The sequence below is a fragment of the Heterodontus francisci genome, chromosome 34 (assembly GCF_036365525.1).
Source record: "Heterodontus francisci isolate sHetFra1 chromosome 34, sHetFra1.hap1, whole genome shotgun sequence".
In the NCBI taxonomy this organism is placed as follows: Eukaryota; Metazoa; Chordata; class Chondrichthyes; order Heterodontiformes; family Heterodontidae; genus Heterodontus; species Heterodontus francisci.
This window is the reverse complement of record NC_090404.1, coordinates 38,474,991-38,763,348: the sequence shown is the minus strand read 5'-3', so window position 1 is coordinate 38,763,348 and position 288,358 is coordinate 38,474,991. Positions and strand designations below refer to the sequence as shown.

At 45.2% G+C, this 288,358-nt stretch overlaps 2 protein-coding genes, 3 long non-coding RNA genes, 3 other non-coding genes and 1 pseudogene across 12 annotated transcripts; 4 read left to right on the top strand and 5 right to left on the bottom strand.

Moving 5' to 3' along the window:
* Positions 1-16,948: 16,948 nt before the first annotated feature.
* LOC137349392 (zinc finger protein 235-like) lies at positions 16,949-27,859 on the bottom strand. 3 transcript variants are annotated; one of them, XM_068014916.1, is made up of 2 exons: positions 27,418-27,859; positions 16,949-18,701 (listed from the first exon to the last, which is right to left on the bottom strand). In XM_068014916.1, the coding sequence occupies exon 2, from the start codon at positions 18,597-18,599 to the stop codon at positions 17,574-17,576; it is 1,026 nt and encodes a 341-aa protein (XP_067871017.1). In that variant the 5' UTR covers positions 18,600-18,701; positions 27,418-27,859; the 3' UTR covers positions 16,949-17,573. The 3 variants fall into 3 exon arrangements, with proteins under 3 accessions (XP_067871017.1, XP_067871015.1, XP_067871016.1); XM_068014914.1 differs by lacking the exon at positions 27,418-27,859 and adding an exon at positions 23,795-23,932; XM_068014915.1 differs by lacking the exon at positions 27,418-27,859 and adding an exon at positions 19,162-19,225.
* A 2,037-nt stretch (positions 27,860-29,896) lies between these two features.
* On the bottom strand, positions 29,897-43,803 carry LOC137349398 (uncharacterized). Its single transcript, XR_010969378.1, has 3 exons — positions 43,589-43,803; positions 33,446-33,569; positions 29,897-30,484 (listed from the first exon to the last, which is right to left on the bottom strand). It is a non-coding gene; the product is annotated as an uncharacterized lncRNA (long non-coding RNA).
* A 27,038-nt stretch (positions 43,804-70,841) lies between these two features.
* On the bottom strand, positions 70,842-70,936 carry trnai-uau (transfer RNA isoleucine (anticodon UAU)). Its single transcript has 2 exons — positions 70,899-70,936; positions 70,842-70,877 (listed from the first exon to the last, which is right to left on the bottom strand). It is a non-coding gene; the product is annotated as a tRNA-Ile (tRNA).
* A 17,828-nt stretch (positions 70,937-88,764) lies between these two features.
* Positions 88,765-88,848, top strand: trnas-uga (transfer RNA serine (anticodon UGA)). The gene has a single exon. It is a non-coding gene; the product is annotated as a tRNA-Ser (tRNA).
* Positions 88,849-135,020: 46,172 nt separating this feature from the next.
* Positions 135,021-236,460, bottom strand: LOC137348836 (zinc finger protein 420-like; annotated as a pseudogene).
* LOC137349394 (uncharacterized) lies at positions 145,712-162,186 on the top strand. Of its 2 annotated transcripts, XR_010969375.1 has the most exons (4): positions 145,712-145,918; positions 155,841-155,964; positions 158,887-159,426; positions 161,352-162,185. It is a non-coding gene; the product is annotated as an uncharacterized lncRNA (long non-coding RNA). The 2 variants fall into 2 exon arrangements; XR_010969374.1 differs by having other exon boundaries at positions 158,887-162,186.
* Positions 166,031-174,109, top strand: LOC137349391 (zinc finger protein 229-like). 2 transcript variants are annotated; one of them, XM_068014913.1, is made up of 2 exons: positions 166,031-166,097; positions 172,017-174,109. In XM_068014913.1, the coding sequence occupies exon 2, from the start codon at positions 172,118-172,120 to the stop codon at positions 173,477-173,479; it is 1,362 nt and encodes a 453-aa protein (XP_067871014.1). In that variant the 5' UTR covers positions 166,031-166,097; positions 172,017-172,117; the 3' UTR covers positions 173,480-174,109. The 2 variants fall into 2 exon arrangements, 1 of the variants encoding a protein (XP_067871014.1); XR_010969372.1 differs by lacking the exon at positions 172,017-174,109 and adding an exon at positions 171,471-171,528 and having other exon boundaries at positions 166,046-166,097.
* Positions 236,461-240,239: 3,779 nt separating the features above from the next.
* LOC137348524 (uncharacterized) lies at positions 240,240-261,838 on the bottom strand. Its single transcript, XR_010969126.1, has 3 exons — positions 261,610-261,838; positions 249,299-249,422; positions 240,240-241,347 (listed from the first exon to the last, which is right to left on the bottom strand). It is a non-coding gene; the product is annotated as an uncharacterized lncRNA (long non-coding RNA).
* An 18,244-nt stretch (positions 261,839-280,082) lies between these two features.
* On the top strand, positions 280,083-280,165 carry trnas-uga (transfer RNA serine (anticodon UGA)). Its single transcript has one exon. It is a non-coding gene; the product is annotated as a tRNA-Ser (tRNA).
* Positions 280,166-288,358: the final 8,193 nt, after the last annotated feature.

Genomic DNA, 288,358 nt, shown 5'->3' with positions numbered 1-288,358 from the left:
ATGGAAATGAGATGAATTTCCAAACACAATTCATTCAAATTGCACGTTGAGTGGTTGCATTGTTGAATTGGTAATCCAGGGTTTCTGGATAGATCGACTTTGCCAAAAACATTTGAAAATAGAAATAAGAGTAAAATTCTGTGCATGTTGGAAATCTGAAATCAAAACAGTAACTGCTGGAAATACTCAGCATCTGCTGAGAGAGGAACAGAGTTCTGATGAAAGGTGACAGACCAGAAACATTAATATTAACATACAGGCCTTGCATGGGGGGGCTGTTAGTTCACTTGGCGAGCGTGTGCTGCTAATACTGTGAAGGTCATGGATTCAATCCCTATACAGACCAATCCTTCGACCAGCAGTGATTTATGTGCTTCCTTTGGGTACATGGTGTTGTTATGGCACTTATAATCCACAGCCCATAGCTCGCACCCATGGCCTATGAGCTCAAATCCAACTGCAGCAGCAGTGGATACGTTCCAGTTATCATGAACTCATGCAAATCTGGCCCTTTTCAACTCTGCTCAGTGAAGGCGGCTCAAAACTGTCATCCATTGCTGAAACAACCTCTCTGGTTCACTGATACTATTTCAAGAAGGAAATCTGCCGCTCTGGCCTCTATGTGACTCCAGACCCACAGCAAGGTGGTTCACTTTTAACTGTCCTCTGAAATGACCGAGCAAACCACTGACTTTTCAAGGGCAATTAGGGATGGACAATAAATGCTGGCTTCATTTGGAAATTGCTTTGGATGTTTTTGTTGCCTTTCCTTTGCTCAAATTACCAAATAACTGATTGTCACCCAGGAGAATTGATGTTCTTAGATGTTCCCTTTTCTGTTGGTTCCTGGATGTTAGCATCGCTGGCCCATCAATAATTGCTCTTGAGAAGTTGATGGTGAGACACCTTCTTGAACTCTGCAGTCCATGTGGTGTAGGTACACCCACAGTGCTGTCAGGGAGGGAGTTCTAGGATTGTGCCATAGTGACAGTGAAAGAACGGTGATATTGTTCCATGTCAGGATGGGGTGTGGTTTGGAGGGGAACTTGTCGGTGGTGGTCTTCCCATGCATCTGTTGCCCTTGTGTGAGGTGATGTATTTGGCAAAGGCTAACAAGGCAAGAGAATACAAATAAATGGAAGACATATAGAGAAACAGAGGGACCTTGGAGTACATGTCCACAGATCGCTGATGGTGGCTGTTGTTGTTGTGTGTCTTTGAGTGGGTTTGTCCATAATTTGTATACATCATCAGGGAGGGTAGGATGTTGTCTGACACGTGACACAATAGTTGGAATGTGTTTTATTGACCAAGCAAGACACACTAGGAAGAGCTCTCCAGCAATATTTGTATACTGCTGCAATCTTTTTTTTTTATTTCCAAAACATACTTTATTCATAAAAATCTGCAAAAATTACATTGCCAAACAATTTCAAACAGCACCAAAAAATACAAACATTGCAAGGGAGATCAGTTTCCTTCTATACTGTCATGAATTTCTTCACAACCCTTCCCTTTCACTATTGTCATGCCAATTACAATTTTACATTTACAGCGAATGAAAATATCAACGATACAGTTCGAGGGGTTTCCCATGGATCCAGCCCCTCAGTTCAGCTTGGTGGGGGTCCTTACACTGTGGTCTTTCCCCATTGAGCCTTTGCTGCGGCTGCCCCAAGCTTTAATGCATGCCTCAGCACGTAGTCCTGGACCTTGGAATGTGCCAGTCTGCAACATTCGGTGGTGGACAACTCTTTGCGTTGGAAGACCAGCAAGTTTCGGGTAGACCAAAGGGTGTCTTTCACTGAATTGATAGTCCTCCAGCAGCAGTTGATATTTGTCTCGGTGTGCGTCCCTGGGAACAGCCCGTAGAGCACAGACTCCTGTGTTACATAGCTGCTTGGGATGAACCTCGACAAAAACCACTGCATCTCTTTCCACACCTACTGCTGCAATCTTTAAATAAAGAACTCACAATATAGTTTAACAGTCCAATCTGTCTGATTGGTGTGGTTGCGATTGAAGGATAGAGGAAACACAATATGGTCACAGTGAATGATTTGTCAAAGATTTTGAGTTTTGAAGGCACATTGGGAGAGTATCAGATTGAGTTTGGGACTACAGCAGCATTCTGCAAGGGGAGCAGAAGCTGTCAACAGAGCTCTAAGAGGTGAAACACTATCAGCAGGCAGTACTCCATTGGGAACAGTGAGTAACTGTACTGAGGGGACACCGGTTCAGTGTCAAAGGGGGTGTGATCAGCTGACTTCGTTCAGGCCAGTGTAAGTTAATTCAAAAGCAGGCTAAGGCCAGTGCTGATCGATTCAAAGGCAGGCTTAAAATAAAATGCTGAAAAAAACCATCAGAGCCATTACAGCTATTTGAGACATCATGGTGCTGTTCACGCCAAAACACCACTTTGTGGACAGTGCCTGAAAAACTGTGTGAAGGGGAGCAACAGGGCCACAGACCCTCAGTGCCATAGAGTTCAGAAACAGGTGATGGTAAGTAAAAGTACTGCAGGCAGCTAGATCTGTAACACATTGAAACCTTCCAGTGAATGAAAATTGGAAAGTTTCTTCCTACCTAGGAAATTATGGAAAATCCCAGAAATGTCAGCAAGATGTCAGTTAAATTCCCACGTATGAATTGGAAAGCCACAATCCTCTTCCCAAATTTAAACTTTTCAAACATATGATAAAGCTATGGTTCCTTGATTTGGCTGCACCAGAACCAGATAAACTAGCAGTTCAAATTCAGATAGCTATTGGAATCGAAGGTCTTCATAAACTACATACCTCAGGCTTATCAGAAGATGATCAGAAAGAGCCTAAGAAAATATATAGCACGCTAGAAGAACAAATCCATGTGAAAATCAATTTCAAGAGACATCAGTTGGAATTTATGTCACATTGACAGCAGTGTAGAGAGACAATCGACTAATTTGTCACTCGCTGTGGGGACAATGGCGGGGATTGAGACTTTTCTAAAGTTGAGTTATCTGAAAGAATTGCAGAGCTGCTAATAGCATTGACAGCTATTGAGGCTTTTTAAAATGTTCTCGTAGAAGGTCTTAACATTGAAGCTTTATTAAAAGACAAGTGTAAATATAAAACTGCACTTGCAGGCCCACAGAGTTTGTGAGCACCAGTCATGCTTTGAAATATCAGCTCAGGAACCAAGATAATGAAACTGGACACATGGATGATTTGGACTCATTCACTAAGAACCATCAGAACACTGTCCAAACAAAGCCTGAACACAGACTGTGGCAGCAGTGGAATCCAAACCCACACAAAGACTGGAACCTTAAATCCAGCACCTTTGACTGCTCGGCCACACGACCACTTGACAGTGGCTTTGGCTGTTAAATAATTGATGGCTGATTAAAAGGTGCTTTTCTTCAGGATTATCCTATGAATCGAGGTCTTCACTTTGGAAGATGGAAGTGAGATGAATTTCCAAACACAATTCATTCAAACTGCAGGCCGAGTGGTTGGGTTGTTGAATTGGTAATCCAGGGTTTGTGGATGAATAGACTTTGTCAAAGCCATTTGAACATAGAAATAACAGCAATGTTCTGTACATGTTGGAAATCTCAAATCAAAACATCAGCATCTGTTGAGAGAGCAAGAGTTCGAATGAAAGGTCACAGACCTGAAATATTAACATTAACACGGACTATCCACATTGGAGCCTGTTAGTTCAGCTGCTTGGCGTGTGGTGCTCATCACACCAAGGTTGTGGGTTTAATCCCCATGCAGGCCAATGCTTTGACCAGCGATACTTTTTGTGGTTCCTTTGGGTACATGATGCTGTTGTGTTGTCATTGCATTTATAATCCACAGGCCATGGCTTGTACTCAGGGGCTGAGATTTCAATCCCACCAAGGCAGCCACTGCTGCATTTTGGATTTCATTAACTAATGCAAATCCAGCTTATTTTAACTCTGCTCAGTGAAGGTGGCTTGAAATTATCATCGATTGCTGGAAAAACCCTTATGGTTCGTTAATGTGATTTAAAACCGTAGAAGAATTATGGCACAGAGGAGGCCATTCAGCCTGTCATGTCCATGGTGGCTGAAAAAACTAGCTGCGCAATCTAATCCCCCTTCCAGCACCTGGCCTGTAGCCTTGCAGGTTACAGCATTTCAGGTGCATGTCCAGGTGTATTTCAAAAGAATTGAGTGTTTCTGCCTCCAGCACCCATCCTGGCAGTGAATTCCAGACTCCCACCACCCTCTGGGTGAAAAAACCTTTCCTCATGTCCCCTCTAATCCTTCTACCAATCACTTTAACTCTGTGCCCCCTGGTAATTGACCTCTCCACTCAGGGAGACAGGTCCTTCCTGTTTACTCTATCTAGGCCCCTCATAATTTTGTACACCTCAATTAAGTCACCCCTCAGCCTCCTCTGTTTTAAGGAAAACAATGCTAGCCTATTCAATATTTCCTCATTGCTGCAACTTTCGAGCCCTGGCAGCATTCTTGTAAATCTCCTCTGTATTCTCTCCAGAACAAAAATGTCCTTTCTGTAATGTGATGACCAGAAATGTGTGCAACACGCCAACAGTGGCCTAAACAGCATTTTATACAGTTCCAGCATTACATCCCTGCTTTTGCCTTAGAGTCATAGAGTTATCGAGTTATACAGCACAGACACAGGCCCTTTGGCCCATCTTGTCCATGCTGGCCATCAAGGACCTAACTATTCTATTCCCATTTTCCAGCACTTGGCCCGTAGACTTGTATGCTATGGTGTTTCAAGTGCTCATCTAAATACTTCTGAAATGTTGTGAGGGTTCCTGCCTCTACCACCCCTTCAGGCTGTGTGTTCCAGATTCCAACCACCCTTTGATTGAGAATTATTTTCCTCAAATCCCCTCTAAACCTCCTGCCCCTTACCTTAAATCTATGCCACCTAGTTATTGAGACCTCAACGAAGGGAAAAAAAGTTTCTTCCTGCCTACCCGATCTATGCTCCTCATAATTTTATATACCTCAATCTTGTCCCCACTCAGACTTCGCTGCTCTAAGGAAAACAACCCTAGCCTATCCAGTCTCTCTTCAGAGCTGAAATGCTCCAGCCCAGGCAACATCCTGGCGAATCTCCTCTGCACCCTCTCCAGTGCAGTCACATCTTTCCTGTAGTGTGGTGCCCAGAACTGTACACAGTACTCCAGCTGTGTCCTAACTAGCATTTTATACAGTTCCATCATAACCTCCCTGAACTTATATTCTATGCGGCTAATTGATACAAGTATCCCATATGCCTTCCTAACCACCTTATCTACCTGTGCTGCTGCCTTCAGTGATCTATGGACAAGTACACCAATGTCGCTGTGACTCTCTGTACTTCCAAGGGTCCTACCATCCATTGCATAATAACCTGCTTTGCTAGACTTCCCAAAATGCATCACCTCACATTTCTCAGGATTAAATTCCATTTGCCACTGCTCTGCCCATCTTACCAGCCCATCAATATCATCCTGTAATCTAAAGCTTTCATCCTCACTATTTACGACATCACCAATTTTCGTGTCATCTGTGAATGTACTGATCGTACCTCCTATATTCACATCTAAATCATGAATATACACCGGAAACAGCAAGGGTCCCAACAGATCCTTGCAGTACAGCACTGGTCACAGGCTTCCAATCGCAAAAACAACTGTCAAGCCTCATCCTCTGCCTCCTGCCACTAAGCCAATTGTGGATCCAATTTACCAAATTGCCCTTATTCAAGAAGGGTAGCAGAGATAAACCAGGTAATTACAGGCCAGTGAGTCGAACATCAGTGGGAGGGAAACGATTGGAAAAAATTCTGAGTGATAGGATTAATCTCCACTTGGAGAGACATGGATTAATCAAGAAGTGTCAGCATGGCTTTGTCAGGTGGAGATCATGTCTAACAAAGTTGATTGAATGTTTTGAGGAGGTGACTTGGTGTGTCGATGAGGGTAAAGCAATTGATGTAGTCTACACGCTCTTCAGTAAGGTTTTTGACAAGGTCCTGCACGGGAGATTGGTCAAGAAGGTAAGAGCCCATGGGATCCCAAGCAATTTGGCAAATTGGATCCAAAATTGGCTTCGTGGCTGAAGGCAGAGGGTGATGGTCGACAGTTGCTTTTGCAATTGGATCCTGTGTGCAGTGGTGTACCACAGGGATCGTTGCTGAGACCCTTGCTGTTTTTAGTGTACATTAATGATTTAGATGTGAATAAAGGAGGTATGATCAGTACATTTGCAGATGACACAAAAATTGGTGATGTCGTAAATAGTGAGGAGGAAAGCTTTAGATTACAGGATGATATAGATGGGCTGGTAAGATGAGCACAGCTGTGGCAAATGGAATTTAATCCTGAGAAGTGTGAGGTGATGCATTTTGGGAGGACTAACATTGCAAGGGAATATACAATGGATGGTAGGACCCTAGGAAGTACCTAGGGTGTACTTGTCCATAGATCACTGAAGGCAGCAGCACAGGTAGATAAGATGGTTAGGAAGGCAGATGGGGTCGTTGCCTTTATTAGCTGATGTATAGAATATTAGAGCACGGAGGTTATGATGGAGCTGTACAAAACGCTAGTTAGGACACAGCTGGAGTACTGTGTACAGTTCTGGTCGCCACAGTATCGGAAGGATATGATTGCACTGGAGGGGACGTAGAGGAGATTCACCAGGATGTTGCCTGGGCTGGAGCATTTCAGCTATGATGAGAGACTGTATAGGCGAGGGTTGTTTTCCTTAGAGCAAAGAAGACTGAGGGCGGACATGATTGAGGTATATAAAATTATGAGGAGCATTGATTGGGTAGATAGGAAGAAACTTTTTCCCTTAGCGGAGGTGTCAATAACCAGGGGACATAGATTTAAGGTAAGGGGCAGGAGGTTTAGTGGGGTATTGAGGGAAAAGAAAATCACCCAGAGGGTGGTTGGAATCTGGAACACACTGTCTGAAGGATTGGTAGAGGTCAGAACCCTCACAACATTTCAGATGTATTTAGATGAGCACTTGAAATGCCATAGCATACAAGGCCACGGGCCAAGTACTGGAAAATGGGATTAGAATATCTAGGTCCTTGATGACTGGCACAAACACGATGGACCAAACGGCCTGTTTCTGTGCTGTATAACTCTGACTCGATGACTCTAAATGCTAAGAGAAATATTTTGTAGCATATTTCAATTATGATTTCATTCAGGATAGAGAGAAGGAGGCAGAGCTATGGAAAGAGAGAGAGTGATAGAGCATGAAAAGGAGAGACAGGGATGTAATCTGGATAGTAATTTAGGAGAATAGAGTTAGGGAGAGACAGGAACAGAAAAAGGTAAGAGACACAGAGATAAAGAGACAGAGAGAGAGATGGACACAAAAGGTCAGAAGGAGTGACTGTATCAATCTTTTAAGCATCTGATTTATCATCGTGATTTGGATGTTGCTGAGAGATTGTCTGTGAAACTGAGAGAGGGAACCCTGGACTCCTGTCTAACAATGTTCTTGCCTTGTATATTAATAAACTCCTACCTAAAACAGATTTATCTGGCTATGATCACATTGCTGTTTGTGGGATCTTGCTGTGCACAAATTTTGCAGTGTTTTCTGCATTGCAATGGTGTACAGACCTATTTCTGTCTCTCACCAGCCTACTCTCTCTATTTCTCCCCAGCCTTCTCTCCTTTTTTCTGTTTAAACTTTTGATAAATAATAAAAATGCGACAGACAGCGATGTGATTTGTTGTTATTATCAGTGGGAGAGAATGGGGAAGGAGTGGCTCCCAATTATCTAACGATCATCACATTTCTGCTTGTGGGATCTTGCTGTGCACACAATGCCTTCAGCGTTTTGGACTTTTCAACAATGGCCACACTTTACACATTAATTAATGGATTAATTTCACAGCATCAGGACTGCTTTCACAATGTTTGTTATAATTCTTGAATAATGCTTGTGTTTTAGGCAGTGAGATGCATTTTGATGTTTAAATGCAATGTGAAACAGCCATTTTAACTCATTTTAGAGTCATCGAGTCATTTACAGCATAGAAGGAGGTCATTCGTTGAGTTTCTGATTGTGGATTTCTCTCTGTGTGTCTCTCTCTTTCTCCCTATCTTTCTCTCTGAATGAGAGAAGTGGGAGAGAGAGGAAGGAGAGAGCGAGGGAAACAATGGGTTGTCATCCTTTCATCTACGAAAGATGATCGACATGAAGCAAACAAGCCATTTGGGGGGGTGGGGGAGGGGGGATCTTCTCTTGGTTCACCTTTGCTGATGGCTGTAAAAGCCAATCGTTGAGACGCGGGCTCTGCCACAAGTGCTGCACATGAAGCTGTCAAGTGATGCTGTGAGTTGTTGCTATTTCCCTCCTTCGTCAGCTAGTGACTCCCAAGTGCGATAGTCGACATTTCGGGCCTTCAGGTCAAGCTTGCAAGCAACCTTGAAGCGGAGCCTTGGGCGCCCACTGGTTGTCTGGCCCCGGCTACCTTGGTCCTTGGGTTTGCAACCATCCTCTATCTTGTGGACTCGTCTGATCCACCAAAGCCACCTCTGTTTGATTAGTGCCAACACACTTGGGAGCTCTGCCTTTGAGAGGACTGCCACATTTGTGATTTTGTGCTGCCAGGATATACCCATAATGGCCCACAGACAGCAAAGATGGAAATTATTGAGCTACTTTTCCTGGTAGCTGTCAATCACCCATGTTTCATAGCCATACAGCAAGGTGTTGAGATCACAGACCTTATAAACTATTAGCTTGGTCCTAATGGTCAGCATGATGTTATACCATGCACCTTTCACAAGTTGGCCAAAAGTGGTAGCTTCTTTCCCTCTGTGTGTGTCGAGCTCTGCAATCACGAGACAATTTATTTCTCACTGTGGAACCAAGGTAGCAGAATTTGCTCATCACTTCCAGTTAGGTGTTATTTGTGAGATCAAGGCTGGGGTTTCAACAGCTTGTATCATGACCATGGTTTTCTTCATGCTTCTAGTCAAGGAGAACAAATTACAGGCATGAGAAAGGCAGTCCATGCGCTTTGCAGCTCAGGTTCTGTGTGAGCGACTAGTATAGCATCATCAGCATAGAGGAGTTCTCTGAGCGGGACGTGAGGTGTTTTTGTCTTTGTTTCCAGCCTTGAAAGATGTGGAGAGGCTGAGAGCCAGGGAGGTGCAGTGATAAAGTTGCAGGAAGAGATAGAGAGGGTGAAATATACAGGTTACATCGGGTGCTCTGGAACAGCGGTTCTCAACCTTTGTGTTTCTGAGACCCCTTCCGCCTCCACCTTGTTGTAAAAATATCTCAAACCCCCTAAAAACACAAGACTTTTTTATTTAGGTAAGAATGAGTGACACAGAGAAACCTATTTATTTATTATTATTATTCCACTCTGGAGGAAGCTCTTGTCCAAGAATTCCTCGTGTCAAAACACACACACTCTCTGCATTGACATGTTACAGCTGCTAGCATCTCCTGGAGAGAGAAATGAAATATTGTTGAGAACAAAGCAAAGACTTTTTATAATAAAAGACACATCAATAGCCTTTTCTCTGTCACTCACTAACATTGACAATCTCTGCATCATTTACACATCCCCACAATAAACCCAGAGGCTGTAAAGTGGGAACAGATGTAAATTGTGAGAGGGACTATTAGGTGCTGAGATCTTTCCCATTGTCATGTTAATTTAGGTACCAGGGCTGTTTTGAACAGAAACATTCCAGGGAGCTGCTTTTTGATGATCTGTGAACTTATTCCTACAAGGTTATTGTTGAGAACATTTACTGCATCTTTCAGCTAATCAACAGAGGGACAGTGACATGACCAGGCCCCAGTCTGTCCAGAAGCTGATAAACTCTCTTTAAAACTGCCATTAAGGTGTTAATTCCTTATCATTGTCCCAGGATTTATCTTTACACATCAGGCCTTTGGGAATTGTGTGAGAACGGGGTGGGAGGATGGTTTGCTATACAGGCTGGGAGCTGGGCAGTCACTAAACACTGGAGAGCCCCAGAGCCTGTCTCTCTCCCTCTGCGTTTAACCTGTCATTTCAATCTCTTTCTCACCCTCTATTTCTCTCTCTGTCTCACCATCTGTTTATGCCTCATTGTAAAAACACAAACATTGGTGATTCCCCATCCCTCTTCTGTTCACTGTCCCCGTACCCACTCAGCCCAGGATTCGTGTTCTGTACATTCAATGTCACAGTGTGAAGAAGCTGATGATTCCTTCGGGAGACCTTTTAAACTCACTGTCCCAGGATTTACTTTTTTGCAAATCAGATCTTCTGGAAGGTGCAATAAACACAGAAAGTGCTGGAAATACACATATATAAATACATATAAATTCTGCAGCACTGTATCAAATGCCTTTTGAAAGTCCATGTACCCCACATCAACAGCATTGTCCTCATCAATATAATAAAAGCAAAATACTGCAGATGCTGGAAATCTGAAATAAAAACAAGAAATGCTGGAAATACTCAGCAGGTCTGGCAGCATCTGTGGAAAGAGAAGCAGGGTTATCATTTCGGGTCAGTGACCCTTCTTTGAAATTATTATTATTATTGTCCTCATCAACCCTCTCTGTGATGTCTTCAAAAACTCCAGCAAGTTAGCTGAACATGATTTTCCCTTAACAAATCCGTGCTGGCTTTCCTTAATCAACCCACATACTGAGTTAGGTGACATATTGAGTATTCTGGAAGGGAACAAAACATTACAAAGAGACATTGATAGATTTAGTGAGTGGAGAAAACAGTGACAGCAGGAGGTCAATGTGGGGAAGTGTGAGGTCATTAACATTAGAGTCATGTATGGAATGGAGGAGACCATTCAGCCCATCAAGTCCCAGACAGTTCTCCACACAGTAATCCACTCAGTCCGACTCCCCTGCTTGACCCCTGTAGTCCTGCAAGTTTATTTCCTTCAAGTGACCATCCAATTTCCTCTTGAAATCACTGATTGTCTCTGCTTCCACCACCCTCATGGGCAGCGAGTTCCAGATCATTACTACCCACTGTCTAAAAAAGTGCTTCCTTCTATTCCCTCTGCATCTCTGGCCCAAAACTTTCAATCTGTGTCCCCTAATCCTTGTACCATTAGTTAATGGGAACAGTTTTCCTTGTCTAACTTATCCATGCCTGTCATAATCTTTTACACTTTGATTAAATCTCCCCGCAATCTCCTTTGTGTGAAAGAGAACAACCCCAGCTTTTACAACCTCACCTTGTAACTAAAATCTCCCTCCCTGGAACCATTGTGGTAACTTAGATCTAAGGAAGATGAATCAGAATAATTTCGAAATAATTAAAAGTTAGGAACTGTGAAGGGACAGAGAGATTTAGGGTTTCATGCACAGAAATCACTAAAAACTACTGGACTGGGAGAAAAGTGAATTAAAATGTCTAATGGAATGTTTGCCTTTATCTGAAGGGTGAAAGTAATTCTGCAGTTATTTGCAACTCTGGTTACACATCATCTGAAGTGAGGTAAATAAAAGCAAAATACTGCAGATGCTGGAAATCTGAAATAAAAACAAGAAATGCTGGAAATACTCAGCAGGTCTGGCAGCTTCTGTGGAGAGAGAAGCAGAGTTAATGTTTCAGGTCACTGACCTTTCATCAGAACTGACAAATGTTAGAAATGTAAAAGGTTTTAAGCTAGTAAAACGGGGATGGTGCAAGAGATAACAAAACAGGTGTTTTTCTGGACAAGATCACAGAGAATACCTGACCAGAAGGTCATGGAACAAAGGCAAACGGTATGTTAATGGTGTGATGAAAGACAAAACGTGTGAGGTGTTCAGTTCTGGGCAGCACATCCCCGGAAGGATATATCAGCTGTGCAGGAGGTACACTGCACATTCACCAGAATGATATCAGGACTAAAAGGGTTAAATTGTGAGGACAGGTCATATAGACTGGGTTTGTATTTCATTGTGTATGAAGATTAAGGGGTGATGTAATTCATGTAATAAAGAAGATTAAAGGTTTTAAGAGGGTCGATAAAGAAAAATGATTTCCTCTGTTGGTGGAATGCAGAATAAGATGACACAACATTAAAATTAGAGCTGGACCATTCAGGGGTGCTGTCAGGAAGCACTTCTTCACACAAAGGATAGTGAAATCTGGAACACTGTTCCCCCAAAAAGCTGCTATGGATGGGGAGAAAAGGAAAATGTCAAAACTTGAGAGTGATGTATTTTTATTGGGTAAGGTTACAGGGATATGTAATCAACACGGGTAAAGGTAGTTGTAATATGGATCAGTCATGATATAACTGAATAGAGGAACAGGCTTGAGGGGCTGAATGGCCTCCTCCAACTCATGTGTTCCTCTGTTTTACAGGATCACTGGGACTGATTCCCTGAGGCTCTTCTCACAATACCGGGACCTTCTACTCCTGACCATTATGGAGCAAGGGTTTTCAGGGTGGTCTAGACAGGACAACAATCTCCCCTTCATAGACACATGATCCTGACTGTGAGGTGACAGTGCGTCTGGGAGAACGATGGGTGGACACAGTGTGTGTTGTTATTTTAATGATAATCTGAACCTCAAGAAACAAACCACCCTGAGAAGTGAAATAAGGTTCGTTGGCTCCTGTTATCTGGGCTGTTTGAGCTGGACAAGGCCTGACCCAGCACTAACAGGACAGTATAAGTCCACTGGGAGATGACATCAGGCTGAATTCAGACTCAAATACATCACTTTCATGAAATAATGAGTTGAGAAAGGGTTCATTAATAACCTTGTAGTAAAGAGGCCTCGAGGGAAGTGTAACCATTATATGGTCAAATTTTATATTGAGTTTTAAAGTAATTTAGTTTGGGACAATACTGGGGTCTAACGTCTAAACAAAGCAAACTTCGTAGGATGAGGGGCGAGTTGGCTAAAGTAGATTGGGACACTACATCAAAAGATATGATGGTAGATAAGCAATGGCTTGCATTTTAAGAATTAATACATAATTTGTAACAAATGTACAATCCTTTATGTCACAGATATCCCATAGAAAAAGTGGTCCAACCATGGCGAACAAGAGGTGTTAGAGGTAATATTAGATTGAAGGAAGAGACTCATAATGATCCCCAAAAAAGTGGTATGCCTGAGGATTGGATGGATTTTAGAATTCAGCAAAGCAGGATCAAGAAATTAATAAGGAAAAAAAAATCTGAGTGCAGATTAACAAGAGACATAAAAACAGATTGTAAATGTTTCTATACCTATAGAAATAGGAAGAGATTAGAGAAAGGAAATGAGGGCCCATTAGAGAGAGACAGTTGAAATTAAAATGGGGAATAGGGAAATGGCAGAGACATTAAACAAATGATTTGTATCTGTCTTCATGGTAGAAAACACAAAAACATTCCAGAAATAGGAAACCAAGTGTCGAGTGAAAATGAGGAACTGAAAGAAATCAGTATAAGTAAAGAAATAGGAATGGAAAAATTGAAGGGACTAAGTGGCAACAAATCCCCTGGACCTGACAACTTTCATCCTCAGGTTTTAAAAGAGGTAGCTGCAGAAATAGTGGATGCATTGGTTTTGCTCTTCCAGAATTCCATAGATTCTAGAGCAGTTCCCAAGGATTGAAAGGTAGCAAACATAACCTTGCTATTCAAGAAAGCAGAAAGAGAGAAAATGGGGAACTATCAACCAATTAGCCTCACATCAGTTGTAGGCAAAATGTTAGAATGTAGTATTCGGGGAAATGGTAACAGGGCACTCAGAAAATCATATTATGATTAAAAAGAGACAACATGGACTTGTGAAAGAGAAATCACGTTTAACAAATCTGTTGTAGTTTCTTGAGGATGTAACTAGTAAGGTGAATAAGGGGGAAGCAGTAGTTTATTTGGATTTTTAAGAAGCAAGAAGCATTTGATAAGGTGCCACACCAGAGGTTATTACGCAGTTAGGACTCATGGGATTGAGATAATATATTAGCATGGATTGAGATTGGTTAATGGACAGAAAGCAGACAGCAGGAATAAATGGGTCATTTTCAAGTTGGCAAGCTGTAACTAGTAGGGGAAAGTAGCTTGGGCTTCAGCTATTTACAATTGATAGAAATGGCTCAGATGAAGGGATTGAGTGTAATGTATGCAGGTTTGCTGATGATACAAAGTTTGGTGGGAAAGCAAGAAATGAGGAAGACAGAAAGAGGCTTCAGAGGGATACAGACAGGTTGGGTGGGTGAGTGGGTAAGAACATGGTAAATGGATTACAATACAGTGAAATGTGAAGTTATCCACTTTGATAAGAAAAATTTTTTTAAAACAATTTTTAAAATGTATGTTGAGAAACTGAGAAATGTTTGCATTCAGAGGGACCTAGGTGTTGTTACGACCAAGGTGGGAGTAATGCACTGTTAATTCAGTCCCATTGCTTCACAGGTCACAGCGTATTAGTAAAGTTTCCCATCTACTAGAAATTAGCCAAATTAAACACTTTATTTATCCCCCAGAATAAAGCACACAAAACCAGATTTCTTCAAACAACAAAATTAACTATTTATTAATAAACTAAATCTTAGACAATAATGGGATGAATCAATGCATATATATATTTAAAAAAACTTCTTATTCTTCCCAAGCCTCATGCACACACACATATATTCAAAAACCAGTTAACTGGGGAGAAAGAGTTTTTGGTGTTCAACTGTTTCTTCAGAATAATAAAATTGTTGGTGGTCTGGTAGGATATTTCAAAATTGGTGAGGTGGCCCAGAGTTGAAAAGTCAGAAGCCACTCAAAGTCTCTCCAGGCAAGTTTGTTGAGCAGTCTGTGATGAGGAGACGGTCAAGGCAATTTATCTCCAGCAGGCGTCACACAGATCTTTCAGCAAAAGGTCTACTTAAATTTTAAAGTTGCAGTCCAGCAATAGTAGCTTTCTTGAGATTTCAAGATCTCCCAAAAAGCACATGAGTAACAGGAATCAATCTTGAGACAGAGATTTTTTAGAAGCAATAGGAATTTGCTACCTTTCACAATGCAGGGCTTCCTCTCAGCAAAGGAGCCTTTCTCCACAGGCAGCAGCAACTCCTCTTTCTCTGGGTCTTTTCCTCTCCAGGCAGAACACAGACACAACTCAAATGTGGAATTTTGTTCTACAAGAGATGCCTTCTTTTCAGGGAGAGGTCTTTTTCGAGTCTGCCAAAAAACACAAGTCCCAGCCAGTTTGTTCTACCTCCTGCCTGCCCAGCACTGATCTTTCACAAAGCAAAGTGAAATTGAACTCTTAACAATGTCACGTGACCTATCATTGTCCTTGCTGTTGTTGCTTGGAAACAAGTTGCCTTGGAGACTGTGCCCCACCCAGTTCAGCATTCAATTTTCTCAGTCTTGCAAAACACAGAACTCCAAGTTTTTTCCTTTGTTAAAAGCAAAGCACATGTCACAGTGTCCTTGTACATGAATCACAGGAAGCTAACATCGAGGGAAAGCGAGTAGATTAGATTAGATTAGAGATACAGCACTGAAACAGGCCCTTCGGCCCACCGTGTCTGTGCCGAACATCAACCACCCATTTATACTAATCCTACACTAATCCCATATTCCTACCAAACATCCCCACCTGTCCCTATATTTCCCTACCACCTACCTATACTAGTGACAATTTATAATGGCCAATTTACCTATCAACCTGCAAGTCTTCTGGCTTGTGGGAGGAAACCCACGCAGACACAGGGAGAACTTGCAAACTCCACACAGGCAGTACCCGGAATCGAACCCGGGTCCCTGGAGCTGTGAGGCTGCTGTGCTAACCACTGCGCCACTGTGCCGCCCTCAGGATTAGGAAATTAGGAAAGCAAATAGTATGTTAGCTTTCGTTACAAAGGGATTGGGGTAGAAGTGAAAGAAGTCTTACTACAATTATACAGGACATTGGTGAGGCCCCACCTGGAGCAGTGTGTGCAGTTTTGGTCTCCTTACTAAGGAAGGACATACCACCATTGAGGGAATGCAATGAAGGTTCACTAGTCTGGCTCCTGGGATTGTTCTATTTATTCATGGTCTGTGGGTGTTCCTGAAATGGCCAGCATTTATTGCCTATCCCTAATTGCCCCTGAGAAGGTGGTGGTGAGCTACTTCCTTGAATATAACTGAGTGACTAGCTCAGCCATTTCATCGTGTAGTTCAGAGTCAACCACATTTCTGTGGGTCTGGAGACAGAGCAGATCGGGTAAGGACGGCAGATTTCCTTTCCTGAAGGAAATTACTGAACCAGGTGGATTTTTAGGACAATCCGTAGTTTCATGGTCACCAATATTGATCCTAGTGTTTTAATTGCAGTGGTGGGATTTGAATTCATGTCTCAGCATCATTAGTCCAGGCCTCTGGATTACTAGTTCAGTAACAGAACCACTATTGTACAGCACCCCCACTCTGCTCCATCTCCTCCTATGAGGAGAGATTGCGTAGATTAGGCCCATATTCCCTGGGGTTTAGAAGGAGATGTGATCTGACTGAAACATCAATCCTTGAGGGACTTGGCAGGGTCGATGCTGAGAAAATATTTCCCCTGTCTGGGCAATCTAGAACACCGGGTCACTGTCTCAGGATAAGGGATCAGACATTTCAGACTGAAATGAGGAGAAATTTCTTCATTGAAAGGGTTTGGAATTGTCTTCCCCAGGGAGCAGTGGATGCTCAGTCATTGAGTATATTTAAGACAGAGATTGATAGATTTTTGGGTATTACGGTAATTAAGGGATATGGGGATAGTCTGGGAAGGTGGAGTTGAGAAGATCAGCCATGATCTGGGTGAATGGCAGAACAGGTTCGAAGGGCCAAATGGCCTCCTCCAGCTCCTATTTCTTATGTTCATTAAACCTCAGTCTGGTTCCTCTCGAGCTGCTGAGTGAGTGAATTAAATCTTTCTTGACAAATCACCAAGATACCAGATGACAAGTCATACCCGAAACATCATTTATTGGTTACAAATCACAACTTAGTTAAATCTGGACACACAGACACTTTATAAACATGTATAAACACATTTAAAAGTAATCAGAGTTATCCAGCAGTTCAGCACTAATAGGGAGAGTATTTCACAAAACAAGTAACAAAGATTAACCAGACGATTCAGTGATTGACTGTAAATCAACACTAATGGATGCCGAGTATTAATTACAGCAGGGACCGGAGTCTGAGCTTATAAATTGGTGAGTTTACTTGAAGACTAATTCCTTCACTATCTGGCATGTTAACAGTTGTGAACAGCCTGTCTATCCAACAGCTCCAGTCTACGAGTGCTGAGAAACACACAGAGCTTAAACAGCCTCATTCTTGAGCTGAAGAACAGACTTTTTCGTGTCAATATAGAGTTACAGGATTGGCCTGTGATCTGTTTATTGTTCATCTTTTGTTCAGTACATTCACTGAGTGGATTTCAATTGAAAATGAGGTTTGAAGACATGACGGTCTATTCACACATGAATGAGAGATGCTGTGGGCCAGACGCTCAGTCCAAGAGGAGCAACTGACATCAGAAATAAACCCCAACTGTCAGAATGAACATGGTTCAGTCTGGATATGATTAACAGCAGCAACAGCAGAATCCAACCCCTGTAATTATCTGTGAACTCGCTGGTGTCTCAGCAGATAGGATGGCTGAGTGAATCCCTTCCTACACACGGAGCAGATGAATGACCTCTCCCCAATGTGAATGAACTGATGTGACACCAGGTGGGATGACTGAGTAAATCTCTTCCCACATACGGAGCAGGTGAATGGCCGCTCTCCAGTGTGAACTCGCTGGTGCGTCAGCCGAGCAGTTGAATCAGCAAATCCCTTCCCACACTCAGAGCAGGTGAATGGCCTCTCACCAGTGTGAACTCGCTTGTGTTTCACCAGCTTGCATGAAGTAGTGAATCCCTTCCCACACTCGGAGCAGGTGAATGGCCTCTCCCCAGTGTGAACTCGCTGGTGTATCTGCAGGGTGGATGAAGCAGTGAATCCCTTCCCACAATCAGAGCAGGTGAATGGCCTCTCCCCAGTGTGAATTCGTTGATGTGCCAGCAGGTTCCCTGACAGAGAGAATCTCTTCCCACACTCGGAGCAGGTGAACGGCCTCTCCCCAGTGTGAACTCGCTGGTGCATCAGTAGGGCGGATGAACGAATGAATCCCTTCCCACAATCATTGCAGGTGAATGGCCTCTCCCCAGTGTGAACTCGTTGGTGTGTTAGTAGGGCGCATAAATGAATGTATCCCTTCCCACACTCAGTGCAGGTGAATGGCCTCTCCCCAGTGTGAATTCGCTGGTGTGTCTGCAGGTTTGATAACTGAGTGAATCCCTTCCCACACTCAGTGCAGGTGAATGGCCTCTCCCCAGTGTGAACTCGTTGGTGTGCGAGTAGGGAGGATGACTGAGTGAATCCCTTCCCACACTCAGTGCAGATGAACGGCCTCTCCTCAGTTTGACTGTGTCGATGAGTTTCCAGCTCAGACGTGTAATTTAATTTTTTCTCACGGTCCCCACATTTCCACAGCTTCTCCCCAGTGTTACTACACTTGTGTACCGACAGGCCAGCTGATCGGCTGAAGCCTCGTCCACACACAGAACACGTGTACGGTTTCTCCACACTTTTTGCTTCCATGATCAAAGGCCGATGATATTCAGATCCTGATGAATGGAGTGACTGTCAAATCTTGAGGTGATGTTTGATTTTCCCGTCCGCAAATCCTCCCTTTCTAATACCCTGTAACATGAAGTTACAACAGGAAAAAGGGAGTGAGAGAGAACCCACAAAAACACAAAGACAAGTTGTGAAATTGAGCTGAATAAATCTGGTAATTTGTGGGACCAGCCCAGAGAGTGGGCGGGGCTTCAGGGTCCCAGTGAGCAGGAGAGAAAATCATTGACTCATTAATTTTATGCTCACTCTGCACACAGGGGCTGGAGAACTGAACCCAGGCACAGTAGAGGGAGGAAAGAAATGGTGCAGATGGTGTCATGGGTTTGGATTTCAGCACAGGGAGGAGGGAGAGTGTGTGGGACTGCGATTTACAGCTTTGGGGAAACAAGAGAGGAATAAAATGTTCCATAGGATCTCGAATTGTCTGTTCTGAATTTCTATCCTGTACTGACAGTGATGACTTTTATTACCTCCTTTTACAGGGTATTAAGAGAGGATTTACACACATTGATTTGATGCTCACTCTGCACACAGGGGCTTTCGCACCATCTCTCCTGAAGGTGCTGGGGTCACTGTTTACATCCCACTGAACTGTAAGAAAGAATATCTTATTAGATGATATTAAAGATAGTATTATATTATAATAATATAACGAGAGGCCGTTCACCTGCTCCATCTGTGGGAAGGAATTTAATCGATATCCAAAATGCTGAGACACCAGTGAGTTCACAAGTGACTGTAGCTGTTGCATTCTGTAATTATTGCTGCTGTTAATCACATCCAGGACTGAACCATATTCATTCTGACAGTGGGGTTTATATCTGCTGTGTTAATATTCTTTATCGCTGGGGTGGAGTTTAATATTCCAGCAATTGGTTTGCTTTACTTTGTAACTTTTACTCTTCAAATAAAGTAGCTCCCTTTGGGCTATTCACAGGGTTTTGTGGGATGAAACCAAACAGTGATTTACTTGTAATTTTTGCAATTTTGTATATTATATTCACTGCTCACAATGAGATCTGTTCGACATTGGGAAGACCAAACACAGATAGGGTGATCACTTTGAGAAACATCTCCATTCAGTCTGCAAGCGTGTTCCTGAGTTTCCAGTCACTTCCCATTTTAATTCTCCGTCCCACTCCCACTCTGACCTCTCTGTCCTCGGCCTCCTGCCCTGTTCCAATGGGAGCTCGAGGAACAGGACTTGACAACCTTCCGGACTCAACATTGAGTTCAGCAGTTTCTGTAATAACAGACAGTTGTCAGGATCTGGAACGCTCCACCTGAAAAAGGTGGTTGAACCTGATTCAATCAGTCATTTTAAAAGGGAGTTGACAGGTATTTGAGAATGAGGAACTTACAGGCTTACAAACAACAAGTGGGTGTGTGGGACTAAGCACAACTGCTCTTTCAAAGGGCCAGCACAAGCACAAAGGGTTGAATGGCCTCCTTCTGTGCTGTAAATTTCTATGATTCTGGGAGTTGGCCATTTAGCCCCTCGAACCTGTTCCACCAGGAAATGAGATCATGGTTGATCTGTGATCTAACTCTAAATACCCGACTTTGTCCCATTTCCATTAATACCTTTGGTTAACAAAGATCTATCAATGTCAGATTTAACATTAACATTGATCTCGCATCAACTGCTGTTTGTGGAAGAGAGTTAAAAATTTCTACCACCTTTTGTGTGTAGAAATGTTTCCTAACTTTACTCCTGAAAGGTCTGGCTCTACCTTTTACTCTACGCCTCCTAGTTCGACACTCCAGAACATCCAGCCCACGGGTCAGAATCCAGCCTGCCAATGGTATCCATCTGACCTGCCAAAACATTCAGTGACTGACCATGGTTACAGCTCCTTTACCAACATGGCGGAGACACGTCACTGCACATGTCCTCCTTTACCAAGATGACAGACAAGCTTCCGTACCTGATATTTTGGCTCCTTTAGTAAGATGGTGGTGCCCGGGCTGAGCTGCTTCTCTGCTGGCGCTTCCCGCCCAAACTCCATATCCAGTGCAGCCTTCCCGGCCGTGAGCTCAGGACCCAGGCCAAGCACTGGCTCTGCCTGCGTATGTACTCAGCCTGGGCCTCAGGCTCTTCATCACCGTCTGAGGAGGTGCAGGCCCAGCAGCAAGGTGCAGTGGTAACCAGGCCCTGGGAGCAGGCTGCAGGGGTGACCGGGCCCTGGGAGCAGGCTGCAGGGGTGACCGGGCCCTGGGAGCGGAGCAGAGGCCGACACGGAGACAGAGGCCGGCCAACATGGAGCGAGAGAGAGAGAGCGGGGGAGGGGGAGAGAGAGCGGGGGAGGGGGAGAGAGAGAGCGGGGGAGGGGGAGAGAGAGAGCGGGGGAGGGGGAGAGAGAGAGAGAGCGGGGGAGTGAGAGAGAGAGCGAGAGCGCACGGGAGAGAGAGCGAGAGCGGGGGAGCGGGAGAGAGAGAGAGAGAGGGAGAGAGAGCGGGAGAGAGCGGGAGAGAGCGGAAGAGAGGGAGCGCGGCGAGGGTGAGAGAGAGAAAACGCTAGGGGGGGAAAGAGAGAGAGAGCGGGGGCGGCGGGGAAAGAGAGAACAGGAGAGAGAGAGAGAGCAGGAGAGAGAGAGAGAGAGAGAGAAAGCGGGAGAGAGAGAGAGAGAGAGAAAGCGGGAGAGAGAGAGAGAGAGAGAAAGCGGGAGAGAGAGAGAGAGAGAGAAAGCGGGAGAGAGAGAGAGAGAGAGAAAGCGGGAGAGAGAGAGAGAGAAAGCGGGAGAGAGAGAGAGAGAAAGCGGGAGAGAGAGAGAGAGAAAGCGGGAGAGAGAGAGAAAGCGGGAGAGAGAGAGAGAGAAAGCGGGAGAGAGAGAGAGAGAAAGCGGGAGAGAGAGAGAGAGAAAGCGGGAAAGAGAGAGAGAGCGGGAAAGAGAGAGAGAGCGGGAAAGAGAGAGAGAGCGGGAAAGAGAGAGAGAGAGAGCGGGAGAGAGAGAGCGGGAGAGAGAGAGAGAGAGAGAGCGGGAGAGAGAGAGAGAGCGGGGAGAGAGAGAGAAAGGGAGAGAGAGCGGAAGAGAGTGAGCGCGGCGAGCGAGAGAGTGCGGGGGGATGGGGAAGAGAGAGAGAGCGGGGGGGAAAGAGAGAGAGAGAGAACGGGGGAGAGAGCGCGGGGGAAAGAGAGAGAGAGAGAGAGCGAGATGCAGTGGTTAGCACCGCAGCCTCACAGCTCCAGGGTCCTGGCTTCGATTCTGGGTACTGCCTGTGCGGAGTTTGCAATTTCTCCCTGTGACCGCGTGGGTTTTCGCTGGGTGCTCTGGTTTCCTCCCACAGCCAAAGACTTGCAGGTTGATAGGTAAGTTGGCCATTGTAAATTGCCCCAAGTGTAGGTAGGTGGTAGGGAATATGGGGTTACTGTCGATGGGTGGTTGTTGCTTGGCACAGACTCGGTGGGCCAAAGGGCCCGGTTCAGTGCTGTATCTCTAAATAAAATAGAGAGAGCAGAAGACAGGGAGAGTGCGAGATCAAGATCTCTCCTCACAAATGGAATCTATCTGGAATTCTCTGCATCGCTACATCAAGTGTGCAGGCAGACAATGTCTGCTACTGCAAGCAAAAACCATGCCAGGTAACTCACTAAATCAGTGTTCAACATAGTGTTGGGAAAGTAAGTTAATACATTAGTTTCCTCATTTAAAACTTATTCACAAAAATGCACATTTTTGTTATATTGATGAACAGTCAAATAAATTTCTAATACCTTTACCTTTCCGAAAGTTGCTCACATCTGGCCCCCTATGTAGGACAACATTTAGAATGTAGCCCCTAATGCATAAAGGCTGGACATTCCTGATCTATACTATCAGATGTAACATCCTGAAAATTTCCAGGTTGTCAGAAGGGATAGAGTGAGGCAATATATGCTTAATGGCACAGTTCTAAAGAGTGTGCAGGGACAGAGGGACCTGGGGGTTCATATGTATAGATCATTGAAGGTGGCAGGACATATTGAGAACAGTTAGCAAAGAATACGGGACAAAAACAAGAAATGCTGGATTCACTCAGCAGGTCTGGCAGCACCTGTGGAAAGAGAAGCAGAGTTAACGTTTCGGGTCAGTGACCCTTCTTCGGAAGAATACGGGATCTTGAGTTTGATAAATAGAGGTATTGAGTGCAAAAGCAGGGAAGTTAAGGGGAACTTTTATAAAACTCTGGTTCATCCAGTTCTGATCACCACACTTTAGGAAGGATGGGAAGGTCCTCGAGAGGGTGCAGAGGAGATTTACCAGAATGGTTCCAGGGATGAGGGAATTTAGCTCCAAGGTTAGGTTGGAGAAGCTGGGATTGTTCTCCTTGGAACGTGGGACTGGGAGCTTCTTATTGGGGGTGTTGAGGCCTACACCGGATGTTTCTGAAGCCTCCCTGCACATCCGCCAGCTTCATTCCTCCCCTGCACTCGGCGATTTATCACCCACTGAGGATCTGACACGACTGCTTCCGTCCAGCTCGAGCACCTTCACTGCCTTTGATTCTGTGAGCAACTCGTGCAATAAAACAAAAGCAAAGTCCTGCAGATGCTGGAAATCTGAGAGAAAAGGAGAAAATGCTGGAAATACTCAGCAGGTCTCTGTGAAGAGAGAAACATATTGAATGTTTCAGGCACATCAAACAGCCGGTGCCTGCAGCCTGGAACTCGGAGTGGGAGAGGGAGGAAGAATGAGGAGAGACAATATAGTCCAACACTCACAGCAACCTACAATCCACCGACATTACCGGGATAGGGAGACAGTTTAGAAACACTCAGCAACACGACTCCAGTAAAAGATCCCAGGAGGAAAAGGGGGAGCAGTGTGTGTACCTGCCCTGATATCCCCCTCCCCAGGCCTGTCAGTCAAACCCCCCACTCCTCCCAGTCCACAGCTCAGCCTATCAGCTTCCTGCACCTTGAGCCAGCCCTGCCCAGGTGTGGCCGAGTCCAAGGGGAGTCTTTGTGGAACCAGGGAGTGGGGGAGGGGGGACCTCCTGCCCTGTGCTGTGTCCCAAATGGTTCCTCCCTCCCTCAGGCCCCTTTATAACTGAGCTCAGTTTCCCGCAGCTGCCGCCCGCTCGGTGCAAACACAGGACCGGGAGTTTGTTATTGGGGGTGTTGAGGCCTACACCGGGTCTTTCTGAAGCCTCCCCGCCCACCAGCCGCCACTTACCGGCTGCAGAAGCGACTCACAAGCGTCTCTCCGGCGCCTTCACCCTCTGGCTTGAAACACTAGTCCGCAATGCGCCTGCGCACCCGGGACTTAATCTCTGACCTCACAATGTCTGGGTGATTAACGGCAGCGCCGGACCAATAGGAAAAGGGGGCGGGACAGGAGGACAGATTCTGCGCAGTTCCTCCCTCATTTGCTTCTCTTTGAAAGCCCGAGGATGAATCCATCAGCATCCGGGACCTGTCAGCCCGCAGCTCCATTAGTTCCTTTTCATAAAACTGTCTCATTCCCTTTGAAATGTTTCAATTAAACCTGCCTCCACCACACTCTCAGACAGTGCATTCCACACATTAACCACTCGCTGGCTGGAAAAGTTTTTCCTCATGTTATTTTTGTTTCTTTTCCCAGTTACTTTAAATCTGTTCCCTCGCGTCCTCAATCCTTTCACCAGTGGGAACAGTTTCTCTCCATCTACTCTCTTTGACCTGATGCCATGAGACATCATGGGGTCCGGAGCCCATGTTGAGGACGTCTCGGGCAACTCCCTCCTGACTGTATACACTGTGCCGTCACCTCTGCTGGGTCTGTCCTGCTGGTGGGACACCTAGGGATGGTGATGGCAGTATCTGGGACATTGTCTGTAAGGTATGATTCTCTGTCCAGACCTCTCATGATTTTGAATACCTCGACCAAATCACCTCTCAGCCTTCTCTTCAAGGAAAACAGCACACTTTTTCTTTATCATAATCTCTACCTCTTTTATAATCCAGGGAGCTCTGGATTTATTTGCTCAACCTTTCCAGTTCGAGGGAACATATGTTGACTGTGCCCGAACTCTCTCTTTTTTGAAGGTTACCCATTGTTCAGCTATCAGGTTTCCTGGCAACTTTTGAATCTCATTTATTCAGCCAGCTCCATTCTTACCCCATTGAAGTTGTCTTTCCCCAGTTAATCACTCTTACTCTGGATTGTTCTTTGTCCTTTTCTATGGTCAGCCTAAATCTTATGATACAATGATCATTCTCCCCTACATGCTCCCCAACTGATACTTGATCCACTTGGCCCACCTCATTCTCAAGAACCAGGTCCAGGAATGCCTCCTTTCTCATTGGACTAGCAACATACTGTTGTGGAAAACTTTCCTGAACAACTCTAAGAACACTTGCCCCTCACTGCCCTTTACACTACTACTATCCCACGATATGTTTGAATCAAGTCGCCCATTAGAACTACCCTATATTTTTTGCACCTCTCTGCAATGTCCTTGCATTTTTTCTCCTCCAAGTTCTTCCCACTAGCTGGTGGCCTCTTGACAACACTGAGCAATGTAAATGCACCTTTTTTGTTCCTTCGTTCGAGCCAAATTGATTCTGTTCTTGACCCCGTCGGGACATCCTTTTTCTCCAACACTGCAATGTTCTCATTAATCAATACTCCACCGCCCCTTTCCCTTTCCTTTCTTTGCTGAAGACCTTGTATCCAGGAATATTTAACACCCAGTCCTGCCCTTCTTTGAGCCAGGTCTCTGTTCTAGCCACAAGATCATATTTCCACATGGCAATCTGCACGTGTACCTCACCAATCTTATGAACCACACTCTGTGCATTCACATACATGCACATTAACACTGATTTAGACTTTATTACTTTCTCCCTGACTCTGACCCCACCTTGTAACTTGCTATTCCCTACTCTAGTGCCATCGATCTCTCCCAGTATTCTGTGCACCTTGGTGTTCCGGTCTGATATTTTCCCCTGGTTCCCATACCCCTGACAAGTTACCAGTTTTGCTTCCCTCCAATCTGAGCTCCCTCTCAGGTTTCCATCCCCTTACCAATCTAGTTTAAACCCTCCCCAACAGCACTAGTAATCTCCCTGTGAGGATATTAGTCCCAATCCTGCTTCGATGCAATCCGTCCATCTTGTACAGGTCCCACCTGTCCCAGTGCCTCAGAAATCTGATGCCCTCCCTCCCACACCAGTTCTCCAATCACCTGTTCAATCAGTCAATTCTCCTATTACTTTGCTCACTTGCACATGGGAGTGGGAGTAATCCTCAGATAACTGCTTTTTGGGTCCTGCTTTTTTAATCTCCTTCCTAGTTCCCTAAAATTTGTTGTCAGGACCTCATTTACCCTTTCCATCTATGTTAATGGTGCCAACGTGGACCACGACCTCTGGCTGTTCACCTTCCCCCAGATCAATGTCCTGTAGCCGTACCGTGACATCCTTGATCCTGGCACCAGGGAGGTAACACACCATCCTGGAGTCCGATCTATGGCTGCAGAAAGACTTCTGTGTTCCCCTGACTAATGAAAGCCCCATCACTACTGTTCTTCCACTCTTCCTCCTCCCCTCCTGTGCAGCTGAGCCACCTGTGGTGCCACAAACTTGGCTCTGTCTGCACTCCTCTGAGGAACCATCACCCACACCAGTATCCAAAATGGAAAACCAATTAGCAAGTGAGATCATATCAGGGGACTCCTGCACTACCTGCCTGGTTCTCTTAGACTGTCTGTCGGTTACCCATTCCTTATCCTCCTGCATGCTTCTAACCTGTGATGTGATCACCTCCCTAAACCTGCTATCCATGTAGTTCTCTGCATTGTGGATGCACCACAGTGATTCCAGCCACTGCTCGAGCTCCAAACCCTAGAGCTCAAGCTTGTGCAGCCGGTGACACTTCCTGCAGATATGTTTGTCTGGGACACATGGTGCGTCCATGACATCCCACATGTCACAAGCTGTGCATTGCACTCGGCCAAGCTGCACTGCCGTACCTTAACTTACCAGACTACTTAGAAGTAGAATATGTGACCAGTTACTCAACCAACCAGCACCTTTCACTGCACAGAAACAAGAACCAAATACTGGAAGACAAAAAAGTAGAAAAAAGGAACACCTCCTCTCCCCTTCACTGAACTCACCACTCAGCAAACACATACCTCCAGACTCTGTTTACAATCTGCACTCCTTATCAATCTTTTAGTCATTCTTTACTGTTTTTCTATATTCTGTCCAACATTCTGATCTGCCACCCATCTTTGTGCAATTATATGCTTTTCCTTTAATTTTGATATGACCTTGAACATTTCCAGTAAACCATCGATAGTGAGTCCTCCCCACTCCGAATCCTGTTCATACTGAGAATCCCAGGGTGGAGAGCTGGGATATCCTGTCTCAAAACACAGTCACAGAGACACAGCATCATTTACTGCACAGAACAAGGCCATTTGGCCCATCAATTCCATGTCAGCTCTCCAGGGAGCAATCCACTCAGTCCCACTGCCCCACATCAGCCCATAGCCCTGCAAGTTTATTTCTTTCAAGTGACCATCCAGTTTCCTTTGAAAATCATTGATTATTTCCATTTCCACTACACACATTGGCAGCGAGTTCCAGGTCAGAACCACTTGCTGCATAAGAAGTTCTTCCTCACATTCCTGCTTCAACTCTTCCTCAAAACCTTCAATCTGTGTTCCCTAGTTCTTGTACCATTAGTTCATGGGAACAGTTTTTCTTTGTCTAATTTAAATAAGTCTCTCAGAATCTTGTGCATTTCTATGAAATTTTCCCTCAATCTCCTTTGCTCCAAGGAGAATAACTCCAACTTCTCCAACCTACCCTTGTGAACTCTCTGCTGTGTCAGCAGGTGGGATAACTGAGTGAATCCCTTCCCACACACACAGCAGGTGAACGGCCTCTCCCCAGTGTGAACTTGCTGGTGTGTCAGCAGGTGGGAGAACTGAGTGAATCCCTTCCCACGCACGGAGCCGGTGAACGGCCTCTCCCCAGTGTGACTGAGTTAATGAATATCCAGCTTTGATGGGGACCGAATCCCTTCCCACAGTCCCCACATTTCCATGGTTTCTCCATGGCGAGGGTGTCCTTGTGTCTCTCCAGGTTGGATGATCAGTTGAAGCCTCGTCCACACACAGAACACGTGTACGGATTCTCCCCGTTGTGAATGGTGTGATGTTTTTTCAGGCTGTGTAACTGGTTAAAGCTCTTTCCACAGTCAGTCACTGGAACACTCTCACTCGGGTGTGTGTGCGTCTCGGTGCTTTTCCAGTCACACTGATGTTTGAAATCTTTTCCCACAGGCAGAACAGACAAACATTTCTCCTTCCACATTCAAAGGCCGATGATATTCAGGTCCTGATGAATCGAGTGTTTCTGTCAGATCTTGATGTGATGTTTGGTTTGAATTTCCCGTCAGTAAATCCTCCCCTTCTAATACCCTGTAAAAGGAGTTTACAAAAGTCAGCACTGTCAGTCCAGGATAGAAATTCAGAACAGACAGTTCTAGTTTCTATGGAACATTCTTTCCTCTCTTGTTTCCCCAAACATGTGGTCCATTCAAACTAAAAGAAGCCAAATTAAGCAACAAATTGTAACAGAAGCAAAGGGAACCTTCCCAACTGAACCAGAACATTGCTCCCAGTGTCCATGAGACACTCTGTATCCTGAGGCGTCCACCGGTTGCAGAAGGCCACCCCGGCATGGACAAGACCAGGGAAGACAGGGCAGCAGCCAGAGTGACACCCCCACTCCCAACATGGTCCCTGTACATCCTGGACCTACACATTGCTTCTCAGCCTGAGCGAGAGGGAGAGAGAGAGATGGAGGAGGTGAGAACTGAATGTTTAAATATACAAGACAGATACAAACCTCGGTGGGTTTGGGGTGGATGAGGTGAGGGTGAGGAGGGCATTGGGGGGACTGGGGAGTTTTGGAAGGGCAGGTCATCGAAAGGGCTGTGGGTGTGAGTGGTGTTTTAGCCAGGCCCAAGAGCAGGTCCAGGAAAAGATCCTCCAACCTTCCCACCCCACCTCCACACCGAGTGGCCAGAGATTAGGAGAATGGGGTTAAACTGTAACCAAGGCCATTGATAAGGTCCCACAAGGCAGACTGGTCATGAATGACAAGCCCAACACAAAACAGCAAGTTAGAGCCAAAATTGACTCAGAGGCAGGAAGCAAAGAGTAATGGTTGATGAGTGTTTGTGTGACTGGAAGGCTGTTTTCAGTGAGGTTCTGCAGGGATCAGTACTGGCTTTTTGTTCCATAGATCAATGGTTTGGACTTGAATGTCGGGGATTTGATTAAAAAGTTTGCAGATGAAACAAAAATTGACCATGTGGTTGATAATGAAGAAGAAAGCTGTAAACTGCAGGAAGATATCAATGGACTGGTCAGGTGGGCAGAATAGTGACAAATGGAATTCAATCCGGAGAAGTGTGAGGTAATGCATTTGGAGACAGCTAGCAAGGCAAGGGAATACACAATAAATGGTAGGATATTGAGAAGTATAAAGGAACAGAGGGGCCTTGGAGTGCATGTTCATAGATCCCTGAACATGGCTGGGCAGGGAGACAAGGCGTAAGAGATACTTGCCTTTTTTAACCAAGGCAGAGAATACAAGAGCATGGAGGTTATGTTGGAAATGTATAAAACACTGGTTTGGACACAGCTGGAGGACTGTGTACAGTTCTGGTCACCGCACTGTAGGAAAGATGTGGCTATATTAGAGAAAATACAGAGGAGATTTACAAGGATGTTGGCTGGATTGGAGAATTTTCATTCTGAGGAAATATTGGATAGGTGAGGGTTGTTTTCTTTGGAACAGAGGAGGCTGAGGGGAGACCGAATTGAAGTGTAGAAAATGATGATGGGTCTAAATAGAGTGGATAGGAAGGACCTATTCCCCTTGGCTGAGGGGTCCGTAACCAGGGGCATAGATTTAGAGAAAGAGGTAGGAAATTTAAAAGGGATTTGAGGGGAAATGTTTTCAGACAGAGGGTGGTGGGGATCTGCAACTCACTGCCTGGGAGGGTGGTAGAGGCAGAAACCCTCACAACAATTAAAAAGTACTCGGATATGCACGTGAAGTGCCCTAAACTACAAGGGTATTATTACGACCGACCGCTCAAGTCAAAGCCCCCCAGTCAAAATATCCAATTTTGATAGTGGTGGGAGAAACGCACTGTTGATTCAGTCCCGTCCCTCACAGATCGCCTGACATTTTAAACATTCCAAATTAAAGATCCAGCCAAATTGTACCATCTATTAACCCCCGAATAAGGCTAACCAAACCAGGTGTCTTTAGATCAACAAATTAACTGTTTAATTAGAAAAACTAAATTCTTAAATACTAACATATAAATAGTTAAAACAGAAAAAATAGTGACTTTGCATATTTATGCTCCTGCCGAAGTGAAATCTTCCTATATGGAATAGTCCAATGTTGCTTGAAGTCCTCACAGCCGTGTGATGGGGGGAGAAAATAAAAGTTTCTTCAACAGTAGAACAGTCCACAGTCTAGTTCAGCAGTTGAATTGATGCTGTTCTTCTCCAGCGATAAATTTCAACAATTACAGTTCAGTAGTTAAAGGAATTGGATATTTTTTTTTAGAAATTAATCTGGCTTGACATCAGAATTCTGAGAGTATAATAAATAGGGTTTAAATAAACCAAGAGAGAGCTCTCTTTTCCTTCAGTATATGCTGGATGATAATCTGTGTCTGTCTCTGTTAACGGTGTCTCAAATGCTACTTTTTCAATTAGTTTCAAATGTCAATTGGAAACAATGCATCTCTCGATCTTCAGTCTCTGAGTGGCTGCATCCCGGAGCTTGTTGCCTTAAAGCAGTACTGTTCCTTTTCCAAACTTAAAGGCACACTGCATTCTTCCTAGAAAAAAAATACAGGATCATCACACTATGGACCAAGAGCTGGAAAGCGGGATTCGGCTGGATGGCTCCTTGTCAGCCAACGAGGACACGATGGGCCGAATGGCCTCCTTCCGTACTGTAAATTTCCAGGATTCTAAGTTGAGAAGCAGCCCCTTCGGGTAACGATACATGGGCTGTAACCTCTCACAGTGAATATATACATGGCCCATGGACTCTTCAAGGCTGCAAACATCACATGCAGCCCGAGAGTGGGTGAAGCTGCTGAAAACCCTATTGTCCAGGATGCTCCATCTCCTGGGCACTCGGACCCAGTTGGAAACAGTTTGTCAGGTCCTGTTTGCTCTCTGTGCCTTCACCAAGATGGCTGTGCTTGCACCCTGACCCCGCCCTGTCCAAGATGGCGGCCAGTGACCCCTCTCCCCCGGGCCTGTCACCATGAGGTAAACACAGGGCCTCTTGGCCTACCCCAGGTGTATATGAAGCCTCCCAGCCCACCCACGGCTCCAATTCCTCCCCTGTACCCACAATCTCCTCTCGCCTCCCGATCCACCTGGTCCATCTCAGTCCATCTCCATTACCTACGCTGGACATGCTCAGTGCACAGTTCGATCCCACGCCAATACACCGGGCCCCTGTGGTCATTGAAAAGGGACTGACCCTTATCACGGGAGTCCTGGGTAATGAATCCTCCACTGAAAGCTCCAAATATTGAATGGATGATTTTGTGTCATCCCATTGAGATCAGGGCCAGAGAGACAATGGACAAAATTATTAAATAAATTATACAGAAACCCGAGTGCCCGGGACATCAACTATAGTGTGAAGTACACTGGGAATTCTGTTCTTCACCCACATTTGGACTCAGGAATTAGAGGGATGTTTTCATAACTTGTAGTTGACACCAAACTGGATGAGAGAACTAATAATGTGGAGGAGTGCATTGAAATCCAGGAAGACATAAACAGGCTGGCAGACTGGACAGATAAATGGGAAATGAAATTCAACAGAGTGAAATGTGAGCTGGTTCATTGTGGGAGGAGGAATAAGGAGGCCAGTTATTGGTTAGAATGTAAGAACTTAAATGGAGCAGAGCAGCAAAGAGATCTGGGAACAGAGTCACATAAATCACTAAAAGGAGCAACACAAGTGGATATGAGAGCAAAGAAAGAGCTGATGTTCTTTTCTCGAGGAATACAATGTAACAGCAGGGAGGGAATGTTACATTTATAGAGAACCTCACTTAGAAGGACTGTGAGCAGTTCTGGTCTCCAGATTAAAAAAGGATATTGAAGACTGAAGAAAGTGCAGAATAGATTTACAAAGATGTCACCAGAGAGGATGTTACTATCCAGCAAGATTGAGCAGGCTGGGGATCCTTTCTCTGGAAAAGAGAAGACGAGGAGGAGATCTGATAGAGGTCTTTAAAATTATCAGTCAGTCAGAACAAGGGGGCAGCAATATAATACAGACATTAACAGGTCAAATCGAGAACTTAGGAGGAATTTCTCTAATCAGAGAGTGGTGAGAATGTGGAACTCACTGCCATGTGGAGTGGTTGAAGGTGATAACAATGATGTGTTTAAGGGGAGGCTCAATACATTTATGAGGGAGAAGGGAATAGAGGGATGTGGGGGCAGGGTGGGATGATGTAATTAGATTGGGAGGAGGCTCATGTGGATTATAAACAGCAGCACAGACTAGAGGGGCTGAACGGCCTGTTTCTGGGCTGTAATTCTGTGCACATTCAGCCTGGGTGGATTAATGCTCAGGTTCACTGGGCCCAGGGGTGGATTAATGAAAGTTCTGGCTCCATGTTTTAGACGATGCTGCCGAGTACTGCAGGTGATGGAGAAGAGTTTCTCTCTATCTACCCTATCAGTTTCAATTAATATCTTGAAAACTTTGATCAAATCACCCCTTAATCTTCTGAATTCCAGGGACTACAACCCTCACAGTGAGGTGATTCATTCTGGCAGAAGGAATAGGGAGAGGCAACAAACACTTAATGGTACAGTTCTAAAGAGTTTGCAGGGATAGAGGGACCTGAGGGTTCATGTGCAGAGATCACTGAAAGTGGAAGGATGTTTTGAGGGAACAGTTGGCAAAGCAAATGGGATCTTGGGCCTCATAAATAGAGGTATTGAACACAAAAGGAAGGAAGTTATGCTGAACATTTATAAAGCTCTGGTTAGGCCACAACTAGAGTATTGCATCCAGTTCTGGTCACCACACTTTAGGAAGGATGTGAAGGTCCTTGAGAGGGTGCAGAGATTTATCAGAATGGTTCCTGAGATGAGAGAATTTAACTACAAGGTTAGGTTGGAGGAGCTGGTGTTGTTCTCCTTGGAGCAAAGGAGATTGAGGGAAGATCTGATAGAGGTGTTGAAAATGATGACAGGTTTAGATAAGGCAGACCAAGAAAAGCTGTTCCCATTAGCTGATGATACAAGGATTAGTGGACACAGATTCAGGTTTTGAGATACAGGAGGGATGTGAGGAAGCAGTTTTTTTTACACAGTGAATGATAATGACCTGGAACTCACTGCCTACGAGGGTGGTGGAAGTGGAGACGATCAATGATTACAAAAGGAAATTAGATGGGCACTTGAGGCAAATAAACCTGCAGGACTACGGGGATAGAGTGGGTGAATGGGACTGACTGGATTGTTCGACAGAGAGTGGGATGGAATCAAAAAGATCAATGTCCTCCTTCTGTGTTGTAATGACTCTATGATTCATTTGTGTAATCTCTCCTCGTAATTTAACCCTTGGAGTCCAGGTATTATTCAGGTAAATCTACACTGCACTCCCTCCAAGACCATTATATCCTTCCTAAGGTGTGGGGCCCAGAACTGAACACAATATTCCAGGTGTGGTCTAACCAGGGCTTTGTGTATCTCAGTGCTTTTCCACTCTCACTGATACCTGAAATCTTTTCCCACAGACAGAACAGACAAACCTTTCTCCTTCCACATTCAAAGGCCGATGATATTCAGGTCCTGATGTATCGAGTGACTCTGTCAGATCTTGATCTGATGTTTGGCTCGAGATTCCCCATCTGCATATCCCCTGCTTCTAAGCCCCTGTAAAAGGAGTTTACAAAAACCATCACTGTCAGTCCAGGATAGAAATTCACAACATTCTCTCCTCCTGCTTCCTGGTCCAGGATGACTGTACATGCACCCTGCTGTACATTGTCCTGAGGGAGGCCACACACCAGCCTGGATTCACGTCTGCGGCTGCAGAAACGCCTGTGTATTCCCCGATCAAATCTCCTATCACTATTGCTCAGTCAGCTTTGTGACCCTCTGTGAAGCTGATCCAACTGTGCTGCCATGGCCTTGACTCTGGCTGCACTCCTTAGATGAACCATCACTTTCATCAGTATTCAGAACTGAATACTGGTTGGAGAGTGAGATGCACTCAGGGGTCTCCTGCATTCCCTGCCTGTTTCTTCGTGACTGTCAGTTGGCCACCCATTGCCTCTCTCCCTGCATACTCTTAAGCTGCAGGGTGACCATATCTATAAACGTGCTGTCCACAAATCTCTCACCTCATGGTTGCACCGCAGTGACACCAGCTGCAGTTCATGCTCTGAAAACCGGAGCTCGAGCTGCTGCAACTTTTTTTATCTTCATCCATGTGATGTGGGTGTTGTTGGCTCGGCCAGTATTTATTGCCCATCCCAAACTGCCCTTGACAACTGAGAGGCTCGCTCGGCCATTTCAGAGGGCATTTCAGAGTCAGCCACATTGCTGTAGATCTGGAGTCACATGTCGGCCAGACCAGGTAAGGACAGCAGATTTCCCATCTCATGAACCAGATGGCTTTTTAATTGCAGATTTATTAATTGAATTTAAATGTCACCATCTGCCGTGGTGGGATTCGAACCCATGTTCCAGTGACATTACCCCGATGTCACCACCTCCCCCAATGATACTTCCTACACTAATGGTTATCTGGAGTTGACACATTACACAGGATGTACACTCCAGAGGTCGGAGCAGCCCCACCATTGGCAGGAATTTGGGACTTGTAACTGCAAAGGCTTTTGTCATCAAAAAGGACTGTGTAATGTATCAGTGTGGTGTGAGATAGTCAAGTGTTGTATAAGTAAAGAAAATATCTTTGTAAATGGCTGACACCACAATTTACAATCAAAGTGCTGTTTAGTTAATTGTGGATTTCTTTTAGTTTAGTTATTAGAACAAAAGACTTAAAATGTGAAATCTAGTGTAATTTATTAGTGTGGTCTGGGGATTCATATCTCATATTTTTCATATTGACAATCTGTGAGGTCGGAACAACTGGAAAGTGGGATGAACAGATACAATGGGCGGAATGGCCTCCTCCTGTGCTGTAAATAGAGTCATAGAGTTAGGTAGCACAGAAACAGGCCCTTCGGCCCATCGTGTCCGTGCCGGTCATCAAGCACCTAACTATTCTAATCCCATTTTCCAGCACTTGGCCCATAGTCTTGTCTGCTTTGGTGTTTCAAGTGCTCATCTAAATACTTGTTAAATGTTGTGAGGGTTCCGGCCTCTACCACCTCTTCAGGCAGTGCTTTTCAGATTCCAACCATCCTCTGGGTGAAATTTTCTTTCCACAAATCCTCTCTAAATCTGCTGCCCCTTACCTTAAATCTATGCCCCCTGGTTATTGACACCTCCACTAATGGAAAAAGTTTCTTCCTATCTAACCTATCAATGCCCCTCATAAATTTGAACACCTCAATCATGTTCCCCCTCAGCCTTCTCTGCTCGAATGAAAACAACCCCAGCCTTTTCAATCTCTCTTCATAGCTGAAATGCTCCAGCCGATGCAACATCCTGGTGAACCTCCTCTGCACCCTCTCCAGTGCAACCACATCCTTCCGATAGTGTGGTGCCTAGAACTGTACATAGTACTCCAGCTGTGGCCTAACTAGTGTTTTATACAGCTCCATCATAACCTTCCTGCTGTTACATTCTTTAGCCTCAGCTGATAAAGGCAAGTATCCCCTATGCCTTCCTAACCACCTTATCTACCTGTGCTGCTGCCTTCAGTGATCTATGGACAAGTACACCAAGGTCCCTCTGACCCTCTGTACTTCCTGGGGTCCTCCCATCCATTGTATATTCCCTTGCCTTGTTAGTCCTCCCAAAATGCATCACCTCACACTTCTCAGGATTAAATTCCATTTGCCACTGCTCTGCCCATCTTACCAGCCCATCTATATCGTCCTGTAATCTAAGGCTTTCCTCCTCACTATTTCCGACACCAATTCTCGTGTCAACTGCGAATTTACTTATCATGCCTCCTGTATTCACATCTAAATCATTAATGTACACTACAAACAGCAAGGGTCCCAGTACCAATCCCTGCGGTACACCACTGGTCACAGGTTTCCACTCGGAAAACAACCCTCGACCATCACCTTCTGCCTCCTGCCACTCAGCCAATTTTGGATCCAATTTGCCAAATTGCCCTGGATCCCATGGGCTCTGACCTTCTTAACCACTCTCCAATGTGGGACCTTATCAGAAGCTTACTGAAGTCCATGCAGACTACATCAACTGCTTTACCCTCATCTACACACCTAGTCACTGCCTTGAAAAATTCAATCAAGTTAGTTAGACACGATCTCCCCCTGACAAAGCCATGCTGACTATCCCTGATTAATCCCTGCCTCTCCAAGTGGAGATTAATCCTGTCCCTCAGAAGTTTTCCCAATATTTTCCCAACCACTGATGTTAGACTCACTGGCCTGTCAGTACCTGGTTTATCCCTGCTACCCTTCTTGATAATGGCACCACATTCGTAGTCCTCCAGTCCTCTGGTACCTCTCCTGTGACCAGAGAGGATCTGAAAATTTATGTCAGAGCCCTTGCTATCTCCTCCCTTGCCTCACATAACAGCCTGGGATACATCTCATCTGGGACTGGGGATTTATCCACTTTTAAGCCCGCTAAAACAGCTAACACTTCCTCACTTTCAATGCTAATATGTTCAAGTGTATCACAATCCCCCTCCCTGATCTCTACACCTACATCATCCTTCTCCATAGTGAACACAGATGCAAAGTAATCATTTAAAACCTCACCTATGTCCTCTGGCTCCACACACAGATTGGCACTTTGGTCCCTAATGGGCCCCACTCTTTCACTGCTTATCCTCTTGCCCTTAATATACTTAGAAAATGCCTCAGCATTTTCCTTGATCTTGCCCGCCAGTGTTTTTTCATGCCCCCTCTTTGCTCTCCTAATTACTTTTCTTTGTCCCCCCACTACACTTTCTATCCTCCTCCAGTACCTCCGCTGTTTTCAGCACGTTGAATCTGCCAGAATCCTCCTTTTTTATTCCTGATCCAATCCTCGCTATCCCTTGACATCCAGGGTTCCCTGGACTTGTTGGTCCTACCCTTCACCTTTACGGGTACATGTTGCCGCTGAACCCTCACTATTTCCTCTTTGACTCCCACTGGTCTGACGTAGACTTTCCGACAAGTAGCTGCTCCCAGTTCACTTTGGCCAGATCCTGTTTTATCATATTGAAATCGGCCTTCCCCCAATTCAGTACTTTTATTTCCAGCCCGCCTTTGTCTTTTTCTTAGAGTTATGATTGCTATCCCTGAAATGCACCCCCACTGACACTTCTACAACTTGTCCAGCATCATTCCCTGGGATTAGGTCCAGTACTGCGCCTTTTCTTGTTGGACTTTCTATGTACTGGCTCAAAAAAGTCTCCTGTATATATTTTAAGAATTCCGCCCCCTTTAAGTCTTTTACACTCAGACCATCCCAGTTGATATCAGGTAAGTTGAAATCCTCTACTATTATGACTCCATTATTTTTACACCTGTCTGAGATTTGCCTACATATCTGCTCCTCTATCTCTCCCTGACTGTTTGGAGGCCTGCAGTACACTCCCAGCCAAGTGATTGCCCCCTTTTTGTTTTTAAGTTTGACTCATCTGGCCCCATTTGAAGAACCTTCTCAGATATCATCCCTCCTTACTGCAGTAATTGACTCCTCAATCAACAGTGCAATGCGACCTCCTCTTTTATCCCTTCTCCTGTCACACCTGAAGATTCTATAGCCTGGAATATTGAGTTGCCAGTCCTGCCCTTCCCTCAACCATGTCTCTGTGATAGCAACAATATCATAATCCCATGTGCTAATCAACGCCCTCAATTCATCTGTCTTGCATTAAAATAAATGCAATCCAGCCTTGCATTTGTCACTTGTGCCTTAACAGGTCTATATTTGCTCTGCCTAACAGACTGACTCAGTTTCTCTTCGAGATTTGACTGAGCATCACCCGCTCCTATACCTCCACTCTGTATCCCATTCCTCTGCCAAATGTGTTTAAACTGCCCCCAACAGCACTCATAAACCTCCCAGCAAGGATGTTCGTCCAACTTGTACAAGTCCCACCTTTGCCAGAAACAGACCCAGTGATCCAGGAAGCTAAAGCCCTCCCTCCTGCACCATCTCTTCATCCACACATTCATCTGCTCTATCCTCCTATTCCTATCCTCACTAGCATGTGGCACTGGAGTAATACAGAGATTACAACCTTTCAGGTCCTGCTTTTTAATCTGCTCCCGAGCTCCCGAAATTCTTGTTTCAGGTCCTCATCCCTCTTTTATCCCCCCGTCGTTGGTACCAATGTGTACCACCCACCCCCTCCACCTTCAGAATGTCCTGCAGCCGCTCCGTGACTACCTTGACCCGAGCACCAGGGAGGCAACATACCATCCTGAAGTCATGTTTGTCGCCACAGAAATGCCTATCTGTATCCCTTACGATAGAATCCCCTATCATTATAGTTCTTCCACTCCTTTTCCTCCCCTGCTGTGCAGCAGAGCCATGCGTGGGACCACAAACTTGGCTGTTGCTGCTTTCCGCTGGGAGGTCATTCCCCCCAACAGTATCCAAAGTGGTCTATCTGTTTGAGAGGGGGATGGCCACAGGACACACCAGCACTACCTGCCTGCGCCTACTACTCCATCTGGTGGTCCCCCATCTCATTTCTGCCTGTGCAGCCATTACCTGCAGTGTGACCACCTCTCTAAACGTGCTATCCACGATGTCCTCAGCATCGCCGATGCTCCACAGTGTATCCACCTGCAGCTCCAGCTCCGTAATGCGGGTAGCCAGTAGCTGCAGCTGGAAACACTTCCTGCACACATGGTCATCAGGGACACTGGATTTCCCACATAGCGCAGGAGGAGCATATCATGGGGCTGAGCTCTCCTGCCATGACTTAACTTTAGATTAATTAGTTACTCCCTTCAAAAGATATTAATTACACGAGTGGTTTGTTCTACTCCAAACACTACCCACGACAATCTAAATTACTTGAATTTAAAAAAAAACACACTCTTAGAACTCACTTTATCGCTCGGTATTTTTTCAAACAAAAAAACAACTTTCCCCTTATTTTTTAAAGCTAATTAAATTGACTAACAGTTGTTACTTACCCAACCAATCACAACAAAGAACAGTACAGCACAGGAACAGGACATTCGGCCCTCCAAGCCTGCGCCGATCTTGATGCCTGCTGAAACTAACACCTTCTGCAGTGCCGGGGCCCATATCCCTCTATTCCCTTCCCATTCATATATTTGTCAAGATGTCTCTTAAACGTCGCTATCGTATCTGCTCCACCACCTCCCCTGGCAGCAAGTTCCAGGCACTCACCACCCTCTGTGTAAAAAAAACTTGCCTCGCACATCCCCTCTAAACTTTGCCCCTCGCACCTTAAACCTATGTTCCCAAGTAACTGACCCTTCCACCCTGAGAAAAAGCTTCTGACTATCCACTCTGTCCATGCGGCTCATAACTTTGTTAACATCTATCATGTCGCCCCTCCACCTCTGTTGTTCCAGTGAAAACAATCCGAGTTTTTCCAACATCTCCTCCTTGCTAATGCCCTCCAGACCAGGCATCATCCTGGTAAACCTCCTCTGTACCCTCTCCAAAGCCTCAATGTTCTTCTGGTAGTGTGGCGACCAGAATTGCACGTAATATTCTAAGTGTGGCCTAACTAAGGTTCTGTACAGCTGCAACATGACTTGCCTATTTTTATACTCTATGCCCCGATGAAGGCAAGCATGCCGTATGCCTTCTTGACTACCTTATCCACCTGCATTGCCACTTTCAGTGACCTGTGGACCTGTACACCCAGATCTCTCTGCCTGTCAATACTCCTAAGGGTTCTGCCATTTACTGTCTACCTCCCACCTGCATTAGACCTTCCAAAATGCATTCCCTCACATTTGTCTGGATTAAACACCACCTGCCATTTTTCCGCCCAAGTCTCCAACTGATCTATCTCCTGCTGTATCCTCTGACAACCCTCATCATTATCCGCAACTCCACCAACCTTTGTGTCGTCTGCAAACTTACTAATCAGACCAGCTACATTTTCCTCCAAATCACTTATATATACTACAAACAGCAAAGGTCCCAGCACTGATCCCTGCGGAACACCACTAGTCACATCCCTCCATTCAGAAAAACACCCATTCACTGTTACCCTCTGTCTTCTGTGACTGAGCCAGTTCCGTATCCATCTTGCCAGCTCACCTCTGATCCCGTGTGACTTCACCTTTTGCACCAGTCTGCCATGCAGGACCTTGTCAAAGGCTTTACTAAAGTCCTATAGACAACATCCACCACCCTTCCCTCATCAATCATCTTTGTCACTTCCTCAAAAAACTCAATCAAATTAGTAGACACGACCTCCCCTTCACAAAACCATGCTGTCTCTCGCTAATAAGTTCGTTTGTTTCCAAATGGGAGTAAATCCTGTCCCGAGGAATCCTCTCTAACAGCTTCCCTACCACTGACGTAAGGCTCACCGGCCTATAATTTCCTGGATTATCCTTGCCACCCTTCTTAAACAAAGGAACAACATTGGCTATTCTCCAGTCCTCTGGGACCTCACCTGCAGCCAATGAGGATGCAAAGATTTCTGTCAAGGCCCCAGCAATTTCTTCCCTTGCCTCCCTCAGTATTCTAGGGTAGATCCCATCAGGCCCTGTTGACTTATCTACCTTAATGCTTTGCAAGACATCCAACACCACCTCCTTTTTGATAATGAGATGACGGAGACTATCTGCACTCCCTTTCCTAGGCTCATCATCCACCAAGTCCTTCTCCTTGGTGAATACTGATGCAAAGTACTCATTTAGCACCTCGCCCATTTCCTCTGGCTCCACACATAGATTCCCATCTCTGTGCTTGAGTGGGCCAACCCTTTCCCTGGTTACCCTCTTGCTCTTTATATGTGTATAAAAAGCCTTGAGATTTTCCTTAATCCTGTTTGCCAATGACTTTTCATGACCCCTTTTAGCCCTCCTAACTCCTTGCTTAAGTTCCTTCCTACTGTCTTTATATTCCTCAAGTGCTTCATCTGTTCCTCGCCTTCCAGCCCTTACAAATGCTTCCTTTTTCTTTTTGACGAGGCTCACAATATCCCGTGGTATCCAAGCTTCCCGAAACTTGCCAAAATTGTCTGTCTTCCTCACAGGAACATGCTGGCCCTGGATTCTAATCAGCTGACGTTTGAAAGACTCCCACATGTCAGATGTTGATTTACCCTCAAACAGCCGCTCCCAATCTAAATTCGTCAGTTCCTGCCTAATATTGTTATAATTAGCCTTCCCCCAATTTAGCACCTTCACCTGAGGACTACTCTTATCCTTATCCATAAGTAACTTAAAACTGATGGAATTATGGTCACTGCTCCTGAAATGCTCCCCCACTGAAACTTCGACCACCTGGCCGGGCTCATTCCCCAATACCAGGTCCAGAATGGCCCCATCCCTAGTTGGACTATCTACATACTGTTTCAAGAAGCCCTCCTGGATGCTCCTCACAAATTCTGCCCCATCCAAGCCCCAAGCACTAAGTGAGTCCCAGTCAATATTGGGGAAGTTAAAATCACCCACCACTACAACCCTGTTACCTTTACATCTTTCCAAAATCTGTCTACATATCTGCTCCTCTACCTCTCGCTGGCTGTTGGGAGGCCTGTAGTAAACCCCCAACATCATGACTGCACCCTTCCTATTCCTGAGCTCCACCCATATTGCCTCGCTGCATGACCCCTCCGACGTGTCCTCCTGCAGTACAGCTGTGATATTCTCCTTAACCAGTAATGCAACTCCCCCACCCCTTTTACATCCCCCTCTATCCCACCTGAAGCTTCTAAAGCCTGGAACATTTAGCTGCCAATCCTGCCCTTCCCTCAACCAAGTCTCTGTAATAGCAACAACATCATATTTCCAAGTACTAATCCAAGCTCTAAGTTCATCTGCCTTACCCGTTATACTTCTCGCATTGAAACAAATGCACTTCAGACCACCAGTCCCGCTGTGCTCAGCAACATCTCCCTGCCTGCTCTTCCTCTTCGTCCTACTGGCCTTCTTTACTATGTCTTCCTCATTTACTTCACTAGCTGTACTACTGCTCTGGTTCCCACCCCCCTGCCACACTAGTTTAAACCCTCCCGAATGACACTAGCAAACCTTGCAGTCAGGATATTAGTGCCCTCCCAGTTTAGATGCAACCCGTCCTTCTTGTACAGGTCCCATCTGTCCTTGAAGAGAGCCCAATGGTCCAGATATCTGAAACCCTCCCTTCTACACCAGCTGCTCAGCCACATGTTTAGCTGCACTATCTTCCTATTTCTCACCTCACTGGCATGTGGCACAGGGAGTAATCCAGAGATTACAACCCGAGAGGTCCTGTTTTTAAAACTTACTACCTAACTCCCTAAACTCCCCCTGCAGGACCTCATCACTCTTCCTGCCTTTGTCATTGGTACCGATGTGTACCACAACCTCTGGCTGTTCACCCTCCCCCTTCACAATGCCCTCTGTCCGTTCAGAGACATCCTTGACCCTGGCACCAGGGAGGCAACATACCTTCCCGGAGTCTCTTTCACGTCCACAGAAGTGCCTATCTGTGTCCCTGACTATAGAGTCCCCTATAACTATTGCTCTTCTGCGCTTTGTCCCTCCCTGCTGAACAACAGTGCCAACCGTGGTGCCACTGCTCTGGCTGCTGCTGTTTTCCCCTGATAGGCCACCCCCCCCACCCCAACAATATCCAAAACGGTATACTTGTTTGGAGAGGGGAATAGCTGCAGGGGATTCCTGCACTGACTGCCTGCCCCCTCTAGTGGTCACCCATCTATCTGCTTGCAGTTTGGGTGTAACCACTTCTCTAAAACTCCTGTCTATGACACTTTCCGTCACCTTGAAAATTTCCCGCGATATCACTCTAAGTCCTTTTGTTCCCTCTTTCGAGACTCAGCGCCGCCGAGAGACACATGGAGCCTGTCGCCGCTCTGGATCAGCTTCCTCACAGGTCCGCCAGTCGTCTCTCCGCTACCATATAAGTAAGGGCCTTGAGCCCCGCTCTTTATTTACAGCCTGTCGCTGCTCCTGATCAGCCTCCTCGCAGATCCGCTAGTCACCGCTCCACTACTATATCAGTAAGGGCGTCGAGCCCCGCTCTTTATTTACAGCCTGTCGCTGCTCCTGATCAACTTCCTCACAGGTCCGCTAGTCATCACTCCGCTCCCAGGTAAGTAAGGGCCTTGAGCCCCGCTCTTCATTTATAGCCTGCCACGTTTTATGTTTTCTATTTTCTATTACACAGGATGTTCACTGCAGAGGTTGGAGCAGCCCTGCAATTCCGATAACTATTAGATAATAAACTTGCTACTACTAGCGGCGCAGTGGTTAGCACCACAGCCTCACAGCTCCAGCGATTCTGGGTACTGCCTGTGCAGAGTTTGCAAGTTCTCCCTGTGACCGCGTGGGTTTCTGCTGGGTGCTCTGGTTTCCTCCCACAGCCAAAGATTTGCAGGTTGATAGGTAAATTGGCGATTGTAAATTGCCCCTCGTGTAGGTTGGGGAATTGAGGGGATGTGATAGGAATATGGGATTAATGTAGGATTAATATAAATGGCTGGTTGATGGTCGGCACAGACTCGGTGGGCCGAAGGGCCTGTTTCAGTGCTGTAACTCTAAATCAATAAATAATAAACCTCAATACTTAAAAAAAAGACTTTGGAGAAAGGGAAACAAATTTACAAAACTTACCAGCCAATCAACTCACAGGCTTCCTGACTCGGTGGAAACGGGAGAAGAAACCGGGAAGTGGCGGCGCTGATGGATCCCTGCACCATCACTTTAATGCTGCCCCTCTGACCCCCCGGGGCTCTCGCCGAACCCGGCGGCTCTGATTCGGGGCCTGAGGGCCGCTGAAACTCCATGTTCCCGAGGCTGCGCTCAGCTTCCGGGAGCCGCTCCGCGCAGACAGGCGGACTCCGTGGGGCGGAGCCTTCTGACGCCTGCGTGTTGCTGTTCTTGGCTTGGAGATGGGCCGTATTTCTGCGCGCGGGGCATTCTGGGCAGTATAGGCTGCCATTTACCAAACGGAGAATGGAGTATGTTTCATACTCAAAAATAAAATGGTATAAAACAGCGAACATATATTAACGACGCGTTTGCTGGCAACGTAACCAAATAGGTGATGCATCACTGGTACATGCGCAAATGCAGCCTCATCGACTGAAACGTGACTGTGCCTCAGGCAGCTACCAGGAGTTCAGTTCGCAAGCAGGACCCTGAGCTTCCGGTTGCTTGCCATTTCAACACTCCCCCCTGCTCACATCTCTGTCCTGGGATTGTTGCAGTGTTCCAGTGAACATCAACGCAAGCTCGAGGAACAGCATCTCATTTACCGATTAGGCACACTGCAGCCTGCCGGACAGAACATTGAGTTCAATTATTTCAGAGCATGACAGCCCCCCATTTTACTTTCATTTTTAGTTATTTTTTTTTCTTTCTTCTTACATTCTTTTCTTTACATTTTTTACAATCTTGTTTTTTGCATTTATTTCATTTCATTTTAGTTTGTTCAGTTTGCTTACTCACTGCTTTTTTCAGGTTTGCACTTGCTGCTGTTCAATATTCGGTGTATTAACAACTAATTTGTACAAATGCTTTGTCTTTCAACACACCTTTAACATATTGTTTGCCTTTGCTCCGTGACCTTTTGGTCAGCTATGCGGCCTGGTCCAATCTAGACTTCTTTTGTTACCTCTTGCCCCACCTCACTTGCTTATAACCTGTGACTTTTCTAATATTTGTCAGTTCCGATGAAGGGTCACTGACCCGAAACGTTAACTCTGCTTCTCTTTCCACAGATGCTGCCAGACCTACTGAGTGGTTCCAGCATTTCTTGTTTTTATTTCAGATTTCCAGCATCCGCAGTATTTTGCTTTTATTTTATGCCAGGAGTAAAGATGGCGCTGCTGAATTTGACACAAAACACGAATTAAATCCAAACCTCCTCAATGGTCGCATTCAGGTCCCTGCTCCCTCCCGTGATCACCGCTTCAATCACCGCATTCAGTTTCATGTTCAATCACAGCTTATCTTCCCCGCTCCCTCCGATGCCCTTTGCCTCATTTTCAATGGCTCTCCGCTCTCCCACTCGCCACTGACTTCCAGCGCTTATATTGGGAAGTTGGCTTTAACCCAACATTATCGGCGTTAAAAAAAAATGTTCACGGTTCACGGCATTGGAGTCCAGGCATGCGCAGTGCCGAACTGCTTTTCGCGGAAGCGCAATGCCAAGCAGTGTGAGTGATGGCGGCGGACAAGGTCCTTGTGAGTTGTATCACACACTACACCCCCTTTTCCTCCGAGGATGTTTTACTGGAGTTGTGTTGCTGAGTGTTTCGAAACTCTGTCTGCTAGAGCTGGAGGAGATTATAGAGATAGTGAGGCGTGAGGGTATGGAGAGATTTGAAAGCAAGGATGAGGATTTTAAAATTGAGGTGCTATTTAACTGGGAGCCTGTGTAGGCCAGTGAGCACAGTGGTGATGGGTGAACAGGACGTGGTTCGAGTAACGACACAGGCAGCAGAGTTTTGGATGATCTAAAGTTTATGGAGGGTAGAATGTGTGATGCTGACCAGGAATGTGTTAGAATAGTCAATTTGAGAGGTAACAAATACATGGATGTAAGTTTCAGAGACAGATGAGCTGAGACAGTGGTGAAGTCTGGCAATGTTACTGAGGTGGAACTGGGCAGTCTGAGTGATGGTGCTGATATGCAGTTGGAAGCTCATCTTGGGATCAAATATGATACCAAGGTTATGAATGGTCTGGTTTAGCCTCAGATAGTTGCCAGGGAGAAGGATAAAGTTGGTGCCTAGGGAGTGAAGTTCGTGGCAGGAACTGAAGACTTCCCAATCTTTAATTGGAGGAAATTTCTGTTCATCCAGTAGTGGATGTCAGGCAGTCAGGATGGTGTGTGACTTGGAGGGGAACTTTGAGGTGATGGTGTTCACATACACCTGCTACCCTGATCCTTCTAGATGCTGGAAGTTGAGGGTTTGGGAGGTTCTTTTCAAAGTTCTGGTCCAATTGTACACACATAGAATCACCCTCCTCTCCTCCCTCCCTCCCTCTCTTTTTTCTCCTCTCCCTCCTTCCTCCTATAGAGGGCAGAGTCTTGTGTAGGTCCAGACTGGTTGGCAGGTTCCCTTCCCTGAAGGACATTAGTGAACCAATTGGGGTTGTCCATCAATCCAGCAGCTTTCATGGTCACTTTTTCCTATTGCCAGTCCCATGAATTACCAGATTCATTCAGCTCCATTTCACAACCTGCCTTTGTGTTTTTGTGGCTTTTCTCACAGACATTTTTTTCCATTTTCAAGCAATTTGACAGGGTTTTAGAAGAGGAGGATTTGCAGTTGTGAAATGCAAAGCAAACATTTGATCGGGTTCTGAAGGACTTGCCCAATATATCGTAAGCCAGATATCACTGGATTTTGAACATGGAAGGAAAAAGCACTGATCACAGTGGGGAGAAACTGTACACGTGTTCTGTGTGTGGAAGAGGTTTCAGCCGATTATCGGGCCTGTCGAAACACAAGTGCAGTCACATGGGAAGAAACTATGTAAATATGGGAACTGTGGAAAGGATTGAATTATCCATTTGAGCTGGAAACCCATCCATGCAGTCACACGGAAGACTGGAGGATAGCAAATGTTGTTCCCTTGTTCAGGAAGGGGAGCAGAGACAGCCCTGGTAATTATAGACCTGTGAGCCTTACTTCGGTTGTGGGTAAAATGTTGGAAAGGTTATCAGAGATAGGATTTATAATCATCTTGAAAAGAATAAGTTCATTAGCGATAGTCAGCATGGTTTTGTGAAGGGTAGGTCGTGCCTCACAAACCTTATTGAGTTTTTCGAGAAGGTGACCAAACAGGTGGATGAGGGTAAAGCCGTGGATGTTGTGTATATGGATTTCAGTAAGGCGTTTGATAAGGTTCCCCACGGTAGGCTATTGCAGAAAATACGGAAGCATGGGATTGAAGGTGATTTAGAGCTTTGGACACCATGCAGAGTACTGGGCTAATGGGAAGATTCTTGGTAGTGTAGATGAGCAGAGAGATCTTGGTGACCAGGTACATAAATCCCTGAAAGTTGCCACCCAGGTTAATAGGGCTATTAAGAAGGCATATGGTGTGTTAGCTTTTATTGGTAGGGGGATCAAGTTTCGGAGCCACGAGGTCATGCTGCAGCTGTACAAAACTCTGGTGCGGCCGCACCTGGAGTATTGCGTGCAGTTCTAGTCACTGCATTATAGGAAAGATGTGGAATCTTTGGAAAGGGTGCAGAGGAGATTTACTAGGATGTTGCCTGGTATGGAGGGAAGGTCGTACAAGGAAAGGCTGAGGGACTTGAGGTTGTTTTCGTTAGAGAGAAGGAGGAGGAGAGGTGACTTAATAGAGACATATAAGATAATCAGAGGGTTAGATAGGGTGGATAGTGAGAGTCTATTTCCCCGGATGGTGATGACAAACACGAGGGGACCTAGCTTTAAGTTGAGGGGTGATAGATATAGGACAGATGTCAGAGGTAGTTTCTTTACTTCGATACTAGTAGGGGCGTGGAACGCCCTGCCTGCAACAGTAGTAGACTCGCCAACTTTAAGGGCATTTAAGTGGTCATTGGATAGACATATGGATGAAAATGGAATAGTGTCGGTCAGATGGTTTCACAACATCGAGGGCCGAAGGGCCTGTACTGCGCTGTAATGTTCTATGTCCTTGTGTCTCTCCAAGTTGGATGGTCAGTTGAAGCCTCATCTACACACAACACGTGTTTGTTTTCTCCCCTCTGTGAATGGTGTAATGTCTTTTCAGGCTGTGTAACTGGTGAAAGCTCAGTCACAGTCTGTGCACTGGAACACTCTCACTCGGGTGTGGGTGCCTTGCAGTTTTTCCAGTCACACTGATGTTTGAAATCTTTTCCCACAGACAGAACAAACATTTCTTGTTCCACATTCAAAGTCCGATGATATTCAGGTGCTGATGAATCGAATGATTCTTTCAGATCTTGATGTGATGCTTGGTTTAAGTTTTCCCGTCTGCTAATCCTTCTCTTCTCATACCCTGTTATAACGGAGGTTATAAAGGTCATCACTCTAAGTGCAGGATAGAAATTCAGAGCAGACAATTCCAGCTTCAATGCAACATTTTTCCTCTTTTGTTCCCCAAAGCTGTAAATCCCCGTCTCACAGCTCTCCCTCCTCCCTGGGCATCCAAACTCATGACATCATCTGCACGATTTCTTTGCTCCGCTGACAGTTTTCTCCCTCCCTCTACTCTGGCTGGGTTCAGTATTCCAGCCCCTGTTTGCTGAGTGAGAAACAAATCAAAGACTCAATGATTTTCCCTCCTGCTCACTGGGACACGAGAGCCCCGCCCACTCTCAGTGCCGGCAATATGATGGAAACGCATGCGCACCTCCCTCTGCTCAAGATGGCGGTGCCGAAACCCTCCCGGCTTCCTTTCGAGAGGTGGCAACCGTTAACCTGGGCAACTCAGGGAATACCCCGGAGGCGCAAATGCTGGAACTGGAGCTACTTATTCGGGGCTTGAGGCCTACACCAGGTGTTTTTGAAGCCTCTCCGGCCGCCCGCCGGTTCTCCTGTGCCCCATCAACTCTTACCCGCTGCAAATGCGTCCTCCAGAGAACTCTTACGGCTGTGATCATACAGACAAAACGCATGCTCGAAATACTGGCCAGTGCTGCACCTGCGCGCTGTGCTCCTGTGGAATGAATAGGGCAGATTCATAGATCGCTGGGAATGCTGGGTAACAGTCCCGCCATTGGAAGCCCAAATTAATGCTTACAAATTGCATTCTGTGGTCGGATTGTAATTAAATTATTGGGCTGACCTTCCAAGATGGCTGTGTCGAAGGGAATTATTGCGTGATTGAGGGAGTATGACCATGACTGAGAGTCTTTCAGTGTGTATGTGGAGTGGATAGAGATGTTTTTCACTGTTAACAATACCCTCGAAGATAACAATACCCTCGGGCGGCACAGTGGTGCAGTGGTTAGCACCGCAGCCTCACAGCTCCAGGGACCTGGGTACTGCCTGTTTGCAGGTTTGCAAGTTCTCCCTGTGTCTGTGTGGGTTTTCTCCGGTTTCCTCCCACAAGCCAAAAGACTTGCAGGTTGATAGGTAAATTGGCCATTATAAATTGTCATTAGCATAGGTGGGTGGCAGGGAAATATTGGAACAGGTGGGGATGTTTGGTAGGAATATGGGATTAGTGTAGGATTAGTATAAATGGGTGGTTGATGTTCGGCACAGACTTGGTGGGCTGAAGGGCTTGTTTCAGTGCTGTATCTCTAATCTAATCTAAAGATCCTGACAATGTTGCTGTCAACCAGGCAGTGTGGGAAAAGACAGAGGGATATTTTTGACTGAAGCAGGCCCGGAATGTATGAGATGCTCAATAATTTTCTCACCCCAGCAAAACCAAAGGACACACCGATGAAGGACATGTTGATTAAGCTTGAGCAGCATTACAATCCTAAATCATTGAAGATTGCAGAAATCTATCAGTTTGGAACAAGGAATCAGCTGCCCAATGAGGACATTGGGGAGTTTATTGTGGCATTCCAAAAGCTGTCACTTCATTGTGAAGTTTGGAGAATTTCAAGAGCGTGTGTTGTGTGACAGATTTGGTTCCAGATAAAAGGGTGAGCAAATTCACGGTAAGTTGATGACATTGCCAAAGGTGAGTTTTGACATAGCTTTTCAAACAGCACTGTCCATGGACATGGCTGAATTTGACTCGAGAGAAGTGAGAGTTAACAACCGTCAATCATCTGCTGAAGCAAATAAGCTGCAGATGAGTAAGCAGAAGATCCCAATGACGGCAACTGTTGGTGTTCAAGTGGGTGTTGCTCGTAAGAAAACGGGAGGAGGCCATCAGGGGAGTAGCAGTGGTTAAATAAAATCCTGTTACCGGTGTTGAGGCCAACATTGAGTCCAGAATTGTCCCGTTGTGAAGGCAGAGTGCTATAGCTGCAAGAAGAAGGGTCATCTTGCCAAGGCATGTCGCAAGAAGGTCATCGGTGAAAACACAGGCAGGGGGAAACATCATTCACTGCATACGGTTGTCAAACAGCAGCAGGTTGATGAGGCATCATTTGAGATCCATGTGATCAGAAGCACAAGGATGTCCAATGAAAATTCACAGAGCATCGTGGTCCAAGTATCATTGGATGAAGCTCCAGTAAACTGCAGCAACTCACGAAGGCTCCTTCGACAGCACCTTCCAAACCCGCGACCTCGATCACCTATAAAGACAAGGACAGCAGATGCATGGGGACACCACCGCCTGCAAGTTTCCTTCCAAGCCACACACCATCCTGACTTGGAGCTATGTCACCATTGCTTCACTGTCACTGGGTCAAAATCCTGGAACTCCCTTCCAACAGCACTGTTGGTGTCCCTAAACCCCAACGATTGCAGCAGTTCAAGAAGGGAGCTCACCACCACCATCACCTTCTCAAGGGCAATTAGGGTTGGCAATTAATGCTGGCGTTGCCAGCGATGCCCACGTCCCACAAACGACTAAATACAACATGGAGGTCAACACAGGTGCATCAGTTAGTATAATTCCAGAGTCGCTGTGACGTGAAAAGTTGAGTCAACATCCGCTGGAAAAATCATGAGTAGAGTTACACAGTTATGGAGGAGAGAATATTTCCCAAATTGGAAGTGTATTGGTTGCGGTCACATACAATGAGCAATGTGCAAAATTGACCATTATTGTTGTGAAAGGTGAAAAACCAGCCTTGTTTGGAAGAAACTGGTTAGCAGCACTTAAGTTAAATATGAGCGAGCTTTTTTGTATTGAGGTGACATTCATATCTCAACATGAAGTACCCTAAGGTGTTCAGTGAAATCTGCAAATCAATTCAAGGATACAAGGCTAACATACAAGCTCGGGAAAATGCAAGTTCGGTGTATTGTCAGCTGCATCCAGTACCCTATGCTCTAAGAGAGGAGGTGAAGCAAGAACTGAAATGACTTGAGACTGAGAACATTATCTCTAAGGTAGAGCAGAGTAATTGGGCTATTCCCATAGTGGTAGTACCAAAGTCAGATGGTGGTGTAAGAGTATGCTCTGAGTATAAGGTAACCATCAACAGATACTGGAAAGTAATCCACCCAATAACTTGACAAACATGGAGCATCTGTTCACGACGTTGACAGGAAGCCAGACTTTTTCAAATTTCGATCTGACAAATGCCTATCTGCAGCTTGAGTCAGACGCTGAGTCTGAGTCATTCTTGACTATCATTACACACATGGGTCTATTTCAGTTTCACAGGCTGCCATTTGGTGTTTCTTCAGTCCGTGGAATTTTGTAAGGAATGGAGCTAGTAGTGTGTTATTTGGATGACATTCATATTCGTGCTCCAAACAAGCAAACCTATGACGGCAGATGAAAGAGGTGTTCCAACGCTTGGAAAAGCATGGAGTTCAGATGACAGAACACAAATGTGAAATGTTTCAAAATTCTGTAATGCACTTGGGTCACAAAGTAGACAAGAACGGGTTGCATGCTACCAAGTGTAAAGATCAAGTAATTAGAAATGCGCCACACCCTCAGTTCACATCTGATCTCAGATCTTTTTTGAACCTCATAAATTACTGCGGTAAATTCATACCAGATCTGGCAACATTATTGCATCCATTGAATGAACTCTTGAGGAAGGGTTTCCGTGGAATTGGACAAAGGAGGGTGATGAGGCATTCAAATGGCATAAAAGTCAACTTGTGGAGGGTGTGATGCTTATGCATTACGATGTGCTCAGAGATTAAACGAACATGTGATTCCTCTCCATACAGAGCAGTTTTTTGTAACTCGTTCCTGGGATGTGGCCTTCAGACGAAGACGAGTTTCCAGTCACAGCAGATGACATTGGTTGAACAACTCGTCGGGGCTCCATATTGGCAAAGGGTGTACAAATATAACACAAATGAGTGGGAAACACAGATACTGGATTTAGAATACAGGCCATTTTTTACGCATAAGAATGAGTTGTCGGTTGATCAAATTTATGTCATGCAGGGAGCTAGAGTTGTAATCCCTGGAAAGTACATATTGCAGTTGCTATGTGATCTTCATGATGATCACTTAGGGATGTGTTTGACGAAGAGTCTAGTGAGGAGATATCTTTGGTGGCCAGAGTTAGAGAAGGACATTGGAAACATAGTGAAATCATCTGGAACATGTCAAGCAGTAGAAAGGAAGCCGCCATCGCCAAGTGGCTCCTCTTCCTCTGATGTCACCTCACAATTATTTTTTTCTCCTCTTCTGGTCAGTTCAGACTCACTGATCACAGCTCTCTTCACTGCTGAGCTGCTTCACATTGCTCCCTGTCTCTAAACTTTGTGCTCTAGGTGAAGCTCGAACTCACAGCCTTGGCATTCCTCGCTAATTGCACTGCTGTATAAGTACCATGCGTTAACCAACTGCGCCACTGGAATCCCAGTTTAATATATTTAACATGGTGAACTGCAGGCTAGTTGGCCTAACATCAGTGGTCGGGAAAATGCTCTCATCGATGTTCAAGGAAGTCTGAACGAGCACTTAGAAAATCATAGTCTGATCAAACAAAGTCAACATGGTTTTATGAAAGGGAAATCTTGCTTGACAAATTTATTACAGAATGCTGAGGATGTAACTAGAAGGGTAGATAAAGGGGAACCAGGAAATACCAGGAACCAGGAGTTACTCGGGGTGGTGTCCTAGGCCCAACCATCTTCAGATGCTTCATCAATGAATTTCCCTCCATCATAAGTTCAGAAGTGGGGATGTTCGCCGATAATTGAATAAAGTTCAATACCATTCTCGATGCCTCACATTCTGAAGCAGTCCAGGTCCACATGCAACAAGACCTGGACGACATTCAGGCTTTGGCTGATAAGTGGCAAGTAACATCCACACCACCCAAGTGCCAGTCAATTATCATCTCCAATAACAGAGAATCTAAACATCTCCCCCTGACATTCAATGGCATTATCATCGCTGAATCCCCCACCATCAACATCCTGGGGATCAGCCTTGCCCGGAAACCTGGAACAGCGATAAACATACTGTGGCTGCAAGAGTTGGTCAGGGGCTGGAAATTCTGCAACATCTTCTGACTCCCCAAAACCTGTCCACCATCAAGTAGTCAGAAGTCAGGAGTGTGATTGAATATTCTCCACTTGCCTGCATAATTTCAGTCACAACAGTACTCCAGAAGTTCAACACCAGCCAAGACGAAGCAACCCGCTTCATCACCACCCTATCTACCATCTTAAACATTTAATTCCTCCAGTATGATGCACAGTGGCAGCAGTGTGTACCATATACAAGATGCAGTGCAGCAATTCACCAATGCTCCTTTCACAACTCCTTGCAAACTCGCAACCAGTATCACCTGGAAGGACGAAAGCAGTAGATGCATGGGAACACCACCAACTGCATGCCTCCCTCCAAGTCACACAACATCCTGACTTGGAACTATATTGCTGAGTCAAAATCCTGGAACTCCCTCCCTAACAGCACTGTGCATGGACCTCACCATATGGACTTCAGCGGTTAAATAGGCAGCTCACTACCACCTTCCCAAGTGCAATTAGGGATGGGAAGTAAATGCCAGCATTGCCAGGGACCCTCATATCCCAATAATGAAGAAGAAAAAGAATGGATAATTATCTGAGGAAAGAAATGTGCAGAGCTGCATGGAAAAGGCGGGTGTGTTGGACCAGCTGAGTTGCTCTTGCAGAGAGCTTGCATAAATATGAAGGGCAGAAACACCTCCTTCTGTGCTGTAACAATTTTATGATTCAATTCTATTCTGTTATATAAAGGAGACGTTTTGCTCCAACTACACAATTTTCTGGTTAGACCACACCTGGAATACTGTGTATAGTTTTGGTCTCAGCCCTTTATAAAGGATACACATTGGCCTTGGAAACAGGGCAGTGAAAATTCACCAGAATGTAGCCAAGGCTCTCATGGTTAAATTATGAGGTGCGATTCATTCAAGCAGGCCTGCATTCCTTGGAATATCGGAGGTTAATGGGTGATTTGATTAAGTATTTTAGGATTAGGAAATGAATTATTAGGGGAAATAGAGAGAAACTTCTTTTTTCACTTGTTGCTTTAAATGTGGTGCGTTGTGCTCTCATCTTGAATCAAAGAATAACAGAATTATAGAAAGTATAAGGTGCAGAAAGAGGCCACTTGGCCCATTGCGTCTGCGCAGTCAAAAAATGATCCGCACCTTCTATTCCCACCTTCCAGCATTTGGTTAGTAGCCCTGAAGATTATGACACTTGAGATGCATATCTAGACTCCACTTAAATGAGTCGAGCGTTTCTACCTCAACTACCCTTTCAGGCAGTGAGTTCCAGACCCCCACCACTCTCTGGATGAAAAGATTGTTCCTCATCTCCCCTCTAATTTTTATACCAATGACTTTAAATCTATGCCCCGAGTCACTGACCTCTCTGCTAAAGTAAATAGGCCATTCACCTCCAATCCATTCAGGCCCCTCAACATTTTGTCCATTTCAATCAGATCTCCCCGCAGCCATCTCTGTTCCAAGAACAACCTCAAAATAAAGTAACAGCCCCATTTTCCAAAGCATTTCTAAAGATTCACAAAGCTGGAGACTAGATTTTCCTTTTGGAACTTTTCGATTTTACACACTCCCAAGTGCAAATAGTTTCCAAAACAGCCTCGCGGTCCTTCACCTTGCAACATGCCCAGGGATGAGGAAATTCAGTGATGTGGAGATTCAGGACACGTGGCGGCCAAATACAAAGCAGCTGTAAGCAGGAAGGCCACCAGACAAAGGACTGGAAGGAGAGTAAGTGCTGCAATCTGTGTGATGAGGACACCTGGACAAGACCTACCCAAAAACGCAGCCTCAGTTACACACAGGCAGAAATAATCAAGGAGGAACAGGAGGAAGGAACAGCAAACATGTCTGCTGCAAAGTTACAAAATGTAAACCACATTGACTCAGAAATGACCGGGTAGGATTTGTCCTGCATTTTGTGTACAGGACATACCTGAGCAATTTACACATTGCTGGGTAGATGCCAGTATTGTAGCTGTACTGGAAAAGCTTGGCTAGGGGAGCGGCAAGTTCGGAAGCACAGGTCTTCACTTCTATTTTCGGAATGTTTTCAGGGCCTTTGCAGTATCCAATGCCTTCAGCCGATTCTTGATATCACGTGGAGTGAATCATATTAACTGACGATTGGCATCTGTGATGCTGGCGACATCAAGAGGAAGCCAAGATGGAACATCCACTCAGCACTTTTGGCTGAAGTTGGATGCAAATTCTTCAGCCTTGTCCTTTGCACTGATGTGCTGGTCTCCCCCATCATTGAGGATGGGGATATCTGATGCAACCTGATCATGCGTTATCCTCTTTAATACATCCTGAGCGTTCTTTATCCTATCTGATAGATCCTGACCCTTCCTTAAACACTTTGAATCTCCTTCAGCTCATGATCTTCTCTAATATGCTCTGTTATTTCTTTGATATACTCTGAGAATCCCTTACTGACACTGTACACACTTACAGCCTTTAGATCCTCTGGTTAACATATTAACCCCTTATATTCCCTCTTAGCCTCGATAATCCCCATGTCCTTGTGAATTCACTAAGAAACGCTTAGATTCTCTGAAACTATGAGAAAAGGGTTTTGAAAGCCATGGCACAGATCGATGTGTGTGGAAACGGCTGACTTTACAGCGTATGCCGTAAAATAAAGAGCAAACTTGTGTGTGAGAAGAGCACAGAAAAGTTGTGCCTGGAGCGGCGCCCTTGGGGCAAGGAAACAAAAAAATCAACCGTTAACTTGAAAGCATAAAATTAAAAACAGACAATGCTAGAAACATTCAGCAGGTCAGGCAGCATCTGTGGAGAGATATTCCTTTCACCAGGATACAATGATCCACTTTGATACTTCACATAACTCAGATCTTACACTCTCCACATCTCCCTGTAAGGAAGAGTATGAGCTGAAATGATGGTTTTGTAGATTTGAGCAAACAGAGTAAGGCAGCAATACATAACTCCCCCACTGCGGCCTGGGGAAGGATGGAACTCAGATTCAGGAATCTTGGATGTGTTGATAAAAGGAATAAAAGAACACATTCTTCTTCAACACAATAACCATGAGGATGGAATTCAAAACCATGTGTGCAGGTGTAATGGATTCATGGGCCGTCGACTGAACCTCTCGGCCACATCGTCCCGGGAACACGGCTCAGAAAGTTCTCATATTTCCTTCATTCTCATTACAAAGCCCTGGACTCAGAGAGCACACAGCAAGAAAACTTACTTTTAATTACCAGTCATCAGTGCCAGAATTTAATTTCTATTCACGTGGTTATGTGGATTTATGTTCCCGTTTTATGAGCGACTGGGTTTCCAATCCCAATGCTGTCATAATTTGTGTTATATCGTCAGAAAAGCTGCTCAGGTGGAAAGTTCGAAATAAAAGCAGGAGATGTTGGAAATATTCAGCAGGTCTGTTAGTTTTCGTGGAGAGATCATCTTTCACGAAAAATATCTTTGTCTAACAATCCGTGTTAGACTATCGCAGCTGATTGAGTGGGACTGTGACTGTATAATGGTGAATACTCTGTGTTGTGGTCACAGCAACACCGATCAAGACAGAGCTTGTTTTATGTCTTAAAGCGGCTGCTGTACCTGCTAATGGAATGCAGCAAAGAACCAATCTTTACTCCATGAAAATGTATTTCTTCTTGATGGATGAAAACTATTGTCTCCTTTTACATCATCGCACTTACACATGCCTGTGCTTCAGGCTCCAACATTCAAACCCACCTCTTTTCTCAGATTATTCCTTCCACTATTAATACTGACTTCCTTCCATTTTATTTTACTGCAGCTTAGCCGACTGTAACATTCACTTTCATGTTCTTAAAGCCTTTCTGGGCTACCACCGCTGCACATGCTCCATTCACACCAATGTTTATTTGGGCCTTGAACTCAGTCCATACATTAAGGTCTGAGTGACCGCTCGGCAGACACACACTACAAAAGCAGGGCTGGCCTTTGGAAGGACAGAGTCGGAATGCTGATAATATTTCTTTGTGGAATCTTCTTTGACAAGGGATGTGAATTGAGGAACTGGGTTTTGATTTCGTGGCAGCTGGTGTTTTTCTCATGAACTGTGTTCTTTGATGAAGTAACGAAGACATTTGATGAGGGCAGTGGTAATGTGGTTGCTGTTGTGGAGATGGATTTTCAAAAGTCATTTGGTGAAATACCACATAATCAACTTGTTAGAAAAATTAAAGTGATGGAATTAAAGGACCAGTGAGAGCCTGGTTACATAATTATCTGAGGGATATAAAACAGAGAATAGTGAGAAGAGAAGAGGACTGATTTCCAGGGTGATGGGGAAAAGCTGGATTGTGGGATTAAACTGATTGATCTTCCAAAGAGCTGGCACAGGCTCGGCGGGTCGAGAGGCTTCCTTCTGTGCTGTAAAATTCACTGATTCCATCATGTAAATTTTCACATCAAACGGGAAATGTAATGCAATTCAACGTTCAAAGACAATGATTCCCAGAATATGTGTAGTTCTAGGCATTGTACCATGCTGTGATGGCCGAGTAGTTAAGGTGATGGACTTGAAATCCAATGGGAGTTTTTCTGCGCAGGTTTGAACCCTACTCACAGCGAAGTGAGTCTTATTTTCCTCGAGTTGGCTGCTCTATTTGCTGATTGGAAATGTGAAAATGGTTCAATATCAATCAGATATTGTGGAAGCTGAACAAACGGTGAGAAATAAACACAAAAATCAGCCTGCTGGAAGTGAAGAAAAGGGAGAAGCAATTGGCGAGCTTCTCTGGTGGTCGAATGGTTGGAGTTCAATGCACTTACTGCAACGACCTGGGTTCGATTCCTGGTCAGCAAATGGTCAGTAGTTGCTGCCCTGACAACTCACAAACATGACTTCCATTTAAAATAAAAGAAACAAGTAAATGGTCAGCACCTCTGGCCTTACCTGTGGAGAGAGAGAAACACAATTAAAGGTTCAGATCAGCGATTATGCACCAGAGCTGAAGAAGTCAGAGATGTGACAGGTCGATGACAGAGCTCGGAAAGTTAAAGGGAACATGTGAAGGGCTGTGGCAAATTACAACACAGAGTGATGTATTCTTTTAGTTTAGTTTGGTTTAGAGATACGGCACTGAAACAGGACCTTCGGCCCACCAAGGGAGGATGGGGCAAGGAATATATGGATGGCAGACATTGGGGCAGCTTTTTCTGCTTGCTGTTCAAACTGCACAAATATCATTCCTGATCAACCAATCACAACTGCTCTGTCAGAGAATCACACTGGACTGAATGACCTCCTTCTGTGCTGTACCTTTCTGTAATTGTATGTTTGTCATTTCTATCACCAGCTTTGGAAGCAGACCTGCTGAATGACATTTTAAATGGTGCCAACCCTTCACTGCAGCTCAGCTCATCAAAACATTCACTGATATTATCGGCCTGTTAGACATCTTCCTGAGTTATATCTGCTGAACAACATTAGCTTCTTGCAGCTCCGCTTTCTTCACACTGAAAGCCAGTGAGAAATTATGCACAGTTTGAAATCTAAGCAGCGGGTAAAAGATTGGAAGGAGAGTGTGACTGGGGATAATTGCTAATGGGAACAACTCTTGCACATTCCAGTATTCAGTATCTGGAAGAAGCAGGAAGATGAGATCACAGTGCGTGTTTATCCTGTTATCTGCAAAATCCATCACTTCTCAATGTCCTCCATCTTTCATTCCCACTCCCTACTTTCCAGGGAAAGCTGGGATTCCTGAATTCGGTGTGTTCACATGAAGCAGCGAATTCATCTGGGAGCTGGAGGAACAGAGAGAGCTGGAGAAAAAGCAATGATAGAAGAAGGAGATCCCACATGAAACTGGCAGAATTTGATGTGTGTCAGTTGTTTCTATTGATGTATGATGGCAATGTGTTGCTTTGCACATTTTACAGGAGTCGCATTGATGAGGTTGGTGCATCTTGGAAATTGAAACTTGTACATCTGCAGCTTTATGCTCTTGTTAACACATTTGGTGCTGTCATTGCCTGAACAAGTCTTTTGTGTTCCAGCTAAACATTCGATTGTTTTAATGAGAAACAAATCTGTGGTGAAAGTGGTGAAGTGAAGATATAGCAAAAGCAGCATTGAGCAGCTAACTTGCAGTGAAGTCTGGCAAATTCACTAGTGCTCCAGTGATGAGAATTCTGTGCTTTTTCCACTGCAGACCTGGTTACATTCCAGGTCAGGGGATGAAACTTTCTTGCTGCAGTCTGAACTGTCACAAAAAGAATGCATTGCTTGCTGAAAAAAAACATTAAAAAGCTCATTAGGGATAATATTTGTTCTTCTGTTCTCTTTGTTCTTTTCTTCTCTTTTGCCCCACCCCACTTAATTTTCTTGAAATCTGCAACATTTTTAACCTTTGCCAGTTCTGATGAAAGGTCACTGACTTGAAACGTTAACTCTGCTGCTCTCTCCACAGATGCTGCCAGACCTGCTGAGTATTTCCAGCACTTTTGTTTGTATTTCAGATTTCCAGCATCTGAAGTATTTTGCTTTTATATGAGGGTTGATGAGGCTGGCATGCTTAATTTAGTCTTCATGGATTTGAGCAAGGCTTTTAACAAGGTCCAACATGGAAAAATGGTCATCAAATTAAATGCTTATACGATATTGAGACACCTGGCAAGTTGTATCCAAAATTGACTCAGTGGCAGGAATCGAAAGGTAATGGCAAATGGGTATATTTGTGACTGTTAGCCTGTTCTCTGTGGGATTCTGACCTCTGGGGGAGCCTAAATTTGGGAGTCTCACCTTTTTTCTTAGTTGGAGAATATTTGTTCTGAACTCTCTTTGCTCCTCATTGAATGCCTCCCACTGCTCTAACACTGATTTACCTTCAAGTAGCTGTTTCCAGTCCTCTTTTAACAAATCAAATCTCCAATTAGTAAAAGTGACCTTCTCACAATTTAAAATTTTAATTCTTGGTCTCTCTTTATCCTTTTCTAACTATGCTAAATCCAACTTAATTATGATCACTGCCACTTAAATGCTCTCCCACTGATAACCCTTCCACCTACACAGATTTTTTTTCCTTAACACTACCTCCAGAACTGCCCCTTCTCTTGCTGGGTTTGCTCAGCATTGGCTAAAAATTCTCCTGAATGCACTGTAAGAATTTTGCTCCATCTATACTTTATGCACTTCAGAATCTTCAGAATTATACATAAATATTGAATCATAATTTCCACATTGAGAAAAATTGGATTGAATTTGATGCAGCTACAAAGCAGTGTCATTGAGCAACACGAAAGGAAATCGGTATTAAATTAAGTTAAAACTACAATTATCTATCACTGTGTAGTGTGAGGGCACCTCATGATGGAATGGTCTCTACTCAAGACAAATTCTTAAAGAAAACATCCCCTCTAGCATTATTTAACTCTGCTAATATTCCCTGTTGTATTTTCAGATAACGCTGCAACATAAAACATTTTGATGTCTTGAAAATGTGCAACCTCCCCAGGTAGCAACTGAACACTCATTCCCCAAGTGATCGGTAGGGATACTCACCACTGAAGTAATAAGAAAAAAACCCACAACCCACACTTGTACACTTGTACATCCCATACCGAAGCATCAGGACAAGTATTGCACTGTTACCAGACCTGGGTTCATCCAGCAGCCCCAGAGGAAGGATCTTTATTCCAGACAGTCACTGAGGAGAGAGAAACAAAGAGAGAAAAGGAGAAAGAGAATGACAGAGAGATCAATAGAGTCTGGAGTAGATGCTGAAAGGAACAGATTCACAATTCCGTACTTTACTTCATTGAGATTGACAGACAGAAAGCAAGAAAAGACACAAAGATGTACATTTAAACAGTGCCTTTCACGTCATCAGGATCTCACAAAGCACTTTACAGTCAATAAAGTACTTTTGAAGTGTGGTTTCTTCTGTAATCTCATGACAGAGAGAGACAGAGTGTTCGACAAAAATACTGATTCAGCAGATGCCAAAATATGATCTTAAGAATTACATCTCAATATGGAAACTTTATTTCCAGGTCTGTAAAAATCTTGTTGTTTGTTTGATTCCGGTTCAGTAAATGTAAACCTGAAGTTGAGTGAATAAATTTGCCTCTAATCCCTGATGAAACAGGGACAAAGCTTCCCAAATTCTATCAGGTCACCTTCCAGCCTTCTCCATTCTCGAAGTTTTCCTGTTTGCTTTAACCTCTCCATTCTGGTAAAAGTTGTGAGTGAACATTTATTTTCCTGTTCACTGTGAGACCTGGCAGCAGTGGAAACAATTCCGAATGTCCGTGCGATTTGAAATTGTTCTTTTTTTGTTTATTAATTCATTATCTCGGCGTATTCATTACCTTTACCACTCGACTATGACTTCTTGTTCTCTATCTGTTTAAATGCTGCTCAGTAAAAATTTCAATCATCCGCTGATTTGTAACACACGGGCACTGAGTCACTGAACAGTCTCCACTCAAGAAAATGCAGAAAGAGACAAACTCATCTTGTATTATTTTTACTCTGCTATTTTCCTCTGCAACATGTTAAAATAACGCCATACAACTAAAATAAATCAAGTTTGTGAAGTTTAAAAACCCAGTCACCTCCTCGGGGAATTGAACCACATTGACACACATAGAGTGAAACACACAGATATGTACACCGAGAGTGAGGGAGGCCAAAAGAGAGACAGGCAGCCGGAAAGAAAGAGTGTCTCCAATTTGGCAGATTTTTGTTCCATTTCTGAAGGTACATTTTGAAATGCAAATGAGTAAATCCTGGAGGGATTGAAAGGTGCAGGATTTTATTACCTGTAATTGATGATTGGTTCTGTCGGGACCTGGTTAAACTTTGAAATAATCAGAAAGGTAGACAGCAGGACACGAGCACTCACACAGAATTCACAACAGATTGTCAAGTTTATCATCTTAACCACTCGACTAAAAATGCATGCAATAATGTATTATACCTGGTAAATGGAGTTCGGTCACAAAAGCAACAGCAAAGTTAAAAATAATCTCGCCCGATTTGGGTTGAAACTTAGCACAAAAGCAAAAATACGGTTGCTGCTGGAAATCTAAAATAAAAGCAGAAAGTGATGGAAATACTCAGCAGGTTCGCCAGCATCTGTGGAGTGAGAAACAGAGTTAATGTTTCAGGTCAGTGATCTTTTCAAGAGATCTCGATGTCGACTCTTCTTCTGCCAATCTTCCTCAATCTGTACTCTCTGGATCTTCAATCCTTCAGCCAATAGAAACAGTTCCTCTTTAATTCTTGGATCTAAACCCTTCATTTAAGCATTCGATCAATTCTCCTCTCTCCTTCTCTGCTCGAAGATGAACAACCCCAGCTTCTCCAGTCTATCCACATATCTGGAATCTCACATTCCTGAATTATATTTTCCTGCAGATTGAAGACGTCAAAAGCCAAAACATTTGATGTTTTCAACACGGCTGCTGAAATAGCCAGAATGTCAGGAGCTTCGAATCATTTATAGATCATTTAAAGATGACTTCGAAAAAAATCACCTCGTGCTAACTTAAAATAAATATGCTCCCCATGTTGATTGCAGTGCAATGTTTCCATAAAGTTAGAGTTATCATCTTTCTTGTATTTGGGAACAGTCCCCAGTTCAAAACCACGTTGAAACGTTTTCAAAACGCATTCCGTGAAATACGAGGAAACCTTGAGTGATAGACATTCGTCAATACATGTTATCAAATTGCAATATATCACAGATTGTTACATTTGCTTTTCCTCTGTACAGTTCTGTACACTCAAGCTGTCCACAGCGTCTTTCACTCAATTTCCTTTCTGCCCCTGTCAGAGCAGAAAGTCACCCTCAACGTTGAACATTACAGCTGATTTCTGTTCAAATTTGTGGGCGATTATTAAAGGATCATTCCGTGCTACCTCGGTTAATAACAGCCGGTCAAAGCTTCATGTCGCACATGGAAACAGTTACATCAATTATTCACCCATTCCCAATGCCACAGTCAGTGAGACCGGGACAAGCAGCAATATTCTAAACCCACACTCTCCAATCACCCACTGTCAACAGAAAACAACAAATCAATCAGATGGTTACTGTACATTCGTGGGACACGGGACATGACAGCCCGGGCCAAACACCCTCATACTCTGAGCGCAATGAATGAGTCACAAGCAATAGTAACAACTTTCGAAATCGTTCCCATGTCAAATGTGTTCATGTTATTTAAAAGCTGACTGTTCTGAAAGTGAGCACCATGGGATTTGTGTTTTTCATGTTTTTCTGTTGGGTTTGCAATTCAATTTGTGGTGGATATTGAAGAGAATCTCATATCAAAATGAGGACACAACGTAGGTAAACAATAAATCCCAGAACAATTCCTCAGTAAAATGGATTGCAATCTTTGGAAGGCGGTGCAGCTAAAAAGTGGAAGATGGGAATGATGTTATTGATGATTGAGTGGAATGTTTTGCATCCTTGGGCGTTTGCTGATCAATTTCCTTTTACATCTTGGAACACAAAAAAAGCTGAGGCACCAGGAGGAAACCAACAGTTATCTCGCTTTAATGAGAGATATGGCAACGCTACCGTTGGTTGCCTAGCTACCTCAGTCAATAGAGCATGAGATTCTTAATTTCATGGTCATGGGTTAGAGCTCCATGTTCACTGTGACTGTTTTAAACTTTGCTGCTGCTTTCAAGGGCGAGCCCCAGCTCTCCATTCCTCCACCACTGTCACCCGCGCTCAAACTGTATCTTTCTCCAGCACGCTGTTGTGAATGTCACAATTCCTGATTTACAAGTGTCCTCCGAATCACTGGACATGTGAGAGACAAGTTTGTAGATGCAGCCGAATGTACAGTGAATGATTATACTTTAAAAGTGGGATGTTCCAGTGCAGCTTTTGTACCAAAACAAAAAAGATCTCAGTCACAGAATGAGAATGGTCACTTCCTGGGGGACAAATAGCATCGGATCCACGTCTCAAAGGATTCCAATGACAATGATAGGATTCTTTAGATTCAGAGAGAAAAACTCCGAAACTCATCCTGAACGCAATTTACATGCAGATGAGCTATGAGGAAAGATTGGATAAGGCTGAGTTTGTATTCCTTGGGACAGAGGAAGTTGAGGGGAGATGTAATGGAGGTGTATAAAATTATGAGGGACCTGTTTCTCAATAGACAGGCCAGAATGAGGTTTTCATTGCTGAAGCCACATTTAGCACTGTCAGTAGAAGAAAAACAATCAAGACAGAAAGAGAGTCATGAGAGGGGTAGAGTGGGAGAAAGAAGTCTGAAGTTGAACCGGAAGGTGAGAGTGAAGAGTCATCATCACAACTGGTTGAAGTGGTGACCAGGAAGAGTGGTGGAAGATGTGGTCCTCGCACATATTTATTCAAGATGTTTGGTAGTGGAAAAGTTACGTTTGTACATATAGTTCATTTTTTACCTTCAGAGGTTCACAAAAAAGAAAGAAGTTGGAAAGAATCAAATGAGTCTAATAAATCAGATAGTTTGGTTATGAGTTGAGCACAAATAGTTACTCAAACACAAATCATGCCAGAATTTTGTGCAAGAAAATATTTGACTTCAGATCCAAGGCAGAGTTAGTGAGACATGTCTGATGAAATGGAAATTTCAGATGTAGCTCAAGGTCAAAATCAGCCTCTGTTGAAGAAACCTCTCCTCAGACTCAGTCCAAGATGGGTCAAGGTCTTTCCACAAGTTCTGGATGTTTGAGTTAGGATAGAAGGTGGCATGGAATTTGGGAGTGGCAAATGTGACACCCTTATTCAAGAAATGTGAAAGGTCAGTCCGAGCAATTACATGCCAGTTGGTTTAACATCAATGGTGGGTAAGATTTTAGAAACAATAGTCAGGGAAAATATCAATTTACATGTAGAGATGTTCAAGTTAATTAAGGATAACCAGAAGGGATTTGTAAAAGACAGATCATGCATGACTAATTTAATTGAATTTTTTGTTGAAGTAAAGGAGAAGTTTGATGAAGGGAGTGTGCTGAATGTTGTTTATATGGATTTTAACAAACTATTTGATAAGGTACCACAGAAAAGGCTTGTTAACAAAATTGTGACTTATGGAATAGGAGGGATCAGTGTCCATTTGAATAAAATATTGGCTTAAGGACAGAAAACAACGAGTCAAAGAAAATGGTTGTTTTTAAGACTGGAGAATGGTAGACAGTGATGTTCCCCAAAATAGCAGAATTTCAAAAATTTGCTGATGACAACATACTTGGAGCTGCAGCAACCAGTGAGCATAATATGAACAGCCTACAATAGGATAAAGATAGAACATAGAACATTACAGCACAGTACAGACACTTTGGCCCTCCATGTTGCACCGACCTGTGAAACCATCTGACCTACACTATTCCATTTTCATCCATATGTCTATCCAATGACCACTTAAATGCCCTTAAAGTTGGCGTGTCTACTACTGTTGCAGGCAGGGCGTTCCACGCCCCTACTAGTATCTAAGTAAAGAAACTACCTCTGACATCTGTCCTATATCTATCACCCCTCAACTTGAAGCTATGTCCCCTCGTGTTTGCCATCACCATCCGAGGAAAAAGACTCTCACTATCCACCCTATCTAACCCTCTGATTATCTTATATGTCTCCATTAAGTCACCTCTCCTCCTCCTTCTCTCTAACGAAAACAACCTCAAGTCCCTCAGCCTTTCCTCGTAAGACCTTCCCTCCATACCAGGCAACATCCTAGTAAATCTCCTCTGCACCTTTTCCAAAGCTTCCACATCCTTCCTATAATGCGGTGACCAGAACTGCACGCAACACTCCAGGTGCGGCCGCACCAAAGTTTTGTACAGCTGCAGCATGACCTCGTGGCTCCGAAACTCGATCCCCCTACTAATAAAAGCTAACACCCCATATGCCTTCTTAACAGCCCTATTAACCTGGGTGGTAACTTTCAGGGATTTATGTACCTGGTCACCAAGATCTCTCTGCTCATCTACACTACCAAGAATCTTCCCATTAGCCCAGTACTCTGCATTCCTATTGCTCCTTCCAAAGTGAATCACCTCACACTTTTCCGTATTGAACTCCATTTGCCATCTCTCAGCCCAGCTCTGCAGCCTATCTATGTCCCTCTGTAACCTGCAACATCCTTCGGCACTATCCACAACTCCACCGACCTTCATGTCATCCGCAAATTTACTAACTCACCCTTCTACACCCTCATCCAGGTCATTTATAAAAATGACAAACAGCAGTGGCCCCAAAACAGATCCCTGCGGTACACCACTAGTAACTAAACTCCAGGATGAACATTTGCCATCAACCACCACCCTCTGTCTTCTTTCAGCTAACAAATTTCTGATGTAAAGCACTAAATCTCCTTCAATCCCATACTTCCGTATTTTCTGCAATAGCCTACCGTGAGGAACCTTATCAAACGCCTTACTGAAATCCATATACACTACATCCACGGCTTTACCCTCATCCACCTGTTTGGTCACCTTCTCAAAAAACTCAATAAGGTTTGTGAGGCACGACCTACCCGTCACAAAACCGTGCTGACTATCTCTAATCAACTTATTCTTCCCAAGATGATTATAAATCCTATCTCTTATAACCTTTTCCAACATTTTACCCACAAGGGACAGGAATGGATGTTGTGGGTTCCGGGATTTAGATGTTTCACTAAGAACAGAGAAGATGGTAAAAGAGGGGGGGGGGGTGGTGTGGCATTGTTAATCAAGGAAAGTATTACAGCAGCAGAAAGGACGTTTGAGGACTCGTCTACTGAGGTAGTCTGGGCCGAGGTTAGAAACAGGAGAGGAGAGGTCACCCTGTAGGGAGTTTTCTATAGACCTCCAAATAGTTCCAGAGATGTAGAGAAAAGGATAGCAAAGATGATTCTTGACAGGAGCGAGAGTAACAGGGTCGTGGTTATGGGGGACTTTAACTTTCCAAATATTGACTGGAAATCTATAGTTCGGGTACTTTCGATGGGTCAGTTTTTGTCCAGTGTGTGCAGGAGGGTTTTCTGACACAGTATGTGGATAGGCCAACCAGGGGGGATGCCACATTGGATTTGGTACTGGGTAATGAATCCGGCCAGGTGTTAGATTTAGAAGTTGGTGAGCACTTTGGTGATAGTGATCACAATTCGGTTAGGTTTACCTTAGCGATGGGCAGGGACAGGCATATTCCGCAGGGCAAGAATTATAGCTGGGGGAAAGGAAATTCTGATGCGATTAGGCAAGATTTAGGATGTGTAGGATGGGGAAGGAAACTGCAGGGGATGGGAACAATCGAAATGTGGAGTTTATTCAAGGAGCAGCTACTGCGTGTCCTTGATAAGTATGTACCTGTCAGGCAGGGAGGAAGTTGTCGAGCGAGGGAGCCGTGGTTTACTAAAGAAGTTGAAGAGCTTGTCAAGAGGAAGAAGAAGGTTGATGTTAGGATGAGACGTGAAGGCTCAGTTAGGTCGCTTGAGAGTTACAAGCTAGCCAGGAAGGATCTAAATGGAGAGATAAGAAGAGCAAGGAGATGACACGAGAAGTCATTGGCGGATAGGATCAGGGAAAACCCTAAGGCTTTCTATAGGTATATCAGGAATAAAAGAATGACTAGAGTTAGATTAGGGCCAATCAAGGATAGTAGTGGGACGTTGTGTGTGGAATCGGAGGAGATAGGGGAAGTGTTAAATGAATATTTTTCGTCAGTATTTACAGTGGAGAAAGAAAAGGTTGTTGAGGAGAATACTGGGATACAGACTACTAGGCTAGATGGGATTGAGGTTCACAAGGAGGAGGTGTTAGCAATTTTGGAAAGTGTGAAAATAGATAAGTCCCCTGGGCCAGATGGGATTTATCCTAGTATTCTCTGGGAAGCTAGGGAGGAGATTGCAGAGCCTTGATCTTTATGTCATCATTGTCGACAGGAATAGTGCCGGAAGACTGGAGGATAGCAAATGTTGTCCCCTTGTTCAAGAAGGGGAGTAGAGACAGCCCTGGTAATTATAGACCTGTGAGCCTTCCTTCGGTTGTGGGTAAAATGTTGGAAAAGGTTATAAGAGACAGGATTTATAATCATCTTGAAAAGAATAAGTTCATTAGAGATAGTCAGCACGGTTTTGTGAAGGGTAGGTCGTGCCTCACAAACCTTATTGAGATTTTTGACAAGGTTACCAAACAGGTGGATGAGAGTAAAGCCGTGGATGTGGTGTATATGGATTTCAGTAAGGCGTTTGATAAAGTTCCCCACGGTAGGCTATTGCAGAAAATACGGAATTATGGGATTGAAGGTGAATTAGTGCTTTGGATCAGAAATTGGCTGGCTGAAAGAAGACAGAGGGTGGTGGTTGATGGTAAATGTTCATCCTGGAGTATAGTTTCTAGTGGTGTACCGCAAGGATCTGTTTTGGGGCCACTGCTGTTTGTCATTTTTATAAATGACCTGGATGAGGGTGTAGAAGGGTGGGTTAGTAAATTTGCGGATGACACGAAGGTCGGTGGAGTTGTGGATAGTGCCGAAGGATGTTGTCGGTTACAGAGGGACATAGATAGGCTGCAGAGCTGGGCTGAGAGATGGCAAATGGAGTTTAATGCGGAAAATTGTGAGCTGATTCACTTCGGAAGGAGTAACAGGATTGCAGAATACTGGGCTAATGGGAAGATTCTTGGTAGTGTAGATGAACAGAGAGATCTTGGTGTCCAGGTACATAAATCCCTGAAAGTTGCCACCCAGGTTAATAGAGCTGTTAAGAAGGCATATGGTGTGTTAGCTTTTATTAGTAGGGGGATCGAGTTTAGGAGCCACGAGGTCATGCTGCAACTGTACAGAACTCTGGTGCGGCCGCACCTGGAGTATTGCGTGCAGTTCTGGTCACCACATTATAGGAAGGATGTGGAAGCTTTGGAAAAGGTGCAGAGGAGATTTACTAGGATGTTGCCTGGTATGGAGGGAAGGTCTTACGAGGAAAGGCTGAGGGACTTGAGGTTGTTTTCGTTAGAGAGAAGGAGGAGGAGAGGTGACTTAATAGAGACATATAAGATAATCAGAGGGTTGGACAGGGTGAATAGTGAGAGCCTTTTTCCTCGGATGGTGATGGCAACATGAGGGGACATAGCTTTAAGTTGAGGGGTGATAGATATAGGACAGATGTCAGAGGTAGTTTCTTTACACAGAGAGTAGTAGGGGCATGGAACGCCGTGCCTGCAACAGTAGTAGACTCGCCAACTTTAAGGGCATTTAAGTGGTCATTGGATAGACATATGGATGGAAATGGAATAGTGTAGGTCATATGGTTTCACAGGTCGGCGCAACATCGAGGGCTGAAGGGCCCGTACTGCGCTGTAATGTTCTATGTTCTAACCGAGGTAAGGCTCACAGGTCTATAACTACCAGGGCTGTCTTCCTGAACAAGGGGACAACATTTGCTATCCTCCAGTCTTCCGGCACTATTCCTGTCGACAATGACGACATAAAGATCAAGGTCAAAGGCTCTGCAATCTCCTCTCTGGCTTCCCAGAGAATCCTAGGATAAATCCCATCTGGCCCAGGGGTCTTATCTATTTTCACACTTTCCAAAATTGCTAACACCTCCTCCTTGTGAATCTCAACCCCATTTTGCCTAGTAGTCTGTATCTCAGTATTCTCCTCGACAACATTTTCTTTCTCTACTGTAAATACTGACGAAAATATTCATTTAACGCTTCCCCTATCTCCTCTGATTCCACACACAACTTCCCACTACTATCCTTGATTGGCCCTAATCTAACTCCAGTCATTCTTTTATTCCTGATATCCCTATAGAAAGCCTTAGGGTTTTCCCTGATCCTATCCGCCAATGACTTCTCGTGTCCTCTCCTCGCCCTTCTTAGCTCTCCCTTTAGATCCTTCCTGTCTAGTTTGTAACTCTCAAGATAGGGTAGTAGAATGGACAGAATGTTGGCAGATAGAATTTTATACTGACAAGTGTGAAGTGATGCATTTTGACAGAGGGATTAAGGAGAGGCAATGTAGATGTAAAAGCATAGTTCTAAAGAATGTGCTGGAACAGAGGGACCTGGGGGCGCAGGTGCATAGATCGTTGAAGGTGGCAAGATATATTAAGAGAATAGTTAGGAAAGCATAAGGAATCTTAGGCTTCATAAATAGAAGTACTCAGTCCAATTATGGTGAACCTCTATAAAGCTCTGGTTAGCAACAACTCTGTCCTGTTCTTGTCACCACATTTCAGGAACGATATGAGGGTCCTTGAGAGGGCGCTGAGGAGATTTAGCAGAAGGGTTCCAGGGATGGAGCATTTTAGTTACAAGGTTAGGTTGGCAGAGCTGGGCTTGTTCTCCTTAGAACAAAACAGATTGAGGGGAGATTTAATAGAAGTGTACCAGATTATGACAGGCCTGGATAAGTTAGACAAGGGAAAATTGTTCCCATTAACAAACGGCACAAGGAGTAGTGACCACAAATTGCCAGTTCTGTGAAAAAAAGGATGTTGGGGAGTATGAGGAAGCACTGTTTTTGTATCTCAAGTGATAATGACCTGGAACTCGCTGCCCACAAGGGTGGTGGAAGCAGAAATGATAAATGCCTTTAGGAGGAATTCTGAGAAAAGCAGGCTTGCGGGGCTATGGGCATCGAGCTTGACTGCGTTGCTCTGTGCAGAGATGGCATGGACCGAGTTGTCTCCTTCTCTGCTGGAAATAACGATGAAGTTTTGCAGGGCTCTCACCGCACGTGGCTCCTGTTGCTTTCATGCCACCTCATCCTTGTTTTCCATCCCTTCTTCTGGCCACTTCAGACGAACTTCTCTGCAGTGTGCAGCTGTTTCTCATTGCACCCGGTTTCTAAAATTCAGTGCTCCAGGTGAGGCTCGAACTCACAACCTCGGCATCGCTCATTAATTGCACTGCTGTATAAGTACCACGCGCTAACCAATTACGCCACTGGAGCCACATTGCTCCCCAAATAGTTTGGGGAATTACAGGCAAGTTAGCCTAACATCAGTCGTCTGGAAAATGTTCTCATCTGTGACAAAGGAAGTATTAACAAGCACTTGGAAAATCATTGTCTGGTCAAACAAAGTAAACATGTTTTTACCGAATGGAAATCTTGATTGACAAATTTATTCCAGAATTCTGAGGATGTAACTGAAAGGGCAGACAAAGGGGAACCAGGAATGTAGTATAATTGGATTTCCAAAAGGCATTCGGTAAGATACCATCGAAGATTAATATACCAGATAAAGGTTCATGGAATTGAAGTAATATATTAGCATGCAAGGAGGACTTAGAGGTTAATGGACAGAAAGCAACGAGGGATTGATGGAGCATTTTCAAGATATCAGACCGTAACTCGTCGAGTGCCTCAAGGATCAGTGCTGGGGCCACAGCTATGTCCAATACCGAGAGTGTGGTGGAAGCAGATTCGGTCCTGGGTTGAAGAGAAGATTGGTCCTTATCATCATTGATGCCAGCCTTTAGATAATTCCATTAAATCCACGTGCTATCAAGAGACGGGTGAAGGCACTGAATATACAAAACACGATGGGCCCTGATACAATTCCAACTGTCATACTGAAGACCTGTGCTCTCGAACCAGCTGTGGCCTGAGAGAAGTTGTTTCAGTACAATTGCAAAAAGCACATCTTCCTGACAATGCGAAATTTGCCCAGCTATGTCCTGTCTACAAAAATCGGGAAAAGTCCAATCCGCCCATTAATTACCCCATCAGTCTACTCTCAATCATCAGAAAAGTTGTGGAAGGTATCATCGACAGTGCTATCAATAAACACTTACTCAGTAACACATTGCTGACCGATGCTCAGTTTGGATTCCACCAGGGGCACTCAATTCCAGACTTCATTACAACCTTGGCCAAACATGGAAAATAGAGCTGTATTAGAGAGGTGACAGTGACTGACTTTGACATCAAGGTAACATTAGACCCAGTATGGTTTAAAGGAGCCCGAGCAAAACTGGAGGCAATGGGAAATAGAGGGGAAACGCTCCACGAGATGAAGTCATACCTAACACAAAGGTATCTCCTGGGGGGGGGGGGGGGGTGAGTGTTTGCTAGAGTGGTTGGGGAGGGTTAAACTAAAATGGCAGGGGGATGGGAAATTTTGCAAGGAATCAGAGGAAGGGGGATCAAGGACAAGAACCAAAGGGGAATAAGAAAAGTGATAGGCAGAGAAATCAAGGGCCAGAATCAAACAGGGCCACAGTGTAAAATAGTGGGAAGGAGACACGTAATGTTAAAAAGACAAGCCTTAAGGCTTTGTGACTTAACGTGTGGATTATTAACAATCTTCTTCTTTGGCCTCCTTGTCTCCAGAGACAATGGGTAAGTGCCTGGAGGTGGTCAGTGCTTTGTGGAGCAGCGCCTGGAGTGGCTATAAAGGCCAATTCGAGAGTGACAGACTCTTCCACATGTGCTGCAGAAAAAATTGGTTGTCAGGGCTGTTACGCAGTTGGCTCTCCCCTTGCATTTCTGTCTTTTTTCCTGCCAACTGCTCAGTCTCTTCGACTCACCACGCTTTAGCCCCGCCTTTATGGCTGCCTGCCAGCTCCGACAATCACTGGCAACTGACTCCCACGACTTGTGATCAAAGTCATAGGACTTCATGTCGCTTCTGCAGATGTCTTTAAAGTGGAGACATGGACGGCTGGTGGGTCTGGTTCCAGTGACGAGCTCGCTGCACAATGTATCCTTGGGGATCTTCCCATCTTCCATGCAGCTCACATGGCCAAGCCATCTCGAGCACCGCTGGCTCAGTAGGGTGCATACGTTGGGGATGTTGGCGGCCTCGAGGACTTCTGTGTTGGAGATACGGTCCTGCCACCTGATGCCAAGGATTCTCCGGAGGCAGCGAAGATGGAATGAATTGAAACGTCGCTCTTGGCTGACATACGTTGTCCAGGCCTCGCTGCTGTAGAGCAAGGTACTGAGGACACAGGCTTGATACACTCGGACCTTTGTGTTCCGTGTCAGTGCGCCATTTTCCCACACTCTCTTGGCCAGTCCGGATATAGCAGTGGAAGCCTTTCCCACACGTTTGTTGATTTCTGCATCGAGAGACAAGATACTGGTGATAATTGAGCCTAGGTAGGTGAACTCTTGAACCACTTCCGGAGCGTGATCACCGATATTGATGGATGAAGCATTTCTGACGTCCTGTCCCATGATATTCATTTTCTTGAGGCTGATTGTTCGGCCAAATTCGTTGTAGGCAGCTGCAAACCTGTCGATGAGACTCTGCAGACACTCTTCAGTGTGAGATGTTAACGCAGCATCGTCAGCAAAGAGGAATTCCCTGATGAGTACTTTCCGTACTTTGGTCTTCGCTCTTAGACGGGCAAGGTTAAACAACCTGCCGCCTGATCTTGTGTGGAGGAAAATTCCTTCTTCTGAAGACTTGAACGCATGTGAGAGCAACAGGGAGAAGAAGATCCCTAACAGTGTTGGTGCGAGAACACAGTCCTGTTTCACGCTGCTCAGGATAGGAAAGGGGTCTGATGAGGTGCTGCTATACTGGATTGTGCCTTTCATATTGTCATGGAATGAGGTGATGATACTTAGTAGATCTGGTGGACATCTGATCTTTTCTAGTAATCTGAAGAGACCATGTCTGCTGACGAGGTCAAAGGCTTTGGTGAGATCAATGAAAGCAACGTAGAGGGGCATCTGTTTTTCATGGCCTTTCTCCTGTAGCTGATGAAGGGAGAACAGCATGTCAATGATCAATCTCTCTGCTCGAAAGCCAAATTGTGCCTCAGGGTCGACACGCATGGCCAACTTCTGGGGTCTGTTTAAAACGACTCGAGCGAGGACTTCCCCACTATACTGAGCAGCGAGACTCCACGGTAGTTGTTGCAGTCACCGCGGTCACCTTTGTTCTTATAGTGGGTGATGATATTGGCATCGTGCATGTCCTGTGGTACTGCTCCCTCGTCCCAACACAGGCAAAGCAGTTTGTCGAGTGCTGAGAGTATAGCAGGCTTAGCAATCTTGATTATTTCAGGGGTAATGCTGTCCTTCCCAGGGGCATTTCTGCTGGCTAGACAATCATTGGCATCACTGAGTTCCGATTTTGTTTGCTGTACGTCCAGCTCATCCATGACTGGCAGAGACTGGGCTGCATTGAGGGCGGTCTGAGTGACAACATTTTCTCTGGAGTACAGTTCTAGGTAGTGCTCCACCCAGCGGTCCATTTGTTTGCGTTGGTCAGTGGTTGTTTCCCATGATTTGGATTTGAGGGGGCGATCTTCTTGATGGTTGGCCCAGAAGCTCTCTTAATGCCATCACACATATCTCTGATGCTTCCGGTGTTGGAGGCCAGCTGAATATGACTGCATAGGTGTTGTCAGTAGTCATCTGTGTAGCGTCTGGCTGTTCTTAGTGCAGCGTTTCTGGCTGCTTTCAGTGCGACAGATGTTAGCTCGCTGGGGGCTTTCTTGTATTTCAACAGTGCAATGCGCTTAGCGGCACTTAGCGGTGGAAGCGAAAACAATCAATGACTTCAAGAGGAAGTTGGATGGCCAGCTGAAAGAAATAGACTTGCAGGGCTGCAGGGATTGAGTCGGGGAGTGGGACTGACTGCGTAGCTCCATAGAGAGCTGGCATGGACACGATGGGCCTAATGGCCTCCTTCTGTGTCATAAATGACTCCATGACTCAGTTAAAGAGGAAATCATTGGAAGCAGATTCCCACTGTTAGTTTTTACCCCATTCTTGATTGCTGTGTATTCATTTTTCCAATGGATGGCACTGCTTTTCTTTACTTTCTCTTTATGGTAACCATGACAACTGATGCACAGCACGATTGGAATCTGGTAATATCTTGCTTGTAATTTTGTTAGCAGAGTATTGTAATAAAAAAACAAACAAAAATTGAAAGCATATTTCATGAAGTAAATTGAACATTATTCCTGCATTGTAGCTCAATCCCTTGCTCGCGAAACCATGGTGATATACAGTTCCCGAACAAGAACTCACAGTGCAGACTGGGGTAAGACACAAAGCAGGAAGTGTCAATTCCAAGAGAGGAATTCATAAAATTATTAGACCCAGTAATTTGTAGAAACAAATGATAAATCACAGTTGTGTGGCAAACAGGATTTGAAAAAGAAAACAGATGACTATTTTCAATAAAGGAGCTTTTGTTCTGAGGAGCTGAATCGAGGAACATCCTATTGATGTTCTGTGGCCTGACTTCTGAGCTCATCTACTGGTGAAACCCTCTAGAAACATTGTAAGTTACCTCTGGACTTGACTCTTCCATTGCACTAATTCAGACCATAAATCTCACCTCTTAACAACACCTTACATTTATGTAGCACCTTTAATTTAGCAAAACCTCCAAAGGTGCTCTGCAAGAGCTTTATCAATCAAAGTTTGGCACCAAGGCACCAGGAGATATCAAGACAGATGCTCAAAAGCTTGGTCAAAGAGGTCGGTTTTCAGGAGCATTATAAGGGAGGAGAGAAAGGTAGAGAGGTTGGGGGCTTTATGGTGGGAATTCCAGAGCTTCGAGCCTCAGCAGCTGAAAGTATGGCCACCAATTGCAGAACAATTAAAATCAGGGTGCTACATAAATGCAACTTGTTGTTTTCGTGTAATGCAGGCCACAAATCTCCCTCATATCAACACCTTGCATTTATATTGTGCCTTTAGTGGAGGTAAAAAAGTCAAAGCGCTTCACAGGAGTGTAATCAAATACAATTTTGACACTGAGCCACAAAAGGAGACATATAAAAGGTGACCAAAGGCTTACATAGGATTATAAAGGATATACGGTACAGATGCAGGCCATTCGGCCCAACCATTCCATGCCAGCACTTATGCAAAGAGCCGGGTATTAAGGAGCATTTTGAAGTTGGAGAGGAAAGTGGAGAGATGGAGTGGTTTAGGGAGGGCATTCCACAGCTTAGGACCGAGGCAGCTGAAGGCATGGCCGACAAGGGTGGGATAAATGAAGCAGAAGATGCACAAGAGGCTAGAATTGGAAGAATGCAGAGTTCTCAGGGCTGGAAGTAGTTACACTTATAAACAGGAATGGTGGTGGGGGCAAGACCATGGAGGCACTTGGACACAAGGGGGAGAATTTTATGGTCTCTCCCATGACGAGTTTGGGGGCAGTGAGAGCACAAACTCGAATGGGATCCTGTCAGGGGTGGGAAGGAATTCCTGCCACTTTCCTGCCTCCGCCAAAATTTAGTCTGGGGCGGGAAGGCCTGTGAACGGCCTTCTTGCACTGCTGCCAATTGAGGCCCTTAATTGGGCAATTAATCACCAACTAAGAGCCTCATCCTACATCATGCATGACTAATTTAATTGAATTTTTTGTTGAAGTAAAGGAGAAGTTTGATGAAGGGAGTGTGTTAAGTGTTGTTTATATGGATTTTAACAAAATATTTGATAAGGTACCACAGAAAAGGCTTGGTAACAAAATTGTGACTTATGGAATAGGAGCGTCAGTGTCCAGTTGAATAAAATATTGGCTTAAGGACTGAAAACAACGAGTCAATGAAAATGGTTGTTTTTCAGACTGGAGAATGGTAGATAGTGATGTTCCACAAGATAGCATAATTTCAAAATTTGCTGATGACAACAAACTTGGAGCTGCAGCAACCAGTGAGCATAATATGAACAGCCTACAGCAGGACATAGATAGGGTAGTAGAATGGACAGAATGTTGGCAGAAAGAATTTTATACTGACGAGTGTGAAGTGATGCATTTTGACAGAGGGATTAAGGAGAGGCAATGTAGATGTAATAGCATAGTTTTAAAGAATGTGCTGGAACAGAGGGACCTGGGGGCGCAGGTGCATAGATCTTTGAAGGTGGCAAGATATATTAAAATAGTTAGGAAAGCATAAGGAATCTTAGGCTTCATAAATAGAAGTACTCAGTACAATTTTGGTGAACCTCTATAAAGCTCTGGTTAGCCACAACTCTGTCCTGTTCTTGTCACCACATTTCAGGAATGATATGAGGGTCCTTGAGAGGGTGCTGAGGAGATTTAGCAGAAGGGCTCCAGGGATGGAGCATTTTAGTTACAAGGTTAGGTTGGCAGAGCTGGGCTTGTTCTCCTTTGAACAAAAGAGATTGAGGGGAGATTTAATAGAAGTGTACCAGATTATGACAGGCTGGGATAAGTTAGACAAGGAAAACAGCACAAGGAGTAGTGACCACAAATTGCCAGTTCTGTGGAAAAAAAGGATGTTGGGGAGTATGAGGAAGCACTGTTTTTATATCTCAAGTGATAATGACCTGGAACTCGCTGCCCACAAGGGTGGTGGAAGCAGAAATGACAAACGCCTTCAGGAGGAATTCTGAGAAAAGCAGGCTTGCGGGGCTACGGGCATCGAGCCTGACTGCGTTGCTCTGTGCAGAGCTGGCATGGACCGAGCTGTCTCTTTCTCTGCTGGAAATGACTATGAAGTTTTGCAGTGCTCTCACCGCACGTGGCTCCTGTTGCTTTCGTGCCTCATCGTTGTTTTCTATCCCTTCTTCTGGCCAGTTCAGACTAACTTCTCACCCCGTTTCTAAAATTCGGTGCTTTAGATGAGGCTCGAACTCACAACCTTGACATAGCTCATTCAATGCATTGCTGTATAAATACCGCACACTAACCGATTCGGCCACTGGAGTCAGGACACACCCCATATAGTATGGGGAACTGCAGGCAAGTTAGCCTAACATCAGTCGTCTGGAAAATGTTCTAATCTATGACAAACGAAGTATTAACAAGCAATTGGAAAATCATTGTCTGAACAAACAAAGTCAACATGTTTTTACCGAATGGAAATCTTGATTGACAAATGTATTCCAGAATTCTGAGGATGTAACTGAAAGGGCAGATAAAGGGAAACCAGGACTGCAGTATAATTGGATTTCCAAAAGGCATTCGGTAAGATACCATCGAAGATTTATATACTAGATAAAGGCTCATGGAATTGAAGTAATATATTAGCATGCAAGGAGGATCTAGAGGTTAATGGACAGAAAGCAACGAGGGATAAATGGAGCATTTTCAAGATATCAGACCGTAACTCGTGGAGTGCCTCAAGGATCAGTGCTGGGGCCACAGCTATGTCCAATACCGAGAGTGTGGTGGAAGCAGATTCGGTCCTGGGTTGAAGAGAAGATTGGTCCATACCATCATTGATGCCAGCCTTTAGATAATTCCATTGAATCCACGTGCTATCAAGAGACGGGTGAAAGCACTGAATATAGAAAACACGATGGGCCCTGACACAATTCCAACTGTCATACTGAAGATCTGTGCTCTCGAACCAGCTGTGGCCTGAGAGAAGTTGTTTCAGTACAATTGCAAAAAGCACATCTTCCTGACAATGCGAAATTAGCCCAGCTATGTCCTGTCTACGAAAATCGGGAAAAGTCCAATCCGCCCATTAACTACCCCATCAGTCTGCTCTCAATCATCAGCAAAATGTGGAAGGTATCGTTGACAGTGCTATCAATAAACACTTACTCAGTAACACATCGCTGACCTATGCTCAGTTTGGATTCCACCAAGGGCACTCAATTCGAGACTTCATTACAACCTTGGCCAAACATGGAAAATAGAGCTGTATTAGAGAGGTGACAGTGTCTGCCTTTGACATCAAGGTAACATTAGACCTAGTATGGGATCAAGGAGCCCGAGCAAAACTGGAGGCAATGGGAAAGAGAGGGGAAACGCTCCACGAGATGAAGTCATACCTAACACAAAGGTATGTCCTCGGGGCAGTGTTTTCCAGAGTGGTTGGCGAGGGTTAAACTAAAATGGCAGGGGGATGGGAAACTTTGCAAGGAGTCAGAGGAAGGGTGATCAAGGAAAAGAACCAAAGGGGAATAAGAAAAGTGATAGGCAGAGAAATCAAGGGCCAGAATCAAACAGGGCCACAGTGAAAAATAGTGGGAAGGAGACAAGTAATGTTAAAAAGACAAGCCTTAAGTCTTTGTGACTTAACGTGTGGATTATTAACAATCTTCTTCTTTGTCCTCCTTGTCTCCAGATACAATGGGTAAGCGCCTGGAGGTGGTCAGTGCTTTGTGGAGCAGTGCTTGGAGTGGCTATAAAGGCCAATTCGGGAGTGACAGACACTTTCACATGTGCTGCAGATAAAATTGGTTGTCAGGGCTGTTACACAGATGGCTCTCCCCTTGCATTTCTGTCTTTTTTTCCAGCCAACTGCTCAGTCTCTTCGACTCACCACGCTTTAGCCCCGCCTTTATGGCTACCCACCAGCTCTGACGATCACTGGCAACTGACTCCAACAACGTGTGATCAATGTCACAGGACTTCACGTTGCGCTTGCAGACGTCTTTAAAGCAGAGACATGGACGGCTGGTGGGTCTGGTACCAGTGACGAGCTCACTGCACAATGTGTCCTTGGGGATCTTGCCATCTTCCATGCAGCTCACATGGCCAAGCCATCTCAAGCACCGCTGAGTCTGTAGGATGCATAAGTTGGGGATGTTGGCGGCCTCGAGGACTTCTGTGTTGGAGATCCGATCCAGCCACCTGATGCCAAGGATTCTCTGGAGGCAGTGAACATGGAATGAATTGAAACATCGCTCTTGGCTGAAATACGTTGTTCAGGCCTCGCTGCTGTCAAGCAAAGTACTGAGGACACAGGCTTGATACACTCGGACCTTTGTGTTCTGTGTCAGTGCGCCATTTTCCCACAATCTCTTGGCCAGTCTGGACATGGCAGTGGAAGCCTTTCCCATGCGCTTGTTGATTTCTGCATCTAGAGACAGGTTACTGGTGATAGTTGAGCCTAGGTAGGTGAACTCTTGAACCACTTCCGGAGCGTGATCACCGATATTGATGGATGGAGCATTTCTGACGTCCTGTCCCATGATATTCATTTTCTTGAGGCTGATTGTTCGGCCAAATTCGTTGTAGGCAGCCGCAAACCTGTCGATGAGACTCTGCAGACACTCTCCAGTGTGAGATGTTAATGCAGCATCGTCAGCAAAGAGGAGTTCCCTGATGAGTACTTTCCGTACTTTGGTCTTCGCTCTTAGACGGGAAAGGTTGAACAACCTGCCACCTGATCTTGTGTGGAGGAAAATTCCATCTTCTGAAGATTTGAACGCATGTGAGAGCAGCAGGGAGAAGAAGATCCCAAACAGTGTTGGTGTGAGAATACAGTCCTGTTTCACGCCACTCAAGATAGGAAAGGGGTCTGATGAGGCACCGCTGTACTGGATTGTGCCTTTCATATTGTCATGGAATGATGTGATGATACTTTGTAGCTTTGGTGGACATCCGATCTTTTCTAGTAATCTGAAGAGACCACGTCTGCTGACGAGGTCAAAGGCTTTGGTGAGATCAATGAAAGCAACGTAGAGGGGCATCTGTTTTTCACGGCCTTTCTCCAGTAGCTGACGAAGGGAGAACAGCATGTCAATGATCAATCTCTCTGCTCGAAAGCCACATTGTGCCTCAGGGTAGACACGCATGGCCAGCTTCTGGAGTCTGTTTAAAGCGACTGGAGCAAAGACTTCCCCACTATACTGAGCAGGGTGACTCCACTGTAGTTGTTGCAGTCACCGCGGTCACCTTTGTTCTTATAGAGGGTGATGATATTGGCATCGTGCATGTCCTGTGGTACTGCTCCCTCGTCCCAACACAGGCAAAGCAGTTCGTATAGTGCTGAGAGTATAGCAGGGTTAGCACTCTTGATTATTTCAGGGGTAATGCTGTGCTTCCCAGGGGCATTTCCGCTGGCCAGAGAATCAATGGCATCACTGAGTTCCGATTTTGTTTGCTGTACGTCCAGCTCATCCATGACTGGCAGAGACTGGGCTGCATTGAGGGCGGTCTGAGTGACAACATTTTCCCTGGAGTACAGTTCTAGGTAGTGCTCCACCCAGAGGTCCATTTGTTTGCATTGGTCAGTTTCTGTGTCCCCTGATTTAGATTTGATGGGGGCGATCTTCTTGATGGTTGGCCCAGAAGCTCTCTTAATGCCATCATACATATCTCTGATGCTTCCGGTGTCGGAGGCCAGCTGAATATGGCTGCATAGGTGTTGCCAGTAGTCATTTGCGCAGCGCCTGGCTGTTCTTAGTGCAGCATTTCTGGCTGCTTTAAGTGCTACAATTGTTAGCTCGCTGGGGGCTTTCTTGTTGTTCAACAGTGCAATGCGCTGAGCGGCAATGACAGGGTCCAGCTCTTCAAAGTGAGATTGAAACCAGTCTGCATTCTACTTCACACATTTACCATAGGTGATCATAGCTGACACATAGATGGCGTCTCTGATGTGGGCCCACTTGGTCTCTGCATCCCCTGTGGGAGTGGTTTGAAGGGCTTTTTCAAGTTGAATTTAGAAATTTATGTAACAGCTGTGGATAAGAAATTCTGCTTGGAGTGATGCAGCTTCTTTGGTTTGAGTCTAACCTTGCTGCACACCAGGGAATGGTCGGTATGAGCAATAAAGTGGATGAATTAATTGCGCGATTGGATGTAAACAGGTACGATATAGTTGGGATTACGGAGACATCGCTGCAGGCTGACCAGAGATGGGAAACGAACATCCAGGGTATTTGAAATGAAAACAAGAAATGCTGGAAATACTCAGCAGGTCTGGCAGCATCTGTGGAGAGAGAAGTTAACGTTTCAGGTCAGTGACCCTTCTTCAGAACTGGCAAATATTAGAAATGTAAAAGGTAATAAGCAAGTAAAGTATGGGTGCGGCAAGAGATAACAAGGAGAAGGTGGAAATAGGACAAGGTCACAGAATTGTTGGCCAGAAGGTCATGGAGCAATGAGACGTAAATGGTGCGTTGAAAGACAAAGCATTCGTACAGAAAGGGTGTTAACGGACTGAAAATTGAACAGCTGCAAGTACAAACATGAAAAAAATAGTGGGTAAGCAAATTGATCAAACTAATGTATGGCAGATGAAGTATAATGTGAATAAATGTGATGTTATCCACTTTGGTGGCAAATGCAGGGAGGCAGATTATTATCTGAATGCCAAAAAAACTGAGAGAGGAGAATATCCAACGAGACCTGGGTGTTCTTATTCGCCAGTCACTAAACGTAAGCATGCAGGTGCAACAGGTGTTTAAATAAATGCAAATGTTAAAATGACCTTCATTGTGATAGGATTCGAGTGCAGGAGCATGAATGTCTTGCTGCAATTATATAGGGCCTTGGTGAGGCCACACCTGGAATACTGAGAAGTTTTGGTCGCCTTATCTGAGGGAGGATGTTCTTGCTCTCGAGGGAGTGCAACGAAGGTGTACCAGACTGAATTTTGGGATGGCGAGACTGACGTATGAGAGATTGAATTGGTTAGGATTATATTCGCTGGAGTTCAGAAAAGTGAAGGGGTGGGGGCGGGGGTGGGGGTGGGTGGTGGGTGTGGGGTGGGGGCGGGTTGTGTGTGTGTGGGGGTGGGGAGGGGGATCTCATAGAAACCTATAAATTTCTAACAGGCCTTGACAGGGTAGATGCAGGAAGGATGTTCCCGATGGTGGGGGAGTCCAGAACCAGTGGTCATAGTCTAAGGATACGGGGTAAACCATTGATCAGTGACACTCAGTTTGGGTTCCGCCAGGGCTACTCAGCTCCTGGCCTCATTATAGCCTTGGTTCAAACATGGACAAAAGAGCTGAACTCAAGAGGTGAGGTGAGAGTGACTGCCCTTGACATCAAGGCAGCCTTTGACCGAGTATGGCATCAAGGAGCCCTGGCAAAACTGAGGTCAAGGGAAATCAGGGGGAAAGCCCTTCGCTGTCTGGAGACATACCTGGTGCAAAGGAAGATGGTTGTGGTTGTTGGAGGTCAATCATCTGAGCTCCAGGATATTACTGCAGGAGTTCCTCAGGGTAGTGTCCTAGGCCCAACCATCTTCAACTGCTTTATCGATGGCTTTCCTTCAATCATAAGGTCAGAAGTGGGGATGTTCGCTGATGATTGCACAATGTTCAGCACCATTCGTGACTCCTCAGATACTGAAGCAGTCCGTGTAGAAATGCAGCAAGACCTGGACAATATCCAGGCTTGGGCTGATAAGTGGCAAGTAACATTCGCGCCACACAAGTGCCAGACAATGTCCATCTCCAACAAGAGAGAATCTAACCATCTCCCCTTGACATTCAACAGCATTGCCATCGCTGAATCCCCCACTATCAACATCCTAGGGGTTACCATTGACCAGAAACTGAACTGGAGTAGCCATATAAATACCATGGCTACAAGAGCAGGTCAGAGGCTAGGAATCCTGAGGCGAGTAACTCAGTTTCTGACTCCCCAAAGCCTGCCCACCATCTACAAGGCATAAGTCAGGAGTGTGATGGAATACTCTCCACTTGCCTGGATGGGTGCAGCTCCAACAACACTCAAGAAGCTCAACACCATCCAGGACAAAGCAGCCCGCTTGATTGTCACCCCATCTACAAACATTCACTCCCTCCACCACCGACGCACAGTGGCAGCAGTATGTACCACCTACAAGATGCACTGCAGCAATGCACCAAGGCTCCTTAGACAGCACCTTCCAAACCCGCGACATCTACCAACTAGAAGGACAAGGGCAGCAAATACATGGGAACACCACTACCTGCAAGTTCCCCTCCAAGTCACACACCATCCTGACTTGGAACTATATCGCCGCTCCTTCACTGTCACTTGGTCAAAATCCTGGAACTCCCTTCCTAACAGCACTGTGGGTATACCTACACCAAATGGACTGCAGCGGTTCAGGAAGGGAGCTCACCATCACCTTCTCAAGGGCAATTAGGGATGGGCAATAAATGCTGGCCTGGCCAGCGTCGCCCACATCCCATGAATGAATTTTTAAAAATTCAGGACTGAGATGAGGAGACGTTTCTTCACCCAGAAAGTGGTGAACCCGTGGAATTCGCTCCCCCAGAAAGCAGTTGAGGTCAAAACATTGTATGTTTTCAAGCTCTTGGGCTCAAAGGGATCGATGGATGTGGAGGAAAAGCAGAAACAGATTAGTGAGTTGTATGATCAGCCATGATCATAATGAATGGCGGACCAGGCTCGAAGGGCCGAATGGCCTACTCCTGCTCCTATCTTCTATACTTCTATTTTAAAAGGAAGATGGTTGTGTTGTTGGGCGTCTATCATCTCAGCTCCTGGACATAATTGCAGGAGTTCCTCAGAGTCTTGTCCTGGACCCAATCAACTTCCGATTCTTCATCAATGACCGTCCCTCCATCACGAGGTCAGACGTGGGGATGCTCGCTGATGATTGCACTATGGTTGGTACCATTCTCGACTCCTCAGACACTGAAGCAGTCCATATGCATATGCAGCAAGGCCTGGACTACAGTCAAGCTTGGACTGATAAACGGCAAGTTACAGTCACACCTCACAATTGCTGGACAATTTTCATCCCCAACAAGAGAAATTCTAAACATCTCCCCTTGAAGTTCAACGGCATTATCATTGCTGAATCCTCCACCATCAACATCCTGGGGATTAGCCTTGCCCAGAAACCAGGAACAGCGATAAACATACTGTGGCTGCAAGAGTGGGTCCGGGGCTGGAAATTCTGCAACTCATCTTCTAACTCCCCAAAACCTGTCCATCATCTAGAATTCAGAAGTCAGGGTGTGATGGAAAGCTCTCCACTTGCCTGCATGATTTCAGCCCCAAACACACTCTGAAGGTTCAACAGCATCTAAGACGAACCAACCTGCTTCATCATCACCCTATCCACCACATTAAACATTCACTTGCTCCACTATGGTGCACAGTGGCAGCAGTACGTACCATATACATGATGTACCGCAGCAACTCACCAATGCTCCTTTCACAACTGCTTGTAAACCTGCAACCAGTATCACCTCGAAGGACAAGAGCAGTAGATGCATGGGAACACCGCCACCTGCATGCCACCCTCCAAGTCACACAGCATCCTGACCTAGAACTATATTGCTGGGTCAAAATGCCGGAATTCCCTCCCTAACATCACTGTCTGAGTGCCTCCCCATATAGACTTCAGCGGTTCAAGAAGGCAGCTCACCATCACCTTCCCAAGCACAATTACTGATGGGCAGTAAATGCTGGCATTGCCAGGGACTCTCATATCCCAATAAGGAAGAAGAAAAATAATGGGTAATTATCTGAAGAGAAACATTTGCAGAGCTATGTTGAAAATGCAGATGTGTTGGACCAGCTGAGTTGCTCTTGCAGAGAGCCAGGATGCACAAGAAAGGCCACAGGATCTCCTTCTGTACTGTAACGATTTTGTTATTCTGTTCTATTCTGTTGTAAAAAGAGAAATTTGGCTTCAACTGCACAATATGCTGGTTAGACCATACCTGGAATACTGTGTATAGTTTTGGTCGCAGCACATTATAAAGGATACACATTGGCCTTGGAAACAGGGCAGTGAAATTTCACCAGAATGCAGCCAAGGCTCTAATGGTTAAATTATGAGATGTGATTAATTAAAATAGGCTTGCATTCCATAGACATTGGGTGGTTAATGGGTGATTTGATTGAGTATTTTAGGATCAGGAAATGAATGAGGAGGGTAAATAGAGAGAAACGTCTTTTTCACTTGATCATTGTGGACAGGAAGCTAACTAGAAAAATTGTACTCAATTTTAAATGGTGAGGGAGCATTCCTTTTCTCCCAGTGTGCACATTCTGTCATGAATCTACCTGTTGAAAGGCACTGAGAGGGTTTCAGAGCACAGCTACTGAAACATCTGCAGATGGTGAATATCCAGACTCCTTTTGAATGAGTCGAGTGTTTCTGCCCCAACTACCCATTTAGATAGTGAGTTCCAGACCCTCACCACCCTCTGGGTGAAAAGACTTCTCCTCATCTCCCATCTCCCTTCTAACTTTTCTACCAATCACTTTAAATCTATGCCCCTCGTCTCTGATCTCTCTTCCAAAGTAAATAGGCCAGTCACCTCCACTCTATCCAGGCCCCTCAACATCTTGTACATTTCAATCAGATCTCCCGTCAGCCATCTCTGTTCCAAGAACAACCCGAAAATAAATTAACAACTCCATTTCCCATAAGATTCACAAAGCTGGAGACTGGATTTTCCTTTTCGTACCATTCAATTTTTCGCACTCCCAAGTGCAAATACTTTCCAAAACCGCCTCGCTGTCCTTCACCTTTCATCATGCCCAGGGATGAGGAAATTCAGTTATGTGGAGATTCTGGGCACGTGGCGGCCAAATACAAAGCAGCTGTAAGCTGGAAGGCCACCAGACAAAGGACTGGAAGTAGAGTAAGTGCTGCAACATGTGTGATGAGGACACCTGGACAGGACCTACCCAAAACGCAGCCTCAGTTACACACAGGCAGAAATAATCAAGGAGGAACAGGAGGAAGGAACAGCAAACATGTCTGCTGCAAAGTTCCAAAATGTGAACCACATTGACTCACACAGAGTGAACAGTCATATACACCAAGAGTGACGAAAGCCTAAAGAGAGACAGCCAGGACAAAACAGTGCCACTAATTTGGCTGAGTTCTGTTTCATTTCTGACTTCTTAAAATTTATTTCATGGGATATGGGCATCGCTGGCAAGACTAGCATTTATTGCCCATCCCTAATTTCCCTTGAGAAGGTGGTGGTGAGCTGCCTTCTTGAACCACTGCAGTCCATGTGGTGTCGGTGCACGGACAGTGCTGTTAGGGAAGGAGTTCCAGGATTTTGATCCAATATCAGTAAAGGAACGGTGATATATTTCCAAGTCAGGATGGTGTGTGGCCTGGAGTGGAACTTGCAGATAGTGATGTTCCCACTCATCTGCTGTCCTTGCCCTTCCAGGTGGCAGAGGTCACGCGTTTGCAAAGTGCTGTCGAATTGCAAAGTGCTGTTGAAGGAGTTGTGGTGAGTTGCTGCAGTGTATCTTGTAGATGATACACACTGCTGCCACTGTGCTTTGGTGGCAAAGGGAGTGAATGTTTGTGGTGGTGGATGGGCTGCCAATCAAGTGGGCTGCTTTGTCCCGGATGGAGTTGAGCTTCCTGAGTGCAGCTCCAATATCATTCAAGTAAGTGGAGAGTATTCCATCGCACTCCTGACTTGTGTCTTGTAGATGGCGGACAGGCTTTGGGGTGTCAGGTGTTGGGTTAATCGCTGCAGAATTCCCAGCCTCGGACCCGCTGTTGTAGACACAGTATGTATGTGGCTAATTCAGTTCTGTTTCTGGTCAATGGCATCCCCCAAAGTTGTTGATAGTCGGGGTTTCAGCGATCATAATTCCATTGAATTGGGGTTCCATTCCCAAAGCGGTTATAATTTGTGTTATATCGGTGACCAATGGTGCGCCACAGGGATCGGTGCTGGGACCCTTGCTGTTTTTTATATCAGCAGAAAAGCTGCTCAGGTGGAAAGTCCAAAATAAAAGCATCACATGTTAGAAAGATTCAGCAGATGAGGCAGCTTTTGTCGAGAAATCCTCTTCACGAAAAAAGATCTTTCTCAAACAATTGTGTTAGACTATCGCAGCTGCTTAAGTGGGACTGTGAATGTATAATGGTGAATACTCTGTGTTGTGGTCACAGCTACTCCAAATCCAGACAGAGCTTGCTTTATGTCTCAAACCGGCTGCTGCACCAACCAATGAAATGCATCAAATAACCAATCCTTACTTCTTGAAAATGAATTTCTTCTTGATGGAGAAAAAAAACTACTGTCTCCTTTTCCAGCATTTCACTTACACATGCCTGTGCTTCACGCTCCAACATTCAAACCCGCCCCTTCTCTCAGATTATTCCTTCCACTATTAACACTGACTTGCTTCCATTTCATTTCACTGTGGCTTAGCAGACTGTAACATTCACTTTCATGGTCTTAAAGCCGTTAACATCGCTCGGTTACCACCGCTGTTTCGAGGTTACACACGTTCCATTCACACCAAAGTTCATTTGGACCTTGAACTGAGTCTATACAGTTAGGTCCGACCGCTCGGCAGACACATGCCACAAAAGCAGGGCTGGCCTTTGGAAGGCCAGCGGTGGGTTGTTGAAAATATTTCTTTGGGGAATCTTCTTTGCCAAGGGATGTGAATTGATGAACTGGGTTTTGTTTTCATGGCAGATGATGTTTTTCTCATGAAATGTGTTCTGTGATGAATTAATGGAGAAAGAAACTGGAACTCACTACCTGAAGGGGTGGTAGCGGCAGGAACAATCACAACATTTAATAAGTATTTAGATGAGCACTTGAAACGCCATAGCATACAAGGCTGCGGGCGAAGTGCTCGAAATGGGATTAGAATAGATGGGTGCTTGATAGCTGGCACAGATACGATGGGCCGAAGGGCCTATTCCTGTGCTGTATAGCTGTATAACTCTAAAGTTGATGAGGGTAGTGGTAATGTGATTGATGTTGTGGAGATGGACTTTAAAAAGCATTTGGTGAAAGACCACATAATCAACTTGTTAGAAAAATTAAAGTGATGGAATTAAAGGACCAGTGGCAGCGCGGATACATAATTTTCTGAGGTACATAAAACAGAGAATAGCGAGGAGAGAAGAGGACTGATTTCCAGGGTGATGGGGAAAAGCTGGATTGTGGGATTAAACTGACTGATTTTTCAAAGAGCTGGTGCAGGCTCAGCGGGTCGAGAGGATTCCTTCTGTGTTGTAAACTACACTGATTCCATCATGGGAATTTTAACATACACTGGGAGATGCAACTCAACTCAAGGCTCAAAGACAATGATTCCCCAGAATATGTCTAATTTCAGCAATTGTCTAATGCATTGTACCAATGATTTAATTAGAAGAGCGAGCAATATCTGAGCTGTGATGGCCGAGTGGTTAAGGCGTTGGACTTGAAATCCAATGGGGAATTACCGTGCGCAGGTTCAAACCCTGCTCGCAGCGGCTTTGTGTCTTTTTTCTTGAGTTGACTACTCAGTTTGCTGGTTGGAAATGTTCAAATGTCTCAATATCAATCAGAGATCGTGGATTTGTCATAAACTGAACAAAAGGCAAAAAATGTGTGAGAAATAAACAAACAAATCAGCCTGTTGAAGGTGAAGAAATGGGAAAAGCAGTTAATATTGAAAGGCGTGGGTGAGCTTCACTGGTGTTCGAGTGGTGTGGGCTCAATGCATTCACTCTCGCGTTCTGGGTTCGATTCCTGGTCAGAAAGTAATCAGTTTTTTTACTGTGATGACAACTCTCACAAACGTGACTGACATTAAAAAGAAACAGCAAATGGTTCGCAACTCGGCGGTCATAGAGTTATACAGCAGAAAAACAGGCCCTTCGGCCAATCGTGTCTGTGCCAGTCATGAAGAACCTAACTATTCTCATCCCATTTTGCAGCACTTGGTCCGTAGCCTTGTATTCTCTGCCGTTTCAAGTGCTCATCGAAATACTTGGTAAATGTTGTGAGGGTTCCTGCCTCTCCCAACCCTTTTCAGGCAGTGTGGTCCAAATTCCAAACACCCTCTGAGTGAACTTTTTCCCTCAAATCCACTCTAAACCTCCTGCCCCCTACCTTAAATCTATGCCCCCTGGTTATTGACACGTCCACTAAGGAAAAAGTTTCTTCCTGTTGAACCTATCAATGCCCCTCATAATTTTGTATACCTCAATCGTGTCCCCCCTCAGCCTTCTCTACTCTAAGGAAAATAACTCGAGCCATTTCAGTCTCTCTTCAAAACTGAAATGCTCCAGGTCAGAAAACATCATCCTGAATCGCCTCTGCACCCTCTCCAGGGCAATCACATCCTTCCTATAGTGTGCTGCCCAGAGTACTGTACACAGTACACCAGCTGTGGCCGAACTAGCATTTTATACAGCTCCATCATAACCTCCCTGCTCTTATATTCTGTGCCTTGGCTAATAAAGGCAATTATCCCATATGCCTGCCTAACCACCTCATCTGCCAGTGCTGCTGCATTCAGTGGTCTATAGACAAGTACACCAAGGTCCCCTAGACATTCTGTACTTCCTAGGGTCCTACCATCCATTGTATATTCCCTTGCCTTGTTAGGCCTCCAAAATGCATCACCTCACACTTATCAGAATTAAATTCCATTTGCCACTGCTCCACCCATCTTACCAGCCCCTCTATATCGTCCTGTAATCTAAGGCTTTCCCCCTCACTATTTACGACACCACTAATTTTCGTGTCATCTGCGAATTTACTGATCATACCTCCTATATTCACGTCTAAATCATTCATGTACACTACAAACAGCAAGGGTCCCAGCAGTGATCCCTGCGCTACACCACTTGTCACAGGATTCCACTCACAAAAACAACCCTCGACGACCATCCTCTGCCTCCTGCCACTAAGCCAATTTTTGATCCACTTTGCCAAATTTCCCTGGATCCCATGGGCCCTTACCTTCTTAACCAATCTCCCATGCGGGACTTTATCAAAAAACTTACTAAAGTCCATTTGACTACATCAACTGGTTTACCCTCATCTACACATCTAGTCACCACCTCAAAGAATTCAATCAAGTTAGTTAGACACGATCCCTCCCTGACAAAGACATGTTAACTATCCCGAATTAATCCCTGCCTCTCCAAGTGGAGATTAATCCTGTCCCTCAGAATTTCTTCCAATAGTTGCCCAACCACTGATGTTAGACTCACCGGTCTGTCATTACCTGGTTTATCCCTGGAATCCGTCCTGAAGAAAGGTACCATATTCGCTGTCCTCCAATCCTCTGGTATGTCTCCTGTGGCCAGATAGGATCTGAAAATTTGTGTCAAAGCCCCTGTGATCACCTCCCTTGCCTCACATCATAGCCTGGGATACATCGCACCTGGGCCTGGGGATTTATCAAATTTTAAGCCCGCTAAAACAGCTAATGATTCCTCCCTTTCAATGTTAATGTGTTCAAGTATATCACAATCACCCTCCCTGATGTCTACACCCACATCGTCCTTCTCCATAGTGAACACAGATGAAAAGTAATTTTTAAAACCTCACCTATAACCTCCGGCTCCACACACAGATTGCCACTTTGGCCCCTAATGGACCCCTGTTTTGCCTGTAGATTCTATACCCTGGAATATTGAGCTGCCAGTCCTGCCCCTCCATCAATCATGTCTCTGTGATATCAATAATATCTTAATCCAATGTGATAATCTTCGCCCTCAATTCATCTGCCTTACTGGTAAGATTCCTTTCATTAAAATAGATGCAATCCAGCCTTGCAGTTTTCACTTGTGCCTTAACAATATTTGCTCTGCCTTCTACACTGACTGAGTTTCTCTTTTATATTTGGCTGTGCATCACCCCCTACTGTACCTCCACTTTGTATCCCATCCCCCTGCCAAATTATGTTAGCACCCAGCAACCCCAACCACCCCACCCCCGCACCCGCCGCCCCCCCCCCCCCACCCCAGTCCCGGACCCCCAACAGCACCAGCAAACCTCTCAGCAAGATTTTGGTCCCGTTCCAGTTCAGGTGCAACCCACGCAACTTGCACGCCAGAAATATACCCAGTGATCCCTCCTGCACCATCTCCTCAGCCACGCATTCATCTGCTCTTTCCTCCTATTCCTATACTCACTCGCATGTGGCACCAGGAGTAATCCGGAGAATACACCGTTTGAGATCCTGTTTTTCAATCTTCTACCTAGCTCCCTAAATTCTTGTTGCAGTGCCTCATCCCTCTTTCTGCCAATGTCGGTGTGTACCACGAACTCTGAATGTTCACGCTCCCCCTTCAGAATGTCCTGCAGCTGCTCCATGACATACTTGACCAGAGCACCAGGGAGGCAACATACCATCCTGGAGACCGTTTCCCACCACAGAAAGGCCGATCTGTACACGTCACGATAGAATCCCCTATCACTATAGCTCTTCCACACTTTTTCCTGCCCTGCTGTGCAGCTGAGCCACCTGCGGTATCTGTGGAGAGAGCGAAACACAATTAAAGGTCCAGGTCGGTGACTGTGCAGCAGAGCTGAAGAAGTCAGAGATGTAACTGGTCGCTAACAGTTATAGAGACAGAGCTTGGGATGGAAAGGGGAACATGTTAGAACACAGAGTGATGAACTGATGAAAGTGAGGAAAAGGCCAGGAAAATATGGGTGGCAGGCAATGGGGCAGATATTTCTGCCTGCTGCTCAAGCTGCACAAATATCATTCCTGATCAACAAATCACAACTGCTCTGTCAACGAATCATGCTGGACCGAATGGCCTCCTTCTGTACTGTACCTTTCTGCGATTGTATGTTCGTTAACAGCACTGCTGCTGCCTTCACAGTCATTCTACCAACTTACAACCAATTAGAGCCAAATACACATTGAAAACCAGTGAGAAATTATGCAGCGTTTGAAATATAAGCAAGTGGTAAAAGATTGGAAGGAGAGTGTGACTGGGGATAATTGCTAATGGGAACAACTCTTACACATTCCAGTATTCAGTATCTGGAAGAAGCAGGAAGATGAGATCACAGTGCTTGTTTATCCCATTATCTGCAACACCCATTGTTTCCCAATGTCCTCCATCTTTCATTCCCATTCCTGGCTTTCCAGGGAAATCTGGGTTTCATGAATTCGATGTGTTCACATCAGGCATCTAACTCACCTGGGAGCTGGGGGAACAGAGAGAGCTGGAGAAAAAGCAATGATAGAAGCCGAAGGAGATCCCACATGAAACTGGCAGAATTTGATGTGTGTCAGTTGTTTCTATTGATGTCTGATGGCAGTGTGCTGCTTTGTACATTGATGAGGTTGGTTCATCTTGGAAATTGAAAATTGTACATCTGCAGCTTTGTGCTCATGTCAACACATTCGGTGCTGTCATTGCCTGAACAAGGCTTTTGTGTTTCAGGTAAATATTTGGTTGTTTTAATGAGAAACTAATCTGTGGTGAAAATGGCCTGAAGTGAATAAATAGCAAATGGAGCGTGGAGCAGCTCACTTGTAGTGAATTCTGGCAGATTCCCTGGTGGTCTTGTGGAATTCAATGCTTTCTACATCACAGACATGGTTATATTCCTAGTCAAGGAATGAAACACGGTCAGGGAATGAAATTTTCTTGCTGCTGTATGAAATGACACAAAAATACATTCCTTGCTGAATAAAAACGTAATCAAGCTCATTAGGAATAATATTTGTTCTTCTGTTCTCTTTGTTCTTTTGTTCTCTTTTGCACCACCTCACTTTATTTGCTTAAAATCTATTACATTGCTGCCCTTTGCCAGTTCTAGTGAAATGTCGCTGACCTTAAACGTTAACTCTGCCGCACTCTCCACAGAGGCGGTCAGACTTGCTGAATATTTCCAGCACGTTTTGTTTTTATCTCAGATTTCCAGCATCTGCAATATTTTGCTTTTATATTAGGGTTGTTGCGACAGGCGTACTTCTTTTATTCTTCATCAATTTTAACAAGTTGCAACATGGCAGACTGGCAGGTATGAAGCAGTGTCACTGAGCAGCACGAACAGAAATCGGTATTAGACTAAAATCACAATTATCTATCACTGTGTACTGTGAGGGCACTTCATGATGAAACGGTCACTGCTTCAGAAAATTCTTAAACAGAACATTCCCTCTTGCATTTTTATCTCTGCCAACATTCGCCATTATATTTTGAGATGAAGCTGCACCATGAAACATTCCGATGTCTTGAAAATGTGCAACCTCCCCATGTAGAAATTGACTCCACACTCCCCATGTGATAGGTAAAGATACTCACCACTGAACTAAAAAGGAAGGAACACAACTCACAGTTGTGTATCCGCGACAGAAGCATCAGTCCAAGAATCGCACTGTTAGCAGACCTGGGTTCATCCACCAGCCCCTGAGGGAGGATTTTTATTCCAGACAGACACCGATGAGAGGGAAACAAAGAGAAAAAGAGAGAAAAGGAGAAAGAGAATGGCAGAGTGTGGAGTAGATGCTGAAAGGAACAGATTCACTCCACAATTCCATATTTTACTTCACTGAGACTGACAGACAGAAAGTAAGAAAAGAAAAGAAAACAGCACCTTTCACGTCCCCAGGATCTCACAAAGCGCTTTACAGTCAAGGAAGTACTTTTAAAGTATGGTCACTGCAGTCATTTAATGGCAGAGAGAGAGAGAGAGAGTTGGACAAAAATGCTGATTTCTCAGATGTCAAAATATGATCTTAAGAATTGCATCTCAATATAGAATCTTTCTTTCCAGGTCTATAAAAATCTTGCTGTTTGTTTGATTCCGGATCAGCAAATGTAAACCTGAAGCTGAGTGACTAAATTTCGCCTCTAATACCTGAGGAAACAGGGACAAAGCATCGCAAATTCTATCAGGTCACCTTCCAGCCTTCTCTATTTTCGAGGTTTTCCTGTTGGTTTTCAGCTCTTGTTCTGGTAAAAGTTGTCAGTGAACGTTTATTTTCCTGTTCCCTGTGTGAGCTGGCAGCGGTGGAAACAATTCCTAATGTCTGAGGGATTTGACTTTGTTTTTTTAAATTTATTAATTCATTCTCTCGATGTATTCATTACCTAACCACTCGACTATAACTACTCGGTCTATATCTGTTTAAATGTTGCTCAGTTAAAATTTAAATCATCCTCTGCTTTTTAATACACCGGCAGTTAGTCGCTGAACAGTCTCCACTCAAGAAAATGCAGAAAGAGACAATCTCGTCTTTTATTATTTTTACCCTGCTACTTTCCACTGCAACATTTTAAAATGATGCTACACAACTAAAATAAATCAAGTTTGTGAAGGTAAAAATCCAGTCACCTCCTCAGGGAATTGAACCACATTGACACACATAGAGCGAAACACACAGATATGTACACCGAGAGTGAGGGAGGCCGAAAGAGAGACAGGCAGCCGGAAAGAAAGAGTATCTCCAATTTGGCAGATTTTTGTTCCATTTCTAAAGGTAAATTTTGAAATGCAAATGAGAAAATCCTGGAGGGATTGAAAGGCGCAGGATTTTATTACCTGTAACTGATGATTGGTTGCAGGGACCTGGTTAAACTTTGAAATAATCAGAAAGGCAGGCAGCAGGACACGAGCACTCACACAGAATTCACAACAGATTGTTAAGTTTATCATCTTAACCACTCGGCTGCAACTGCATGCAATAAAGTATTATACCTGGTAAATGGAGTTCGGTCATAAAAGCAACAGCAAAGTTAAAAATAAACTCGCCCAATTTGGGATTAAATTTAGCACAAAAGCAAAAATACTGTTGTTGCTGGAAATCTGAAATAAAAGCAGAAACTGCTGGAAATACTCAGCAGATTCGCCAGCATCTGTGGAGTGAGAAACAGAGTTAATGTTTCAGGTCAGTGATCTTTCAGCAGATCTCGATGTCACCTCTTCTTCTGCCAATCTTCCTCAATCTGTACTCTCTGGTTTTTCAATCCTTCAGCCATTAGAAACAGTTCCTCTTTAATTCTTCCATCTAAACCCTTCATATAAACATTTTTATCAATTCTCCTCTCTCCTTCTCTGCTCGAAGATGAACAACCCCAGCTTCTCCAGTCTATCCACGGATCTGGAATCTCACATCCCTGAATTATATTTTCCTGAAGATTGATGATGTCAAAAGCCAAAACATTTGATGTTTTCAACACGGCTGCTGAAATAGCCAGAATGTCATGAGCTTGGAATCATTTTTAGATGATTTAAAGATGACTTCGAAAAAAATCACCTCGTGCTAATTTAAAATAACAGTTTAACATTCTGGTTATGCTCCCTATGTTGATTGCAGTGCAGTATTTCTATTACGTTAGAGTTATCAACTGTCTTGTATTTGGGAACGGTCCCCAGTTCAAAACCACATTGAAACCTTATCAAAACACATTTCATGCAATACTAGGAAAAGTTGAGTGATACATATTCGTCAATACATGTTATCAAATTGCATTATGTCACAGACCTGTTACGTTTGCTTTTCCTCTGTACAGTTCTGTACACTCAAGCTGTCCACAGCGTCTTTCACTCACTTTCGTTTCCACCACTGACAGTGCAGAAAGTCATCCTCAAAGTGGAACATTACTGTTGATTTCTGTTCAAATTTGTGGGAGATTATGAAAGGATTATTCCGTGTTGCCTCGGTTAATAACAGCAAGTCTAAGCTGCATGTCACACATGGAAACAAATACATCAATTATTCACTCTTTCCCAGCTCCACAGTGAGTGAGACCGGGACAAGCAGCAATATTCCACCCCAACACTCTCCAATCACCCACTGCCAACACAAAACAACAAACCAATCAGAGGGTTACTGTACATCCGTGGGACACAGGACACTACAGTCTGGGCCAAACCTCCCCTTTCTCTGAGCACAGACTCAGGAGTGAATGAGTCACAAACAAAAGTAACAACTTTCGAAATCTTTCCATGTAAAATGTGTTCATGTTATTTAAAAGCTGACTGTTCTGCATCTGAAAATGAGCACCATGCAATTTGTGCTTTTCGTGTTTGTCTGTTCGGTTTGCAGTTCAATTTCTGGTGGATACTGAAGAGAATCTCATATCAAAATGATGACACAAAGTAGGTAAATAATAAACCCCAAAACAATTCCTCAATAAAATGGATCGCAATCTTTGGAAGGAGGTGCAGCTAAGAAGTGGAAGATGGGAATGATGTTATTGATGATTGAGTGGAATGTGTTGCATCCTTGAGCTTTTGTTGATCAATTTCCTTTTACATCTCGGAACACAGAAAAATGACAACACCACCGTGGGTTGCCTAGTTACCTTAGTCAGTAGAGCATGAGACTCTTAATCTCCTGCTCATGGGTTAGAGCCCCATGTTCAGTGTGATTGTTTTAAATTTTACAGCTGCTTTCACGGGAAAACCCCAGCTCTCCATTCCTCCACCACTGTCACCCGCGCTCAAACTGTGTCTTTCTCCAGCACGCTGTTGTGAATATCATAATTCCTGGTTTACAAGTGAAAAATGTCCTCTGAATCACTGGTCATGTTAGAGACAAGTTTGTAGATGAAGCCTAATGTGCAGTGAATGATAATACTTTAAAAGTGGGAAGTTCCAGTGCAGCATTTGTACAAAAAGAAACTGCTCAGAGTAACAGAATGAGAATGGTCACTTCCTGGGGGACAAATAACATCGGATCCACGTCTAAAAGGATTCCAATGACCATGATCAGATTCATCAGATTCAGGGAGAAAATCTGGGAAACTCATCCTGAACCTCATTTACATCCAGATGAGCTATGTGGAAAGATGGTGTAAGGTTGGATTTGTTTTCCTTGAAACAGAGGAAGCTAAGGGGAGATTTAATGGAGGTGCAGAAAGTTATGAGGGACCTGGATAGAGTGGGTAGTGAGGACCTGTTTCCATGATCAGAGAGATCAATAACCAGGGGGCATTGATTTAGAAAAATAAAGCCTTGCATTTATATAGAGCCTTTCACGACCACTGGAATCCCAAAGCCTTTCTGTCACTGCTTTTCCTCCAGTTCCCTCTGCTCCTCCAGAGAAGAAAGTGGAGCTACCAGAAACTAATGTTGTTCAGCAGATGTAGTGCAAGAAGATACCGAACAGGCCGATGACAACAGTAAATCTTTTGATGAGCTGAGCTGCAGTAAAGCGTTGGCACCATTTAAAATGTCATTCAGCAGGTCTGGTTCCAAATCTGCTGATAGAAATGACAAGAAAACTTCTCTCTGAATTTCCTTCGAGTCATAATGTCAGAAGGCAAAGTAACAAGACAGGAAAGTGTATTTGGCTGTAATGGTTGCAAGATGGCAGAATGACTGTGAAAGGCAGTAGCAGTAGTGTTGAGAAACATATAATTATAAAAATGTACTGCACAGAAAGAGGCCATTCGGCCCGGCGTGCTTATTTGACCGAGTAGTTCCGATTGGTTGATAAGGAACAACATTTCTGCCAGTTTGAACAGCAGGCAGAAAAACCTATCCCATTATCACTCACATTTTGTCTTGCACCAGCATCTCTTCAGTCAGTATATCACTCTGTCTTGCAACTTTTCACAGCCCTTTGCTTGTTTTCTATCACTCCCCTAGCTCTGTCGCTGTTCTTTTTCCAACTCTCAGACTTCTCCAGCTCTAATGAATGATCATCGACTAGGAAGATTGACTTGTTTCTCACTCCTTAGATGTAACAAGAGCTGTTGAGTGATTTCTCAGTCCCTTATACGAGTAATATCCCAATCTATATTAGGATACATTAAATCCCCCATTATTGCTATTCTATAATTCTTGCACCTCTCTGTATATTTGTTCCTCGATAGCTTTCCGATTAGCTGGTGGTCTCTGGAATTCACCCAGCAATCGAAATGTGACTCGATTTTTTTTTTTTTTTAGCTCTAACCAAATACATTTTTTCCTTAATATAAAAACAAAATACTGCAGATGCTGGAAATCTGAAATAAAAACAAGAAATGCTGGAATCACTCAGCAGGTCTGGCAGCATCTGTGAAAAGAGAAGCAAAGTTAACGTTTCGGGTCAGTGACCCTACTTCGGAACCCATTCTTTCCTTGTCCCCTCTAGGACATCCTCAGTCTCCAGCACCGTAACGTTCTCCTTAATTAATACTGCTCCCCTTCCTCCTTTCTTTCCTATCATATATTTTCAGTACTCCTTGTATCAAAGTACATTTGGGACCCAGTTCTGTCCATTTTGAGTCAGGTTTCCGTGATCGCCACATCATATTTCCACTTGGGCCTCTGAAACTTGGAACTCACCAACCTTATTTACCACAGTCCACGCATTTACATGCTTACACAGTAAACCTAATTTAGATCTTATGACAGTTGGTGCTTTTCTCACGAAGTGTGTTCTTTGTTGAAGTAACGGAGAAAGTTGATGAGGGCAGCGGTAGTGTGGTTGATATTGTGCATATGGACTTCAAAAAGACATCTGATGAAATACCACATAATCGACTTCCTGGAAAAACTAACCTAGATGGAATTAAAGGCCCAGTGACAGCGTGGATACATTATTTTCTTGCATACAGCTGTATTTTCCATGTTTGGATCAAGGTGGTTTTGAGGTCTGAAACTGAGTGCCCCTGGTGGAACCCAAACTGATTATCGGTCAGCAAGTTGTTACTGAGCAAGTGCACTTCATAGCACTGTCAACGCCACCTTCCATCACTTTGCTGATGATTGAGAGTAGACAAATGGGGCAGTAATTGGCCGGATTGGATTTCTCCCGATTTTTGTGGACAGGGCATACTTGGGCAATTTTCCAAATTTTCTATATTGTAGCTGCACTGGAACAGCTTGTCTAAGGACACGGCTAGTTACAGAGCACATGTCTTCAGTATGACAGCTGGGATTTTGTCAGGGCCCATAGACGTTTCTGTATCCAGTGCCTTCGCCCGTCTCTTGATATCACGTGGATTTAATTGAATTGTCTAAAGACTGGCATCGATGATGGTGAGGAACAATTCTCTCTTCAACCCAGGACTGAATATGCTTCCACCACACTCTCGGTATTGGAAATAGCTGAGGCCCCAGCACTGATCCTTGAGGCACTCCACTAGTCACGGCCTGCTAACTTGAAAATGCTCCATTTATCCCTACTCTTTGCTTTCTGTCCTTTAACCTCAAAGTCCTCTATGTCCTCTCTGCATGCTAATAATTACATGAGCTTTTATCTGGTGTATTAAACTTCTGTGGCATCCTACTGAATGCCTTTTGGAAATCCAATTATACTATATTTCCTGGTTCCCCTTTATCGACCCTTTCATTACATGCTCAGAATTGTTTAATAAATTTGTCAAAAGAGTTTTCCCTTTCGTAAAATCATGTTGACTTTGTTTGATCAGACTATGATTTTCTCAGTGCTTGTTAAGACTTACTTAATGATAGATGAGAACATTTTCCTGATGACTGATGTTCGGCTGACTGACCTGCAGTCCCCCATAGAATGAGCAAACAACCGTGGGTCCAGTGGTGCAATTGGTTAGCGCGTGGTACTGATACAGCAGTGCAGTTAGCGGGCTATGCTGAGATGTGAGTTTTAACCTCACCTGGAGCACAGATTTTTCAGACTGGCAGCAATGTGAAGCAGCTCAGCAGTGAAGAGGGCTGTGATCGGTGACTCTGAACTTACCAAAAGAGGAGAATAAAAATAACTGGATGCCTCCTGCTCAACTGTTTTGATTTTGTTTGACAAAGAAAGAACTCTGGTATTATACTGCTCCTTGCTCCACCACCCCCACCCCCCCCCCCACTCTTCACACCCCGTTCTCCGGCCGCTCGCTCCCCGCTTCCTCCCCCACCACCACCCCCCTCCACGGCCGCTCACACCCCGGCCTCCTTCTAGCCCCTAACTCCAGGTCGTGCCACTTCTCTCTTCTCGGTCACTCACTCGCACATTCGACTGATCCTCACCGCACTGCCTAAACAAGTAAGGCAGACCGTGAGGGCTGATGGGCAGATGTCGGAGCGAGAGGAGAAAAGCAGCATGACCGACAGATGGCGGCTTGAGAGGTGCGTGGTGGTGGGGTGAGGGGGGAGGGGGAGCGTGTGGGGTGTTGGGTGGAAGTGAGTAACGAGCGGCCGGAGAGTGGTTTGGGGAGGCGGGAGTGGGGAACAATTGGCCAGGGAAGAGGGGGCGAAAGCGTTGAAGTCTGGAGAGAGTGGCAGAGGAGAGAGCGGGGCCAGTGGAGCGGGACAGAGCAGTTAATTGGGGTAAGCGAGCACCTGGTGATGTTTTCCTGTGCATGCTCCAATTAGCCCCGGCAAGTGTGAAGCTGCGCATGTGCAGCATTACACAAAGCGCAGGAGACCATTTGTGCATGGTCTGCAGTGGAAAAAGCACCGAATTCTTCCTACGAGAGCACCAGGGAATCTGCCAGACTTCACTTCAAGTGAGCTGCACTATGCTGCTTTTGCTATTTCTTCATTTCAGGCCACTTTCACCACAGATTGTTTTCTCATTAAAACAATCGAATGTTTAGCTGGAACACAAAAGATTTGTTCAGGCAATGACAGCACCGAATGTGTGAACAAGAGCATAAAGCTACAGATGTACAAGTTTCAATTTCCAAGCTGCAGCAACCTCATCAATGCGACTCCTGTGAAATGTGCAAAGCAACACATTGCCATATATCAATAGAAACAACTGACACACATCAAATTCTGCCAGTTTCATGTGGGATCTCCTTCTTCTTCTATCATTGCTTTTTCTCCAGCTCTCTCGGTTCCCCCAGCTCCCAGGTGAATTAGCTGCTTCATGTGAACACACCTGATTCATGAAATCCAGCTTTCCCTGGAAAGAAGGGAGTGGGAATGAAAGATGGAGGACATTGAGAAACACTCTCCTTCCAATCTTTTACCCCTTGCTTATATTTCAAACTCTGCATAATTTCTCACTGGTTTTCAATGTGTATTTGGCTCTAATGGGTTGTAAAATGGTAGAATGACTGTGAAGGCAGCAGCAGTGCTTGTTAAGGAAAATTCAATTGCAGAAAGGTACAGCACAGAAGGAGGCCATTCGGTCCAGCATGATTCGTTGACAGAGCAGTTGTGATTTGTTGATCAGGAATGATATTTGTGCAGCTTGAGCAGCAGGCAGAAATATCTGCCCCATTGCCTGCCACCCATATTTTCCTGGCCTCTTCCTCACTTTCATCAGTTCATCACTCTGTATTCTAACATGTTCCCCTTTCCTTCCCAAGCCCTGTCTCTTTAACTGTTATCGACCAGTTACATCTCTGACTTCTTCAGCTCTGCTGCACAATCACGACTTGGACCTTTAATTTTGTTTTGCTCTCTCAACAGATACCGCAGGTGGCTCAGCTGCACAGCAGGGCAGGAAAAGTAGTGGAAGAGCTATAGTGAGAGGGGATTCTATCGTGAGGTGCACAGATAGGCGTTTCTATGGCGGGAAACGGTCTCCAGGATGGTAGGTTGCCTCCCTGGTGCTCTGGTCAAGTATCGCTGCATGAGATTCTGAGGGGGGAGGGTGAACATTCAGAGGTCGTGGTACACAACGACATAGGCAGAAAGAGGGATGAGGTCCTGCAACAAGAATTTAGGGAGCTAGGTAGAAGATTGAAATGCAGGACCTCAAATGTTGTATTCTCTGTATTACTCCTGGTGCCACGCGCTAGTGAGTATAGGAATAGGAGGATAGAGCAAATGAATGCGTGGCTGAGGAGATGGTGCAGGAGGGATCACTGGGTCTGTTTCTGGCGTACAAGTTGCATGAGTTACACCTGAACTGTAACGGGACCAAACTCTTGCTGAGAGGTTTGCTAGTGCTGTTGGGGGCGCGGGACGGGGAGTGGGGAGCGGAGTGTGGGCGTGGGGTTGGTTGCTGGATGCTAACGTAATTTGGCAGGGGGATGGGATACCGAGTGGAGGTACAGTAGGGGGTGATTCACAGCCAAATATAAAAGACAAACTGAGTCAGTTTGGAAGGCAGAGCAAATATTGTGAAGGCACAAGTGAAAAATGCAAGGCTGGATTGCATCTATTTTAATGAAAGGAATCTTACCAGTAAGGCAGATGAATTGAGGGCGCAGATTTCACATTGGATTATGATATTATTAATATCACAGAGACATGATTGAGGGAGGGGCAGGACTGGCAGCTCAATATTCCAGGGTATAGAATCAACAGGCGAAACAGGGGCCCATTAGGGGCCAAAGTGGCAATCTGTATGTGGAGCCGGAGCGTATAGGTGAAGTTTTAAATGATTACTTTTCATCTGTGTTCACTATGGAGAACGATGATGTTGGTGTAGAGCTCAGGGAGGGAGATTGTGATATACTTGAACATATTAACATTGAAAGGGAGGAATTATTAGCTGTTTTCGCTGGCTTAAAATTTGATAAATCCCCAGGCACAGGTGCGATGTATCCCAGGCTATGATGTGAGGCAAGGGAGGTGATAGCAGGAGCTCTGACACAAATTTCCAGATCGTCTCAGGCCACAGGAGACATACCAGAGGATTGGAGGACAGCAAATGTGGTACCTTTATTCAAGAAGGGTAGCAGGGATAAACCAGGTAATGACAGACTGGTGAGTCTAACATCAGTGGTTGGGCAACTATTGGAAGAAATTCTGAGGGACAGGATTAATCTCCACTTGGAGAGGCAGGGATTAATCAGAGATAGTCAACATGTCTTTGTAAGGGGGAGGGGTGGGGGGGTGGGATCGTGTCTAACTAACCTGATTGAATTCTTTGAGGTGGTGACTAGATGTGTAGATGAGGGTAAACCAGTTGATGTAGTCAAATGGACTTTAGTAAATCTTTTGCTAAGGTCCCGCATGGGAGATTGGTTAAGAAGGTAAAGGCCCATGGGATGCAGGGAAATTTGGCAAAGTGAATCCACAATTGGCTTAGTGGCAGGAGGCAGAGGGTGGTCGTCGAGGGTTGTTTTTGTGAGTGGAAGCCTGTGACCAGTGGTGTAGTGCAGGGATCACTGCTGGGACCCTTGCTGTTTGTAGTGTACATTAATGATTTAGACATGAATATAGGAGGTGTGATCACTAAGTTCGCAGATGACACGAAAGTTGGTGGCGTCATAAATAGTGAGGAGGAATGCCTTAGATTGCAGGACGATATGGATGGGCTGGTAAGATGGGCAGAGCAGTGGCAAATGGAATTTAATCCTGAGAAGTGTGAGGTGATGCATTTTGGGAGGACTAACAAGGCAAGGGAATATACAATGGATGGTAGGACCCTAAGAAATACAGAACGTCAGAGGGACCTTGGTGTACTTGTCTACAGAGCACTGAAAGCAGCAGCACTGGTAGATAAGGTGGTTAGGCAGGCATATGGGATAATTGCTTTTATCAGCTGAGGCATAGAATATAAGAGCAGGGAGGTTATGATGGAGCTGTATCAAACGCTAGTTCGGCCACAGCTGGAGTACTGTGCATAGTACTCTGGGCAGCACACTATAGAAAGGATGTGATTGACCTGGAGAGGGTGCAGAGGAGATTCACGACGATGTTGCCTGACCTGGAGCATTTCAACTGTGAAGAGAGACTGAAATGGCTCGGGTTATTTTCCTTCGAGCAGAGAAGACTGAAGGGGGACATGATTGATGTATATAAAAGTATGAGGGGCATTGATAGATTAGATAGGAAGAAACTTTTACCTTAGCGGAGGGGTCAATAACCAGGGGGCATAGATTTAAGGTAGGGGGCACGAGGTTTAGAATGGATTTGAGGGAAAAAGTTCACTCAGAGGGCGGTTGGAATTTGGACAACACCACCTGAAGGATTGGAAGAGGCAGGAACCCTCACAACATTTACCAAGTACTTCGATGAGCACTTGAAATGGCAGAGAATACAAGGATATGGACCAAGTGCTGAAAAATGGGATTAGAATAATTAGGTGCTTCATTCCCAGCACAGACACAATTGGCCAAAGGGCGTGTTTTTCTGCTGTATAAATCTATGACCGGCAGAGTTGCGGACCATTTGCTGTTTTTTTTAATGCCAGTCACGTTTGTGAGAGTTGTCATAGCAGTAACAGAACTGATTACTTTCTGACCAGGAATGGAACCAAGAACACGAGAGTGAATGCATTAAGCCCACGCCACTCGAACATCAGTGAAGCTCGCCCACACCTTTTAATATTAGCTGCTTTTCCCATTTCTTCCCCTTCAACAGGCTGATTTGTTTGTTTATTTCTCACCCATTTTTTGCCTTTTGTTCAGTTTACGACAAATCCACGATCTCTGATTGAAACTGAGACATTTGAACGTTTCCAACGAGCAAAGCAAGCAGTCAACTCAGGAAAGGTGTGAATGTTTGTAGATGGGATGCCAATCAAGTGGGCTGCTTTGTCCTGGATGGTGTCGAGCTTCTTGAGTGTTGTTGGAGTTGCACCCATCCAGGCAAGTGGAGAGTATGACATCCCACTCCTGACTTGTGCCTTGTCGATGGTGGACAGGCTTTGGGGAGTCAGGAGGTGCGTTACTCGCCTCAGGATTCCGAGCCTCTGACCTGCTCTTGCAGCCACGATATTTATAAGGCTACTCCAGTTTAGTTTCTGGTCAATGGTAACCCCAAGGATGTTGAGAGTTGGGGATTCTGATTAGATTAGATTAGAGATACAGCACTGAAACAGGCCCTTCGGCCCACCGAGTCTGTGCCGACCATCAACCACCCATCAACCATTCTGCGATGGTTATGCTGTTGAATGTCACGGGGAGATGGTTAGATTATCTCTTGTTGGAGATGGCCATTGCCTGGCACTTGTATGGCGGGAATATTACTTGCCACTTATCAGCCCAAGCCTGGATATTGTCCAGGTCTTGCTGCATTTCTACACGGACTGCTTCAGTATCTGAGGAGTCACGAATGGTGCTGAACATTGTGCAATCATCCGTGAACATCCCCACTTCTGACCTTATGATTGAAGGAAGGCCATTGATGAAGCAGCTGAAGATGGTTGGGCCTAGGGCACTATCCTGAGGAACTCCTGCAGTGATGTCCTGGAGCTCAGATGATTGACCTCCAACAACCACAAGCATCTTCCTTTGCGCTAGATATGACTCCAGCCAGCAGAGGATGTTCCCCCTGATACCCATTGACCTTGTTTTGCTATGGCTCCTTGATGCCATACTCGGCCAAATGCTGCCTTGATGTCAAGGGCAATCACTCTCACCTCACCTCTTGAGTTCAGCTCTTTTGTCCATGTTTGAACCGAGGCTGTAATGAGGTGAGGAGCTGATTGGCCCTGGCAGAACCCAAACTGAGCATCACTGAGCAATGGTTGACCCCGTATCCTTAGACTATGACCCCTGGTTCTGGACTCCCACACCATCGGTAACATCCTTCCTGCATCTACCCTGTCAAGGCCTATTAGAAATTTATAGGTTTCTATGAGATCCAGCCCCCACCCCCCACCCCACCCCATCCCCCGCCCCTTCACTCTTCTGAACTCCAGCGAATATAATCCTAAACAATTCAATCTCTCACATGCCAGTCTCGCCATCCCAAAATTCAGTTTGGTACACCTTTGTTGCGCTACCTCTATAACAAGAACATCCTACCTCAGATAAGGAGACCAAAACTACACAGTATTCCAGGTGTGGCCTCACCAAGGCCCTGTATAATTGCAGCAAGACATTCATGCTCCTGTACTCGAATCCTATCGCAATGAAGGCCAACATAACATTTGCCTTTATTTAAACAGCTGTCGCACCTGCATGCTTTCGTTTAGTGACTGGTGTACGAGAACACCCAGGTCTCGTTGCATATTCTCCTCTCTCAGTTTACAGGCATTCAGATAATAATCTGCCTTCCTGTTTTTGCTACCAAAGTGGATAACCTCACATTATTCACATTATACTTCATCTGCCATCCATTAGTTTGTTCAGTTTGCTTACCCACTGTTTTTTTCATGTTGGCACTTGCGGCTGTTCAATTTTCAGTCCGTTAACACCCTTTCTGTACGAATGCTTTGTCTTTCAACACACCATTAACATATCTTTGCTCCATTACCTTCTGGTCAGCTATTCCGTGACCTTGTCTGATCTACACCTTCTCCTTGTTATCTCTTGCCCCACCCACACTTTACTTGCTTACAACCTTTTACATTTCTAATATTTGCCAGTTCTGAAGAAGGGTCACTGACCTGAAACGTTAACTCTGCTTCTCTCTCCACAGATGCTGCCAGACCTGCTGAGTATTTCCAGCATTTTTTGTTTTTATTTCAAATAACCCTGGATGTTCGTTTCCCATCTCTGGTCAGCCTGCAGCGGTGTCTCCGTAATCCCAACTATATCATACCCATTTACATCCATTTGTGCAATTAATTCATCCACTTCATTGCTAATACCGACCACTCCCTAGTGTGCAGCAAGGTAAGACTCAAACCAAAGAAGCTGCATCACTCCAAGCAGAAGAGCCACTCACACATCAACACGAGCAGAATTTCTTATCCACAGCTGTTGCATAAATTTCTAAATTCACTTGAAAAAGCCCTTCAAAACACTCCCACAGGGGATGCAGAGACCAAGTGGGTCCACATCAGAGACGCCATCTATGAGTCAGCTTTGACCACCTATGGAAAACGTGTGAAGCAGAATGCAGAATGGTTTCAATCTCAGTTTGAAGAGCTGGAACCTATCATAGCCGCGAAGTGCATTGCACTGTTGAACTACAAGAAAGCCCCCATCGAGCTGACATCCATAGAACTTAAAGCAGCCAGAAATGCTGCACAAAGAACAGCCAGGCGCTGAGCAAATGACTACTGGCAACACCTATGCAGCCATATTCAGCTGGCCTCCGACACCGGAAACATCAGAGATATGCATGATGGCATTAAGAGAGCTTGTGGGCCAACCATCAAGAAGATCGCCCCCCTCAAATCCAAATCGGGGACACAATCACTGACCAACGCAAGCAAATGGACCTCTGGGTGGAGCGCTCCCGAGAACTGCACTCCAGGGAAAATGTGGTCACTCAGACCGCCCTGAATGCAGCCCAGTCTCTGCCAGTCATGGATGAGCTGGACGTACATGCAACAAAATCGGAACTGATGCCATTGATTCTCTAGCCAGTGGAAAAGCCTCTGGGAAGGATAGCATTGCCCCTGAAATAATCAAGAGTGCTAAGCCTGCTATACTCTCAGCACTCTACGAAATGCTTTGCCTGTGCTGGGACGAGGGAGCAGTACCACAGGATATGCGCAATGCCAATATCATCACCCTCTATAAGAAGAAAGGTGACCGCAGTGACTACAACAACTACCATCGAATATCCCTGCTCATTGTCAGGAAGATGTGCGTTTTGCAATTGTACTTAAACAGTTTCTCTCAGGCCACAGCTGGTTCGAGAGCACAGGTCTTCAGTATGACAGTTGGAATTGTGTCAGGGCCCATCGTGTTTTCTATATTCAGTGCTTTCACCCGTCTCTTGATAGCACGTGGATTTAATGGAATTCTCTCGAGGCTGGCATCAATGAAGATAAGGACCAATCTTCTCTTCAACCCAGGACCGAATCCGCTTCCACCACACACTCGGTATTGGACAAAGCTTTGGCCCCAGCAATGATCCTTGAGGCACTCCACGAGTTGCAGTCTGATATCTTGAAAATGCTCCATTTATCCCTACTCGTTGCTTTCTGTCTGTTAACCTCTAAGTCCTCCTTGCATGTTAATATATTACTTCAATTCCATGAGCCTTTATCTAGTGTATTAATCTTCGATGGCATCTTACCGAATGCCTTTTGGAAATCCAATTATACTACATTCCTGCCCTTTCAGTTACATCCTCAGAATTCTGGAATAAATCTGTCAATCAAGATTTCCATTCGGTAAAAACATGTTGACTTCGTTTGATCAGAGAATGATTTTCCCAGTGCTTGTTAATACTTCCTTTGTGATAGATTCGGACATTTTCCAGATGACTGATGTTCGGCAAACTTGCCTGTTATTCCCCATACTACAAGCAAAGCAATGTGGCTCCTGTGCCGCAATCGGTAAGCGCGTGGTAATTGTACAGCAGTGCAATTAATGAGCTATGCCGAGGTTGTGAGTTCGAGCCTCACCTGGGGCACATAATTTTAGACACGGGGAGCAATGAGAAACAGCTGCACAGAGCAGAGAGCAGTCATTCGTTAGTCTGAACTGGCCAGAAGAAGGGGAACAATATCACTGTGAGGTGACATCAAAGGAACAGGAGCCACGTGCGGTGAGAGCACTGCAAAACTTCATAGTTATTTCCAGCAGAGAAGGAGACAACTCGGTCCATGCCATCTCTGCACAGAGCAACGCAGTCAGGCTCGATGCCCGTAGCCCTGCAAGTCTGCTTTTCTCAGAATTCCTCCTCAAGGCATTGATCATTTCTGCTTCCACCACTCTTGTGGGCAGCGAGTTCCTGGTCATTATCACTTGAGATATAAAAACAGTGCTTCCTCATACTCCCCCACATCCTTTTTTTCCACAGAACTGGCAATTTGTGGTCGCTACTCCTTGTGCAGTCTGTTAATGGGAACAATTTTTCCTTGTCTAACTTATCCAAGCCTGTCATAATCAGGTACACTTCTATTAAATCTCCCCTCAATCTCTTTTGTTCTAAGGAGAACAACCCCAGCTCTGCCAACCTAAAATAAAAGCAAAATACTGCGGATGCGAACCTAACCTTGAAACTAAAATGCTCCATCCGTGGAACCCTTCTGCTAAATCTCCTCTGAACGCTCTCAAGGACCCTCATATCAAAGAACATAGAACATAGAACAGTACAGCACAGTACAGGCCCTTCGGCCCACGATGTTGTGCCGACCCTTTAACCTACCCTAAGATCAAACTACCTACATACCCTTCATTCTACTATCATCCATGTACCTATCCAAGAGTTGCTTAAATGTCCCTAATGTATCTGCTTCAACTACCACCGCTGGCAGTGCATTCCACGCACCCACCACTCTCCGTGTAAAGAACCTACCTCTGACATCTCCTCTGAACCTTCCTCCTGTCACCTTAAAATTATGCCCCCTGGTGATAGCCCTTTCCACCCTGGGAAAAAGTCTCTGACTATCCACTATATCTATGCCTCTCATCATCTTATACACCTCTATCAAGTCACCTCTCATCATTCTTCGCTCCAATGAGAAAAGCCCGAGCTCCCTCAATCTTTCTGCATAAGACATGCCCTCCAGTCCAGGCAGCATCCTGGTAAATCTCCTCTGCAAACTCTCTAAAGCTTCCACATCCTTCTTATAATGAGGCGACCAGAACTGAACACAATATTCCAAGTGTGGTCTAACCAGGGCTTTATAGAGTTGCAGCATAACCTCGCTGTTCTTAAACTCAATCCCCCTGTTAACGAAAGCCAACACACCATATGCCTTCTTAACAAACCTATCAACTTGGGTGGCACCTTTGAGGGATCTATGGACATGGACCCCAAGATCCCTCTGTTCCTCCACACTGCCGAGAATCCTGTCTTTAAGCCTGTATTCTGCATTCAAATTCGACCTTCCAAAATGAATCACTTCACACTTTTCCATGTTGAACTCCAACTGCCACTTCTCAGCCCAGCTCTGCATCCTGTCAATGTCCCGTTGCAACCTACAACAGCCTTCCACACTATCCACAACTCCAGCAACCTTTGTGTCATCGGCAAAACTACTAACCCAACCTTCCACTTCCTCATCCAAGTCATTTATAAAAATCACAAAGAGCAGAAGTCTCAGAACAGATCCCTGCGGAACACCACTGGTCAGCGAGCTCCAGGCTGAATGCTTTCTACCTACTACCACCCTCTGTCTTCGATGGGCCAGCCAATTCTGTATCCAGACAGCCAAATTTCCCTGTATCCCATGCCTCCTTACTTTCTGAATGAGCCGACCATGGGGAACCTTATCAAACGCCGTGCTAAAATCCATATACACCACATCCACTGCTCTTCCTTCATCAATGTGTTTTGTCACATCCTCAAAGAATTCAATAAGGCTTGTGAGGCATGACCTGCCCCTCACAAAGCCATGCTGACTGTCTCTAATCAAACTATGCTTTTACAAATAATCATAAATCCTGTCTCTCAGAATCCTCTCCAATAATTTGCCCACCACCAAGGTAAGACTGACTGGTCTGTAATTCCCAGGGTTATCCCTATTCCCTTTCTTGAAAAAGGGAATAACATTTGCCACCCTCCAATCATCTGGTACCACTCCAGTGGACAGTGAGGACGCAAAGATCATCAAAGATCTCCCTGTGTCTGCGTGGGTTTCCTCCGGGTGCTCCGGTTTCCTCCCACATGCCAAAGATTTGCAGGTTGATAGGTAAATTGGCCATTATAAATTTCCCCTAGTATAGGTAGGTGGTAGGGAAAATAAAGGGACAGTGGGGATGTGGCAGGGATATGGAATTAGTGTAGGATTAGTATAAATTGGTGGTTGATGGTTGGCACGGACTCGGTGGGCCAAAGGGCCTGTTTCATTGCTGTATCTCTAAACTAAACTAATAATCATAAATCCTGTCTCTCAGAATCCTCTCCAATAATTTGCCCACCACCAAGGTAAGACTGACTGGTCTGTAATTCCCAGGGTTATCCCTTTTCCCTTTCTTGAACAAGGGAATAACATTTGCCACCCTCCAATCATCTGGTACCACTCCAGTGGACAGTGAGGATGCAAAGATCATCAAAGTTCTCCCTGTGTCTGCGTGGGTTTCCTCCGGGTGCTCTGGTTTCCTCCCACATGCCGAAGATTTGCAGGCTGATAGGTTAATTGGCCATTATAAATTGCCCCTAGTATAGGTAGGTGATAGGGAAATATAGGGACAGGTGGGGATGTGGTAGGAATATGGGATTAGTGTAGGATTGGTATAAATGAGTGGTTGATGCTCGGCACAGACTCGATGGGCCGAAGGGCCTGTTTCAATGCTGTATCTCTGAACTAAACTGAATCATCGCCAATGGCACGGCAAATTCTTCCCTCGCTTCCCGTAATAACCTTGGGTATATCCCTTATGGCCCCGGGGACTTATCTATCATCATGTCTTTCAAAATTTCCAGCACATCCTCCTTCTTAACATCAACCTGTTCGAGCATATCAGCCTGTTCCACGCTGTCCTCACAAACGACAAGGTCCCTCTCACAGGTGAATACTGAAGCAAAGGATTCATTAAGGACCTCCCCTACCGATATCGTTCCTGAAATGTGGTGACAAGAGCGGGACAGAGTTGTGGCTAACCAGAGCTTTATAAAGGTTCACCATAATTGTACTGAGTACTTCTTTTTATTAAGCCTAAGATTCCTTATGCTTTACTAACTATTCTCTCAGTATATCTTGCCACCTTCAAAGATCTATGCACCAGCACTCCCAGGTCACTCTGTTCCAGCACGCTCTTTTGAACTATGCTATTACGTCTACATTGCCTCTTCTTAATTCTTCTGTCAAAATGCATCACTTCACACTTGTGAGGATAAAATTCTATCTGCCACCATTCTGTCCATTCTACTGTCCTATCTATGGCCTGTTGTCGGCTGTTCATATTATGCTCACTGGTTGCTGCAGCTCCAAGTTTGGTGTCATCATCAAATTTTGAAATTGTGCTATCTATTCCTGGATTCATGTCATTTAAATGAAGAACAAAAATCAGCACTGACCCTTGGGGAACATCACTATCTAACATCCTGCAGTCTGAAAAACAACTATTTTCTTTGACTGGTTGTTTTCAGTCCTTAAGCCAATATTTTATCCAACTGGACACTGACCGTCCTATTTCATGAGTCACAATTTTATTAACAAGCCTTTAATGTGGTACCTTATCAAATATTTTATTAAAATCCATATAAACAACATTCAGCACACTCCCTTCATCAAAATTCTCCTTTACTTCATAAAAAAATTCAATTAAATTAGTCATGCATGATCTGTATTTTACAAATCCATGCTGGTTATTTTAGTTACCTCGAACCTCTCTACGTATAAATTGATATTTTCCCTGACTATTGTTACGAAACTCTTACCCACTACTGATTTTAAACCAACTGGCCTGTAATTGCTAGGACTGACCTTACACATTTCTTGGCACCTTCTCTGGCACCTTCTATCCTGACTCAAACATCCAGAACTTGTGGAAAGACCTTGACCCATCTTGGACTGAGTCTGAGGAGAGGTTTCTTCAACAGAGGCTGATTTTGACCTTGAGCTACATTTGAAATTTCCATTTCATCAGACATGTCTCACTAACTCTGCCTTGGATCTGAACTCAAACATTTTCTTGCACAAGTTTCTGGCATGATTTGTGTTTGAGTAACTATTGGTGCTCAACTCGTAACAAAACTATCTGATTTATCAGACACATTTGATTCTTTCCAACTTCCTTCTTTTTTTTGCGAACCTCTGAAGGTAAAAAATGAATGATATGTCCAAACCTAACTTTTCCACTACAAAACATCTTGACTAAATATGTACGAGGACCACATCTTCCACCACTCTTCCTGGTCGCCACTTCAACCACTTGTGATGATGAATCTTCACTCTCACCTTCTGGTTCAACTTCAGAATTCTTTCTCCCACTCTACCCCTATCATGACTCTATTTCTGTCTTGATTGTTTTTCTTCTACTGACCGTGCTAAATGTGGCTTCAGCAATGAAAACCTCATTCTGGCCTGTCTGATGAGAAACAGGTCCCTCATAATTTTATACACCTCCATTACATCTCCCCTTAACTTCCTCTGTTCCAAGGAATACAAACCCAGCCTTATCCAATCATTCCTCAGCTCAGCTGCATTAAAATAACGTTCAGGATGAGTTTCCGAGTTTTTCTCCCTGAATCTAATGAATCCGATCATTGTCATTGGAATCCTTTTCGACGTGGATCCGATGCTATTTGTCCCACAGGAAGTGACCATTCTCATTCTGTGACAGAGACGTTTTTTGTTTTGTACAAAAGCTGCACTGGAACTTGCCACTTTCAAAGTATTATCATTTACTGTACATTAGGCTGCATCTACAAACTTGTCTCTCACATGTCCAGTGATTCGGAGGACACTTGTAAATCAGGAATTGTGACATTCACAACAGCGTGCTGGAGAAAGATACAGTTTGAGTGCGGGTGACAGTGGTGGAGGAATGGAGAGCTGGGATTCGCCCGTGAAAGCAGCAACAAAGTTTAAAACAATCACAGTGAACATGGAGCTCCAACCCATGACCATGAAATTAAGAATCTCATGCTCTATTGACTGAGGTAACTGGGCAACCCACGGTAGCGTTGCCATATCTCTCAGAAAGTGAGATAACTGTTGGTTTCCTCCTGGTGCCTCAGCTTTTTTTGTGTTCCAAGATGTAAAAGGAAATTGATCAACAAAAGCCCAAGGATGCAATACATTCCACTCAATCATCAATAACATCATTCCCATCTTCCACTTTTTAGCTGCACCGCCTTCCAAAGATTGCAATCCATTTTACTGAGGAATTGTTCTGGGATTGATTGTTTACCTACGTTGTGTCCTCATTTTGATATGAGATTCTCTTCAATATCCACCACAAATTGAATTGCAAACCTAACAGACAAACACGAAAAACACAAATCCCATGGTGCTCACTTTCAGATACAGAACAGTCAGCTTTTAAATAACATGAACACATTTTACATGCGAACGATTTCGAAACTTGTTACTATTGCTTGTGACTCATTCATTGTGCTCAGAGTATGAGGATGTTTGGCCCGGGCTGTAGTGTCCCGTGTCCCACGCATGTACAGTAACCCTCTGATTGATTTGTTGTTTTCTGTTGACAGTGGGTGATTGGAGAGTGTGGGTTTAGAATATTGCTGCTTGTCCCGGTCTCACTGACTGTGGCGTTGGGAATGAGTGAATAATTGATGTAACTGTTTTCATGTGTGACATAAAGCTTTGACCGGCTGTTATTAACCGAGGTAGCATGGAATGATCATTTAATAATGGCTCACAAATTTGAACAGAAATCAGCTGTAATGTTCAACGTTGAGGGTGACTTTCTGCACTGACAGCGGGAGAAAGGAAATTGAGTGAAAGACGCTGTGAACAGCTTGAGTGTACAGAACTGTACAGAGGAAAAGCAAATGTAACAATCTGTGACATATTGCAATTTGATAACATGAATTGACGAATGTCTATCACTCAAGGTTTCCTGGTATTTCATGGAATACGTTTTGATAAGGTTTCAACGTGGTTTTGAACTGGGGACTGTTCCCAAATACAAGAAAGATGATAACTCTAACTTTATGGAAACACTGCACTGCAATCAACCTGGGGAGCAAAACCAGAAACTTAAACTGTTATTTTAAATTAGCACGAGGTGATTTTTTTCGAAGTCATCTTTAAATGATCTATAAATGATTCGAAGCTCATGACATTCTGGCTATTTCAGCAGCCGTGTTGAAAACATCAAATGTTTTTGCTTTTGACGTCTTCAATCTTCTGGAAAATATAATTCAGGAATGTGAGATTCCAGATATGTGGATAGACTGGAGAAGCTGGGGTTGTTCATCTTCGAGCAGAGAAGGAGAGAGGAGAATTGATCGAATGCTTAAATGAAGGGTTTAGATCCAAGAATTAAAGAGGAACTGTTTCTATTGGCTGAAGGATTGAAGATCCAGAGAGTACAGATTGAAAAATTTTGGCAGAAGAAGAGGTGACATCGAGATCTGCTGAAAGATCACTGACCTGAAACATTAACTCTGTTTCTCACTCCACAGGTGCTGGCGAACCTGCTGAGTATTTCCATCACTTTCTGCTTTTATTTCAGATTTTCAGCAACCACAGTCTTGTTACTTTTCTACTAAACTTCAACCCAAGTTGGGCGAGTTTATTTTTAACTTTGCTGTTGCTTTTATGACCGAACTCCATTTAACAGGTATAATGCTTTATTGCATGTAGTTGTAGCCGAGTGGTTAAGATGATAAACTTAACAATCTGTTGTGAATTCTGTGTGAGTGCTCGTGTCCTGCTGTCTACCTTTCTGATTATTTCAAAGTTTAACCAGGTCCCTGCAGAACCAATCATCAGTTACAGGTAATAAAATCCTGCACCTTTCAATCCCTCCAGGATTTTCTCATTTGCATTTCAAAATTTACGTTTCGAAATGGAACAAAAATTTGCCAAATTGGAGATACTCTTTCTTTCCGGCTGTCTGTCTCTCTTTTGGCCTCCCTCACTCTCGGTGCACAAATCTGTGTGTTTCGTTCTATGTGTGTCAATGTGGTTCAAATCCCCGAGGAGGTGACTGGATTTTTAGCTTCATAAACTTGATTTATTTTAGTTGGATAGAGTTATTTTAACATGTTACAGAGAAAAATGGCAGGGTAAAAATAATACAAGACGAGATTGTCTCTTTCTGCATTTTCTTGAGCGGAGACTGTTCAGCGATGTGTTGCAAAGCAGAGGATGATTGAAATTTTTACTGAGCAACATTTAAACAGATAGAGAATGAGAAATCATAGTCGAGTGGTTAAGATAATAAACACATCGAGATAATGAATTAATAAACAAAAAAAGAAGAATTTCAAACGGAACATTTGGAATTTGTTTCCACTGCTGCCAGGTCTCACAGTGAACAGGAAAATAAACGTTCACTCACAACTTTTACCAGAACGGAGAGGTTAAAGCAAACAGGAAAACCTCGAGAATAGAGAAGGCTGGAAGGTGACCTGATAGAATTTGGGAAGCTTTGTCCCTATTTCATCAGGGATTAGAGGCGAATTTATTCACTCTGCTTCAGGTTTACATTTACTGAACCGGAATCAAACAAACAATAAGATTTTTACAGACCTGGAAATAAAGTTTCCATATTGAGATGTAATTCTTAAGATCATATTTTGGCATCTGCTGAATCAGTATTTTTGTCGAACTCTCTGTCTCTCTCTGTCATGAGATTACAGAAGAAACCACACTTCAAAAGTACTTTATTGACTGTAAAATGCTTTGTGAGATCCTGATGACGTGAAAGGCGCTGTTTAAATGTACATCTTTGTGTCTTTTCTTGCTTTCTGTCTGTCAATCTCAATGAAGTAAAATATGGAATTGTGGAGTGAATCTGTTCCTTTCAGCATCTACTCCAGACTCTATTGATCTCTCTGTCGTTCTCTTTCTCTTTTTCTCTCTTTGTTCCTCTCTCCTCAGTGATTGTCTGGAATAAAAATCCTTCCTCTGGGGCTGCTGGATGAACCCAGGTCTGGTAACAGTCCGATACTTGTCCTGATGCTTCGGTATGGAATGTACAAGTGTACAAGTGTGGGTTGTAGTTTTTGTTTTCTTATTAGTTCAGTGGTTCCGTTGCTATATGGGGAGGTTGCACATTTTCAAGACATCAAAATGTTTCATGGTGCAGCTTTATCTGAAAATACAACAGGGAATATTAGCAGAGTTAAATAATGCAAGAGGGGATATTCTCTTTAAGAATTTCCTTGAGCAGAGATCATTGCATCATGAAGTGCCCTCACACTACACAGTGATAGATAATTGTAGTTTTAACATAATTTAATACCGATTTCCTTTCGTGTTGCTCAAAGACACTGCTTTATAGCTACATCAAATTCAATCCAATGTTTATCAATGTGGAAATTAAGATTCAATATTTATGTATAATTCTGAAGATTCTGAAGTCCATAAAGTATAGATGGAGCAAAATTCTTACAGTGCATTCAGGAGAATTTTTAGCCAATGCTGAGCAAACCCAGCAAGAGAAGGGGCAGTTCTAGACGTAGTGTTAAGGAAAACCCTGTGTAGGTGGAAGGGGTATCAGTGGGAGAGCATTTTAGTGGCAGTGATCATAATTCAGCTGGATTTAGCGTAGTTAGAAAAGGATACAGATAGACCAAAAGTTAAAATTTCAAATGTGAGAAGGTCACTTTTACTCATCGGAGATTTGATTTGTTAAAAGAGGACTGGAAACAGCTATTTGCAGGTAAATCAGTGTCAGAGCAGTGGGAGGCATTCAAGGAGGAGCTAAGAGAGTTCAGAACAAATATTCTCCTACTAAAAAAAAGGTGGGACTCAAAAATGTAGGCTCCTTCAGAGGTCAGAATCCCACCTGACCGGGAATGTAATCAGGTCTGCAGTGGAAAAAGCACCGAATTCTCATCACAGGAGCACCAGGGAATCTGCCAGACTTCACTGCAAGCTAGCTGCTCCACGCTGCTTTTGCTATTTCTTCACTTCAGCCCACTTCCACCACAGATTCGTTTCTCATTAAAACAATCCAATGTTTAGCTGGAACACAAAAGACTTGTTCCGGCAATGACAGCACAGAATGTGTTAACAAGAGCAGAAAGCTGAAGATGTACAAGTTTCAATTTCCAAGATGCACCAACCTAATCAATGCAGCTCCTGTGAAATGTGCAAAGCAACACACTGCCGTCATACATCAATAGAAACAACTGACACACATCAAATTCTGCCAGTTTCATGTGGGATCTCCTTCTTCCTCTTTCACTGCTTTTCCTCCTGATCCTTCTGCTCCTCCAGCTCCCAGGTGAATTAGTTGCTTCATGTGAACATACCAGATTCAGGAAACCCAGCTTTACCTGGAAAGCAGGGAGTGGGAATGAAATTTGGAGGACATTGAGAAGCGATGGATTTTGCAGATAACAGGATAAACACGCACTGTGATCTCATCTTCCTGCTTCTTCCAGATACTGAACACTGGAATGTGCAAGAGTTGTTCCCATTAGCAATTATCCCCAGTCACACTCTCCTTCCAATCTTTTACCCGTTGCTTAGATTTCAAACTGTGCATAATTTCTCACTGGCTTTCAATGTGAAGAAGGCGGAGCTGCGAGAAGCTAATGTTGTTCAGCAGATGTAACTCAGGAAGATGCCTAACAAGCCGATGATAACAGTGAATGTTTTGATGAGCTGAGCTGCAGTGAAGGGATGGCACCATTTAAAATGTCATTCAGCAGGTCTGCTTCCAAAGCTGGTGATAGAAATGACAAACATACAATTACAGAAAGGTACAGCACAGAAGGAGATCATTCAGTCCAGTGTGATTCGCTGACAGAGCAGTTGTGATTGGTTGATCAGGAATGATATTTGTGCAGTTTGAACAGCAAGCAGAAAAAGCTGCCCCAATGACTGCCATCCATATATTCCTTGCCCCATCCTCCCTCGGTGGGCCTAAGGGCCTGTTTCGGTGCCGTATCGCTAAACTAAACTAAACTAAAAGGATACATCACTCTGTGTTGTAATTTGTCACAGCCCTTCACATGTTCCCTTTAACTTTCCGAGCTCTGTCATCGACCTGTCACATCTCTGACTTCTTCAGCTCTGGTGCATAATCACTGATGTGAACATTTAATTGTGTTTCTCTCTCTCCACAGGTAAGGCCAGAGGTGCTGGCCATTTACTTGTTTCTTTTATTTTAAATGTAAGTCATGTTTGTGAGTTGTCAGGGCAGCAACTACTGACCATTTGCTGACCAGGAATCGAACCCAGGTCGTTGCAGTAAGTGCATTGAATGACAACCATTCGACCACCAGAGAAGCTCGCCAATTGCTTCTCCCTTTTCTTCACTTCCAACAGGCTGATATTTGTGTTTATTTCTCACCGTTTGTTCAGCTTCCACAATATCTGATTGATATTGATACATTTGAACATTTCCAATCAGCAAATAGAGCAGCCAACTCGAGGAAAATAAGACTCACTTCGCTGTTAGTAGGGTTCATACCTGTGCAGAAAAACTCACATTGGATTTTAAGTCCAACGCCTTAACTGCTCGGCCATCACAACACTGTACAATGCATCATCCAATTGCCTTAGACTACACATACTCTGGGAACCTTGAATTGCATGACATCTCCCATTTGATGTGAAAATTAACATGATGGAATCAGTGAATTTTACAACACAGAAGGAAGCCTCTCGACACGCCGAGCCTGTGCTAGCTCTTTGGAAGATCAGTCAGCTTAATCCCATAATCCAGCTTTTCCCCATCACCCTGGAAATCCGTCCTCTTCTCTTCTCGCTATTCTCTGTTTTATGTCCCTCAGATAATTATGTATCCAGGCTGTCACTGGTCCTTTAATTCCATCACTTTAATTTTTCTAACAAATTGATTATGTGGTATTTCACCAAATGACTTTTGAAAATCCATCTCCACAACAGCAACCACATTACCACTGCCCTCATCAAATGTCTCCGTTACTTCATCAAAGAACACAGTTCATGAGAAAAACACAAACTGCCACGAAATCAAAACCCAGTTCCTCAATTCACATCCCTTGTCTCCGATGAATCCCCAAAGAAATATTATCAACATTCCGCCACTGTCCTTCCTCAGTCCAGTCCTGCTTTTGCAGTGTGTGTCTGCTGAGCGGTCACTCAGACCGAAATGTATGGACTGAGTTCAAGGTCCAAATGAACATTGGTGTGAATGGAACATGTGCAACTGAGAATCAGCGGTGGTAACCCAGAAAGGCTTTAAGAACATGAAAGTGAAGGTTACGGTCGGCTAAGCTGCAGTAAAATGAAATGGAAGGAAGTCAGTATTAATAGTGGAAGGAATAATCTGAGAGAAGAGGTGGGTTTGAATGTTGGAGCCTGAAGCACAGGCATGTGTAAGTGTGATGATGTAAAAGGAGACAATAGTTTCCCTCCATCAAGAAGAAATACATTTTCATGGAGTAAAGATTGGTTATTTTCTGCAGTCCATTATCAGGTACTGCAGCCGCTTTAAGACATAAAGCAAGCTCTGTCTTGATCGGTGTTGCTGTGACCACAACACAGAGTATTCACCATTATACAGTCACAGTCCCACTCAATCAGCTGTGATAGTCTAACACGGATTGTTAAACAAAGATCTTTTTAGTGAAGATGATCTTTCCACGAAAACTAACAGACCTGGTGAATATTTCCAACATCTCCTGCTTTGATTTCGAACTTTCCATCTGAGCAACTTTTCTGATGATCTAACACAAATTGGGATTGGAAACCCAGTCTCTCATAAGACTGGAACATAAATCCACATAACCACGTGAATAGAGATTAAATTCTAGCACTGATGACTGATAATTAAAAGTGACTTTTCTTGCTGTGCGCTCTCTGAGTCCAGGGCTTTGTAATGAGAATGAAGGAAATATGAGAACTTTCTGAGCCGTGTTCCCGGGACGATGTGGCCGAGAGGTTCAGTCGATAGCCCATGAATCCATTACACCTGCACACATAGTTTTGAATTCCATCCTCATGGTTATTGTGTTGAAGAAGAATGTGTTCTTTTATTCCTTTTATCAACACATCCAAGATTCCTGAATCTGAGTTCCATCCTTCCCCAGGCCGCAGTGGGGGAGTTATGTATTGCTGCCTTACTCTGTTTGCTCAAATCTACAAAACGATCATTTCAGCCCAAACTCTTTATTGCAGGGAGATGTGGAGAGTGTAAGATCTGAGTTATGTGAAGTATCAAAGTGGATCATTGTATCCTGGTGAAAGGAATATCTCTCCACAGATGCTGCCTGACCTGCTGAATGTTTCTTGCATTGTCTGTTTTTAATTTTATACTTTCACGTTAACGGTTTTCTTTTATTTTTTTGTTTCCTTGCCACAAGGGCGCTGCTCCAGCCACAACTTTTCTGTGTTCTTCTCACACACAAGTTTGCTCTTTATTTTTCTGCACACGCTGTAAAGTCAGCCGTTTCCACACACATCGATCTGTGGCTTTCAAAACCCTTTTCTGATAGTTTCAGAGACTCTACGTGTTTCTTCGTGAATTCACAAGGATATGGGGATTATAGAGGCTGAGAGGGAATATAAGGGGTTAATATGTTATCCAGAGGATCTAAAGACTATAAGTGTGTACAGTGACAGTAAGGGACTCTCAGAGTATATCAAAGAAATAACAGAGCATATTAGAGAAGATCATGAGCTAAAGGAGATTCAAAGTGCTTAAGGAAGGGTCAGGATCTATCAGATAGGATAAAGAACGCTCAGGATGTATTAAAGAGGATAACGCATGATCAGGTTGCATCAGATATCCCCATCCTCAATGATGGGGGAGACCAGCACATCAGTGCAAAGGACAAGGCTGAAGCATTTGCATCCATCTTCAGCCGAAAGTGCTGAGTGGATGTTTCATCTTGGCCTCCTCTTGATGTCGCCAGCATCACAGATGCAAATCGTCAGCTAATATGATTCACTCCACGTGATATCAAGAATCGGCTGAAGGCATTAGATACTGCAAAGGCCCTGAAAACATTCCGAAAATAGAAGTGAAGACCTGTGCTTCAGAACTTGCCGCTCCCCTAGCCAAGCTTTTCCAGTCCAGCTACAATACTGGCATCTACACGGCAATGTGTAAATTGCTCAGGTATGTCCTGTACACAAAATGCAGGACAAATCCAACCCGGTCATTTCTGAGTCAATGTGGTTCACATTTTGAAACTTTGTAGCAGACATGTTTGCTGTTCCTTCCTCCTGTTCCTCCTTGATTATTTCTGCCTGTGTGTAACTGAGGCTGCGTTTTTGGGTAGGTCTTGTCCAGGTGTCCTCATCACACAGATTGCAGCACTTACTCTCCTTCCAGTCCTTTGTCTGGTGGCCTTCCTGCTTACAGCTGCTTTGTATTTGGCCGCCACGTGTCCTGAATCTCCACATCACTGAATTTCCTCATCCCTGGACATGTTGCAAGGTGAAGGACCGCGAGGCTGTTTTGGAAACTATTTGCACTTGGGAGTGTGAAAAATCGAAAAGTTCCAAAAGGAAAATCTTGTCTCCAGCTTTGTGAATCTTTAGAAATGCTTTGGAAAATGGGGCTGTTACTTTATTTTGAGGTTGTTCTTGGAACAGAGATGGCTGAAGGGAGATCTGATTGAAATGTACAAAATGTTGAGGGGCCTGAATAGATTGGAGGTGAATGGCCTATTTACTTTGGCAGAGAGGTCAGTGACTCGGGGCATAGATTTAAAGTGATTGGTCGAAAAATTAGAGGGGAGATGAGGAACAATCTTTTCATCCAGAGGGTGGTTGGGGTCTGGAACTCACTGCCTGAAACGGTAGTTGAGGTAGAAACGCTCGACTCATTTAAGAGGAGTCTAGATATGCATCTCAAGTGTCATTATCTTCAGGGCTACTAACCAAATGCTGGAAGGTGGGAATAGAAGGGGTGGATCATTTTTTGGCTGCACAGACGCAATGGGCCAAGTGGCCTCTTTCTGTACCTTAAACGTTCTATAATTCCGTTATTCTAAGATTCAAGATGAGAGCACAACGCACCACATTTAAAGCAACAAGAGAAAACAGAAGTTTCTCTCTATTTCCCCTACTAATTTATTTCCTAATCCTAAAATACTCAATCAAATCACCCATTAACCTCCGATATTCCAAGGAATGCAGGCCTGCTTGAATGAATCGCACCTCATAATTTAACCATGAGAGCCTTGGCTACATTCTGGTGAATTTTCACTGCCCTGTTTCCAAGGCCAATGTGTATCCTTTATAAAGGGCTGAGACCAAAACTATACACAGTATTCCAGGTGTGGTCTAACCAGCTGATTGTGTAGTTGGAGCAAAACGTCTCCTTTATATAACAGAATAGAATTGAATCATAAAATTGTTGCAGCACAGAAGGAGGTGTTTCTGCCCTTCATATTTATGCAGACTCTCTGCAAGTGCAACTCAGCTGGTCCAACACACCCGCCTTTTCCATGCAGCTCTGCACATTTTTGTCCTCAGATAATTATCCATTATTTTTCTTATTCGTTATTGGGATATGAGGGTCCCTGGCAATGCTGGCATTTACTTCCCATCCCTAATTGCACTTGGGAAGGTGGTAGTGAGCTGCCTTCTAGAACCGCTGAAGTCCATATGGTGAGGTACATGCACAGTGCTGTTAGGGAGGGAGTTCCAGGATTTTGACTCAGCAATATAGTTCCAAGTCAGGATGTTGTGTGACTTGGAGGTAGGCATGCAGGTGGTGGTGTTCCCATGTATCTACTGCTTTCGTACTTCTAGGTGATACTGGTTGCGAGTTTGCAAGGAGTTGTGAACGGAGCATTGGTGAATTGCTGCAGTACATCTTGTATATGATACACACTGCTGCCACTGTGCATCGTACTGGAGGAAGTGAACATTTAAGATGGCAGATAGGGTGGTGATGAAGCAGGTTGTTTCGTCTTGGCTGGTGTTGAACTTCTGGAGTACTGTTGTGGCTGAAATTATGCAGGCAAGTGGAGAATATTCAATCACACTCCTGACTTCTGACTACTCGATGGTGGACAGGTTTTAGGGAGTCAGAAGATGAGTTGCAGAATTTCCAGCCCCTGACCAACTCTTGCAGCCACAGTATGTTTATCGCTGTTCCAGGTTTCTGGGCAAGGCTGATCCCCAGGATGTTGATGGTAGGGGATTCAGCGATGATAATGCCATTGAATGTCAGGGGGAGATGTTTAGATTCCCTGTTGTTGGAGATGATAATTGACTGGCACTTGGGTGGTGTGGATGTTACTTGCCACTTATCAGCCCAAGACTGAATGTCGTCCAGGTCTTGTTGCATGTGGACCTGGACTGCTTCAGAATGTGAGGCATCGAGAATGGTACTGAACTTTATTCAATTATCGGCGAACATCCCCACTTCTGAACTTATGATGGAGGGAAATTCATTGATGAAGCATCTGAAGATGGTTGGGCCTAGGACACCACCCCGAGTAACTCCTGGTTCCTGGTATTTCCTGGTTCCCCTTTATCTACCCTTCTAGTTACATCCTCAGCATTCTGTAATAAATTTGTCAAGCAAGATTTCCCTTTCGTAAAACCATGTTGACTTTGTTTGATCAGACTATGATGTTTTTGCGAGGAGCAGCTTTGACAGAACGAGGTGCGGAGCGAACTTACAGCTGAGTGGTCAATTTCAGTGTAAGTTACAAGTTAATCCCCTTTTGTTTCGGAGGACCAAGGGACTGCTGGGTAAGGGAAAACTATTTATTTGGGCAGTTTTAAAATCATTTTCTTTTTGCGAGGAGCAGCTTTGACAGAACGAGGTGCGGAGCGAGCTTACAGCTGAGCGGTCAATTTCAGTGTAAATTACAAGTTAATCCCCTTTTGTTTCGGAGGACCAGGGGACTGCTGGGTAAGGGAAAACTATTTATTTGGGCAGTTTTAAAATCATTTTCTTTTTGCGAGCAGCAGCTTTGACAGAACAAGGTGCGGAGCGAACTTACAGCTGAGCGCTTGTCAAGAGGAAGAGGGCGGCTTATGTTAGGATGAGATGTGAAGGCTCAGTTAGGGCGCTTGAGAGTTACAAGCTAGCCAGGAAGGATCTAAAGGGAGGGCTAAGAAGAGCAAGGAGAGGACACGAGAAGTCATTGGCGGATAGGATCAAAGAAAACCCTAAGGCTTTCTATAGGTATATCAGGAATAAAAGAATGATAAGAGTTAGAACAGGGCCAATCAAGGATAGTAGTGGGAAGTTGTGTGCGAAATCAGAGGAGATAGGGGAAGCGTTAAATGAATATTTTTCGTCAGTATTTACAGTAGAGAAAGAAAATGTTGTCGAGGAGAATACTGAGATACAGACTACTAGGCTAGATGGGATTGAGATTCACAAGGAGGAGGTGTTAGCAATTTTGGAAAGAGTGAAAATAGATAAGTCCCCTGGGCCAGATGGGATTTATCCTAGGATTCTCTGGGAAGCCAGGGAGGAGATTGCAGAGCCGTTGTTGTTGATCTTTATGTCGTCATTGTCGACAGGAGTAGTGCCGGAAGACTGGAGGATAGCAAATGTTGTCCCCTTGTTCAAGAAGGGGAGTAGAGACAGCCCTGGTAATTATAGACCTGTGAGCCTTACTTCGGTTGTGGGTAAAATGTTGGAAAAGGTTATAAGAGACAGGATTTATAATCATCTTGAAAAGAATAAGTTCATTTGCGATAGTCAGCACGGGTTTGTGAAAGGTAGGTCGTGCCTCACAAACCTTATTGAGTTTTTCGAGAAGGTGACCAAACAGGTGGATGAGGGTAAAGCCGTGGATGTGGTGTATATGGATTTCAGTAAGGCGTTTGATAAGGTTCCCCACGGTAGGCTATTGCAGAAAATACGGAAGTATGGGGTTGAAGGTGATTTAGAGCTTTGGATCAGAAATTGGCTAGCTGAAAGAAGACAGAGGGTGGTGGTTGATGGCAAATGTTCATCCTGGAGTTTAGTTACTAGTGGTGTACCGCAAGGTTCTGTCTTGGGGCCACTGCTGTTTGTCATTTTTATAAATGACCTGGATGAGGGTGTAGAAGGGTGGGTTAGTAAATTTGCGGATGACACGAAGGTCGGTGGAGTTGTGGATAGTGTTGAAGGGTGTTGTAGGGTACAGAGGGACATAGATAGGCTGCAGAGCTGGGCTGAGAGATGGCAAATGGAGTTTAATGCGGAGAAGTGTGAGGTGATTCACTTTGGAAGGAGTAACAGCAATGCAGAGTACTGGGCTAATGGGAAGATTCTTGGTAGTGTAGATGAGCAGAGAGATCTTGGTGTCCAGGTACATAAATCCCTGAAAGTTGCTACCCAGGTTAATAGGGCTGTTAAGAAGGCATATGGTGTGTTAGCTTTTATTAGTAGGGGGATCGAGTTTCGGAGCCACGAGGTCATGATGCAGCTGTACAAAACTCTGGTGAGGCCGCACCTTGAGTATTGCGTGCAGTTCTGGTCACCGCATTATAGGAAGGATGTGGAAGCTTTGGAAAGGGTGCAGAGGAGATTTACTAGGATGTTGCCTGGTATGGAGGGAAGGTCTGACGAGGAAAGGCTGAGGGACTTGGGGTTGTTTTCGTTAGAGAGAAGAAGGAGGAGAGGTGACTTAATAGAGACATACAAGATAATCAGAGGGTTAGATAGGGTGGATAGTGAGAGTCTTTTTCCTCGGATGATGATGGCAAACACGAGGGGACATAGCTTTAAGTTGAGGGGTGAAAGATATAGGACAGATGTCAGAGGTAGTTTCTTTCCGCAGAGAGTAGTAGGGGCGTGGAACGCCCTGCCTGCAGCAGTAGTAGACTCGCCAACTTTAAGGGCATTTAAGTGGTCATTGGATAGACATATGGATGAAAATGGAATAGTGTAGGTCAGATGGTTTCACAGGTCGGCGCAACATCGAGGGCCGAAGGGCCTGTACTGCGCTGTAATGTTCTAATTCTAATTCTAATTCTAATTTTCTAAGTGCTCGTTCAGACTTCCTTGAACATCGATGAGAGCATTTTCCCGACCACTGATGTTAGGCTAACTGGCCTGCAGTTCACCATGTTAAATATATTAAACTGGGGTTCCAGTGGCGCAGTTGGTTAGCGCGTGCTACTTATACAGCAGTGCAATTAGCGAGTAACGCCAAGGCTGTGAGTTCGAGCTTTACCTAGAGCACAAATTTTAGAGACAGGGAGCAATGTGAAGCAGCTCAGCAGTGAAGAGAGCTGTGATCAGTGAGTCTGAACTGACCAGAAGAGGAGAAAAAAATAATTGTGAGGTGACATCAGTGGAAGAGGAGCCACTTGTCATGAGCACACTGCTGAAATTCAAAGTCATTTGCAGCACAGAAGGAGACATTTCGGTCCATGCTGGCTCTGCAGGGAGCTGTGCAGTCAGCCTCAATAACGGTAATTTAAAAACAAAATGCTGGAAATATCCAACAGGTCTGGCAGCATCAGTGGAGAGGGAAGCAACGTTAATACTTCAGGTCTGTGACCTTTCCTCAGAACTGACAAAGGTTAGAACTGTCGCCAGTTTTAAGCAAATAAAATCGGAGGTGGGGCAAAAAATAACACAAGGCAAGGTGTCGATACACGCAGCCCTGCAAGCCTATGTTTTTCTCAGACTTCTTCTTGAAGTTATTGATCATTTCTCCTTCCACCACCCTTGTGGGCAGCGAGTTCCATGTTATTACCACTTGCTATGTAAAAACAGGACTTCCTCATATTCCCCCTGCATCATTTCCCCCCAGATGTTGCAAGCTGTTTCCCTGACTTCTGGTAGCATTTGTTAATGGGAACAGTTTTTCCTTGTCCAACGTACCTAAGCCTGTCATAATCTGGTACACTTCTATTAAATCTCCCCTCAATCTCCTTTGTTCGAAGGAGAACAAACCCAGCTCTTCCAACCTAACCGAGAAACTAAAATCCTCCATCCCCAGAACCATTCGGATAAATCTCCTCTGCACCCTCTCAAGGACCCTCTCATACTTCCTGAAATGCTGTGACCAGAACTCGATGCAGTACTCCAGTTGAGGCCTAAACATGCATTATAGAGAGATTCACAATAATTGTACTGAGTACTTCTATTTATAAAGCCCAAGATTCCATGTGCTTTACTCACCATTCTCTCAATATGTCTTGCCAACTTCAAGGATCTCTGCCCCTGCAATCCCAGGTCCCTCTGTTCCTGCACACTCTTTAGAACTATGCCATTACGTCTAAATTGCCTCTCCCGAATCCTTCTGGAAAATGCATCACCTCACACTTGTCAGTATAAACTTCCATCTGCCACCTTTCTGTCCATTCTGCTAGCCTATCTATGTCCTGTTGCAGACTGTTCATATCATGCTCACTGTTTGCTGCAGCTCCAGGTTTGGTGTCATCAGCAAATGTTGATATTCTACTTTGTATTCCAAGATTCAAGTCATTTATATAAAGTAAAACAAAAACAGTGGTCCCAGCACTGACCCTTGGGGAACACCTCTGTCTACCATCCTCCAGTTTGAAAAACAACCATTTCCTTTGACTGGCTGTTTTCAGTCCGTCAGCCACTATTTTATCAATTGGACACAGAACCCACTTTTCCATGAGCCACAATTTTGTTAGCAAACCTTTAATGTGGTACCTTGTCAAATATTTTCTTAAAATCCGTATAAACAACATTCAACACATTCCCTTCATCAACTTTCCCTGCAACTTCATCAAAAAATTCATTTAAATTAGGCATGCATGATCTGTCTTTTACAAATCCATGCCGACTATCCTTAATTAACTTGAACCTCTCTACGTGTAAATGGATATTTTCCCTGACTATTATTTCGAAAATCTTACCCACCACTGATGTTAAACTAACTGGCCTACAGTTGCTAGTACTGTCCTTACACATTTCTTCAATAAGGGTGTCACATTAGCCACTCTCCAATTCTCTGGCACCTTCTATCCTGACTCAAATTTCCAGGACTTGTGGAAAGACCGTTACCCATCTTGGACTGAGACTGAGGAGAGGTTTCTCCAACAGAGGCAGATTTTGACGTTGAGCTTCAATTCAAATTTCCACTTCATCAGAGATGTCTCTCTGTCTCTGCCTTAGATCTGACCTCGGACTTTCTCTTGCACGAGTTTCTGGCATGATTTGTGTTTGAATAACTATTGGTGCTCAACTCAGAACCAAACTATCTGATTCATTCGACTCATTTGATTTTTCCCAACTTCCTTCTTTTTTGTGAACCTCTGAAGGTAAACCATGATCTATATGTACAAACCTAACCTTTCCACTACCAAACATCTTAACTAAATATGTGCGAGGACCACATCTTCCACCACTATCACTGGTCACCACTTCAACCAATTGTGATGATGATTCTGCAATCTATCCTTCTGGTTCAACTTCAGACTTCTTTCTCCCACTCTAGCTCTCTCATGACTCTCTTTCTGTCTTGATTGTTTCTCTTCTACTAACAGTGTTAAATGTGTCTTCAGCAATGAAAACCTCGTTCTCGGCTGCCAGCCATGAAACAATTCAGCTGGCGTTATGCTGGTAGCAGTGTGATGGGTGTTACAATAGATAAACAGAAAGTTCAGCAGCCTGTGATGCAATGATAACTGACTTTTGTTCAGATTGATATCCAGCATTTGCTTGACAAGAGCATGCTTAACAATCTGCACTGTGTGCTCTGCTGCTCCTTTGGAAGCAGGATGATACAGTGGAACTCTAGTGTATTTTATGCCATTTGTTCTCATGAATTGTGAAAACTGTAATGAAGAAAACTAAGGTCTGTTTTCAGACACAGTTTCCTCTGGGAACCCATAAGCAGAAAACAAACTACACAAAATATCTGGAGTTTTGCCAGTTGTTTCTCGATTCATCGGAAACCCCTCAAGCCACTTCGAATGTCTCTTTCTCAATGAACATCTGCTGTCCTTCTAATTCTGTAAAATCTATGTGCAGCCTCTGCCACACTCTAGCTGCCCATTTCCATGGCTGAAAAGGTACCGATGGCGGCTTCCTTTCTACTGCTTGACATGTTCCAGATTATTTCACTATGTTTCCAATGTCCTTCTCTAACTCTGGCCACCAAAGATATCTCCTCACTAGACTCTTCGTCAAACACATCCCTAAGTGATCATCATGAAGATCACATCGCAACTGCAATATGTACTTTCCAGGGATTATAACTCAAGCTCCCCACATGACATAAATTTGATCAACCGACAACTCATTCTTATGCATAAAAAATGGCCTGTATTCTAAATCCATTATCTGTGTTTCCCATCCATTTGTGATATAGTGGTATACCCTTTGCCAATATGGAGCCCATACGAGTTGTTCTACCAATGTCATCTGCTGTGACTGGAAACTCATCTTCGTCTGAAGGCCACATCCCAGGACCGAGAAAAAAAAAACTGCTCTGTATGGAGAGGAATCACATGCTAGTTTAATCTCTTTGAGCACATCGTAATGCATAAGCATCACACCCTCTGCAAGTTGACTTTTATGCCATTTGAATGCCTCATCACCCTCCTTTGTCCAATTCCACGGAAACCCTTCCTCAAGAGTTCATTCAATGGATGCAATAATGTTGCCAGATCTGGTATGAATTTACCGCAGTAATTTATGAGTTTCAAAAAAGATCTGAGATCAGCTGTGTTCTGAGGGTGTGACGCATTTCTAATTACTTGATCTTTACACTTGGTAGCATGCAACCCGTTCTTGTCTACTTTGTGACCCAAGTGCATTTCAGAATTTTAAAACATTTCACATTTGTGTTCTGTCATCCAAACTCCATGCTTTTCCAAGCGTTGGAACACCTCTTTCATCTGCCGTCATAGGTTTGCTTGTTTGGAGCACGAATATGATTGTCATCCAAATAAAACACTACTAGCTCCATTCCTTACAAATTTTGGTTCCTCACCCTTTGGAAAATTCCACGGACAGAAGAAACACCAAATGGCAGCCTGTGAAACTGAAATAGACCCATGTGTGTTACGATAGTCAAGAATGACTTCGACTCAGTGTCTGACTCAAGCTGCAGATAGGCATTTGTCAGATCGAAATTTGAAAAAGTCTGGCTTCCTGTCAACGTCGTGAACAGATGCTCCATGTTTGTCAAGTTATTGGGTGGATTACATTCCAGTATCTGTTGATGGTTACCTTATGCTCAGAGCATACTCTTACACTACCATCTGACTTTGGTACTACCACTATGGGAATAGCACAATTACTATGCTGTACCTTGGAGATATTGCTCTCAGTCTCAAGTCATTTCAGTTCTTGCTTCACCTCCTCTCTTAGAGCATAGGGTACTGGATGCAGCTGACAATACAACGACCTTGCATTCCCCCGAGCTTGTATGTTAGCCTTGTACCCTTGAATTGATTTGCAGATTTCACTGAACACCTTAGGGTACTTCATGTTGAGATATGAATGTCACCTCAATACAAAAAAGCTCGCTCATATTTAACTTAAATGCTGCTAGCCAGTTTCTTCCAAACAAGGCTGGTTTTTCACCTTTCACAACAATGATGGGCAATTTTGCACACTGCTCATTGTATGTGACCACAACCAATACACTTCCAATTTGGGGAATATTCTCTCCTCCATAACTGTTTAACTCTACTCATGATTTTTCCAGGGGATGTTGACTCAACTTTTCACGACACAGCGACTCTGAAATTATACTAACTGATGCACCTGTGTTGACCTCCATGTTGTATTTAGTCGTTTGTGGGACGTGGGCATCGCTGGCAAGGTCAGCATTCTTTGCCCATCCATAATTGCCCTTGAGAAGGTGATGGTGGTGGTGAGCTTCCTTCTTGAACTGCTGCAGTCATTGCGGTTTAGGGACACCAACAGTGCTGTTGGAAGGGAGCTCCAGGATTTTGACCCAGTGACAATGAAGCAATGGTGACAGACATCCAAGTCAGGATGGTGTGTGGCTTGGAAGGAAACTTGCAGGCGGTGGTGTCCCCATGCATCTGCTGTCCTTGTCTTTATAGGTGGTCGAGGTCACGGCTTTGGAAGGTGCTGTCGAAGGAGCCTTAGTGAGTTGCTGCAGTTTACTGGAGCTTCATCCAACGATACTTGGACACGATGCTCTGTGAATTTTCATTGGACATCCTTGTGCATCTGATTACATGGATCTCAAATAATACCTCATCCATCTGCTGCTGTTTGACAACTGTATGCAGTGAATGATGTTTCCTCCTGCCTGTGTTTTCACCGATGACCTTCTTGCGACATGCCTTGGCAAGATAACACTTCTTCTTGCAGCTATCGCACTCTGCCTTCACAACGGGACAATTCTGGGCTGAATGTTGGCCTCAACACCGGTAACAGGATTTTATTTAACACTGCTACTACCCTGATGGCCTCCTCCCACTTTCTAACTAGCAACACCCACATGACCACCACCAGTTGCCATCACTGGGACCTTCTGCTTACTTATATGCAGCTTATTTACTTCAGCAGATGACTCTCACTTCTCTCGAGTGAAATTCAGCCATGTCCATGGACAGTGCTGATGAAAAGCTCTGTCAAAACTCACCTTTGGCAATGTCATCAACTTCCTGTGAATGTGCTCACCCTTTAATCTGCAACCAAATCTGTCACACAACACACACTCTTGAAATTCTCCAAAATTTACAATGAAGTGACAGCTTTTGGAATGCCACAATAAACTAACCAATGTCCTCATTGGGCAGCTGATTCCTTGTTCCAAACTGATAGATTTCTGCAATCTTCAATGGTTTCGGATTGTAATGCTGCTCAAGCTTAATCTAAATGTCCTTCAGTAGCGTGTCCTTTAGTTTTGCTGGGGTGAGAAAATTATTGAGCATCTCATACATTCCGGGCCTGCTTCAGTCAAAAATATCCCTCTGTCTTTTCCCACATTGCCTGGTTGACAGCTACATTATCAGGATCTTCGAGGGTATTGTTAACAGTGAAAAACATCTCTATCCACTCCACGTACACACTGAAAGACTCTCAGTCATGGTCATACTCCCTCAATCACGCAATAATTCCCTTAGACACAGCCATCTTGGAAGGTCAGTCCAATAATTTAATTACAATCCGACCACAGAATGTAATTTGTAAGCATTAATTTGGGCTTCCAATGGCTGGACTGTTACCCAGCATTCCCAGCGATCTACGAATATGCCCTATTCATTCCACAGGAGCACAGCGCGCAGGTGCAGTACTGGCCAGTATTTCGAGCATGCGCATTGTCTGTATGATCACAGCCTTGTGAGTTCTCTGGAGGACGCATTTGCAGCGGGTAAGAGTTGATGGGGCAAAGGAGAACCGGCGCGCGGCCGGAGAGGCTTCAAAAACACCTGGTGTAGGCCTCAAGCCCCGAATAAGTAGCTCCAGTTCCAGCATTTGCGGCTCCGGGGTATTCCCTGAGTTACCCAGGTTAACGGCTGCCACCTCTGGAAAGGAAGCCTGGAAGGTTTAGGTGCCGCCATCTTGAGCAGAGAGAGATGCGCATGCGTCTCCATCTTATTGCCGGCACTGAGAGTGGGCGGGGCTTCAATGTCCCAGTGAGCAGGAGGGAAAATCATTGAGTCTTTGATTTGTTTCTCACTCAGCAAACAGGGGCTGGAATACTGAACCCAGCCAGAGTAGAGGGAGGGAGAAAACTGTCAGCGGAGCAAAGAAATCGTGCAGATGATGCCATGGGTTTGGATGCCCAGGGAGGAGGGAGAGCTGTGAGACGGGGATTTGCAGCATTGGGGAACAAAAGAGGAAAAATGTTGCATTGAAGCTAGAATTGTCTGCTCTGAATTTCTATCCTGTACTTAGAATGATGACCTTTATAATCTCCTTTATAACAGGGTATTAGAAGAGAAGGATTAGCAGACGGGAAAACTTAAACCAAGCATCACATCAAGATCTGAAAGAATCATTCGATTCATCAGCACCTGAATATCATCGGACTTTGAATGTGGAACAAGAAATGTTTGTTCTGTCTGTGGGAAAAGATTTCAAACATCAGTGTGACTGGAAAAACTGCAAGGCACCCACACCCGAGTGAGTGTTCCAGTGCATTGACTGTGACAGCGTTCACCAGTTCCACAGCCTGAAAAGACATTACACCATTCACAGAGGAGAGAAAACATACACGTGTTCTGTGTGCAGATGAGGCTTCAACTGATCATCCAACTTGGAGAGACACAAGGACATCTGCACCATGGAGAAACCTTGAAAATGTGGGGACTGTGGGAAGGGATTCAATTACCCATCTGAACTCGACTCATCAACACAATCACACTGGGGAAAAGCTGTTAACCTGCCCTGTGTGTGGGAAGGGATTCGATCAGTCATCCCACCTGCTGTCACACCAGCGAGTTCACACAGAGGAGAGACCATTCACCTGTTCCATGTGTGGGAAGGGATTCATTCACTCATCTAACCTCAATTCACACCAACCTCTTCACACTGATAAGAATCTTTTAAATGTTCTGACTGTGAGAAGAGCTTGAAAAGCAAAAATCACATGATGCAGCACCAGCGAGTTCACACTGAGGAGAGACCGTTCACCTGCTCTGAGTGTGGGAGGGGATTCGTTCAGTCAATCAACCTGCTGAGGTTCACAAGTGACTGCAGGGTTTGGATTCTGCTGTTATTGCTGCTGTTAATCACATCCAGGACTGAACCATTTTCATTCTGATAGTTGGGGTTTGTTTTTGCTGATGTTGATTATCCCAGTAACTGGGCTGAAGTTTAATATTTGGATATATCTTCAAGAAATATTAATTTCTTCAAGATAAGTGGAGACTAATTGATGAGGCAGGATCTAACTGAAATGTGCAGCGGGTTTGAGGGGCTGAATGGCCTGCTCCAGTTCTATATGTACTTTCTCCCCAGACTTCCCCCACTCTCTAACTCTGCTCACCTGCTTGTTTCCAGTTGCAGTGCCTTCTCCCCAGTTCTCCCATGACTTTCCATTCATCAGTTGTGTTTCAGTCCAAGTCTATTCGGGACATAGAAACAGGAATCGGCCTTTTAGCCTCTCGAGTCTGTTCTGCTATTCAATGAGATCATGGCTGATCTATGACTTTACTTCATTATACCCAAATATTATTTTAATACTGGATTCCCCAGTCTGTTACAATGTGATTTTAAAAAGCCTTTCATTTACACTGTATCTTTAAAGTAGGAGAGTGTCTGAAGGTGCATCTCAGAACATAAACGGAAAATCAGACAAAAATTGACACTGAGCCAAAGAAGGATAATTAGAATGACTGACTAAAAGCTTGGTCAAAAACGTAGGTTTTTAGTAGGGTCTTAAAGGAGGAGAGATGTGGACTGGCAGAAAGGTGTGAGGACGAAATTCCAGAGCTTCGGGCCGGTGACTGAAGGCACAGGCAATGGGACAGAAAGACAGTGAGTGGTGTGTAAGAGGTCAGAGTTGGAGGAATGCAGAGTTCTCTGAGGGTTGACCGGCTGGAGGAGATTACAGATAGAGGGAGGGGTGAGGCCTTGAAGAGATTTGCAATGAGAATTTTAAAATGGAGACATTAGAGGACCTGGAGCCATTGTAGATCAGTGAGCTCAGTAATGATGGATGAGCGGAAATTTGTGATGCTTGGAGTAAACAGCAGCAGAGTTTGAATGAGCTGCAGTTTATGCAGGGTGGGGGTGGGGGTCAATCAGAAGAGCATTAGAATAGACAAGCAGGCTGACAACACAGAAACACTGGAGGAGTCAAGAGAGGTGGTGGTGATGTAGAGATATGTGACATCAGCACACATGTGGAACCTGATCTCATGTCTTTGGATGATGTCACTGAGGGGCAGCAGATAGATGGGGGATAGAGGCGGCCATCGATAGATCCTTGGGAAACTCCAAAGGTAATGGGGTGAGAAGAGAAACCATTGCTGGAGATTGTTTGGCTATGATTGGATAGATCTGAATGGCGCCAAGGGAGGTCAGTCCCACTCAGCTGAACAGTGGAGGAGAGGCGTTGGAGGATGGTGTGGTCGACTGGGAGGTGAAGATGTTTGAGGAGCGATGGTGCCCCACATGCACAGAGAATGTCCTTTGTGACATGGATTCGAGCTGTTTCAGTGCTGTGTGATGGAAACCTGATTGGAAAGGTTCAAACGTGGAATTCTGGGAAAGGTGGACACGGATTGGGGGCATAGAGACATTCAGTGTCTTTGGAAAGGAATGAGAGGGTGAAGATGAGGTGGTAGTTTACAAGGACAGAGAGGTTGAGGGTGGGGGTTTTGAGGAGGTGGGTGATAATGACAGTTTTAAAAGGGAGAGGGAAGTACCTGTGGAAAGGAAACTGTTTACAATGTCAGTTAGCACGAGGGCCAGGAAGGGAAGTTGTTTGATTAGTTTAGTGGTTACATTACAGGGACAACCATTAAAAGCACGGTTCACTGGCCCATATAGATTGATCAAAAGATTGGATAAGGTAGGTTACTTTATTGACACCCCTGATCACCGGGAGAACTGGTTGTGTCACATTAATATGCTCGAACAACATTACCACAGGGAGGAGGATAAGCCAATACAGGTATTTCAGTTAAACAGGACTGTTGACAAGGAAATGTATTGTGAGGATGAGGCAAAGGCAGGCCTAGGAAATTCTCCGAAGTTCCAAAGAAGGGTCACTGACCCGAAACGTTAACTCTGCTTCTCTTTTCACAGATGCTGCCAGACCTGCTGAGTGGTTCCAGCATTTCCTATTTTTATTTCAGATTTCCAGCATCCGCAGGATTTTGCTTTTATTTTACTGTTTAATTCACTGCCACTTCTCTTCCAGGAATGCCTACCTTGAAGAAGTTGTGCTCTTCTCTCCGATGGGATTTTCGTTTGTCTCTTTTACCTTGTTCACCTTCATTGCTTTCTATTTCCCTCCTGGTGTTTGATAAGGTGTCTACCAAAACTCGTTTTCACAGCCACATCTCCTTCCTCAGTGACTGTCTCTGGCTCCATCTTATTCCACGTGGATTCCAACTGCAGTTTCACCCATCATGCTTTGAATCCACCCAGAATCACAGGTATCTCCGAGAAATACAACGTTCCTCGCACTGCTACTCTCGCCACATCCTGAGATCCACACTCAGTGCTATGCGCCGCCACATGCACACACTGGACCTCTCTCTCCAGCAGCACCGCCTCACCTTATCTCAAAGCTGTTCTACTGCGCAGTTTCATTTCATCTTTCGTCTCATCCGAGTTCTGAAGAAGGGTCACTGACCCAAAACGTCTGCTTCTTTTTTCACAGATGCTGCCAGACCTGCTGAGTGCTTCCAGCATTTCTTGTTTTTATTTCAGATTTCCAGCATCCGCAGTATTTTGCTTTTATTATACGGTGTAAAGAAGGCAGACTCCTACCCAAATTCTCATTTAAAGGACTGCATGGACAGAGTGGGCAACACCATATGTCTTAAAGAGACAGATGTGTTGGAGGGATACTGTCAAATTCCTTTGACACCCCAGGGTAAGACAAGATCAGCTTCTGTTACCCAGGACAGGGTTTTCCAGTGTCACGTGACGCCACATAGGTTAAGGGGTACTCGAGAAACATCTCAGAGAATAGTGAACCCAGTAGTGGTCAGTGCTCCAAGCTCTGCAGTGCACCTGGCTGAAGTGATGGACAATAGGGACACTTTGAAGGAAAGCACAAAACAGCTGGAAGACTATGCTTGGAAATTTGAAATGGGTTAATTGGGACAATCTTTGAAAAAATTGAAACTGAAAATGTTCTGGTGGAACTTGTTGCTGTCGTTCCAATATTCTTGAAAAGTGTATATCTGTAAATGTGGACGAAAATGTGTTATCATTTGTTTTTGCAATTTCATTTTTTACATTGTAATGAAACGCATTATCGGAATGGTATTTCATTCCACCAGGGGTGGAGATGTTATGATCCTACTTATTTTTTTTTGGGTCGCGGGGGGTGGATGTGTGCAGTGTGTCTTTAAGAACAAAGAACAAAGAAAATTACAGCACAGGAACAGGCCCTTCAGCCCTCCAAGCCTGCGCCGATCCAGATTCTCTATCTACACATGTCACCTATTTTCTAAGGGTCTGTATCTCTGTACTTCCTGCTCGTTCATGTATCTGTCCAGATACATCTTAAAAGACGCTATCGTGCCCGCATCTACCACCTCCGCTGGCAACGCGTTCCAGGCACCCACCACCCTCTGCGTAAAGAACTTTCCACGCATATCCCCCCTAAACGTTTCCCTTTTCACTTTGACCTCGTGTCCCCGAGTAATTGAATCCCCCACTCTGGGAAAAAGCTTCTTGCTATTCACCCTGTCTATACCTCTCATGATTTTGTCCACCTCAATCAGGTCCCCCCTCAACCTCCGTCTTTCTAATGAAAATAATCCTAATCTACTCAACCTCTCTTCATAGCTAGCGCCCTCCATACCAGGCAATATCCTGGTGAACCTCCTCTGCACCCTCTCCAAAGCATCCACATCTTTTTGGTAATGTGGCGACCAGAACTGCTCGCAGTATTCCAAATGTGGCCGAACCAAAGTCCTATACAACTGTAACATGACCTGCCAACTCTTGTACTCAATACCCCGTCCGATGAAGGAAAGCATGCCGTATGGCTTCTTGACCACTCTATTGACCTGCGTTGCCACCTTCAGGGAACAATGGACCTGAACACCCAAATCTCTCTGTACATCAATTTTCCCCAGGACTTTTCCATTTACTGTATAGTTCACTCTTGAATTGGATCTTCCAAAATGCATCACCTCACATTTGCCCTGATTGAACTCCATCTGCCATTTCTCTGCCCAACTCTCCAATCTATCTATATTCTGCTGTATTCTCTGACAGTCCCCTTCACTATCTGCTACTCCACCACTCTTAGTGTCGTCTGCAAACTTGCTAATCAGACCACCTATACTTTCCTCCAAATCATTTATGTATATCACAAACAACAGTGGTCCCAGCACAGATCCCTGTGGAACAATACTGGTCACACGTCTCCATTTTGAGAAACTCCCTTCCACTGCTACTTTCTGTCTCCTGTTGCCCAGCCAGTTCTTTATCCATCTAGCGAGTACACCTTGGACCCCATGCGCCTTCACTTTCTCCATCAGCCTACCATGGGGAACCTTATCAAACGCCTTACTGAAGTCCATGTATATGACATCTACAGACCTTCCCTCATCAATCAACTTTGTCACTTCCTCAAAGAATTCTATTAAGTTGGTAAGACATGACCTTCCCTGCACAAAACCATGTTGCCTATCACTGATAAGTCCATTTTCTTCCAAATGGGAATAGATCCTATCCCTCAGTATCTTCTCCAGCAGCTTCCCTACCACTGACGTCAGGCTGAACGGTCTCTAATTACCTGGATTATCCCTGCTACCCTTCTTAAACAAGGGGACAACATTAGCAATTCTCCAGTCCTCCGGGACCTCACCCGTGTTTAAGGATGCTGCAAAGATATCTGTTAAGGCCCCAGCTATTTCCTCTCTCGCTTCCCTCAGTAACCTGGGATAGATCCCATCCGGACCTAGGGACTTGTCCACCTTAATGCCTTTTAGAATACCCAACACTTCCTCCCTCCTTATGCTGACTTGACCTAGAGTAATCAAACATCTGTTCCTAACCTCAACATCCGTCATGTCCCTCTCCTCGGTGAATACCGATGCAAAGTACTCGTTTAGAATCTCACCCATTTTCTCTGACTCCACGCATAACTTTCCTCCTTTGTCCTTGAGTGGGCCAATCCTTTCTCTAGTTACCCTCTTGCTCCTTATATATGAATAGAAGGCTTTGGGATTTTCCTTAACCCTGTTTGCTAAAGATATTTCATGACCCCTTTTAGCCCTCTTAATTCCTCATTTCAGATTGGTCCTACATTCCCGATATTCTTTCAAAGCTTCGTCTTTCTTCAGCCGCCTAGACCTTATGTATGCTTCCTTTTTCCTCTTAGCTAGTCTCACAATTTCACCTGTCATCCATGGTTCCCTAATCTTGCCATTTCTATCCCTCATTTTCACAGGAACATGTCTCTCCTTAAGGCAGCAAATGATCAGTACTGCTTTAAGAACAAGCAAGCCTCAGGAGTTAGAGAAGGTGCATTCTGGTTGCTGTTGGATACAGCCATACAGAGAGGGAGAACAAGCCAGCCTCAGACGTTACCAAGGAAAGTGCATCTTGTTTGCCCCAGATACAGCCATTATGCAATGCTGTAATTTATTACAAAGGGAATGGAATATAAAAAATGTTTTGCTACAGTTGTACAGGGCATTGGTGAGACCAAATCTGGAATATTCTGTACAGTGTTGGTCTTCTTACTGAAAGGATATAGTTGCATTGGAAGCAGTTCAGAGAAGGTTCATTCGACTGATTCCTGGGAGAAATGGTTATCTTTTGAGGAAAAGGTGAACAGTTTGGTTCTGTATTCATTGGAGTTTAGAAGGATGAGAGTTGATCTCATTGAAATATATAAGATCCTGAGGGGACTTGACAGGGTGGATGGTGAAAGGACGTTTCCCCTTCTGGGGAAGGCAAAAACTGGGGAACAGTTTAAAATTGAAGGCTCTCCCATTTAAGACAGAGTGACATGAGAAATTTATTTATCTCAGAGAGTCGTGCGTCTGTGGAACTCTCTTCCCCGAACTCGGTGGAGGTAGGGTCATTGAATGTTTTTAAGGCAGAGGTAGACAGAGTCTTGACAAACAAGGGAGTCAAAGGATATCGGGGGTCGGCAGGAAAGTGGACCTGAATCCACAAACAGATCAGTCATGATCTTGTATTATGGCGGAGCAGGCTCGAAGGTCTGAATAGCCAACTCCTGCTCTTAGATCATGTGTTCATATGTTCGTACATAGGTCAGACTGAGAGCAAGGTAGAGAATTAAAATGAGAAGAAACAGGAAGCACAGGGCCATGCTTGCGGACTGAAGGGAGGTGTTCCACAAAGCGGTCACACTGTCTGTATTTAGCCTCCTCAGTGTAGAGGAGACCACAATTATCTACCACTGTGCAGTGTGAGGGCACCTGGTGATAAAACTGTCTCCACTCAAGAAAGTTCTCAAAGAGAACATGCCCTCTTCTAATTTTTTCTGTGGTATTTTAAGATGAAACTATACCATATAACATTTTGATGTCTTAAAAATATACAATTACCCCATCACAGAATATAACCCCAGTTTCTCACATGGTAGACAGGGGCATGCAACATGCTACTAACAGGAACTAATAGGTTCACCACTTGTGCATTACCTACAGTAGCATCAGACCAGGAATCAGACACTGTTATCAGACCTGGACTCATCCAATTGCCCCAGGAGGAGGATTTTTATTCCAGTGTTTGATCTGGGTGAGTGGCACAGCAGCACGAAGGGCCAAATGGCCTCCTCCAGCTCCTATTTCTTATGTTCATTAAACCTCAGTCTGGTTCCTCTCGAGCTGCTGAGTGAATGAATTAAATCTTTCTTGACAAATCACCAAGAAACCAGACTACAATTCATGCCCGAAACATCACTTATTGGTTACAAATCACATTTGAGTTAAATCTGAGTAGACACATTATGGACATGCATAAAGTGTACCATCTACAAGATGCACTGCAGCAACACACCAAGGCTCCTTAGACAGCACCTTCCAAACCCACAACCCCTACCATCTAGAAGGACAAAGGCAGCAAATGCAAGGGAACACCACTACCTGCAAGTTCCCCTCCAAGTCACACACCATCCTGACTTGGAACTATATCGCCATTCCTTCACTGTCGCTGGGTCAAAATCCTTCCTTCCTAACAGCACTGTGGATGTACCTACCTCACATAGACTGCAGCGGTTCAAGAAGGCAGCTCACCACCACCTTCTCAAAGGCAATTAGGGATGGGCAATAAATGCTGGCCTAGCCAGCGACGCCCACACTCCATGCATGAATTTAAAAAAGCACATATAAATGTAATCAGAGTTATCCAGCAGTTGAGCAATAATAAGGAGAGTATTTCACAAAAACAAGTTAGAAATGCAAGGGTGAGTGGCCAAAGATCAAAAAATCTGAAAATTAGTGGCTGATGACAAAAAGTCAGAATTTTTTTCTGACAAGGAATTATGTAATTTTAGCACTTTTAATGAAGCAAACTAGTTGTGTCATGGTAATTTTGTACAATTTTGCATATGTAATGAATAAAATTACACTGTACTCAGAATACAACTTCATGAGACTTACCTGACAGCTGATAATTGGGTTTTACAGAGCTTCATGTTCTCAATGTCCTGCTTCTGCCTATTTATAGATTTTTCATGGAAAAAGTGTTCTGTGAAGATGTGTCAACCTCACTGGAAAGCAACATTTAGAAGCATACTAGACTGCACATTCTGCACCTTGGTAAGTGATGTGCAAAAATCAGTAGGTATATAAATTAATAAAAACTAAACATTTAACAGATGTTGACAATCCAGAAACTTGACGATAAGTGGGGTCCTTTTTCTTACTTTTTGCTGAGATAATCAACTGAACGAAGCAGAAAGCAAAACCAGGTGCACGACAGCTTTTCCAGATAATCTTAAGCAATGTCAAACCACACGTTAAAAAAAGATGGCCAGATTTATGCTCCTTATCTTCCAGCACTATGGTGTAAAAGACAGCTTCACACAGACTCCAGGTTTACAGTGTGACTGGGGCAGTAGACAGTGAAAATGGAGATGAACAATGAATGGAATTCAGCCATACACCTGAGCAAACCGATAAGTGGAAATTCCAGATCACTTCAGTTGCTGCAATGCACAGGACATATGAAGTTTAGACAACTCATGCTCACTGCAGGACATTCACATTCAGTAACCAGTTTGTGCAGTGTTTTCAGAAATTACTTTGTATGTGCACAGCAGTGTGTGTCTAAACATGCAACTTAGGAGCAGGAGTCGGCCACTCAGCCCTTCAAGCCTGCACTGTCATTCAATAAGTTCATGTCTGAACTGATTACTCCACATTTCCACCTACCCCCGATAACCTTCCACCTCCTTGCTTATCAAGAATCTATCTACCTCTGTCTTCAAAATGTTCAAATGTAAATGGAACCAAGTTTCAAATGCCTATTGACAGACCAATGTTTTTGCTGCAGACCAGCGACTTGCCAGCTACTGATCCTGCATCATTAATTTTAAGCCATGTCAAATGAGCTGTGTCAGTTCTCCGGTGGTCTCTGCTAATATATCCCATCAAGGCAAAAACAAACATTGGGAATTGGTCTGTGTATACACACACCTCCTTTTTGGAAATTTACAGAACACTAACACACAGAAGTTGTGGAGGAGTATGCACATCCACCCACTTACTATCCTGCTTCAAGTTCCTTTCCACCGAGTCCAAACAATAAACACAACTTAAAAACAGGTAAAAAGACCACCGAGCTGTTTTGTATTTGGTCAACTTTTTAAAAAGAACATCAGAACTGATTGCTTTAATTTTTGTCAAAGCCGGTCACGGTCGGAAAGGGAGAACCTATTGTTGAATTTCCAAAATCCCAATGTTGGAAATCTGCTGTTTCATGGACATTTCTCAGCCCTGAGTTACTTGTGAACTCGCTGGTGTGTCAGCAGGTTGGATGAAATAGTGAATCTCTTCTCACACTCTGGCCTCTCCCCAGTGTGAACTCGCTGGTGTTGTCACAAGATGGGATGGAGTAGTGAATCACTTCCTACACTCTGAGCAGGTGAATGGCCTCTCCCCAGTGTGAACTCGCTGGTGTGTCAGCCGGTTGGATGAAGTAGTGAATCCCTTCCTGCACTCTGAGCAGGTGAACGGCCTCTCCCCAGTGTGAACTCGCTGGTGTGTCAGCCGGTTGGATGACTGAGTGAATCCCTTCCCACACTCAGAGCAGGAGAATGCCCTCTCTCGAATGAGAGCTCGTTGGTGTGTCAGAAGATGGGATGAAGTAGTGAATCCCCTACTGTGTTCTGAACAGGTGAATGGCCTCTCCCCATTGTGAACTCGCTGGTGTCTGAGCAGGTGGGATGAAGGAATGAATCCTTTCCCACACACAGAGCAGATGAACAGTCTCTCTGCAGTGTGACTGCGCTGGTGTACAGTGAGTTCAGATGATTGCTTGAACCCAGCCCTTTAATAAGAACACCTAAACGGTCTCTCCTCAATGTGAACACGTTGATGGGACATCAGTTCAGTAGAACATTTGTAGCAATTCCCACAATCTGGACATTTCAAAGGTCTCTCCCCAGTATGAACTCGCTGGTGTGTCAGCAGGTCGGATGACTGAGTGAATCCCTTCCCACACTCAGAGCAGGTGAACAGCCTCTCCAGAGTGTGACTGCATGGATGGGTTTCCTGCTCAAATGGATGATTCAATCCTTTCCACAGTTCCCATATTTACATGGTTTCTTCCCAGTGTGACTGCACTTGTGTTTCAACAGGCCCGATGATCGGCTGAAACCTCTTCCTCACACAGAACACGTGTACAGTTTCTCCCCACTATGATCAGTGCTTTTTCCTTCCATGTTCAAAATCCAGTGATATTTGGGTTACAATAAATTGGGCAACTCCTTCAGAACCCGATAAAATGTTTGCTTTGCATTTCACAACTGCAAATCCTCCTCTTCTAAAACCCTGTGAAATTGCTTGAAAATGGAAAAAATGTCTGAGAGAAGCCACAAAAACACAAAGGCAGGTTGTGAAATGGAGCTGAATGAATCTGGTAATTCATGGGACTGGCAATAGGAAAGAGTGACCATGAAAGCTGCTGGATTGATGGACAACCCCAATTGGTTCACTAATGTCCTTCAGGGAAGGGAACCTGCCAACTAGTCTGGACCTACACAAGACTCTGCCCTCTATAGGAGGAAGGAGGGAGAGGAGAGAAAAGAGAGGGAGGGAGGAGAAGAGGGTGATTTTATGTATGTACAATTGGACCAGAACTTTGACCATAACCTCCCAAACCCTCAACTTCCATCATCTAGAAGGACCAGGGTAGCAGGTGTATGTGAACACCATCACCTCAAAGTTCCCCTCCAAGTCACACACCATCCTGACTGTCTGACATCCAGTATTGGATGAACAGAAATTTCCTCCAATTAAAGATTGGGAAGTCTTCACTTCCTGCCACGAACTTCACTCCCTCGGCACCAACTTTATCCTTCTCCCTGGCAACTGTCTCAGGCTAAACCAGATCATTAGTATCATATCTGATCCCAAGAGGCGCTTCCAACTGCATATCAGCACCATCACTCAGACTGCCTACTTCCACCTCAGTAACATCGCCAGACTTCGCCACTGTCTCAGCTCATCTGCCACTGAAACTTACATTCATGTATTTGTTACCTCTCAAATTGACTATTCTAACACATTCCTGGTCAGCATCACACATTCTACCCTCCATAAACTTTAGATCATCCAAAACTCTGCTGCCTGTGTCCTTACTCGAACCAAGTCCTGTTCACCCATCACCACTGTGCTCACTGGCCTACACAGGCTCCAGTTAAATAGCACCTCAATTTTAAAATCCTCATCCTTGCTTTCAAATCTCTCCATACCCTCACGCCTCACTATCTCTATAATCTCCTCCAGCTCTAGCAGACAGAGTTTCGAAACACTCAGCAACACAACTACAGTGAAACATCCTCGGAGGAAAAGGGGGTGCAGTGTGTGATGCAACTCACAAGGACCTTGTCCGCCGCCATCACTCACACTGCTTGGCATTGCGCTTCCGCGAAAAGCAGTTCGGCACTGCGCATTGTCATTGAAAATGACGAATCAAAGGGCATCGGAGGGAGCGGGGAAGATAAGCTGTGATTGAACATGAAACTGAATGCGGTGATTGAAGCGGCGATCACGGGAGGGAGCAGGGACCTGGATGCGACCATTGAGGCGGTTTGGATTTAAGTCGTGTTTTGTGTCAAATTCAGCAGCGCCATCTTTACTCCTGGCAGCTGCTTGAGGCGTTTCAGTCGATGAGGTTGCATTTGCGCATGTACCAGTGATGCAGCACCTATTTGGTTACGTTGCCAGCAAACGCGCCATTAATATATGTTTGCTGCTTTATACCATTTTATTGTTCTGAGTATGAACCATGAACTACCCGTCCATTCTCCGACTGGTAAATGGCAGCCTATACTGCCCAGAATGCACCGCGCGCAGAAATACGGCCTATATCCACCCCAAGAACAGCAACACGCAGGCGTCAGAAGGCTCCGCCCCACGGTGTCCGCCTGTCTCCGCGGAGCATGCGCGGTGCCTCTCCCGGAAGCTGAGCGCAGCCTCGGTCACACCGAGTTTCAACGGCTCTCAGGCCCTGAATCAGAGCCGCTGGGTTCGGCGGACGTGCGGCGAGAATCCCGGGGGAAGGGAGGGGCCGCATTGAAGTGATGGTGCAGCGACTTCAGTATCCGAGCCGCCACTTCTCAGTTTCTTCTCCCGTTTCCTCCGAGTCAGGAAGCCTGTGAGTTGATTGGCTGGTAAGTTTTGTAACTTTGTTTCCCTTTCTCCAGAGTTCGGAAGTTTGTCCAAGGAGCTGGAAATTAAACATTCCAGTTTTCATCAGAATAAGGGGCAGCTTCCTGAGATTTAACTGACACCAATAGAAGGGAAGTGAGTAGCCGGTGAGTAGTCTTTTATTTTTAAGTATTGAGGTTTATCATTTATTTATTTAGAGATACACCGAGTCTGTGCCGACCATCAACCAGCCATTTATATTAATCCTACATTAATCCCATATTCCTACCACATCCCCTCAATTCCCCTACCACCTACCTACACTCGGGGCAATTTACAATCGCCAATTTACCTATCAACCTGCAAATCTTTGGCTTTGGGAGGAAACCGGAGCACCCAGCAGAAACCCACGCGGTCACAGGGAGAACCCAGAATCGCTGGAGCTGTGAGGCTGCGGTGCTCACCACTGCGCCGCTCGTAGTAGCAAGTTTATTACCTAATAGCTGGAGCAATTGCAGGGCTGCTGCAACCTCTGCAGTGAACATCCTGTGCAATAGAAAACATAAAACATGGCAGGCTATAAATAAAGAGCGGGGCTCAATGCCCTTACTTATCTGGTAGCGGAGCGACGACTGGTGGACCTGTGAGGAAGCTGATCCAGAGCGGCGACAGGCTCCCTGTGCCTCTTGGCATGCGCTGAGACTCGAAAGAGGGAAAAAAAGGACTTAGTGATATCACGGGAAATTTTCAAGATGACGGAAAGCGTCACAGACGGGAGTTTAAGAGAAGTGGTTGCACCCAAAGTGCAGGCAGATAGATGGGTGACCGCTAGAAGGGGCAGGCAGTCAGTGCAGGAATCCCCTGTGGCTATCCCCCTCTCTAACAAGTATACCGTTTTGGATACTGTTGGGGGGGTGGCCTATCAGGAGAAAACAGCAGCAGCCAGAGCAGTGGCACCACGGTTGGCACTGTTGTTCAGCAAGGAGGGACAAAGTGCAGAAGAGTAATAGTTATAGGGGACTCTATAGTCAGGGACACAGATAGGCGCTTCTGTGGATGTGAAAGAGACTCCAGGAAGGTATGTTGCCTCCCTGGTGCCAGGGTCAAGGATGTCTCTGAACGGACAGAGGGCATTGTGAAGTGGGAGGGTGAACAGCCAGAGGTTGTGGTACACATCGGTGCCAATGACATAGGCAGGAAGAGTGATGTCCTGCAGGGGGAGTTTAGGGAGTTAAATAGTAAGTTAAAAAACAGGACCTCTTGGGTTGTAATCTCTGGATTACTCCCTGTGCCACGTGCCAGTGAGGCTAGAAATCGGAAGATAGTGCAGCTAAACACGTGGCTGAGCAGCTGGTGTAGAAGGGAGGGTTTCAGATATCTGGACCATTGGGCTCTCTTCAGGGAAAGATGGGACCTGTACAAGAAGGACGGGTTGCATCTAAACTGGAAGGGCACTAATATCCTGGCTGCAAGATTTGCTAGTGTCATTCGGGAGGGTTTAAACTAGTGTGGCAGGGAGGTGGGAACCAGAGCAGTAGGACAGCTAGTGAAGTAAATGAGGAAGACATAGTAAATAAGGCCAGTGGGACGAAGAGGAAGAGCAGGCAGGGAGATGTTGCTGAGCACAGCGGGACTGGTGGGCTGAAGTGCATTTGTTTCAATGCGAGAAGTATAACAGGTAAGGTAGATGAACTTAGAGCTTGGATTAGTACTTGGAAATATGATGTTGTTGCTGTTACAGAGACTTGGTTGAGGGAAGGGTAGGATTGGCAGCTAAATGTTCCAGGCTTTAGAAGCTTCAGGTGGGATAGAGGGGGATGTAAAAGGGGTGGGGGAGTTGCATTACTGGTTAAGGAGAATATCACAGCTGTACTGCGGGAGGACACCTCAGGGATCATACAGCAAGGCAATATGGGTGGAGCTCAGGAATAGGAAGGGTGCAGTCACAATGTTGGGGGTTTACTGCAGGCCTCCCAACAGCCAGCGGGAGGTAGAGGAGCAGATATGTTGACAGATTTTGGAAAGATGTAAAGGTAACAGGGTTGTAGTGGTGGGTGATTTTAACTTCCCCAATATTGACTGGGACTCACTTAGTGCTAGGGGCTTGGATGGGGCAGAATTTGTGAGCAGCATCCAGGAGGGCTTCTTGAAACAGTATGTAGATAGTCCAACTAGGGATGGGGCCATTCTGGACCTGGCATTGGGGAATGAGCCCGGCCAGCTGGTCGAAGTTTCAGTGGGGGAGCATTTCGGGAGCAGTGACCATAATTCCATAAGCTTTAAGGTACTTGTGGATAAAGATAAGAGTAGTCCTCGGGTGAAGGTGCTAAATTGGGGGAAGGCTAAATATAACAATATTAGGCAGGAACCGACGAATTTAGTTTGGGGGCGGCTGTTTGAGGGTAAATCAACATCTGACGTGGGAGTCTTTCAAACGTCAGCTGATTAGAATCCTGGACCAGCATGTTCCTGTGAGGAAGAAAGACAAGTTTGGCAAGTTTCGGGAGGCTTGGATAACACGGGATATTGTGAGCCCAGTCAAAAAGAAAAAGGAAGCATTTGCAAGGGCTGGAAGGCTAGGAACAGATGAAGCACTTGAGGAATATAAAGACAGTAGAAAGGAACTTAAGCAAGGAGTTAGGAGGGCTAAAATGGGTCATGAAAAGTCATTGGCAAACAGCATTAAGGAAAATCCCAAGGCTTTTTATACATATATAAAGAGCAAGAGGGTAACCAGGCAAAGGGTTGGCCCACTCAAGGACAGAGATGGGAATCTATGCGTGGAGCCAGAGGAAATGGGCGAGGTGCTAAATGAGTACTTTGCATCAGTATTCACCAAGGAGAAGGACTTGGTGGATGATGAGCATAGGGAAGGGAGTGCAAATAGTCTCAGTCATCTCATTATTAAAAAGGAGGAGGTGTTGGGTGTCTTGCAAAGCATTAAGGTGGATAAGTCCCCAGGGCCTGATGGGATCTACCCCAGAATACTGAGGGAGGCAAGGGAAGAAATTGCTGGGACCTTGACAGAAATCTTTGCATCATCATTGGCTACAGGTGAGGTCCCAGAGGACTGGAGAATAGCCAATGTTGTTGCTTTGTTTAAGAAGGGTGGCAAGGATAATCCAGGAAATCATAGGGCGGTGAGCCTTACATCAGTGGAAGGGAAATTATTAGAGAGGATTCTTCGGGACAGGATTTACTCCCATTGGAAACAAACGAATTTATTAGTGAGAGGCAGCATGGTTTTGTGAAGGGGAGGTCGTGTCTTACTAATTTGATTGAGTTTTTTGAGGAAGTGACGAAGATGATTGATGAGGGAAGGGCGGTGGATGTTGTCTATATGGACTTTAGTAAAGGCTTTGACAAGGTCCCGCAGGGCAGACTGGTGCAAAAGCTGAAGTCACACGGGATCAGAGGTGAACTGGCAAGATGGATACGGAACTGGCTCAGTCACAGAAGACAGAGGGTAACAGTGGATGGGTGTTTTTCTGAATGGAGGGATGTGACTAGTGGTGTTCCGCAGGGATCAGTGCTGGGACCTTTGCTGTTTGTAGTATATATAAATGATTTGGAGGAAAATGTAGCTGGTCTGATTAGTAAGTTTGCGGACGACACAAAGGTTGGTGGAGTTGCGGATAATGATGAGGATTGTCTGAGGATACAGCAGGATATAGATCAGTTGGAGACTTGTGCAGAGAAATGGCAGATGGAGTTTAATCAGGACAAATGTGAGGTAATACATTTTGGAAGGTCTAATGCAGGTGGGAGGTATACAGTAAATGGCAGAACCCTTAGGAGTATTGACAGGCAGAGAGATCTGGGCTTACAGGTCCACAGGTCACTGAAAGTGGCAACGCAGGTGGATAAGGCAGTCAAGTAGTCATACGGCATGCTTGCCTTCATCGGTCGGGGCATAGAGTATAAAAATTGGCAAGTCATGCTGCAGCTGTACAGAACTTTAGTTTGGCCACACTTAGAATATTGCGTGCAATTCTGGTCACCACACTACCAGAAGGATGTGGAGGCTTTGGAGAGGGTACAGAGGAGGTTTACCAGGATGTTGCCTGGTCTGGAGGGCATTAGCTATGAGGAGAGGTTGGAAAAACTCGGATTGTTTTCACTGGAACAATGGAGGTGGAGGGGCGACATGATAGAGGTTTACAAAGTTATGAGCGACATGGACAGAGTGGATAGTCAGAAGCTTTTTCTCAGGGTGGAAGAGTCAGTTCCTAGGGAACATAGGTTTGAGGTGCAAGGGGCAAAGTTTAGAGGGGATGTGTGAGGCAAGTTCTTTACACAGAGGGTGGTGAGTGCCTGGAACTTGCTGCCAGGGGAGGTGGTGGAAGCAGATACGATAGCGACGTCTAAGAGACATCTTGACAAATATATGAATAGGAAGGGAATAGAGCGATATGGGCCCTGGAAGTGCAGAAGATGTTAGTTTCGGCAGGCATCAAGATTGACGCAGGCTTGGAGGGCCGAATGGCCTGTTCCTGTGCTGAACTGTTCTTTGTTCTTTGTTTGTGATTGGTTGGGTAATTAACAACTGTTAGTCAATTTAATTAGCTTTAAAAAATAAGGGGAAAGTTGTTTTTTGTTTGAAAAAAGACCTCGAGTGATAAAGTGAGTACTAAGAGTGTGTTTTTTTTTCAATTAGAGTAATTTAGATTGTCGTGGGTAGTGTTTGGAGTAGAACAAGCCTCCAGTGTAATTAATATCTTTTAAAGGGAGTAACTAATTAATCCAAAGGTAAGTCATGGCAGGAGAGCTCAGCCCCGTGATATGCTCCTCCTGCGCTATTTGGGAAATCAGGGATGCTTCCAGTGTCCCTGACGACCATGTGTGCAGGAAGTGGATCCAGCTGCAGCGACTGACTACCCGCATTATGGAGCTGGGGCTGCAGGTGGATTCACTGTGGAGCATCCGCGATGCTGAGGACGTCGTGGATAGCACATTTAGAGAGGTGGTCACACTGCAGGTAATGGCTGCACAGGCAGAAATGAGATGGGTGACCACCAGATGGAGTAGTAGGCACAGGCAGGTATTGCAGGAGTCCCCTGTGGCCATCCCCCTCTCAAACAGATAGACCACTTTGGATACTGTTGGGGGGAATGACCTCCCAGGGGAAAGCAGCAACAGCCAAGTTAGTGTTACCATGCATGGCTCTGCTGCACAGCAGGGGAGGAAAAGGACTGGAAGAACTATACTGATAATGGATTCTATCGTTAGGGATACAGATAGGCATTTCTGTGGCCACAAACGTGACTTCAGGATGGTATGTTGCCTCCCTGGTGCTTGGGTCAAGTTAGTCACGGAATGGCTGCAAGACATTCTGAAGGGGGGGTGAACAGTCAGAGATCGTGGAACACATTGGTACCAATGACGGAGGTAAAAAGAGGATGAGGACCTGAAACAATAATTGAGGGAGCCAGGTAGCGGATTAAAAAGCAGGACCTCAAAGGTTGTAATCTCTGGATTACTCTAGTGCCACATGCTAGTGAGTATAGGAATAGGAGGAAAGAGCAAATGAATGCGTGGCTGAAGAGATGGTGCAGGAGGGAGGGCTTTAGCTTCCTGGATCACTGGGTCTGTTTCTGGCAAAGGTGGGACCTGTACAAGTTGGATGAACATCCTTGCCGGGAGGTTTACGAGTGCTGTTGGGGGCAGTTTCAACACATTTGGCAGAGGAATGGGATACAGAGTGGAGGTATAGGAGCGGGTGATGCTCAGTCAAATATAGAAGAGAAACTGAGTCAGTCTGTTAGGCAGAGCAAATATAGACCTGTTAAGGCACAAGTGACAAATGCAAGGTTGTATTGCATTTATTTTAATGCATGACAGATGAATTGAGGGCGTTGATTAGCACATGTGATTATGATATTGTTGCTATCACAGAGATGGTTGAGAGAAGGGCAGGACTGGCAGCTCAATATTCCAGGCTATAGAATCTTCAGGTGTGACAGGAGAATGGATAAAAGAGGAGGTCGCATTGCTCTGTTGATCAAGGAGTCAATTACTGCTGTAAGCAGGGATGATATCTGAGAAGGTTCTTCACATGAGGCCAGATGAGTAGAACTTAAAAACAAAAAGGGGGCAATCACTTGGCTGGGAGTGTACTACAGGCCTCCAAACAGTCAGGGAGAGATAGAGGAGCAGATATGTAGGTAAATCTCAGAGAGGTGTAAAAATAATGGAGTAATAATAGGGGATTTCAACTAACCTGATATCAACTGGGATGGTCTGAGTGTAAAAGACTTAAAGGGGGCGGAATTCTTAAAATATATACAGGAGACTTTTTTGAGCCAGTACCGAGAAAGTGCAACACGAAAAGGCGCAGTACTGGACCTAATCCTAGGGAATGATGCTGGACAAGTGGTAGAAGTGTCAGTGGGGGTGCATTTCGGGGATAGTGACCATAACTCTAAGAAAAAGACAAAGGCGGGCTGGAAATAAAAGTACTGAATTGGGGGAAGGCTGATTTCAATATGATAAAACAGGATCTGGCCAAAGTGGACTGGGAGCAGCAACTTGTAGGAAAGTCTGCATCAGACCAGTGGGAGTCATTCAAAGAGGAAATAGTGAGGGTTCAGAGGCAACATGTACCCGTAAAAGTGAAGGGTAGGACCAACAAGTCCAGGGAACCCTGGATGTCAAGGGGTATAGAAGATTGGATCAGAAAAAAAAAGGAGGCTTATGCCAGATTCAAAGTGCTGAAAACAGCAGAGGACCTGGAGGAGTATAGAAAGTGTAGTGGGGTGGTGGCGGGGTGGGGGGTACAAAAAAAAGTAATTAGGAGAGCAAAGATGGGGCATGAAAAAACACTGGCGGGCAAGATCAAGGAAAATGCTAAGGCATTTTCTAAGTATATTAAGGGCAAGAGGATAACCAGTGAAAGAGTGGGGCCCATTAGGGACCAAAGTGCCAATCTGTGTGTGGAGCCGGAGGACATAGGTGAGGTTTTAAATGATTACTTTGCATCTGTTCACTATGGAGAAGGATGATGTAGGTGTAGAGATCAGGGAGGGGGATTGTGATACACTTGAACATATTAGCATTGAAAGTGAGGAAGTATTAGCTGTTTTAGCGGGCTTAAAAGTGGATAAATCCCCAGTCCCAGATGAGATGTATCCCAGGCTGTTATGTGAGGCAAGGGAGGAGATAGCAGGGGCTCTGACATAAATTTTCAGATCCTCTCTGGTCACAGGAGAGGTACCAGAGGACTGGAGGACTACGAATGTGGTGCCATTATCAAGACGGGTAGCAGGGATAAACCAGGTACTTACAGGCCAGTGAGTCCAACATCAGTGGTTGGGAAAATATTGGAAAAAGTTCTGAGGGACAGGATTAATCTCCAGTTGGAGAGGCAGGGATTAATCAGGGATAGTCAACATGGCTTTGTCAGGGGGAGATCGTGTCTAACTAACCTGATTGAATTTTTCAAGGCAGTGATTAGGTGTGTAGATGAGGGTAAAGCAGTTGATGTAGTCTGCATGGATTTCAGTCAGCTTTTGATAAGGTCCCACTTGGGAGAGTGGTTAAGAAGGTCAGAGCCCATGGGATCCAGGGCAATTTGGCAAATTGGATCCAAAATTGGCTTAGTGGCAGGAGGCAGAGGGTGATGGTCGAGGGTTGTTTTTGCGAGTGGAAACCTGAGATCAGTGGTGTGTCGCAGGGTTTGGTACTGGGACCCTTACTGTTTGTAGTGTACATTAATGATTTATATGTGAATATAGGAGGTATGATCAGCAAATTCGCAGTTGACATGAAAATTGGTGGTGTCGTAAATAGTGAGGAGGAAAGCCTCAGATTACAGGACGATATAGATGGGCAGAGCAGTGGCAAATGGAATTTAATCCTGAGAAATGTGAGGTGATGCATTTTGGGAGGACTAACAAGGCAAGGGAATATACAATGGATGGGAGGACCCTAGGAAGTAATGAAGGTCAGAGGGGCCTTGGTGTACTTGTCCATAGATCACTGAAGGCAGCAGCACAGGTAGATAAGGTGGTTTGGAAGGCATATGGGATACTTGCCTTTATCAGCTGAGGCATAGAATATAAGAGCAGGGAGGTTATGGTGGAGCTTTTATAAAACGCGAGTTAGGCCACAGCTGGAGTACTGTGTACAGTTCTAGGCACCACACAATAGGAAGGATGTGATTGCACTGGAGAGGGTGCAGAGGAGGTTCACCAGGATGTTGCCTGGGCTGGAGCATTTCAGGTATGAAGAGAGACTGAAAAGGCTGGGGTTGTTTTCGTTAGAGCAGAGAAGGCTGAAGGGGGATATGATTGAGGTATTCAAATTTATGAGGGGCATTGATAGGTTCGATAGGAAGAAACATTTTCCCTTCGTGGAGGTGTCAATAACCAGGAGACATTGATTTTAAGGTAAGGGGCAGGAGGTTTAGAGAGGATTTGTGGGAAAAAACAAGTTTCACCCAGAGGGTGGTTGGAATCTGAAAAGCACTGCCTGAAGAGGTGGTAGAGGCCGGAACCCTCACAACATTTAACCATGTATTTAGATGAGCACTTGAAACACCATAGCATACAAGACTATGGGCCAAGTGCTGGAAAATGGGATTAGAATAGTTAGGTGCTTGATGGCCGGCACGGACACGATGGGCCGAAGGGCCTGTTTCTGTGCTGTATAACTCTCTGACTCTATTTACAGCACAGGAGGAGGCCATTCTGCCCATTGTATCTGTTCATCCCACTTTCCAGTTGTTCCGACCTCACAGATTGTCAATATGAAAAATGAGATATGAATCCCCAGACCACACTAATAAATTACACTAGATTTCACATTTTAAGTCTTTTGTTCTAATAACTAAACTAAAAGAAATCCACAATTATCTAAATAGCACTTTGATTGTAAATTGTGGTGACAATTATTTACAAAGATATTTTCTTTACTTATTCAACACTTGACTATCTCACACCACACTGAAACATTACACAGTCCTTTTTGATGACAAAAGCCTTTGCAGTTACAAGTCCCAAATTCCTGCCAATGGTGGGGCTGCTCCGACCTCTGGAGTGCACATCCTGTGTAATGTGCCAACTCCAGATAACCATTTGTGTAGGAAGTATCATTGGGGAGGTGGTGACATCGGGGTAATGTCACTGGAACATGGGTTCGAATCCCACCACGGCAGATGGTGACATTTAAATTCAATTAATAAATCTGCAATTAAAAAATCCATCTGGTTCACTAATGGGAAATCTGTTGTCATTACCTGGTCTGGCCGACATGTGACTCCAGATCCACAGCAATGTGGCTGACTCTGAAATGCCCTCTGAAATGGCCGAGCGAGCCTCTCAGTTGTCAAAGGCAGTTTGGGATGGGCAATAAATACTGGCCGAGCCAGCAACACCCACATCACATGGATGAAGATAAAACAAGTTGCAGCAGCTCGAACTCCGGTTTTCGGAGCATGAACTGCAGCTGGTGTCACTGCGGTGCATCCATGAGGTGAGAGATTTGTGGACAGCACGTTTATAGATATGGTCACCCTGCAGCTTAAGAGTATGCAGGGAGAGAGGCAATGGGTGGCCAACTGACAGTCAAGAAGAAACAGGCAGGGAATGCAGGAGACCCCTGAGTGCATCTCACTCTCCAACCAGTATTCAGTTCTGAATACTGATGAAAGTGATGGTTCATCTAAGGAGTGCAGCCAGAGTCAAGGCCATGGCAGCACCGTTGGATCAGCTTCACAAAGGGTCACAAAGCTGACTGAATGAGCAATAGTGATAGGAGATTTGATAGGGGAGTACACAGGCGTTTCTGCAGCCGCAGACGTGAATCCAGGCTGGTGTGTGGCCTCCCTCAGGACAATGTACAGCAGGGTGCATGTACAGTCATCCTGGGCCAGGAAGCAGGAGGAGAGAATGTTGTGAATTTCTATCCTGGACTGACAGTGATGGTTTTTGTAAACTCCTTTCACAGGGGCTTAGAAGCAGGGGATATGCAGATGGGGAATCTCGAGCCAAACATCACATCAAGATCTGACAGAGTCACTTGATACATCAGGACCTGAATATCATCGGCCTTTGAATGTGGAAGGAGAAAGGTTTGTCTGTTCTGTCTGTGGGAAAAGATTTCAGGTATCAGTGAGAGTGGAAAAGCACTGAGATACACAAAGCCCTGGTTAGACCACACCTGGAGTATTGTGTTCAGTTCTGGGCACCACACCTTCGGAAGGATATAATGGCCTTGGAGGGAGTGCAGTGTAGATTTACCTGAATGATACCTGGACTCCAAGGGTTAAATTACGATGAGAGATTACACAAATGAATCAGTCATTACAGCACAGAAGGAGAACATTGATCTTTTTGATTCCATCCCAGCTCTCTGTAGAACAATCCAGTCAGTCCCATTCACCCACTCTATTCCCGTAGTCCTGCAGGTTTATTTCCCTCAAGTGTCCATCCAATTTCCATTTGTAATCATTGATCGTCTCCACTTCCACCACCCTCGTAGGCAGTGAGTTCCAGGTCATTACCACTCACTGTGTAAATAAACTGCTTCCTCACATCCCTCCTGTATCTCAAAACCTGAATCTGTGTCCACTAATCCTTGTATCATCAGCTAATGGGAACAGCTTTTCTTGGTCTGCCTTATCTAAACCTGTCATCATTTTCAACACCTCTATCAGATCCCCCCTCAATCTCCTTTGCTCCAAGGAGCACAACACCAGCTCCTCCAACCTAACCTTGTAGTTAAATTCTCTCATCTCAGGAACCATTCTGATAAATCTCTGCACCCTCTCAAGGACCTTCACATCCTTCCGAAAGTGTGGTGACCAGAACTGGATGCAATACTCTAGTTGTGGCCTAACCAGAGCTTTATAAATGTTCAGCATCACTTCCTTCCTTTTGTGTTCAATACCTCTATTTATGAGGCCCAAGATCCCATTTGCTTTGCCAGCTGTTCCCTCAATACATCCTTCCACTTTCAGTGATCTCTGCACATGAACCCTCAGGTCCCTCTATCCCTGCAAACTCTTTAGAACTGTACCATTAAGTGTATGTTGCCTCTCCCTATTCCTTCTGCCAGAATGATTCACCTCACTGTGAGGGTTGTAGTCCCTGGAATTCAGAAGATTAAGGGGTGATTTAATCAAAGTTTTCAAGATATTAATTGAAACTGATAGGGTAGATAGAGAGAAACTCTTCTCCATCACCTGCAGTACTCGGCAGCATCGTCTAAAACATAGAGCCAGAACTTTCATTAATCCACCCCTGGGCCCAGTGAACCTGAGCATTAATCCACCCAGGCTGAATGTACACAGAATTACAGCCCAGAAACAGGCCGTTCAGCCCCACTAGTCTGTGCTGCTGTTTATAATCCACATGAGCCTCCTCCCAATCTGATTACCTTGTCCCACTCTGTCCCCATATCCCTCTATTCCCTTCTCCCTCATAAATGTATTGAGCCTCCCCTTAAACACATCATTGTTATCACCTTCAACCACTCCACATGGCAGTGAGTTCCACATTCTCACCACTCTCTGAGTAGAGAAATTCCTCCTAAGTTCTCTATTTGACCTGTTAATGTCTGTATTATATTGCTGCCCCCTTGTTCTGACTGACTGATAATTTTAAAGACCTCTATCAGATCTCCTCCTAGTCTTCTCTTTTCCAGAGAAAGGATCCCCAGCCTGCTCAATCTTGCTGGATAGTAACATCCTCTCTGGTGACATCTTTGTAAATCTATTCTGCACTTTCTTCAGTCTTCAATATCCTTTTTTAATCTGGAGACCAGAACTGCTCACAGTCCTTCTTAGTGAGGTTCTCTATAAATTTAACATTCCCTCCCTGCTGTTACATTGTATTCCTCTAGAAAAGAACATCAACTCTTTCTTTGCTCTCTTATCCACTTGTGTTGCTCCTTTTAGTGATTTATGTGACTCTGTTCCCAGATATCTTTGCTCCTCTGCTCCATTTAATTTCTTACATTCGAACCAATAACTGGCCTCCTTATTCCTCCTCCCACAATGAACCAGTTCACATTTCACTATGTTGAATTTCATTTCCCATTTATCTGTCCAGTCTGCCAGCCTGTTTCTGTCTTCCTGGATTTCAATGCACTCCTCCTCATTATTAGTTCTATCATCCAGTTTGGTGTCAACTACAAAACATCCCTCTAATTCCTGAGTCCAAATGTGGGTGAAGAACAGAATTCCCAGTGTACTTCACACCATAGTTGATGTCCCGGGCACTCGGGTTTCTGTATAATTTATTTAATAATTTTCTCCATTGTCTCTCTGGCCCTGATCTCAATGGGATGACACAAAATCATCCATTCAATATTTGGAGCTTTCAGTGGAGGATTCATTACCCAGGACTCCCGTGATAAGAGTCAGTCCCTTTTCAATGACCACAGGGGCCCGGTGCATTGGCGTGGGATCGAACTGTGCACTGAGCATGTCCAGCGTAGGTAATGGAGATGGACTGAGATGGACCAGGTGGCTCGGGAGGTGAGAGGAGATGTGGGTACAGGGGAGGAATTGGAGCCTTGGGTGGACTGGTCGGCCAAGAGGCCCCGTGTTTACCTCATGGTGACAGGTCCGGGGGAGAGGGGTCACTGGCCGCTATCTTGGACAGGGCGGGGTCAGGGTGCAAGCACAGCCATCTTGGTGAGGGCACAGAGAGCAAACAGGACCTGACAAATTCTGTTTCCAACTGGGTCCGAGTGCCCAGGAGATGGGGCATCCTGGACAATAGGGTTTTAAGCAGCTTCACCCACTCTCAGGCTGCATGTGATGTTTGCAGCCTTGAAGAGTCCATGGGCCATGTATATATTCAGTGTGAGAGGTTACAGCCCCTGTATCATTACCTGAATGGGCTGCTCCTCAACTTAGAATCCTGGAAATTTACAGTACGGAAGGAGGCCATTCGGCCCAGCGTGCCCTCGCTGGCTGAGCCATCCAGCCTAATCCTTCTTTCCAGCTGTTGGTCCATCGTGTTCTGATCCTGTATTTTTTTTCTAGGAAGAATGCAGTGTGCCTTTAAGGCTGGAAAAGGAACAGTACTGCTTTAAGCCAACAAGCTCCAGAGACTGAGTCAAAGAATGTATTCTCGTTGCCCCGGGATACAGCCACTCAGAGTCTGAAGATCGAGAGGTACATTGTTTCCAATTGACATTTGAAACTGGTTGAAAAACTAGCATTTGAGACACCGTTAACAGAGACAGACACAGATGATCATCCAGCATATACTGAAGGAAAAGAGAGCTCTCTCTTGGTTTATTTAGACCCTAATTATTATACTCTCAAAATTTTTTTTATATCAAGTCAGATTAATTTCATAAAAGAAGATAACCAATTCCTTTAACTACTGAACTGTAATTGTTGAAATTTATCGCTGGAGAAGAACAGCATCAATTCAACTGCTGAACTAGACTATGAACTGCTCTACTGTTTTATTTTCTCCCCCCACCACCTCCCCCCCCCACCCCCAATCAGACGGCTGTAAGGACTTCAAGCAACCTTGGACTATTCCACTTAGGAAGATTTCACTTCAGCAGGAGCGTAAATATGCAAAGACACTATTTTTTCTGTTTAAAATGTTTATATGTTAGTAGTGTTTAAGAAGTTAGTTTTTCGAATTAAACACTTAATTCGTTGATCTAAAGACACCTGGTTTGGTTTGCCTTATTCGGGGGTTAATAGATGGTACAATTTGGCTGGATCTTTCCTTAATTTGGAATGTTTAAAATGTCAGGCGATCTGTGAGGGACAGGACTGAATCAACAGTGTGTTTCTCCCACCACTATCAAAACTGTATATTTTGATTGGGGGGCTTTGACTTGAGCGGTTGGTCGTAATAATACACTTGTAGGTTAGGGCACTAATTGTTTTGAAGGTTTCTGCCTCTACCACCCTCCCAGGCAGAGTTGTAGATCCCCACTGCCCTCTGGTTGAAAACATTGCCCCTCAAATCCCTTTTAAATTTCCTACCTCTTACCATAAATCGATGCCCCTGGTTATGGGCCCCTCAACCAAGGGGAATAGGTCCTTCCTAACCACTCTATTTCGACCCATCATCATTTTCTACACTTCAATTCGGTCTCCCCTCAGCCTCCTCTGTTCCAAAAAAAACAACCCTCACCTATCCAATATTTCCTCAGAACGAAAATTCTCCAATCCAGACAACATCCTCGTAAATCTCTTCTGTACCCTCTCTAATATAGCCACATCTTTCCTGCAGTGCAGTGACCAGAACTGTACACAGTCCTCCAGCTGTGTTCTAACCAGTGGTTTATACATTTCCAGAGTAACCTCCATGCTCTTATGTTCTCTGCCTTGACCAATAAAGGCAAGTATCCCTTCCGCCTTATCTACCTGCCCAGCCATATTCAGGGATCTATGAACATGCACTCCAAGTTCTCTCTGTTCCTCTATACTTCTCAATATCCTACCATTTATTGTGTATTCCCTTGCCTTGTTGGCTGTCTCCAAATACATTACCTCACACTTGTCCGGATTGAATTCCATTTGTCACTATTCTGCCCATCTGACCAGTCCATTGATATCTTCCTGCAGTTTACAGCTTTCTTCTTCATTATCAACTACATGGTCAGTTTTTGTATCATCTGCAAAGTTTTTAATCAAACCCCCTACATTCAAGTCCAAACCATTGATATATAGAACAAAAAGCAAAGGACCCAGTACTGATCCCTGCAGAACCTCACTGAAAACAGCCTTCCAGTCACACAAACACTCATCAACCATTACCCTTTGCTTCCTGCCTCTGAGTCAATTTTGGCTCTGATTTGCTGCTTTGCTTTTATTTTCATGACCAGTCTGCCTAGTGTGACCTTATCAATGGCCTTGGTTACAGTTTAGCCCCATTCTCCTAATCTCTGGCCACTCGGTGTGGAGGTGGGGTGGGGAGGTTGGAGGATCTTTTCTGGGACCTGCTCTTGGGCCTGGTTAAAACTCCACCCACACCCACAGCCCTTTCGATCACATGCCCTTCCAAAACCCCCAGTCCCCCCAATGCCCTCCTCTCCCTCACCTCATCCACCCCAAACCCACCCAGGTTTGTATATTTGAACACTCAGTTCTCACCTTCTCCATCTCTCTCTCGCTCAGGCTGAGAAACAATGTGTAGGTCCAGGATGTACAGGGACCATGTTGGGAGTGGGGGTGTCACTTTAGCTGCTGCCCTGTCTTCCGTGGTCTTGTCTGTGCCAGGGTGGCCTTCTGCAACCGGTGGACACCTCAGGATACGGAGTGTCTCGTGGACACTGGGAGCAATGTTCTGGTTTAGTTGGGAAGGTTCCCTTTGCTTCTGTTACAATTTGTTGCTTAATTTGGCTTCTTTTAGTTTGAATGGACCACATGTTTGGGGGAAACAAGAGAGGAAAGAATGTTCCATAGAAACTAGAACTGTCTATTCTGAATTTCTACCCTGGACTGACAATGCTGACTTTTGTAAACTCCTTTTACAGGGTATTAGAATGGGAGTATTTATTGACGGGAAATTCAAACCAAGCATCACATCAAGATCTGACAGAAACACTCGATTCATCAGGACCTGAATATCATCGGCCTGAGAATGTGGAAGGAGAAATGTTTGTCTGTTCTGCCTGTGGGAAAAGATTTCAAACATCAGTGTGACTGGAAAAGCACCGAGACACACACACCCGAGTGAGAGTGTTCCAGTGACTGACTGTGGAAAGAGCTTTAACCAGTTACACAGCCTGAGAAAACATCACACCATTCACAGCGGGGAGAAACTGTACACGTGTTCTGTGTGTGAACGAGGCTTCAACTGATCATCCAACCTGGAGAGACACAAGGACACCCTCACCATGGAGAAACCGTGGAAATGTGGGGACTGTGGGAAGGGATTCGGTTCTCCATCAAAGCTGGATATTCATTAACTCAGTCACACTGGGGAGAGGCCGTTCATCTGCTCAGTGTGTGGGAAGGGATTCACTCAGTTATCACACCTGCTGACACAGCAGAGAGTTCACAAGGGTAGGTTGGAGAAGTTGGGGTTGTTCTCCTTGGAGCAAAGGAGATTGAGGGAAAATATCATAGAAATAAACTTGCAGGGCTTTGGGCTGATGTGGGGCAGTGGGACTGAGTGGATTGCTCCCTGGAGAGCTGACATGGAATTGATGGGCCAAATGGCCTTGTTCTGTGCTGTAAATGATGCTGTGTCTCTGTGACTGTGTTTTGAGACAGGATATCCCAGCTCTCCACCCTGGGATTCTCAGTATGAACAGGATTCGGAGTGGGGAGGACTCACTAACCATGGTTTACTGTAAATGTAAAAGTTAATATCAAAATTAAAGGAATGGAATTGCACAAAGATGGGTGGCAGGTCAGAATGTTGGACAGAATATAGAAAAACAGTAAAGAATGACTAAAAGATTGATAAGGAGTGCAGATTGTAAACAGAGTCTGGAGGTATGTGTTTGCTGAGTGGTGAGTTCAGTGAAGGGGAGAGGAGGTGCTCCTTTTTTTTCTACTTTTTCAGTCCTCCAGTATTTGGTTCTTGTTTCTGTGCAGTGGAAGGAGCTGGTTGGTGAGTAACTGGTCAGATATTCTCCTTCTAAATAGTCGGTTAAGTTAAGGTCTGGCACGGCAGCTTGGCTGAGTACAAAGCACAGCTTGTGACATGTGGGATGTCGTGGACGCACCATGTGTCCTAGACAAACACATCTGCAGGAAGTGTCACCGGCTGCACAAGCTTGAGCTCTAGGGTTTGGATCTCGAGCAGTGGCTGGAGTCACTGTGCAGAGAACGACATGGATAGCAGGTTTAGGGAGGTGATCACACCACAGGTTAGAAGCATGAAAGAGGATAAGGAATGGGTAACCGACAGACAGTCTAAGAGAACCAGGCAGGTAGTGCAGGAGTCCCCTGATATGATCTCACTTGATAATCGGCTTTCCATTTTGGATACTGGTGAGGGTGATGGTTCCTCAGAGGAGTGCAGACAGAGCCATGTTTTTGGCACCACAGGTGGCTCAGCTGCACAAGAGGGGAGGAGGAAGAGTGGAAGAGCAGTCGTGATGGGGCATTCATTAGTCAGGGGAACACAGAAGTCTTTCTGCAGCCGTAGGTTGGACTCCAGGATGGTGTGTTGCCTCCCTGGTGCCAGGATCAAGGATGTCACGGAACGGCTACAGGACATTTATCTGGGGGAAGGTCAACAGCCAGAGGTCGTGGTCCACGTTGGCACCATTAACATAGATGGAAAGGGTAAATGAGGTCCTGACAACAAATTTTAGGGAACTAGGAAGGAGATTAAAAAAGCAGGGCCTCAAAAGCAGTTATCTCAGGATTACTCCTACTCCCATGTGCAAGTGAGCATGGGAATACAAGAATTGACCGATTGAACAGGTGGTTGGAGAACTGGTGTGGGAGGGACGACATCAGATTTCTGACGCACTGGGACTCGTGCAGGGGCAGGTGGGACCCGTACAAGATGGACGGGTTGCTTCTTAGTAGGACTGGGACTAATATCCTCACAGGGAGATTACTCGTGCTGTTGGGGCGGGTTTAAACTAGATTGGTAAGGGGATGGAAACCTGAGAGGGAGTTCCAATTGGAGGGAAGCAAAACTGGTAACTTGTCAGGGGTATGGCAACCAGGGAAAATATCAGACAGAACACCAAGGTGCACAGAATACTGGGGGAGATAGATAGCACTTGAGTGGGAATAGCAAGTTCTCAGGTGGGATCAGAGTCAGGGAGAAAGTAATAAAGTCTAAATCAGTGTTAATGTGTATGTATGTGAATGCACAGAGTGTGGTTAATAAGATTGGTGAGGTACATGTGCAGATTGCCATGTGCAAATATGATCTTGTGGCGAGAACAGAGACATGACTCAAAGAAGGGCAGGACTGGGTGTTAAATATTCCTGGATACAAGGTGTTCAGGAAAGGGAAAGGGGTGGCGGAGTATTGATTAATGAGAACATTGCAGTGTTGGAGAAAAAGGATGTCCCATTGGTGTCCAGAACAGAATCAATTTGGCTAGAACGAAGGAACAAAAAAGGTGCATTTACATTGCTCAGTGTTGTCTATAGGCCACCAGCTAGTGGGAAGAACGTGGAGGAAAAATAATGCAAGGAAATTACAGAGAGGTGCAAAAATTATAGGGTAGTTATAATGGGGGACTTTAATTATTCAAACATATAGTGGGATAGTAGTAGTGTAAAGGGCAGTGAGGGACAAGTGTTCCTCGAGTTGTTCAGGAAAATTTTACACAGCAGTGTGTTGCTCGTCTAATGAGAAAGGAGGCATTCCTCGACCTGGTTCTTGAGAATGAGGTGGTCCAAGTGGATCAAGTATCAGTAGGGGAGATTGATCATTGTATCAACAGAGAACAGCACAGGAACAGGCCATTCAGCCCTCCAAGCCTGCGCCGATCTTGATGCCTGCCTAAACTAAAACCTTCTGCACTTCCGGGGCCCATATCCCTCTATTCCCGAAAATTAAAGCAAAATACTGTGGATGCTGGAAATCTGAAATAAAAACAAGAAATGCTGGAACAGCTCAGCAGGTCTGGCAGCATCTGTGAAAAGAGAAGCAGAGTTAACGTTTCGGGTCAGTGACCCTAAGGTTCCGAAGAAGGGTCACTGACCCGAAATGTTCACTCTGCTTCTCCTTTCACAGGTGCTGCCAGACCTGCTGAGTGGTTGCAGCATTTCTTGTTTTTATTCCCTCTATTCCCTTCCTATTCATATATTTGTCAAGATTAAAGAAGGCAACAGACAATCTCATAATTACTCATTTCCAGCCACCCTGACATCCACTCCCTGAGATTGTATTTTAATTCTTTCATGGGATGTGGGCATCGCTGGCAAGGCCAGCCTTTGCTGCCCATCCCTAATTGCCCCTAACAACTGAGTGGCTTGCTAGGCCATTTCAGAGGGCAGTTAAGAGCCAACCACATTGCTGTGGGTCTGGAGTCACATGTATTCCAGACCTGGTAAGGACATTAGTGAACCAGATGGGTTTTTACGACAATCGATGATAGTTTCGCGGCACTATTTCTGCGACTAGATATCTTAATTCCAGATTTTTTCTATTAATTAATTGAACTTATTAATTAATTGAATTCAAATGCCACCAGCTGCCGTGGTGGAATTTGAACCTGTCTCCCCAGGGCATTGGCCTGGGCCACTGGATTACTTGTTCAGTGACATTTTCACCATGCCATTGTTTTGCCTCAGAAGGCAAAAGATTTAGGCTGACTATTGAAAAGGACAAAGAACAATCCAGAGAAACAGTAATTAACTGGGGGAAAGACAACTTCAATGGCGTAAGAATGGAGCTGGCTGAATAAGTGAGATTCAAAAGTTGCCAGGAAACCTGATAGCTGAACAATGCGTTACCTTCAAAAAAAAATACAGTTCGGGCACAGTTAACATATGTTACCTCGAAGTGGAAACGTAAGGCAAATAAATCCAGAGCTCCCTGGATTATAAAAGAGGTAGAGATTACGATCAAGAAAAAGTGTGCTGTTTTCCTTGAAGAGAAGGCTGAGAGGTGATTTGGTCGAGGTATTCAAAATCATGAGAGGTCTGGACAGAGAATCATACCTTAGAGACAATGTCCCAGACACTGACATCACCATCCCTAGGTGTCCCACCAGCAGGACAGACCCAGCAGAGGTGACGGCACAGTGTTATACAGTCAGGAGGGAGTTGCCCGAGACGTCCTCAACATGGGCTCCGGACCCCATGATGTCTCATGGCATCAGGTCAAAGAGAGTAGATGGAGAGAAACTGTTCCCACTGGTGAAAGGATGGAGGACGAGAGGGAACAGATTTAAAGTAATTGTGAAGAGAAACAAAAATAACATGAGGAAAAACTTTTCCACCCAGCGAGTGGTTAATGTGTGGAATGCACTGTCTGAGAGTGTGGTGGAGGCAGGTTTAATTGAAACATTTCAAAGGGAATGAGACAGTTTTATGAAAAGGAACTAATGGAGCTGCGGGCTGACAGGTCCCGGATGCTGATAGATTCATCCTCGGGCTTTCAAAGAGAAGCAAATGAGGGAGGAACTGCGCAGAATCTGTCCTCCTGTCCCGCCCCCTTTTCCAATTGGTCCGGAGCTGCTGTTAATCACCCAGACATTGTGAGGTCAGAGATTAAGTCCCGGGTGCGCAGGCGCATTGCAGACCAGTGTTTGAAGCCAGAGGGTGAAGGCGCCGGAGAGACGTTTCTGCAGCCGGTAAGTGGCGGCTGGTGGGCGGGGAGGCTTAAGAAACACCCGGTGTAGGCCTCAACACCCCCAATAACAAACTCCCGGTCCTGTGTTTGCACCGAGCGGGCGGCAGCTGCGGGAAACTGAGCTCAGTTATAAAGGGGCCTGGAGGGAGGGAGGAACCATTTGGGACACAGCACAGGGCAGGAGGTTCCCCCTCCCCCACTCCCTGGTTCCACAAAGACTCCCCTTGGACTGGGCCACACCTGGGCAGGGCTGGCTCAAGGTGCAGGAAGCTGATAGGCTGAGCTGTGGACTGGGAGGAGTGGGGGGTTTGACTGACAGGCCTGGGGAGGGGGATATCAGGGCAGGTACACACACTGCTCCCCCTTTTCCTCCTGGGATCTTTTACTGGAGTCGTGTTGCTGAGTGTTTCTAAACTCTGTCTCCCTATCCCGGTAATGTCGGTGGATTGTAGGTTGCTGTGAATGTTGGACTATATTGTCTCTCCTCATTCTTCCTCCTTCTCCCACTCCGAGTTCCAGGCTGCAGGCACCAGCTGTTTGATGTGCCTGAAACATTAAATATGTTTCTCTCTTCACAGAGACCTGCTGAGTATTTCCAGCATTTTCTCCTTTTCTCTCAGATTTCCAGCATCTGCAGGACTTTGCTTTTGTTTTATTGCACGAGTTGCTCACAGAATCAAAGGCAGTGAAGGTGCTCGAGCTGGACGGAAGCAGTCGTGTCAGATCCTCAGTGGGTGAGAAATCGCCGAGTGCAGGGGAGGAATGAAGCTGGTGGATGTGCAGGGAGGCTTCAGAAATATCCGGTGTTGGCCTCCACACCCCCAGTAAGTAGCTCCCAGTCCCGCGTTCCAAGGAGAACAATCCCAGCTTCTCCTTGTAGCTAAATTCCCTCATCCCTGGAACCATTCTGGTAAATCTCTTCGACACCCTCTCAAGGACCTTCCCATCCTTCCTAAAGTGTGGTGATCAGAACTGGATGAACCAGAGTTTTATAAAAGTTCCCCTTAACTTCCCTGCTTTTGCACTCAATACCTCTATTTATCAAGCCCAAAATTCCATATTATTTGCTAACTGTTCTCAATATGTCCTGCCACCTTCAATGATCTATACATATAAACCCCCAGGTCCCTCTGTCCCTGCACGCTCTTTAGATCTGTGCCATTAAGCATTTATTGCCTCTCTCTATCCCTTCTGACAACCTGGAAATTTTCAGGATGTTAGAACTGATAGTATAGATCAGGAGTGTCCAGCCTTTATGCATTAGGGGCAACATTCTAAATGTTGTCCTACATAGGGGGCTGGAGGTGAACAACTTTCGGAAAGGTAAAGGTATTAGAAATTTATTTTACTGTTACTCAAAATAACAATAATGTGCATTTTTGTGAATAAGCTTTAAATGAGGAAACTGATGTATTAACTTACTTTCCCAACTCTATGTTGAACACTGATTTAGTGAGTTACCTGGCATGGTTTTTGCTTGCAGTAGCAGACATTGTCTGCCTGCACACTTGATGTAGCGATGCAGAGAATTCCAGATAGATTCCATTTGTGAGGAGAGATCTTGATCTCGCACTCTCCCTGTCTCCTGCTCTCTCTATTTTATTTAGAGATACAGCACTGAAACGGGCCCTTTGGCCCACCGAGTCTGTGCCAAGCAACAACCACCCATTGACACTAACCCTACAGTAACCCCATATTCCCTACCACCGACCTACACCAGCGGCAATTTACAATGGCCAACTTACCTATCAACCTGCAAGTCTTTGGCTGTGGGCGGAAACCGGAGCACCCAGCGAAAACCCACGCGGTCACAGGGAGAACTTGCAAACTCTGCAAAGGCAGTACCCAGAATCGAAGCCAGGACCCTGGAGCTGTGAGGCTGCAGTTCTAACCACTGCGTCTCTCTCTCGCTCTCTCTCTCTCTCTCCCCCCCGCGCTCTCTCTCTCTTCCCCATATCCCCGCGCTTTCTCTCTCTCTCCCTCTCCCGCTCTCTCTCCCTCTCCCGCTCTCTCTCCCTCTCCCGCTCTCTCTCCCTCTCTCTCTCCCTCTCCCGCTCTCTCTCCCTCTCCCGCGCTCTCTCCCTCTCCCTCTCCCGCGCTCTCTCCCTCTCCCTCTCCCGCTCTCTCTCCCTCTCCCTCTCCCGCTCTCTCTCCCTCTCCCTCTCCCGCTCTCTCTCCCTCTCCCTCTCCCGCTCTCTCTCCCTCTCCCTCTCCCGCTCTCTCTCCCTCTCCCGCTCTCTCTCCCTCTCCCGCTCTCTCTCCCTCTCCCTCTCCCGCTCTCTCTCCCTCTCCCTCTCCCGCTCTCTCTCCCTCTCCCTCTCCCGCTCTCTCTCCCTCTCCCTCTCCCGCTCTCTCTCCCTCTCCCTCTCCCGCTCCCTCTCCCTCTCCCTCTCCCTCTCCCGCTCCCTCTCCCTCTCCCGCTCCCTCTCCCTCTCCCTCTCCCGCTCCCTCTCCCTCTCCCTCTCCCGCTCTCTCTCTCTCTCCCTCTCCCTCTCCCGCTCTCTCTCCCTCTCCCTCTCCCTCTCCCGCTCTCTCTCCCTCTCCCTCTCCCGCTCTCTCTCCCTCTCCCTCTCCCGCTCTCTCTCCCTCTCCCTCTCCCGCTCTCTCTCCCTCTCCCTCTCCCGCTCTCTCTCCCTCTCCCTCTCCCGCTCTCTCTCCCTCTCCCGCTCTCTCTCCCTCTCCCGCTCTCTCTCCCTCTCCCGCTCTCTCTCCCTCTCCCGCTCTCTCTCCCTCTCCCGCTCTCTCTCCCTCTCCCGCTCTCTCTCCCTCTCCCGCTCTCTCTCCCTCTCCCGCTCTCTCTCCCTCTCCCGCTCTCTCTCCCTCTCCCGCTCTCTCTCCCTCTCCCGCTCTCTCTCCCTCTCCCGCTCTCTCTCCCTCTCCCGCTCTCTCTCCCTCTCCCGCTCTCTCTCCCTCTCCCGCTCTCTCTCCCTCTCCCGCTCTCTCTCCCTCTCCCGCTCTCTCTCCCTCTCCCGCTCTCTCTCCCTCTCCCGCTCTCTCTCCCTCTCCCGCTCTCTCTCCCTCTCCCGCTCTCTCTCCCTCTCCCGCTCTCTCTCCCTCTCCCGCTCTCTCTCCCTCTCCCGCTCTCTCTCCCTCTCCCGCTCTCTCTCCCTCTCCCGCTCTCTCTCCCTCTCCCGCTCTCTCTCCCTCTCCCGCTCTCTCTCCCTCTCCCGCTCTCTCTCCCTCTCCCGCTCTCTCTCCCTCTCCCGCTCTCTCTCCCTCTCCCGCTCTCTCTCCCTCTCCCGCTCTCTCTCCCTCTCCCGCTCTCTCTCCCTCTCCCGCTCTCTCTCCCTCTCCCGCTCTCTCTCCCTCTCCCGCTCTCTCTCCCTCTCCCGCTCTCTCTCCCGCTCCCTCTGCCGCTCCCTCTCCCTCCCCCGCTCCCTCTCCCTCCCCCGCTCCCTCTCCCTCCCCCGCTCCCTCTCCCTCCCCCGCTCCCTCTCCCTCCCCCGCTCCCTCTCCCTCCCCCGCTCCCTCTCCCTCCCCCGCTCCCTCTCCCTCCCCCTCTCCCTCTCCCTCTCCCTCCCCCGCTCCCTCTCCCTCCCCCGCTCCCTCTCCCTCCCCCGCTCCCTCTCCCTCCCCCGCTCCCTCTCCCTCCCCCGCTCCCTCTCCCTCCCCCGCTCCCTCTCCCTCCCCCGCTCCCTCTCCCTCCCCCGCCCCCTCTCCCTCCCCCGCCCCCTCTCCCTCCCCCGCCCTCTCTCCCTCTCCCTCCCTCCCCCGCTCTCTCTCTCGCTCCATGTCTGCCGGCCTCTGTCTCTCTGCTCTGCTCCCAGGGCCCTGGCACCCTGCTCCCAGGGCCCGGTCACCCCGGCAGCCTGCTCCCAGGGCCTGGTTACCACTGCACCTTGCTGCTGGGCCTGCACCTCCTTAGATGGTGATGAAGAGCCTGAGGCCCAGGCTGAGTACATACGCAGGCAGAGCCAGTGCTTGGCCTGGGTCCTGAGCTCACGGCCGGGAAGGCTGCACTGGATATGGAGTTTGGGCGGGAAGCGCCAGCAGAGAAGCAGCTCAGCCCGCGCACCGCCATCTCACTAAAGGAGCCAAAATGTCAGGTACGGAAGCTTGTCTGTCATCTTGGGAAAGGAGGACATGTGCAGTGACGTGTCTCCGCCATGTTGGTAAAGGAGCTGTAACCATTGTCAGGTGCGATGGATACCATTGACAGGCTGGATTCTGGCCCATGGGCTGGATGTTCTGGAGTGTCGAACTAGGAGGCGTAGAGTAAAAGTTAGAGCCAGACCTTTCAGGAGTGAAGTTAGGAAACATTTCTACACACAAAAGGTGGTAGAAATTTTAAACTCTCTTCCACAAACAGCAGTTGATGCGAGATCAATGTTAATGTTAAATCTGACATTGATAGATCTTTGTTAACCAAAGGTATTCATGGAAATGGGACAAAGTCGGGTATATAGAGTTAGATCACAGATCAACCATGATCTCATTTCCTGGTGGAACAGGCTCGAGGGGCTAAATGGCCAACTCCTAGAATCATAGAAATTTACAGCACAGAAGGAGGCCATTCAACCCTTTGTGCTTGTGCTGGCCCTTTGAAAGAGCAGTTGTGCTTAGTCCCACACACCCACTTGGTGTTTGTAAGCCTGTAAGTTCCTCATTCTCAAATACCTGTCAACTCCCTTTTAAAATGACTGATAGAATCAGGTTCAACCACCTTTTTCAGGTGGAGCGTTCCAGATCCTGACAACTGTCTGTTGTTACAGAAACTGCTGAACTCAATGTTGAGTCCGGAAGGTTGTCAAGTCCTGTTCCTCGAGCTCCCATTGAGCTTCATTGGAACAGGGCAGGAGGCCGAGGACAGAGAGGTCAGAATGGGAGTGGGACGGAGAATTAAAATGGGAAGTGACTGGAAACCCAGGAACATGCTTTCAGACTCAATGGAGATGTTTCTCAAAGAGATCACCCTATCTGTGTTTGCTCTTCCCAATGTAGAACAGATCTCATTGTGAGCAGTGAATATAATATACAAAATTGCCAAAAGTACAAGTAAATCACTGTTTGGTTTCATCCCACAAAACCCTGAGAATAGCCCAAAGGGAGCTACTTTATTTGAAGAGTAAAAGTTACAAAGTAAAGCAAACCAATTGCTGGAATATTAAACTCCACCCCAGCTATAAAGAATATTAACACAGCAGATATAAACCCCACTGTCAGAATGAATATGGTTCAGTCCTGGATGTGATTAACAGCAGCAATAATTACAGAATGCAACAGCTACAGTCACTTGTGAACTCACTGGTGTCTCAGCATTTTGGATATCGATTAAATTCCTTCCCACAGATGGAGCAGGTGAACGGCCTCTCGTTATATTAAGATAATATAATACTATCTTTAATATCATCTAATAAGATATTCTTTCTTACAGTTCAGTGGGATGTAAACAGTGACCCCAGCACCTTCAGGAGAGATGGTGCGAAAGCCCCTGTGTGCAGAGTGAGCATCAAATCAATGTGTGTAAATCCTCTCCTAATACCCTGTAAAAGGAGGTAATAAAAGTCATCACTGTCAGTACAGGATAGAAATTCAGAACAGACAATTCGAGATCCTATGGAACATTTTATTCCTCTTGTTTCCCCAAAGCTGTAAATCGCAGTCCCACACACTCTCCCTCCTCCCTGTGCTGAAATCCAAACCCATGACACCATCTGCACCATTTCTTTCCTCCTCTGCCAGTTTTCTCCCTCCCTCTACTGTGGCTGGGTTCAGTTCTCCAGCCCCTGTGTGCAGAGTGAGAATAAAATTAATGAGTCAATGATTTTCTGTCCTGGTCACTGGGACCTTGAAGCCCCGCCCACTCTCTGTTCTGGTCCCACAAAATACCAGATTCATTCAGCTCAATTTCACAACTTGTCTTTGTGTTTTTGTGGGTTCTCTCTCACTCCCTTTTTCCTGTTGTAACTTCATGTTACAGGATATTAGAAAGGGAGGATTTGCGGAAGGAAACTCAAACATCACCTCAAGATGTGACAGTCACTCGATTCATCAGGATCTGAATATCATCGGCCTTTGATCATGGAAGCAAAACGTGTGGAGAAACCGTACACGTGTTCTGTGTGTGGACGAGGCTTCAGCCGATCAGCTGGCCTGTCGGTACACAAGTGTAGTCAGACTGGGGAGAAGCTGTGGAAATGTGGGGACCGTGAGAAAGAATTAAATTACACGTCTGAGCTGGAAACTCATCGACACAGTCAAACTGAGAAGAGGCCGTTCATCTGCACTGAGTGTGGGAAGGGATTCACTCATTCATCCTCCCTACTCGCACACCAACGAGTTCATACTGGGGAGAGGCCATTTACCTGCACTGAGTGTGGGAAGGGATTCATTCATTCATCTTCCCTACTCACACACAAGCGAGTTCACACTGGGGAGACGCCATTTACCTGCACTGAGTGTGGTAAGGGATTCATTCGTTCATCTGCCCTACTAAAACACCAGCGAGTTCACACTGGGGAGAGGCCGTTCACCTGCACTGAGTGTGGGAAGAGATTCTCTCTGTCATGGAACCTGCTCGCACATCAACGAATTCACACTGGGGAGAGGCCATTCACCTGCTCTGATTGTGGGGAGGGTTTTACTCATTCATCCACCCTGCTGATGCACCAGCGAGTTCACACTGGGGAGAGGCCGTTCACCTGCACTGAGTGTGGGAAGGGATTTACTCAGTCATCCACCCTGCTGATGCACCAGCGAGTTCACACTGGGGAGAGGCCGTTCACCTGCACAGAATGTGGGAAGGGATTCACTCAGTTATCAATCCTGCTGACACACCAGCGAATTCACACTGGGGAGAGGCCGTTCACCTGTACTGAGTGTGGGAAGGGATTCATTCATTCATCCGCCCTACTCACACACGAGCGAGTTCACACTGGGGAGAGGCCATTTACCTGCACTGAATGTGGTAAGGGATTCATTCATTCATCCGCCCTACTGATGCACCAGCGAGTTCACACTGGGGAGAGGCCATTCACCTGCTCTGAGTGTGGGAAGAGATTCTCTCTGTCATGGAACCTGCTGGCACATCAACGAATTCACACTGGGGAGAGGCCATTCACCTGCTCTGATTGTGGGGAGGGTTTTACTCATTCATCCACCCTGCTGGTACACCAGCGAGTTCACACTGGGGAGAGGCCATTCACCTGCTCTGAGTGTGGGAAAGGATTCACTACTTCATCCAAGCTGGTGAAACACCAGCGAGTTCACACTGGTGAGAGGCCATTCACCTGCTCTGAGTGTGGGAAGGGATTTGCTAATTCATCCGCTCGGCTGAGGCACCAGCGAGTTCACACTGGGGAGAGGCCATTCACCTGCTCCGTGTGTCGGAAGAGATTTACTCAGTCATCCCACCTGGTGACACACCAGCGAGTTCACAGATAATTACAGGGGTTGGATTCTGCTGTTGCTGCTGTTCATCATATCCAGACTGAACCATGTTCATTCTGACAGTTGGGGTTTATTTCTGATGTCAGTTGCTCCTCTTGGACTGAGCGTCTGCCCCACAGCATCTCTCATTCATGTGTGAATAGACCATCATGTCTTCAAACCTCATTTTCAATTTAAATCCACTCAGTCAATGTACTGAACAAAAGATGAACAATAAACAGATCACAGGCCAATCCTGTAACTCTATATTGACAGGAGAAAGTCTGTTCTTCAGCTCAAAAATGAGGCTGTTTAAGCTCTGTGTTTCTGAGCACTCGTAGACTGGAGCTGTTGGATAGACAGGCTGTTCACAACTGTTAACATGTCAGATAGTGAAGGAATTGCTCTTCAAGTAAACTCACCAATTTATAAGCTCAGACTCCGGTCCCTGCTGTAATTAATACTCAGCATCCATTAGTGTTGATTTACAGTCGATCACTGAGTCGTCTGGTTAATCTTTGTTACTTGTTTTGTGAAATACTCTCCCTATTAGTGCTGAACTGCTGGATAACTCTGATTACATTTAAATGTGTTTATCCATGTTTATAAAGTGTCTGTGTGTCCAGATTTAACTAAGTTGTGATTTGTAACCAATAAATGATGTTTCGGGTATGACTTGTCATCTGGTATCTTGGTGATTTGTCAAGAAAGATTTAATTCACTCACTCAGCAGCTCGAGAGGAACCAGACTGAGGTTTAATGAACATAAGAAATAGGAGCTGGAGGAGGCCATTCGGCCCTTCGAACCTGCTCTGCCATTCACCAAGATCATGGCTGATCTTCTCAACTCCACCTTCCCAGACTATCCCCATATCCCTTAATTCCCTCAGTACCCAAAAATCTATCAATCTCTGTCTTAAATATACTCAATGACTGAGCATCCACTGCTCCCTGGGGAAGACAATTCCAAAGATTCACAACCCTTTCAGTGAAGAAATTTCTCCTCATTTCAGTCCTAAATGTCTGATCCCTTATCCTGAGACTGTGACCCGGTGTTCTAGATTGCCCAGATAGGGGAAACATTTTCTCAGCATCGACCCGGTCAAGTCCCTTAACAATTTATGTCTCAGTCAGATCACATCTTATTCTTCTAAACCTCAGGGAATATCGACCTAGTTTACTCAACCTCTCCTCATAGGAGGAGATGGAGCAGAGTGGGGGTGCTGTACAATAGTGGTTATGTTATTCAACTAGTAATCCAGAGGCCTGGACTAATGATGCCAAGACATGAATTCAAATCCCACCACTGCAATTAAAAAGCGAGGATCAATATTGGTGACCATGAAACTACGCATTGTCCTAAAAACCCACCTGGTTCACTAATTTCCTTCAGGGAAGGAAATTTGCCGTCCTTACCCGATCTGTCCTCCAGATGCACAGAAATGTGGTTGACTCTTAACTACCCTATGAAATGGCCCAGCAAGACACTCAGTTATATTCAAGGAGGTAGCTCACCACCACTTTCTCAGGGGCAATTAGGGATGGGCAATAAATGCTGGCCATTTCAGTAACACTCACAGTCCATGAATAAATAGAACAATCGCCTTATCCCAGGAACCAGACGAGTGAACCTTCATTGCATTCCCTCAATGGTGGTATGTCCTTCCTTAGGTAAGGAGACCAAAACTGCACACACTGCTCCAGGTGGGGCCTCACCAATGTCCTGTATAATTGTAGTAAGACTTCTTTACCCTTATACCCCAATCCCTTTGTAACAAAAGCTAACATACCATTTGCCTTCCGAATTGCTTGCTGTACGTCCATGTTAACTTTCTGTGATTCACGTACAAGGACACTGTTATGTGTACTTTGCTTTTAAAAAAGAAAAATACTTGGAGTTCTGTGTTTTGCAAGACTGAGAAAATTGAATGCTGAACTGAGTGGGGCACAGTCTCCAAGGCAACTTGTTTCCAAGCAACAACAGCAAGGAAAATGATAGGTCACATGACATTGTTAAGAGTTCAATTTCACTTTGCTTTGTGAAAGACCAGTGCTGGGCAGGCAGGAGGCAGAACAAACTGGCTGAGACTTGTGTTTTTTGGCAGACTGGAAAAAGACCTCTCCCTGAAAAGAAGCCATCTCTTGTAGAACGAAATTCCACATTTGAGTTGTGTCTGTGTTCTGCCAGGAGAGGAAAGGACCCAGAGAAAGAGGAGTTGCTGCTCTCTGTGGAGGAAACCCTGCATTGTTAAAGGTAGCAAATTCCTATTGCCTCCAGTCTTTGAAAAATCTCTGCCTCAAGAGTGATTCCTGTTCCTCCTGTTTTTTTTGGGTGGGAGATCCTGAAATCTCAAAAAGGCTTCCATTGCTGGACTGCTACTTTAAAATTTAAGTAGACTTGTTGCTACATCTTTTGCTGCATCTTTTGCTGAAAGATCTGTGTGATGCCTGCTGCAGACAAATTGCCTTGTTAGTCTACCCATCACAGACTGTTCATCAAACTCGCCTGGAGAGACTTTGAGTGGCATCTGACGATTTGTCTCTGGGACACCTCACCGATTCACAAATAACCCACCAGACCATGACCACCAATGATTTTATTATTCCTAAGAAACAGTTGAACACCAAAAACCCTTTTGCCCCAATTAACCAGTTTTTCAATGTATGTGCGTGTTCAGGAAGCTTAGGAAGAATAAGAAGTTATAAAATCTTTTTATATGTATGGATTCATCCCATTATTGTTTAAGATTTTGTTTATTAATAAATAGTTAATTTTATTGTTGTTTGAAGAAATCTGGTTTTGTGTGCTTCATTCTAGGAGATAAATAAAATGTTTAATTTGGCTAATTTCCAGTAGGTGGGAAACTTTACGAATATGCAGTGGGACTGAATTAACAGTGCATTACTCCCACCTTGGTCGGAACAACACCCAGGTCCCTCTGAATGCAAACATTTCTCAGTTTCTCAACATTCAGAACAAAAAGTTTTTTTAAACATTTTTCTTATCAAAGTGGATAACTTCACACTTCACTATATTGAATTCCAACTGCCATGTTCTTACCCGCTCACCCACCCAACCTGTCTGTATCCCTCTGAAGCCTCTTTCTGTCTTTCTCATTTCTTGCTTTCCCACCTAACTTTGTATCTTCAGCAAACCTGCAGACATTACACTTACACTCAATCCCTTCACTTGAGTCATTTCTATAGATTGTAAATAGCTGAGGCCCAAGTACTAATCCTTGCTGTACCCTGCTAGTTACAGCGTGCCAACCTGAAAATGGCCCATTTATTCCTACTCTCTGCTTTCTGTCCATTAACCAAACTTCAATCCATGCTCATATATTACCTCAATCTCATGAGTCCTAATTTTTTTTTTATTCATTCATGGGATGTGGGCATCGCTGGCTAGGCCAGCATTTATTACCCATCCCTAATTGCCCTTGAGAAGGTGTTGGTGAGCTGCCTTCTTGAACTGCTGCAGTCCATGTGAGGTAGGTACACCCACAGTGCTTTTAGGAATGGGAATTCTACGGTTTTGACCCAGCGACAGTGAAGGAATGGTGATATAGTTCCAAGTCAGGAATGTGTGTGACTTGGAGGGGAACTTGCAGGTGGCGGAGTGCCCATGCATTTTCTGCCCTTGTCCTTTTAGTTGGTAGAGGTTGTGGGTTAGGAAGGTGCTGTCTAAGGGGCCTTGGTGCGTTGCTCCAGTGCATCTTGTAGATGGTATACACTGCTGCCACTGTGTGTCAGTGGTGGAGGGAGTGAATGTTTGTAGATAGGATGCCAATCAAGTGGGTTGCTTTGTCCTGGATGGTGTCGGGCTTCTTGAGTGTTGTTGGAGCTGTACCATCCAGGCAAGTATTCCATCACACTCCTGACTTGTTCCTTATAGATGGTGGACAAGCTTTGGGGAGTCAGATGAGTTACTCGCTGCAGGATTCCTAGCCTCTGACCGGCTCTTGTAGCCACGGTATTTATATGGCTACTCCCAGTTCAGTTTCTGGTCAGTGATGGTACTGCAATTGAATGTCATGGGGAGATGGTTGGAGTCTTTCTTGTTGGAGATGGTCATTGCCTGGCACTTGTGTGACTTGAATGTTACTTGCCACTTATCAGCCCAAGCCTGGATATTGTCCAGGTCTTGCTGCATTTCTACATGGACTGCTTCAGTATCTGAGGAGTCGCAAATGGTGCGGAACATTGTGCAATCATCAGCGAACATCCCCACTTCTGAACTTATGATTGAAGAAAGAATTGTGTGTAATAACCTCTGGTGTGGCACCTTATCAAATGCTTCTTGCTTCTTGAAAATCCAAATAAACTACTGTTTCCTCCTTATTCACCTGACTAGTTACATCCTCAAGAAACTCTTAACAGATTTGTTAAACATGATTTCTTCTTCACAAGTCCATGTTGACTCTGCTGAATCATATTATGATTTTCTAAGTGCCCTGTTACCATTTCCCCAGATAATACATTCCAGCATTTTGCCTACAACTAATGTGAGGCTAATTGGACAATAGCTCCCCATTTTCTCTCTTTCTCCAAGGTTATTACTGAACCCTTTCTCAACTGATTATTTCATAAAGTGCTGTACTTGAGTCTTAATTTGGCCTTGTGCCATCTCCTAGTGGGCTTGTCCTGTCCTGTCAGTGCTGGGTCAGGCCATTGTCCAGCTCAAACAGCCCAGATAACAGGAGCCAACGAACCTTATTTCACTCCTCAGGGTGGTTTGTTTCTTGAGGTTCAGATTATCATTAAAATAACAACACACACTGTGTCCACCCATTGTTCTCCCAGATGCACCGTCACCTCACAGTCAGGATCATGTGTCTATGAAGGGGAGATTGTTGTTCTGTCTAGACCACCCTGAATACCCTTGCTTCATAATGGTCAGGAGTAGAAGGTCCCGGTATTGTGAGAAGAGCCTCAGGGAATCAGTCCCAGTGATCCTGTAAAACAGAGGAACACATGAGTGGGAGGAGGCCATTCAACTCCTCGAGCCTGTTCCTCTATTCAGTTATATCATGACTGATCCATATCGCAACTACCTTTACCAGAGTTGGTTACATATCCCTGTAACCTTACCCAATAGGTAACTCACAAGTTTTAACATTTTCCTTTTCTCCCCATCCATAGCAGCTTTTTGGGGGGACAGTGTTCCAGATTTCACTATCCTTTGTGTGAAGAAGTGGTTCCTGACAGCACCCCTGAATGGCCCAGCTCTAATTTTAATGTTGTGCCATCTTATTCTGCATTCCACCAACAGAGGAAATCATTTTTCTTTATCGACCCCCTTAAAACCTTTAATCTTCTTTAATACCGGAATTACATCACCCCTTAATATTCATACTCTATGAAATACAAGCCCAGTCTATATGACCTGTCCTCACAATTTAACCCTTTTAGCCCTGATATCATTCTGGTGAATGTTCAGTGTACCTCCTGCACAGCTGATATATCCTTCCTGAGATGTGCTGCCCAGAATTATACACCTCACTTCAGATGATGTGTAACCAGAGTTGCATATAACTGCAGCATTACTTTCACCCTTCAGATAAAGGCAAACATTCCATTCGACATTTTAATTCCCTTTTCTCCCAGTCCAGTAGTTTTTCGTGATTTCTGTGCATGAAACCCGAAATCTCTCTGTCCCTTCACAGTTCCTAACTTTTCATCATTTAGAAAATATTCTGATTCATCTTCCTTAGATCTAAGTTACCAGAATGGTTCCAGGGAGGGAGATTTTAGTTACAAGGTGAGGTTGTAAAATCTGGGGTTGTTCTCTTTCGCACAAAGGAGATTGAGGGGAGATTTAATCAAAGTGTAAAAGATTATGACAGGCATGGATAAGTTAGACAAGGACAACTGTTCCCATTAACTAATGGTACAAGGATTAGTGGACACAGATTGAAAGTTTTGGGCAAGAGATGCAGAGGGAATATAAGGAAGCACTTTTTTACACAGTGGGTAGTAAATGATCTGGAATTCGCTGCCCATGAGGGTGGTGGAAGCAGAGACAATCAGTGATTTCAAGAGGAAATTGGATGGTCACTTGAAGGAAATAAACTTGCAGGACTACAGGGGTCAAGCAGGGGAGTAGGACTGACTGGATTACTGTGTGGAGAACTGTCATGGACTTGATGGGCTGAATGGTCTCCTCTGTTCCATACATGACTCTAATGTTAATGACCTCGCACTTCCCCACATTGACCTCCTGCTGTCTCTGTTTTCTCCACTCACTAAATCTATCAATGTCTCTTTGTAATGTTTTGTTCCCTTCCAGAATACTCAATATGTCACCTAACTCAGTATGTGGGTTTGTTCAGGGAAAATCGTGTTCAACTAACTTGCTGGAGTTTTTGAAGACATAACAGAGAGGGTTGGTGGGGGCAATGTTGTTGATGTGGGGTACATGGACTTTCAAAAGGCATTTGATACAGTGCCACACAATTTATATGTATTTATTTATGAGTATTTCCAGCACTTTCTGGTTTTATTTCATCTTCCAGAAGATCTGATTTGCAAAAGTAAATCCTGGGACAGTGAGGTTTAAAAGATCTCCCGAAGGAATCATCAGCTTCTTCACACTGTGACATTGCATGTACAAAACACCAATCCTGGGCTGAGTGGGTATGGGAACAGTGAGCAGAAGAGGGATGGGGAATCAGCAGTGTTTGTGTTTTTACAATGAGGCATAAACAGATGGTGAGACAAAGAGAGAAATAGAGGGAGAGAAAGAGATTGAAATGACAGGTTAAACACAGAGGGAGAGAGACAGGCTCTCCAGTGTTTAGTGACTACCCAGCTCCCAGCCTGTGTCGAAAACCACTCTCCCCACCCCCTTCTCACCCCCTTGCCAAAGGCCTTTCTTTTTCTTTTTGGGCCTCCTTATCTCGAGAGACAATGGATACGCGGCCAAAGGCCTAATGTGTAAAGATAAATAAAAGCAAAATACTGCGGATGCTGGAAATCTGAAACAAAAACAAGAAATGCTGGATTCACTCAACAGGTCTGGCAGCATCTGTGGTAAGAGAAGCAGAGTTAACGTTTCGGGTCAGTGACCCTTCTTCGGAACTGACAAATATTAGAAAAGTCACAGATTATAAACAAGTGAGGTGGGGGTTGGGCAAGAGATAACAAAGGAGAAGGTGCAGATTGGACCAGGCCACATAGCTGACCAAAAGGTCACGGAGCAAAGGCAAACAATATGTTAATGGTGTGTTGAAAGACAAAGCATTAGTACAGATTAGGTGTGAATATACTGAATATTAGTTTAGTTTGGAGATACAGCACTGAAACAGGCCCTTTGGCCCACCGAGTCTGTGCCGACCATCAACCACCCATTTATACTAATCCTACACTAATCCCATATCCCCACCTGTCCCTATATTTCCCTACCACCTTCCGATACTAGGGGCAATTTATAATGGCCAATTAACCTATCAACCTGCAAGTCTTTGGCATGTGGGAGGAAACCGGAGCACCCGGAGGAAACCCACGCAGACACAGGGAGAACTTGCAAACTCCACACAGGCAGTACCCAGAATTGAACCCGGGTCGCTGGAGCTGTGAGGCTGCGGTGCTAACCACTGCGCCACTGTGCCGCCCCTAATGAGCCCCACTCTTTCCCTGGTTATCCGCTTTCCCTTAATATACTTATAAAATGCCTTAGGATTTTCCTTTATCTTGTCCGCCAGTGTTTTTTCATGCCCCCTCTTCGCTCTCCTAATTACTTTTTTACATACCCCCCTACACTTTCTATACTCCTCTAGTGCCTCCGCTGTTTTCAGCACTCTGAATTTGCCACAATCCTCCTTTTTTTCCTGATCCAATCCTCTAAATCCCTTGACATCCAGGGTTCCCTGGACTTGTTGGACCTAGTTTAGGCAGGCATCAAGATCGGTGCAGGCTTGGAGGGCCGAATGGCCTGTTCCTGTGCTGTGCTGTTCTTTTGAACATCAGCAAGTGCAAACCTGAAGAAAAACAACCTGAAAAAAACAGTGGGTCAGCAAACTGAACAAACTCAGATGAAATGAAATAAATGCAAAAAAAGATTGTAAAAAATGTAAAAAGGAATGCAAAAAAAAAAGAGGAAGAAAGAATAACTAAAAATGACTAAAAATGAAAGTGAAGTGGGGGGCTGTCATGCTCTGAAATTATTGAACTCAATGTTCAGTCCGGCAGGCTGCAGTGTGCCTAATCGGTAGATGAGATGCTGTTCCTCGAGCTTGCGTTGATGTTCACTGGAACACTGCAGCAATCCCAGGACAGAGATGTGAGCATGAGAGCAGTGGGGAGTGTTGAAATGGCAAGCAACCGGAAGCTCAGGGTCCTGCTTGCGGACTGAGCGGAGATGTTCCGCAAAGCGGTCACCCAGTCTGCGCTTGGTCTCCCCAATGTAGAGGAGACCACACTGTGAGCAGCGAATACAGTATACTACATTGAAAGAAGTACAAGTAAATCGCTGCTTCACCTGAAAGGAGTGTTTGGGGCCTGGGATAGTGAGGAGAGAGGAGGTAAATGGGCAGGTATTACACCTCCTGCGATTGCAAGGGAAGGTGCCCTGGGACGGGGACGAGGTGGTGGGGGAAATGGAGGAGTGGACCAGGGTGTCGCGGAGGGAACGATCCCTTCGGAATGCTGACAGGGGAAGGGAGGGGAAGATGCGACTGGTAGTGGCATCACGCTGGAGGTGGCGAAAATGGCGGAGGATGATCCTTTGGATATGGAGGCTGGTGGGATGAAAAGTGAGGACAAGGGGAACCCTGTCACGGTTCTGGGAGGGAGGGGAAGGGGTGAGGGTAGAGGTGCGGGGAATGGGTCGGACACGGTTGAGGGCCCTGTCAACCACAGTGGGGGGAAATCCTCGGTTGAGGAAAAAGGAGGTCATATCAGAAGCACCGTCATGGAAGGTAGCATCATCAGAGCAGATGCGTCGGAGACGGAGAAACTGGGAGAATGGAATGGAGTCCTTACAGGAGGTAGGATGTGAAGAAGTGTAGTCGAGGTAGCTGTGGGAGTCAGTGGGCTTATAATGGATATTGGTAGACAACCTATCCCCAGAGATGGAGACAGAGAAGTCAAGGAAGGGAAGGGAAGTGTCAGAGATGGACCATGTAAAGGTGAGAGAAGGGTGGAAATTGGAAGCAAAGTTGATAAAGTTTTCTAGTTCGGGGCGGGAGCAGGAAACGGCACCGATACAGTCATCAATGTACCGGAAAAAGAGTTGGGGGAGGGGGCCTGAGTAGGACTGGAACAAAGAATGCTCGACATATCCCACAAAAAGACAGGCATAACTAGGACCCATGCGGGTACCCATAGCGACACCTTTTACTTGAAGGAAATGCATGGAGTTGAAGGAGAAGTTGTTCAATGTGAGAACAAGTTCAGCCAGGCGGAGGAGGGTGTTGGTGGATGGGGACTGGTTGGGCCTCTGTTCCAGGAAGAAGCGGAGAGCCCTCAAACCATCCTGGTGGGGGATGGAGGTGTAGAGCGATTGGACGTCCATAGTGAAGAGGAGGCGGTTGGGACCAGGAAACTGGAAATTGTCAAAATGACGTAGGGCGTCAGAAGAGTCACGGATGTAGGTGGGAAGAGACTGGACCAGCGGAGAAAAGATAGAGTCTAGATAGGAAGAAATAAGTTCAGTTGGGCAGGAGCAGGCTGACACAATGGGTCTGCCGGGACAGTCCCGTTTGTGGATTTTGGGAAGGAGGTAGAAGCGGGCTGTCCGGGGTTGCGGGACTATGAGGTTGGAAGCTGTAGAGGGAAGATCTCCAGAGGAGATGAGGTCAGTGACAGTCCTTTGGACGGTGGCTTGATGTTCGGTGTTGGGGTGATGGTCCAGAGGGAGGTAGGAAGAGGTGTCTGTGAGTTGGCGTTGAGCTTCTGCAAGGTAGAGGTCGGTACGCCATACAACAACAGCACCACCCTTGTCTGCAGGTTTGATGACCATGTCGGGGTTAGACCTGAGAGAACGGAGTGCCTCAAGTTCAGAGGGGGACAGGTTAGAGTGAGTGAGGGGGGCAGAGAAATTGAGACGACCAATGTCTCGTCGACAGTTTTCAATGAAGAGATCAAGAGCGGGTAAGAGGCCAGGGGGAGGGGTCCAGGTAGAGGGAGAATGCTGGAGGCGGGTGAATGGGTCTGCTGGTCGGGGGGAGGACTCCTGGTTGAAGAAGTGAGCCCGGAGGCGGAGGCGACGGAAGAAGAGCTCAACGTCATGCCGAGCGCGAAATTCATTGAGGTGGGGGCGTAAGGGGATAAAACTGAGACCTTTGCTGAGTACAGAACGCTCAGCATCAGAGAGGGGGAGGTCAGAGGGTATAGTGAATACACGGCAAGGGGTCAGATCAGAAGGGGTGGGGTCAGAGGGAAGTGAAGCGGAAGGAGGATCTGGAGGGGCATTAGTCCCCATCAGCTGCCGGAGCTTGCATCCCTTAACACCTGAAAGGAAGAAAAAAAGTTTTTTGTTCATGCGTCGGATGAGACGTAAGATGAGATGAAACTGCGGAGTAGAACAGATTTGAGATAAGGTGAGACGGTGCTGCTGGAGAGAGAGGTCCAGTGTGTGCATATGGCGGCGCATAGCACTGAGTGTGGATCTCAGGATGCGGCGAGAGTAGCAGTCCGAGGAACGTTGTATTTCTCGGAGATACCTGTGATTCTGGGGGTTCAAAGCATGATGGGTGAAACTGCAGTTGGAATCCACGTGGAATCAGTCGGAGCCAGAGACAGTCACTGAGGAAGGAGATGTGTCTGTGAAAACGAGTTTTGGTAGATACCTTATCAAACACCAGGAGGGAAATAGAAAGCAATGAAGGTGAACAAGGTAAAAGAGACAAACGAAAATCCCGTCGGAGAGAAGAGCAGAAGATAAATCCTGGGACAATGATAAGGAATTAACACCTTAATGGCAGTTTTAAAGTGAGTTTCTCAGCTTCTGGACAGACTGGGGCCTGGTCATGTCACTGTCCGCCTGTAGATTAGCTGAAAGATGCAGCAAATGTTCTCAACAATGACCTTGTCGGAATAAGTTCACAGATCATCAAAAAGCAGCTCCCTGGAATGTCTCTGTTCAAAGCAGCCCTGGTACCTGGATTAACATGACAATGGACAAGATCTCAGCACCTAATCGTCCCTCTCACATTTTAAATCTGTTCCCACTTTACAGTCTCTGGGTTTATTGTGGGGGATGTGTAAATGATGCAGAGATCGTCAATGTTAGTGAGTGACAGAGAAAAGGAGCCCTGGGCTATTGATGTGTCTTTTATTTTAAAAAGTCTTTGCTTTGTTCTCATCAATGTTTCATTTCTCTCTTCAGGAGATTTTTAGCAGCTGTAACATGTCAATGCATGGGATAACATCATGCTGACCATTAGGACCAAGCTAATAGTTTATAAGGTCTGTGATCTCAACACCTTGCTGTATGGCTATGAAACATGGGTGATTGACAGCTACCAGGAAAAGTAGCTCAATAATTTCCATCTTTGCTGTCTGTGGCCCATTATGGGTATATCCTGGCAGCACAAAATCACAAATGTGGCAGTCCTCTCAAAGGCAGAGCTCCCAAGTGTGTTGGCACTAATCAAACAGAGGTGGCTTTGGTGGATCAGACAAGTCCACAAGATGGAAGATGGTTTCTTACCCAAGAACCCAGGTAGCAGGGGCCAGGCGACCAGTGGGCGCCCAAAGCTCCGCTTCAAGGAATTTGCAAGTGTGACCAGAAAGCCCTAAATGTCGACTATCACAGTTGGGAGTCACTAACTGACGAAAGAGGGAAATGGCAACACATCCTGTGGACTGGTGTGCAATACCACGATGACCAGTTGCTGCAGCAGCTTGGCAACAGACGCCAATGTCAAACACAACTCACAGCATCACTTGGCAGCTTCATGTGCAGCACTTGTGGCAGAGCCTGCGTCTCAACGGTTGGCTTTTACAGCCATCAGCAAAGGTGAACCAAGAGAAGATAAATCACCTAAATAGATTGTTTGCTGCATGTCCATCATCTTTTACAGGTGAAAGGATGACAGTCCACTGTTTCCCTCACTCTCTCCTTTCTCTATTTCTCTCTCTCTCCCACTTCTCTCATTCAGAGAGAAAGATAGGGAGAAAGAGAGAGACACACAGAGAGAAATCCACAATCAGAAACTAAACAAATGACCTCCTTCTATGCTGTAAATGACTCTATGACTCTAAAATGAGTTAAAATGGCTGCTGTACATTGCATTTAAACATCAAAATACATCTCACTGCCTAAAACACAAACATTATTCAGGAATTATAACAAACAAACGGACAAAGAAGGACCAGAAATAAAGGTACTGAATTGGGGGAAGGCCGATTTCAATATGATAAAACAGGATCTGGCCAAAGTGGACTGGGAGCAGCTCCTTGTGGGAAAGTCTAAATCAGACCAGTGTGAGTCATTAAAAAAGGAAATAGTGAAAGATCAGGGCCAACGTGTTCCCAAAAGGTGAAGGGTAGGACCAACAAGTCCAGGGAACCCTAGATGTCAAGGGATATAGAGGATTGGATAATGGGGGAAAAAAGGAGGCTTATGGCAGATTCAGAGGGCTGAAAACAGTGCAGGTGCTTGTGGAGTATAGAAAGTGTAGGGGGTGGGGTACTTAAAAAAGTAATTCGAAGAGTGAAGAGGGGGCATGAAAAATCACTGGTGGCCAAGCTAAAGGAACATCCCATGGCATTTTATAAGTATATTAAGGTCAAGAGGATAACCAGGGAAAGAGTAGGGCCCATTAGGGACCAAAGTGCCAATCTGTGTGTGGAGCCGGAGGATGTAGGTGAGGTTTGAAATGATTACTTTTCATCTGTGTTCGCTATGGAGACGGATGATGTCAGTGTAGAACACAGGGAGGGGGATTGTGATATACTTAAACAAATTAGTATTGAAAGGGAGGAGGTATTAGCGGTTTTAACGGGCTTAAAAGTGAATAAATGCCCAGGCCGAGATGAGATGCATCCCAGGCTGTTATGTGAGGCAAGGGAGGAGATAGCAGGGGCTCTGACATTATTTTCAAATCCTCTCTGGCCACAGGAGAGGTGCCAGAGGACTGGAGGACAGCGAATGTGGTACAATTATTTAAGAAAGGTAGTAGGGATAGACCAGGTAATTACAGGCCAGTGAGTCTAACATCAGTGATAGAGAAACTATTGGAAAAAATTCTGAGGGACAGGATTATCTCCACTTGGAGAGGCAGGAGTTAAGCAAGGATAGTCAGCATGGCTTTGTCAGGGGGACATCACGTTTAACAAACTTGATTGAATTTTTTGAGGCAGTGACGATATGTGTAGATGAGGGTAAAGCAGTTGATGTAGTCTACATGAACTTCAGTAAGGCTTTTGATAAGGTCCCGCATGGGAGATTGGTCAAGAAGGTAAGAGCCCATGGGATCCAGGGCAATTTGGCAAATTGGATCTAAAGTTCGCTTAGTGGCAGGAGGCATAGGATGATGGTCGAGGGTTGTTTTTATGATTGGAAGCCTGTGACCAGTGGTGTACCGCAGGGATTGGTGCTGGGACCCTTGCTCTTTGTAGTGTACATTAATGATTTAGACGTGAATATAGGAGGTATGATCAGTAGGTTCGCAGATGACACAAAAATGGGTGGTGTTGTTAATCGTGCGGAGGAAAGCCTTAGATTATAGGATGATACAGATGGGCTGGTAAGATGGGCAGAGCAGTGGCAAATGGAATTTAATCCTGAGAAATGTGAGGTGTTGCATTTTGGGAGGACTAACAAGGCAAGGGAATATACAATGGATAGTACGACCCTAGGAAATACAGAGGGACCTTGGTGTACTTGTCCATCGATCACTGAAGGCAGCAGCACAGGTAGATAAGGTGATTAGGAAGACATATGGGATACTTGCATTTATTAGCTGAGGCATAGAGTATAAGAGCAGGGAGGTTATGATGGAACGGTACAAAATGCTAGTTAGGCCACAGCTGGAGTACTGTGTACAGTTCTGGGGACCACACTGTAGGAAGGATGTGATTACATTGGAGAGGGTGCAGAGGAGATTCACCAGGATGTTGCCTGGGCTGCAGCATTTCAGGTATGAAGAGAGACTGGATAGGAAATGGTCATTTTCCTTCGAGCAGAGAAGGCTGAGGGGGGACCTGATTGAGGTAAACAAAATTATGAGGGGCATAGATAGGGTAGATAGGAAGAAACTTTTTCCCCTTAGCGGAGGTGTCAATAACTAGGGGGCATAGATTTAAGGTAAATGGGCAGGAGGTTTAGAGGGGATTTGAGGAAAATAAAATTCACCCAGAGGGTGGTTGCAATCTGGAACTCAGTGCCTGAAGGGGTGGTGGAGGCAGGAACCCTCACTATATTTAAGAAGTATTTAGGTGAGCACTTGAAACGCCATAGCAGACAAGGCTATGGGTCAAGTGCTGGAAAATGGGATCGGTAGGTAGGTGCTTGATGGCCGGCACGGACACGATGGGCCGAGGGCCTGTGTCTGTGCTGTGTAACTCTATGACTCTAAGACAAAAGCAGAGATGTAATGCTGGAATTGTTTAGGCCACAGTCGGAGTACTGCATACATGTCTGGTCACCATATTACAGAAAGGACATTATTGCTCTGGAGAGAGCAAAGAGGAGATTTACAAGAATGTTGCCAGGGTTTGAAAGTTACAGCAATGCAGAAATACTCGATCGGCTAGGGTTGTTTTCCTTAGAACAGAGGAGTCTGAGGGGTGAATTAATTGAGATGTACAAAATTATGAGGGGTCTAGATAGAATAAACAGGAAGGACCTGGCTCCCCTAGTGGAGAGGTCAATTACCAGGGGACACAGATTTAAGGTGATTGGTAGAAGGATTAAAGGGGATATGAGAAAAACCGTTTTCACCCAGAGGGTGGTGGGTGTCTGGAATTCACTGCCAGGAACAGTGGTGGAGGCAAAAACTCTCAAAAAACTCTTTCAAAATGTACCGGGAAGTGCACCTGAACTGATGTAACCAGCAAGGCTGCAGACCAGGTGCTGGAAGAGGGGATTAGATCGAGCAGGTAGTTTTTCCAGCAAGCACGGACACAACAGGCTGAATGACCTCCTTCAGTGCCATAATTTTTCTATAGTTTTAAATAACATTAGCAAATGCGAAGGGTTTATCCAGTAATCAATGATAATTTCTGCCACCTTCAGTGAGCTGAGTTGAAAAAAAGACCAGATTTGCCTGAGATAATGAAGTCCAGAATACAGCACGGGCTGTCATGGTGGGATTGAACTCTCAGCCTCTGACAACAACCCATGGCCTGTGGATGATAAGTGCAATGACAACACAACAGCATCATGTATCCAAACAAGGCACTGACAGCACCCCGGGCTAAAGCCTTGGCCTGTATGGGAATTAAACCCATGATCATTGTGTTATTACCACAGTGCTCTACCCACCTGAGCTACCAGGTCTTGCTGTATAATTGTGATGTTAATGTTAATGTTTCAGGTCTGTGACCTTTCATCAGAACTCTGTTTCTCTCTCAGCAGATGCTGAGTATTTCCTGCAGTTATTGTTTTGATTTCCAACATGTACAGAATGTTGCTTTTATTTCTATTTTCAAATGTCTTTGAGAAAGTCGATCTATCCAGAAACCCTGGATTACCAACTCAACAATGCAACCACTTGGCCTGCAGTTTGAATGAATTGTGCTTGGAAATTCATCTCACTTCCATCTTCCAAAGCAAAGACCTCGATTGATAGGATAATCCTGAAGAAAATAAATGTCAAAGAAATCAGCTTTTGTTTAAACACATTGTTGTAGATTTTTCTCTTTCCCACCTGAGTGTTTAGCATCACCTGGCTGGAGTTCAGAAAGGACAATCTGGGGGAGGATCGTACAGCAGGAACAGAACTTCAGCCTGAACACAGTCCTTCAGGATCACACTGAGAGGGACAAACAGCACTTTGGTCTTTCTTGTCTCTCTTCACTGACAGCAAAGTCACCTTGTGGGTTGATCCTGAGGCCTGTAAGAAATGTGTTCCAGCCGCTCTCTTCTGTGTTCAGAGCTCCTGGGCACGAAACAGAAGGCTCCTTTACAACTATATGTAGAGTCAAGAAGAACAACAGTGAATGCTGGAAACGTGCTGTCAAATCAGAGATTGGTGTAAAACTGGGTTTTGTTCTTGACTGAAAGTGAAACGGCAGGTTTAAGTTTCCAGTCTGAAAATCAAGATTGTATTACTCTGTGGAGATTGAATGTGTTTGTGTGACAGTCCTGAGACTACAATTTTAACACTGGTGTTACTTAATTTCAAACAAACCTTTTGAAACTAAATAAATTCAAGTCTGCATTAGTAGCAGAAGGAGGAGTTCACTTCTGGTACAATTATACAACAGATATTTAATATCCAGATAAAGAAGGGCCTGCAGCGTGTTGCCAGGAATTACATATTTTATTGAAGTATGAGTGTTAGACACCAGGATAACTAGAAATACACAGAACATCCACAGGGGTGCTATCACTTCAGTTACTCTGGGATCACTCCCACTGTGGAACTCCACCACTGCCTCTGCTGAAGGTTGTAGGCTGAGGGAGTGGAGCCTCCAGGAGTGGACTGTGAGAAAGCTGGGTTTCAGTATCCTTTCAAATATAAGGTGAGGTACCAGAGGAATCCTTACTAAGGATCTGTCTGGGGTTTTACTTGCCCATGTCAGTCTATGGGTGAATGATGCCTGACTCCCCGAACTGTTTTACATTGAACCCAATTTGGAACAAGCTGAATTCTGTTTCCAGGAGAATCGGGACGAATTTCACCCACAATTGAGGAAGACAAAAACAGCCATTAGAGAAGCTGAGAGATATTTGGAAAAGAATATGGTGCACAATGGTGGTAATAGTGGCAAAAGCTTTTCCAGCTACATCAGGAGTGAGAAGTTGGATACAGATGGTTTCGAGCCACTGAGACACAGTTCAGGACAGATTGAAACAGATTACCAGGCTATGACAGAACTGTTAAATGACTGTTTCACATCAGTCTGCACTCCTGTGGATGATGCTCAGATTCCAGCTGTGGGATGTGCTGTCAACAATAACATCATAAATATTAAATTAGAAAGGGATTGTCATCCTGAATAAAATAGGAAATCTCAAACCTGATGGTTTTCCAGGTCCAGATGATATCTACCCAAGGGTATTGAAAGAGATGGGATGGGTGATCTGTGAGCCCCTTGTCTGTATCTTTAACAGCTCAGCGGAGTCAGGGATTATTCTCTCTAAGATTGGAAGGTAGCTCACGTAGTTCCCATTTTCCAAATCAGAGACAAATCAGAGCCAGGGAACTACAGACCCATCAGTGTGAGCTCGATCACAGGGATGTTTGCAGGGATCCGAAGAGACGCTGTTTCTGATCACTGGGGAAGAGGAGTCATTAGAGATACTCAACACAGCTTCGGAAAAGAAGATCATGTCTTACAAACGTGTTTGTGTTTTGTGAAGAAGTTGCTGTGTTGGTGGGTGAGGGGAATCTGTTTACATTGTCTATCTCAGGGTGTAATCCAACAACATAGAGGTTGTGGGGCTGAAGGAGGTGAGCTGTGGTCTAACTAGTGTTTTGTTCCAACATAACCACTCTCCCATTTTCCATTGACTTCAATGTAATGAAAACTGGCAGTTTGAACCTGTCAGCATTTGAACGATATTTGCAAATGATATGGGGATCTCTTGCAGTTGGGATCTTTCTTTATTCTGTCCCCTAGAGGTGTTAGAGAACAAACATTCTCCTGTACTCAAGGAGCTGCAGTGTTATGGTGATGGTGGCATAGTGGTAATGTAATGGGATACAAGTCTGGGGGCATGGGTTTAAACCATGGCAGCTGGTGGAATTTAATTTGAATTAATTAAAACTTCAATTAACTAAAAAATCTGGAATCAAAAGCAACTCTTAGTTATGATGTTATAAAACTGTCATTGATTATTATAAAAACCCATTTGGTTCACCAATGTTCCTTCGGAATGAAATAATGCTGTCCTTACTTGACCTGGTCTACATGTGACTCCAGACTCACAGCACTGCTTGGTGTAGCGTCTTGAAGAGTTTAAGCTTAATAAGCAGTGATTATTTGTAATAATTCTTTCAGATATTATTAAAGTAACTATGCTATGTGTAAGCTGAGTTAAACATGGTCTGAGGCTGAGAAGCAAAGCCTGATGCTGAGCCACAGCTGTGTTAAAAACTGGCAGGACAGCAAGAAAGAAACCTTGAGTTAAATATGAAAAGAATGTCCTGATATGTTTGAAACTAACAGATAGTGAAAGACAGAATATTAATTAAATTACAATAAAAAGAGAAGATTAAAGCTTCTAAGACCTGTTCTCACTCGAGTAAAAGACATTGCTGGACCTCATGTAACAACTGTATGAATTTCGAGATAAGGAATAACAAAGGTGCAAGAAAATGGAACAAAGAGATACCAGAAAATTAAGCATAAATTTCATTTTAAAGTTTTTTTAAAATGATGATTAAACAGAATGAGTGAGATAGTCCAGGCATGTGTCAGCTGCCACGGAGGCTCAAAGGCAAAAAAGGGTATAAAAGAACAGCTATTGAATATGAGAAGCAGAACGAGAAACCCAGAGGAAGAAAGAAGAGAATCTTCAGAGAACAGAACCCAGCAAGAGAAAGAGAGACCACAGTCACTCGGAGGGCTACCGCCGAGGTTCTGAGTATCAGCCTGTGATTATTGTCTTTGTTAAATATTACTTCTCTGCACTGAATGTAAACTGCTGAATAAATCTACAACACTGATAACCATTATATATCTGTACCCAAAGTGATTTGTTGTAGTCACGAACAAGTCGCCCTTGTTGGCTTAAATTGAATCCTGAAAGTAGCAGGAAAGCCACAATTGGCACCCCAGAGATGGGACTCTGACTGACAACTGAAACTAGTTTTTGTTGAGTATAAGGCAGCAGACACCAGGGTTTTCATCTTCACATTTTTTTAAAATAGCGAGACACGATCTACTCAGTACACCAAGATACCTGAAGGAGATCTTTGGACAAAGAAGCTGAATGCACCGCATTTGCAATTTATGGATCAGAACCTCAGATTCTTGGTGGACACAAAAGATCAATGAACTACAATGACTCAAATAAAACATATGAGGGGGATCTCCCGGTTTGGACAAGAAATAGTAAAAGAGATAGTGTAACCACATAATAGTTTGTGGTCTTCTCCCAGGAAGAGTTTCCATGTGAGAAATAAAAGAGGGATATGGAGTGGGTTTTCGGTGCAAGGTAAAGGAGGCCCGAGCGTGTGGAAATTTCTGGGAAAGAATAAAGGGACTTGGGAGCAGATAAAAGAATCAAACCAAGGCCCAGTGGTTTCAGAGAGTGAAGGATACATCCAATGTGTTGGCCATGATGGTGGAAGAGACACAAAGGGCAGTGCTCTTGTTTTGGGTCAAATGTATGGTCCGATAACAGAAATTGGGACAACGAAACTTTTTAGTAAATTTGAAGCAATGGGGAGGATATAACTACTCTAAAATTGATTTGGGGTGGGGGGGGGAGGGGATGTGGAATAGCTAGAGTCAGGATAAGATTCAAGGATACAATAACTGCATGCACAAGACCAATGGGTAGCTCAACAGTGTAATGCTCATACTGTATGAGAAGGAGGATAGTTCAGATGTTTGGGGTCAGGGCCAAGAGAGGAAATGTCCTCAATTAGAAGCAGGACCTGGAAATGGCCTTGTAATTATCCCCACCCACAAAGCAGTATATCACTGGGTAATACCAGAAGTGGTCCCTGTCATTTTAAACTTAACTGATTTAGTATTGCCCAAATGGTGTCCCAATAAAACAATACAGTTAACTCAAGGGATGATACAGCAGATTTTTGACTGGTATTGGGAAAAGACTACCTTGTCCCAAGTGTAGAGGATGTACAAAATGCATTCCTCGATGAGAACAATACTAGAAATGAAATGAATCAAACAAGAAGTAGGCGAAAGAGAGGCTTGATAAATGCTGGATTTACTGGTTTAATACAGTCACCTCAATGATTAACTCTATGGATTTGGCAGTTTCACAGATACAGTTATGGATGGTACAGGAGAAATTGATAAATATACTCAGTAAACAAAATAGCATAGAATATGAAGAGCTGGGAGAGGATCAGACAATGGGCGTGCACTTACGAGACATTATACACTAGACAGAAAATCATGTGAGAAAGATTAATAACATTACCCGAGAGGACAGAAAGGCCGCTGGCCAAGCAACGCATAATGATGTATGTGTCATGTATGGGAATTGGTTGGTAGAACGGTTCAGAGACAACCTAGAAGTTATTAATGAAGGACGTCTTCCCACTTGGGTAACAAATAGACATTTATCAGGATGATCCTGCTAACAGGACAATGCAGAATGCTGTAAAATTAGGAGTCTGATTGAGGTTCGTCGGTCAAGCACAAATGTTGCAAGGTGGGGAACCAGAAGCTATTGGGATTAGTAGTACACATGCCCAGTCTTATGAATCGAACCATGCCTAATCCTCTGTTTAGAACAGAAAACATAGGGATTATGAGGGAAAGTGTCATTAATCGATTCCTGACATCACTCCAATAGTTTATCAGGTTAGAAGAACTAACTCGGATAGAATGAAACCTCCAGGGATACAGAACAATCATGGATGCCCTCATTTGCCCCTATGATTTATATGATCATTAAAGAGACACATGTGCTTTCAATTGGAATGGGAAGGGGCTGAACTGTACTGTGGAAGTTACAGGTTCATCAGATGTGAGAGCTAGAACGGCCTATGTACAAGAAGGGAAGTCCTGTTTTATCACCTTAGAAGACTATTAGCATCACGGGAAATGAAATGTTCAAATTGGGACCGACTGTATTCCACCACCCAAAACCACAGTGACAGGGGGGGAAACCCTCCTCGCCATTGCTTTGCCTGACCAACGGGTCTTACAAGTAAAAGATGCCTTGAACATAAACCTAGAGGTTTATGTCACTAAATTTGGGTACCACATCCCTGAACTACCTAGAACCTGAACAACATTAATAAGTCAAGTGAACACCTCCCAACGCTGTTATTACACACTACAGCAAGGAAATAAAACTATAGCTAAGGAAATTCCAGGGGTAGGGGATTTATCACATTGGTGGGAAACAGGGTTAAACATGGAAATTCCCCTCTGGATTAGAATAATTTCACATGTATTGATTATAACCCAGTTATTGGCACTAATATACTTACTCTTCCACACTTGCTACTTGAAGTACCTGGTGTGCCAGAAAAGATCACAATTAAACATAATCACTGCACAAAATGTCTTGGAAATGAGTAAATATGTAAGTTCAAAGTATACGAGAATTTAATTTGAGTGGTCGGCATAAATGCCTTGCCCTCAGGGTGGGGATCTTGTCAGATAATTCACTGCTTGGTGTATTGTTTCAAACCCACTAAGATCACCCAGATAGGGAATGATATCATGTTCCCTGTACCTACTTAAAACATCACTGAAATCAGAGTCGACTTTGGAATGCAGGAGGAAGCATTAAAGACAATAATTCAGTGGAGACACCCCATACCCCCTCTATCCTTAGATTTATAATCCATAATTAAAATATTGCAACATCCCAAAAGCACTGGTTTAAGATGTGACAAGATAATGAACATTGAGAGAGAGGAATTGGAAATTTGGGAAATAGACATAGGTGGGAAACAGTTGTGAATACAAGTCAACATCCCTGGCTCAGAACTATTTCTATTCTGTTCACTTTGATACAAACGATGGTCACAATTGTAATAATAGCCGTCCTCTGTTACTTGAGAAATCTTAGCTCAAGACAGCTGAAGAACACTGAATTGAGCTGGAACCCAGCTCTTATGTCTAAAAGAAAGTAATAGTCAATGAAAAGTAGTGAGGGGTCAATATATTGTCATATATTTCACCCACAAACTGGGGAGTTGTAAGTAGGTTGGGTAGCTAGATTTTTAGCTTAACTTGACTATTTTCACACTGTATCCTCTGTAATAACTAACAATATCAAGGAAATCATCTTAATACTAACATATGAACAAAGAAGTTAATTTTGTGTCTTGTATCAGCAACTACATGTATATATTAAGCAGCAACCCATCAAGAAACAATGATTACAAAGCAATGGACCTTGACTGAGTTATAATTAATGAATTAAGAATCATGTTAGAAAGAATGGGCTTTAATTTAAAAGTATTAAGTTTAAAAACTAAGTCTGAAGCTTGTAAGAAATTCAGTATCAGTAGGACTTTGTAACTCACTGTGACACAGTCAGCAGAAAAAGTATTGTGACCCTGATAAGATTCATTAACTTTGCTAAAAAAGAATCAATTTCTGTGCAAATTCATACTGTCCAAGGAGATAACAACCGTAATGAATAGAACTCTTCATAGGTTTTTATCGCAATTATTGTCAACATGTTTTATCGATTAAGCCTCAATTAGAGTAGGGTAGTAACTGACTTCACAGGACCTGGACCAACCATCAGGGAAACTAGAAAGGTGGTCTGATGGCCAAAAAGGGTATAAAAGAACAGCTATTGAACAAAAGAAGCAATACAGAAAATCCAGAGCAAGAAAGAGTATCTTCAGTCAACAGAACACAGCAAGAGAGAGACTGCACCACAGTCACTCAGAGGGCAACCACCGAGGATCTGAGGAACAGAAAGCCACTATTGTCGTTGTTAAGTATTACTTCTTTACACTGAATATAAATTACTTAATAAATCTGCTACACTTAAACCCAACATATACCAGCACCCATAGTAGTTTGTTGTAGTCAGGGACAAGTCACCCTTGTTGGATTAAATGGAATCCTGAAAGAAGCAGGAAAGTACACTTTCTTGACAAATCACCAAGATACCAGACTACAAGTCATGGCCAAAACATCATTTATTGGTTACAAATCACAACTTAGTTAAATCTGGGCACACAGACACTTTATAGACATGTATAAATACATATAAATGTAATCAGCAGTTGAGCACTAATGGGGAGAGTATTTCACAAAAATAAGTAACAAATACCGGGGTGAGAGTGGCAAAAGATCAAAAGGTCTGAAAATTAGTGGCTGAAGACTAAAAATGACTGATTTTTTTTTTTACAATGAATCATGTAATTATAACACTGTTATTCAAGCAAACTAGTTGTGTAATGGTAATTTTGTACAATTTTGCATATGTAATGAATAAAATTGCACTGTACTAAGAATACAATTTCATGAGACTTAACTGACAGCTGATAATTGGTTTTACAGAGCTTCATGTTCTCAATCTCCTGCTTCTGCCTATTTATAGCTTGTTCATGTAAAAGGTGTTCTGTGAAGATGTGTCCACTTTAATGGAAAGCCTTTCCTTGGGCCTTGCCGCCTGAGCATAACTGAGGCAGGTTTTGTCGAGGTGGCCTGCCCCACCACACATGAAAGTCAAGTCAAGAAGGCTGAGAAGTCTAGTTCTCCATGAAACTACATTTTCACAAGATCAGTTTGAGTCAGCAGACCACCTGTATGATTCAGAGACTGAAGAACATCATCGTCAATGTGTGTGTAAATATTTTTAAAAGTCATTTCACTCCATCATTTACATAGTTGTCTTTTATGTGTCTCCATTTTAGGAAAGGGGATGTTGTGATATGGTTTTTACAGTTTAAATGCTATACACCATCAGAGGAAGTGATGTCACAAAAACACGTGATCAGTTCACTGGAGTTGAACGTGACACCTGGTCACATGTGTGAGACAAGCTCTCCTGTAAATGTGTTACTATACCAATAAAGAACTCACAGTTTATGACAACTCAACTGAAGATTGTTTGGTTCCTTATTGCTATATAAAAGCAATAAACACAGCAAGACCACCAGGGAATTGACTGCACTGCCCGGCAAGTTAACTGACATGCGCTGCTATTCCTGTTCCTTCACTTCAGTCTACTTTCACCACAGAGATGTTTCTCATACAAAATGGCCTGTTTAGTTTGAACAGAAATGATTTATCCAGGTAATGACAGCACTGAGTGATGAAGGCATAAGCATTAAATGGACAGTAACATGAAACAGAACCACAAGCTGCGGATGTACAAGTTTCAATTTCCAAAACGCAACAACAGAATCAATGCGGCTCCTGTGAAATGTGCAAGGAAACACATGGGCTGTCATATATCAGCAGAAACAACTGACACACATCAAATCCTGTTAGTTTCATGTGGCATCTCCTTCTGCTTCTATCACTGCTTTTCCTCCAGCTCCCTCTGCTCTTCCAGCTCCCAGGTGAATGAGCTGCTTGATGCAAACAGACCAAATTCGTGAAAGCCAGCCTGACCTGGAAAGCAGGGAGTGGGAATGAAAGATGCAGGACATTGAGAAACGATGGGTTTCACAGATAACAGGATAAATAAGCACCAGGATCTCATCTTCCTGCTTCTTCCAGATACTGAACGCATGAATATACAAGAGTTGTTCCCATTCGCAATTAGACACTGTCACCCTCTTCCAATCTTTTACAAGTTGCTTAGCTTTGAAACTGCATATTTCTGACAGGCTTTCAATGTGAAGAAAGTGGAGCTACAAGAAAGTAATGTTGTTCAGCAGATGTAGTGCAAGAAGATACCGAATAGGCCAATGATAACAGTGAATGTTTGATGAGTTGAGCTGCAGTAAAGGGTTGGCACCATTTAAAATGTCATTCAGCAGGTTCCAGATCTGGTGATTGAAATGACAAGAAAACTTCTCACTGAATTTCCTCATTGTCATGAGATCAAAAGGAAAGGGCACAAGGCAAGAAAGTATATTTGGCTATAATGGGTTGTGAGATGGCAGAATGAAGGCAGCATTAGTGGTGTTGAGAAACATACAATTATAGAAAGGTACAACACAGAAGGAGGCCATTCAGCCCAGCCTGCTTTTTGACAGAGCAGTTGTGTTTGGTTGCTCAGGAGTGATATTTGTGCCAGTTTGTATAGCAAGCAGAAAAGGCTACCCCGTTACCAGCAACATTTTGCCTTGCACTATCATCCCTTTAGTCAGTATATCACTCCATGTTGCAACTTTTCCACAGCCCTTAACTTGCTTTCTTTCACTCACCAACTGTATCTGTAATTGTTCATGTCAAGTTACATCACTGATTCTCCAGCTCTGATCAAAAATCACCAACCGAGAGCTTTAAGAGCGTTCTTCACTCCGCATTTTCTGTTTTCATGCAACAAGTAATTGAAAGTTGCCACAGCAACAAGAAGTTCTGATTTACCTAATCAAGAATGGAAACCAGAGGATGGTATTAAGAGGATTGAATCTAAACCACTAGACGACCAGGGAAGCTCTGCAATGCTCCTCAGGTTAGCTGCTTTTCCTATTTCACTGTCAGCAGGAAACTTCTATGATTTGAAGAAGATTTGAGTTCTGCCACTGTCATTTTACACAAAGAAATCTGGTTCAACTTATTGAAACCAAACAGTATTCCCACTCATTCGCTGAAGGTGCTATTTTTCCTCTAAATTTTGCAAGGATGTTTAGGAAAACACTTTTTTCTGGTTGTTTTCAGTGTTTATTTCTCACCCAATTTTACATTTGTCATCTAACAAAACTACAATATGTAGTTAATACATTTCAATGTTTAAAATTGGAAAAATGAGCTTTGCATCAATTGGTTTGATAGATTATAGCAGATGCAGATTTGATTGGTAAACAAGTCTGTGATCTCACCAGGCAGGTAACTCAAGAGAACAGATGTAAAGTTTGCTTTGAATAGGCCTTGAACCTTCACAGGGAAAGCCCCATTAAATTTCAAATCCAATGCCTTAACCACTCGGCCATCATAGCTTAAAAAACTGTCTGCTCTGTAATTAAATTATCCATACAAAGCATTAGAGAACTGCCCTTTTTTGTCTGTTCTTTCATGAGATGTGGCGTCGCTGGCAAGGCCAGCATTTATTGCCCATCCCTGAACATATTCTGGGCATCATTGTCTTTGAGCCTTGAGTTGTGTTGTATCTCCCAGTTGATGTGATAATGAACATGATGGAGTCAGTGAATTTTAGAGCACAGAAGGAAGCCTGTCGACCCACCGAGCCTGTGCAGGCTCTCTGAAAGAGAAGCGACGACCCCATAACTGCTGCCTTCCGTGTTGTTTTGGTCGCTGTGAGGTGACTATGGAGTGACCTGCCTATTGGCGCATTCCTGGACAGAATGTATGGAGGTTGTGAGTTGCTCAAGCATCAAAACACCTCTCTCAGCCTTCCTAGTGGGGTCCAAAGGAGGGCAGAGCTCAACGTTTGGCACCAGTTTGGCTGCAGGAACTGCTGGAAACATGACAAAGGTGACACATGACCGCATTAGGGTTTCCTCTCATGATTTTCTGTGAGGGTTTACTCCCCCGGCCTGAGTCTCTCCTGAGACAACCACAAGGCAGTGGGGTTGTTAGCTCGTATCCCTCAGCAGGGGCCCTAACAAGTGGGAAGAACAGTCAGTTTAATACCATAATCCATCTTTTCCCCATCACCCTGGAAATTTGTCCTCTTCAAGAATGTTGCTGTGCAATCTGATTGCAACATCCATTCAGACGGTACATTCCAGATCTTAACAACCCTCAGTCTGGAGAAATTTCCCTCAATATTCTTCTACTTCTGGGTCAAAATCCTGGAACTCCCTTCCTAACAGCACTGTTGGTGTACCTAGCCCACATGGACTGCAGCGGTTCAAGAAGGCAGCTCCCCACCACCTTCTCAAGGGCAATTAGCAATGGGCAATAAATGCTGGCCTGCCCAGCGACGCCCACATCCGATGAATCAATGTTTTTAAAAAGCTTCTTTTGGGAACGATTTTAATTTTCGGACTCGTTTGCTGCAGATGCGCAAATGCACCATCATCGTCCAAAACGCTGTTGTCTGCGACGTCACAGGCAGCTGCAAAAAGATGGCGCTGCTGAACTGGACACGAAAAGCAAATTAAACCCAACATCACCTCCACAATAGCGCAATCGCCGCATCAGTCGCCGCATTCAGGTCCCTCCTCCCTCCATCCCGCGATCGCCGCGTCGATTCCTCGCTTCTCCCTTCCGGTTTGCTCCGCCGCTCGAATTGGATCGTTCAATGGCGCGGTTTCTACCCAAGCTTCTCCGCGGTTAAGAATATTCCCTATTGAGAACGCAGGAGAGCAGTACGCAGGCGCAATACAGCGTTTCGCGCAAACGCGGTACCGAACAGTGCGTGAGGATGCGCAATGCCGAACAGTGTTTGAGCAGGCGCAGTCCCAGTGATGGTTTCAGAGACAGCCGTTGCAGCCTCAATACCCCCAAAAAGAAGCTCCCGGTCCCGCGTTTGCACACGACCGGCGGCGCGGGGCAGCTGCCGGGCTTCTCTTGGTGACGGTAATGGCCGCCAGATTTCCTGCTCTTTTGCAGGAACTAAAGATTACTAAACTTTAACATCACAGGGCAAAACTTTGAAGGAAACTTATCTCGGTTATAAAGGGGCCTGGGGGACACAACACAGGGACACATTTGGGACACAGCACAGGGGAGGAGGTCCCCCCTCCCTGCTTCCACAAAGACTCCCCTTGGACTGGGCCACACCTGGACACGGCTAGTTCAAGGTGCAGGAAGCTGCTAGGCTGAGCAGTGGAGTGGGGGAGTGGGGGGGGGGTTAGACTGACAGGCCTGGGGAGGGGGATATCAGGGCAGGTACACACACTGCTCTCCCTTTTGCTCCTGGGATGTTTTACTGGAGTTGTGTTGCTGACCATTTCTAAACTTTGTCTCCCTATCCCGGTGATGGAGGTGGACTGTCGGTTGCTGAGTGTTGGAATATATTGCCTCTCCTCATTTTTCCTCCTTCTCCCATTCCGAGTTCCGGGCTGCAGGCACCGGCAGTGGTTTGATGTGCCTGAAGCGTTAACTCTGTTTCTCTCTGCACAGATGCAGCCCGACCTGCTGAATATTTCTAGTATTTTCTCCTTTTATTTCAGATTTCCAGCATCTGCAGTATATTGCTTTTGTTTTATTGCAGGCATTTCTCACAGAACTGAGTCGAGAAACACAGACGGACAAATTAAGAGCCAGTTTGAATCAGGGTGGGTGCTGGATGTGGAAGTCAGTCCCTGATGTCCTGTGTTGGTGTTTTTTGTTCCATCAGTTTGAGCTGGAGTGGGGATGGGGGAGCAACTGCTGGCTTTAATTCCGAGTACTTTTGAGCCCAGTCGGGTGCAACAATTTTCATAGTGAGGCTGTCAAGGGAGGTAGAATTCAGGGGAGATGAGGTTGCTAAACAGACACCAACCACTCGATGTAAAAGAGTATTATTTCAGTAACAAGTATTTCTGTAGAGGCTTTCAATCCAGTTTACATATACACACGTTATTACTTCATTCCTGTGATATGGGCGTCACTAGCCAGACCAGCGTATATTGCCAATTCGCAGTTGCCCATTGAGAAGGTGATGGTGGGCCTTCATCTTGAACCACTGCAGTCCTTGTGTTGAAGGTGCTCCCACAATGGTGTTAGGGAAGGAGTTACAGGATTTTCACCCAGTGATGATGAAGGAACGGTGATAAATGTCCAACTTAACATCAACTTGTATTTATACAGCATCTTTAATGTAATAAAATGTTCCAAGGCATTTCACAGGAGTGTTATAAAGCAACATTTGACACTGAGCCACATAAGGAGATATTAGGGCAGGTGACCAAAAGCTGGATTAAAAAGATGGGTTTTAAGAAGTGTCTGAAGCACGGAAGGCAATGTTGCGAGGCGGAGAGGATTAGGGAGGGATTTCCAAAGCTTAACGCCTTGGCAGCTGAAGGCACGGCGACCAGTGATGGAGTAATGAAAATCGGGGATGCTCAAGATTCCGGAATTAGATGAGCTCTGATCTCTCAGAGTGTTGTAGGGCTGGAGAAGATTATAGAGATAGTGAGGCGTGAGGGTATGGAGAGATTTGAAAGCAAGGATGAGGATTTTAAAATTGAGGTGATGCTTAACTGGGAGTCTGTGTAGGCCAGTGAGCTCAGTGGTGATGGGTGAACAGGACTTGGTTCGAATAAGGACGCAGGCAGCAGAGTTTTGGATGATCTCAAGTTTACAGAGGGTGGAATGTGGGAGGCCATCCAGGATAGTCAAGTTGAGAGGTAACAAATACATGGATGTAAGTTTCAGAGGCAGATGAGCTGAGACAGTGGTGAAGTCTGGCGATGTTACTGAGGTGGAAATAGGTGGTCTGAGTGATGGTGTTGATATGCAATCGGAAGATCATCTCAGGGTCAAATATGACATCCAGGTTATGAATGGTCTGGTTTAGCCTCAGACAATTGCCAGGGAGAGGGATTGAGCTGGTGGCTAGGGAGTGGAGATTGTAGCAGGGACTGAAGACAATGGCTTCAGACTTCCCAATATTTAAGTGGATGAAATTTCTGTTCATCGAGTACTGGATGTCAGTCAGACAAGTCAGGATGGTGTGTGACTTGGAGGGGAACTTAGAGATGATGGTGTTCATATACACGGGCTACCCTGGTCCTTCTAGATGATGGAAGTTGAGGTTTTTGGAGGTTCTGTCAAAGTTCTGGTCGAGTTGTCGATATATAAGCTCCCTCTCCTCTCCCTGCCCCTCTCCCTCTCTCTCTCTCTTTTTCCTCCCATAGAGGGCAGAGTCTTGTGTAGGTCCAGACTGGGTGGCAGGTTCCCTTCACTGAAGGACATTAGTGAACCAGTTGGGGTTGTACATTAATCCAGCAGCTTTCATGGTCACTTTTTCCTAGTGATGGCCCCATAAGTTACCAGATTCATTCAGCTCCGTTTCACAACCTGCCTTTGTGTTTTTGTGGGTTCTCTCACACACTCTTTTTTTCAGTTTTAAATCAATTTCACAGGGTTTTAGAAGGGGAGGAATTGCAGCTGTGAAATGCAAAGCAAATGTCAGATCAGGATCTGAAGGAGTCGCCCAACCTGTTGTAACCCGAATAACACTGGATTTTGAACGTGGAAGGAAAAAGTACCGATCACAGTGTGGAGAAACTGTACACATGTTCTGTGTGTGGATGAGGTTTCAACCAATCATCTGCCCTGTCGAAACACAACTGCAGTCACATTGGGAAGAAACCATGTAAATATGGGGACTGTGGAAAGTGATTGAATTATCCAGTTGAGCTGGAAGCTCATCCATGCAGTCACACCCTGGAGAGGCCGTTCACCTGCTGTGAATGTGGGAAGGGATTCACTAAATCATGCTACCTGCTGACACATCAGTGAGTTCACACTGGGGAGAGACCTTTTAAATGTCCATTCTGTGGGAATTGCTATAAACGTTCTGCTGAAGTGATGTCCCATCAAAGTATTCACACTGACAAGAGATTGTTCAGGTGCTCTCACTACGGGACTGGGTTCAGCGATTAGGCAACCTCACTACACAACAGCACATTCACACTGGGGAGAGGCCATTCACCTGCAATGAATATGGGAAGGGATTCAATCATTTATCCGTCCTGCTGACACACCAGCACATTCACACTGGGGAGAGGCCAGTCACCTGCAACGAATATGGGAAGGGATTCACTCAGTTATCCGCCCTGCTGACACACCAGCACACTCACACTGGGGAGAGGCCATTCACCTGCACAGAATGTGAGAAGGGATTCAATCATTTATCCGTCCTGCTGACACACCAGCGAGTTCACACTGGAGAGAGGCCAGTCACCTGCTTCGAGTGTGGGAAGGAATTCACTACTTCACCCCACCTGCTGAAACACCAGCAAGTTCACACAAGGAAGAGGCCATTCACTTGCTCTGACCAGGGGAAGGAACATCCTGCTTCATCCCATGTGCTGACACACCAGCGAGTTCACAAGTAACTCAGGGATGAGAAATTTCCACCAAATGGCAGATTTCCGACATTGGGGTTTCGGAAATCCACCATTGGCTTCTCCCATTCCCACCTTAACCACAAGACCGGCTTTGAAAGAAATTGCAACTGTCAGTTATGATTTTTTTAAAGTCGGCCAACCACAAAGCTGCTCGGCGATCTGTTTTACCTTTTTTAAGTTATCTTTATTTTTTATAGTCCTCCACCTTGGTGGAAATGAATTTCAAACAGGAAAGCAAGTGGGTGGAACTGCACTCTCCTTCACAACTTCAGTGTATCTGTCTTCTGTAAATAGACAAAAAGGAGATGTGTGTATACACAGACCAATTCCCAATGTTTATTTTTGCCTTCATGGGATATCTTAGCAGAGACCACCTGAGAACTGACACAGCTCATTTGACATGTCTTAAAATTAATGGTGCAGGATCAGTAGCTGGCAAGTCGCTGGTCTGCAGCAAAAAGATTGGTCTGTCAATAGGAATTTGAAACTTGCTTCCATTAACACAGCAGTGTGTGTCTGTAGTAATTTCTGAAAACTCTGCACATACTGGTTACTGAATGTGAATATCCTACAGTGAACATGAACTGTATAAACTTAATATGTCCTGTGCTTTGCAGCAACTGAAGTGATCTGGAATTTCCACTTATCGGTTTGCTCAGGTGTTTGGCTGAATTCCATTCATTGTTCATCTCCATTTTCACTGTCTACTGCCCCAGTCACACTGTAAACCTGGAGTCAGTGTGAAGCTGTCTTTTACACCACAGTGATGCAGGGCAAGGAGTATAACTCTGGCCATCTTTCTTCAATGTGTGGTTTGGCATTGCTGAAGATTATCTGGAAAAGACTGTCCTGCACCACAAGTGCTGTGTATTGGTTACAGTGCAACTATCCTGTGAGCTCTCTGCAGTCCTATAAATGGTCACTGGGTTTCTCAGGCTGATGGCACAATACTTTGTACATGTATGAACATGTATATACAAGAACACAAGTAATAGGAGCAGAAGTAGACCATATGGCCCATTGAGCCTGCTCCACCATTCAATATGATCATGGCTGATCTTGGGTTTCAATTCCACTTTCCTGCCCGCTGCCCATATCACTTGATTCTCTGAGAGACCAAAAATCTATCAATCCCAGCCTTAAATATATTCAACAATGGAGCATCCACAACCGTCTTGGGTAGAGAATTCCAAAGATTCACGATGCTTTGACTGCAGTAATTTCTCCTCATCTGAGTCCTTAATGATTGGCCCCTTATCTTGAGATTGTGCCCCCGTGTTCTCGATTCCCTGACCAGTGGAAACAATCTCTCAGCTTCTACCTTATCAAGCCCTTTCAGAATCCAGTGTGTCTCAATTAGATCGTCTCTCATTCTTCTAAACTCCAGGCCCAATTTGCTCAGCCCCTCATCATAGGACAACCCCCTCATCCCAGAGACCAATGTAGTAAATCTTCAGTATATACAGAATGCTGCCTTTCTCCAAGCCAACACAATAGTTATGATTTTCAGCTCACCTTGCTGTTAAATGCAGCTGTCACCAGAACAATTGGTGCAGTAAAACAGGAGCCAGAAGTGTTCATCACTGTTGGGATATACAGCTGTCCATTGGACCTGCTGCATTGTCACAGGGCCTTTACCAAACTTTTGAGCCTGATTTGGGGATGATGCAACAGAACCTCAAACTTGTTACTGCAGAGGTTGTCGTCGGCTGTCCCTCGATTCGAGGATGACGTCTACTCAAGGTCGTGAGTTTCTTCCATGGGTCTTCAGGTCACTGAACAGGCTGATTCTCGACCCGCAGATCTTTAGACACATGGGGCAGGACGTCCCACAAAGTACTGGGACCCGGAGTGCAGGATTTGCTTCCTAGAGGTACAACACTAGTCTCATTACTTTTCCACTGTCACTCGCAAGATCTGGGAAAATTTTTATGTTGCATAATATTTGGACCCTTTGAAGAGGAAAACCACATTTTTCATTAGTTTTCATTAAGATTATAATGAGATCTGCACTGCAAACAAGATTATTTTAATTTACAATCATTATAATGTGACTAATTATTTTAAATGATAAAATCTACCATAAGTGATGATATTTAAAAACAAGCAATTCTATCTATAGAGGCATTGCATTTGCAAAAGTTAATAAGCTTATTTTCCTCTTTTGTGCTTGGAGGTAAATAATTGTCGTAAAGAAAATTGGATCAGGAGTATCACATGCTCCTAACAGAATGTATGTGATATTCCTGTCCATTTAAGTTAATGGACAGTAAATTGGACAGGCTGTATAACTGGTATACAATCCTCCCTACCTGGTTTGACTTTCTGCATCGTTCAGGTGATTATGTCACAGTACAAAATAACAAAATTACCCTGCTTATGTTCATGTTTCTGGATTGTAAATGTCTCATAAATGTTTACTTTTTATTAATTTATATACCTACTGATTTGTCCACATCACTTACCAAGGTACCAGAACGTGCCATCTGGTATGCTTATATATATTGCTTTCCATTAAAGCTGACACATTTTCACAGAACACCTTTTACGTGAGAAAGCTATAAATAGGCAGAAGCAGGACATTGAGAACATTCTTCTTCTTTGGCCTCCTTATCTCGAGAGACAATGGGTAAGCGCCTGGAGGTGGTCAGTGGTGTGTGGAGCAGCGCCTGGAGTGGCTATAAAGGCCAATTCTAGAGTGACAGGCTCTTCCACAGGTGCTGCAGAGAAATTTGTTTGTCGGGGCTGTTACACAGTTGGCTCTCCCCTTGCGCTTCTGTCTTTTTTCCTGCCAACTGCTAAGTCTCTTCGACTCACCACACTTTAGCCCCACCTTTATGGCTGCCCACCAGCTCTGGCGAATGCTGGCAACTGACTCCCACGACTTGTGATCAATGTCACAGGACTTCTTGTCGCATTTGCGGACGTCTTTAAAATGGAGACATGGACGGCCGGTGGGTCTGATACCAGTGGTGAACTCGCTGTACAATGTGTCTTTGGGGATCCTGCCATCTTCCATGCGGCTCACATGGCCAAGCCATCTCAAGCGCCGCTGACTCAGTAGTGTGTATAAGCTGGGGATGTTGGCCGCCTCGAGGACTTCTGTATTGAAGATACGGTCTTGCCACCTGATGAGAACATGAAGCTCTGTTAAACCAATTATCAGCTGTCAGGTAAGTCTCATGAAAATGTATTCTGAGTACACTGCAAGTTTATTCATTACATATGCGAAATTGTACAAAATTACCATGACTCAACTAGTTTGCTTCAATAACAGTGTTAAAATTACATGACTCATTGTCAAAAAAATCAGTATTTTTTAGTCTTCGGCCACTAATTTTCAGACCTTTTGATCTTTTGCCACTCTCACAAGTATTTGTTACTTGTTTTGTGAAATACGATTCCTATCCAGCTCAACTGCTGGATAACTGATTACATTTATATGTATTTATACATGTCAATAAAGTGTCTGTGTGCCCAGATTTAACTAAGTTGTGATTTGTAACTAATGAATGATGTTTTGGCCATGACTTGTAGTCTGCTATCTTGGTGATTTGTCAAAAAAGTGCAGCTTTCCTGCTCCTTTCAGGATTCCATTTAATCCAACAAGGGTGACTTGTCCCTGACCACAACCACCCTCTATGGGTGCAGGTATATGTTGTTATGAAGTGTAGACGATTTATTAAGTAATTTATATTTAGTGTAATGAAGTAATACTTAACAACGACAATAGTCACAGTCTGAACCTCAGATCCTTGGCGTTTGCCCTCCGAGTGACTGTGGCACAGTCTTTCTTTCTCTCGCTGTGTTATGTTGACTGAAGGTTTTCTTCTTTCTTCCTCTGGAGTTTTTACATGTTGCTTCTCATGTTCAATAGCTGTTCTTTTATCCCCTTTTTGGCCATCAGACCACCTTTCTCGTTTGCCCGATGGTTAGTCCAGGTCCTGCAATGTCAGTTCCTACCCTACTCTAATTGAGGCTTAATTGATAAAGCATTTTGCCAGTAATTGAGATAAAAACCTATGAAGAGTTCTATTCATTATGGTTGTTATCTCCTGGGACAGTATGAATTTGTACAGCTCCTGCCCCACTGAACTCATTTCTTCCTATCTAGACTCTATCTTTTCTCCGCTGGTCGAGTCTCTTCCCACCTACATCCATGACTCTTCTGATGCCCTACGTCATTTTGACACTGTAACAATATTTGAAAGCATTATTACTTATAATCACTTCTAATTAAGCTTAAACTTTGCAAGACACTGCACCAAACAGTGAACTCTGTTACAATATTGCTGTGGGTCTGGAATCACATATACACCACATTAAATAAGGACAGCATTATTTCATTCCATAAGGAATATTGGTGAATCAGATGGATTTTTACAACAATCACTGATAGTTTTATAACATCATTACTAAGACAAGCTTTCAAGTGCAGAATTTTAAAAAATTCATTGAAATTAAATTCCACCAGTTGCCATGGTGTGGTTTGTACCCATACCAACAGGACAGCATCAAATGACATTACCACTATGTCACCAGTATGCTAGATTGCGATATGTAGTCGAATGTCTGTTCTCTAACACCTCGAGGGGACTGAATAAAGGATGATCCCAACTGTAAGAAACCCTCGAGTCATTTGAAAATATCGTTCAAATGCTGACAGGTTCAAACTGCCAGTTTTCATTACATTGAAGTTAATGGAAAATGGGAGAGTGGTTATGTTGGAACAAAACACTAGTTAGACCACAGCTCACCTCCTTCAGCCCCACAACCTCTATGTTGTTGGATTACACCCTGAGATAGACAATGTAAACGGATTCCCCTCACCCACCAACACAGCAACTTCTAAACAAAACACAAACAAGTTTATAAGACATGATCATCTTTTCTGAAGCCGTGTTGAGTATCTCTAATGACTCCTTCTCTTCCCCAGTGATCAGAAACAGCATCTCTTAGGATCCCTGCAAACATCTTCCCTGTGATCGAGCTCACACTGATGGGTCTGTAGTTCCCTGGCTCTGATTTGGAAAATGGGAACTACGTGAGCAACCTTCCAATCTCAGGGAACAATCCCTGACTCTACTGAGCTGTTGAAGATACAGACAAGGGGCTCACAGATCACCCGTCCCATCTCTTTAAACACCCTTGGGTAGATATCATCTGGACCTGGAACACCATCAGGTTTGAGATTTCCTATTTTATCCAGGATGACAATCCCTTTCTAATTTAATATTTATGATGTTATTGTCGGCAGCACATCCCACAGCTGGAATCTGAGCATCATCCACAGGAGTGCAGACTGATGTGAAATAGTCATTTAACAGTTCTGTCATAGCCTGGTAATCTGTTTCAATCTGTCCTGAACTGTCTCTCAGTGTCTCGAAACCATCTGTATCCATCTTCTCACTTCTGATGTAGCTGGAAAAGCTTTTGCCACCATTACCATCATTGTGCACCATATTCTTTTCCAAAGATCTCTCAGTTTCTCGAATGGCTGATTCCATCTCGCTCAATTTCATTTTATTATGATTTAGAAAAACAGCACTGAAACAGGCCCTTCGGCCCACCGAGTCTGTGCCTAGCAACAACCACCCATTTATACTAACCCTACAGTAATCCCATATTCCCTACCACCTACCTACACTAGGGGAAATTTACAACAGACAACCTACCGATCACCTGCACGTTTCTGGCAGTGGGAGGAAGCCGGAGCACCCAGAGAAAACCCACATGGTCACGGGCTGTAGTCAGAATCGAACCCAGGTCCCTGGAGCTGTGAGGCTGCAGTGCTAACTACTGTACCACTGTGCCGTGATCTCACTGTAGGTGATATTTGTCCGTATTCTTCTGGAAATTGAATTCAACTTGTTCCAAACTGCGTTAAATTTAAGACAGTTGAGGGAGTCAGGCATCATTTACCCATAGACCAACATTGGCAGATAAAACCCCAGACGGTTCCTTAGTAAGGATTCCTCTGGTTTCTCACCACGTATCTGTCAGGATACTGAAACCCAGCTTTCTCACACCACAGTCCACTCCTGGAGGCTCCACTCCCTCAGCCTACAACCTTCAGCAGGGTCAGTGGTGGAGTTTCACAGTGGGAGTGATCCCAGAGTAACTGACGTGATAGCACTCCTGTGGATGTTCTGTGTATTTTTAGTTATCCTGGTGTCTAACACTCACACACCAATAAAACATGTAGTTCCTGGAAACACACTGCAGGTCCTTCTTTATCTGGAGATTAAATATCTGTTGTATAATTGTACCAGAAGTGACTTCCTGCTTCTGCTATTTTAATGCAGACTGAGATTTATTTCATTTCAAAAGGTTTATTTTAAATGAGTTAACACCTGTGTAAAAATTGGAGACTCAGGACTTGTCACACAAACACATTAAATCTCCACAGAGTAATGCAATATTAATTTTCAGACTGGAAACTTATACCTGCCGTTTCACTTTCAGTCAGGAACAGGTCACAGTTTTACACCAATCTCTGATTTGACAGCACGTTTCCAGCATTCACTGTTGTTCTTCCTGACTCTAAACACAGTTGTAAAGGAGCCTTCTGTTCCGTGCCCAGGAGTTCTGAACATGGAAGAGAGCGGCTGGGACACATTTCTTACAGGCTCAGGATTAACCCACATGGGGACTTTGCTGTCAGTGAAGAGACATGAGAAAGACCAAAGTGCCATGATCCTGAAGGACTGTGTTCAGGCTGAAGTTCTGTTCCTGCTGTACGATCCTCCCCCAGATTGTCCTTTCTGAACTCCAGCCAGGTGATGCTAAACACTCAGGTGGGAAAGACAACAAATCTCCAACAATGTGTTTAAACAAAAGCTGATTTATTTGACCTTTATTTTCTGCAGGACTATCCTGTAAATCGAGGTCTTTGTTTTGGAAGATGGAAATGAGACGAATTTCCAAACACAATTCATTCAAATTGCACGTTGAGTGGTTGCATTGTTGAATTGGTAATCCAGGGTTTCTGGATAGATCGACTTTGCCAAAAACATTTGAAAATAGAAATAAGAGTAAAATTCTGTGCATGTTGGAAATCTGAAATCAAAACAGTAACTGCTGGAAATACTCAGCATCTGCTGAGAGAGGAACAGAGTTCTGATGAAAGGTGACAGACCAGAAACATTAATATTAACATCCAGGCCTTGCATGGGGGGCTGTTAGTTCACTTGGCGAGCGTGTGCTGCTAATACTGTGAAGGTCATGGATTCAATCCCTATACAGACCAATCCTTCGACCAGCAGTGATTTATGTGCTTCCTTTGGGTACATGGTGTTGTTATGGCACTGATAATCCACAGCCCATAGCTCACACCCATGGCCTATGAGCTCAAATCCAACCGCAGCAGCAGTGGATACGTTCCAGTTATCATTAACTCATGCAAATCTGGCCCTTTTCAACTCTGCTCAGTGAAGGCGGCTCAAAACTGTCATCCATTGCTGAAACAACCTCTCTGGTTCACTGATACTATTTCAAGAAGGAAATCTGCCGCTCTGGCCTCTATGTGACTCCAGACCCACAGCAAGGTGGTTCACTTTTAACTGTCCTCTGAAATGACCGAGCAAACCATTGACTTTTCAAGGGCAATTAGGGATGGACAATAAATGCAAGCTTCATTTGGAAATTGCTTTGGATGTTTTTGCTGCCTTACCTTTGCTCAAAGGACCAAATAACTGATTGTCACCCAGGACAATTGACGTTCTTAGATGTTCCCTTTCTGTTGGTTCCTGGATGTTAGCATCACTGGCCCATCAATAATTGCTCTTGAGAAGTTGGTGGTGAGACACCTTCTTGAACTCTGCAGTCCATGTGGTGTAGGTACACCCACAGTGTTGTTAGGGAGGGAGTTCTAGGATTGTGATATAGTGACAGTGAAAGAACGGTGATATTGTTCCATGTCAGGATGGGGTGTGGTTTGGAGGGGAACTTGTAGGTGGTGGTCTTCCCATGCATCTGTTGCCCTTGTCCTTCAAGATGGTAGAGGTCACGGGTTTGAAAGGTGCTGTCGAAGGAGGCTTGGCTTTATGGGTGATAATGAAGAGAAAGCTGTAGACTGCAAAAAGATATCAATGGGCGAGTGACATGTGCAGAATAGTGGCAATTGGAATTCAACCCGGATAGGTGTGAGGTGATGTATTTGGCAAAGGCTAACAAGGCAAGAGAATACAAATAAATGGAAGACATATAGAGAAACAGAGGGACCTTGGAGTACATGTCTACAGATCACTGATGGTGGCTGTTGTTGTCGTGTGTCTTTGAGTGGGTTTGTCCATAATTTGTATACATCATCAGGGAGGGTAGGATGTTGTCTGACACGTGACACAATAGTTGGAATGTGTTTTATTGACCAAGCAAGACACACTAGTAAGAGCTCTCCAGCAATATTTGTATACTGCTGCAATCTTTTTTTTTTATTTCCAAAATATACTTTATTCATAAAAATCTGCAAAAATTACATTGCCAAGCAATTTCAAACAGCACCAAAAAATACAAACATTGCAAGGGAGATCAGTTTCCTTCTATACTATCATGAATTTCTTCACAACCCTTCCCTTTCACTATTGCCATGCCAATTACAGTTTTACATTTACAGCGAATGAAAATATCAACGATACAGTTCGAGGGGTTTCCCATGGATCCAGCCCCTCAGTTCAGCTTGGTGGGGGTCCTTACACTATGGTCTTTCCCCATTGAGCCTTTGCTGCGGCTGCCCCAAGCTTTAATGCATGCCTCAGCACGTAGTCCTGGACCTTGGAATGTGCCAGTCTGCAACATTCGGCGGTGGACAACTCTTTGCGCTGGAAGACCAGCAAGTTTCGGGCAGACCAAAGGGCGTCTTTCACCGAATTGATAGCCCTCCAGCAGCAGTTGATGTTTGTCTCGGTGTGCGTCCCTGGGAACAGCCCGTAGAGCACAGACTCCTGTGTTCCAGAGCTGCTTGGGATGAACCTTGACAAAAACCACTGCATCTCTTTCCACACCTGCTTTGCAAAGGCACATTCCAGGAGGAGGTGGGTGACCGTCTCGTCCCCACCACAGCCAACGCGGGGGCACTGTGCGGAGGGGGCGAGACTTCGGGTGTGCATGAAGGATCTGACGGGGAGGGCCCTTCTCACCACCAGCCAAGCTACGTCTTGGTGCTTGTTTGAAAGTTCTGGTGATGAGGCATTCCGCCAAATGACTTTGACGGTCTGCTCGGGGAACCATCCGACAGGATCCACCGTTTCCTTTTCCCGTAGGGCCTTGAGGACATTCCGTGCAGACCACTGCCTGATGGACCGGTGGTCAAAGGTGTTTTCCCGCAGAAACTGCTCCACGAAGGATAGGTGGTACGGCACCGCCCAACTGCACGGAGCGTTCCGCGGCAATGTGACCAGGCCCATCCTTCGCAACACCGGGGACAGATAGAACCTCAGCACGTAGTGACACTTGGAGTTTGCGTATTGGGGATCTACACACAGCTTGATGCAGCCGCACACGAAGGTTGTCATCAGGATGAGGGCCACGTTGGGTACATTTTTCCCGCCCTTGTCCAGAGATTGGAACATCGTGTCCCTCCGGACCCGGTCCATTTTAGATCCCCAGACAAAGCGGAAAATGGCTCGGGTGACTGGGGTGGGGTATGGGCCAGACCTGCGCCACGTAGAGCAACAACGTGAGCGCCTCGCACCTGATGACCAGGTTCTTACCCACAATGGAGAGAGATCGCTGCCCCCACATGCCCAACTTTTGTCGTACCTTGGCTACTCGCTCCTCCCATGTTTTGGTGCACGCCCCGGCCCTTCCGAACCATATCCCCAGCACCTTCAGGTAATCTGACCTGACGGTGAAGGGGACAAAGGATCGGTCAGTCCAGTTCCCAAAGAACATGGCCTCGCTCTTGCCGTGGTTAACTTTGGCTCCCGAGGCCAGTTCGAACTGGTCGCAGATGCTCATCAGTCTGTGCACGGACAGCGGATCCGAGCAGAAAACGGCGACGTCATCCATGTACAGGGAGGTTTTGACCTGAGTGCCTCCACTCCCTGGGATTGTCACCCCTCTTATGCTCGCATCCTTCCTAATAGACTCAGCAAAGGGTTCAATACAGCAAACAAACAAGACCGGGGACAGAGGACAGCCCTGTCTGACTCCAGATTTGATCGGGAAACTTTCAGATTCCCACCCGTTGATTGAGACTGCGCTACTGATGTTTGTGTAGAGCAGTTGGATCCAATTGCAGATTCCCTCCCCAAACCCCATTTTGGAAAGCACGTCCATCATGTAGGTGTGCGATATCCTGTCAAAAGCCTTCTCCTGGTCCAGGCTGATGAGGCAGGTGTCCACCCTCCTGTCCCGTACGTAGGCGATCGTATCCCTGAGTAGCGCGAGACTATCAGAGATCTTCCTGCCGAGTACAGTACAGGTCTGATCGGGGTGAATCACCAACTCCAGAGCAGACTTGACTCGACTGGCTATGACTTTGGACAGAATCTTGTAATCAACATTAAGTAGTGAGATGGGCCGCCAATTTCTGATTTCTGCCCTCTCCCCCTTCTGCTTGTAAATGAGGGTGATGATGCCTTTTCTCATGGATTCTGACATGCTGCCGGCCAGGAGCATACTCTCGTATACTTCCAGCAGGTCCGGGCCGACCCAGTCCCACAGGGCCGAGTACAACTCGACCAGTAAGCCGTCGCTCCCGGGAGTTTTACTCGTCTCGATAGACACGACGGCCTTTGTCAGCTCGTCCAGAATTAGCGGCTTGTCCAGTCTCTCCCTCCTGCTGTCATCTAAGACCTCTGTGATAGATGACAGGAAGGACTGGGAGGCTCTGCTGTCTGTGGGCTTCGCGTCATACAGCCCAGCATAAAAGGATTTGCTGATCCTTCGTATGTCGGATAGAGAGAAGGAGGCAGAGCTATGGAAAGAGAGAGTGTGATAGAGCATGAAAAGGAGAGACAAGGATGTAACCTGGATAGTAATTTAGGAGAACAGAGTTAGGGAGAGACAGGAACAGAAAAAGGTAAGAGACACAGAGATAAAGAGACAGAGAGAGAGATGGACACAAAAGGTCAGAAGGAGTGACTGTATCAATCTTTTAAGCATCTGATTTATCATCGTGATTTGGATGTTGCTGAGAGATTGTCTGTGAAACTGAGAGAGGGAACCCTGGACTCCTGTCTAACAATGTTCTTGCCTTGTATATTAATAAACTCCCACCTAAAACAGATTTATCTGGCTATGATCGCATTGCTGTTTGTGGGATCTTGCTGTGCACAAATTTTGCAGTGTTTTCTGCATTGCAATGGTGCACAGACCTATTTCTGTCTCTCTCCAGCCCACTCTCTCTATTTCTCCCCAGCCTTCTCTCCTTTTTTCTGTTTAAACTTTTGATAAATAATAAAAATGCGACAGACAGCGATGTGATTTGTTGTTATTATAAGTGGAAGAGAATGGGGAAGGAGTGGCTCCCAATTATCTAACTATCATCACATTTCTGCTTGTGGGATCTTGCTGTGCACACAATGCCTTGAGCGTTTTGGACTTTTCAACAATGGCCACACTTTACACAGTAATTATTTGATTAATTTCACAGCATCAGGACTGCTTTCACAATGTTTGTTATAATTCTTGAATAATGCTTGTGTTTTAGGCAGTGAGATGTATTTTGATGTTTAAATGCAATGTGAAACAGCCATTTTAACTCATTTTAGAGTCATAGAGTCATTTACAGCATAGAAGGAGGTCATTCGTTGAGTTTCTGGTTGTGGATTTCTCTCTGTGTGTCTCTCTCTTTCTCCCTTTCTTTCTCTCTAAATGAGAGAAGTGGGAGAGAGAGAAAGGAGACAGCGAGGGAAACAGTGGGTTGTCATCCTTTCATCTACGAAAGATGATCGACATGCAGCAAACAAGCCATTTGGGGGGGGGGGGGGTGGTGGGGGAGGGGGGATCTTCTCTTGGTTCACCTTTGCTGATGGCTGTAAAAGCCAATCGTTGAGACGCGGGCTCTGCCACAAGTGCTGCACATGAAGCTGTCAAGTGATGCTGTGAGTTGTTGCTATTTCCCTCCTTCGTCAGCTAGTGACTCCCAAGTGCGATAGTCGACATTTCGGGCCTTCAGGTCAAGCTTGCAAGCAACCTTGAAGCGGAGCCTTGGGTGCCCACTGGTTGTCTGGCCCCGGCTACCTTGGTCCTTGGGTTTGCAACCATCCTCTATCTTGTGGACTTGTCTGATCCACCAAAGCCACCTCTGTTTGATTAGTGCCAACACACTTGGGAGCTCTGCCTTTGAGAGGACTGCCACATTTGTGATTTTGTGCTGCCAGGATATACCCATAATGGCCCACAGACAGCAAAGATGGAAATTATTGAGCTACTTTTCCTGGTAGCTGTCAATCACCCATGTTTCATAGCCATACAGCAAGGTGTTGAGATCACAGACCTTATAAACTATTAGCTTGGTCCTAATGGTCAGCATGATGTTATACCATGCACCTTTCACAAGTTGGCCAAAAGTGGTAGTTTCTTTCCCTCTGTGTGTGTCGAGCTCTGCAATCACGAGACAATTTATTTCTCACTGTGGAACCAAGGTAGCAGAATTTGCTCATCACTTCCAGTTAGGTGTTATTTGTGTGATCAAGGCTGGAGTTTCAACAGCTTGTATCATGACCATGGTTTTCTTCATGCTTCTAGTCAAGGAGAACAAATTACAGGCATGGGAAAGACAGTCCATGAGGCTTTGTAGCTCAGGTTCTGTGTGAGCGACTAGTATAGCATCATCAGCATAGAGGAGTTCTCTGAGCGGGACGTGAGGTGTTTTTGTCTTTGTTTCCAGCCTTGAAAGATGTGGAGAGGCTGAGAGCCAGGGAGGTGCAGTGATAAAGTTGCAGGAAGAGATAGAGAGGGTGTCAATATACAGGTTACATCGGGTGCTCTGGAATAGCGGTTCTCAACCTTTGTGTTTCTGAGGCCCCCTCCCTCTCCACCTTGTTGTAAAAATATCTCAAACCCCCTAAAAACACAAGACTTTTTTCTTTAGGTAAGAATGAGCAACAAAGAGAATCTTATTTATTTATTATTATTATTCCGCTCTGGAGGAAGCTCTTGTCCAAGGATTCCTCGTGTCAAAACACACACACTCTCTGCATTGACATGTTACAGCTGCTAACGTCTCCTGGAGAGAGAAATGAAATATTGTTGAGAACAAAGCAAAGACTTTTTAAAATAAAAGACACATCAATAGCCCAGGGCTCCTTTTCTCTGTCACTCACTAACATTGACAATCTCTGCATCATTTACACATCCCCCACAATAAACCCAGAGACTGTAAAGTGGGAACAGATGTAAAATGTGAGAGGGACTATTAGGTGCTGAGATCTTGCCCATTGTCATATTAATTTAGGTACCAGGGCTGTTTTGAACAGAGACATTCCAGGGAGCTGCTTTTTGATGATCTGTGAACTTATTCCTGCAAGGTTATTGTTGAGAACATTCACTGCATCTTTCAGCTAATCAACAGAGGGACAGTGACATGACCAGGCCCCAGTCTGTCCAGAAGCAGCTAAACTCTCTTTAAAACTGCCATTAAGGTGCTAATTCCTTATCATTGTCCCAGGATTTATCTTTACACATCAGGCCTTTGGGAAGTGTGTGAGAAGGGGGTGGGAGGATGGTTTTCTATACAGCTGGGCAGTCACTAAACACTGGAGAGCCCCAGAGCCTGTCTCTCTCCCTCTGTGTTTAACCTGTCATTTCAATCTCTTTCTCACTCTCCATTTCTCTCTGTCTCACCATCTGTTTATGCCTCATTGTAAAAACACAAACATTGGTGATTCCCCATCCCTCTTCTGTTCACTGTCCCCGTACCCACTCAGCCCAGGATTCGTGTTCTGTACATTCAATGTCACAGTGCGAAGAAGCTGATGATTCCTTCGGGAGACCTTTTAAACTCACTGTCCCAGGATTTACTTCTTTGCAAATCAGATCTTCTGGAAGGTGAAATAAAAACAGAAAGTGATGGAAATACACATACATAAATACATATAAATTCTGCAGCACTGTATCAAATGCCTTTTGAAAGTCCATGTACCCCACATCAACAGCATTGTCCTCATCAATATAATAAAAGCAAAATACTGCAAATGCTGGAAATCTGAAATAAAAACAAGAAATGCTGGAAATACTCAGCAGGTCTGGCAGCATCTGTGGAAAGAGAAGCAGGGTTAACATTTCGGGTCAGTGACCCTTCTTTGAAATTATTATTATTATTGTCCTCATCAACCCTCTCTGTGATGTCTTCAAAAACTCCAGCAAGTTAGCTGAACATGATTTTCCCTTAACAAATCCGTGCTGGCTTTCCTTAATCAACCCACATACTGAGTTAGGTGACATATTGAGTATTCTGGAAGGGAACAAAACATTACAAAGAGACATTGATAGATTTAGTGAGTGGAGAAAACAGTGACAGCAGGAGGTCAATGTGGGGAAGTGTGAGGTCATTAACATTAGAGTCATGTATGGAATGGAGGAGACCATTCAGCCCATCAAGTCCCAGACAGTTCTCCACACAGTAATCCACTCAGTCCTACTCCCCTGCTTGACCCCTGTCGCCCTGCAAGTTTATTTCCTTCAAGTGACCATCCAATTGACTCTTGAAATCAGTGATTGTCTCTGCTTCCACCACCCTCATGGGCAGCGAGTTCCAGATCATTTACTACCCACTGTGTAAAAAAGTGCTTCCTTATATTCCCTCTGCATCTCTGGCCCAAAACTTTCAATCTGTGTCCACTAATCCTTGTACCATTAGTTAATGGGAACAGTTTTCCTTGTCTAACTTATCCATGCCTGTCATAATCTTTTACACTTCGATTAAATCTCCCCTCAATCTCCTTTGTGTGAAAAAGAACAACCCCAGCTTTTACAACCTCACCTTGTAACTAAAATCTCCCTCCCTGGAACCATTCTGGTAACTTAGATCTAAGGAAGATGAATCAGAATATTTTCTAAATGATGAAAAGTTAGGAACTGTGAAGGGACAGAGAGATTTTGGGTTTCATGCACAGAAATCACTAAAAACTACTGGAATGAGAGAAAAGGGAATTAAAATGTCTAATGGATTGTCCGCCTTTATCTGAAGGGTGAAAGTAATGCTGCAGTTATATGCAACTCTGGTTACACATCATCTGAAGTGAGGTAAATAAAAGCAAAATACTGCAGATGCTGGAAATCTGAAATAAAAACAAGAAATGCTGGAAAGACTCAGCAGGTCTGGCAGCTTCTGTGGAGAGAGAAGCAGAGTTAATGTTTCAGGTCACTGACCTTTCATCAGAACTGACAAATGTTAGAAATGTAAAAGGTTTTAAGCTAGTAAAACGGGGGATGAGGCAAGAGATAACAAAAGATGTGTTTTTCTGGACAAGGTCACAGAGAATAACTGACCAGAAGGTCATGGAACAAAGGCAAACGGTATGTTAATGGTGTGATGAAAGACAAAACGTGTGAGGTGTTCAGTTCTGGGCAGCACATCTCAGGAAGGATATATCAGCTGTGCAGGAGGTACACTGAACATTCACCAGAATGATATCAGGACTAAAAGGGTTAAATTGTGAAGACAGGTCATATAGACTGGGCTTGTATTTCATTGTGTATGAAGATTAAGGGGTGATGTAATTCATGTAATAAAGAAGATTATAGGTTTTAAGAGGGTCGATAAAGAAAAATGATTTCCTCTGTTGGTGGAATGCAGAATAAGATGGCACAACATTAAAATTAGAGCTGGGCCATTCAGGGGTGCTGTCAGGGAGCACTTCTTCACACAAAGGATAGTGAAATCTGGAACACTGTCCCCCCAAAAAGCTGCTATGGATGGGGAGAAAAGGAAAATGTCAAAACTTGAGAGTGACATATTTTTATTGGGTAAGGTTACAGGGATATGTAATCAACACGGGTAAAGGTAGTTGTGATATGGATCAGTCATGATATAACTGAATAGAGGAACAGGCTCGAGGGGCTGAATGGCCTCCTCCCACTCATGTGTTCCTCTGTTTTACAAGATCACTGGGACTGATTCCCTGAGGCTCCTCTTATAATACCGAGACCGTCTACTCCTGACCATTATGGAGCAAGGGTTTTCAAGGTGGTCTGGACAGGACAACACCTCCCCTTCATAGACACATGATCCTGACTGTGAGGTGACGGTGCGTCTGGGAGAACGATGGGTGGACACAGTGTGTGTTGTTATTTTAATCATAATCTGAACCTCAAGAAACAAACTACCCTGAGGAGTGAAATAAGGCTCGTTATCTCCTGTTATCTGGGCTGTTTGAGCTGGACAAGGCCTGACCCAGCACTAACAGGACAGTATAAGTCCACTGGGAGATGACAGAAGGCTGAATTCAGACTCAAATACATCACTTTCATGAAATAATGAGTTGAGAAAGGGTTCATTAATAACCTTGTAGTAAAGAGGCCTCGAGGGAAGTGTAACCATTATATGGTCAAATTTTATATTGAGTTTTAAAGTAATTTAGTTTGGGACAATACTGGGGTCTTACGTCTAAACAAAGCAAACTTCGCAGGATGAGGGGCGAGTTGGCTAAAGTAGATTGGGACACTACATCAAAAGATATGATGGTTGATAAGCAATGGCTTGCATTTTAAGAATTAATACATAATTTGTAACAAATGTACAATCCTTTAAGTCACAGAAATCCCATAGAAAAAGTGGTCCAACCATGGCGAACAAGAGGAGTTAGAGGTAATATTAGATTGAAGGAAGAGACTTATAATGATCCCCAAAAAAGTGGTATGCCTGAGGATTGGATGGATTTTAGAATTCAGCAAAGCAGGATCAAGAAATTAATAAGGAAAAAAAAATCTGAGTGCAGATTAACAAGAGACATAAAAACAGATTGTAAATGTTTCTATACCTATAGAAATAGGAAGAGATTAGAGAAAGGAAATGTGGGCCCTTTGGAGAGAGACAGTTGAAATTAAAATGGGGAATAGGGAAACGGCAGAGACATTAAACAAATGATTTGTATCTGTCTTCATGGTGGAAAACACAAAAACATTCCAGAAATAGGAAACCAAGTGTCTCGAGAATGAGGAACTGAGAGAAATCAGTATAAGTCAAGAAATAGGAATGGAAAAATTAAAGGGACTAAGTGGCAACAAATCCCCCGGATCTGACAACCTTCATCATCAGGTTTTAAAAGAGGTAGCTGCAGAAATAGTGGATGCATTGGTTTTGATCTTCCAGAATTCCATAGATTCTATTGCAGTTCCCAAGGATTGAAAGGTAGCAAACATAACCTTGCTATTCAAGAAAGCAGAAAGAGAGAAAATGGGGAACTATCAACCAATTAGCCTCACATCAGTTGTCGGCAAAATGTTAGAATGTATTATTCGGGGAAATGGTAACAGGACACTGAGAAAATCATAATATGATTAAGCAGAGACAACATGGACTTGTGAAAGAGAAATCACGTTTAACAAATCTTGTAGTTTCTTGAGGATGTAACTAGTAAGGTGAATAAGGTGGAAGCAGTAGTTTATTTGGATTTTGAAGAAGCAAGAAGCATTTGATAAGGTGCCACACCAGAGGTTATTACACAGTTAGGACTCATGGGATTGAGTTAATATATTAGCATGGATTGAGATTGGTTAATGGACAGAAAGCAGACAGCAGGAATAAATTGGTCATTTTCAAGTTGGCAAGCTGTAACTCGTCGGGGAAAGTAGCTTGGGCTTCAGCTATTTACAATCTATAGAAATGGCTCAGATGAAGGGATTGAGTGTCATGTATGCAGGTTTGCTGATGATACAAAGTTAGGTGGGAAAGCAAGAAATGAGGAAGACAGAAAGAGGCTTCAGAGAGATACAGACAGGTTGGGTGGGTGAGTGGGTAAGAACATGGCAGATGGCTTACAATACGGTGAAATGTGAAGTTATCCACTTTGATAAGAAAAATGTTAAAAAAACAATTTTTAAAATGTATGTTGAGAAACTGAGAAATGTTTGCATTCAGAGGGACCTGGGTGTTGTTACGACCAAGGTGGGAGTAATGCACTGTTAATTCAGTCCCACTGCTTCACAGGTCACAGCGTATTAGTAAAGTTTCCCATCTACTAGAAATTAGCCAAATTAAACACTTTATTTATCCCCCAGAATAAAGCACACAAAACCAGATTTCTTCAAACAACAAAATTAACTATTTATTAATAAACTAAATCTTAAACAATAATGGGATGAATCAATGCATATATATATATAAAAAACTTCTTATTCTTCCCAAGCCTCACGCACACACACATATATTCAAAAATCAGTTAACTGGGGAGAAATAGTTTTTGGTGTTCAACTGTTTCTTCGGAATAATAATATTGTTGGTGGTCTGGTAGGATATTTCGAAATTGGTGAGGTGGCCCAGAGTTGAAAAGTCAGAAGCCACTCAAAGTCTCTCCAGGCAAGTTTGTTGAGCAGTCTGTGATGAGGAGATGGTCAAGGCAATTCGTCTCCAGTAGGCGTCACACAGATCTTTCAGCAAAAGGTGCAGCAACAGGTCTGCTTAAATTTTAAAGTAGCAGTCCAGCAATAGTAGCTTTCTTGAGATTTCAGGATCTCCCAAAAAGCACGAGTAACAGGAATCACTCTTGAGGCAGAGATTTTTCAGAAGCAATAGGAATTTGCTACCTTTAACAATGCAGGGCTTCCTCTCAGCAAAGGAGCCTTTCTCCACAGACAGCAGCAACTCCGCTTTCTCTGGGTCTTTTCCTCTCCAGGCAGAACACAGACACAACTCAAATGTGGAATTTTGTTCTCCAAGAGATGCCTTCTTTTCAGGGAGAGGTCTTTTTCCAGTCTGCCAAAAAACACAAGTCCCAGCCAGTTTGTTCTGCCTCCTGCCTGCCCAGCACTGATCTTTCACAAAGCAAAGTGAAATTGAACTCTTAACAATGTCACGTGACCTATCATTTTCCTTGCTGTTGTTGCTTGGAAACAAGTTGCCTTGCAGACTGTGCCCCACTCAGTTCAGCATTCAATTTTCTCAGTCTTGCAAAACACAGAACTCCAAGTTTTTTCCTTTGTTAAAAGCAAAGCACATGTAACAGTGTCCTTGTATATGAATCACAGGAAGCTAACATCGAGGGAAAGCGAGCAATTAGGAAAGCAAATAGTATGTTAGCTTTCGTTACAAAGGGATTGGGGTAGAAGAGTAAAGAAGTCTTACTACAATTATACAGGACATTGGTGAGGCCCCACCTGGAGCAGTGTGTGCAATTTTGGTCTCCTTGCTAAGGAATGACATACCACCATTGAGGGAATGCAATGAAGGTTCACCAGTCTGGTTCCTGGGATTGTTGTATTTATTCATGGTCTGTGGGTGTTACTGAAATGGCCAGCATTTATTGCCTATCCCTAATTGCCCCTGAGAAGGTGGTGGTGAGCTACTTCCTTGAATATAACTGAGTGTCTCGCTCAGCCATTTCATCGTGTAGTTCAGAGTCAACCACATTTCTGTGGGTCTGGAGTCAGACCAGATCGGGTAAGGACAGCAGATTTCCTTCCCTGAATTTTGGATTTTTAGGTGGATTTTTAGGACAATCCGTAGTTTCATGGTCACCAATATTGATCCTCGCTTTTTAATTGCAGTGGTGGGATTTGAATTCATGTCTCAGCATCATTAGTCCAGGCCTCTGGATTACTAGTTCAGTAACAGAACCACTCTGCTCCATCTCCTCCTGTGAGGAGAGATTGAGTAGATTAGACCTATATTCCCTGGGGTTTAGAAGGAGATGTGATCTGACTGAAACATCAATCCTTAAGGGATTTGGCAGGGTCGATGCTGAGAAAATATTTCCCCTGTCTGCGCAATCGAGAACACCAGGTCACTGTCTCAGGATAAGGGATAAGACATTTAGGACTAAAATGAAGAGAAATTTCTGCACTGAAAGGGTTGTGAATCTTTGGAATTCTCTTCCCCAGGGAGCAGTGGATGCTCAGTCATTGAGTATATTTAAGACAGAGATTGATAGATTTTTGGTTACTGAGGGAATTAAGGGATATGGGGATAGTGCGGGAAGGTGGAGTTGAGAAGATCAGCCATGATCTGGGTGAATGGCAGAGCAGGTTCGAAGGGCCGAATGGCCTCCTCCAGCTGCTATTTCTTATGTTCATTAAACCTCAGTCTGGTTCCTCTCGAGCTGCTGAGTGAGTGAATTAAATCTTTCTCGACAAATCACCAAGATACCAGATGACAAGTCATGACCGAAACATCATTTATTGGTTACAAATCACAACTTAGTTAAATCTGGACACACAGACACTTTATAAACATGTATAAACACATTTAAAATGTAATCAGAGTTATCCAGCAGTTCAGCACTAATAGGGAGAGTATTTCACAAAACAAGTAACAAAGATTAACCAGACGATTCAGTGATTGACTGTAAATCAACACTAATGGATGCTGAGTATTAATTACAGCAGGGACCGGAGTCTGAGCTTATAAATTGGTGAGTTTACTTGAAGAGTAATTCCTTCACTATCTGACATGTTAACAGTTGTGAACAGCCTGTCTATCCAACAGCTCCAGTCTACGAGTGCTTAGAAACACACAGAGCTTAAACAGCCTCATTCTTGAGCGAAAGAACAGACTTTCTCCTGTCAATATAGAGTTACAGGATTTGCCTGTGATCTGTTTATTGTTCATCTTTTGTTCAGTACATTTACTGAGTGGATTTAAATTGAAAATGAGGTTTGAAGACATAATGGTCTATTCACACATGAATGAGAGACGCTGTGGGCCAGACGCTCAGTCCAAGAAGAGCAACTGACATCAGAAATAAACCCCAACTGTCAGAATGAACATGGTTCAATCTGGATATGATTAACAGCAGCAACAGCAGAATCCAACCCCTGTAATTATCTGTGAACACGCTGGTGTCTCAGCAGATAGGATGGCCGAGTGAATCCCTTCCTGCACACGGAGCAGATGAATGACCTCTCCCCAATGTGAATGAACTGGTGCGACACCAGGTGGGATGACTGAGTAAATCTCTTCCCACATACGGAGCAGGTGAATGGCCGCTCCCCAGTGTGAACTCGCTGGTGTATCAGCCGAGTAGTTGAATCAGCAAATCCCTTCCCACACTCAGAGCAGGTGAATGGCCTCTCACCAGTGTGTACTCGCTTGTGTTTCACCAGCTTGGATGTAGTAGTGAATCCCTTCCCACAATGAGAGCAGGTGAATGGCCTCTCCCCAGTGTGAATTCGCTGGTGTGTCAACAGGTTCCATGACTGAGAGAATCTCTTCCCACACTCAGAGCAGGTGAACGGCCTCTCCCCAGTGTGAACTCGTTGGTGTGCGTGTAGGGAGGATAACTGAGTGAATCCCTTCCCACACTCAGTGCAGGTGAATGGCCTCTCCCCAGTGTGAACTCGTTGGTGTGTTCGCAGGGCGCATAAATTAATGTATCCCTTCCCACACTCAGTGCAGGTGAATGGCCTCTCCCCAGTGTGAATTCGCTGGTGTGCAAGTAGGGAGGATGACTGAGTGAATCCCTTCCCACACTCAGTGCAGGTGAATGGCCTCTCCCCAGTGTGAACTCGTTGGTGTACAAGTAGGGAGGATGAATGAGTGAATCCCTTTCCACACTCAGTGCAAGTGAATGGCCTCTCCCCAGTGTGAACTCGTTGGTGTGCGAGTAGGGAGGATGACTGAGTAAATCCCTTCCCACACTCAGTGCAGATGAACGGCCTCTCCTCAGTTTGACTGTGTCGATGAGTTTCCAGCTCAGACGTGTAATTTAATTCTTTCTCACGGTCCCCACATTTCCACAGCTTTTCCCCAGCGTTACTACACTTGTGTACCGACAGGCCAGCTGATCGGCTGAAGCCTCGTCCACACACAGAACACGTGTACGGTTTCTCCACACTTTTTGCTTCCATGATCAAAGGCCGATGATATTCAGATCCTGATGAATCGAGTGACTGTCACATCTTGAGGTGATGTTTGATTTTCCTGTCCGCAAATCCTCCCTTTCTAATACCCTGTAACATGAAGTTACAACAGGAAAAAGGGAGTGAGAGAGAACCCACAAAAACACAAAGACAAGTTGTGAAATTGAGCTGAATAAATCTGGTAATTTGTGGGACCAGAACAGAGAGTGGGCGGGGCTTCAGGGTCCCGGTGAGCAGGAGAGAAAATCATTGACTCATTAATTTTATTCTCACTCTGCACACAGGGGCTGGAGAACTGAACCCAGCCACAGTAGAGGGAGGGAGAAAACTGGCAGAGGAGGAAAGAAATGGTGCAGATGGTGTCATGGGTTTGGATTTCAGCACAGGGAGGAGGGAGAGTGTGTGGGACTGCGATTTACAGCTTTGGGGAAACAAGAGGAATAAAATGTTCCATAGGATCTCGAATTGTCTGTTCTGAATTTCTATCCTGTACTGACAGTGATGACTTTTATTACCTCCTTTTACAGGGGATTAGGAGAGGATTTACACACATTGATTTGATGCTCACTCTGCACACAGGGGCTTTCGCACCATCTCTCCTGAAGGTGCTGGGGTCACTGTTTACATCCCACTGAACTGGAAGAAAGAATATCTTATTAGATGATATTAAAGATAGTATTATATTATAATAATATAACGAGAGGCCGTTCACCTGCTCCATCTGTGGGAAGGAATTTAATCGATATCCAAAATGCTGAGACACCAGTGAGTTCACAAGTGACTGTAGCTGTTGCATTCTGTAATTATTGCTGCTGTTAATCACATCCAGGACTGAACCATATTCATTCTGACAGTGGGGTTTATATCTGCTGTGTTAATATTCTTTATAGCTGGGGTGGAGTTTAATATTCCAGCAATTGGTTTGAACAAAGAACAAAGAAAATTACAGCATAGGGACAGGCCCTTCGGCCCTCCAAGCCTACGCCGATCCAAATCCTCTATCTAAACCTGTCGCCTATTTTCTAAGGGTCTGTATCTCTTGACTTCCAGCCCATTCATGTATCTGTCTAGATACATCTTAAAAGACGCTATCGTGCCCGCATCTACCACCTCCGCTGGTAATGCGTTCCAGGCACCCACCACCCTCTGCGTAAAGAACTTTCCACGCATATCCCCCCTAAACTTTTCCCCTTTCACTTTGAACTCGTGTCCCCTTGTAATAGAATCCCCCACTCTGGGGAAAAAGCTTCTTGCTATCCACCCTGTCTATACCTCTCATGATTTTGTACACCTCAATCAGGTCCCCCCTCAACCTCCGTCTTTCTAATGAAAATAATCCTAATCTACTCAACCTCTCTTCATAGCTAGCGCCCTCCATGCCAGGCAACATCCTGGTGAACCTCCTCTGCACCCTCTCCAAAGCATCCACATCCTTTTGGTAATGTGGCGACCAGAACTGCACGCAGTATTCCAAATGTGGCCGAACCAAAGTCCTATACAACTGTAACATGACCTGCCAACTCTTGTACCCAATACCCCGTCCGATGAAGGAAAGCATGCCGTCTGCCTTCTTGACCACTCTATTGACCTGCGTTGCCACCTTCAGGGAACAATGGACCTGAACACCCAAATCTCTCTGTACATCAATTTTCCCCAGGACTTTTCCATTCACTGTATAGTTCACTCTTGAATTGGATCTTCCAAAATGCAACACCTCGCATTTGCCCTGATTGAACTCCATCTGCCATTTCTCTGCCCAACTCTCCAGTCTATCTATATTCTGCTGTATTCTCTGACAGTCCCCTTCACTATCTGCTGCTCCACCAATCTTAGTGTCGTCTGCAAACTTGCTAATCAGACCACCTATACTTTCCTCCAAATAATTTATGTATATCACAAACAACAGTGGTCCCACCACGGATCCCTGTGGAACACCACTGGTCACACGTCTCCATTTTGAGAAACTCCCTTCCACTGCTACTCTCTGTCTCCTGTTGCCCAGCCAGTTCTTTATCCATCTAGCTAGTACACCTTGGACCCCATGCGCCTTCACTTTCTCCATCAGCCTACCATGGGGAACCTTATCAAACGCCTTACTGAAGTCCATGTATCTGACATCTACAGCCCTTCCCTCATCAATCAACTTTGTCACTTCCTCAAAGAATTCTATTAAGTTGGTAAGACATGACCTTCCCTGCACAAAACCACAAATCCCTCAGTATCTTCTCCAGCAGCTTCCCTACCACTGACGTCAAGCTCACCGGTCTATAATTACCTGGATTTTCCCTGCTACCCTTCTTAAACAAGGGGACAACATTAGCAATTCTCCAGTCCTCCGGGACCTCACCTGTGTTTAAGGATGTTGCAAATATATCTGTTAAGGCCCCAACTATTTCCTCTCTCGCTTCCCACAGTAACCTGGGATAGATCCCATCCGGACCTGGGGACTTGGACACCTTAATGCCTTTTAGAATACCCAACACTTCCTCCCTCCTTATGCCGACTTGACCTAGAGTAATCAAACATCTGTCCCTAACCTCAACATCCGTCATGTCCCTCTCCTCGGTGAATACCGATGCAAAGTACTCGTTTAGAATCTCACCCATTTTCTCTGACTCCACGCATAACTTTCCTCCTTTGTCCTTGAGTGGGCCAATCCTTTCTCTAGTTACCCTCTTGCTCCTTATATATGAATAAAAGGCTTTGGGATTTTCCTTTACTCTGTTTGCTAAAGATATTTCATGACCCCTTTTAGCCCTCTCAATTCCTCATTTCAGATTGCGCCTACAATCCCGATATTCTTTCAAAGCTTCGTCTTTCTTCAGCCGCCTAGACCTTATGTGTGCTTCCTTTTTCCTCTTAGCTAGTCTCACAATTTCACCTATCATCCATGGTTCCCTAATCTTGCCATTTCGACCCCTCATTTTCACAGGAACATGTCTCTCCTGCACGCTAATCAACCTCTCTTTAAAAGCCTCCCACATATCAAAAGTGGATTTACCTTCAAACAGTTGCTCCCAATCTACATTCCCCAGCTCCTGCCGAATTTTGGTATAGTTGGCCTTCCCCCAATTTAGCACTCTTCCTTTAGGACCACTCTCGTCTTTGTAACTTTGTAACTTTTACTCTTCAAATCCCTTTGGGCTATTCGCAGGGTTTTGTGGGATGAAACCAAACAGTGATTTACTTGTACTTTTGGCAATTTTGTATATTATATTCACTGCTCACAATGAGATCTGTTCTACATTGGGAAGAGCAAACACAGATAGGGTGATCACTTTGAGAACCATCTCCATTCAGTCTGCAAGCATGTTCCTGAGTTTCCAGTCACTTCCCATTTTAATTCTCCGTCCCACTCCCACTCTGATCTCTCTGTCCTCGGCCTCCTGCCCTGTTCCAATGGGAGCTCGAGGAACAAGACTTGACAACCTTCCGGACTCAACATTGAGTTCCGCAGTTTCTGTAACAGAGAGTTGTCGGGATCAGGAACGCCCCACCTGAAAAAGGTGGTTGAACCTGATTCTATCAGTCATTTTAAAAGGGAGTTGACAGGTATTTGAGAATGAGGGACTTACAGGCTTACAAACACCAAGTGGGTGTGTGGGACTAAACACAACTGCTCTTTCAAAGGACCAGCACAAGCACAAAGGGTTAAATGGCCTCCTTCTGTGCTGTAAGTTTCTATGATTCTAGGAGTTGGCCATTTAGACCCTCGAGCCTGTTCCACCAGGCAATGAGATCATGGCTGATCTGTGATCTAACTCTATATACCTGACTTTGTCCCATTTCCATTAATACCTTTGGTTAACAAAGATCTATCAATGTCAGATTTAACATGAACATTGATCTCGCATCAACTGCTGTTTGTGGAAGAGAGTTTCAAATTTGTACCACCTTTTGTGTGTAGAAATGTTTCCTAACTTCACTCCTGAAAGGTCTGGCTCTAACCTTTACTCTACATCTCCGAGTTCGACACTCCAGAACATCCAGCCCATGGGCCAGAATCCAGCCTGCCAATGGTATCCATCGGACCTGCCAAAACATTCAGTGACTGACAATGATTACAGCTCCTTTACCAACATGGCGGAGACACCTCACTGCACATGTCCTCCTTTACCAAGATGACAGACAAGCTTCAGTACCTGATATTTTGGCTCCTTTACTAAGATGGCGGTGCCCGGGCTGAGCTGCTTCTCTGCCGGCGCTTCCCGCCCAAACTCCATATCTAGTGCAGCCTTCCCGGCCGTGAGCTCAGGACCCAGGCCAAGCACTGGCTCTGCCTGCGTACAGACTCGGCCTGGGCCTCAGGCTCTTCATCACCGTCTGAGGAGGTGCAGGCCCAGCAGCAAGATGCAGTGGTAACCGTGCCCCGGGAGCAGGCTGCCGTGGTGACCGGGCCCCGGGAGCAGGCTGCCGTGGTGACCGGGCCCCGGGAGCATGCTGCCGGGATGACCGGGCCCTGGGAGCGGAGCAGAGAGACAGAGGCCGACAGAGGCAGGCAGAGAGACAGAGAGAGCGGGGGAGAGGGCGAGAAAGCGGGGGGGGAGTGCGAGAGAGCGGGGGGGGGGGGGGGGGAGTGCGAGAGAGCGGGGGGGAGAGCGAGAGAGCGGGGGGGAGAGCGAGAGAGCGGGGGGGAGAGCGAGAGAGCGGGGGGGAGAGCGAGAGAGCGGGGGAGGGAGCGGGGGAGGGAGCGGGGGAGGGAGCGGGGGAGGGAGCGGGGGAGAGAGCGGGGGAGAGAGCGGGGGAGAGAGCGGGGGAGAGAGCGGGGAGAGAGCGGGGGAGAGAGCGGGGGAGAGAGCGGGGGAGAGAGCGGGGGAGAGAGCGGGGAGAGAGCGAGAGAGCGGGGGAGAGAGCGGGGGAGCGGGGGAGAGAGCGGGGGAGAGAGCGAGAGAGCGGGGGAGAGAGCGAGAGAGCGAGAGAGCGGGGAGAGAGCGAGAGAGCGGGGGAGAGAGCGAGAGAGCGGGGGAGAGAGCGAGAGAGCGGGGGAGAGGGAGAGAGCGGGGGAGAGCGGGGAGAGAGCGGGGAGAGAGCGGGGGAGAGAGCGGGGGAGAGAGCGGGGGAGAGAGCGAGGAGAGAGCGAGGGAGAGAGCGAGGGAGAGAGCGAGGGGAGAGAGCGAGAGAGAGCGAGGGAGAGCGGGAGCGAGGGAGAGAGGGGAGAGAGAGCGAGGGAGAGAGCGGGGAGAGAGCGGGAGAGAGCGGGGAGAGAGCGGGGAGAGAGCGGGGAGAGAGCGGGAGAGAGCGGGGAGAGAGCGGGGAGAGAGCGGAGAGAGCGGAGAGAGCGGGGAGAGAGCGGGGAGAGAGCGGGGGAGAGAGCGGGGAGAGAGCGGGGAGAGAGCGGGGAGAGAGCGGGGAGAGAGCGGGGAGAGAGCGAGAGAGCGGGGGAGAGAGCGGGGAGAGCGGGGAGAGAGCGAGAGCGGGAGAGAGCGGGAGAGAGAGCGGGGGAGAGAGCGAGAGCGGGGAGAGAGCGAGAGAGCGGGGAGAGAGCGAGAGAGCGGGGAGAGAGCGAGAGCGGGGGAGAGAGCGAGAGAGCGGGGGAGAGAGCGAGAGAGCGGGGGAGAGAGCGAGAGAGCGGGGGAGAGAGCGAGAGAGCGGGGGAGAGAGCGAGAGAGCGGGGGAGAGAGCGAGAGAGCGGGGGAGAGAGCGAGAGAGCGGGGGAGAGAGCGAGAGAGCGGGGGAGAGAGCGAGAGAGCGGGGGAGAGAGCGAGAGAGCGGGGGAGAGAGCGAGAGAGCGGGGGAGAGAGCGAGAGAGCGGGGGAGAGAGCGAGAGAGCGGGGGAGAGAGCGAGAGAGCGGGGGAGAGAGCGAGAGAGCGGGGGAGAGAGCGAGAGAGCGGGGGAGAGAGCGAGAGAGCGGGGGAGAGAGCGAGAGAGCGGGGGAGAGAGCGAGAGAGCGGGGGAGAGAGCGAGAGAGCGGGGGAGAGAGCGAGAGAGCGGGGGAGAGAGCGAGAGAGCGGGGGAGAGAGCGAGAGAGCGGGGGAGAGAGCGAGAGAGCGGGGGAGAGAGCGAGAGAGCGGGGGAGAGAGCGAGAGAGCGGGGGAGAGAGCGAGAGAGCGGGGGAGAGAGCGAGAGAGCGGGGGAGAGAGCGAGAGAGCGGGGGAGAGAGCGAGAGAGCGGGGGAGAGAGCGAGAGAGCGGGGGAGAGAGCGAGAGAGCGGGGGAGAGAGCGAGAGAGCGGGGGAGAGAGCGAGAGAGCGGGGGAGAGAGCGAGAGAGCGGGGGAGAGAGCGAGAGAGCGGGGGAGAGAGCGAGAGAGCGGGGGAGAGAGCGAGAGAGCGGGGGAGAGAGCGAGAGAGCGGGGGAGAGAGCGAGAGAGCGGGGGAGAGAGCGAGAGAGCGGGGGAGAGAGCGAGAGAGCGGGGGAGAGAGCGAGAGAGCGGGGGAGAGAGCGAGAGAGCGGGGGAGAGAGCGAGAGAGCGGGGGAGAGAGCGAGAGAGCGGGGGAGAGAGCGAGAGAGCGGGGGAGAGAGCGAGAGAGCGGGGGAGAGAGCGAGAGAGCGGGGGAGAGAGCGAGAGAGCGGGGGAGAGAGCGAGAGAGCGGGGGAGAGAGCGAGAGAGCGGGGGAGAGAGCGAGAGAGCGGGGGAGAGAGCGAGAGAGCGGGGGAGAGAGCGAGAGAGCGGGGGAGAGAGCGAGAGAGCGGGGGAGAGAGCGAGAGAGCGGGGGAGAGAGCGAGAGAGCGGGGGAGAGAGCGAGAGAGCGGGGGAGAGAGCGAGAGAGCGGGGGAGAGAGCGAGAGAGCGGGGGAGAGAGCGAGAGAGCGGGGGAGAGAGCGAGAGAGCGGGGGAGAGAGCGAGAGAGCGGGGGAGAGAGCGAGAGAGCGGGGGAGAGAGCGAGAGAGCGGGGGAGAGAGCGAGAGAGCGGGGGAGAGAGCGAGAGAGCGGGGGAGAGAGCGAGAGAGCGGGGGAGAGAGCGAGAGAGCGGGGGAGAGAGCGAGAGAGCGGGGGAGAGAGCGAGAGAGCGGGGGAGAGAGCGAGAGAGCGGGGGAGAGAGCGAGAGAGCGGGGGAGAGAGCGAGAGAGCGGGGGAGAGAGCGAGAGAGCGGGGGAGAGAGCGAGAGAGCGGGGGAGAGAGCGAGAGAGCGGGGGAGAGAGCGAGAGAGCGGGGGAGAGAGCGAGAGAGCGGGGGAGAGAGCGAGAGAGCGGGGGAGAGAGCGAGAGAGCGGGGGAGAGAGCGAGAGAGCGGGGGAGAGAGCGAGAGAGCGGGGGAGAGAGCGAGAGAGCGGGGGAGAGAGCGAGAGAGCGGGGGAGAGAGCGAGAGAGCGGGGGAGAGAGCGAGAGAGCGGGGGAGAGAGCGAGAGAGCGGGGGAGAGAGCGAGAGAGCGGGGGAGAGAGCGAGAGAGCGGGGGAGAGAGCGAGAGAGCGGGGGAGAGAGCGAGAGAGCGGGGGAGAGAGCGAGAGAGCGGGGGAGAGAGCGAGAGAGCGGGGGAGAGAGCGAAAGAGCGGGGGAGAGAGCGAGAGAGCGGGGGAGAGAGCGAGAGAGCGGGGGAGAGAGCGAGGGAGCGGGGGAGAGAGCGGGGGAGCGTGGGAGAGAGCGGGGGAGAGAGCGAGAGAGCGGGGGAGAGAGCGAGAGAGCGGGGGAGAGAGCGAGAGAGCGGGGGAGAGAGCGAGAGAGCGGGGGAGAGAGCGAGAGAGCGGGGGAGAGAGCGAGAGAGCGGGGGAGAGAGCGAGAGAGCGGGGGAGAGAGCGAGAGAGCGGGGGAGAGAGCGAGAGAGCGGGGGAGAGAGCGAGAGAGCGGGGGAGAGAGCGAGAGAGCGGGGGAGAGAGCGAGAGAGCGGGGGAGAGAGCGAGAGAGCGGGGGAGAGAGCGAGAGAGCGGGGGAGAGAGCGAGAGAGCGGGGGAGAGAGCGAGAGAGCGGGGGAGAGAGCGAGAGAGCGGGGGAGAGAGCGAAAGAGCGGGGGAGAGAGCGAAAGAGCGGGGGAGAGAGCGAGAGAGCGGGGGAGAGAGCGAGAGAGCGGGGGAGAGAGCGAGAGAGCGGGGGAGAGAGCGAGGGAGCGGGGGAGCGGGGGAGAGAGCGGGGGAGAGAGCGAGAGAGCGGGGGAGAGAGCGAGAGAGCGGGGGAGAGAGCGAGAGAGCGGGGGAGAGAGCGAGAGAGCGGGGGAGAGAGCGAGAGAGCGGGGGAGAGAGCGAGAGAGCGGGGGAGAGAGCGAGAGAGCGGGGGAGAGAGCGAGAGAGCGGGGGAGAGAGCGAGAGAGCGGGGGAGAGAGCGAGAGAGCGGGGGAGAGAGCGAGAGAGCGGGGGAGAGAGCGAGAGAGCGGGGGAGAGAGCGAGAGAGCGGGGGAGAGAGCGAGAGAGCGGGGGAGAGAGCGAGAGAGCGGGGGAGAGAGCGAGAGAGCGGGGGAGAGAGCGAGAGAGCGGGGGAGAGAGCGAGAGAGCGGGGGAGAGAGCGAGAGAGCGGGGGAGAGAGCGAGAGAGCGGGGGAGAGAGCGAGAGAGCGGGGGAGAGAGCGAGAGAGCGGGGGAGAGAGCGAGAGAGCGGGGGAGAGAGCGAGAGAGCGGGGGAGAGAGCGAGAGAGCGGGGGAGAGAGCGAGAGAGCGGGGGAGAGAGCGAGGAGAGCGGGGGAGAGAGCGAGAGAGCGGGGGAGAGAGCGAGAGAGCGGGGGAGAGAGCGAGAGAGCGGGGGAGAGAGCGAGAGAGCGGGGGAGAGAGCGAGAGAGCGGGGGAGAGAGCGAGAGAGCGGGGGAGAGAGCGAGAGAGCGGGGGAGAGAGCGAGAGAGCGGGGGAGAGAGCGAGAGAGAGAGCGAGAGAGCGGGGGAGAGAGCGAGAGAGCGGGGGAGAGAGCGAGAGAGCGGGGGAGAGAGCGAGAGAGCGGGGGAGAGAGCGAGAGAGCGGGGGAGAGAGCGAGAGAGCGGGGGAGAGAGCGAGAGAGCGGGGGAGAGAGCGAGAGAGCGGGGGAGAGAGCGAGAGAGCGGGGGTGAGAGCGATTCTGGGTACTGCCTGTGCGCAGTTTGCAAGTTCTCCCTGTGACCGCGTGGCGTTTCGCTGGGTGCTCCGGTTTCCTCCCACAGCCAAAGATTTGCAGGTTGATAGGTAAGTTGGCCATTGTAAATTGCCCCTCGTGTAGGTAGGTGGTAGGGAATATGGGGTTACTACAGGGTTAGTATAAATGGGTGGTTGTTGGTCGGCACAGACTCGGTGGGCCAAAGGGCCTGTTTCAGTGCTGTATCTCTAAATAAAATAAATAGAGAGAGCAGGAGACAGGGAGAGTGTGAGAACAACATCTCTCCTCACAAATGGAATCTATATGGAATTCTCTGCATCGCTACATCAAGTGTGCAGGTAGACAATGTCTACGACTGCAAGCAAAAACCATGCCAGGTTACTCACTAAATCAGTGTTCAACGTAACGTTGGGAAAGTAAGTTAATACATTAGTTTCCTCATTTAAAGCTTATTCACAAAAATGCACATTTTTGTTATTTTGATGAACAGTCAAATAAATTTCTAACACCTTTACCTTTCTGAACGTTGCTCACCTCTGGCCCCCTATGCAGGACAACATTTTGAATGTAGCCCCTCATGCAAAAAGACTGGACACTCCTGATCTATACTATCAGTTCTAACATCCTGAAAATTTCCAGGTTGTCAGAGGGGAAAGAGAGAGGCAATATATGCTTAATGGCACAGATCCAGAGTGTGCAGGGACAGAGAGACCTGGGGGTTCATATGTATAGATCATTGAAGGTGGCAGGACATATTGAGAACAGTTAGCAAAGAATATGGGATCTTGGGCTTGATAAATAGAGGTATTGAGTGCAAAAGCAGGGAAGTTAAGGGAAACTTTTATAAAACTCTGGTTCAGCCACAACTAGAGTATTACATCCAGTTCTGATCACCACACTTTAGGAAGGATGGGAAGGTCCTTGAGAGGGTGTAGAGGAGATTTACCAGAATGTTTCCAGGGATGAGGGAATTTAGCTACAAGGTTAGGTTGGAGAAGCTGGGATTGTTCTCCTTGGAACGCGGGACTGGGAGCTTCTTATTGGGGGTGTTGAGGCCGACACCGGCTGTTTCTGAAGCCTCCCTGCACATCCACCAGCTTCATTCCTCCCCTGCACTCAGCGATTGCTCACCCACTGAGGATCTGACACGACTGCTTCCGTCCAGCTCGAGCACCTTCACTGCCTTTGATTCTGTGAGCAACTCGTGCAATGAAACAAAAGCAAAGTCCTGCAGATGCTGGAAATCTGAAATAAAAGGAGAAAATGCTGGAAATACTCAGCAGGTCTCTGTGAAGAGAGAAACATATTTAATGTTTCAGGCACATCAAACAGCCAGTGCCTGCAGCCTGGAACTCGGAGTGGGAGAGGGAGGAAGAATGAGGAGAGACAATATAGTCCAACATTCACAGCAACCTACAATCCACCGACATTACCGGGATAGGGAGACAGAGTTTAGAAACACTCAGCAACACGACTCCAGTAAAAGATCCCAGGAGGAAAAGGGGGATCAGTGTGTGTACCTGCCCTGATATCCCCCTCCCCAGGCCTGTCAGTCAAACCCCCCACTCCTCCCAGTCCACAGCTCAGCCTAGCAGCTTCCTGCACCTTGAGCCAGCCCTGCCCAGGTGTGGCCGAGTCCAAGGGGAGTCTTTGTGGAACCAGGGAGTGGGGGAGGGGGGGACCTCCTGCCCTGTGCTGTGTCCCAAATGGTTCCTCCCTCCCTCAGGCCCCTTTATAACTGAGCTCAGTTTCCCGCAGCTGCCGCCCGCTCGGTGCAAACACAGGACCGGGAGTTTGTTATCGGGGGTGTTGAGGCCTACACCGGGTGTTTCTGAAGCCTCCCCGCCCACCAGCCGCCACTTACCGGCTGCAGAAGCGACTCACAAGGGTCTCTCCGCGGCCTTCGAACAGTGATCCGCAATGCGCCTGCGCACCCGGGACTTAACCTCTGAGCTCACAATATCCAGTTGATTGACTGCAACTCCGGACCAATAGGAAAAGGGGCGGGACAGGAGGACAGATTCTGCGCAGTTCCTCCCTCATTTGCTTCTCTTTGAAAGCCCGAGGATGAATCCATCAGCATCCGGGACCTGTCAGCCCGCAGCTCCATTAGTTCCTTTTCATAAAACTGTCTCATTCCCTTTGAAATGTTTCAATTAAACCTGCCTCCACCACACTCTCAGACAGTGCATTCCACACATTAACCACTCGCTGGGTGGAAAAGTTTTTCCTCATGTTATTTTTGTTTCTCTTCCCAATTACTTTAAATCTGTTCCCTCGCGTCCTCCATCCTTTCACCAGTGGGAACAGTTTCTCTCCATCTACTCTCTTTGACCTGATGCCATGAGACATCATGGGGTCCGGAGCCCATGCTGAGGACGTCTCGGGCAACTCCCTCCTGACTGTATACACTGTGCCGTCACCTCTGCTGGGTCTGTCCTGCTCGTGGGACACCTGGGGATGGTGATGGCAGTGTCTGGGACATTGTCTCTAAGGTATGATTCTCTGTCCAGACCTCTCGTGATTTTGAATACCTCGATCACATCACCTCTCAGCCTTTTCAAGGAAAACAGCACCCTTTTTCTTTATCGTAATCTCTACCTCTTTTATAATCCAGGGAGCTCTGGATTTACCTGCCCTCCGTTTCCACTTCGAGGGAACATATGTTGACTGTGCCCGAACTCTCTCTTTTTTGAAGGTAACCCATTGTTCAGCTGTCAGGTTTCCTGGCAACTTTTGAATCTCATTTATTCAGCCAGCTCCATTCTTACCCCATTGAAGTTGTCTTTCCCCAGTTAATTACTCTTACTCTGGATTGTTCTTTATCCTTTTCTATGGTCAGTCTAAATCTTATGATACAATGATCAATCTCCCCGACATGCTCCCCTCCTGATAATTGATCGACCTGGCCCACCTCATTCTCAAGAACCAGGTCCAGAAGTGCCTCCTTTCTCATTGGACTAGCAACATACTGTTGTGGATAATTTTCCTGAACAACTCTCGGAACACTGGTCCCTCACTGCCCTTTACACTACTACTATCCCACGATATGTTTGAATAATTAAAGTCCCCCATTGGAACTACCGATAATTTTTGCACCTCTCTGTAATTCCCTTGCATTTTTTCTCCTCCACGTTCTTCCCACTCACTGGTGGCCTGTGGACAACACTGAGCAATGTAAATGCATCTTTTTTGTTCCTTCGTTCCAGCCAAATTGATTCTTTTATCGACACCAATGGGACATCCTTTTTCTCCAACACGGCAATGTTCTCATTTATCAATACTCCACCGCCCCTTTCCCTTTCTTTCCTGAACACCTTGTATCCAGGAATATTTAACACCCAGTCCTGCCCTTCTTTGAGCCAGGTCTCTGTTCTTGCCACAACATCATATTTCCACATGGCAATCTGCACGTGTACCTCACCAATCTTATTAACCACACTCTGTGCATTCACATACATGCACATTAACCCTGATTTAGACTTTATTACTTTATCCCTGACTCTGACCCCACCTTATAACTTGCTATTCCCTACTCCAGTGCTAACTATCTCTCCCAGTATTCTGTGCACCTTGGTGTTCCGGTCTGATATTTTTCCCTGGTTCCCATACCCCTGACAAGTTACCAGTTTTGCTTCCCTCCAATCGGAACTCCCTCTCAGGTTTCCATCCCCTTACCAATCTAGTTTAAACCCTCCCCAACAGCACTAGTAATCTCCCTGTGAGGATGTTAGTCCCAATGCTGCTTCGATGCAACCCGTCCATCTTGTATGGGTCCCACCTGTCCCAGTGCCTCAGAAATCTGATGCCCTCCCTCCCACACCAGTTCTCCAATCACCTGTTCAATCAGTCAATTCTCCTATTCCTATGCTCACTTGCACATGGGAGTGGGAGTAATCCTGAGATAACTGCTTTTGAGGCCCTGCTTTTTTAATCTCCTTCCTCGTTTCCTAAAATTTGTTCTCAGGACCTCATTTACCCTTTCCATCTATGTTAATGGTGCCAACGTGGACCACGACCTCTGGCTGTTCACCTTCCCCCAGATAAATGTCCTGTAGCCGTTCCGTGACATCCTTGATCCTGGCACCAGGGAGGCAACACACCATCCTGGAGTTCGATCTACAGCTGCAGAAAGACTTCTGTGTTCCCCTGCCTAATGAATGCCCCATCACGACTGCTCTTCCACTCTTCCTCCACCCCTCCTGTGCAGCTGAGCCACCTGACAAACGTGGCTCTGTCTGCACTCCTCTGAGGAACCATCACGCTCACCAGTATCGAAAATGGAAAGCTGATTAGCAAGTGAGATCATATCAGGGGACCCCTGCACTACCTGTCTGGTTCTCTTAGACTGTCTGTGGGTTACCCATTCCTTATCCTCCTGCATGCTCCTAACCTGTGGTGTGATCACCTCCCTAAACCTGCTAGCCATGTAGTTCTCTGCATTGTGGATGCACCACAGTGACTCCAGCCACTGCTCGAGATCCAAACCCTAGAGCTCAAGCTTGTGCAGCCGGTGACACTTCCTGCAGATGTGTTTGTCCAGGACACACGGTGCATCCTCGACATCCCACATGTCACAAGCTGTGCATTGCACTCAGCCAAGCTGCCGTGCCAGACCTTAACTTAACCGACTATTTAGAAGGAGAAGATCTGACCAGTTACTCAACCAAACAGCTCCTTTCACTGCACAGAAACAAGAACCAAATACTGGAGGACAGAAAAAGTAGAAAAAAGGAGCACCTCCTCTCCCCTTCACTGAACTCACCACTCAGCAAACACATACCTCCAGACTCTGTTTACAATCTGCACTCCTTATCAATCTTTTAGTCATTCTTTGCTGTTTTTCTACATTCTGTCCAACATTCATTGGTCATTGGATAGACATATGGATGAAAATGGAATAGTGTAGGTCAGATGGTCGGCGCAACATCGAGGGCCGAAGGGCCTGCACTGCGCTGTAATGTTCTAATTCTAAAAAAAAAAATTCTAATTCTGATCTGCCACCCACCTTTGTGCAATTATATGCTTTTCCTTTAATTTTGATATGACCTTTAACATTTCTAGTAAACCATCGACAGTGGGTCCTCCCCACTCCGACTCCTGTTCACACTGAGAATCCCAGGGTGGAGAGCTGGGATATCCTGTCTCAAAACACAGTCACAGAGACACAGCATCATTTACAGCACAGAACAAGGCCATTTGGCCCATCAATTCCATGTCAGCTCTCCAGGGAGCAATCCGCTCAGTCCCACTGCCCCACATGAGCCCATAGCCCTGCAAGTTTATTTCCTTCAAGTGACCATCCAGTTTCCTTTGAAAATCATTGATTATTTCCACTTCCACCACACACATTGGCAGCGAGTTCCAGGTCAGAACCACTTGCTGCAGAAGAAGTTCTTCCTCACATTCCTGCTGCAACTCTTCCTCAAAACCTTCAATCTGTGTTCCCTAGTTCTTGTACCATTAGTTCATGGGAACAGTTTTTCTTTGTCTAATTTATCAAAGTCTGTCAGAATCTGGTACATTTCGATGAAATTTTCCCTCAATCTCCTTTGCTCCAAGGAGAACAACCCCAACTTCTCCAACCTACCCTTGTGAACTCTCTGCTGTGTCAGCAGGTGGGATAACTGAGTGAATCCCTTCCCACACAGAGCAGGTGAACGGCCCCTCCCCAGTGTGACTGAGTTAATGAATATCCAGCTTTGATGGAGAACCGAATCCCTTCCCACAGTCCCCACATTTCCATGGTTTCTCCGTGGTGAGGGTGTCCTTGTGTCTCTCCAGGTTGGATGATCAGTTGAAGCCTTGTCCACACACAGAACATGTGTACAGTTTCTCCCCGCTGTGAATGGTGATGTTTTCTCAGGCTGTGTAACTGGTTAAAACTCTTTCCACAGTCAGTCACTGGAACACCCTCACTCGGGTGTGTGTGTGTGTCTCGGTGCTTCTTCAGTCACACTGATGTTTGAAATCTTTTCCCAGGCAGAACAGAAACATTTCTCCTTCCACATTCAAAGGCCGATGATATTCAGGTCCTGATGAATCGAGTGACTGTCAGATCTTGATGCGATGTTTGGTTTGAATTTCCCATCAGTAAATCCTCCCCTTCTAATACCCTGTAAAAGGAGTTTACAAAAGTCAGCACTGTCAGTCCAGGATAGAAATTCAGAACAGACAGTTCTAGTTTCTATGGAACATTCTTTCCTCTCGTTTCCCCCAAACATGTGGTCCATTCAAACTAAAAGAAGCCAAATTAAGCAACAAATTGTAACAGAAGCAAAGGGAACCTTCCCAACTAAACCAGAACATTGCTCCCAGTGTCCACGAGACACTCTGTATCCTGAGGTGTCCACCGGTTGCAGAAGGCCACCCTGGCAAGGACAGGACCAGGGAAGACAGGGCAGCAGCTAAAGTGACACACCCACTTCGAGCATGGTCCCTGTACATCCTGGACCTACACATTGCTTCTCAGCCTGAGCGAGAGGGAGAGAGAGATGGAGAAGGTGAGAACTGAGTGTTTAAATATACAAGATAGATACAAACCTGGGTGGGTTTGGGGTGGATGAGGTGAGGGAGAGGAGGGCATTGGGGGGACTGGGGGGTTTTGGAAGGGCAGGTCATCGAAAGGGCTGTGGGTGTGGGTAGTGTTTTAACCAGGCCCAAGAGCAGGTCCCGGAAAAGATCCTCCAAACTCCCCACCCCACCTCCACACCGAGTGGCCAGAGATTAGGAGAATGGGGTTAAACTGTAACCAAGGCCATTGATAAGGTCCCACAAGGCAGACTGGTCATGAAAATAAAAGCAAAACAGCAAGTTGGAGTCAAAATTGACTCAGAGGCAGGAAGGAAAGAGTAATGGTTGATGAGTGTTTGTGTGACTGGAAGGCTGTTTTCAGTGCGGTTCTACAGGGATCAGTACTCGGTCCTTTGCTTTTTGTTCTATATATCCATGGTTTGTACTTGAATGTAGGGGTTTGATTAAACAGTTTGCAGATGATACAAAAATTGACCATGTGGTTGATAATGAAGAAGAAAGCTGTAAACTGCAGGAATATATCAATGGACTGGTTAGGTGGGCAGAATAGTGACAAATGGAATTCAATCCGGAGAAGTGTGAGGTAATGCATTTGGAGACAGCTAACAAGGCAAGGGAATACACAATAAATGGTAGGATATTGAGAAGTATAAAGGAACAGAGGGACCTTGGAGTGCACGTTCACAGAACCTTGAATATGGCTGGGCAGGTAGATAAGGCGTAAGGGATACTTGCCTTTATTAGCCAAAGCAGAAAATATAAGAGCATGAAGGTTCTGCTGAAAATGTATAAAACACTGGTTAGGACACAGTTGGAGGACTGTGTACAGTTCTGGTCACCGCACTGCAGGAAAGATGTGGTTGTATTAGAGACAGTACAGAGGAGATTTACAAGGATGTTGTCTGGATTGGAGAATTTTAGTTCTGAGGAAATATTGGATAGGTGAGGGTTGTTTTCTTTGGAATAGAGGAGGCTGAAAGGAGACCGAATTGAAGTGCAGAAAATGATGAGGGGTCTAGATAGAGTGGATAGGAAGGACCTATTCCCCTTGGCTGAGGGGTCCATAACCAGGATAACAGTTTTTGGATAAGAGGTAGGAAATTTAAAAGGGATTTGAGGGGAAATGTTTTCAGCCAGAGGGCGGTGGGGATCTGCAACTCACTGCCTGGGAAGGTGGTAGAGGCAGAAAGCTTCAAAACAATTAAAAAGTACTTGGATATGCACGTGAAGTGCCCTAACCTACAAGGGTATTGTTACGACCGAGTGCTCAAGTCAAAGCCCCACAATCAAAATATACAGTTTTGATAGTGGTGGGAGAAACACACTGTTAATTCAGTCCCGTCCCTCACAGATCGCCTGACATTTTAAACATTCCAAATTAAAGAAAGATCCAGCCAAATTGTACCATCTATTAACCCCCGAATAAGGCTAACCAAACCAGGTGTCTTCAGATCAACAAATTAACTGTTTAATTAGAAAAACTAAATTCTTAAACACTACTAACATATAAACATTTAAAACAGAAAAAATAGTGTCTTTGCATATTTATGCTCCTGCTGAAGTGAAACCTTCCTATGTGGAATAGTCCAAGGTTGCTTGGAAGTCTTCACAGCCATCTGAACGGGGGGTGCGGGGGGAGAAAATAAAAGGTTCTTCAACAGTAGAACAGTCCAGTCTAGTTCAGCAGTTGAATTGATGCTGCTCTTTTCCAGCGACAAATTTCAACAATTTCAGTTCAGTCGTGAAAGGAATTGGTTATTTTCTTTTAAGAAAGTAATCTGGCTTGATATCAGAATTCGGGTTTAAATAAACCAAGAGAGAGCTCTCTTTTCCTTCAGTATATGCTGGATGATAATCTGTGTCTGTCTCTGTTAACGGTGTCTCAAAAGCCAGTTTTTCAACTAGTTTCAAATGTCAATTGGAAACAATGTATCTCTCGATCTTCAGTCTGAGTGGCTGTATCCCGGGGCAACGAGAATACATTCTTTGACTCAGTCTCTGGAGCTTGTTGCCTTAAAGCAGCACTGCTCCTTTTCCAGCCTTAAAGGCACACTGCATTCTTCTTGGAAAAAAAAATAGAGGATCATAACACTATGGACCAAGAGCTGGAAAGTGGGATTAGGCTGGATGGCTCCTTGTCAGCCAACGAGGACACGATGGGCCGAATGGCCTCCTTCCGTACTGTAAATTTCCAGGATTCTAATTTGAGTAACAGCCCCTTCAGGTAACGATACAGGGGCTGTAACCTCTTACACTGAATATATACATGGCCCATGGACTCTTAAAGGCTGCAAACATCACATGCAGCCTGAGAGTGGGTGAAGCTGCTTAAAACCCTATTGTCCAGGATGCCCCATCTCCTGGGCACTCGGACCCAGTAGGAAACAGAGTTTGTGAGGTCCTGTTCGCTCACTGTGCCCTCACCAAGATGGCTGTGCTTGCACCCTGATCCCGCCCTGTCCACGATGGCGGCCAGTGACCCCTCTCCCCCGGACCTGTCGCCGCGAGGTAAACACGGGGCCTCTTGGCCTACCCCAGGTGTATATGAAGCCTCCCAGCCCACCCATGGCTCCAATTCCTCCCCTGTACCCACAATCTCCTCTCGCCTCCCAATCCACCTGGTCCATCTCAGTCCATCTCCATTACCTACGCTGGACATGCTCAGTGCACAGTTCGATCCCACGCCAATGCACTCAGCCCCTGTGGTCATTGATAAGGGACTGACCCTGATCACGGGAGTCCTGGGTAATGAATCCTGCACTGAAAGCTCCAAATATTGAATGGATGATTTTGTGTCATCCCATTGAGATCAGGGTCAGAGAGACAATGGAGAAAATTATTAAATAAATTATACAGAAACCCGAGTGCCCGGGACATCAACTATAGTGTGAAGTACACTGGGAATTCTGTTCTTCACCCACATTTGGACTCAGGAATTAGAGGGATGTTTTCATAACTTGTAGTTGACACCAAACTGGATGATAGAACTAATAATGAGGAGGAGTGCATTGAAATCCAGGAAGACAGAAACAGGCTGGCAGACTGGACAGATAAATGGGAAATGAAATTCAACATAGTGAAATGTGAGCTGGTTCATTGTGGGAGGAGGAATAAGGAGGCCAGTTATTGGTTAGAATGTAAGAACTTAAATGGAGCAGAGGAGCAAAGAGATCTGGGAACAGAGTCACATAAATCACCAAAAGGAGCAACACAAGTTGATAAGAGAGCAAAGAAAGAACTGACGTTCTTTTCTAGAGGAATACAATGTAACAGCAGGGAGGGAATGTTAAATTTATAGAGAACCTGACTTAGAAGGACTGTGAGCAGTTCTGGTCTCCAGATTAAAAAAGGATATTGAAGAAAGTGCAGAATAGATTTACAAAGATGTCACCAGAGAGGATGTTACTATCCAGCAAGATTGAGCAGGCTGGGGATCCTTTCTCTGGAAAAGAGAAGACTAGGAGGAGATCTGATAGAGGTCTTTAAAATTATCAGTCAGTCAGAACAAGGGGGCAGCAATATAATACAGACATTAACAGGTCAAATAGAGAACTTTGGAGGAATTTCTCTACTCAGAGAGTGGTGAGAATGTGGAACTCACTGCCATGTGGAGTGGTTGAAGGTGATAACAATGATGTGTTTAAGGGGAGGCTCAATACATTTATGAGGGAGAAGGGAATAGAGGGATATGGGGACAGAGTGGGACAAGGTAATCAGATTGGGAGGAGGCTCATGTGGATTATAAACAGCAGCACAGACTAGTGGGGCTGAACGGCCTGTTTATGGGCTGTAATTCTGTGTACATTCAGCCTGGGTGGATTAATGCTCAGGTTCACTGGGCCCAGGGGTGGATTAATGAAAATTCTGGCTCTATGTTTTAGACGATGCTGCCGAGTACTGCAGGTGATGGAGAAGAGTTTCTCTCTATCTACCCTATCAGTTTCAATTAATATCTTGAAAAGTTTAATCAAATCACCCCTTAATCTTCTGAATTCCAGGGACTACAACCCTCACAGTGAGGTGATTCATTCTGGCAGAAGGAATAGGGAGAGGCAACATACACTTAATGGTCCAGTTCTAAAGAGTTTACAGGGATAGAGGGACCTGAGGGTTCATGTGCAGAGATCACTGAAAGTGGAAGGATGTATTGAGGGAACAGCTGGCAAAGCAAATGGGATCTTGGGCCTCATAAATAGAGGTATTGAACACAAAAGGAAGGAAGTTTTGCTGAACATTTATAAAGCTCTGGTTAGGCCACAACTAGAGTATTGCATCCAGTTCTGGTCACCACACTTTCGGAAGGATGTGAAGGTCCTTGAGAGGGTGCAGAGATTTATCAGAATGGTTCCTGAGATGAGAGAATTTAACTACAAGGTTAGGTTGGAGGAGCTGGTGTTGTTCTCCTTGGAGCAAAGGAGATTGAGGGGAGATCTGATAGAGGTGTTGAAAATGATGACAGGTTAAGATAAGGCAGACCAAGAAAAGCTGTTCCCATTAGCTGATGATACAAGGATTAGTGGACACAGATTCAGGTTTTGAGATACAGGAGGGATGTGAGGAAGCCGTTTTTTTTTACACAGTGAGTGGTAATGACCTGGAACTCACTGCCTACGAGGGTGGTGGAAGTGGAGACGATCAATGATTACAAATGGAAATTGGATAGACACTTGAGGGAAATAAACCTGCAGGACTACGGGAATAGAGATGTAGAGGAAAGGATAGCGAAAATGATTCTCGACAGGGGCGAGAGTAACAGGGTTGTTGTTATGGGGGACTTTAACTTTCCAAATATAGACTGGAAATACTATAGTTCGAGTACTTTAGATGGGTCAGATTTTGTCCAGTGTGTGCAGGAGGGTTTTCTGACACAGTATGTAGACAGGCCAACCAGGGGCGATGCCACATTGGATTTGGTACTGGGTAATGAACCCGGCCAGGTGTTAGATTTAGATGTAGGTGAGCACTTTGGTGATAGTGATCACAATTCGGTTAGGTTTACCTTAGCGATGGGGTGGGACAGGCATATACCGCAGGGCAAAAATTATAGCTGGGGGAAAGGAAATTATGATGCGATTAGGCAAGATTTAGGATGCGTAGGATGGGGAAGGAAACTGCAGGGGATGGGAACAATCGAAATGTGGAGCTTATTCAAGGAGCAGCTACTGCGTGTCCTTGATAAGTATGTACCTGTGAGGCAGGGAGGAAGTTGTCGAGCGAGGGAGCCGTGGTTTGCTAAAGAAGTTGAAGCGCTTGTCAAGAGGAAGAAGGCAGCTTATGTTAGGATGAGACGTGAAGGCTCAGTTAGGGCGCTTGAGAGGTACAAGCTAGGCAGGAAGGATATAAAGGGAGAGCTAAGAAGAGCAAGGAGAGGACACGAGAAGTCATTGGCGGATATGATCAGGGAAAACCCTAAGGCTTTCTATAGGTATATCAGGAATAAAAGAATGACTAGAGTTAGATTAGGGCCAATCAAGGATAGTAGTGGGAAGTTGTGTGTGGAATCAGAGGAGATAGGGGAAGTGTTAAATGAATATTTTGCGTCAGTATTTACAGTGGAGAAAGAAAATGTTGTCGAGGAGAATACTGAGATTCAGGCTACTAGGCTAGATGGGATTGAGGTTCATAAGGAGGAGGTGTTTTCAATTTTGGAAAGTGTGTAAATAGATAAGTCCCCTGGGCCAGATGGGATTTATCCTAGGATTCTCTGGGAAGCTAGGGAGGAGATTGCAGAGCCTTTGTCCTTGATCTTTATGTCGTCATTGTCGACAGGAATAGTGCCGGAAGACTGGAGGATAGCAAATGTTGTCCCCTTGTTCAAGAAGGGGAATAGAGACAGCCCTGGTAATTATAGACCTGTGAGCCTTACTTCGGTTGTGGGTAAAATGTTGGAAAAGGTTATAAGAGACAGGATTTATAATCATCTTGAAAAGAATAAGTTCATTAGCGATAGTCAGCACGGTTTTGTGAAGGGTAGGTCGTGCCTCACAAACCTTATTGAGTTTTTCGAGAAGGTGACCAAACAGGTGGATGAGGGTAAAGCAGTGGATGTGGTGTATATGGATTTCAGTAAGGCGTTTGATAAGGTTCCCCACGGTAGGCTATTGCAGAAAATATGGAAGTATGGGGTTGAAGGTGATTGAGAGCTTTGGATCAGAAATTGGCTAGCTGAAAGAAGACAGAGGGTGGTGGTTGATGGCAAATGTTCATCCTGGAGTTTAGTTACTAGTGGTGTACCGCAAGGATCTGTTTTGGGGCCACTGCTGTTTGTCATTTTTATAAATGACCTGGAAGAGGGTGTAGAAGGGTGGGTTAGTAAATTTGCGGATGACACTAAGGTCGGTGGAGTTGTGGATAGTGCTGAAGGATGTGCTAGGGTACAGAGGGACATAGATAGGCTGCAGAGCTGGGCTGAGAGATGGCAAATGGCGTTTAATGCGGAAAAGTGCGAGGTGATTCACTTTGGAATGAGTAACAGGAATGCAGAGTACTGGGCTAATGGGAAGATTCTTGGTAGTGTAGATGAACAGAGAGATCTTGGTGTCCAGGTGCATAAATCCCTGAAGGTTGCTACCCAGGTTAATAGGGCTGTTAAGAAGGCATATGGTGTGTTAGCTTTTATTAGTAGGGGGATCGAGTTTCGGAGTCACGAGGTCATGCTGCAGCTGTACAAAACTCTGGTGAGACCGCACCTGGAGTATTGCGTGCAGTTCTGGTCACCGCATTATAGGAAGGATGTGGAAGCTTTGGAAAAGGTGCAGAGGAAATTTACTAGGATGTTGCCCGGTATGGAGGGAAGGTCTTACGAGGAAAGGCTGAGGGACTTGAGGTTGTTTTCGTTGGAGAGAAGGAGGAGGAGAGGTGACTTAATAGAGACATATAAGATAATCAGAAGGTTAGATAGGGTGGATAGTGAGAGTCTTTTTCCTCGGATGGTGATGGCAAACACGAGGGGACATAGCTTTAAGTTGAGGGGTGATAGATATAGGACAGATGTCAGTGGTAGTTTCTTTACTCAGAGAGTAGTAGGGGCGTGGAACGCCCTGCCTGCAACAGTAGTAGACTCACCAACTTTAAGGGCATTTAAGTGGTCATTGGATAGACATATGGATGAAAATGGAATAGTGTAGGTCAGATGGTTTCACAGGTCTGCGCAACATCGAGGGCCGAAGGGCCTGTACTGCGCTGTAATGTGCTAATTCTAATTCTAAAAAAAAAAGAGTGGGGGAATGGGACTGACCGGTTTGTTCCACAGAGAGCTGGGATGGAATCAAAAAGCTCAATGTCCTCCTTCTGTGCTGTAATGACTGATTCACTTGTGTAATGTCTCCTCGTAATTTAACCCTTCGAGTCCAGGTATTATTCAGGTAAATCTACACTGCACTCCCTCCAAGGCCATTATATCCTTCCGAAGGTGTGGTGCCCAGAACTGAACACAATACTCCAGGTGTGGTCCAACCAGGGCTTTGTGTATCTCAGTGCTTTTCCAGTCTCACTGATACCTGAAATCTTTTCCCACAGACAGAACAGACAAACCTTTCTCCTTCCACATTCAAAGGCCGATGATATTCAGGTCCTGATGTATCGAGTGACTCTGTCAGATCTTGATGTGATGTTTGGCTCGAGATTCCCCATCTGCACATCCCCTGCTTCTAAGCCCCTGTAAAAGGAGTTTACAAAAACCATCACTGTCAGTCCAGGATAGAAATTCACAACATTCTCTCCTCCTGCTTCCTGGCCCAGGATGACTGTCCATGCACCCTGCTGTACATTGTCCTGAGGGAGGCCACACACCAGCCTGGATTCACGTCTGCGGCTGCAGAAACGCCTGTGTATTCCCCGATCAAATCTCCTATCACTATTGCTCATTCAGTCAGCTTTGTGACCCTCTGTGAAGCTGATCCAACTGTGCTGCCATGGCCTTGACTCTGGCTGCACTCCTTAGATGAACCATCACTTTCATCAGTATTCAGAACTGAATACTGGTTGGAGAGTGAGATGCACTCAGGGTTCTCCTGCATTCCCTGTCTGTTTCTTCTTGACTGTCAGTTGGCCACCCATTGCCTCTCTCCCTGCATACTCTTAAGCTGCAGGGTGACCATATCTATAAACGTGCTGTCCACAAATCTCTCACCTCATGGATGCACCGCAGTGACACCAGCTGCAGTTCATGCTCCGAAAACCGGAGCTCGAGCTGCTGCAACTTGTTTTATCTTCATCCATGTGATGTGGGTGTTGCTGGCTCGGCCAGTATTTATTGTCCATCCCAAACTGCCCTTGACAACTGAGAGGCTCGCTCGGCCATTTCAGAGGGCATTTCAGAGTCAGCCACATTGCTGTAGATCTGGAGTCACATGTCGGCCAGACCAGGTAAGGACAGCAGATTTCCCATCTCATGAACCAGATGGCTTTTTAATTGCAGATTTATTAATTGAATTTAAATGTCACCATCTGCCGTGGTGGGATTCGAACCCATGTTCCAGTGACATTACCCCGATGTCACCACCTCCCCCAATGATACTTCCTACACAAATGGTTATCTGGAGTTGGCACATTACACAGGATGTGCAGTCCAGAGGTCGGAGCAGCCCCACCATTGGCAGGAATTTGGGACTTGTAACTGCAAAGGCTTTTGTTATCAAAAAGGACTGTGTAATGTATCAGTGTGGTGTGAGATAGTCAAGTGTTGAATAAGTAAAGAAAATATCTTTGGAAATAGCTGACACCACAATTTACAATCAAAGTGCTATTCAGATAATTGGGGATTTCTTTTAGTTTAGTTATTAGAACAAAAGACTGAAAATGTGAAATCTTGTGTAATTTATTAGTGTGGTCTGGGGATTCATATCTCATATTTTTCATATTGACAATCTCTGAGGTCTTAACAACTGGAAAGTGGGATGAACAGATACAATGGGCGGAATGGCCTCCTCCTGTGCTGGAAATAGTCAGAGAGTTATACAGCACAGAAACAGGCCCTTCGGCCCATCGTGTCTGTGCCGGCCATCAAGCACCTCACTATTCGAATCCCATTTTCCAGCACTTGGCCCATAGTCTTGTCTGCTATGGTGTTTCAAGTGCTCATCTAAATACTGGTTAAATGTTGTGAGGGTTCCTGCCTCTACCACCTCTTCAGGCAGTGCTTTTCAGATTCCAACCACCCTCTAGGTGAAATTTTCTTTCCACAAATCCTCTCTAAACCTGCTGCCCCTTACCTTAAATCTATGCCCCCTGGTTATTGACACCTCCACTAATGGAAAAAGTTTCTTCCTATCTAACCTATCAATGCCCCTCATCAATTTGAATACCTCAATCATGTCCCCCTTCAGCCTTCTCTGCTCAAATGAAAACAACACCAGCCTTTTCAATCTCTCTTCATACCTGAAATGCTCCAGCCGATTCAACATCCTGGTGAACCTCCTCTGCACCCTCTCCAGTGCAACCACATCCTTCGGATAGTGTGGTGCCCAGAACTGTACACAGTACTCCAGCTGTGGCCGAACTAGTGTTTTATACAGCTCCATCATAACCTTCCTGCTGTTACATTCTATGCCTCAGCTGATAAAGGCAAGTATCCCATATGCCTTCCTAACCACCTTATCTACCTGTGCTGCTGCCTTCAGTCATCTATGGACAAGTACACCAAGGTCCCACTGACCCTCTGTACTTCCTGGGGTCCTCCCATCCATTGCATATTCCCTTGCCTTGTTAGTCCTCCCAAAATGCATCACCTCACACTTCTCAGGATTAAATTCCATTTGCCACTGCTCTGCCCATCTTACCAGCCCATCTATATTGTCCTGTAATCTAAGGCTTTCCTCCTCACTATTTACAACACCACCAATTTTCGTGTCATCTGCGAATTTACTTATCATGCCTCCTATATTCACGTCTACATCATTACTGTACACTACAAACAGCAAGGGTCCCAGTACCGATCCCTGTGGTACACCACTGACTCAGGTTTCCACTCGCAAAAACAATCCTCGACCATCACCCTCTGCCTCCTGCCACTAAGCCAATTTGGATCCAATTTGCCAAATTGCCCTGGATCCCATGGGCTCTGACCTTCTTAACCACTCTCCCATGTGGGACCTTATCAAAAGCTTACTGAAGTCCATGCAGACTACATCAACTGCTTTACCCTCATCTACACACCTCGTCACTGCCGTGAAAAATTCAATCAAGTTAGTTAGACACGATCTCCCCCTGACAAAGCCATGTTGACTATCCCTGATTAATCCCTGCCTCTCCATGTGGAGATTAATCCTGTCCCTCAGAATTTTTCCCAATATTTTCCCAACCACTGATGTTAGATTCACTGGCCTGTCAGTACCTGGTTTATCCCTGCTACCCTTCTTGATAATGGCACCACATTCGTAGTCCTCCAGTCCTCTGGTACCTCTCCTGTGACCAGAGAGGATCTGAAAATTTATGTCAGAGCCCTTGCTATCTCCTCCCTTGCCTCACATAACAGCCTGGGATACATCTCATCTGGGACTGGGAATTTATCCACTTTTAAGCCCGTTAAAACAGCTAAGACTTCCTCACATTCAATGCTAATATGTTCAAGTGTATCACAATCCCCCTCCCTGATCTCTACACCTACATCATCCTTCTCCATCGTGAACAGATGCAAAGTAATCATTTAAAACCTCACCTATGTCCTCTGGCTCCACACACAGATTGGCACTTTGGTCCCTAATGGGCCCCACTCTTTCACTGCTTATCCTCTTGCCCTTAATATACTTAGAAAATGCCTCAGCATTTTCCTTGATCTTGCCCGCCAGTGTTTTTTCATGCCCCCTCTTTGCTCTCCTAATTACTTTTCTTTGTACCCCCGCTACACTTTCTATCCTCCTCCAGTACCTCCGCTGTTTTCAGCACGTTGAATCTGCCAGAAGCCTCCTTTTTTTTTTTCCCTGATCCAATCCTCGCTATCCCTTGACATCCAGGGTTCCCTGGACTTGTTGGTCCGACCCTTCACCTTTACGGGTACATGTTGCCTCTGAACCTTCACTATTTCCTCTTTGACTCCCACTGGTCTGATGTAGACTTTCCGACAAGTAGCTGCTCCCAGTTCACTTTGGCCAGATCCTGTTTTATCATATTGAAATTGGCCTTCCCCCAATTCAGTACTTTTATTTCCAGCCCGCCTTTGTCTTAGAGTTATGGTCACTATCCCCGAAATGCACCCCCACTGACACTTCTACAACTTGTCCAGCATCATTCCCTAGGATTAGGTTCAGTACTGCGCCTTTTCTTGTTGGACTTTCTATGTACTGGCTCAAAAAAGTCTCCTGTATATATTTTAAGAATTCCGCCCTCTTTAAGTCTTTTACACTGAGACCATCCCAGCTGATATTAGCTAAGTTGAAATCCTCTCCTATTATTACTCCATTATTTTTACACCTCTCTGAGATTTGCCTACATATCTGCTCCTCTATCTCTCCCTGACTGTTTGGAGGCCTGCAGTACACACCCAGCCAAGTGATTGCCCCCTTTTTGTTTTTAGGTTTGACTCATCTGGCCTCATTTGAAGAACCTTCTCAGATATCATCCCTCCTTACTGCAGTAATTGACTCCTTCATCAACAGAGCAATGCGACCTCCTCTTTTATCCCTTCTCCTGTCATACCTGAAGATTCTATAGCCTGGAATATTGAGCTGCCAGTCCTGCCCTTCCCTCAACCATGTCTCTGTGATAGCAACAATATCATAATCCCATGTGCTAATCAAAGCCCTCAATTCATCTGTCTTGCATTAAAATAAATGCAATCCAGCCTTGCATTTGTCACTTGTGCCTTAACAGGTCTATATTTGCTCTGCCGAACAGACTGACTCAGTTTCTCTGCTATATTTGACTGAGCATCACCCGCTCCTATACCTCCACTCTGTATCCCATTCCTCTGCCAAATGTGTTGAAACTGCCCCCAACAGCACTCGTAAACCTCCCAGCAAGGATGTTCGTCCAACTTGTACAGGTCCCACCTTTGCCAGATACAGACCCAGTGATCCAGGAAGCTAAAGCCCTCCCTCCTGCACCATCTCTTCAGCCACGCATTCATCTGCTCTATCCTCCTATTCCTATACTCACTAGCATGTGGCACTGGAGTAATCCAGAGATTACAACCTTTGAGGTCCTGCTTTTTAATCTGCTACCGAGCTCCCTAAATTCTTGTTTCAGGTCTTCATCCTCTTTTTACCTCCGTTTTTGGTACCAATGTGTTCCACAACCTCTGACTATTCGCCACCCCCCACCCCCCCACCTTCAGAATGTCCTGCAGCCGCTCCATGACTACCTTGACCCAAGCACCAGGGAGGCAACATACCATCCTGAAGTCATGTTTGTCGCCACAGAAATGCCTATCTGTTTCCCTTACGATAGAATCCATTATCAGTATAGTTCTTCCAGACCTTTTCCTCCCCTGCTGTGCAGCAGAGCCATGCGTGGTAACACAAACTTGGCTGTTGCTGCTTTCCGCTGGGAGGTCATTCCCCCCAACAGTATCCAAAGTGGTCTATCTGTTTGAGAGGGGGATGGCCACAGGGGACTCCTGCACTACCTGCCTGCGCCTACCACTCCATCTGGTGGTCACCCATCTCATTTCTGCCTGTGCAGCCATTACCTGCAGTGTGACCACCTCTCTAAACGTGCTATCCACAATGTCCTCAGCATCGCGGATGCTCCACAGTGAATCCACCTGCAGCTCCAGCTCCATAATGCGGGTAGTCAGTAGCTGCAGCTGGATCCACTTCCTGCACACATGGTCGTCAGGGACACTGGAAGCATCTCTGATTTCCCACATCGCGCAGGAGGAGCACATCATGGGGCTGAGCTCTCCTGCCATGACTTACCTTTAGATTAATTAGTTACTCCCTTTAAAAAATATTAATTACACGAGAGGCTTGTTCTACTCCAAACACTACCCATGACAATCTAAATTACTCGAATTGAAAAAAAACACACTCTCAGAACTCACTTTATCACTCGAGGTCTTTTTTCAAACAAAAAACAACTTTGCCCTTATTTTTTTAAAGCTAATTAAATTGACTAACAGTTGTTACTTAACCAACCAATCACAAACAAAGAATTGTGATATCGTTCCAAGTCAGGATCGTGAGTGACTTGGAGGGGAACTTGCAGGTGGTGATGTCCCAATGTGTCTGTTGTCTTTGTCCTTCAAAGAGGAACAGGTCACGTGTTTGGAACAAAGCACAAAGAGAACAAAGAACAGTTCAGCACAGGAACAGGCCATTCGGCCCTCCAAGCCTGCGCCGATCTTGATGCCTGCCGAAACTAACAACTTCTGCACTTCCGGGGCCCATATCCCTCTATTTCCTTCCTATTCATATATTTGTCAAGATGTCTCTCAGACATCGCTATCGTATCTGCTTCCACCACCTCCCCTGGCAGCAAGTTCCAGGCACTCACCACCCTCTGTGTAAAAAACTTGCCTCGCACATCCCCTCTAAACTTTGCCCCTTGCACCTTAAACCTATGTCCCCTAGTAACTGACTCTTCCACCCTGAGAAAAAGCTTCTGACTATCCACTCTGTCCATGCCACTCATAACTTTGTAAACCTCTATTATGTCGCCCCTCCACCTCCGTCGTTCCAGTGAAAACAATCCGAGTTTTTCCAACCTCTCCTCATAGCTAATGCCCTCCAGACCAGGCAACATCCTGGTGAACCTCCTCTGTACCCTCTCCAAAGCCTCCACGTCCTTCTGGTAGTGTGGTGACCAGAATTGCACGCAATATTCTAAGTGTGGCCTAACTAAGGTTCTGTACAGCTGCAGCATGACTTGCCAATTTTTACACTCTATGCCCCGACCGATGAAGGCAAGCATGCCGAATGCCTTCTTGACTGCCTTATCCACCTGCGTTGCCACTTTCAGTGACCTGTGGACCTGGACGCCCAGATCTCTCTGCCTGTCAATACTCCTAAGGGTTCTGCCATTTACTGTATCCCTCCCACCTGTATTAGATCTTCCAAAATGCATTACCTCACATTTATCCGGATTAAACACCATCTGCCATTTCTCCACCCAAGTCTCCAACCGATCTACATCCTGCTGTATCCTCTGACAATCCTCATCATTATCCGCAACTCCACCAACCTTTGTGTCGTCCGCAAACTTACGAATCAGACCAGCTACATTTTCCTCCAAATCATTTATATATACTACAAACAGCAAAGGTCCCAACATTGATCCCTGCGGAACACCACTGGTCACATCCCTCCATTCAGAAAAACACCCATCCACTGTTACCCTCTGTCTTCTATGACCGAGCCAGTTCTGTATCCATCTTGCCAGCTCACCTCTGATCCCGTGTGACTTCATCTTTTGCACCGGTCTGCCATGCGGGACCTTGTCAAAGGCTTTACTAAAGTCCATATAGACAACATCCACCGCCCTTCCTTCATCAATCATCTTCGTCACTTCCTCAAAAAACTCAATCAAATTAGTAAGACACAACCTCCCCTTCACAAAACCATGCTGACTCTCGCTAATAAGTGCGTTTGTTTCCAAATGGGAGTAAATCCTGTCCCTAAGAATCCTCTCCAATAGCTTCCCTACCACTGACGTAAGGCTCACCGGCCTAAAATTTCCTGGATTATCCTTGCCACCCTTCTTAAACAAAGGAACAACATTGGCTATTCTCCAGTCCTCTGGGACCTCACCTGTAGCCAATGAGGATGCAAAGATTTCTGTCAAGGCCCCAGCAATTTTTTCCCTTGCCTCCCTCAGTATTCCAGGGTAGATCCCATCAGGCCCTGGGGACTTATCTACCTTAATGCTTTGCAAGACACCCAACACCTCCTCCTTTTTGATAATGAGATGACTGAGACTATCGGCACTCCCTTCCCTAGGCTCATCATCCACCAAGTCCTTCTCCTTGGTGAATACTGATGCAAAGTACTCATTTAGCACCTCGCCCATTTCCTCTGGCTCCACGCATAGATTCCCATCTCTGTCCTTGAGTGGGCCAACCCTTTGCCTGGTTACCCTCTTGCTCTTCATATATGCATAAAAAGCCTTGGGATTTTCCTTAATCCTGTTTGCCATTGACTTTTCATGCCTCCTTTTAGCCCTCCTAACTCCTTGCTTAAGTTCCTTCCTACTGTCTTTATATTCCTCAAGTGCTTCATCTGTTTCGAGCCTTCCAGCCCTGACAAATGCTTCTTTTATCGTTTTGATTTGGCTCACAATATCCCGTGTTATCCAACCTTCCCGAAACTTGCCAAACTTGTCTTTCTTCCTCACAGGAACATGCTGGTCCTGGATTCTAATCATCTGACGTTTGAAAGACTCCCACATGTCAGATGTTGATTTACCCTCAAACAGCCGCCCCCAATCTAAATTTGTCAGTTCCTGCCTAATATTGTTATAATTAGCCTTCCCCCAATTTAGCACCTGCACCCGAGGACTACTCTTATCCTTATCCACAAGTACCTTATAACTTATGGAATTATGGTCACTGCTCCCGAAATGCTCCCCCACTGAAACTTCGACCACCTGGCCGGGCTCATTCCCCAATGCCAGGTCCAGAATGGCCCCATCCCTAGTTGGACCATCTACATACTGTTTCAAGAAGCCCTCCTGGATGCTCCTCACAAATTCTGCCCCATCCAAGCCCCTAGCATTAAGTGAGTCCCAGTCAATATTGGGGGAAGTTAAAATCACCCACCACTACAACCCTGTTACCTTTACATCTTTCTAAAATCTGTCTACATATCTGCTCCTCTACCTCCCGCTGGCTGTTGGGAGGCCTGTAGTAAACACCCAACATCATGACTGCACCCTTCCTATTCCTGAGCTCCACCCATATTGCCTTGCTGCATGACCCCTCTGAGGTGTCCTCCCGCAGTACAGCTGTGATATTCTCCTTAACCAGTAATGCAACTCCCCCACCCCTTTTACATCCCCCTCTATCCCACCTGAAGCTTCTAAAGCCTGGAACAATTAACTGCCAATCCTGACCTTCCCTCAACCAAGTCTCTGTAATAGCAACATCATATTTCCAAGTACTAATCCAAGCTCTAAGTTCATCTGCCTTACCCGTTATACTTCTCGCATTGAAACAAATGCACTGCAGACCATCAGTCCCGCTGTGCTCAGCAACATCTCCCTGCCTGCTCTACCTCTTAGTCCTACTGGCCTTATTTACTATGTCCTCCTCATTTACTTCACTAGCTGTCCTACTGCTCTGGTTCCCACCTCCCTGCCACACTAGTTCAAACCCTCCCGAATGACACTGGCAAACCTTGCAGCCAGGATATTAGTGCCCCTCCAGTTTAGATGCAACCCGTCCTTCTTGTGCAGGTCCCATCTGTCCCTGAAGAGAGCCCAATGGTCCAGATATCTGAAACCCTCCCTTCTACACCAGCTGCTCAGCCACGTGTTTAGCTGCACTATCTTCCGATTTCTAGCCTCACTGGCACGTGGCACAGGGAGTAATCCAGAGATTACAACCCAAGAGGTCCTGTTTTTTAACTTACTATTTAACTCCCTAAACTCCCCCTGCAGGACCGCATCACTCTTCCTGCCTATGTCATTGGTACCGATGTGTATCACAACCTCTGGCTGTTCACCCTCCCCCTTCAGAATGCCCTCTGTCCGTTCAGAGACATCCTTGACCCTGGCACCAGGGAGGCAACATAACATCCTGGAGTCTCTTTCACTTCCACAGAAGCGCCTAGCTGTGCCCCTGACTATAGAGTCCCCTATAACTATTGCTCTTCTGCGCTTTGTCCATCCCTGCTGAACAACAGTGCCAACCGTGGTGCCACTGCTCTGGCTGCTGCTGTTTTCTCCTGATAGGCCACCCCCACAACAGTATCCAAGACGGTATACTTGTTAGAGAGGGGGATAGCCACAGGGGATTCCTGCACTGACTGCCTCCGCCTTCTAGCAGTCACCCATCTATCTGCCTGCACTTTGGGTGTAACCACTTCTCTAAAACTCCCGTCCATGACGCTTTCCGTCACCTTGAAAATTTCCCGTGATATCACTCTAAGTCCTTTTTTTCCATCTTTCGAGTCTCAGCGCACGCCGAGAGACACAGGGAGCATGTCGCCGCTCTGGATCAGCTTCCTCACAGGTCCGCCAGTCGTCGCTCCGCTCCCAGGTAAGTAAGGGCCTCGAGCCCCGATCTTTACTTATTAGAACATTACAGCGCAGTACAGGCCCTTCAGCCCTCGATGTTGCGCCGACCTGTGAAACCATCTGACCTACACGATTCCATTTTCATCCATATGTCTATCCAATGACCACTTAAATGCCCTTCAAGTTGGCGAGTCTACTACTGTTGCAGGCAGGGCGTTCCACGCCCCTACTACTCTCTGAGTAAAGAAACTACCTCTGACATCTGTCCTATATCTATCACCCCTCAACTTAAAGCTATGTCCCCTCGTGTTTGCCATCAACATCCGAGGAAAAAGACTCTCACTATCCACCCTATCTAACCTTCTGATTATCTTATATGTCTCTATTAAGTCACCTCTCCTCCTCCTTCTCTCCAACGAAAACAACCTCAAGTCCCTCAGCCTTTCCTCGTAAGACCTTCCCTCCATACCAGGCAACATCCTAGTAAATCTCCTCTGCACCCTTTCTAAAGCTTCCACATCCTTCCTATAATGCAGTGACCAGAACTGCACGCAATACTCCAGGTGCGGTCTCACCAGAGTTTTGTACAGCTGCAGCATGACCTCGTGGCTCCGAATCTCGATCCCCCCACGAATAAAAGCTAACACACCATATGCCTTCTTAACAACACTATTAACCTGGGCAGCAACCTTCAGGGATTTATGCACCTGGACACCAAGATCTCTCTGTTCATCTACACTACCAAGAATCTTCCCATTAGCCCAGTACTCTGCATTCCTGTTACTCCTTCCAAAGTGAATCACCTCACACTTTTCTGCATAAAACTCCATTTGCCATCTCTCAGCCCAGCTCTGCAGCCTATCTATGTCCCTCTGCACCCTACAACATCCTTCGGCACTATCCACAACTCCACCGACCTTAGTGTCATCCGCAAATTTACTAACCCACCCTTCTACACCCTCTTCCAGGTCATTTATAAAAATGACAAACAGCAGTGGCCCCAAAACAGATCCTTGCAGTACACCACTGGTAACGAAACTCCAGAATGAACATTTGCCATCAACCATCACCCTCTGTCTTCTTTCAGCTCGCCAATTTCTGATCCAAAGCTCTAAATCACCTTCAACCCCATACTTCCATATTTTCTGCAATAGCCTCCCATGGGGACCCTTATCAAACGCCTTACTGAAATCCATATACACCACATCCACTGCTTTACCCTCATCCACCTGCTGGTCACCTTCTCGAAAAACTCAATAAGGTTTGTGAGGCACGACCTGCCCGTCACAAAACCATGCTGACTATCGCTAATGAACTTATTCTTTTCAAGATGATTATAAATCCTGTCTCTTATAACCTTTTCCAACATTTTACCCACAACCGAAGTAAGGCTCACAGGTCTATAATTACCAGGGCTGTCTCTACTCCCCTTCTTGAACAAGGGGACAACATTTGCCATCCTCCAGTCTTCCGGCACTATTCCTGTCGACAATGATGACATAAAGATCAAGGACAAAGGCTCTGCAATCTCCTCCCTAGCTTCCCAGAGAATCCTAGGATAAATCCCATCTGGCCCAGGGGACTTATCTATTTTCACACTTTCCAAAATTGATAACACCTCCTCCTTGTGAACTTCAATCCCATCTAGCCTAGTAGCCTGAATCTCAGTATTCTCCTCGACAACATTTTCTTTCTCTACTGTGAATACTGACGCAAAATATTCATTTAACACTTCCCCTACCTCCTCTGGTTCCACACACAACTTACCACTAGATTAGATTATGATTAGATTAGAGATACAGCACTGAAACAGGCCCTTCGGCCCACCGAGTCTGTGCCGAACATCAACCACCCATTTATACCAATCCTACACTAATCCCATATTCCTACCAAACATCCCCACCTGTCCCTATATTTCCCTACCACCTACCTATACTAGTGACAATTTATAATGGCCAATTTACCTATCAACCTATCCTTGATTGGCCCTAATCTAACTCTAGTCATTCTTTTATTCCTGATATACCTACAGAAAGCCTTAGGGTTTTCCCTGATCCTATCCGCCAATGACTTCTCGTGTCCTCTCCTTGCTCTTCTTAGCTCTCCCTTTAGATCCTTCCTGGCTAGCTTATAGCCTGCCATGTTTTCTGTTTACTATCGCACAGGATGTGCACTGCAGAGGTTGGAGCAGCCCTGCAATTCCTCTGGCTATTGGATAATAAACTTGCAACTCCAAGCGGCGCAGTGGTTAGCACCACAGCCTCACAGCTCCAGTGATTCTGGGTACTGTCTGTGCGGAGTTTGCAAGTTCTCCCTGTGACGGCGTGGGTTTCTGCTGGGTGCTCCGGTTTCCTCCCACAGCCAAAGATTTGCAGGTTGAAAGGTAAATTGGCGATTGTAAATTGCCACTAGTGTTGGTAGGTGGTCGGGGAATTGAGGGGATGTGGTAGGAATATGGGATTAATGTAGGATTAACATAAATGGCTGGTTGATGGTCGGCACAGACTCGGTGGGTAGAAGGGCCTGTTTCAGTGCTGTATCTCTAAATAAATAAATAATAAACCTCAATACTTAAAAATAAAAGACGACTCACCGGCTACTCACTTCCCTTCTATTGGTCAGTTAAATCTCAGGAAGCTGCCCCTTATTCTGATGAAAACTGGAATGTTTAATTTCCAGCTCCTTGGACAAACTTCCTAACTTTGGAGAAAGTGAAACAAAGTTCCAAAACTTACCAGCCAATCAACTCACAGGCTTCCTGACTCGGTGGAAATGGGAGAAGAAACTGGGAAGTGGCGGCTCGGATAGAGAAATCGCTGCACCATCACTTCAATGCGGCCCCTCTGGCCTCCCCGGGGCTCTCGCCGCACGTCCGCCGAACCCGGCGGCTCTGATTCGGGGCCTGAGAGCCGTTGAAACTCGGTGTTGCAGTGGCTGCGCTCAACTTCCGGGAGCCGCACCACGCACGCTCGACTCAGACAAGCGGACTCCGTGGGGCGGAGTTTTCTGACGCCAGCGTGTTGCGGTTCTTGGGGTGGAGATAGGCCGTATTTCTGCGCGCGGTGCATTCTGGCCAGTATAGGCTGCCATTTACCAGTCGGAGAATGGACGGGAAGTTCATGTTTTATACTCAGAAAAATAAAATGGTACAAAACAGAGAACATATATTAACGACGCGTTTGCTGGCAACGTAACCAAATAGGTCCTGCATCACTGGTACATGCGCAAATGCAGCCTCATCGAGGAGTAAAGATGGTGCTGCTGAATTTGACACAAAACACAAATTAAATCCAAACCGCCTCAATGGTCGCATTCAGGTCCCTGCTCCCTCCCGTGATCACCGCTTCAATCACCGCATTCAGTTTCATGCTCAATCACAGCTTATCTTCCCAGCTTCCTCCGATGCCCTTTGTCTCGTCATTTGCGATGACTCTCCGCTCTCCCACTCCCTTCCAGCGCTTATATTGGGAAGTTCAATGGCGGGGCTTCAACCCAACATTATCGGCGTGAAAAAAAAATGTTCACGGTTCACGGCATTGGAGTCCAGGCATGCGCAGTGCCGAACTACTTTTCGCGGAAGCGCAATGCCAAGCAGTGTGAGTGATGGCGGCGGACAAGGTCCTTGTGAGTTGCATCACACACTGCACCCTCTTTTCCTCCGAGGATGTTTCACTGGAGTTGTGTTGCTGAGTGTTTCGAAACTCTGTCTGCTGGAGCTGGAGGAGATTATAGAGATAGTGAGGCGTGAGGGTATGGAGAGATTTGAAAGCAAGGATGAGGATTTTAAAATTGAGGTGCTATTTAACTTGGAGTCAGTGAGCACAGTTGTGATGGGTGAACAGGACTTCGTTCGAGTAAGAACACAGGCAGCAGAGTTTTGGATGATCTAAAGTTTATGGAGGGTAGAATGTGGGATGCTGGCCAGGAATGTGTTAGAATAGTCAATTTGAGAGGTAACAAATACATGGATGTAAGTTTCATAGGCAGATGAGCTGAGACAGTGGTGAAGTCTGGCGATGTTACTGAGGTGGAACTAGGCAGTCTGAGTGATGGTGCTGATATGCAGTTGGAAGCTCACCTTGGGATCAGATATGATACTAAGGTTATGAATGGTCTGGTTTAGCCTGAGACAGTTGCCAGGGAGAAGGATAAAGTTGGTGCCGAGGGAGTGAAGTTCATGGCAGGAAGTGAAGACTTCCCAATACTTAATTGGAGGAAATTTCTGTTCATCCAATACTGGATGTCAGACAGTCAGGATGGTGTGTGACTTGGAGGGCAACTTTGAGGTGATGGTGTTTACATACACCTGCTACCCTGGTCCTTCTACATGATGGAAGTTGAGGGTTTGGGAGGTTCTGTTCAAAGTTCTGGTCCAATTGCACATACAAAAAATCACCCTCCTCTCTTTTTTTCCCTCTCCCTCCTTCCTCCTATAGAGGGCAGAGTCTTGTGTAGGACCAGACGAGTTGGCAGGTTCCCTTCCCTGAAGGACATTATTGAACCAAATGGGATTGTACATCAATCCAGCAGCTTTCATGGTCACTTTTTCCTATTGCCAGTCCCATGAATTACCAGATTCATTCAGCTCCATTTCACAACCTGCCTTTGTGTTTTTGTGGCTTCTCTCACAGACATTTTCTCCATTTTCAAGCAATTTCACAGGGTTTTAGAAGAGGAGGATTTGCAGTTGTGAAATGCAAAGCAAACATTTGATCGGGTTCTGAAGGAGTTGCCCAATTTATCGTAACCCAAATATCACTGCATTTTGAACATAGAAGGAAAAAGCACTGATCACAGTGGGGAGAAACTGTACACGTGTTCTGTGTGTGGAAGAGGTTTCAGCCGATCATCGGGCCTGTCGAAACACAAGTGCAGTCACACTGGGAACAAACCATGTAAATATGGGAACTGTGGAAAGGATTGAATTATCCATTTGAGCTGGAAACCCATCCATGCAGTCACACTCTGGAGAGGCCATTCACCTGCTCAAAGTGTGAGAAGGGATTCACTCAGTCATCCAACCTGCTGACACACCAGCGAGTTCACAAGTAACTCAGGCCTGAGAAATGTCCATGAAACAGCAGATTTCCAACATTGGGATTTTGGAAATCCACCAAAAGGTTCTCCCTTTCCGGCCGTGACCGGCTTTGACAAAAATTAAAGTAATCAGTTCTGATGTTCTTTTTTAATAGTTGACCAAATACAAAACTGCTCGGTGGTCTTTTTACCTGTTTTTAAGTTGTGTTTATTTTTTATAGTCGGTGGAAAGGAACTTGAAGCAGGATAGTAAGTGGGTGGATCTGCATACTCCTCCACAACTTCTGTGTGTTAGTGTTCTGTAAATTTCCAAAAAGAAGGCGTGTTTATACACAGACCAATTCCCAATGTTTGTTTTTGCCTTCATGGGATATCTTAGCAGAGACCACCTGAGACCTGACACAGCTCATTTGACATGGCTTAAAATTAATGGTGCAGGATCAGTAGCTGGCAAGTCGCTGGTCTGCAGCAAAAACATTGGTCTGTCAATAGGAATTTGAAACTTGCTTCCATTTACATTTGAACATTTTTACGACAGAGGTAGATAGATTCTTGATAAGCAAGGAGGTGGAAGGTTATTGGGGGTAGTTGGAAATGAAGAATAATCAGTTCAGACATGAACTTATTGAATGACAGAGCAGGCTTGAAGGGCTGAGTGGCCGACTCCTGCTCCTAAGTTGTATGTTTAGACACACACTGCTGTGTCCATACAAAGTAATTTCTGAAAACACTGCACAAACTGGTTACTGAATGTGAATATCCTGCAGTGAGCATGAGTTGTATACACTTCATGTGTCCTGTGCATTGCAGCAACTGAAGTGATCTGGAATTTCCACTTATCGGTTTGCTCAGGTGTGTGGCTGAATTCCATTCATTGTTCATCTCCACTTTCACTGTCTACTGCCCCAGTCACACTGTAAACCTTGAGTCACTGTGAAGCTGGTTTTTGCACCTTAGTGATGCAAAGCAAGGAGTATAACTCTGGCCATCTTTTTTCAATGTGTGGTTTGACATTGTTTAAGATTATCTGGAAAAGCTGTCGTGCACCTGGTTTTGCTTTCTGCTTCATTCAGGTGATTAACGCAGCACAAAGTAAGAAAAATGACCCCACTTATTGTCAAGTGTCTGGATTGTCAACGTCTGTTAAATGTTTAGTTTTTATTAATTTATATACCTACTCATTTTAACACATCACTTACCAAGGTGCCAGAATGTGCAGTCTAGTATGCTTCTAAATGTTGCTTTCCAGTGAAGTTGACACATCTTCACAGAACACCTTTTACATGAAAAATCTATAAATAGACAGAAGCCGGATATTGAGAACATGAAGCTACGTAAAACCAATTATCAGCTGTCAGGTAAGTCTCATGAAATTGTATTCTGAGTACAGTGTAATTTTATTCATTACATATGCAAAATTGTACACAATTACCATGACACAACTAGTTTGCTTCATTAAAAGTGCTATAATTACATGATTCCTTGTCAGAAAAAAATTCTGACTTTTTGTCTTCAGCCACTAATTTTCAGACTTTTTGATCTTTGGCCACTCACCCTTGCATTTGTTACTTGTTTTTGTGAAATACTCTCCCTATATTCGCTCAACTGCTGGTTAACTCTGGTCACATTTATATGTGTTTTTTTCATTTATTCGTGGAGTGTGGGCATCGCTGGCCAGGCCAGCATTTACTGCCCATCCCTAATTGCCCTTACGAAGGTGGTGGTGAGCTGCCTTCTTGAACCACTGCAGTCCATGTGAGGTAGGTACACCCACAGTGCTGTTCGGAAGGAAGTTCCAGGATTTTGACCCAGCGACAGTGAAGGAATGGCGGTATGGTTCCAAGTCAGGATGGTGTGTGACTTGGAGGGGAACTTGCAGGTGGTGGTGTTCCCATGCATTTGCTGCCTTTGTCCTTCTAGATGGTAGGGGTTGTGTGTTTGGAAGGTACTGTCTAAGGAGCCTTGGTGCGTTGCTGCAGTGCACCTTGTAGATGGTACATTTAATGCATGCCCACAATGTGTCTACTCAGATTTAACTGAAATGTGATTTGTAACCAATAAATGATGTTTCGGGCATGAATTGTAGTCTGGTATCTTGGTGATTTGTCAAGAAAGATTTAATTCATTCACTCAGCAGCTTGAGAGGAACCAGACTGAGGTTTAATGAACATAAGAAATAGGAGCTGGAGGAGTCCATTTGGCCCTTCGAGCTGCTGTGCCATTCACCCAGATCAAACACTGGAATAAAAATCCTCCTGGGGCAATTGGATGAGTCCAGGTCTGATAACAGTGTCTGATTCCTGGTCTGATACTACTGTAGGTAATGCACAAGTGGTGAACCTATTAGTTCCTGTTAGTATCATGTTGCGTGCCCCTGTCTGCCATGTGAGAAACTGGGGTTATATTCTGTGATGGGGGTGATTGTATATTTTTAAGACATCAAAATGTTATATGGTATAGTTTCATCTTAAAATACCACAGAAAAAAATTAGAAGAGGGCATGTTCTCTTTGAGAAATTTCTTGAGCAGAGACAGTTTTATCACCAGGTGTCCTCACACTACACAGTGGTAGATAATTGTGGTCTCCTCTACACTGAGGAGGCTAAATACAGACTGCGTGACTGCTTTGTGGAACATCTCCCTTCAGTCTGCAAGCATGGCCCTGCGCTTCCTGTTTCTTCTCATTTTAATTCTCTCCCTTGCTCTCAGTCTGACCTATGTACGAACATATGAACACATGATCTAAGAGCAGGAGTAGGCTATTCAGACCCTCGAGCCTGCTACGCCATTCTACAAGATCATGACTGATCTGTTTATGGATTCAGCTCCATTTTCCTGCCAACCCCCGATATCCTTTGACTCCCTTGTTTGTAAAGACTCTGTCTACCTCTGCCTTAGAAACATTCAATGACCCGACCTCCACTGCTGTCCGGGGAAGAGAGTTCCACAGACTCACGACTCTCTGAGAGAAATAAATTTCACTGTCATTCTGTCTTAAATGGGAGAGCCTTTAATTTTATACTGTCCCCCCGTTTTAGCCTTCCCCAGAAAGTGAAACATCCTTTCAACATCCACCCTGTCAAGTCCCCTCAGGATCTTATATGTTTCAATGAGATCAACTCTGATCCTTCTAAACTCCAATGAATACAGACCCAAACTGTTCACCCTTTCCTCAAAAGATAACCCTTTCTCCCAGGAATCAGTCGAATGAACTTCTCTGAACTGCTTCCAATGCAACTGTATCCTTTCAGTAAGGAGACCAAAACTGTACAGAATACCCGCGACCTCGACCACTTGGAAAGACAAGGACAGCAGATGCATGGGAACACCACGGCCTGCAAGTTTTCTTCCACGCCACACACTATCCTGACTTGGAACTATGTCACCATTGCTTCACTGTCACTGGGTCAAAATCCTGGAACTCCCTTCCAACAGCACTGTTGGTGACCCTACATCCCAAGGACTGCAGCAGTTCAAGAAAGAAGCTCACCTCCACCACCTCCACCTTCTCAAGGGCAATTAAGGATGGGCAATGAATTCTGGCGAAATACAACATGCAACACAGTTGCATCATTTAGCATAATTTCAGTGCCGCTGTATCGTGAAAAGTTGAGTCAACATCCCCTGGAAAAATCATGAGTCGAGTCACACAGTTATGGAGGAGAGAATATTCCCCAAATTGGAAGTGTATTGGTTGCCATCACATACAATGAGCAATGTGCAAAATTGCCCATCATTGTTGTGAAAGGTGAAAAACCAGCCTTGTTTGGAAGAAACTGGCTAGCAGCATTTAAGTTAAATATGAGCGAGCTTTCTCGTATTGAGTTGAAATTCATATCACAAGATGAACTACCCTAAGGTGTTCAGTGAAATCTGCAAATCAATTCAAGGGTACAAGGCGAACATACAAGCTCAGGAGAATGCAAGGTCGGTGTATTGTCGGTCGCATCCAGTACCCTATGCTCTAAGACAGAAGGTGGAGCAAGAACTGAAATGACTTGAGACTGAGAACATTATCTCTAAGGTACAGCAGAGTAACTGGGCTATTCCCATAGTGGTCGCACCAAAGTCAGATAGTAGTGTAAGAGTATGTGCTGAGTATAAGGTAACAGATACTGGAATGTAATCCACCCAATAACTTGACAAACATGGAGCATCTGTTCACGACGTTGACAGGAAGCCAGACTTTTTCAAATTTAGATCTGACAAATGCCTATCTGCAGCTTGAGTCAGACACTGAGTCTGAGTCATTCTTGACTATCATTACACACATGGGTCTATTTCAGTTTCACAGGCTGCCATTTGGTGTTTCTTCAGTCCGTGGAATTTTCCAAAGGGTGAGGAACCAAATTTTGTAAGGAATGGAGCTAGTAGTGTGTTATTTGGATGACAATCATATTCGTGCTCCAAACAAGCAAACCTTTGATGGCAGATGAAAGAGGTGTTCCAACACTTGGAAAAGCATGGCAATAGGATGAAGGAAAACAAATGTGAAATGTTTCAAAATTCTGTAATGCACTTGGGTCACAAAGTAGATAAGAATGGGTTAAATGTTACCAAGTGTAAGGTTCAAGCAATTAGAAATGCGCCACACCCTCAGAACACAGCTGATCTCAGATATTTTTTGAACCTCCTAATTTACTGCGGTAAATTCATACCAGATCTGGCAACATTGTTGCATCCATTGAATGAACTCTTGAGGAAGGGTTTCCGTGGAATAGGACAAAGGAGTGTGATAAGGCATTCAAATTGCGTAAACGTCAACTTGTAGAGGGTGTGATGCTTCTGCATTACGATGTGCTCAAAGAGATTAAACTAGCATGTGATTCCTCTCCATACAGATCAGTTTTTATTTACTCGTTCCTGGGATGTGGGCTTCAGACAAAGACGAGTTTCCAGTAACAGCAGATGACATTGATGGAACAACTCGTAGGGGCTCCGTATTGGCAAAGGTGTACAAATATAACACAAATGGGTGGGAAACACAGATACTGAATTTCGAATTCAGGCCATTTTTTGTGCATAAGAATGAGTTGTCGGTTGATCAAATTTATGTCCTGTTGTAATAGCTAGAGTTATAATCCCTGGAAATTACATATTGCAGTTGCTATGTGATGTTCATGATGATCACTTAGGGATATGTTTGACGAAGAGTCTAGTGAGGAGATATCTTTTGTGGCCAGAGTTAGAGAAAGACATTGAAAACATAGTGAAATCATCTGGAACATGTCAAGCAGTAGAAAGGAAGCCGCCATCGGTACCTTTTCAGCCATGGAAATGGCCAGCTAGAGTGTGGCAGAGGCTGCACATAGATTTCACAGAATTAGAAGGACAGCAGATGTTCATTGAGAAAGAGACATTCGAAGACGATTGAGGGGTTTCCAATGAATTGAGGAACAACTAGCAAAACTCCAGACATTTTGTGCAGTTTGTTTTCTGCTTATGGGGTACCGGAGGAAACTGTGTCGGAAAACAGACCTCAGTTTGGTTCAGAAGAGTTTGTACAATTCATGAGAACAAATGGCATTAAAGACACTAGAGTTCCACTGTATCATCCTGCTTCCAAAGGAGCAGCAGAGCACACAGTGCAGATTGTGAAGCATGCTCTTGTCAAGCAAATGCTGGATATCAATCTGAACAAAAGTCAGTTATCATTGCATCACAGATTGCTGAACTTTCTGTTTATCTATTGTAACACCCCTCACACTGCTACCAGCATAACGCCAGCTGAATTGTTTCTTAGCTGACAGCCGAGAACGAGGTTTTCATTGCTGAAGCCACATTTAACGCTGTTAGTAGAAGAGAAACAATCAAGACGGAAAGAGAGTCATGAGAGAGCTAGAGTGGGAGAAAGAAGTCTGAAGTTGAACCAGAAGGATAGATTGAAGAATCATCATCACAAGTGGTTGAAGTGGTGACCAGTGATAGTGGTGGAAGATGTGGTCCTCACACATATTTAGTTAAGATGTTTGGTAGTGGAAAGGTTAGGTTTGTACAGATAGATCATGCCTTACCTTCAGAGGTTCACAAAAAAGAAGGAAGTTGGGAAAAATCAAATGAGTCGAATGAATCAGATAGTTTGGTTATGAGTTGGGCACCAATAGTTATTCAAACACAAATCATGCCAGAAGCTCATGTAAGAGAAAGTCCGAGGTCAGATCTAAGGCAAAGACAGAGAGACATCTCTGATGAAGTGGAAATTTTAATTGTAGCTCAACGTCAAAATCAGCCTCTGTTGGAGAAACCTCTCCTCAGACCCAGTCCAAGATGGGTAACGGTCTTTCCACAGTTCTAGAAATTTGAGTCAGGATAGAAGGTGCCAGAGAATTGGAGAGTGGAAAATGTGTCACCCTTATTGAAGAAATGTGTAAAGACAGTACTAGCAACTATAGGCCAGTTAGTTGAACATCAGTGGTGGGTAAGATTTTCGAAACAATAGTCAGGGAAAATATCAATTTACACATAGAGAGGTTCAAGTTAATTAAGGATAGTGAGCATGGATTTGTAAAAGACAGATCATGCATGCCTAATTTAAATGAATTTTTTGATGAAGTAGCAGGGAAGGTTGATGAAGGGAATGTGTTGAATGTTGTTTATACGGATTTTAAGAAAATATTTGACAAGGTCCCACATTAAAGGTTTGCTAACAAAATTGTGGCTCATGGAAAGGGGGTTCTGTGTCCAATTGATAAAATAATTGTTTACGGACTGAAAACAGCCAGTCAAAGGAAATGTTTTTGTTTCAAACTGGAGGAGAGTAGACAGTGGTGTTCCCCAAGGATCAGTGCTGGGACCACTGTTTTTGTTTCACTTCATATAAATGACTTCAATCTTGGAGAACAGAGGAGAATATCAACATTTGCTGATGACACCAATCCTGGAGCTGCAGCAAACAGTGAGCATGATATGAACAGTCTGCAACAGGACAGAGATAGGCTAGCAGAATGGACAGAAAGGTGGCAGATGGAAGTTTATACTGAGAAGTGTGAGGTGATGCATTTTCCAGAAGGATTAGGGCGAGGCAATTTGGACGTAATGGCATAGTTCTGAAGAGTGTGCAGAAACAGAAGGACCTGGGGGTGCAGGTGCATAGATCCTTGAAGGTGGCAAGACATACTGAGAGAATGGTGAGCAAAGCACATGGAATCTTGGGCTTTATAAATAGAAGTACTCAGTACAATTATCGTGGATCTCTATAATGCTCTGTTTAGGCCTCAACTGGAGGACTGCGTCTAGTTCTGGTCACAGCATTTCAGGAAGTATGTGAGGGTCCTTGAGAGGGTGCAGAGGAGATTTATCCAAATGGTTCCGGGGATGGAGGATTTTAGTTTCTCGGTTAGGTTGGAAGAGCTGGGTTTGTTCTCCTTCGAACAAAGGAGATTGAGGGAAGATTTAATAGAAGTGTGCCAGATTATGACAGGCTTAGATACGTTAGACAAGGAAAAATTGTTCCCATTAACAAATGCTATCAGAAGTCTGGGAAACAGATTGCACGTTCTGGGGGGAAAAGATGCAGGGGGAATATGAGGAAGTCCTGTTTTTACATAGCAAGTGGTAATGACATGGAACTCGCTGCCCACAAGGGTGGTAGAAGCAGAAATGATCAGTAACTTCAACAGGACGACTCAGAAAAAATAGGCTTGCAGGGCTGCGTGCATTGACACCTTGCCTCGTGTTATTTTCTGCCCCACCTCTGTTTTATTTGCTTAGAACCAGCGACATTTCTAACCTTTGTCAGTTCTGAGGAAATGTCACAGACCTGAAACATTAACGTTGCTTCCCTCTCCACTGATGCTGCCAGACCTGTTGGATATTTCCAGCATTTTTTTTCAAATTCCTGTTATCGAGTCTGATTGCACAGCTCCCTGCAGAGCCAGCATGGACCGAAATGTCTCCTTCTGTGCTGCAAATGACTATGATGTTCAGCAGTGCGCTCACTACAAGTGGCTCCTCTTCCTGTGATGTCACCTCACAATTATTTTTTTCTCCTCTTCTGGTCAGTTCAGACTCACTGATCACAGCTCTCTTCATTGCTGAGCTGCTTCACATTGCTCCCTGTCTCTAAAATTTGTGCTATTGGTGAGGCTCAAACTCACAACCTTGGCATTACTCGCTAATTGTACTGTTGTATAAGTACCACACGTTAACTAATTGCACCACTGGAACCCCAGTTTAATATATTTAACATGGTGAACTGCAGGCCAGTTAGCCTAACATCAGTGGTCGGGAAAATGCTCTCATCGATGTTTCAGGAAGTCTGAACAAGCACGAAGAAAATCATAGTCTGATCAAACAAAGTCAACATGGTTTTACGAAATGGTAATCTTGCTTGACAAATTTATTACAGAATTCTGAGGATGTAACTAGAAGGTAGATAAAGGGGAACCAGGAAATATAGTATAATTGGATTTCCAAAAAGCATTCAGTTAGCTACCACAGAAGATTAATACACTAGATAAAGGCTCATGGAATTGGGCTAATATATTAGCATGCATAGAGGACATAGAGCTTAACGGACAGAAAGCAAAGAGTAGGGATAAATGGAGCATTTTCAAGTTGGCAGGCTGTTACTAGTGGAGTGCCTCAAGTAACATTGCTGGGGCCTCAGCTATTTCCAATGCTGAGAGTGAAGTGGAAGCATATTCAGTCCTGGGTTGAAGAGAGAATTGGTCCTCACCATCAGAGATGCCAGTCTTTGGACAATTCGATTAAATCCATGTGATACCAAGAGATTGGTAAAGGCACTGGATACAGAAAAGTCCATGGGCCCTGAAAAAATCCCAGCTGTCATACGGAAGACCTGTTCTCCAGAACTAGCCGTGTCCTTAGACAAACTGTTCCGGTGCAGTTGTAATATAGGCATCTACCCGACAATGTGGAAAATTGCCCATTTATGTCCTGTCCACAAAAATCGGCAGAAATCCAATCCGGCCAATTACTGCCACATCAATCTACTCTCAATCATCAGCAAATTTGTGGAAGGTATCATCGACAGTGTTATCAAACAGCACTTACTCAGTAATAAATCACTAATGGATGCTCAGTTTGGAATCCACCAGGGGCACTCAATTCCAAACCTCATTACAGACTTGGTCCAAACATGGTAAATGGAGCTGAACTCAAGAAGTGATAGTGACTGCCTTTGCCAGCAAGGTAACAGTAGACTTAGTATGGTATCAAGGAGCTCAAGCAAAACTGGAGGCAATGGGAATCGGGGGGAAATGCTCCACGAGATGGAGTCCTACCGAACACAAAGGAACATGGTTGTGGTTCTGGAGGCCAATCATCTCAGCCCCAGTACATTGCTGCAGGAGTTACTTGGGCTGATGGTCAGAGGCCCAACCATCTTCAGATGCTTCATCAATGAATTTCCCTCCATCATAAGTCCAGAAGTGGGGATGTTCGCCGATAATTGAATAAAGTTCAGTACCATTCTCGATGCCTCAGATTGTGAAGTAGTCCAGATCCACATGCAACAAGACCTGGACGACATTCAGGCTTGGGCTGAATAGTGGCAGGTAACATCCACACCACCCAAGTGCCAGGCAATTATCATCTCCAATAACAGAGAATCTAAACATCTCCCCCTGACATTCAATGGCATTATCATCGCTGAAACCCCCACCATCAACATCCTGGGGATCAGCCTTGCCCAGAAACCTGGAACAGCGATAAACATACTGTGGCTGCAAGAGTTGGTCAGGGGCTGGTAATTCTGCAACTCATCTTCTAACTCCCCAAAACCTGTCCACCATCGAGAAGGCAGAAGTCAGGAGTGTGATGGAATATTCTCCACTTGCCTGCAAAATTTCAGTCACAGCAGTACTCCAGAAGTTCAACACCATCCAAGATGAAGCAACTCGCATCATCACTACCATCTTAAATATTCACTTCCTCCAGTACGATGCACAGTGGCAGCAGTGTGTATCAAATACAAGATGCAGTGCAGCAATTCACCAATGCTCCTTTCACAACTCCTTGCAAACTCGCAACCAGTATCACCTAGAAAGACGAAAGCAGTAGATGCATGGGAACAGCACCACCTGCATGCCTCCCTCCAAGTCACACAACATCCTGACTTGGAACTATATTGCTGAGTCAAAATCCTGGAACTCCCTCCCTAACAGCACTGTGCATGTACCTCACCATATGGACTTCAACGGTTCAAGATGGCAGCTCACTACCACCTTCCCAAGTGCAATTAGGGATGGGAAGTACATTCCGGCATTGCCAGGGACCTTCGTATCTCAAGAACGAATAAGAAAAAAAATGGATAATTATCTGAGGAAAAAGATGTGCAGAGCTGTATGGAAAAGGCGGGTGTGTTGGACCAGCTGAGTTGCTCTTGCAGAGAGCCTGCATTCATATAAAGGGCAGGAACACCTCCTTCTGTGCTGTAACAATTTTATGATTAAATTCTATACTGTTATATAAAGGAGACGTTTTGCTCCAACTACACAATATTCTGGTTAGACCACACCTGGAGTACTGTGTATAGTTTTGGTCTCAGCCCTTTATAAAGGATACACATTGGCCTTGGAAACAGGGCAGTGAAAATTTACCAGAATGTAGCAAAGGCTCTCATGGTTAAATTATGAGGTGCGATTCATTCAAGCAGGCCTGCATTCCTTGGAATATCGGAGGTTAATGGATGATTTGACTGAGTATTTTAGGATTTGGAAATGAATTAGAACATAGAACATAGAACAGTACAGCACAGTACAGGCCCTTCGGCCCACGATGTTGTGCCGAATCTTTAACCGACACAAGATCTAAGTAACTACCTACCATTTATTCTACTATCATCCATGTACCTATCCAAGAGTCGCTTAAATGCCCCTAATGTATCTGCTTCTACTACCACCGCTGGCAGCGCATTCCACGCAACCACCACTCTCTGTGTAAAGAACCTACCTCTGACAGCTCTCCGAAACCTTCCTCCAATCACCCTAAAATTATGCCCCCTGGTGATAGCCCTTTCCACCCTGGGAAAAAGTCTCTGACTATCCACTCTGTCTCTGCCTCTCATCATCTTGTACCCCTCTATCAAGTCACCTCTCATCCTTCTTCGCTCCAATGAGAAAAGCCCTTGCTCCCTCAATCTTCAAATTAGTCGGGGAAATAGAGAGAAACTTCTTTTTTCCCTTGTTGCTTTAAATGTGCTGCGTTGTGCTCTCATCTTGAATCGTAGAATAACGGAATTATAGAAAGTTTAAGGCACAGAAAGAAGCCACTTGGCCCATTGCGTCTGTGTGGTCAAAAAATGATCCACCCCTTCTAATCCCACCTTCCAGCATTTGGTTCGTAGCCCTGAAGATTATGACACTTGAGATGCATATCTAGACTCCTCTTAAATGAGTCGAGGGTTTCTGCCTCAACTACCCTTTCAGACAGTGAGTTCCAAACCCCCAACACCCTCTGGATGAAAAGATTGTTCCTCATCTATCCTCAAATTTTTCTACCATTCACTTTAAATCTATGCATCTAGTCACTGACCTCTCTGCTGAAATAAATAGGCCATTCACCTCCCCTCTACCCCTCAACATTTTATACATTTCACTCAGATCTCCCCTCAGCAATCTCTGTTCCAAGAACAACCTCAAAATAAATTAACAACTCCATTTCCCAAAGCATTTCTAAAGATTCACAAAGCTGGAGACTAGATTTTACTTTTGGTTCCTTTCGGTTTTTCACACTCCCAAGTGCAAATAGTTTCAAAACAGCCTCGCAATCCTTCACCTTGCATCATGCCCAGGGATGAGGAAATTCAGTTATGTGGAGATTCTGGACACGTGGCGGCCAAATACAAAGCAGCTGTCAGCAGGAAGGCCACCAGACAAAGGACTGGAAGCAGAGTAAGTGCTGCAACATGTGTGATGGGGACAAAGGACAAGACCTACCCACAAACGCAGCCTCAGTTACACACAGGCAGAAATAATCAAGGAGGAACAGGAGGAAGGAACAGCAAACATGTCTGCTGCAAATTTCCAAAATGTGAACCACATTGACTCATATAGACGGAACAGTCATATACACCGAGAGTGACTGAAGCCTAAAGAGAGACAGCCAGGACAAACCAGTGCCACTAATTTGGCTGATTTCTGATAATTTCCCAACTTCTTAAAATTCATTTCGTGGGTTGTGGGCATCGCTGGCAAGACCAGCATTTATTGTCCATCTTTAATTGCCCTTGAGAAGGTGGTGTTGAGCTTCTTGAACCGCTGCAGTCCATGTGGTGCAGGTGCACCCACGGTGCTGTTAGGGAGGGAGATACAGGATTTTGATCCAATAACAGTCAAGGAATGGTGATATATTCCAAGTCAGGAGAATGTATGGCTTGGAGGGGAACTTGCAGATGGTGATGTTCCCACTCATCTGCTGTCCTTGTCCTACCAGGTAGGATAGGTCACGCATTTGGAAAGTTCTGTCGAAGGAATTGTGGTGAGTTGTTGCAGTGCATGTTGTAGATAATACACTCTGCTGCCACTGTGCATCGCTGGTGAAGGGAGTGAATGTTTGTTGTGGTGGATGGGGTGCCACTCAAGCGGGCTGCTTTGTCCTGGATGGTTTCGAGCTTCCTGAGTGAGTGCAGCTCCAACAAAATTCAGGTGAGCAGAGAGTATTCCGTCACACTCCTGATTTGTGTCATGTTGCTGGCAGACAGGCTTTGGGGTGTCAGGTGGTCGGTTACTCGTTACAGAATTCCCAGGCTCTGACCCCCTCTTGTAGCCACGGTATTTATGTGGCAAGTCCATTTCAGTTTCTGGTCAACGGTAGCTCCCAGAATGTTGATAGTCGAGGTTTCAGTGATCGTGATGTCACTGAACATCAAGTGGAGATGGTTAGATTGTCTCTTGTTGGAGATGGTCATTGACTGGCACTTGTGTGGCGTGAATGTTACTCACCACTTATCAGTCCAAGCGTGGATATTATCCAGGTCTTGCTGCATATGAACATCGACTGCTTCAGTATCTGAAGAGTCACGAATGGTGCTGAAAATTGTGCAATTAGCAACAAACATCCTTACATCTGTCCTTATGATGGAGGGAAGTCAGTGATGAAGCAGCTGAAGATGGTTGAGCCTTGGACACTACACTGAGGAACTGCTACAATAGTGATCTGGAGCTTAGATGATTGACCTCCAACAACCACAACCATCTTTGTTTGAGCACAGTATGACTCCAATCAGTGGAGAGTTATCCCCCTGATTCCCATTCGCTCCATTTTGCTTGGGCTCCTTGATGTTAAACTTGGACAAATGTTGCCTTGATGTCAAGGGCAGTCATTCTCACCTCACCACTGCAGTTCAGCTCTTTTGTCCATGTTTGGACCAAGGCTGTAACGAGTTCAGGAGCTGAGTGGCCCTGGTAGAACCCAAACAGAGCGTCACTGAGCAGGTTATTGCTGAGCAAGTGCTGCTTCATAGCACTGCCGACAACACCTGCCATCACATGACTGATGATCGAGATTAGACTGATCAGGTGGTAAATGACCGGGTTGGATTTGTCCTGCATTTTGTGTGCAGGACATACCTGAGAAATTTCCACATTGCCATGTAGATGCCAGTATTGTAGCTGTACTGGAACAGCTTGGCAAGGGGAGCAGCAAGTTCTGAAGCACAGGTCTTCAATTCTATTTTCAGAATGTTTTCAGGGCCTTTGCAGTATCTAATGCCTTCAGCCGATTCTTGATATCACGTGGAGTGAATCATATCAGCTGACGACTGGCATCTGTGATGCTGGCGACATCAAGAGGAGGCCAAGATGGATCATCCACTTAGCAGTTTTGGCTGAAGATGGATGCAAATGCTTCAGCCTTGTCCTTTGCACTGATGTGCTGGGCTCCCCCATCATTGAGGATGGGTATATCTGATGCAACCTGATCATGCGTTATCCTCTTTAATACATCCTGAGCGTTCTTTATCCTATCTGATAGATCCTGACCCTTCCTTAAACGCTTTGAATCTCCTTTAACTCATGATCTTCTCTAATATGCTCTGTTATTTCTTTGATATACTCTGAGAGTCCTTTACTGTTACTGTACACACTGATAGCCTTTAGATCCTCTGGATAACATATTAACCCCTTATATTCCCTCTCAGCCTCGATAATCCCCATGTCCTTGTGAATTCACTAAGAAACGCTTAGACTCTCTGAAACTATGAGAAAAGGGTTTTGAAAGCCATGGCACTGATCAATGTGTGTGTAAACGGCTGACTTTACAGTGCATGCAGGAAAATAAAGAGCAAAGTTGTGTGTGTGAAGAACACAGAAAAGTTGAGCCTGGAGCTGCACACTTGGGGCAAGTAAACAAAAAAAAAAGGAAACCGTTATCGTGAAAGCAGAAAATTAAAAACAGACAATGCTAGAAACATTCAGCAGGTCAGGGAGTATTTGTGGAGAGATATTCCTTTCACCAGGATACAATTATCCACTTTGATACTTCACATAACTCCGATCTTATACTCTCCACATCTCCCTGCAGGAAGTGTTTGGGCTGAAATGATGGTTTTGTAGATTTGAGCAAACAGAGTAAGGCAGCAATACATAACTCCCCTACTGCGGCCTGGGGAAGGATGGAACTCAGATTCAGGAATCTTGGATGTGCTGATAAAAGGAATAAAAGAACACATTCTTCTTCAACACAATAACTATGAGGATGGAATTCAAAACCATGTGTGCAGGTGTAATGGATTCATGGGCCGTCGACTGAACCTCTCGGCCACATCGTCCCAGGAACACGGCTCAGAAAGTTCTCATATTTCCTTCATTCTCATTACAAAGCCCTGGACTCAGAGAGCACACAGCAAGAAAACTCACTTTTAATTACCAGTCATCAGTGCCAGAATTTAATCTCTATTAGTGTGGTTCTGTGGATTTATGTTCCAGTCTTATGAGCGACTGGGTTTCCAATCCCAATGCTGTCATAACTTGTGTTTTCTCGTCAGAAAAGCTACTTAGATGTAAAGTTGAAAATAAAAGCAGAAGATGTTGGAAATATTCAGCAGGTCTGTTAGCTTTCGTGGAAAGATCATCTTCACTAAAAAGATCTTTGTCTAACAATCCATGTCAGACTATCGCAGCTGATTGAGTGGGACTGTGACTGTATAATGGTGAATACTCTGTGTTGGGGTCATAGCAACACCGATCAAGACAGAGCTTGTTTTATGTCTTAAACCAGCTGCTGCACCTGCTAATGGAATGCAGCAAAGAACCAATCTTTACTCCATGAAAATGTATTTCTTCTTGATGGATGAAAACTATTGTCTCCTTTTACATCATCGCACTTACACATGCCTGTGCTTCAGGTTCCAACATTCAAACCTCTTCTCAGATTATTCCGACCACTATTAATACTGACTTCCTTCCATTTCATTTTACTGCAGCTTAGCCGACTGTAACATTCACTTTCATGTTTTTATTTCAAGCCTTTTTTTCTTAAAGCCTTTCTGGGTTACCACCGCTGATTCTCAGTTGCACATGTTCCATTCACACCAATGTTCATTTGGACCTTGAACTCAGTCCATACATTTCGGTCTGAGTGACTGCTCGGCAGACACACACTACAAAAGCAGGACTGGCCTTTGGAAGGACAGAGTCGGAATGCTGATAATATTTCTTTGGGGAATTTTCTGAGACAAGGAATGTGAATTGAGGAACTGGGTTTTGATTTCATGGCAGTTGGTGTTTTTCTCATGAACTGTGTTCTTTGATGAAGTAACGGAGACTTTTGATGAGGGCAGTGGTAATGTGGTTGCTGTTGTGGAGATGGATTTTCAAAAGTCATTTGGTGAAATACCACATAATCAACTTGTTAGAAAAATTAAAGTGATGGAATTAAAGGACCAGTGACAGCCTGGATACATAATTATCTGAGGGATATAAAACAGAGAATAGCGAGAAGAGAAGAGGACTGATTTCCAGGGTGATGGGGAAAAGCTGGATTGTGGGATTAAACTGACTGATCTTCCAAAGAGCTGGCACAGGCTCGGCGGGTCGAGAGGCTTCCTTCTGTGTTGTAAAATTCACTGATTCCATCATGTTAATTTTCACATCAACTGGGAGATGTAATGTAATTCAAGGCTCAAAGACAATGATTCCCAGAATATGTGCAAAGTCAGTTGCATAAAGTATTGTAGCGATAATTAAATACAAAGGGGAACTTCTACTGTGCTGTGATGGCCGAGTGGTTAAGGTGTTGGACTTGAAATCCAATGGGGGTTTCCCTGCGCAGGTTCGAACCCTGCTCACAGCGAAATTAGTGTAATTTTCCTCGAAAATGACTCCATTTGCTTATTGGAAATGTTCAAATGTGTTCACATCAAACAGATATTGTGGAAGCTGAACGAAAGGTGAGAAATAAACACAAAAATCAGCCTGTTCTCACATTGAACAACTTCTCCTTCAACTCCACTCACTTCCTTCAAGTCAAGGTGTTGCTATGGGTACCCCCATGGGTCCTAGTTATGCATGTCTTTTTGTGGGATATGTTGAGCATTCTTTGTTCTGGTCCAACTCAGGCCCCCTCCCCCAACTCTTTTTCCGGTACATTGATGACTGTATTGGTGCCATTTCCTGCTCCCGCCCCGAACTGGAAAACTTTATTAACTTTGCTTCCAATTTCCACCCTTCTCTCACCTTTACATGGTCTATCTCTGACACTTTCCTTCCCTTCCTCGACTTCTCTGTCTCCATCTCTGGGGATAGATTGTCTACTAATATCCATTATATGCCCACCGACTCCCACAGCGACCTCTACTACACTTCCTCACACCCTACCTCCTGTAAGGACTCCATTCCATTCTCCCAGTTTCTGCATCTCCGTCGCATCTGCTCTGATGATGCTACCTTCCATGACGGTGCTTCTGATATGACCTCCTTTTTCCTCAACTGAGGATTCCACCCCCGCCCCCCCCCCACCCCCACTGTTGTTGTCAGGGCCTTCAACCATGTCTGGCCCATTTCCCGCACCTCTACCCTCACCCCTTCCCCTCCCTCCCAGATCCGTGACAGGGTTCTCCTTGTCCTCACTTACCACCCCATCAGCCTCCATATCCAAAGGATCACCCTCCACCATTTCCGCCACCTCTAGCGTGATGCCACTACCAAATGCATCTTCCCCTCCCTTCCCCTGTCAGCATTCTGAAGGGATCGTTCCCTCTGCGACACCCTGCTCCACTCCTCCATTACCCCCACCACCTCGTCCCCGTCCCATGGGACCTTCCCCTGCAATCGCAGGAGGTGTAATACCTGCCCATTTACCTCCTCTCTCCTCACTATCCCAGGCCCCAAACACTCCTTTCAGGTGAAGCAGCGACTTACTTGTACATATTCCAATGTAGTATACTGTATTCGCTGCTCGCAATGTGGTCTCCTCTACACTGGGGAGACCAAACGCAGACTGGGTGACTGGTTTGCTGTACACCTCCCCTCAGTCCGCAAGCAGGACCCTGAGCTTCCAGTTGCTTGCCATTTCAACACTCCCCCCCACCCCCCCCCTGCTCTCATGTTCACATCTCTGTCCTGGGATTGCTGCAATCTTCCAGTGAACATCATCTCATTTACCGATTTGGCACACCACAGCCTGCCGGACTGAACATTGAGTTCAATCATTTCAGAGCATGAGTGGCCCCCCATTTCACTTTTACTTTTATTTTTAGTTCTTTTTTCTTTTTTACAACTTTTTTTTAATGTTTATTTCATTTCATCTTAGTTTGTTCAGTTTGCTTACCCACAGTTTTTTTTTTCATGTTTGTACTTGCTGCTGTTCAACCTTCAGTCCGTTAACATCCTATTTGTGCTAATGCTTTGTCTTTCAACACACCATTAACATATTGCTTGCCTTTACTCCATGACCTTTTGGTCAGCTTTGTGGCCTTGTCCAATCTACACCTTCTCCTTTGTTATCTCTTGCCCCACCCCCGCCTCACTTGCTTATAACCTTTGACATTTCTAATATTTGCTCGTTCTGAAGAAGGGTCACTGACCTGAAACGTTAACTATGCTTCTCTTTCCACTGATGCTGCCAGACCTGCTGAGTGGTTCCAGCATTTCTTGTTTTTATTTCAGATTTCCAGCATCTGCAGTATTTTGCTTTTACAAAAATCAGCCTGCTGGAAGTGAAGAAAAGGGAAAGGCAATTGGTGAGCTTCACTGGTGGTCGAATGGTTGGAGTTCAATACAGTTAATGCAACGACCTGGGTTCGATTCCTGGTCAAGAAATTGTCAGTTCTTGCTGCCCTGACAACTCACAAACATGATTTCCATTCAAATTGTATTTTAAAAGCATAAATGGTCAGCACCTCTGGTCTTACTTGTGGAGAGAGGGAAACACAATTAAAGGTTCAGATCAGTGATTATGCACCAGAACTGAAGAATTCAGGGATGTGACAGGTCGATGACAGAGCTCGGAAAGTTAAAGGGAACATGTGAAGGGATGTGACAAATTACAACACAGAGTGATGTATTGAGGAAAGGGAGGATGGGGCAAAGAAAATATGGGTGGCAGGCAATGGGGCAGCTTTTTCTGCTTGCTGTTCAAACTGCACAAATATCATTCCTGATCAACCAATCACAACTGCTCTGTCAGAGAATCACACTGGACTGAATGACCTCCTTCTGTGCTGTACCTTTCTGTAATTGTATGTTTCCAAACACCACTGCTGCTGCCTTCAAAGTTATTCTACCATCTTACAACACATTGCAGCAAAATACACTTTCTTAACTTGTGTCCTTGACTTTTGACATTCTGATACTAAGGAAAGTCAGTGAGAAGTTTTCTTGTCATTTCTATCACCAGCTTTGGAAGCAGACCTGCTGAATGACATTTTAAATGGTGCCAACCCTTCACTGCAGCTCAGCTCATCAAAACATTCACTGTTATCATCGGCCTGTTAGGCATCTTCCTGAGTTACATCTGCTGAACAACATTAGCTTCTCGCAGCTCCACTTTCTTCACATTGAAAGCCAGTGAGAAATTATGCACAGTTTGAAATCTAAGCAACAGGAAAAAGATTGGAAGGAGAGTGTGACTGGGGATAATTGCTAATGGGAACAACGCTTGCACATTCCAGTATTCAGTATCTGGAAGAAGCAGGAAGATGATATCACAGTACGTGTTTATCCTGTTATCTGTAAATTCCATCGCTTGTCAATGTCCTCCAAATTTCATTCCCACTCCCTGCTTTCCAGGTAAAGCTGGGTTTCCTGAATCTGGTATGTTGACATGAAGTAACTAATTCACCTGGGAGCTGGAGGAGGAGAAGGATCAGGAGGAAAAGCAGTGAAAGAAGAAGAAGGTGATCCCACATGAAACTGGCAGAATTTGATGTGTGTCAGTTGTTTCTATTGATGTATGACGGCAGTGTGTTGCTTTGCACAATTCACAGGAGCTGCATTGATTAGGTTGGTGCATCTTGGAAATTGAAACATGTACATCTTCAGCTTTATGCTCTTGTTAACACATTCTGTGCTGTTATTGCCGGGACAAGTCTTTTGTGTTCTAGCTAAACATTGGATTGTTTTAATGAGAAACCAATCTGTGGTGGAAGTGGGCTGAAGTGAAGAAATAGCAAAAGCAGCGTGGAGCAGCTAGCTTGCAGTGAGGTCTGGCAGATTCCCTGGTGCTCCAGTGATGAGAATTCGGTGGTTTTTCCACTGCAGACCTGATTACATTCCCGGTCAGGTGGGATTCTGACCTCTGAAGGAGCCTAACTTTGGGAGTCCCACCTTTTTTTTAGTAGGAAAATATTTGCTCTGAACTCTCTTAGCTCCTCCTTGAATGCCTCCCACTGCTCTGACAATGATTTACCGGCAAATTAGAATTAGAATTAGAATTAGAACATTACAGTGCAGTACAGGCCCTTCGGCCCTCGATGTTGCGCCGACCTGTGAAACCATCTGACCTACACGATTCCATTTTCATCCATATGTCTATCCAATGACCACATAAATGCCCTTAAAGTTGGTGAATCTACTGCTGCTGCATGCAGGGCGTTCCACGCCCTTACTACCCTTTGAGTAAAGAAACTGCCTCTCACATCTGTCCTATATCTATCACCCCTCAACTTGAAGCTATGTCCCCTCGTGTTTGCCATCACCATCCGAGGAAAAAGACGCTCACTATCCACCCTATCTAACCCTCTGATTATCTTATATGTCGCTATTAAGTCACCTCTCCTCCTCATTCTCTCCAACGAAAACAACCTCAAGTCCCTCAGCCTTTCCTCGTAAGACCTTCCCTCCATACCAGGCAACATCCTAGTAAATCTCCTCTGCACCCTTTCCATAGCTTCCACATCCTTCCGATAATGCGGTGACCAGAACTGCACACAATACTCCAGGTGCGGTCTCACCAGAGTTTTGTACAGCTGCAGCATGACCTCGTGGCTCCGAAACTCGATCCCCCTACTAATAAAAGCTAACACACCATATGCCTTCTTAACAGCCCTATTAACCTGGGTAGCAACCTTCAGGGATTTATGCACCTGGACACCAAGATCTCTCTGTTCATCTACACTACCAAGAATCTTCCCATTAGCCCAGTACTCTGCATTCCTGTTACTCCTTCCAAAGTGAATCACCTCACACTTTTCCGCATTAAACTCCATTTGCCATCTCTCAGCCCAGCTCTGCAGCCTATCTATGTCCCTCTGTACCCTACAACATCCTTTGGCACTATCCACAACTCCACCGACCTTAGTGTCATCCACAAATTTACTAACCCACCCTTCACCACCCTCTTCCAGGTCATTTATAAAAATGACAAACAGCAGTGGCCCCAAAACAGATCCTTGCGGTACACCACTAGTAACTAAACTCCAGGATGAACATTTGCCATCAACCACCACCCTCTGTCTTCTTTCAGCTAGCCAATTTCTGATCCAAAGCTCTAAATCACCTTCAACCCCATACTTCCGTATTTTCTGCAATAGCCTACCGTGGGGAACCTTATCAAACGCCTTACTGAAATCCATATACACCACATCCACTGTTTTACCCTCATCCACCTGTTTGGTCACCTTCTCGAAAAACTCAATAAGGTTTGTGAGGCACGATCTACCCGTCACAAAACCGTGCTGACTATCTCTAATGAACTTATTCTTTTCAAGATGATTATAAATCCTGTCTCTTATAACCTTTTCCAACATTTTACCCACAACCGAAGTAAGGCTCACAGGTCTATAATTACCAGGGCTGTCTCTACTCCCCTTCTTGAACAAGGGGACAACATTCGCCATCCTCCAGTCTTCCGGCACTATTCCTGTCGACAATGACGACATAAAGATCAAGGACAAAGGCTCTGCAATCTCCTCCCTAGCTTCCCAGAGAATCCTAGGATAAATCCCATCTGGCCCAGGGGATTTATCTATTTTCACACTTGCCAAAATTGATAACACCTCCTCCTTGTGAACCTCAATCCCATCTAGCCTAGTAGCCTGAATCTCAGTATTCTCAACTACATTTTCTTTAAATAGCTGTTTCCAGTCCTCTTTTAACAAATCAAATCTCCGATGAGTAAAAGTGACCTTCTCACATTTAAAATTTTAGCTCTTGGTCTATCTGCATCCTTTTCTAACTACGCTAAATAAAGCTGAATTATGATCACTGCCACTAAAATGCTCTCCCACTGACACCCCTTCCACCTGCACAGGTTTTTTCCTAAACACTACGTCCAGAACTGCCCCTTCTCTTGCTGGGTTTGCTCAGCATTGGCTAAAAATTCTCCTGAATGCACTGTAAGAATTTTGCTCCATCTATACTTTATGGACTTCAGAATCTTCAGAATTATACATAAATATTGAATCTTAATTTCCACATTGATAAACATTGGATTGAATTTGATGTAGCTATAAAGCAGTGTCTTTGAGCAACACGAAAGGAAATAGGTATTAAACTAAGTTAAAACTGCACTTATCTATCACTGTGTAGTGTGAGGGCACTTCATGATGCAATGATCTCTGCTCAAGACAATTCTTAAAGAGAACATCCCCTCTTGCATTATTTAACTCTGCTAATATTCCCTGTTGTATTTTCAGATAAAGCTGCATCATGAAACATTTTGATGTCTTGAAAATGTGCAACCTCCCCATATAGCAACTGAACCACTGAACTAATAAGAAAAAAAAACTACAACCCACACTTGTACACTTGTACATTCCATACCGAAGCATCAGGACAAGTATCGCACTGTTACCAGACCTGGGTTCATCCAGCAGCCCCAGAGGAAGGAATTTTATTCCAGACAGTCACTGAGGAGAGAGGAACAAAGAGAGAAAAGGAGAAAGAGAACGACAGAGAGATCAATAGAGTCTGGAGTAGATGCTGAAAGGAACAGATTCACAATTCCATATTTTACTTCATTGAGATTGCCAGACAGAAAGCAAGAAAAGACACAAAGCTGTGCATTTAAACAGCGCCTTTCACGTCATCAGGATCTCACAAAGCACTTTACAGTCAATAAAGTACTTTTGAAGTGTGGTTTCTTCTGTAATCTCATGACAGAGAGAGACAGAACGTTCGACAAAAATACTGATTCAGCAGATGCCAAAATATGATCTTAAGAATTACATCTCAATATGGAAACTTTATTTACAGGTCTGTAAAAATCTTATTGTTTGTTTGGTTCCGGTTCAGTAAGTGTAAACCTGAAGCAGAGTGAATAAATTCGCCTCTAATCCCTGATGAAACAGGGACAAAGCTTCCCAAATTCTATCAGGTCACCTTCCAGCCTTCTCTATTCTCGAGGTTTTCCTGTTTGTTTTAACCTCTCCGTCTGGTAAAAGTTGTGAGTGAACGTTTATTTTCCTGTTCACCGTGAGACCTGGCAGCAGTGGAAACAATTCCAAATCTCCTATTTGAAATTCTTCTTCATTTGTTTATTAATTCATTATCTCGATGTGTTTATTACCTTAACCACTCGACTATGATTTCTCGTTCTCTATCTGTTTAAATGTTGCTCAGTGAAAATTTCAATCATCCTCTGCTTTGCAACACACGAACATTGAATCGCTGAACATTCTCTGCTCGAGAAAATGCAGAGACAATCTCGTATTGTATTATTTTTACCCTGCCATTTTCCTCTGTAACATGTTAAAATAACTCTATACAACTAAAATAAATCAAGTTTATGAAGGTAAAAATCCAGTCACCTCCTCGGGGATTTGAACCACATTGACACACATAGAACGACACACACAGATTTGTGCACCGAGAGTGAGGGAGGCCTAAAGAGAGACAGACAGCCGGAAAGAAAGTGTGTCCAATTTGGCAAATTTTTGTTCCATTTCTAAACGTAAATTTTGAAATGCAAATGAGAAAATCTTGGAGGGATTGAAAGGTGCAGGATTTTATTATCTGTAATTGATGATTGGTTCTGCAGGGACCTGGTTAAACTTTGAAATAATCAGAAAGGTAGGCAGCAGGACACGAGCACCCACACAGAATTCACAACAGATTGTTAAGTTTATCATCTTAACCACTCGGCTACAACTGCATGCAAGAAAGCATTATGCCTGGTAAATGGAGTTCGGTCATAAAAGCAACAGCAAAGTTAAAAATAAACTCGCCCAACTTGGGTTGAAGTTTAGTAGAAAAGTAACAAGACTGTGGTTGCTGAAAATCTGAAATAAAAGCAGAAAGTAATGGAAATACTCAGCAGGTTCGCCAGCACCTGTGGAGTGAGAAACAGAGTTAATGTTTCAGGTTAGGGATCTTTCAGCAGATCTCGATGTCACCTCTTCTTCTGCCAAAATTTTTCAATCTGTACTCTCTGGATCTTCAATCCTTCAGCCAATAGAAACAGTTCCTCTTTAATTCTTGGATCTAAACCCTTCATTTAAGCATTCGATCAATTCTCCTCTCTCCTTCTCTGCTCGAAGATGAACAACCCCAGCTTCTCCAGTCTATCCACATATCTGGAATCTCACATTCCTGAATTATATTTTCCAGAAGATTGAAGACGTCAAAAGCAAAAACATTTGATGTTTTCAACACGGCTGCTGAAATAGCCAGAATGTCATGAGCTTCGAATCATTTATAGATCATTTAAAGATGACTTCGAAAAAAATCACCTCGTGCTAATTTAAAATAACAGTTTAAGTTTCTGATTTTGCTCCCCAGGTTGATTGCAGTGCAGTGTTTCCATAAAGTTAGAGTTCTCATCTTTCTTGTATTTGGGAACAGTCCCCAGTTCAAAACCATGTTGAAACCTTATCAAAACGTATTCCATGAAATACCAGGAAATCTTGAGTGATAGACATTCGTCAATTCATGTTATCAAATTGCAATATGTCACAGATTGTTACATTTGCTTTTCCTCTGTACAGTTCTGTACACTCAAGCTGTTCACAGCGTCTTTCACTCAATTTCCTTTCTACCCCTGTCAGAGCAGAAAGTCACCCTCAACGTTGAACATTACAGCTGATTTCTGTTCAGATTTGTGAGCGAT

What these genes read in the sequence shown, in the direction of transcription:
- LOC137349391 (XM_068014913.1), top strand. Translation starts at nt 172,118, where the DNA reads ATGGAAGCAAAACGTGTGGAGAAACCGTACACGTGTTCTGTGTGTGGA.
- LOC137349392 (XM_068014916.1), bottom strand. Translation starts at nt 18,599, where the DNA reads ATGGAAGCAAAAAGTGTGGAGAAACCGTACACGTGTTCTGTGTGTGGA.